Raw genomic sequence first — 288,358 nt, 5'->3', positions numbered from 1 at the left:
AGCGGAGGACAGGAAGGCCTGGTGTGCTATGGTCCATGGGGTCACGAAGAGTCGGACACAACTTAACGACTGAACAACAAGGGGCAGATTGCAATTACTCTAGAGAGAAACAACTAAATATTTAATAGTATTGACTTAACTTTAGGGTTTCAGTAAATAACAATATTAGTGAAAGAACAGAACTATAAAAGCAAATAGGAACAACTCTAATTTTAAACCATAGTTCACAATCACAGTTGCTTGTCCCAGAAGCTGTTGTTGGCAGCTTCTGCTGTGGAGGTTCACTCTTTCTCTCTGGCTGAGGGCTGCTATATCTGTCTCTTCCTCTTCTGCACCATGCTGCTCCCTTCCCTGAACTTCCTTCTCGGCTGCACTCCTTCACTCTGTTGTGGCCTCCTCTTCTCCAACTGTTTCTCCTCTCCCTTTTTCTTTCTTTCCCCAGCACCAATAGTCATTTCAAACTTTCATTCCACTCTCCTCTCTCCAACCTATGCCCTTCCCACTTTACACAGCTCACATCCCAAACCCTTAAGGCAGGGGTGGCCAACATATGGCCCCTGCTAACCCCTATTTGTGGCAGCAGCTAAATAAATAAATATATAAAAAGTTTACAAGCAAATTTGAACTAATTACTGCTCTGTAGTAGCTTGCTGCTGAATTTTGCCAACTCTTTTTGCTGCCCTCCACAGAGCGCAGGGGGGATTCTGTGGGGTGCTGGCAGAAGTGTGGCTTGGAGAGGGTCCGTGGGGATGAAAATGGCCCCCAGACCCCCCACAGTTGCCCATCCTTGCCTTAAGGGGCAGCTATTACACATGCATGGCCTCTTGATTCAGATGTCACAGAGCTGAGTGTCATCAGCATGCTGATGACAGCTCACCCCAAATCTCCTAATGATTGCTCCCAGTGGCTTCATATAGATGTTAAATAGCATTGGAGACAAGATGGTACCCTATGGCACCCCACAGCAAAACTGCCCGAGTGCTAAGGCAGTCACCCAATGCTACACTCTGGAACCATCCCCTCAAGTAGGTGTGGAACCACTGCAAAACAGTGCCCCCAACTCCCAGAGATGATCCAGAAGAATGCTACACTCAAGGGTATCAAATGCTGTTGAGAGATCAAGCAGGATCAACAGTGTTGCACTCTGTCTGTCACCTGCAGGAGGTCATCCATCAGGGTGATGGAAACAAATTCTGTCCCCAAACCAGGCTTCGTTGTAGAAAAGGATAATAAAATGAGCATCTGTAACCATGTTCTTGTCTGGCCAGCTGACCCTGATTAGATGTATTTTTTAAGTAAGGAAGAAAGGATGAACACATCAGCCGGGGGCGGGGGCAACATGCCCGTGCCTGTCCAGCTGCTGAGGCCAGGCCTTCTTGTCACTGCTGCCATCACCTGCTGTACTATGGGTGGTCATTTGGGGGGCCCTGGACTGTGGGACCCTTGACTTTAGCCTGAAGATCCAGCCCTGGCTGCACCTCTAGTTAGAAGAGTTTATTTTGCTGGGAGCACATGCATTAGGCAGTGGATATGTAGCTGGGGGGGAATTATAGCTCCAACCCAATGGTTTTTGGCTGGTTTGGTCTGACAATTTCACTATATTTTTGGTATTTCTGTCCAGTGTTAGTGTGCCCGAATGAATATGGTGATGTATATGATATTAGTATTACAATTAAATCTAAGATGGTATTTAAAGGCAACTAACCCTTAAATACACTGCAAAAAATGGAGCTGCAGCATATATTTTGACCTATGCATTTTGCAGTCAGGAGACCTACTTACTTGTGAGTAGACATGCAGAGGCTTGGTACTTTGGAGGCAATATAAATGCGCTGCTGAGTGATTCAGCCCTGCTTACTTGTGAGTAGACAAGCAGACGCCTTCTCCTGCTTGCTTCTGGGTAGGTTTAAAATGGCAATAATCATATTTGACCCTCCCCACAGATGGAATGTGGCCTCCAAAACCTTTCCCATTTTGCAGTTTGGCCCTTGGGTTGAAAAGAGTTCCCTGCTTTAGAAGAACTTCTGATCAAGTACTTGTATCTTTCCCCTTCCATATCCATACCATTTGAAGCTTTATTGTACATTTTGAAGCTTTATTGTACATTTTGAATTCCTCAATAGTACCTCAATAGTACCAGGGCTATGTGTAGTGCTCCAACCTGGCCTACCAGGACATGACTATCCAAGGCAGGGGTGGGCAAACTCCAGGAGTTGAGGGGGTGCATTGGCTACTTCAGAACCCTGAGAGGGCCACACTCCTCCTTTACTACTGGAAGTGGCCACCCCCAGATTGGCCACCTCCACTGAAATAGCAATGATTCTGCTGGGAAACAAGGCATACGCCTGACAGCCCAATTCTGCTAGGAAACAAGTTATGTGCTTCCCCTGTGCCATGTTTTCCAGCATAATTGCTGTGGTTTCAGCAACGACTGCAGTGGGACCTGGGGGCCCACACAAATGGCCATGGCAGGCTGCCTGCTGCCTGTGGGCAACGTGGCGTGGGTAACACACATCCCATGCAGCCCATGGCCTGCACGTTGCTCATGTTTAATAGAAGAATTTGCCTGGCGACAAGAGCAATAAACCCATCATGCAATCCTGTCCAGTCAGTCTATCAGCCTGATTCTTCAACTTTGCCCTGTGTGTATGTGGTTGATTGTGCATCCAGCAATCCACTGTCAGCTACAAGTCACAAGGAAAAGAATTGCCAGAGCAGGGGGTGAGACGTAGGGGCGGGGATTATCATGCCTTTTTGTGCAACTAACGGGGGAAGTGTGTGTAATGGGACCAGTACTGCTTTGTGATCTTTTTGTGCCAATGCTGCCCCTTGCCAAGGATCAGGGCATATTTCACAGCAAAAGGGAAAAGACCATTTTGCATCTGAAGAATTTCCAAAACACGATGAGCTGTGTCATCAGCTTTGTGGCTAACTAAAGACAGAAATATTACTGGCTTAGCTGGCCAGACCACTTGTTATTAAAAAGTCAAACCCTCATCTGGATCCTCACAAGCCTTGTGAACACACTGCATTTGTCAGGTGCTTACAACAACAAACCAGGGTGTAACTCCACTATAATCAGGGTGTCGACTCAGCTGCGTGTGGGTTTTTAATAATGTCTGGGTTAATTCGCTGCCCAAGAAAAAAACATTCCATTTAGAATGCATATGCTTACAGAATGTGGTGTACAATAGGTATTGCTATCTCAAGCAGTTATTGTATTGAAGGTAACATAACCTGTGTAGGAACAGAGCTTAACATTAGGAGATATTTCCTAAGAGCTGTACAGCAGTAGAACAGATTGTTTTGGGAGGTGGTGGGTTCTCCTTCACTGGAGGTATTTAAGCAGAGGCTGGATGGCCATCTTTTGGAGATGCTGTAGCTGCACCCTGCAGTGCAGAGACTGCATTAAGCTGGAGGTTGGACTAGATGATCTCCAAGGTCCCTCCATCTCTTATGTATTGGATTCCTGATTGGGAAGAACCCATCCTGTGGATGAAAATTCCCATCACTCCAATAGCCAAGTAGTGCTGATGGCTGTGCAGCCAAAATGGTGCCACTGAGAAACTAGAGGGAAGTATTGGCATACTGGAGGGAACCCTAGAGTTTGCAAAATAATACTTCTGTGTTTTTTTTAAACAGCAAACCTCCCAAGGTGAGGGAAGCCAAATAGTTTGCTCAGTAGCCACAGAATGTTCAGTGTCAGTTGTCAAAGAAAATGGAGAACTGGGAAGGTGGGCTGGAAAGTAATATCCCAGAGAAGGGCATAGTTGGTTGGCTGGCACCTGAACAGAAACACTTCTAGGAGGTGAGGGTACACTGCAACATCTTGTTGCAGATCCCACTTATCTGTTACAAATACTGTAATGTCAATGGGATAATGGTTACTTAAAATTATGCCCCTGTACTACAATAATCCCAGAACAACTCACTAATGATCATAAATGACCTGTTAGAAGCTGCATTAAACATCCCATCCTTCATAGGTGAATCCCCGTTATGATGCAGCAATATAATATCCTTTAGTGTATGTGTTTGTAAATTAAAGGATGAGCTGACAAAGGATGAGCAGCACCTCCTCCCAATTGTAATCTGAAGTTAATTTCAATTTATCTTGCCACCTTATTCATGTTTTTCATTGTGCTAGAGAAAATGGATTGCACTATTGTAGATACTAATTTTTTTTCCTAAAGAGGATTAATGGGAGTCAAGTGGGAATTTGTAGGAACATTCAATTTGCTTGACCTACATTTATTAACAGTGAAAGGAAATGTACTTTCTAAACAGTAAACCTTGAAATGGGGATTTTCAGGGATAGGTTCATCTATGAACTATCATGAAATAGATTCAAGTGCATTTGCTTTTATGTATTTATAAGCCATCTCTAGTGTAGGATGAGATGGGATATAAATATATAAATAAAAATGAACATCCACACTTCTCAGAGGCTGCATTGCATCAGAAAAATGCTGCATCACTTATATTGAGAGTTGCTGTCCACTCTGTGATTCTGCCTGCTGAATTGATTCCAGTGCTTAGTATACATCGTGGATTTTGGAAACACAGTTTTCATTTTTTAAAATACACATGCGGTACTTTGGAACCCGACTTCCAGAACAGGGTTTAGGCATGAAGTAAATTGCATGTATATCAAATCAACACGTTTGTTTGCACTGATATGTAGCCAATGGACTCGCTGATATGGAGCTGTGAGCAATCGTCTCATTCACTTCCTAGTCAACAAATAACAGTATTATATGCCCAAATAATGGGACGGTATCACTAAATTGTTATCTTTAGCATTTGTATAACACTTTTGTTCAAAGAACTCCACATACATTATCTTGTATAATCATAAGAATATGAGATGAACTAATTAGGGATGGACGAAAGTCACTTACCTGGTCCCGCAGCTTGCTTCGCGGTGGGGGGGAGGCGCTCTGTTCCTCCCCACAGAAATTCTGGCTGGGGGGGAGGCGCCCCGTCCCTCCGGCCGAAATTCTGGCCGGGGGGGAGGCGCCCCGTCCCTCCGGCCGCGAATCCTCCTGGCTGGCCGGGATGCAAATGGCGGCGGCCATAGCCGCCGCCGTTTGCGTCCCTGCAGTCAGCCGTGATAGGCTACGTAAATCCTTACGTAGCCTATCACGGCTGACTTTGGGGGGGGGGAAGCGCGTACTCAAATGGCGGCGCCCATGGGTGTTTTTTGAAAATCTATCACGGTGTTTTTTGAAAATCTAGCCGTGATAGGCTACGTAAATCTTTACATAGCCTATCACGTTTGCTTGTGTGTGTGTTTTTTTTACTTGGAAATGGCAGCGGCCGGTCAGAAGACCGGCCGCCGCCGAACTGCTGCTGGGAGCCGCCAGCGCCAGGGACATTTGGCAAAGGTAAGTCCCATCCGGGGGGCGGACCGTTTCTCCACCAATTTCAGGGGGCCGAATGCGTTGGCATTCAGCCTCCTGGAGATTCGTGAAGAAATTCTCCAACATCCCTATGAACTATGCTGAATCAGACCAAGGGTTCATCTTGTCCAGTGTTCTGTTCACAGTGACAACCCATATATCAGTGGAAAACCCACAAGTAGGACATGAGTGCAACAGCACCTTCCCAGCAACTGATATACATAGGCATGCTGCTTCTGATACTGGAGGTAGCATATAGCCATGAGTACTAGTAGCAATTGATAGCCTTATCCTCCATGAATCTGTCCAATCCCCTTTTAAAGCCATACAAAATGTGGCCATCACTACATCCTGAAGAAGTAAATTCCAAAGTTTACCAATGCACTGTGTAAAGAAGGACTTCCTTTTTTCTGTTCTGAATCTCCCACCATTCAACTTCATAGGGTGACCCTGGGTTCTAGTATTATGAAAACTTCTCCCTATCCATGTCATGCATAAGTTTGTACACCTCTATCATGTGTCCATGTACTCGCCTTTTCCCTAAGCCAAACATCCCAAATGTTGTATCCTTTCCTCATAGGGGAGTTGATCCAGCCCTTTGATCATTTTAGTTGCCCTTTTTTTCCATCTCTACGATATCCTTTTTTGGTGCAGTGACCAGAATCCTTACAATACCCCCTGCCAGATAGTTCTGTATTATCGCCATATTGCAGATGAGCAAGAGCGGGGAGAGAGAATGGCTCAGTTCTGTGACATTTTCCTTGATCCCAATAAAGTTATTACACTACTGTAGCTTTTGGATTTCCCCCTTGAATGGATCAACATGGTTCCTTACCATTTTTCTAGCAAGCTTGTAGCAGAGACAGGTTTTGAAAAGGGAATGTCTTGATTTAAAGACAGAGACTCTTAGCCATTATGCTAGATCAGCTGTCAAAATCTTTTGTTTTTCTGTCCTAACATCCTCAGAAGCTGCTTGCTTGTGAAGTACCCTGCTTACAAATTTGACTTAAACCTGCCACCTCCACTATCAGCTTCTTGCTACACCTATAAACCTTGTATCTCCCCATTGACTGCCTGACGGTCTCCAACACTTAATTCTTAAACATTGGCCACCTCCCCCGCCAGCCTCTTACTTCCGCATGTTGTTTCTCCCTCCCCCTGCCCCCCCCCCGCCTCCATGCCCTGCATGCGTGGATGGGATGCCTGCCGCTTCCTTTGGCTCTAACGTTGATCAGAAGCTTTTTTCATTCAGGCTGACAACTGCGCCTCAGCATTAGCCTTTCAGCAAACAGCAGGTGCAAGCAGAGAGATCCCAGCTCTGCTAACAGTAATCCCCGCTCCCCTTTCCACCATTACAATATTGTCTGCTTTGCTGAAGGATGTTTTTTGTTTTCTCTTCACAGTTGTTAATTCCTTTATACTGAATTGAAACCTTTTCCTAATCTTCCTGTGCAGCGATTCCTTGGAAAGGGCAGCCATTGTCATGAAGCCACAGGGCACTTTAGGCAGGCACACCACTGCACCCAAGAACACAAGTCTGCTCCTGCCCCAAGGAGGGGGAGGGAGAATTGCTACCTGCACAGCAGCTGCCTGACCAGTCCAAATGACCATCACCACTTGCTTTCACAAGTATAATGGAGGATAGGTCAACCCTTGGAAATGCTTAATGTAGTTTAGGAACAACAGTTTAGAAACAACTAAACTAGTTTAGAAACAACAGTATATACTTCAGAAAAGACCATTAGAAGCTCTGCGAGGCAGGAGGTTGGATTGTTTGGCATTCAGGACCATTCTCAACGTTATTTATTTATTTATGCCATAAATTTTAGGGTGTTTATCTGTCACCTATGATAAAAAATATATCACAGTAAAAACAAACAAACTTAATAAAGCTAAGGATCTCTAGATTTCTTTTTTTAAAAGGTTTCTTGCTTGTACAGTTGTAAATAAAATTAACTGTGTGGATATGTCAGGGCATAGGTTCAGCAATAACAATATGGAGCACCTCTCTCAGAGCTCCGTCTTCACCCAGAACTCCAGTTTTTATCTCGACAACTAGCCTACTTGCTGTCTTTTATACGTTTCTTTTCTAAATTTTAGACTACTTTGGTGAACAAAATTCTCAAGGAAATTTGAGCTAGAGCTTACATTCCTGCTTTGGATTTTAAATCACACATTTAATATTAATGTCTATAAAATTAACAAGAGAAAGCTTTTAAAAAGTTGTTTCTCAAAATAAAAAACCTGAAGGGTTTTGAAACTTAACAATTCCAAGCATTCAGTTCAAATTTGTTCAGTACCAGGTTTCATCTTATCTCTAGTTTACAATTAGTAAACTAGCCCTGTACGTTCAATCATAGTCTTCCAGCACAAGCAAGGAGCAAGGAACCAAAGGAAAACAAACAAACCACGTAAGAGTGCAGGGGGTAGAAGGGAGGCTCTCTTTCAGATTATACCACAATTGCTTCACATGACTTTTCCTACATAACAATTTTTGAATGGGAGAAGTGACACAAGTGATGTTGCCCTCTACAGAGCATGGTGACGCTGCTTAATGAGAAGGATAGAGAGTGTTTGAAGCAATGATGCCCAATACCTGGATAGTTCAAAACTCTAGACATATACCTAGTTTAATATGAACTCTCTAGTTCGTGAAATGAGCCTTGGGAATAAGGAGAGCCCAATAACATACCTTATCACAACATTTAGGAACAGCTTGAAGGGTTATCAGCTGGTGGGGCCCCAGCGATGTTTACAAAGAACAGGGATAAAAAATGCAATGTATGCTGGGTCATACCTGCCCCCTGCATTAGTTCAAGAGCCTGGTATGGCGGTTATTAGTACAGACTTCCCCAACCAGGCGTCCTCCAGATGCACTGAACTACAACTCCCATCCACATCCAGCAGGCCAATGGCTATGCTGGCTGGGAATGATGGGGGTTCTAGTCCATCAGGTTAGGACAAGCTAATCTAGTGCTAGATCACAAGCAAGAAACATATTCATGAGGGAGGCCTTTCAATTCCCTTTTTGCAGAGGGGAAATGTTGCCAGAGAACATTTCAAGTTGAACTATCAACTTACCCAACATCACCCTGTGCCAGGGCATGCATTTGAACCCAAGCCCAAGGATCTGCTGCAAAATCTTGCATCAAACCAGCTATAAATGTTAAAACATTCAATGAAATGGGCAATACTTTGCCTACTCCCTATGTCCCTATCCTCTTGAACACGGTAATTATGAAGGAGCATCATGTGAAACATAGTACACCAGGTTAACCACAGTATGTATTTCTAAGATTTATTGGTCACCCTACAGCTCTCAGGAAGACCATAAAAATACAAATAAAATCCAAAGTCTGTATAAATCAAATCACAAGCCGTATAAGAAACCAATCAGTTGAAAGTATGATTAGCAAAATGCCTGTTTATCCATGTAGAATAATGCAACAATAGAAATCGCAGGGCTGGGCAGAAGGTAGATCTCCAGATGTTCTAGACTTCAACTCCCATCATTCCTGAACATTGGTTATACTGGTAGGGGCTTCTGGGAGTCATAGTCCAAAACATCTGGAGATCTACGTTCTGTTCATCCCTGTACAGTGGCCTTATATAATTTCTGCTATCAGTTCTGATTCCCCAGTGATCAGAGGTTGCTATATCTGCCCTGTGTGCCACAAACTTTTAAGAAAGGAAGACAAGGCTGAAAGAAGGACTACTGTAGCTCAAAAAGCAACCGCCCCCCGCATGCCACCAGTTTCATCCACACTGGATGTGCTGGTTGTGAGGAGCCTGGCTCTTGGCTGTGGTGATGTAATGTTAAGATGCCTATGAAGTTTCTACCTGCCCCTTGCTGGGCAAAACCAGAGATGTTAACAGCTGGTACATAAGTAGAGAACCGCACAGAGAGCTTTGGCTATGGGGCGGTATGGAAATGTAATTATCTATATCTATATCTATCTATATCTGTCTGTCTGTCTGTCTGTCTATCTATATCAGTCAAGGTATCTTTATTTGTACTACCATCATTTTAATCAACATAAATATATGCACAAAACCACCAGCTGGCCAGCAACTTCCTCATGGCTTGCCATAGCAAAAGTCCCTTAAAAGACTGGAAAGAACCCTTTGAATATATTACTCAGTATATCACAGCAACTTATGGAAACATTAACCTCTTGAAAGAATTATAGATTCTTCCTCTTCCTCTATTTCTGTTAAGAAGAACAGCCAAAGGATCAGGTGGCAAGTTTTGAAGCCGGAGCATACTGGCTCTGCTTTGACTTGGATTATTAATAATCCCTTGGACAATCAGTTTTTACACTCATTTCACTGGAGCTCTGGACCAAGATGAATGATAAAGATCATTGACACCACATTTCATATTCTTTAAGGAAAACTGCTGAGGTTCATCCAGGTTTCTCAAACTCAACTAAATGGAAGAGATTAAATTTCACTGCATTTTAGAAACACCTTCCCATTTCTGCATCTCTGAGTAATGATTCTCCTACTACCTATTTTCCCCAAGGAGAGCTGCTCTTTAGCTGATACTTCATGAAAATAAGGCAGGAGCCTGCAGGCTCCTAAGTGATCTGGAGATGCCAAGGTGAATTTTCACAGGACATGTGTGCCCAGATGGTAAGGTCAGGATTGGGCAACTTGTTTGGTACAGAGTACCACAATGTCAACTTTGGCCATCACATCTTTCAAATAAAAGCCAGTGTTTTCAGAGACCCTGTGAACTAAATAGCTTCAAGGGACAAGCATACTATTGCTCCAAGACTTTTCTCAAATGCACATCCCCATTCTGGATCTTTGGGGAGATCCAATGGGCAGGGACAAATTTTCACATTCAGGGTGCTGGGGGTATAACTGAATCAACTACGACCTAGAAGGAGTTGGACCAGCACCACCAGTACCAGTTTCCTTTAAGTTTTGTTAGGAAGAAAGCTAGCTGTAGGTAGTAAAAGAATTTAAGGGAATCCTATGTTGCTGGTGGGGGTTCAAGATGGACCCTGGATCTGAAAAATGTGCAGAACATTGGTCTGATAACCAAATTAAGAATCAAAGATCCCCGCCCCCCGGGTTGGTCTGTCACTACTACTATGTAGTCTTTGCACAGCTTTTGGCCCACAGGCGCCTCTGGCATGGCATACAATGCTTGGTCCTGTTCTCTGCTTGTGACACACTAGGACCAGTGGAGGCTGGTGGCTCCGATGTCAGTGGGGTGGTGAATCCACTCTGGGTTTCAGGCAGAACTCTAAAGGAGCTGTCCAAGATGCTGTGAGAAAGACTAGGATATGGGAAGCTGTTAACAAAACTCCATGTCTTCTAACATCATCATCATCATCATCATAAAATGTGTGCATCACTTCCTACCACAAAAAGCAGTCTCGAAGCAACTTACACACACAAATACAGAAATCCATACTTAATATAACATACTGCTCCTCCTTTACATTCTGTTCTAGGCTAATCCCCTTTCGGGGTAATTAATAAATTGGCCTTGATCAATAAAGCCCCTGTGCTGCAAGTTGTTGGTTTCTAATCTATTGTCTCTCTTCCTGTCCTTTATATGGACAGTAGGGGGATCAACATAGATTTTCAAGTTAACTTCTGTGGATTTCTCTCTCTGGTACAAAACATTAAGCCACTGGCAACTGTTTTAAATCCTAGTAAACTTCCATTTTTGCCTGGGCTTTAGATCATTGGAAACTGTGACATGCTGTTTACCACACACAAACTGATATCTTCAATCTTCTGCTGTTAGATTTGTCACTCATCATCATCTGCTGCACTCTCTTTTCTGCTAGCCAGATACAGTAAAGTGTATATGCCACTACAGGCACTAAAGGGAAGCTTTACAAAAAGATCTAACATTCCCCCAGTCAAGTTGCCTCCTCCTCCCCTATTCGCTCTTTGCTGGCACAGTGCAGTATTTTGACATGTTAACTGCTTCTAGAATGATAGATGGTGACATCATTACATGAAGCAAGCACGAGGTGGCAGTCCATCAAATGAATGGAGGCGTCACGTGGTACTAATATACCTCAGTAAGCAGCAAGAGAGAATAGGAACACAAAAATACATGCCTCACATTTTAACCATGTTTGAGCAACAGCAGCTTTAATGTTGCTTGTGTAGCTAAGACCCCATGAGGTCCAATACCAAATAAAGATCCCTATAAAGTCAGTTAGTATTCTGGAAGAGTGATGCAACGAAACACCATGCTGCCAATTCCATCCACTAGCAGCAACACAGTAGGAAAAAAACATATACTTCAGTGATGCTCAGAACAGATAATCTTTTAAAGTGAATTTCTTTTATCTAAAATGAGACATGATGGCAGATATTCACAAATTCTACTTGAACTGCCTATTTCTGTTCCACAGTTACATGTTCTCAGACAAATCAAGAAGCATTTGCATTGAGAAAAGGTCATGAGTCAAATAGTGGTGGTCATCCTGGTTATCAAGTGCAGAAAAATACTTGTGTGCTTTACAGTCTCGGAAATTTACTTAAAGGCAGCGTTAAATGACCGCCCAATGATTATTCTCCGCACCTCACTGGTTCCTGCCCCGATTTCATACAGTTTGGCATCACGCAGAAAGCGACCCATGGGGTAGTCATTGATGTAGCCATTTCCACCTGCAAAGGAAGGAGAAGACTTGGAAGTCTAACAAGAGACTGAGATCCTGGATGTAGACTGATCATATGTGCATGCATGTGTGGAACCACAAATATTTAATTCCATTGGAATGAAGATCCCCGATAACTTACAAATCAGCAACTTCTCAGGATAAGAAGGAGATCGTATGCCATTATACAACTGTCTCTAAGTCAACTTGCTTCTCAGTGGGACAATCACCCACATCTATGATCTTACCCAGACACTGGATTCCATCCAAGGCAATCTGAGTAGCGCATTCTGCACAGTAGAGAATTACTCCTGCACAGTCCTGTTGGAGGAAATAAGATCATTTGCACTGAAGGAGAAGTTCAAATTAAGATGCACAGCTCCTCTAGCCTCAAAAATAACTGGGAGAATGGCCTATGTTTATCTCCTGTCGAGCTACACCAGATTTCAGATTCATATTATGGTCACTGATAGAGCAACACAACACTTTTCTTGTGAGACAAGGACACTATTATGCTTCTCTAAGCTCTGCAGTTCCCTCTCACCCACCTGCAGCAACAACAGAAACTACAACTTCTGTAGGTTCATACTATGTACAGGTTAGGTACATGGCATTTAAGAGAAGACAGTACTCTAACCAGTTGTCTTATTTGGTTGCCATCTTTAAAGTAGGTGTAGTTATGGTGTGTATATTACAAATGAGAATAACAACTATTTCTACATCTGTAAGTAAAAGCAAACCCATTGCTGTATGGGTGAAGAAGTATTCTCCCTAAGAGGTAGAATAGAATATTCAAAACATTAATCTTTTCTGCCCCAGACTTAAGTCTCCTACACTACTGATCCATCACCCCCTCCCACCTAAACAAAATACAGAAAGGGCACAAAGTACCAGCCAAGAGCTCACCTTTGCATTGAAGTGTCCTCGATCACAAGCTTTTGCCACATTGTACACATACTGACGACATGCCATCAGTCGTGTGTACATGTCAGCCATTTTACCTTGCATGAGCTAAATACAGCAGTATAAAGAGGGAGGAAAATGAAAGGTGTTTGAATGTATTCATTTTTAACATTTTATCATTTTATAGACATGTTCTATACACAAACTGAAAACAATAAACCAAAATCATTAAGCTGAAATTACGCTAATACAGCACAAAAACCAAAGATTACATTAAAATTCAGTCAGCAGCAATCAAGAATCCATTTTGAATAGATATACCTAAAATGCCTGCTGAAAAGGATAGGGTTTGGCTGCCTACTAAAAGCCGAAGAACAATGGGACCAGGTTTCCTTTGGCAGGCGGTTTCAGCATTTTTGTTTGTTTCAGCACCACAGAAAAGTCCCATCCCTTTTGCTCACTGACCTGGAGGAAGATCTCAAGGGACTGGCAGAGTCATATGGGTGAATGTGATTCTTAAGAAATCCTGGTCCCAGACCATTCAAAAAAAAGCACTTGAAACTGAGCCCAGCTACAGACTATTTACCAATGTGGCTGGCAGCCGTATTCTGGACCAACTGTGGTTTCCAAACCATCCTCAAAAGGCAGCCTCACATAAGAGTACATTACAGTAATCTAACCAGGAAATGACTAAGGCAAAAATGACCAAGGCAAATTCTGGTTTCTCGAGGAAAGAAAAAAAATAAACTAATACTTATCAGTGAATTAGGGGAAGAGGGCAGACAACACTAAAGACTACAAAAATGAGAAGTGGATTTTTTTGCAGCTGCTAGGCTTTTCATTTGATTTGGTGAAGACTAACAAAACGAGAGACAGATCCAGAAAGGAGGAGACAGATGCTCACGTTGCATATGTGAAAATTACACCTAAGTCTGATCCCGTCTGCCCGCCCCTGGTGTCTGTGGTGCCCCTCACCATGCACATCCAGAGGGTGTTATTTCTGGTACAGGGCTTTTAGGTGGTGGGGCATCAACCATTTTATGTGAAATGACCTCTGTATCTGCGTCTGTATGTGTGGCAGAGCATTATGTGCACATTGACTTCCGAAACATGCAGATCAGCCTTGAAGCTAAGTTAACTTCTGGGCCACCCATTTAGGGGTATCCACATTTGCCCTCCCCCCTTGAAAGTAGCTACATCCCTGGCTTATACCAGCAGTAAGGAAAGGAAGGGGGAAAAGATATCCTGGCTCCCATAATCTGCTTAAGGAAGACAAGAGTAATTTTCCTGCTGTCCACAAAGCCAAGGGAAATAGAACCAAGTGTAACTGGTGTTGGATGAGTCAATATTATCTAAATGTCATTGGAGAGCAGTTATTACCAGGGAAAAATGGACGCTACAGTGGTAGGAAAGATTCCAGCACCAGTTGTTCAGTAGTAAATCTGTGGTGCAAAAGCACTTTGTGATTCCAAACCCTACCTTTTCTCCAAATATGAGGCTTAGGCTAAAATAGTTATCTGATCTCTGGAATCATAATAAGCAAATCCAACCCTGGACTTCCCCCAGTACTAAATTCCTGAATGATGAGTATCTTGAGGTTCTAGTAATATGATACCTTTAATGTTCCTTTAAAATCAGCCAGCAATTAAGATAACTCAGGGGAAATAGCTTTAGGTTTGCAGTTTAGGAAACAAAGCAGCATCACAGCTTTGGTGGAAGCATTTATCCAGTGAAGACCGATTAATCCAACCCCCTTTTAACTAACATGAAACGTACAAAGGAAACAGGCACTAGCCAGCATATTAGAACACGTTCAGGACGTTCATTGGCAACCCTTTCATTGGTCTTACCTGGAAATGTCCAATTTTCTGCCCAAAAGCTTCTCTCACATGCAAATATGGTAAAGCATGGTCTAGGACAGCCTGCATGATCCTGTAAAGGAAAGGGACACACTGCTATTTATTTATTTTACTATTTATTTATCTGTATCCTACCTTTGAAAAGGAGGCTTTCAAAGATTCTACAAAAACAATTAAAAAAACCCATCCTTTAAAAAGCAATCAATAAACCAGAAAACTAAAAGAGCAGTAAAAACAATAAAAAGCACCCTGCAGATGGAGATGTTGTACGGTAGGTAAAAGCAGGACATTGACCACCTGCTAACTAAGAACTGCCAAGAGGCTGTAACACCTACCTTGCGGTATTTAAGTGGATAAATATAGTAACATCTCCTGGAATAGGGAAACTTTTACATTACAAAAGCTGGACATAGCTATGCTGATCCAGAAGTCATGGTAAGGTAGAAGCCACAGCTCAGTGGTAAAACTTTACAACAGTCGGTCCTAGGATCAATCCCTGGCATCTCTGGTAGCAGCTGATGGAAGAGACCTCTCTGTGCCAGAGCCACTGGAGAGCCACTGCCAGTCAGAGCAGACAATACAGGGCTGGATGGACAAGTAGTCTGTCCTGGTATAAAGCAGGTCCTGATGTTCCTAACTTTATTAGGACCAACTACAAAGTTACAAAGAAGTGAGCAAACTTTCAATTTCATCAAAACCCTTCATCAGGCTGGATATGAAGAACAAAAATTGGGGGCGGGGGGAGAATGTCAAAAGCCACGACAAAGCTCTACTAGTCTGCAATTGTATTAAAAAGGGTTCCACAGATATTGGCTGGCCTTGGTAGCCAGCCAAGGTCCCCCTGCTTTTGCAAGAGTCTTCAAAGTCAGTGCCATGCCAGGGAGAATCCCCAGGCATCTCTTAACTCAAGAGAAGGGCAGGGGACTCCCCCTGATGCTGCACTCGCACTAGAGCAAAATATGCCAATGTCAAGCTGGCATGTGTATTTGTGGACCATTACTGATATGTTAGGGTGCTTCCAGATGGAGAGCTCCTAGCGCAAGCAACCAGAACGCATTGTGTACCTGTTCTATCTTTCCTTAACGGATTTTCTGTATTAAGGAAAAAGATGGGAAGAAGCGGTGAGAAAACATGGGAGGAATTACGAGTAGAAGACAACATCAACTGGACCCCCCGTAAACGTGTGTGAATAAGGCAGAGTGATGGCATAATAAAAGCCTTATTTTTATTATCTGGAAGCACCCATAGAATGGGGGAAAGAGTTGTGCAGGCTAGGCTGTACTTGGTACAAAGTATCTCTGGTGACACCCAATGCTACATGGAGAAGCATGGTTGCTCTCCCTTTGAAAATATAAAAGCTATTCGTTATTGGTTCTGTCTCTAACAATAATCAGAACACATGGGTCCCCTGTGAATTATGTAATTAATCATCTAAATGGCATTAGCTGATAACCCTTCGCCTCCCTGAAAAAAATCCAAGATCACATGGTGTATACACAAGGTTCTGTATTTCAACTCCGTATTTCCTGACATGAAAATATGAAAAGTGTGACACGTACACCTAGAGTATTAGAATGTACAACTCTAGTGGTGTGCATGTGTGTAAATAAATAAAAAGAGATTCCTCTAATGGGAAGACTATATACACTTCCTTCATACAGCACATTTCCTTTAAGTATAGTAGGATAAAAAGACCCCTTTCTCCTCATTTGACTGGCTGATAGTAGGGGAGACAGTTATCTTAAGAGTGGATTCCCTTGGCATGTTTCTGGAGTGCTGTGAGAATGTGAAACTCTAGTTAGCAGTGGGGTGGGGGAGCTCCTTCTCATAGAAGACAACATACCACCTTTCTAGAGCACGTTATCTTCAAGTACCATAGGGCTGGTCAAAATAATTAGATTAGGGGTGTAGAACCTCAGACTCAGGCCAAATCTGGCCCTCCTTGGATCCTAACCTGATGGCCACATCCCCTTTCCCACAACTATTTGGTAGTTTCCCAGCTTTTGTGCAGTTTTTCCACAATGTAAAATGTTCAAATACCTCCCCCAAAGTTTAGTTACTGGCACTAAGCTTTAAGTTAAAATATGCAGGTATTTTGGAATTTTGGCCCTGTCTTTTGGCCCCACCCATCACTGAAATGCAGCCCCCAAGTGCTTCTCTGAAATGGAATTCAACCTTTGGACAAAAAGAGCTTCAACACCCCAGCATTAGATGGACTCCCCTGCTACCAACCAGTTACAGGGGATTCCCCCTGTCAGCCAAGAGGAAACAAGATTGCTGCCCAAGTTGGAGACACTAGTGTAGAAATGCAAATTCCTTGCCTAAAGTACTGCAAGTTGACAAGCGACCACTGATCTGAGGAGCAGGGAGGCTGGCTCCTAGTCAGCATGCAAGACAGAATGGCCTCTATGTGTTCTGCTGATGCTCTCTTCAAGTTAGAAAACTTCTAATAGTTACAATGAAATCCATTATCTCCTGTTCTACTATCCATTCCAAAGGAGAACAGTGTATTCCTATCTGCTTTAATGCAGCCTTTTAAAATATGCAAAAACTTTCTATGCTTAGGGTAAATATAGCCAATATATTATGTTTGTATGCTATGCTCTTCTTAAGAAGAAAAAGGAAAGTGACCAGAGCAGAGGACATTTAACCTGTGTTAAGCAGAATGGAGCCAATATGCCTGTTTCATGCACAGTATTTCTGAAAATGCATCTCCTAAATATATTTAACTTGTTGACATCATCATTACCTGTCCAGAATTGTTCAGAGTAATCTGTCAGATTTTTATCAGCAGCATCAATATTGTTAGATATTGAAAGATAGTATAAAACATCTCAAATAAGAATAAAAATAGAGCAAGAATGCATTTTTCATGTCCCCTGGGAAATCACCGTAAGGGCACATTTTACACATACAAGTATTATGAGAGTTTTATTTTTTATAACACAAGAATGATTTGGGCAAGTTAGAACTAAAACTAGAGGGAAAAGTGGTAGGAGAACAGGGGTCCTAATCAAGACTCCAGTTACTACACAAAATTGTCTATTAGGGGGCTTACCCCAGAGTAAGGCTTTATCCATCCTATGCAGTTCTGACCTAGAAGAACACTTCTATATTACAACTCCTTTATTAGATGCCAACCATTGTGCTAGATAGTGTATCACTTCTAGGTCCTGTCAAGTTCTCTGAAGACCTATATATGTCTACTCAAAAGCAAGTCCCACTGAGTTTAATGGGACTTACTCCTAGGTAAGTGGGCACAGGATTGCAGCCTACATTAGATTAGCCATATCTGCCATTTTATCCAAGGTTGGCCTGCAGTGCTTTACATTGCTAAGCATATGATCTCCCATTCAAGGCTCTTTGAATAGGATGCTGAAATACAGGGCTGGAGAAAGATTTCTATGCTATTTTGTACCAGGGTGCTGATGTTCTCTTGGTCCCACAGAATAAAGGTGGTATCTCTACTGGACCAGTTTTAGATATCACTTCTCCTTTACTCCATTATGTGGGCAGTAAAGGATCAGCCTAACTACTCAAAGTAATTCCCTTTGATTTCCATCACTGGGAACAAAGATCAAGGCCACTAGAGCATTAAGACAGCTGTTGAAAGGTATATACATATCTTTCTATAATTGCTTCAGCTACATTGTGCTGCAGTTTAGTGCTTTTTAGATTACAGTAACCACAAACTTCAAACAAGTATGGCATTAACCTAACGCTATTGTAGTTCCAATAAAATAGATTGTTAGGATGCAAAAATGAACCATGCTTTATCTTCATGGGAATGAGCCACAGTGAGCCTCGGGCTTGCACGCTACCCCCTCCCCTGACATAGACAGGAGGAGAAATTCGGACTTTTTTGCTTCTGTTTTTGACTAACTGCTGTTAAGCATTTTGTTCAAACCTGGACAAATTATGGTTAATCTTAACTTCAGTTAATTGGAACAAGTCAACTTCAGACAATAGTTTATGAAGCTGGCTTGTTCCAACTAACCAAAGTTAAGATTAACCACAGTTTAGGGCTTAGCTGCAATACTAAACTGTGGTTAGTCTAATGTGGAAGTGAAAGCTTCCAAACTTCTCCTCCCAGAAATGCCAGAGAGGAAGGCAAGGGAGTGCACAAGCTGAAGGCTCATGCATTGAACAATAAAACATTGTTTTATCATTATGTCCAAACCAAGCTATTGTCTACACTCATACACTCAACTGCCCCCATGTTATTGCCTTAATTGGCGTGGAGGAACCAAGAGACACAGGAACAGAGGCTCTATTTGCATGAATTGCTATGCCCGCATGGGGCGGTCCACACGGCTGCTAGGATGCTCACAACTTCTGTAGCCATTTTTCAACTGCCTTGATTGCACAGAGTTCAGAAAGCATGTAAAGTTACTGGTTCATACAATGGTGCACACTCCCCAGCCATAAAAACGGTGGCGACGGTAGTTCCAAGAGCTCCTGGAGATGATTACCTGGAGGCTGCTGGCTGTATGAGCAGGACCTTTTTCTCGCCCTCTTGAAAATCATTTTCAGTTTAAAGAAACTATGAAATGAGAATAAGGGAAGCGAAGAAGACCCACTGAAATGGTGAGCTAATTTCCAAGTCCAGTCAAAATAATTTCCCCTTGTGATGAACACAGGCGCATTGTAAAGAATTACCACCATAAACTGATGAAATAGAATGGATGAAACACAGCAAGGTATGTCACTAAAGTAATAAATAAATACAGATTTACCCCAGGGGCCCACCAGACAATATGAGTCTCTCCAGATCCAAGCCGCTCATCAACACATAGACGCCTTTACTCATTTGTCCTAAGATGTTCTCAGCTGTGACAAATAAATGAAAGTTGGTTACTAGCATACTCACACAATTGCCCTAGATGAGAGGTGCATCCCATGTATGTTGTCTACATGCATCCATGCACATGTGTCTATGGGTATATAGACACATACACACAATTATGCTTTGTCTCCCTTTATTTTCAAGCAACACAAAGGAGGAAACAGTAGTGTGATCCTAGTTGCTTACACACCTTGTTCCAAAAGGCAAACTGTATTTATGGCCCAAGTTTTGACATCACTACTATGTGGCAAAACCAAATTAGGAATCAATTACCTGCAATGGAAACTTGTTATAATATATTAGTGCTTAACAGCTGCCCAGTGTGGCAGGATTGCAGGTGTTTGATACTGGAAGGAGATCTGGAATTCTGGAATATGTGTATTGTACAAACATGGCCAATATATGTATTCATTCAACTGAATGAAATGTACAGAAATGTTTTGCCCCGTACAAAGTATGCACATTAGGGACATTGGATTATGCTTGCTTACTCTGCAAAAATTATCCTACTTCTGCTGATTGCAGGGAGGGGCTAACAGCTAAAAAGGGCACTGAAGCAGTTCCGCTTGACAACTGCAAATCCTTCTCAGCCGCAACTGTTGGCATCACATTTTCAAACCTATTTTTCGGCTAGAAGACTACTAGTAACTTTGCTTTAAAAACACACACACCACAGAAAGCACAGATAGTCAAGGAAGCATAGTTCTGTACCCAGCATCTATTCACACACTGCAACAGAGGTATCACAGAATACACAACAAGTTTGGACAAGGGGGTGTTATTCTGTGCTACACATTTGCTTAGTTTGTTGAATTTGGAACCATGTTCTCTCCCCCTGCCTCCCTTCCCAGGCACCGGAGAAGGAAATATGAATCTCACCCAAAAAATAGAAGCATACATAAAACTCAGTTGGCAAATAGTGCGGGTTATGCAGTTAAATGGAGAGACAGTGTGAAGCAATACCTTGTGAAATGCACAAAAAGAGCTATATCTGACTTCCCAGAGTGTACCTCAGAGAGCAACCTTGAACAATTACGCCTCAGGCAAAATACAAGATGAGCTTTTCGAATCCACTCCTGGCTGCTGGAACATGAATGTGACTCCATCGGTAGCATTTGCTATCAAAGGAACTTGTGCTGCACTCAGTGGAGCACAAGTGACTTGAAGCCACACGCTAATAAAGCTGACAGGGTTGTAACACCAAAGTGTACTTTGATCTAAGGGAAAGACTTCCGAAGGCGCAGAGAGCTACTGAAGCAGCTCAGTATTGAGCGACTACTAAAGGGGCCCTGGGAGATCAGGGGCAGCTCAAAAAGAACAAGGGTATTTGGTCCTGTTGCTGATGTGTTCTGTTGAGCTGAAGGCAGTGAATCTGTTCCCACTCTAGATAAAATGGGGCCCTGCCATCCATTTCACTGGCATTTCTGGTGAAACTGCCAATCTGCAAAATGAGCAGCTTTTGGGAAAGAGTGTGCAAATCATGAGTCCTGGAGCTCGTCACAAACAGCACTGCAACATCAACTAATGCAGTGAAACGTCAGCAAATGGGAAAAAGACTTTCCATTCCACAGAGAAAACCAAGTCACGTATCTCTTAATTTCCTTCCACAGAAATCAGGCACAGGGCATGAAAATCTGGTACCATGTCTTGGCTAGTGGCCAAAGCTTTCTCACAGGTGGCCTTAGAAGATCATCGCCAACCTCTGTGATGGCCCAGCCTTGCATCCAGCTTTCCAAAACCGTGCATGAGGTCCAGGAGCTTGCACCTTTAAAGCAGGCAGTCAAGACCTTTCTTTTCAGACAGGCATTTTATCACTAGCTCTGTGTCATTGTTTGATATTAGTGAGGAACTGCTCAAATCTGCTGTTGCTGTTATATTGAACTCTTTTAGAACAGATGTTTTTATGTTGGTTTTATAAATACAGAAACAGGAAGAGTTGCCATTTGTAGGATGAAGTAGCACGACATGAGCATCACTCACCAGGAATCTTGCAGTCCTCAAATATTAATTCACAGGTATTTGATCCTCTCATTCCAAGTTTATCAAGCTTTTGTGCAGTGCTGAAACCAGGCATACCCTGAAGGAAAGCACACACGAGAAAACCCCTTTTCCTCAGAAGCCAGAACGGACCACAATGCTTAAGGCCGCCACATTAGCAATTCTGACCTGAGAAGGGGTCATCAGCTATTCACATAGGAATGACTTGCGTGGGAGTGAACAGGTGTATTAACGGGTTGAATCCAATGGTGTCATTCCACTGAAGGAAGCAGCTCCATCAGTGGAACGATTTGTCCTCCCTCACACAGCTTCTTGCATGCCTTCAAAATCTAGTCCAGAGGGCTGGGAAACCCTCCTGAGCTAGTTTTCGGGCAGCACAGAGGGCTGCAGGGGGGAGCAGAGAGAGAAAGTCCCATCATGCAAGCGGACACCCACTGGCACAACACTAGGTTAAATCCAATGTGAGCAGCAGCGTGAAGGAAGCAAATGTGTGTAACAGGGAGAATGCAATCCACATTCTAACATGCAATATAATTTTGGCGAAAGGCACCACTTGTGCCATTATTTGGCAAGGAGTTAATCTTTCACATTTTCGGGTGTTATGGTAATTTGGGTGAAATCCTCTCCCCTGCAGCCCCATTACCCCCCACCAAACACCTTTGCAGAGGACTGGAAGGATCTACTGAACATTGTGGTCTGTCCAGTGACTGCAGTGGGAGGGAGGAATTGCCTGACATCAGGTGGAGGAGTCTTGCAATGCTTGAGCATGGTTCCCAGTTTTGGTCAATGCCCCCATCCCACTGCAGCCCCATAAAAGGTCTCTCCCTGATCTTCTGGAGGCAGGTTTGGTAGGGTAAAGGGGGCTGCAGGGGGCGGAGGGAAGAGGAAGAGAAAGATCCATTGTGCAAGCTTGCCCTCCGCTTGCACAACATTGAGTATTACCCAATGTTAAGAAGTGAGCAAAACAAAAGATACAACAACGATTTGTACCATGCCATTTAGCCATGTGAGGCTCTCAAGGTGACTTGCAACAATTAAAATCATATGTAAATACAGTCAAGTACTAAGATTCCAAAAACCTAACAAAACCTTTTAATAAAAGGAGAGCAATAGAGGCTTAGCAGGTGCAGTACAAAGGTACAATCATATGGATAAGTCATAGCTACAACGTAGGCTACAAATCTGGTCCCCACTTTTTTCTGGACTTTTTAAATAAATCCCACTTCTTGTATGTAAGCTGCTGCCCTTAAACCTCTCCCCCTTTTTTGCCACAGTCTTTCATAATAGATTTAACAAAATTAAGTTCAAACAGCGATGAGTACTGATTTTACTCTTTTTTCACTGGACATTAAACTGATAACAAAATAACTTACGCATGAAAATGAATGCTGACAATCATCATCTGACGATGGCGATAATTATGAGGATAACAAAGAAAATGGAAATTGGTTTTTTATGTTATTTTGGATTTTTATTCTTGTTAGGTGTCTAGAATCATCTTGAATAATAGCTGCATCAATCGCTGGGATAGGTAAATGGAGCCCCTAGTTCAGGAATGGGCAACTTGTGGCCCTCTAGATGTTTTGGCCTACAACTCCTGTTATCCCCACCACTGGCTATGCTGGCTAGGGCTGATGAGAGTTGTAGGCCAGAACATCTAGAAGGCCACAGGTTGCCTCCCTGCCCCTGCTCTAGGTACACAGGCAGCTGTGCTCTGAGTACCAGATGCAGGGGACAAACAGGGGATTGCCCTGGCTGGGGTGCTCAGAAGCATCTAGCTTGCCACTGTGGGAAACAGAATACTGGATCACATGGACCTGGCCTGATCTAGCAAGGTAGCTCTTAGCAAGAACATTACATGACAATTCAGAGGACGAGCAGGCAGAGGATGAAACAATTCATTTGAAATTAAAATACATAAAAGTGCCCGCAAACTGGTTCAACTGCATTTCCCTCACCATTCAGTAGACCAACTCCCCACATCTCTGAGATTCGGGGAAGGCCTTCGGGATCATCCTGAAGCTCTGTCGTTTCCAAACAGAGTTGAGCCACAGTGTCTTTTTGTCTAGAAATTAAGCACCTCTTTGCTGGTTTTGGGGTCCTGGCAAATGCCCAACCTTGCCATCTCTACAGCTGGCCCTGGAGAACCTCAGCAAGGTCTGACCCAAACCTGTCCTTATCAAAGGCAAAGCCCTTGCCCAGAGCTCTCAGGGAAAGCTAGCCGAGTCCCTGTCTCTCTTCAGCACCTGGCTCTTTTCAGGCACAGAACAGCACAGCAAGCCTCTGACATAACAAGCCTTATCCCCTGGGTCTAACCTTTATTTTGGCAACAATTCCAGCTTCACTAAGCTGTGCAGAAGCCTGAATTCATGCTTCAGGTACAAGCAAAGGGTAGGAATGAAAGCATGGCTTGTCTTTTCTCACAGGAACAAGCTCTCTCTCACACCCAAGTGACAAGATACCATCTGGAAAATATCCTTATCAAGCAGGGACAAAGACAGGGAGCATCACTGTCCTATAAACCTACCTTCTCCACAATGAATGCTGTTATACCCTGAGAAGCTGGAACAGCACTTGGATCTGTTTTGGCATAAACAATTAGAACGTCAGCATCTGGCCCGTTGGTAATCCAAAATTTGTTCCCAGTCAAAACAAAATAATCCCCTAGAAAGGAAGGATGGAACTGCTTAGTTCTCAGATAGAGAGAAACACACGGGAACAAAACCTCCATGGAAAATCTTATTAGTCTCCCTAACTCAATTGAAATTTCCACACATAATTCTTCTAAAATTCTGGATACTTGACTTCTTCTATTTCTATAATTAAAAATACAGACACTACACAGCCCAGCTCTGTAGCTGGTTCTTATTTCATGAGAGCCGGTCAGTTCTCATGAAACAAAGGGGTAGAATTGTCCCACACATGTTAACAAATGGCAGCAAAGCCCCACCACTGGAAGGAACCAAGGAGGCTCTGTGGGCCAGATGGGGAACCTCTGTGGGCCAGATTAGGCCCATATGCTGGAAGTTCCCCCCATCCCTGACATACAGATCGTTCTTAAAAGAATTCATGAAACGGGATGCCTAGCCCATAGGTCAGAGTTTCTCAAATAGTATGAAATTGTAGCACACTTCTAAAATTAGATTTTATTTTTTGGTCTCTCAATTTGGCTCCTACACACCATTTTTCCCTGCGGTAACTGACCCTAACACAGTCAGAAACTTCTGATTCCCACTCCTGCCTTTCAGCAATCCTGCAACCTATAGCTTGAGCCAAGAGGCCTATGAAGCAAGTGTGGGTTATCAAAAAGACATGGAAAACTGTTTACAACCCCCTCCCCCTGCCATACACATTGACCCAGTTTGCACAATCACTGCTGCCCACCGCTGCTTTTTTAACCCTAGAACAGGCCATGGGTTATGCATGGCTTGTTTAACCCTTCCAAAAACCTCTCTGCCTGAGTTTGGATGACACAACAAGCCATGGCTGCGGCTTGAATATTCAAAATGTCTGCCTTCACATACCAGCAAACATCGCAGCCCACTGTGACTTAAATAAGCCATGGTGGGCTGTTTGATTGTACAAACCGGCCCACCTAATCCAATATCCCCCAGCTGGAGATGAATTCTCACATAGTTTGACAAGTACTATCCTAGAGGACCACTTCAACTCTGATGGAGACGAGTGGAGACAAATGGAGGTGTGGGAATTCCAGCTGTATGGCCTTCCTATAGCACTGCAAGCCTGGCTGAAAACTCTGTGGGTTGGATCCAGAGAAGATCATGCTGAATTTTGCCCATGCAATGGGGCTTTCCTGTCTCCTGCCACTATAGCCCCCTACACACAAACACACACACAAGCTACTCCCGAGGGTCAACCAGTCCTCTGGAACAGCATGAGAGGGGGCATGGGACATAGGCCACAGCGGGACGGGAAAATTGGAGGAATTCAGTGGGGCTGCTTTGCGTAAGCAGAAGGGATTTCCTGCTTTGCGCAAGGCACTCTAGATCAGCTGTCCCCAATCTGGTGCCCCCAAGATGTGTTGGATTGGTTGAAGAAGGCTGATCTAGATGTAAACTTATAGCTTGACTGGCGTGAATACAGGAATGGGAAGCAAGGGGCCAGAACAAGATCCTGGTTGGATAGCAGTGGCGCAGAGAGCTGCAGAGTGTGATAGTGTGTTTCCATCTTCCCTGGAAACTGTCAGCCTCTTCTGCTGACATACACCTTGCACCTGGATTATCCTGTCAAGGTTTTGCTGTCCTGCTTAGGAGATGCACAGACATACTTCAGTACTTGTGTTGGTAATGCCTGGATGCATCCCAATGTATACAAAAACATAGCATTTTAAAAGGAAACCCCCAAAGGCTGCCGCGGGTCTTTATAAGCAGTTTCTCCATCTCACAAAGAACAGTGTGTACCTTTTCTGTCTGCCCTCAGCTTCATGGAGACAACATCCGAACCTGCATTGGCTTCACTCATTGCTAGTGCTCCAACATGCTCTCCGCTGATCAGCTGGGAGGATAAGAAGTGAGAGGAGAGATGCAAAAGAAAAACATATTGCTGCAATCATTCCCTCTCTTGCCTTAAAAAAAAATCACAATAAACCTGGAAGTCTTTCATGCTATGGAGGAGGTGCAAGTGCAGATGTTACTTTTGACAGAATTCTCTGAACTGATTTACTGGCACCACTATTTTTAAAAAATGCACAAAATCAAGTGATCGCATCTCTACAAGGAAGTGGGAAATGAGCAGTGCAGCTCATGCTTTGGCTGAATTTCTCAGTGAAGAGACAGTGCCCAAAGAACCAAGCTAGCAGCCATAGACATCCCTCTAACTCCCTGTGCTATCCTGCCCTTTGAAAACAGATGACCAGAAGGGGCAGACAGTTCAGGCACACTTGGGAAAAGGCCATCTCACTGGAAAAAGAAAAGAATCTACACCGCACAGAATGAATCAGGGGGTTGGAAAGAGATGCCAAAGTATTAGGCAATGAACTAAAGCTGCAATACCCCTCAACCTTTGTAATGGAACAGCAGATGGTCAACCTCCCTCTGTGCTCCCTTATGCCACTCTCTGGCAAAGCAGCATTTTTTTTCCCCCTCTGTCCATTTCCTCCTGTCCTTTTCTCTTTGTCTCTTCTCCTGTCCGCGTCCACCCCCAGCATCTAGGTTATTCTCTTTTCAAATCTGTTTGCTACTCACATGGAGGAGACAGACTTCATAAGCAATCACCTGCAAGATAATGGCCAACTGGGCAACCAGTCAACTAATTAAGATTGCCTTATGATTTCAAGTTAGACTGCTTATATAACAAGATGCTTTGTACACAGCTGCATATAGGTTTCTCAGGAAGACTATTTCAGGTAACTGAGATTCAAACCGTGAAAAGAAAGTCCGATGCTGTAACGAACAACATTGTTTAGGAACCTGGAATGTAAGGTCAATGAATCAAGGTAAGCTGGAGGTGGTCAAACATGAGATGGCAAGATTGAACATCGACATCTTGGGAATCAGCGAACTAAAATGGACAAGCATGGGCAAATTTAATTCAGGTGACCATTATATCTACTACTGTGGACAAGAATCCCTTAGAAGAAATGGAGTAGCACTCATAGTCAGCAAAAGGGTGGGAAAAGCAGTACTGGGGTACAATCTCAAAAATGATAGAATGATCTCAGTACGAATCCAAGGCAAACCATTCAACATCACAGTAATTCAAGTCTATGCCCCAACCACTGAGGTCGAAGAAGCTGAGGTTGATTGGTTCTATGAAGACCTACAACACCTTCTAGAACTAACACCAAAAAAAGATGTCCTCTTCATCATAGGGGATTGGAATGCTAAAGTGGGAAGTCAAGAAATCACCGGGATAACAGGCAAGCATGGCCTTGGTGTACAAAATGAAGCAGAACAAAGGCTAATAGAGTTTTGCCAAGAGAACACGCTGATCATAGCAAACACTCTTTTCCAACAGCATAAGAGGCGACTCTACACATGGACATCACCAGATGGTCAATATCAAAATCAGATTGATTATGTACTTTGTAGCCAAAGATGGAGAAGCTCTATACAGTCAGTAAAAGCAAGACCTGGAGCTGACTGTGGCTCAGATCATGAGCTTCTTACTGCAAAATTTTGGCTGAAATTGAAGAACATAGGGAAAACCACTAAACCATTCAAGTATGACCTAAATCATGTCCGTTATGAATATACAGTAGAGGTGAGGAACAGATTTAAGGGATTAGACCTGGTAGACAGAGTGCCTGAGGAACTATGGACGGAGTGTCCGTAACATTGTTCAGGAGGCAGCAACTCAATCCATCCCAAAGAAAAAGAAATGCAAGAAAGCAAAGTGGCTGTCTGAGGAGGCTTTACAAGTAGCTGAGGAAAGAAGGGAAGCGAAAAGCAAGGGAGAAAGGGGAAGATATACCCAACTGAATGCAGAGTTCCAGAGAATAGCAAGGAGAGACAAGAAGGCCTTCTTAAATGAACAATGCAAAGAAATCGAGGAAAACAATAGAATGGGAAAGACTAGAGATCTCTTCAAGAAAATTGGAGATATCAAGGGAACGTTTTGTGCAAAGATGGGCATGATAAAGGACAAAGAAGGCAGGGGCCTAACAGAAGCAGATGAGATTAAGAAGAGGTGGAAAGAGTACACAGAAGAACTATACAGGAAAGATCTGAATGTCCCTGATAGCCATGATAGTGCGGTCACTGAACTTGAGCCGGACATTCTCGAGAGTGAAGTCAAGTGGGCCTTAGGAAGCATTACTAACAACAAAGCTAGCGGAGATGACAGTATTCCAGCTGAGCTATTTAAGATCATAAAAGATGATGCTGTTAAAGTGCTGCACTCGATATGCCAACAAATTTGGAACACTCAACAGTGGCCACAAGACTGGAAAAGGTCAGTTGACATTCCAATTCCAAAGAAGGGCAATGCCAAAGAGTGTTCAAACTACCGCACAATTGCACTCATTTCACATGCCAGCAAGGTGATGCTCAAAATCCTACAAGCTAGGCTTCAGCAGTATGTGAACCAAGAACTACCGGAAGTAGAAGCTGGGTTTCGAAGAGGCAGAGGAACTAGAGATCAAATCTCCAACTTTCGCTGGATCATGGAGAAAGCAAGAGAATTCCAGAAAAATGTCTATTTCTGCTTCATTGACTACGCTCAAGCCTTTGATTGTGTGGATCACAACAAACTGTGGCAAATTCTGAAAGAGATGGGAGTACCAGACCACCTTACCTGTCTCCTGAGAAACCTGTGCGAGGGTCAAGAAGCAAGAGTAAGAACTGGACATGGAACAACCAATTGGTTCAAAATTGGGAAAGGAGTACGACAAGGCTGTATATCGTCGCCCTGCTTATTTGACTTACACGCAGAGTACATCATGAGAAACGCCGGGTTGGATGAATCACAGCTCAGAATTAAGATTGCTGGGAGAATTATCAACAACCTCAGATACGCAGACAATAGCACCCTAATGGCAGAAAGCAAAAAGGATCTCAAGAGCCTCTTGTTGAGGGTGAAAGAGGAGAGTGCAAAAGCTGGTTTGAAACTCAACATTAAAAAAACGAAGATCATGGCATCTGGCCCCATCACTTCCTGGCATAGAGAAGGGGAAGAAATGGAAGCAGTGACAGATTTTATTTTCTTGGGCTCCAAGATCACCGCAGATGGTGAATGCAGCCATGAAATTAAAAGACGCTTGCTCCTTGGGAGGAAAGCTATGGCAAACCTAGACAGTATAGTAAGAAGCAGAGACATCACCTTGCTGACAAAGGTTCGTATAATCAAAGCTATGGTTTTCCCAGTAGCAACGTATGGCTGTGAGAGCTGGACTATAAGGAAGGCTGAGCGCCGAAGAATTGATGCTTTCGAACTGTGGTGCTGGAGAAGACTCTTACGAGTCCCCTGGACTGCAAGGAGGTCCAATCAGTCCATCCTAAAGGAAATCAACCCTGACTGCTCATTGGAAGGACAGATACTGAAGCTGAAGCTCCAATATTTTGGCCACCTAATGCAAAGAGAAAACTCCCTGGAAAAGACCCTGATGCTGGGAAAGATTGAAGGCAAAAGGAGAAGGGGACGGCAGAGGATGAGATGGCTAGATAGCATCACTGATGCAACGAATATGAACTTGAGCACACTCCGGGAGAGAGCGGAGGACAGGAAGGCCTGGCATGCTATGGTCCATGGGATCACGAAGAGTCGGACACGACTTAACGACTGAACAACAACAAGATTCAAACCACACAAGATTCACCCAGATTTGTTCATGTTTTTCATCCAACTATCACCAAACCCATTACAGAAGACAACAAAAATAGCTAGAATCATCAACTGTGGCATGTTAGTAGTTAAAATACAAGGGTATGTTTTTTTTTAACGGACCTTTGAAAGTCCTCCCCACCTGGTGCATCCAGATGTGTTGGATGACAACTCCCATCATCCCCAGCTAGTAGCCATGCTGGCTGGGGATGATGGAGTTGTCATCCAACACACCTGGATGGCAGCAGCTTGGAGAAGGTGGATTTAAATTAAAAGGATAATTTTAGCCCACAGCAAACTAGGTGACCAAGTTAAAGGCACTGAATGGAAAGTGTAAGGAGGAAGATATTTCACTTTCCTTGGATAGTCACTGCAATCTTCTCACTGCAGTGTCAGTGACTCATAAGCACAGGAGACTAGGGTTCAGAGTCCTATTCTAGCAGGCTATGGAATTTGCAGTGGGGGTTGGCATAATCTCCAAAGCCTCTTCACATCAGGAGTATATTCCCTCTCACTCTCACTGTTAGAGAGGTGGAAGAAAGGTGTTCGATCCCCCCCCCCGCAACCTACCCCATCCGAGCTCTGCCACAGGCAACACACACAAGAGCTGTGATCAACCATTTCTGATGAGTTAGGAGAGCAACTTCTTCTATAGCACTATCCTCCCCTTCCCCCAATCCAGCATGGATGGCTTGATAGTTGTTACAACCTCCATGATCACCAGCCAGCCTGGTCAGTGGTCAGGCTGGCTGGGGTGATGGGAGTTGAAGTCCAGCACATCTGGAAGGCACCAAGTTGGGAAAGGCTGATCTAAGACTTGGGAAGTGGACAGTTTAAGATAATCATTCCTGCCCACTGCTTCGGTTGCCGCCACTGGCTGTGAAAAGCCAGAAGCTAGAGATTATCTCACTGCCCAAGAAGTGGTACCCCGCACACAAAGAGAAAAATACCTGGTGCTCCTTGGCCCTGGTAGTTAGGTGGCTCATTCTGGGAGGGGGGAACTGGGAAAGAGCAGCAGCCGGGGCAGCAATAGTAACATTTAGCACAGTGCTGGGAGCTGTAGTCCCACACCTCTGGAGGGCACCAGGTTGGGGAAGGCTGATCTAAGCCTGGGGAGTGCGTTACCACTACTACCAGGAAGAGGCAAGAGCCACAGACCATCCAGCTCTCCAAGCATAGTTGCTCCAGCCCCAGGGACAAAATTATATGTGGGTGGGGGGCTTATTTTCCCATGTGGTCACTGTGAAACCTTTAAAGAGCAACAGTTGGAGCACAGTGCCTTTGTCAGCCACCACTGCCTTTAAAAAAAATATCTTACGCTATTGTGTGTTAATTTTTTCTCTCATTGTAGGTCCACTTTGGGGGCCTGCTGCCAAGGAGAAAAGTGGAATACAGATATTTGAAATAAAATGTCATCCTAGTGGAAATGCATTATGGAAGAAGGGAGGGAGTGTTATCAAGTAACCAGATGTGTTTGACTACAACTCCCATAATCCCCAACCCTAGACCGTGCTGGCTGGGGTTGATGGGAGTTGTAATCCGACACATCTGGGGCCGCTGAGTTGGGGAAGGCTGCCATAACCAAACAAACAGCAAGGCATGCTGGCAAATATCCTTGTGTGGAGTGTACTTCAGAAAACGGTGGAGTGTTTAATTTGCAATAAAGCAAATTAGAATCCATTACAGGGGACTGAAGTGCCCTTGATACTTTATGACAGATATAATATCAGCTTCTGCCCCTGGTGAAACCTATAAAAGTCTCACACATGCATGTACACCACTTGATGACTCACTGGTGACTCCATCAAAAAGCACTATGTTTGAGGTGATGAGAGGCAGTATGAAATACCACTGGCATTTGCTCTGTGATGGGTCATGCATGTGCGAAGTGGGTATTGAATTTTAGCCTCAATGCTTAAAGTTCCAATCCTAAGCACATTTATAAAGGAGTAAGTCCCACTGAACTCAGTGGGACTTCTGAGAAGATATGTTTAGGATTGCACTGCATATGTGGATGTAGGACCAACTGTTATCTGCTCTCCAAAGGAGCTGTGTCTATTCTATTTGTACCAACAAATCAGAAAGGAATGTTTTAAAAGACCTTCAATTCAGAATTAAAAAAAAACACTACTGGATTTTTCATATGTACAAATAAAACAATCAATTTCTGAAAGTTTAAACAGAATGACTGAGGGAAAGTATCCAATTTTATTTTATTTTCACTGTCCTTAAAAGAAAGGTATACTTTTAATTAAAATTGTTACTCTTCATGCTTCTTGTTCCTTTGTTATCCATACTTCTACATACCTTGGGCAGATACTTCTCTTTCTGTGCTTCACTGCCATTCCTCACTAACTGATTAATACAAAGATTAGAGTGGGCACCATAGCTTAGTCCAACAGCTGCTGAAACCCGAGAAATTTCTTCCATCACCACTACGTGGTCCAGATATCCCATTGCAGATCCACCGTATTCAACTGGTAAGGGGGGGAAATTGTAAAATTTATAACTAAACTAGATTTAGACATTACTGAATTACAGTTACTATGCACCTAAGGTCACAACTTTTCTTATGTACACACATAAGGGCACACCACACAGAAACCCACTGCTGTGTGCTCCTGCTCTGCCATAGACACATATCTTAGTCTGTAACCTGTGTGACAAGAGTATGCACAATTTCCTATACAGAGGAAATATCCATGTAGACAATGGGCTGGATCCAAACACTGCCATACTTAAAGTAAACCCACTGATTTCACTGACCTGGTTCACACATAACAACCAAGAGTACTGGTTGAATATGGATTGTCGTTGAATCGTGGGTTGTTGTTATGTGCAAACCCTGCACTATGGTTTAACTACGGGCTGTTAACCACGAACAATCCAGAGTTCATAACCCAACAACAAACCATGGCTTCTCTTTGTGGATTGTTTGCGGTTAACAACCCATAGTTAACCCATAGCCCAGCCTTCACACATAACGGCAACCCATAGTTAAACCATAGTGTGTAGTTAAACCATAGGGAATTTCAACAGCCACACCTGTTGAAATTCCCTCTTCTGCGCAAGTATTAAAGGTGCACAAGCCCCATCCTCTTTTGCATCTGCCCACCCTATCACTCCCACCTGCTCAGGTCATAATATGGGGATTCAAGGTAGCAATGTCAAGGAGGAAGATGACCACTTGTGAACATGGTGAAATCTGTGAAGGGACAGTCAAGAAGTCTAAGAGGCCGCCTGTTCATATGTCATCCTAGCTCATGATGAATGATGAATGACTAGCCATGCAGTCAACTGGGAAACCTGCAGGTAAACAGGTGATTTTAATCCTTTTTCCCTCCACACCATGGGGTGGGAGAAAGAAGGGTTAAAATCTCCTACTTACCTGTGGGTTTCCCAATTGTGACACAGTGGGGGGGCCATTTAGGGGTTCCTTCCCATGCCCCCCACTCACCCCCAGCACCCCCTTCCCTGGCAGTCAAGCCATGAGGAAGATCTTTCCCTGGCCTGGGGACAAACTGTTGTTTTTTTTTAAATGGGAGGAGAGGGGTGGATGTGAGGCCAAGTGGGAGAACCCCTGAAGCAGCTCCCCCACAAAGGCACAAATGGGAAACATGCAGGTAAGTGGGTGTTTTTAACCCTTCTTTCTCCCACCCTGGAAAAAGGGTTAAAATCACCCACTTACCTGTGGGTTTCTAAGTCGTGCTTGGGTGGAGCGACACCCTATGGGGGCCCCCCACTTGGCCGCCTTCCCCATTAAAAAAACCCAGGTTTGTCTCTGTTTAACCCCAAAGATCTTTCTTGTGGCTTGGTTTTTGGTAGCCACGAAAAAGATATTTCCCCCAACCTGGGGAAAAACTTTTTTATGGGAAGGAGGATGGGGTGGGAATAGGGGGCCAAGTGGGGGCCCCCACTGGGCCCCCACCTTCCCATTAATTTTTTTAAAAAATTCATAGTGATCTTGTACAAGATTGCCATGAAGAATCTTTTTTTAAGGATTTAAAGGCGCCCCATGCCAAAATTCGGGGGTGGAGGGGTGAAATCCAAGCCCTGCCCAAGGACTGTTGGGACAACGCAGTCTGGGGGGGGGGGGCTTGGATTCTCCCCCGCCCCGATTTTTATTAAGGGGAAATTTTAGAATCCAATGCAAGCCTATGGGGAGATTGTTCTCCGTACGCTTGCATTGAATTTTAAAAGTGACCTATCCCCAAAAATCAGATGGGGGGGAATCCAAGGGCCCCCCATAGGTGCTTTTGCCACAAGGGCCCATGGTGGGGGAATGGATCCCCCCCATTCCGATTTTCAGGGATAGGGTGCTTTAAAAATTTTTTTGCAGTCCCTTTGTGCACAAAGGGGCCTGAGAAAATAAAAAAGGACTCCCACCGCAATTAAGTTCATAATCGGAGCTGGGAAGGGGTGATCAGCAGGGACAAAGGAGGTGCCTGTGACAGTACCATTTCAGCACCATTGGAGGGGCTGTCACAGGCAAGGGGAAGGGGCCCTGGCAGTGGCATGGTTGCAATAGTGACCAGTGATTGTGGCCCAGCTTGGCAAGAGCAGCAGGGGTTTCTGCCACTCTTACGAAGCGGCTTGCTGCCCGATGCCCTTTACCCACAATGGGTTGGCATGCCTGGATTTGCATGACACAGCAGCTCATCGTGGGTAAAACAACCTCTACTGCAGACTGTTGGTTCTCAGGGTGGGTTGTTTGGGAAAAGAACAATAAGAACAATCTGGTTTCGCACGATACACTAACCCATTGTGGGCAGTCACCCATGATGTGTTAGTGTGTCATGTGAACCCAGTCTAGGAGTAGAAAGCTGAATTAAAGGATAAATCCATGTCTGCAGATTTCAGCCAAGAATGTGACAAGACTGTGATGTACCTGGGAACAGAAAAAGATTTACAGGGCCTTAAACTGTGAGAGGAGAACAGCCTAATCAGGAGTGCCAAACCTCAGGCCCAGGATGCAGAAACTCAGGCCCTCCAGGGGGCCCCAGAAAGCCATGCCCCCTTTCTCCCAAACACAGATAGTTTGGTGGATTCCCAGTTTTTATGCAGTTTTTCCCCATTCTAAAAGTTTGAAGTGCCTCTCCTTGGGCTTAGCTTCTGGTTGTGCTTTAGGCTAAAATCACCAATGCAATGAATATGAACTTGAGCACACTCCAGGAGAGAGCGGATGACAAGAAGGCCTGGAGTGCTATGGTCCATGGGGTCACGAAGAGTCAGACACAACTTAATGACTAAACAACAACAAATGCTGCAATTCTGGTTTTTAGTTCCTCTAGCCTTTGCCCCCCCCCCGGAATGTGGTCCCCAAGAGCTTCTCCAAAATGGATTTTGGCCCTTGGGCTGAAAGACATCCTACACTCCTAGCCTAGACTAATTTACCACGAGTAACTACTGTATCACTGCTACAACTGTTCTGTTTTATTCTGGCTGTTTTTTTGCAGGCGCATATATGAGAGAACTCATAACAACTATGTCCACCTTACTAAAAGTACCAACTGGGCATGCTGTCAAGAGCTGAGAGATTATAATTTCTGGATAGGGTGGATACACACTTACCCGGAGCGGTTATTCCCAGAATGCCTAGCTCCCCCAGCTTCCTCCAGAACTCCTACAAAGAGCAGAGCAAAGCTATTAGCAAGGTCTTGGTATATGATGAGACCAGGCAAACAGTTTTTACCATTTCCCTGAGCATATCAGTTTAGTGTCACCATGGAAGTAAAGGGCCAGGCAAAATATCCATTGCCTTGGAATATACTGTGAACTAGGAAGCTACAGCCAGCTTCATATCCATTAATTTTTTGTTTCATTTTTAAAAAAGAATAACTTGTTTTATACTCCCCCCTCTACCCCTTGCTGCTACCCAGCTGGAGCCATCAAGCCTGTGCACAGTATAATCCGGATGAAACACATGAACAGCCTCACTTGCACTACAAGCCATGTTGCTCTTCTGTAGTCCCATCTGATAGAACTTCTGGTGCAAGTCTAAAACCAGCACTCTACAATTCTTCTGCAGGCAATCATTAGCTCACGAGATGTGGAGAGTGCTTGTACACCCACATTTTCCATGAGGTGATCCTCACTAGCCAAAATTTGAAATCTGCATCATATGCCCAGCTTACAGATGATGAGAGTCTGCATCGGAGGATTATTACACATGAAGCATCTACAAAATTACTCTCCAAGTCAATACTTCAGTCACAAATTGTTATGCTCCTGGTTAAGGTGTGGCAAGTAAGAATTACCACATGTAGTCAGGTGAGGAAGCTTTATAAAGTTGCTTCTTTTTTTCCCTTTTAGGCTGCAAATGGCTAATTTACAAGCAAGTGGATTACTAAAACTTTGGGTGGGCTAGTACTAACTATTGTGGACTCATTTTCCAAGGCTGATATACACTTCTAAAAGCTCTGTTTGCTAACATGCAGTCTGTTTCAGTCAGTCATCACTCACAAGTAGGTTTACACAGATCTTTTGCTTTGACTTTCTTAAAGAGACCACGTCTCTTGACAAGAGTTTAAGTTCAACATACATCCAGAATAAAGGATACCATCTCTTCCTACAAAGCTGTATTTTTTCCTGCCCATGGGCGTGGGAGGGGGGAGTTGTTTGATCCCCTTTTGTTGCTTGGGTTCAGCTAGGGCAACCATGGCTTACTACACATAGACACTGCTGCACAAAGGAGATACACTGGGCAGAAAGAATTTCTCTGGAAGTTTTGGACTTCCGCTTCCAGCATTCCTAACCACTGGCCATGCTGGCAGGGGTTTCTGGGAGGTGAAATCCAAAACATCTGGAAATCTACCTCTGGCCTACCTCTGATTTACACCAAAGCAGAGGAGCAATTTGCCATACCCTGCTTGCCTGGGGAATGAACCAACTGCTACTCTGTCAAGCGAATGAGTCTGAAATTGAGCCTTCTCCTCTTCACCAACTCAGCATTCTTTGCACAGCTAGAAAGAGTACTGTGGGCACTATCCCTATTGTTGCCCCTGCCTTCTGGAAGAAAGAGCACATGTTGTTTAGCTAACAGTACTGCGCTGCTCTTTGCCCTGGTTTGAATGGGGGCACTTCAGTCAGGTTGCTCCATCTTTAAAGGGAAATGGCAGGGAGCTGGGTAAACACTGCGAGGCAAAGCAGGCGGCATGAAGGAGTGGGGTAGTTGGTCCATACTTATTTGCAAGGTGGTAGCTCTCAAACTGTAGAATGAGCCCACCTGGAGGGGACACAAGATGCTGGGGAGAGGCACGTAGTTCCAAAGAGGGAGAGGAATTTGTAACAGAGACAGCCAGAGGCACTTTTTTCCAGCAGCAGACATTCAAATACTACAACCACCAGAGCTACTGTGTTAGCTATGGAAGATGCAGAGAGGGAGAAAACATACTTTTGTGCATATAGCTGCTTCCCTTCCTGCCTGGCTGCCAGTTTCATGGAAGCATCTGAGATTCTATTCTAGTCTTCTTTGAATGCCAGTTCTAGATCTATCCACACATCCTTTTTACATGGGCCTGAGCTTGGATAGAGAAGAAGGATCTAAAGTTGATACCCCCAAAGTCCAGTTCATTCAAGGAGCAGGCAGTCAGCAAAGTCGTCAGTCCAAGCACAGTTGCAAGACATTAGAAGCTGTCGTTCCAGCAGCTAGCAGGTCTCAATTGACAGCCTATATGCTGGAACTTCCAGAGCCCCACCAAGGACTCAGTGCATCACATCAGAGGCTTCTGTAAGACATCCTCTTCATGAGGAGGGCCCTATGCACAAAAAGTCCTTTGCTCATGAGGAGCCTCCCTTTGTAAATGGGCATCACAGGGGTTCCTCTGGCCTGCCTCTTAAGACACCTCTGCTCTCAGGGGCTAGGGGGTTGCTCATCCTTTGTCGGAGAGATGGAGTTCTCTGCCTCTTGCAGGGATGGTTCTGCAGCCATCTCCCCGAGGGCCCAGGTTCCTTCTCATCTTCTGGCATGGGCTGTCCTGTACAGTTCTTCATCCCTGGGAGCTCTTGCTCCCCCTCTGAGAAAGATTCCTCCAGCGGAGGCATGACATACAGAGGCAGTCTGCAGGCATGTGGCTGCAGGCATAAATTCTGTGCATTCACCTGCTGAAGAAATGTCTCCAGGGCGTTTGGGAGGTAGAGTAAGTTAACAAAGGGGCCAGAGAAATGTTTGAGAACCACTGTCTTGCCTTAAGCCAAGGGTGGCTTACACCTAGCCCACAGCCTGCATGCAATGCCCCCGCCTCGCCCTCCTGGCCTTTTTGTACGATTGTGGCAAAAAAAAAATGGTGATTTGCCAGTGAATACCATCAGCTGCACGGCTGAAAAGGACCAATTTAGCTTTTAAAGCTAAATTGGCCCTTCTTGGCCACTGCTGAAATTCGGTGGCAGACTGCTGGGTTTTTAGCTGACAGTGCAGTGGTGGTGGCAGGTCTGTGGCCCCCAGCGGGTTCCAAGGGTGGGGTACTGCCCCCGAAGTTGTCCTCCCATGCTTTAAGAATATCTTGCTCCAAGGTGTGACATGCCCAATGTCCAGTAAAGCGCCCTACAGAAAAGAAGCCCTTGCCACTTAGCGTAGAAAGGTCTCCCAGTCATCTCAGCAAATCATTGTTTAGCTCAACCTCTGCCTATGAGTCACCATCTTGACATGGGAAAAACAATTAAACAGCGGAGTTCCCTGCCTCCCAGAACTGACAGCTTGTCCACCAATATCCCATCTCCCTCTCAATGATGCTTTGTCTTCCTGAGACATTCCTGAAACACTGAAAAGAAAATGACAGATTTCCGCTTTCTAGCAAGATTCTTCTTACTGGCAGGGTGGCAACCCTAGTATGGTTAACCCCAACTGTTCCAAATTAGAAACTGGGCTCTTTTAATCAGAACATAAGATCAGAAATTGGGATACCTGACTTAAAAAAAAAAAGCTTCTGGTTTCTTAATCTTTGACACACCTCTGTCATACCAGCAAGGTATGTCAGCAAGGTTAATCTTTGACACCCCGCTGTCAGCAAGGTTATCTTCCTCCCACACATCTCACATTAATGTTTCCCTACTCCTGTCAAGCAGTAAATAATTGATACAACAAAATATAGGATGCTTGATCATCTGGAGATGTGCCCAATTGAATTTCATTGGAAAATGTGAAGCTGCCATTGGTCCATCCAGCCCAGAAATGTCTACTCAGGCAGTAGCTCTCCAAAGTCTCAGGCAAGGCTCTTACCAAGCCTGGCTACCTGGGACCCTGAAGCTGGATGCACCAGGGATTCAACCCCAGACCTTATGTAAGGAAAACATGGAAAACTGAACTCTTGCCCCTCTCCTGGGAAGGACCTGTTGGACAGATTTTGCCTGGGTCCAAATTAGGGGCAGGGGAGATTTGGCATCCCCCTGCAATATGTGGCTTGGCTCATTGCATTAGTCTCCTCAAACAGTTTCCGGGAAAAGTACCTTATTGCTGCTCTCTGCTTGCTGAACACTGTCAGCAAGCAGCAACTGTGTGTGTGTGTGTGTGTGTGCGCGCGCGCATGTGTGTGCATGCATGTGGTGAATGCGTGGGGGGGCCTGATCTTTGGGATGATGGGAGCTGTAGTCCAGCTACATCTGGAGGGCCACAGTTTCCCCAGCCCTGAAATATAGTAAGATTCTCAGGATTCAAGAACAACACAACCCGCATAGTGTAAGGTTTTGTCCACAGCTATTATTCTAAAGTGTTTTAGACCTTTAGGTCTGATTCTGTATAGAACTTTGCCAAATGCCTGTGCACATTCTCTATTACCGCAAGATACTGCTCATATGCGAAGTTTTAATCGAGTGTAAAAGAATGAATTATATTGTGCAGTAGCTTGAATTTATTATCACATCTTCAGCCTCCTGTGTTTTGAGAAGAAGATAATGCCTTTTGCCAAAGACGCACCTAGTAGCCGTGGATGATGATGAACTGCTTGCAAGCGAGTGCATGGAATTACATGCAGGCACTTGAGTCGGTTGGAAGAGGGACAGAGCACTTTGTCCCTCCTTTGCACCCAACATACAGATCAAGTGGGCTGCCAGAAGAGGGAAGCCCCCCAATTCCACACCCAGCATACATATGCAGCAGGCTGTTGGGTGAAGGGCAGAAATCTCTGCCCCTCTGCCAGCCCTCGAAAGGCTAGTAAAAAATGTGTAGGCTAGTAACTTTTGTGGGCTTATTTACAAGGCTGCCTCACTGATAAATTTATTGTGTGTGCTTCAGCTTCTGGCGATGCTGCAAATGCACCTCCATGAAATAAATACAATTATCTGTATTAGTTGTTGTTGTTGTTGTTCAGTCGTTCAGTCGTGTCCGACTCTTCGTGACCCCATGGACCATAGCACGCCAGGCCTTCCTGTCCTGCGCTCTCTCCCGGAGCGTGCTCAAGTTCATATTCATTGCATCCGTGATGCTATCTAGCCATCTCATCCTCTGCCGTCCCCTTCTCCTTTTGCCTTCAGTCTTTCCCAGCATCAGGGTCTTTTCCAGGGAGTTTTCTCTTCGCATTAGGTGGCCAAAATACTGGAGCTTCAGCTTCATTATCTGTCCTTCCAATGAGCACTCAGGGTTGATTTCCTTTAGGATGGACTGATTTGACCTCCTTGCAGTCCAGGGCACTCGTAAGAGTCTTCTCCAGCACCACAGTTCGAAAGCATCAATTCTTCGGCGCTCAGCCTTCCTTATAGTCCAGCTCTCACAGCCATACATTACTACTGAGAAAACCATAGCTTTGATTAGACGGACCTTTGTCAGCAAGGTGATGTCTCTGCTTCTTACTATGCTGTCTAGGTTTGCCATAGCTTTCCTCCCAAGGAGCAAGCGTCTTTTAATTTCATGGCTACAGTCACCGTCTGCGGTGATCTTGGAGCCCAAGAAAGTAAAATCTGTCACTGCTTCCATTTCTTCCCCTTCTATATGCCAGGAAGTGATAGGGCCAGATGCCATGATCTTAGTTTTTGTAATGTTGAGTTTCAAACCAGCTTTTGCACTCTCCTCTTTCACCCTCAACAAGAGGCTCTTGAGATCCTCTTCGCTTTCTGCCATTAGGGTGGTATCGTCCGCATATCGGAGGTTGTTGATAATTCTCCCGGCAATCTTAATTCCGACCTGTGATTCATCCAACCCGGCATTTCTCATGATGTACTCTGCATATAAGTTAAATAAGCAGGGTGACAATATGCAGCCTTGTCGTACTCCTTTCCCAATTTTGAACCAATCGATAATACGTTACAATTCCAAGCTTCCCTGATGAATAATAATGTATAATTCAATTGCACGCTCCTACAGTGCCCAATTTTATGAAATTGGTTTCATAAAAGGCCAAGGCAAACATTTTAAAGCAATTCTCTGTGAAATACAGTAAGTGCACAGGTTTCTGGTAGATATGATCTTTCCAAATACTGCAACGCTTATAAAAGGCAACACTGAAAAGCAGGATGTCCCATAAAAATACCTCTTGCTCATCAAATTTGCAGGCACCATTAGATAGAATCTACTGAATTCCACATTCTAGAAGCCCAACATCGTTAACAGCAAACTCTTAACAACCAGCAGAAGGTTCCAAGAAAACATCTATTAGCTAAAAAGAAGCCCCACATGTGACAGGCACAGAAATCTTTGAAATTTCTCAGTGAGATAGACATACCAAAGATTTATATTGTTGAGGTTCTGATTAGAAACATGTTCCTCGTGCATTTAGCTAGGTTTGTTCTTTCTAACAGATAGGCATTTTATAACTCTTTCAAATCCTCTATTGCATCTTTAAATTATGTCTATTCACCTCCTGAATCCATGGCATATAAGCAGACTATGGAAAAAATACTAGCTATGTAGCCAAGCCAAGATGCATGATATCAAAAGCACTTACCCTCATGCCTTTGAATTCATTCTGCTGATCAATTTCTTGGGCCTTTGGAGCCAAGTGCTCCTGACAGAATTTGACCATGGTTTGCCTAAGCTGTTAAGAAATACAATTAAAAAAAATACATATTATAAACCACAGTTGCTAATTTCCTCCCTTTGTACGCTATCAAAAAGCTTTCCTAGCAGATCTTTTCTTTGATGTCTAAAGCCCAGTAAAGCACTCACTTAAATACTTAATAATTGCCCACAGTCACTTAGTGCCAACTGTGATGACTACAGATACCTGTTAAGTTATTATCTTCTGTCCAGTTCAAAGTGTATATCTACTGATGTTTTCAAACAGGTTTAAACTGGCTTTTAACCATTTACATACCCTACATAGTAGCAGGAAATATTTTTATTATTAATATCTGTAGCTAAGAGTTTATTTTTGAAGCACTGCATCCTTATTTTATGCCAGAGTATTCAAAAAACTTAAAGGAAAACAGTTCACACAAACTCCCAGCCACTCCTGAGCCTACCAATGCAACGTGCCAATTGTGAACATGGTAAAGTGCAACAACGCAAGCAATCTGACTTTTTAAAGGAGGGATGGGCATCTTGTGGCCCTCCAAATGCACTGGCTTACAGCTCCCATGAGCCCTAGCCAGCACAGTCAATGGTGAGTAATGATGGGAGTTGTAGGCCAAAACATCCGGAGGGCCACAAATTGCCGACCCTTGTTTTAAAGGCTTGAAAAAAGACATTCCAAGCTAGCAAAAACATTCAGAGCCAATCCATGGAGAGTTGCACAGAACACACTGCCCAAAACACCTGATGGGGATGTACATTTGTTACGGATTTAGGGTTTTGCTGAGTGTTTTCAATCTGTAGTTCCAGTATTTAGGAAGCCTTTGGCTACCGGTTAACTATCTATAGCTGATTAATACACAAAGTGTACACCAACAATTGTTTTCAGTTGAGATTTTTGTTTTTGTGTTAAACGTCCTACAACTTCCAGCATTCCCCAGCTAGCATGGGGAATGCTAGCTTTTAGACTTAGACTTTTTTCTGTCTAAACATACATAGGATTGTGCCCTAACTATTCTTTGTTCTTAATACTTTAACAGGAAATAATATTTCCAAAACATGTTTTGTTATCAAAGACCTCAAGTCCTAATAGTTTAAAAAGTGAGCTTTCATCTAAGTACCAAGTTATTATTTATCACTGAGCATTTTCAGTTGCTTATCACTTGGCATTTCATATAAAGACATGAGGGAGACAGGTTAGCAATTTCTCAATAGCCTTCCCAACAATTCCAATAAAACTATTCTTTTAAAATCCTTGGGACATTCCTATCTGCATTTCAAATCACATCACGCTTTGGTGGAGGATTCACCTCTGGATGTGCCAGCAACAGGAAAACTACTTCTACTTGATTATTTTCACAGCCGGATTGAGACACATGTCATCTATATATTCCAGGGCGGGCAGGGGGGACGGGACTTGGTGCTCACAGACACCAATGCACCCTGGATACCTTTCTTGGTGCCCGCCAAGGTATTTTCCCCTCCCACTTTAAAAAAAATTAACGTATTTTCTTACTGCTCCAGCTTCTTATTTCCATAAGCTGCTGCCATCTTCATTTCCCATGAATACCTCTGGGTTACATGATGGGGCTAAGAGACATACTTAGGGCGCAATCCTAACTAGATAGGCAGCTGCCTCCAAACTCGGAGGCAACCGCCTATCCAAAGCAGGGCAGGAGAAGCAGGGAGGGGATAGCTCCCTCAGCGCTTCTCCTGCCCTACTTTTTTGGCTAGCCAGCCAATTGCGGCTGTCTAGCTGCGGGAGGAAGAAGCAGAGAAGGAGGCTGCTGTACGACACACTGGATGTGTCGTACTGCAGCTACGCTCTCCCCACCCTGGAACGCCCCCAGCCACACCCTTTTGCGAGTGCGGAGGACGGGGTTGTTCCCTGCTGCCTCGGAGGCAGCGCGGAAGTGGGGGGAGGTCGGTTCCCAGAAAACACCATATCCTATGGCCGTCTAGTCGCTGTCTAGCAGCCATAGGATTGCTCCCTCCGGAAATGAAGATGATGGGCAGCTGCAGACCAATGCTTTCTTCTGCAGCATGCCCAGCCACCAAGGAACAGGGTGGGGGGAAGAAAAAGGCACTGAAAACTGTGCGTTCAAATGAGTTGTTTGGTGTGTTGTGGCTCAGACCTCACCTTTGCCTTGTACAGAGTTGTTTAGGCAGCTTACCTGTTCTTTGAGACTAGCCTCCCGTGGCAGCCATTTTGTGGTTGTGCCCACAACAATTTCTCAAATTGCAAAATGTGCTTACAGGCTCAAAAAGGTTGTTCTAAATCAAGTTGTACCATTTTAACTATATGCCTTCGGAATCATATTGCTTGGAGATAAAACATATCCATGGTAGGGCATATTTTATCTATTGTCCAGTGTCTAGCTTGTTTTAAGCACATAATTGCTTAAGTGTGGGATGAGATGCTTTACTACTAGCACTTACAAGAACCTATAAATTGAGCATATCCAAGAGTCTTTGTTCCAAAAACCTCCCCTTATTCCCAGCATGTAGCTGGGAATGATGGGAGTCGCTGTCCAACACATCTAGATAGCACCAGGTTGAGGAAAGCTACTTTAGGCCCTAAAGTTTAAGGCTGAACTACATGATATGCCGAGTTATCTGTACTTTGTTCCCGAACGGTACTGTCCCCCAAAAGGCATTAAAACACAAAATGCAACCACTGAGGCTGCAATCTAAAGCACAAGACTGGAAGGGAGGGGGTTGTTAACCTTTCCCCATCTGGTGGGTTGGTTGTTGTTGTTAAAAGTTGCCCCTTTCCCAAGTTTATGTGAGAAAGAGAGACTTAACAGAGAGAAACAGAAACAACAGAAAGAACCCTGCCAGAGGTGAAAGAATTAATTGCGACCTGCATGGCTGCATTCCGTAAGAGGGGGAAAACCCAACTAGTGTCACCTTTGGTTTGGCAGTTATTGGTTACAAAGATGGGTAAAAGAATGAAATGTTATCACTCTTTCTGTACACTTATTGGTGAAATTCAGATATTCATCTGCATTAGTGATTGCACATAAAGAATAAAAAATGGCAGCTACTCTGAATTAACAGAATATAAGGGTGTAAATTTGTGCCTGCAGGAAAATTAAGTAAATAAAATACTGAAAAGATTGGTCTCTCTCATAGGCACCACCCTACTTGTTCTAAAATAAAAGTTATTCAGTCCGCTTTAAAGCTATGGAACTGCAAGGGGTACCCCTTTAAAATAGAAGGACAGCAGTAACTGCTGAACGTCTACGAAGAGTGTTGCATGTGTGTGTTTGCACACACGCAAGATGGTTTCAAGCCTACCTACAACTTACCCTCATAGATTCAGAAGCTTCTCCCTCCCCCATATCAGAAACATGGGAGTGGCTATGGTGATTCAACGGTAAAGAGAAGGGAAGGCATTCTGCAGCAGCTCAGAAATAGTCATAAGAACAGCCATGCAAGATCAGATCAAGGTCCTATCTAGTCCAATGCAGTAGCCAACCGGATGCCTATAGGCATCATAAGCAGGATACGAGCGCAACAGCAGCCTTTGGGCATTTCTACACCAGCTGAAAATCCTGCATTTAAAACGGGGCTTTCTGCTTCCGTTTTAAATGCAGGATCACAACTGGCTCCCTTTAAATGCACTTCCTTTCCCCCCTCCCCTTCCCCCCTTCTCCCCGTATCTGAGTCTTCCATTGTCTTTCATTGATCTTGATCTTCTTGCCACTTTTACTCTTTTCATGGTAGAAACTGAAGCAGAACACAACAGAGTAACTGATAGCTCATTATCTGCAATTTAAAAATGGAACACAGGGCATTTAGTGCAGGAGGGTCATGACGTTACATAACGAGCCCACAAACTTCCATAAAGGAGCCATCTCAACCGCAGGATAAAAGCTCCGTGTGAAGGAGCCCTCTCACTCACGTTCCCCAGCAACTGGTATTCACAAGCACATTGGCTGTGATTGTTGTTGTTCAGTCGTGTCCGACTCTTCGTGACCCCATGGACCATAGCACGCCAGGCCTTCCTGTCCTGCGCTCTCTCCCGGAGCGTGCCCAAGTTCATATTCATTGCATTGGTGATGCTATCTAGCCATCTCATCCTCTGCCGTCCCCTTCTCTTTTGCCCTCAGTCTTTCCCAGCATCAGGGTCTTTTCCAGAGAGTTTTCTCTTCGCATTAGGTGGCCAAAATATTGGAGCTTCAGCTTCAGTATCTGTCCTTCCAATGAGCAGTCAGGGTTGATTTCCTTTAGGATGGACTGATTTGACCTCCTTGCAGCCCAGGGCACTCGTAAGAGTCTTCTCCAGCACAACAGTTCGAAAGCATCAATTCTTCGGTGCTCAGCCTTCCTTATAGTCCAGCTCTCACAGCCATACATTACTACTGGGAAAACCATAGCTTTGATTAGACGGACCTTTGTCGGCAAGGTGATGTCTCTGCTTCTTACTATGCTGTCTAGGTTGGCCATAGCTTTCCTCACAAGGAGCAAGCATCTTTTAATTTCATGGCTACAGTCACCGTCTGCGGTGATCTTGGAGCCCAAGAAAGTAAAATCTGTCACTGCTTCCATTTCTTCCCCTTCTATATGCCAGGAAGTGATAGGGCCAGATGCCATGATCTTAGTTTTTTTAATGTTGAGTTTCAAACCAGCTTTTGCACTCTCCTCTTTCACCCTCAACAAGAGGGTCTTTAGATCCTCTTCGCTTTCTGCCATTAGGGTGGTATCGTCTGCATATCGGAGGTTGTTGATAATTCTCCCAGCAATCTTAATTTCGACCTCTGATTCATCCAACCCGGCATTTCTCATGATGTACTCTGCATATAAATTAAATAAGCAGGGTGACAATATGCAGCCTTGTCGTACTCCTTTCCCAATTTTGAACCACTCAGTTGTTCCATGTCTGGTTCTTACTGTTGCTTCTTGACCCTCGCACAGGTTTCTCAGGAGACAGGTAAGGTGGTCTGGTACTCCCATCTCTTTCAGAATTTGCCACAGTTTGTTGTGATCCACACAATCAAAGGCTTTAGCGTAGTCAATGAAGCAAAAATAGACGTTTTTCTGGAATTCTCTTGCTTTCTCCATGATGCAGCGAATGTTGGAGATTTGATCTCTAGTTCCTCTGCCTCTTCGAAACCCAGCTTGTACTTCCGGTAGTTCTCCGTTCGCATACTGCTGAAGCCTAGCTTGTAGGATTTTGAGCATCACCTTGCTGGCATGTGAAATGAGCGCAATTGTGTGGTAGTTTGAACACTCTTTGGAGTTGCCCTTCTTTGGAATTGGAATGTAAACTGACCTTTTCCAGTCCTGTGGCCACTGCTGAGTGTTCCAAATTTGTTGACATATTGAGTGCAGCACTTTAACAGCATCATCTTTTAGGATTTTAAATAGCTCAGCTAGAATACTGTCAACTCCGCTAGCTTTGTTGTTACTAATGCTTCCTAAGGCCCACTTGACTTCACTCTCGAGGATGTCCGGCTCAAGTTCAGTGACCACACTATCATGGCTATCAGGGACATTCAGATCTTTCCTGTATAGTTCTTCTGTGTATTCTTTCCACCTCTTCTTAATCTCATCTGCTTCTGTTAGGTCCCTGCCTTCTTTGTCCTTTATCATGCCCGTCTTTGCACAAAACGTTCCCTTGAGGTCTCCAATTTTCTTGAAGAGATCTCTAGTCTTTCCCATTCTGTTGTTTTCCTCGATTTCTTTGCATTGTTCATTTAAGAAGGCCTTCTTGTCTTTCCTTGCTATTCTCTGGAACTCTGCATTCAGTTGGATATATCTTCCCCTTTCTCCCTTGCTTTTGGCTTCCCTTCTTTCCTCAGCTACTTGTAAAGCCTCATCAGACAGCCACTCTGCTTTCTTGCATTTATTTTTCTTTGGGATGGATTTCGTTGCTGCCTCCTGAACAATGTTACGGACCTCCGTCCATAGTTCCTCAGGCACTCTGTCTATCAGGTCTAATCCCTGAAATCTATTCCTCACCTCCACTGTATATTCATAAGGGATATGACTTAGGTCATATCTGAATGGTTTAGTGGTTTTCCCTACGTTCTTCAATTTAAGCCGAAATTTTGCAAGAATCAGCTCATGGTCTGAGCCACAGTCAGCTCCAGGTCTTGTTTTTACTGACTGTACAGAGCTTCTCCATCTTCGGCTGCAAAGGACATAATCAATCTGATTTCGATATTGACCATCTGGTGATGTCCATGTGTAGAGTCACCTCTTGTGCTGTTGGAAAACAGTGTTTGCTATGACCAGCGTGTTCTCTTGGCAAAACTCTATTAGCTTTTGTCCTGCTTCATTGTGTACACCAAGGCCATGCCTGCCTGTTATCCCGGTGATTTCTTGACTTCCTACTTTAGCATTCCAATCCCCTATGATGAAGAGGACATCTTTTTTGGGTGTTAGTTCTAGAAGGTGTTGTAGGTCTTCATAGAACCAATCAACCTCAGCTTCTTCGGCATCAGTGGTTGGGGCATAGACTTGAATTACTGTGATGTTGAATGGTTTGTCTTGGATTCGTACTGAGATCATTCTATCATTTTTAAGATCGTACCCCAGTACTGCTTTTCCCACCCTTTTGTTGACGATGAGTGCTACTCCATTTCTTCTGAGGGATTCTTGCCCACAGTAGTAGATATGGTCACCTGAATTAAATTCGCCCATGCCTGTCCATTTTAGTTCGCTGATTCCCAAGATGTCGATGTTCAATCTTGCCATCTCATGTTTGACCACCTCCAGCTTACCTTGATTCATTGATCTGACATTCCAGGTTCCTAAACAATACTGTTCTTTACAACATCGGATTTTCTTTTCACCACCAGACACATCCACAGCTAAGTGTCCTTTCGGCTTTGGCCCAGCCGCTTTACTCTTTCTGGCGCTACTTGGAAATTCCCTCTGCTCTTCCCCAGTAGTATATTGGACACATTCTGACCTGAGGGGCTCATCTTCCGGCGTCATATCTTTTCCATGGGGTTTTCTTGGCAAGAATACTGGAGTGGGTTGCCATTTCCTTCTCCAGTGGACCACATTTTGTCAGAACTCTCTGCCATGACCTGTCCATCTTGGGTGGCCCTGCACGGCATAGCTTATGGCTTCACTGAGTTACGCAAGCCCCTTCGCCACAACAAGGCAGTGATCCATGAAGGGGATTGGCTGTGATACTGGAGGTAATATATAGCCATTATGACTAGTAGCCATTGATAGCCTTCCCCATCCTGGTGCTCTCCAGATGTTTTGGGCAGCAACTCCCAGCATTCCTAACCATTGCCCATGCTGGCTGGGGCTGATAGGAGTTGAAGTCCAAAACATCCGGAGGGCAGCAGGTTGGGGAAGGCTGCCTTAGACAAATTCATGGAAGATAAATTAATATGAACTTGTGCACACTCCGGGAGAGAGCGGAGGACAGGAAGACCTGGCGTGCTATGGTCCATGGGATCACGAAGAGTCGGACACGACTGAACGACTGAACACACACACAAAGCCATCCAAGTTCATGGCCCTCACTACATCTTATGGTAGCAAATTCTGCAGTGTGACGATGTGATGTATGAAGAAGTACATCCTTCTATCTGTCTTGAATCTCCCACCACTCAGCTTCATGGGATGATGGCTGCCGGTTCTAATAATCTAAGAAAAATTCCCTTCGCACCATGCATAGTTTTATACACTTCTCTTATGCCCCCCCTTTCCTAATATACAGAACCCCAAACGTTGTAACCTTTCCGCACAAGGGAGCTGCCCCAGCCCCTTGATCATTTTGGTTTCCCTTTCTGCACTCTTCCCAACTCTACGATATCCGTTTTGAGGTACACAGTATCTGTGTACACAGTATCCCAAGTGTGGTCGCACCATAGACCTGTACAAAGGCATTAGAGCATTTGCAGTTTTATTCTCGAGTCCTTTCCTAAGTACCCCCCCCCCACACACACACACACACACACGCGGAATGTGCCTTTCTCACAGCAGCCGCGCACACGGGACCGACGTTTCCGACCCCAAGATCCCTTGCTTTCCGCGCCTTTGTGATTACTGCTCCACATGCTCCAGAGCCGAGTCCCAGCACTCGGAACAGCTCCGGGGTCCCATTTCAGAAGAGGGTCCCTGGTACCTGAGCCCGGAGTGGGAGTGGGAGCCCGGAGGAACAGCACTTCGGGAACCTTCAGAAGCGGACGGCGGGCGCTGCACGAAGCGAGCCAAGGGCCTGGCCGGGCGACCTTCCTTTCAGTGCAACCAAGGGTCAGGCCGCCGTACCTGCTGCTGCTGCTCGTCCAGCCCATTCACCGTATCGTCCACTGGGAGTCCGGCGCTTCCTCGGCGCGGCTGCAACACTCGCCCCAAGAAGCGCCGTCGGGCCCAGGCGGACGCGCCGCTCCTCACCAGCGCAGCCGCCGCCATCCCGCTCTCTCTGCGGCGCGACTGCCGGTCTGGAGGAGACGCCGAAGTCGCGCGGCTGTCTCCGCCACCCCGCTAGGGGGTGGGTGGATGACCGACCAGTGGGAGCGTCGGGAATGGGGCGGAACAGCCAATCGCGGCAGACACGGCCTCCCCCCAGCGCCTTGCTTTCGGGCATACACCCCTCCCCCCGCCGCCTTAGAAGGAAAAGCTCCCAGCATCGACAGATAGGCGACACGGCACGCTGCAGTAGGGATTGGGAGCGGCCTGTGTGGTGACTGTTGCTCCTCTAATACTCTGCCATTCCGGTTGATCAAAGGTTATAGGAGAAGAGATGAGCCTGGGGAATCCAAGCCGATTTCCCACTATCACCGTTAAATTTAAAACATTTGCTGGGTGCCTGGGAGCACTGCCCGTGATGCCAGCTGAACCGTGGTAACAGTGCCAGTCCTATACATGTCAGCTCAGAATTAAGCCCCATTGAGTTCAATAGAGCCAACTCTCACGTAAGCACGCAGAGGACTGCAGCCCAAGAATACTTCGTTGATTCCTTGAAAGAGCTGCCTGCTGTCCTTCAAACAAAAGTGATATTGCATAACGAGAAGTTCAAGAAAACAATGGAGAGGTGGTTGAAGGTGGGTTGAATTATGTCTGAAACATTCAAGGTGCGTGGTCCAAAGGGTTAGGGCTGGACTCTTTATTCTCTATCTTTAAATCTGTGTAATACCAACACAAATCTTCCACTCCAGCTGGGGTAGCACTGCTGCGGTTCCTCCCAGGAGAAGACAAAGGTAAGCATGGGTGGAGAAAGTAAAATGGAAAAGCAAAGCCACATAAGACGCTCTCCTACTGAGACCCCAGAAAGGAACGGGTTGGGAGCTAGGGAATGGCACCAAACAGCAGGAGGCAGAAGAGTAGAGCAGCATTTGGGGGTTTACTTTTGGAGACATTGTCAAGACTTTAGTCATATTTTAGTAGGTCAGATATGGTCGATCTTTTCAGCAAGCTCCCCTCAAAGGCGAAGTACATATTGTAGGCCTCCATGCTCTGGAGCAGGTTTCCCTCCAGCTACTGAACAAAGAAAGGCGCACACATAGCATGGAAGTGGTGGGACTGCAACCATGACGCTGTTTCGTAACAAGGCTCATAGGGCCTCCCCCTCTTGTCCAGACGTGCCAAACTCTCCTGCTACCTCTACCATTGTCTACTGAACTCTTGTTTTCAGATAGAAACTAATCTAGGAAACTGCCTGTAGAATGAATTTAGCACAACTGGTTTCTGCCTCCTCAAATAATGCTTCAGTCAGGCAACTATATCACAAGGGAAACTATCTAGGATGGGGGGCAGGCCTCTAGAGGTATGCAGGAAGAGTCAACAATCCATTTAAGGATAGAAAGAATGGACGTTCACACTTTACAAAACTTGACAAAAAACAGTTATGCACAAGGAAGTGGGCCTAGGGGCAGGCCAGTGCTGTGGCTTGGTAACAGTGGGCCAAATGCAATCTAAATTCAGATGAGCCACAAGTAGAAAAAAAGGACAAAATGCATTCAAGTGGGTGGCTTTGTGACAAAACCATTGAGGCAAGCCACACAGCACAGCAATGCATACACAATATTACAGGCTGTATCAAACACTGGCTGTCTGCCACCAGAATGGAAGTCACTGGCAGAATAGATCCCCCCCCCCCCCAAAGTACCTCTCAATATGCTCCAGAGGGCTGGGACCTCCAGCACAGATTTGAAGGGCAGACAGGAGAGGCAGGGGGGAGAAAAGCAAGGGGGAAGTCCCATTACGTGAGTGGAAGTTGTTCATGCAACTTTAGAGTTGACCCTATCTTGTATTTATATAATGTAGAGATATTGGTGCCATTTTATGGCTGAGGACCACAATGGTACAATAAAGTGACTGCACCAAGCTCAGTCAATGCATCTGTGACACAGAATTCTTAATCAAACCAGTTAAACAGAGAGCATCTATGAGCATATGCAGAGTGCTTTCCCGTCACCACTGAGCAAGCTCAATGTTACTAAAAGACTACATTCCTAGAGGCACAGGTAGACATATGAAAAGGGTTGCCATGGGCTTTGGCCTGCGCAGTGTGGAACAGGGCTGTATTTGATCTCTCCCCGCTCTCCACCGTATGCTCTTCAATGTCTAGAAAAAGCCACCAGTAAGAGTTATCCAGAGATTTAGGCTTCACTATAACCATTATACAGGCATCATACACATCTACATCTCTTTTTCACCAATGAGTCCAAGGGATGGCATGGAACTCCCCTGAACAATTGTCTAGATGTGGTACAGGGATAGGCAAGGGAGAACAAGTTGAAACTTAACCCAGGAAAGTTAAGATACTCTAAGTTGCAAAGTCAGCAGATCTGGATAGTGATGTGAAGCTGATCCTTGATAGGGTTGTGCTTCCTTTAAAAGTCCAGGTAGACAATGTAGGGATGCTCCTGAGCTTACTGTTCTCTAGTGAGTTACAGAGAGCAGCTGTGGCTAGGAGTGCTTTTCACAAGATACACAGCAGCTACAACTGTCTGCACCAATTATCTCCAAACAGGACTACAGCAAAGCACTCTGAAAAATAGGTAGCCACAGCTAAAGATGGATGAAAGTCCCTTACCTGGTCCCGCAGCTGTTTTCGGTAGTGGGGGGGGAGGCGCTCTGTTTCTCCCCCTGAAATTCTTGGCGGGTGGGGAGGCACCCCGCCCCTCCCCGCCGAAATTCTGGCTGGGGGGGGAGGCGCCCCATCCCTCCCTGCTGAAATTCTGGCCGGGGGGGAGCGCCCCGTCTCCCCGGCCGCGAAAGAAAAATGTAAAGTGTAAAAAAAACAACAACAACGTGATAGGCTATGTAAAGATTTACGTAGCCTATCACAGCTAGATTTTCAAAGTCAGCCATGATAGGCTACGTAAATCTTTACGTAGCCTATCACGGCTGATTTGGGGGGGGGGGGGATGCGTATGCAAATGGCAGCGCCCATGGGCGCCGCCATTTGCGTTCCTTATTTGGGCACGGGTAATCTACGTAAAGATTTACGTAGACTACAGCGAAAATAAGGGCAACGCTGCGTTGCCCTTATTTTCGCCGTAGTCTATGTAAATCTTTATGTAGACTACCCGTGCCCAAATAAGGAATGCAAATGGCGGCGCCCATGGGCGCCGCCATTTGCGTATGCACTTTATATTTTTTCCCAAAGTCAGCCGTAATAGGCTACGTAAATCTTTACATAGCCTATCACGTTTTTGTTTTTTTACACTTTACTTGGAAATGGCGGCAGCGGCAGCTGGTTGGAAGACCGGCTGCCGCCGCCACCGGGACCTGCCGCCACGAGGGACACTCGCGCGAGGTAAGTCCCATCCCGGGCGGGGGGGTGTTGGAGAATTTCCCCACCAATTTTGGGGGGCCGAATGCGTTGGCATTCGGCGTCCCGGAGATTCATGGAGAAATTCTCCGACATCCCTAGCCACAGCTAGAACTAAGGCTACCTTAGAAACTAAGGAAGACCACTTTTAGGGTGCATTTAGAATGCCTCCCTACCCCAGATCTACAACAAAACCATGGAAGCTGTGCAGTCTAAACTGCAGTCGCATTATCTGATACTGTTTCAAGTGCTCTAGCTTTTATCATAGCTTAATCACAAGATAAGATTTACCCCAGTGTACTGCCCCTCTTCTGGCCATTATCCGTGCTTAAAAAAGTTATCTGACCAATGGTAAGCTTGCACTATGACACTCATTGACTATACACCTTGTTGATTAATTTTCTTTAGAAGCTAAACTTCATTACTTCACCAGCCTGACTAGAAAGTCACCCTCCCACACACATGCACCTCTTTGCATACTAAAAATTAAATTTCAGGATGTGTATGCACAGGTTATAATTGTATAAACATTCAGCTCTTATGGAAACAAAACCATCCAAGCCTGCAGTACCATAGGGATGAACGCTCTATGAACGTAAAACATTAGTATCAGGACAGTGAAGCCTAACAAAATGCAGAAAGAAGCATTCTAGACAGAACCTTTAAACAGTCCTGAAATTTAAGAGAAACAGATTCTTGAATCCACTCTTTGCTTGAAATCTATTTATCAGATGCAGAACAAGTCCTATTTTTAATTTGATTAAAAAAAGAAAAATAAGGGCATCTTGGAAGCAACATCCATACTGCATTTTATACTCCAGCCCAATAAAGAATCAAAGCAGCACAAGAGTTCCAGTCCTTTCTATGATAAGTTCAAGAGGTCATCTTCCTGATCCAATATCGCAAACAAATCTTCCATTTCTCTATGAAAAGTCTGCTGCTGCTCTAAGAAGTGGGCCCGCTCCTCCTCTACCTGCTTCCATTTAATTCGTGCATACTATCAGGAAAGAAAAGTTGTAGTTAGTACTTTACATTTATTAAAATAACCTGTGTTTTCAGTCAGGAGATGCAAGGCCACTTTCAGAAGTGGCTTGCTTGCACAGGGCCAAGTTGTTATTAGAATAAGCTAACCTTCCCTGACCTGGTACTCTCCAGATATTTTGGACTTCAACTCCCACCATCTCCATCCAGCATGGCCAATAGTCAGGAATGCTGGAAGATTTTGTCCAAAACATCTGGAGGGCACCAGGTTGTGGAAGGCTAGTAAAGGCCTTCCCCTCTTGCCAAATAAAGTCAGAGACTTGTGTATGGGAGTCGTTAGCTTTATGTCCAAGATACGTAGCAGCAAGTGACAGAAAACACACACACACACACACACACACACACACACACACCTACCTGTCAGAGAAGGGAAAGTATGTGGCGTTACTATGCAGATGTGAGATTGAAGATTTGGTGAAAGGTGTCAAACTTTTTAAAAATGCTGTTTCTTGACATAAATTAGGAGAAGGTAAACAGTTCTAGTTTTACCTGAAGGTTCTCTCTTTGCTCTTTAGCCATTTGGATGAACAGTTCAAGATCAGCATTAAGGTTCTCTGACAAGACCTGAAAGGAAAGACAGAGACAGCAGTTTTCTCAAGTTTTAGTTCACAGAGCACAAGCAAAGGGCTGGATGCACCTGATCTCGTCTGATCTCTGAAGTTAAGCAGGGTCAGTCCTGGTTAGTACTTGGATGGGAGACCGCCTGGGAATCAGGCTTCCTGCATTGAGCAGAGGGTTGGACTCGATGGTCTTGTAGGCCCCTTCCAACCCTATGATTCTATGAGATCTATGATTCTATGAGCTTGACCTATTCAAAATGTAGCACCTCAGTTATTAGATACCCATGACTAGTTTACAGAACAAGTTCAGCAAGAACAAACAGGTAGTTGGGGATGGCGAGTGAGTAGGATCAGGCAGGGATAGCCTTACATAGGCAGAGTAAGGCTGCCACCTCAGGCAGCAGATACTGAGGGGGGTGGGGGGAGCAGGGGATGATGGTGGATAGCTTGCCCTGCACCACCTAAGCCAGCTTGCTGCCCTCAAGAGCAGTGGAGGACACCCTTCAACTGCCAGTGTTGAAGTAAGCCTGAGCTACCAGTCCAGTTGGCTTCTGTACATGAAATGAGGGTCACCATCTTGTCCTTTGCTTCAGGCAGAAAAACGGCTTGGGCCAGCCCTGGGATCAGGTTACTAATTTCCTGGGGAAAAGCAGACCAATTTACTCTCACCGTTATCTCAGTCTGTTTCTTCTTCCTCTCATCTTCTTCTCCCCAAATATTTTCACCTGTAACTGATTTTCAATTGTTTCATTACATTTCAGAGCCAGATCCAAACATTTCCCCCTCAATTAAGTAGAAGCATAGCCTCCAGTGCCACACTTTTTAAAAAGCCAAGCAATTTTGGGGATTGCTGTGTCATCTGTCCTTGGTAAACCATCCTAAAGCATCAGTTTCAGACTAGCATCACACGATTCAGAGGGTGATCACATAGGGAGGCACCACAGCTCATTGGGAGAGCACATGCCTTACATGCATATGGTTCAACCCCCGACATCTCCAGTTAAAAGAGCAGCAAATGCTTTCCCCCTAGGCTTCAGAAAGTTGCTGCCTGTCAGTAGATAACCCTGGGCTAAATTAACCAATGGCTCAACTCAGGATTATGGTCCTTCTATATGTTCATTCTAGTTTTGAACCTCTACTGAAACCCAGCTCATATCACTTTTTGCACATTCCCCCGTGCATACACTAAGGTACATCGCAGTATGGGACCACCCCTTGTTCCCAGCTTCACCACACCCTATGGGCTGTGTCCCGAATAATCACCATTCAGTTGGGATACTTGAAAAGGAGCACCTGCAAGTGTACGCTTGCAGGTGTTCCATGCAATCAGGATCTCTGATCATGCAGGGCTCCCAACAGGCCCTCCATGCTACCTACTTCTGTCCACCTCAGTCCACGGGTTCAAGCATTGCTAAATGCGTACACTGAAAAAGCTCAAGTTATTGCAGAAACAATCATCTGAGGAGTTTCAGGTCCATTTAAAAGTCTACGGAAAGGTTTGCGGAGGAAAAAAATCATCAGTGGAAATAAGAGTATATAACAGGTATGTACACCAGAGAGCATGAGAATGGACTCTATTTAATATCTACCTGGGTCACAATTCCTGGCTTCCAAGATCAAAATGCAGCTTTCCTGAAATTTCTTCAGCTGCTGGTTTTCTTTTTCCAGACTATCACACTGCTCCTTCATATCCTTCATATCTTTCTGCACGTACAAACAGCAAGACACATTAAAGAGAGCACCTATTTCTATTTGACCTTTTGTAAGGAGTGCAAAGAAGCTCCCTTGCCTAGTGGGGAGGAATGCAGAACTGCACAATAGAGGGAAGCAAGTCCCATTTTGGGGTGGGGGGGACTTGGGATGACTTTTCTAGTGGACCTTTGATATGAGCAATCATTAACTGTATTTTTGCAAACTGATTTCTTTGATTGTCTTTTTGAAACCTATTAAAGCTGGTAACACATTTCGATAACCTCACGGCTTTGAGAAGTAGTTTGGGTACACACACTGTGGACCAATGCGTGCATACACATCATATAGCTGTGATCTTGCAGTATTGTGGGAGAGACTATTGTTTTATTTCTAAGGTTGTATTAGTCGCCTTATAGCTAATAGTGGTCAGGGTGATAGACAATAAAAACACAAATAAAATCCACATAGGTCATATTAAACAATTAAACATTAAAAACAATCAATTAGGACAGCAATTAAAAGCAGCAGAGACTAGAACAAGCACCACAAGAAAATCAACAACATAGCAGCAGAAACAGAGTATTACAAGGCCTGAGAATATTAAAAAGGTCTTTGCCTCACGTCGAAAAGATAACAAAGTAGGCACTAGGCAGACCTCTCTGGGGAGGATATGTTCTAACTGGGAGACTTTACTGAAGAGACCCATTCCCGAGTAGCCACCCACTGCATGCTAGGGCACTTGGAGCAGGGTCCCCAGGGATGATCTCAGGTAGGAATAGACAGGAAGGGGCACTCCTTCAGATACTATGGTCTCAAGCCATGAAAGACTTTATAGATTAACACCAACACTTTGAACTGGGCCCAGAAACAAACCACTGCAAAGCTGTACCATTCACAACCAACCCAGACAGTCTCTCCAGTAGGATACCATGGTTGATGGTGTCAAAAGCCACTGAGAGGTCCAGGAGAATCAACAGGGCTGCACTCCCCTAGCAAAGGTCATCCCATGGAGTGAGCAAGGCAGCTTCAGTTCCCAAACCCCGACTGAAATGGATCTCGAAAATCAGTTTCATCCAAAAGTGTCTGAATTTGATCTGCCACCAGTCACTTGAATACCTTGTCCCAAGGAACCTATGGTCTCTTCTCCACTGTCCCATTAAGCTAGCTGCCTGTAAACCTTCTCAGCGAAGACCATGTCACTTGTGTTCAGTACAGCACTTAGCACCCTGACAGAAGTAAACATTCCACAGTACTAGAATCAGCTGTTGCAGTGTTACAACATAGTCAAAAGACACCTACATACGTGGAAAATGTAACTGTGGTCTTGCTGAACTTATTTTAAAACAGGCTTGTGGTCAAATGACATATTGGGATGGCATATGATCCCCTTGAAAGCAGTTCCAGTTTGGCATTCTTGTACTAACAGCAATAACGCTGTATTTTGGTTACTCTGATTAACCGAAACAGCACATACAGAAGAAAGACTGGCTTGTACTTGCGACATATTCATCCAAGGGTGCTACCCAAGTTTTTATTGTGCAATCACACTTGTTCGTTCATGGAATGTTATGGGGGGTCCAGACATAGCAGTCTTCAATTTGTAGCCCTCCTGTGTTTTCCCAGTACTACCTCCATCTTTTTTTCTTACTAGAAAAAATCAATTATGGAAGACAGAAGAGCTGAAAAATGCCTTTTGATTGTTAGTGCTAGGAGGCCTCTGTCTGGAAGCAGACCCAGATGTGGGTCTGAAAAAGCTCAATATGCTGCATATGGTAGATCTTATGATAACCCAAACCAAGTTTTCTCCCTACCTGTATTCCTGCCAACTTTACACTCAGTTCGCATTTAACAGTCTCCAACAGCTTGTTCTTGTTCCTGAGCTCTGCCTCCCGTCTGTATCTGTTCATAGGGCTATAGGATCAAACATGTCAGCAATGCATCATGGATGGCAGGTGTGTTTGCATGTAACATTCAGACCAAGAACCCTTGCTATGGTATGAAGAGAAAGAGATGAATGTATAGAATTGTGGCTTCAGTTATTCCCCGCATAGGACTGTATCCAATGTTAGTCCTACTTAAAAGTAGACCGATTGAAATGAATGGGACTTAAGTTAGACTAAAATTGGATACAACCCACTGGATCCTAATCAAGAACCACACCTATCTGACCAACCTATGCCAACAGTGAACTGGTTTGCACATAATGCTAACCCATGGTTTGTTGCCCTACTCTAGATATGTCTGGCAGACAATAAACCAAACCATTGTTTCTCAGTCCCTGGGTTGTTTCTCAGTCCCTGGGTTGTTTCTCAGTCCCTGGGTTGTTTCTCAGTCCCTGGGTTGTTTCTCCTCTTCTTTGCCAGCTCCCTCCCTGTATCCCACATTTCTTTGCAGCACTGTACTTACTGGCAGGTAGAGCGGCTTGGGTTTTTTTTACCACTCTTGCCACCGCCTCTGTGGCCTGGTGAAACAACCCATGAACAACCCAAGCTTCTGAGTTCACACGTAACAACCACCCAAGGTTTAAACAACCCAGAGTTCATAACCCACAACAACCCATGGGTTCTCTTTCTGGGTTGTTAGTGGTTAACAAACTATAGTTTATTAGCATGGCTGAGTTTGCACATCAGGCAACCCAGTATTCAACAACTGATACCATGGATTAGCCTAATGTGTGAACCCAGCCAGTCTCTACTTGCTACTCTGGGAGTTGCTGTATACACCGACAGCAGGTATGCAGTCTAAATGACCTGGATGCTGCAGTACCAGTCTGAGAGATCCAGACTGTATGGCTGTATGGTGGCTTAATGTTTGTTCTACATTATGCAATTGTTTAAAATATATTTAATAATGTCTGTATAAGATTACTAGTTCCCCTCTACTCAGCACTGGTTAGGCCTCATCTGGAGTACTGTGTCCAGTTCTGGGCACCATATTTAAGAAGGATGCAGACAAACTGGAGAGGGTTCAGAGGAGGGCAACAAAGATGATCAGAGGACTGGAAACAAAGCCCTGTGAAGAGAGACTGAAAGAACTGGGCATGTTTAGGCTTGAGAAGAGAAGACTGAGGGGAGATATGACAGCGCTCTTCAAGTACTTGAAAGGTTGTCACAGAGAGGAAAGCCAGGATCTCTTCTCGATCATCCCAGAGTGCAGGACACGGAATAATGGGCTCAAGTTACAGGAAGCCAGATTCCGGCTGAACATCAGGAGAAACTTCCTGACTGTCAGAGCGATATGACAATGGAACCAATTCCCTGGGGAGGTGGTGGGCTCTCCCACACTGGAGGCATTCAAGATGAGGCTGGACAGCCATCTGTCAGGGATGCTCTGACTAGGATTCCTGCATTGAGCAGGGGGTTGGACTCGATGGCCTTGTAGGCCCCTTTGTTGTTACTGTCCAGTCGTTAAGTCGTGTCCGACTCTTCATGACCCCATGGACCACAGCACACCAGGCCCTCCTGTCCTCCGCTCTCTCCCGGATTGTGCTCAGGTTCATATTCATTGCATCGGTGTGTAGGCTCCTTACAACCCTACTATTCTATGATTGTAATTTAATAACTTGATTTTAACTAAATCAATTCATGTAAGAAATCTTGCTGTGAAAAGTGAGAAAAGGAATAAGCAGAAGCAGGTAGCAAGTTTTGTGTGCCAGCACTCACGTTCGTGCAGTTGCTGTCACTGCTTTCTTAGGTGGCGGAGGTGCTACTTTCTTAGCCGACTTCATGAGCCTTAATAAGAGTAGAATAAATAGATATAACTATTTTCAAAACCAAACCAAGTATCAGCATTTAAAACAATAGCTTGATTCTCAGAGCATTTTAATTTTTTAGAAGACCAGCTATTGCATACCACCTGGAATATTTCAACAGCTTAGAATATAGCAAGTTCACAGGTAAGAGTTAAATTTGTTGTTAAACATTGAGGACTATATATTCTGTTTGTTTATTAGAAATATTGTACCCTAGCTTTCCATGAAAAAAAATGCTCAAGGCAGCTTACAAATCTAACCATGTTAAAAACCAATAATAAGTTACAAAATAAACAATGAGAGAGCACCAACAGGAAAAAAAGAGTCAACAGGTAAAGCCCTTCTATTAACATGCCAGGAAGACTAAAACTAACAGCTAGCGAGGCCAGATATATTTGCACAGCAGTGGAAGGCCTCCATTAGTAGGGAGTCCTGAAGTCCAGGCAGGGCCATGAAGAAGACTCTCTCCCACATCCCAACCAAGCGCTCCCCAGATGTTGGTGGGACACTGAATAGAGCCTCCATAGAAGCTCTCAGTGGTAAAAATACATGTTACCTTTGATTTGTGTCTTTGAAGGGAACACATAAAAGAACATTTGCACCCAAAGTAAATTCTGGATCTTTTAGGGGCTCCAGGTCAATAATTTGCTTCAGACCTTGCTTTTTTGGATGAAGCTCTGTATCTGCAAACAAGGCACGTATTTAAAAACAAAGGCATATTTGATCATCAAAGCTGTTAACCACAACTCAGTTCTAAAGAGAGGGGTTGAAGATGAGAAGGCAACCTGAAGGAAGTGCATGTCAGTAACCGAAATGAGACAAAATAAGAGAGCAAGACAACATTTTAGTTTTAGCAAGGCAAAGAAGTGAATGAAGTTTAAAACAGTCAAATAAAAAGGCTAGGGTTTTGCAGTGCATAATCAAGGGAAGACAAAATAACTGAATAACTTTGAAATGGATCTGAAGAAAAGGGAAATTTAATGGAAAAGAAGGAACAGAAGAAGAATGAAGACAAACCGGAAGGTTGGGGGTTTAGGCCAGGGATTTGCAGAAGGTAGATCCACTGGTAGATTTCTGGGTAAATTGCAGTAGATAGCAAGGATTTCCAACTCCCCACTATTTAATAACAGCAGCACCGACAAAATGAAACCCCACTGCCCTAAATTATAGTGCTGAAATGAAGGTGACTTGGGGTAACCAGGAGTGGATGTGTGTGTGGAAGGTCTGCAAGCTCTACTCAGGTGTGCTACTCCACAAACGCCACACACACAAAAATTGGGCTCATAATTCTTTAATTCTAAGCATATGGCTATGCTGGCTAGGGCTGCTGAAAGTTGCAGTCCAACATCTGGAGGCCCACACATTCCCCATCCCTGTTTTAATTTTATATTAACTAAGTTATTATTTTAAATCTTTCTCCCAAGCTCCCTGCCTTTCTCGGTTTACCTGCGTGAAGGTTTGATTAAGAAAAAGCAGGAGAAATCCCCACTGTTTCTTCCCTTCTCCAAATCTCAACTGAGAAGTCTCTGCCTCTTCCGTAAGCCCACTGACAAGAGCAGGGGCCTCAGAAAAGGTATGGGGATTCCTCTCAGCTGCATGGAGATTTGGGTAAGAAACACAGGAGGAATCTCTCCCACTGCTTCCTGTCTTACCCAACCCTCCTTATAGGTGTAAGAAGCCTCCACACCACCACTCTTCCAAGTCTCCTGGGCTTGTCGAGTTCTATCACTTGGAGTGGTGCAGTTTGGTGAAAGAAAGGAAGAGCAGGAGAAACGTCTCTTTTTCATGTCTTCCCTATACCACAGAGCAAATGTGATAAATCTGTGCCTCTCCCTCTTGAAGTGGTCTATTCAAAGGTTCTATAACATAGGAAAAAATACATTATCCAGTACTGATATGGTAATTAGCTTAGGGTGCAATACTATGCATATTTAGACAGAAAAATGTCCCGCAACTCCCAGATTCCCCAGCCAGCCAAGCTTGCGGGGGTATGCTGGGAGTTGTGGGACTTTTTCTGTCTAAACATGCATAGGATTGCACCTTTAACAGGTTAACAGACCTTTGGGCATACTGATCACTTTGGGCTGTTGGAAATTGTAGACAGGGATCCTGGACTTCTCATTCTCCATGATATTTGAAGCCTAAAAAAGACAGGAAAGTACTGCAAGTAACCAACTGCTACAGCAGCACAGAATGCATACAGTCCAAAGGCTAGAAGGAGGTAATCCCAGGCACAATGAACAAACCAAGCCAGAGGAAAACACACAGCCCTATAACTTCTAGCAGGGGAAGTGAAACCAGAATCCTATCACGTTTTTGTTTTGTTTTTTAAAGGACAGCTTGAGTTATAGCTTGGATATCATAGCACAGATTATTCAAGAAGCGCTACAATACCCTTCACCCCTTTTTGGAAGCAAGCAGTGCATTCTGGTCCAGTTGAAGTTTTTAAATAATTTTCAACAACAGCCTCCCATAAAGCACTTTGCAGGGGCCTACTCTCAAGGTGATGAAGCGTAGATGAGAGTTATGAGGTTCCCATCTGACAGAAACGGGTGTGGAGAACTCAGATTATTACAGTTCGAATAATTAAGGGTCCCCGTATGAAAAACTTCTCGTACTGTGCTGATGCTTGAAAAGTTAGTGCTTTTTTCATGGTCTGGGGGGGGGGGGGAACCACTCTTCTTCCGCTCTGGCCCAGTTTGAGGAAATAAACGTGTGTTTTTCTTTTTAAATAAATCTTTACCACCACCCCACCCATTGCCCCCCGATATATTGGACTACAGCGCCTATCACCCCCTTGGCCATGCTGGCTGGGGATGATGAGATCTGTAGTCCAACACATCTGGAGAATAGCGGGTTGGGGAAGGCGCGTTAACCAAGAACTCAACTACCTCTGACTATATGCAGAGACCTCAAAGACTGCAACACACAACCGTCCCCGTCTACCTAAGTTCAGGAGCAATGACTTCTAACCACACTTGAGCCCCGGAACACCTGACTTGTGAAGCAAAGTGCTAAGAGCCCGCTCTCCTCACCTTTGCACCACCAACCAACTCGCCCACAAAGACGTCGTTCAACAGCTCAGTCCCGCCACCGTTTGAAATGGAAAAAAGGCGTCTCCGCCCACCGCGACGCAGGCCGAGAGCAGCCAGTCAAGGAAAGGATTCAACGCGCAGGCGCTAGAGAGCCGACGCCCACCCTCCCGCGCTTCAAACAACCTTCTTCCGCCAGGCGTAGTGGCGCGTGCGCAGAATTGAAAATGAAGCCCACGTCCATACCAAGGCGAGCGTTCCCCACGTCGTTCCGCAGGGAGCTGTTTAGACAGCGCTGAGGCTTCATTTAGACTAGAGCCAGAACGGGATATTTCAGCGGTCACGTCTTTGCTGCTGTTAGGAAGTGCTGTTCTGCGATTCAACAAGGTGTACTGAGGCTGTGTTTTATATGTATGTATGTATGCATGTGTTGTTGTTCAGTCGTTAAGTCATGTCCGACTCTTCGTGACCCCATGGACCATAGCACGCCAGGCCTTCCTGTCCTGCGCTCTCTCCCGGAGCGTGCTCAAGTTCATATTCATTGCATCCGTGATGCTATCTAGCCATCTCATCCTCTGCCGTCCCCTTCTCCTTTTGCCTTCAGTCTTTCCCAGCATCAGGGTCTTTTCCAGGGAGTTTTCTCTTCGCATTAGGTGGCCAAAATATTGGAGCTTCAGCTTCAGTATCTGTCCTTCCAATGAGCAGTCAGGGTTGATTTCCTTTAGGATGGACTGATTGGACCTCCTTGCAGTCCAGGGGACTCGTAAGAGTCTTCTCCAGCACCACAGTTCGAAAGCATCAATTCTTCGGCGCTCAGCCTTCCTTATAGTCCAGCTCTCACAGCCATACATTACTACTGGGAAAACCATAGCTTTGATTAGACGGACCTTTGTCGGCAAGGTGATGTCTCTGCTTCTTACTATGCTGTCTAGGTTGGCCATAGCTTTCCTCCCAAGGAGCAAGCGTCTTTTAATTTCATGGCTGCATTCACCATCTGCGGTGATCTTGGAGCCCAAGAAAATAAAATCTGTCACTGCTTCCATTTCTTCCCCTTCTATATGCCAGGAAGTGATGGGGCCAGGTGTGTGTGTGTGAATGAGAGAAGTAAGTCCTACAGGGTTTACTTCCAAGTAAGCCTGCATTGAATAGTAGTATACTGTGGAATCCTTGGTTAAGGCTGCCGTATTCCAACCTGAACCAACGTATGGGGTTTTGTTCCTTTTTAATCATGCAAGCTTTAATGGCTCTTAGGAAGGCAGACATTCCAGAGGTGTAGCTGCTTCCATCAAAGTGCTTTAGTAATGAAAGAAAGAACCTGTGCTGAAATCGGCCCTGCTATTTAAAGACACAGCGCCTGTGCCTCAGATGCAGGATAGCAAGTGGGTGTAACTAATGAAGCTTTAGTTCTGGCATTGGCACTCCCAGCCTGACATTTAGAATCGTAGAATAGTAGGGTTGGAAGGGGCCTACAAGGCCATCGAGTCCAACCCCCTGCTCAGTGCAGGAATCCTAGTCAGAGCATCCCTGACAGATAGCTGTCCAGCCTCGTCTTGAATGTCTCCAGTGTGGAAGAGCCCACCACCTCCCTAGGTCCTTGGTTCCATTGTTGTATTGCTCTAACAGTCCGGAAGGTTTTCCTGATGTTCAGCCGGAATCTGGCTTCCTGTAACTTGAGCCCATTATTCTGTGTGCTGCACTCTGGGATGATCAAGAAGAGATGCTGGCCTTCCTCTCTGTGACAGCCTTTCAAATACTTGAAGAGCGCTATCATATCTCCCCTCAGTCTTCTCTTCTCAAGGCTAAACATGCCCAGTTCTTTCAGTCTCTCCTCAGAGGGCTTTGTTTCCAGTCCCCTGATAATCTTTGTTGCCTTCCTCTGAACCCTCTCCAGTTTGTCTGCATCCTTTTTAAAATGTGGTGCCCAGAACTGGACATGGTACTCCAGATAAGGCCTAACCAATGCTGAGTAGAGGGGAACTAGTACTTCCCAGGTTTTGGAAGCTATGCTTCTATTAATGCAGCCCAAAAGAGCATTTGCCTTTTTTGCAGCCACATCACATTGTTGGCTCATATTCAGCTTGTGATCGACAACAATTCCAAGATCCTTCTTGCTTGTAGTGTTGTTGAGCCATATATCCCCTATCTTGTAACTGTGCATTTGGTTTCTTTTTCCTAGGTGCAGAGCTTGGCATTTGTCCCTGTTCAATTTCATTTTGTTTTCTGCCCAGAGCTCCAGTCTATCAAGATCACTTTGAATTTTGTTTCTGTCTTCCAAGGTATTAGCTATCCTGCCCAATTCTGTGTCATCTGCAATTTTTATCCGCATTCCCTGCACCACCTCCTCCAAGCCATTAATAAAAATGTTGAAGAGCACTGGGCCCACGACTGAGCCTGCTCGTTACCTCTCCCCAGTTTGAGAAGATCCCATTGATAAGCACTCTTTGAGTCCGATTCTGTAGCCAACTGTGGATCCACCGGATCGTTGTTTCATCTAGCCCACTTTGAGCTAGTTTGCTCATCAGGATATCATGGGGCACTTTGTTGAAAGCTTTGCTGAAGTCGAGGTATATTATGCCTACAGCATTCCCACAGTCCACAAGGGAGGTTACTTGATCAAAAAATGAGATCAGATTTGTCTGGCAGGATTTGTTCTTGACAAATCCATGTTGGCTTCGAGTAATCACTGCATTGTTTTCAAGGTGCTTACAGATGGATTGCTTTATAATCTGCTCCAGAATTTAGCAATACCAGCTATTCCCTCTCCCCAGTAGTTATGGGGGAGCATCACCTGTTGACTTTCAGTCTGTCACGCAACTGTTTAAGGAGCATAGGGTAGGTGGGGGATGTTGGGAACCTGACTATATACTGCTGTACGTTGATTTTTCACCTTCTTACTTTCCTGACATGACAGTCGTGTAAAGCTTGGTGCCTGCCAGAGACTCCCAAAACAAGCATTTAGGACACAGTCATGTATATGTAGGACATTTTCCTGTCTAAACAACTTCCTATGCTATGCTGGCTAGGGAATGCTGGGAGCTGTAGGACTTTTTTCTGTCTAAAAATTTAGGATTTAATTTAAATTTTAAATTTAAAAATTTAGGACCTAAAATTTAGATTTATGATTGCACACTTCAGCTTCCACTAGCAATAGTATTTGGCCCAGGGTATATGACATGAGTGGAGGCTGGTGGCTCCCATGTCAGTGGGGTGGTGAATCTGCCTCTGGGTTTCAATCAGGAAAGGGAGCTCTAAGGGAGCTTTCCAAGGCATCCTTTAGAGTTCTGTCTGAAACCCAGAGCGGATTCACTGCCCCACAGATATCGGAGCTACCAGCCCCCACTGTATGGCATATGAAGTTTTTATTTCTTCACAGACTCTAAAATTTAGAGGCAAAAAATTCTAGCAGGATTAGTTTGTTGCAATAAAAACATCAAATTGTTAGTGCAGAGGTTCTCAAACTCTTCTTTTTCATGAACTATTTAAAAATCCTGGGTTTCCTGGTGGGCCACTGAATAATTTTCTTAAAATAAAAAAAAAACAAGGCAGCCATGTTGACCGTAAAAATATTCCAAAATCCATGTTGCTACAATACCTTTACCAGGCCAACCAAAAGATAACCCTCCCAAATTGTGCAAGGTTTCGAGTTCTTGCTAGGTTGTCTCTTTGGCATAATTACATTAGCCTTTCTGGAGGGGCAGCTGTGTTAGTCTGTTGGAACAAAAGCAACAAAGAGTCTTGTGACACCTTAAAGACTAACACATTTATTGTGGCATCGGCTTTTGTGGATACTGGTCACTTTGTTAGATACATCAGTGTCCACGAAAGCTTCTGCCACGATAAATGTGTTAGTGCCACAAGACTCTTTGTTATAATTAGATTTTGATTCTGTTCTAACTTCTCAGCTTAGAGTAGGTTACAGCAATTCACACAGCTCAGTCCTCTGCATATTTCTTCTGAGGTGGTTCAGTGGACTTACTCCTGAGTAAGTTTGCCTCCAACTATATTATATTTTGATGTGAAGAATGGTAAGGCTATTCCCTCTCTAGTGACCTGCCATTTTGAAACTTTTTTTTTTTTACTATGTGGAGGATTTATATCCTTTCCTTCTTTTGTGCCTTATGATGTACCTCCAGCCAGTTTTTTAAGTGGCTAAAAAGAAACTCAGTTATTATTTCTCACCATCAAATCAAGGCAGTATTTCATACAGCAGTGTTATTTTTCCCTTCCAGGGTCTATTACATGCATAGGAAAGATGAAAAATTACCATTTGTTTTTCTCATTTTGCAGTGCAATCCTATACATGCCTACTCAGAAGGTGCTGTTGAGAGTGCTATTGTGCTCATGTCTTGCTTGTGGGTTTCCCAGTGGCTTCTGGTTGGCCACTGTGGGACCAGAATGCTGGACTAGATCGGGCTTTGGTCTGATCCAGCACAGCTGCTCTTATGTTCTTAGAAGTAAGCCCCATTCAGTTCAGTGGGACTTACTCCCCGCTAAGTGTGTATAGAACTGCAACCAATGGGGCTTATGTCTGAGTAGACATGTATAGGATTGCATTGCTAGTGATGTCATAGCACACCATAGTTCTTTAGTTTCTTCAGCAACTAGACAGCTAGAAATGTACTTTTAAAGTAGCTCAATCTCTTCTGGTTTTACTACTAATCCCACACCAAGCCAAATTATGTTGTCAGTACAGTATGTTGTACATCTGTAATCCAGTATAATGTTAAAGGTGACATTAAAGACAGAAGCTTAGTTTTTATGCTCCTGGAATGTAACCTTGGCCAATTCCAAGGATGAAGAACAGTATAAGCAGACAGATGAGTGCAAGAGTTGGGTTGATGTATTATTAATATGGTAAAGGAAATTCTCTGAAATGAAATACTGTAAAGGAAATCTTGCTTCCTGTCTCTTTTCTAATTTGTTTCAATAGGAAAAGATGTTAGGCAAGAAGTAAGATTTCCTTTATGGTATTTTATTTCAGAGAATTTCTATACTGCTTTTCATTAAAAAAATAATAATCCCAAAGTGGTTTACAAGATAAAATATAAGAAGTTTACAAGATAAAATCAGGATAAAATATAATAAAACCAATCATCAAAACAACGATAACAACCATAACATCTCGTTAAAATAACCAGGGGTAGCTGACAATGCTGGCTGTTGGGGAAATGCCTAAGCAAACCAGTGTGTCTTCAGTTGTTGGCGGAAGCACTCCACCCTAGGAGCCCACCTGATCTCAACGGGGGAGATCATTCCACATGGTGGGTGATACGATTCAGAAGGCCTCCTCTGCACCATGGCCAAATGACCCTCAGCATGGTAGGCTGCCGTCAGTACATTATCAATGTCAGTCCTCCTCCTGCACAGGTCTGCTTTGCACTATCAGACTGGCCCGCCTTACAAAGTTGTTGCAAGAGCTATTGAGAAAATGTATGTGAACACCCAGAAATATCACTCCCTGGATGCTTAATAGTACTTAAATAGTGACGGGGGTGGGGTGGTAAAAGCACTGAGAGAGCTCAGGATCAGTGTGTGTGTGGGGGCTCTTTATGTATGAAGAATGTAAATCACACTATTAATTCTGAAAGCTAAAAACACCCCAAACCTCAGTTTAAGAAACATCGTGTTTATTTGTTATGCCAGGATATCATTTAAACAGGCAGATGCAATAAATCTTTGAGGTGGTTGAAATGGGAGGGGTGTGACATGGCCAGTAGAGGAAAAAGGTTTCACAGTTCTATAGATATGCATTGCAAACCAAAAAATCTATGTACAGCTTTGAATGCCCAACATGAAAACTAGCAGCTAAGGTGAAACACAAATTACACATGTCAGAGAAAGAAAACGTTACAAGAAAAGGTATGTGATGAATTTTAAGCACACTGTTGTTGGGTGTGGGGAATCCACCTTCCAATTTAGAGACAAATTATACTGTATAAAAGAGAGGAGGGGAGAGTAACAGCGACATTTATTTTTAAAGAACCACTGTTCACTCCTCTCTAAAAATGAACAAGAGATTCCCCTGCCCCCGCCACCTGAATATAATTTCCTTAAGGAGATTTGCATGATTGATGGTAAAAAAAAGTTTCAACTAAAATACACTTTTTGTGTCAAGTCAACAATGTTCAGTCAGTCTGTTACAAGATCACAGTGACTCATCCCACCAAATACTTTTTAGTATAAGGTTTCCCTCTGCCTTTAAATATCTACTGAGTCATTTATTCCTCTAATTGTTGTGACTCTCCATTGATTCCAAAACAGAATGACAAGCAACTCTTGATAATCCTATCCTATCACATCATTGAGAATATGGCACTGACAACTGGGTAGGCAGTTGAACAGCTGACACTGCATTAACTTTGGCTTTCCTAATCCATATCAGATTTCCTGGCTTTGTAAAAATGTGTCTTTTCCACTTCTGTAACAATGCAGTTTGCTCTCATTTTGACAAAGGGACAGTTTCATTCTTGCATTTCAAAATGGATATTTATTTTCCCTCGCCCCTGAAGCAGCATTGGTTTCCTCTGAGATGTTCACTTCAGTATCCAGAGTTTTGCACACCAGACCGTTTGATCCAAACATCAGGCATATCTGGCTTGCTGTTTGGCAAAACGACTGGATCCTCACCCCCTAATCGAGTTCTCCTCAAACCGCTGTTTTGCTGTGATGCTGATGCAGATGGGTCAAAGACAGTCTCTCTCAGGTCCAGCCTTAAGGTGTCTCTCTTCCCATTCAGGAGACCTCTCTGAGTTGGACAGCAAGAATCCACCGCATCTAAATGACCCGGACAAGAACTGGCTGATTCCACAAGTTTTATGCTTGGTTCAAAGTCACTGAGAGAGGTCTCACTGGAGACATTCTGAACACTGAAAGAGCTGCCAGTGGAATAAAGGCATCTGTGGAGATCGTACAGTCCGGCTTCTGGTAGGTTACTGTTTTCTGAGGTATAATCTGACTTGTGTGGATCAGTGTTGCTTGAGCAGTGAGATTTATTGAGCAGTAGTCTGTCTTCTATTGTGCTGGCTGACTGAAGATGTTCCCAGGCCTTTGGACCATATTTTTGACACCTGCAGTCTCTGCAGAGCTTGTCTCCATGACTGCCTGCTTCTGTTCCTGAGTTACTTCCAGGTTTGTAAGGAGAAGATGTTTGCAAGGCTGGACACTGACAAAGAGCCACGTGGTGTCCCCGAGCCTGCTCTAGCTTCTGTCTGTCCCTTTCAAAGGAAGGGTGGATCTCCATTCGAGGGCACCTGCTGTCTTGGAGCTGAATGTCTTCAGATAAGACAGATGGACGATTGGACAACTTGCTTGTGGAGGTGCTGTTGTCAAAGCTGTCGCTAAGCTTCTGGGCCAAAGGCTGGAGCTCATACTGTTCATTTGCACCATTGGATTCCTGGCCTTTCTGTAATCTGTTCTGCTTCTCATTTCCCCCACAGGTAAACGTTCTGCTGGAGGAACCAGGGCCATCTGAATAGTCCTTCAGAGCATGAGCGCAAGGCCAAAGGATTTGTCCACAGTTCTTCTCTGGGCCAAAGAAGCAGCACAGAGACTGGAAGAAGAAGCTTGCAAAGCCACAGCTGATGCACTTGATCATCATAATAAAAATGCCCAGCTTCCTGTATGCCAGGACCGTGGCTGGCAACATGATGACACCTGCAGAAAACAAAGTGGAGGTCCCCATAACGGTGGCACAGCTCATCTGCTTCAGGGAGAAGGCCACACGGCTCAGGCGATCAGAATGTGGACACAAGTGGTAGGAGATACAGTAGTTCACTGTGAAGTCGACGGAGAGACCCACTGCTGCTGAAATAAAGAGGGACTCCACAGCATTGAGCTGCCATTCCAGAAGGACCAAAAGCCCTACCGTTACCAGAACGGTGCCCGAAATAGCGATAATGGAGAACAGACTAAGGAGAACATTCCAAGTTGTCAGCAACAGCACCACAAAGCAGATGGTGAGGGATAAGCCCAGCACTACCATACTCTCCGTGTCGACGCTGTGCTGGAGATTATAGAGCTCCAGCTTACTGATGAACCAGCCATTCTGGAGTCCCAGAGGGGCTGTCTTCATCTCCTCTCTTATCCAGAGGCCAATCTCATCGTAGAAATGTTTGGCCTTGCTATAGTTGAAGCTATAGTGGTAAACTGTTTGAAACTGTAGCACCAGCGCAACCAGGTTGCCCTTTTCATCGAATCTGAGTCCTAGGTCAGGAACTTCAGCCTCATCTCTGTTTTGTTCCATGACCATCATCTTGATGCAGTGAAGGAAGACTTCCCTACTATAGGGGAATGAGAAGTGATTACAGCAGAGGTTGAAACTATGATCTCGCTTAGAGCACTGGCGGCTGTCCATCCACCGTTGAAATTCCTCCATGAAACAAACTGTGGATTTTTGCTCCAGATCAGAGTAGTAAAAAGTCTGATTTTTCACTTTTTGGCAAAAGTCGAACAGCCACCTTTGCGCTTTGGGATTTTCGATGGTGAAGGCCGTATCCTTCACCAGGGTGCCGTTGCTCTTGGGATTAAAGTGATCCCCGTTGTCCACAGGCAGTATGCCCCATACAATAGTGACTGGCATGTGCAGGTCTTCTCCTTGTTCCAGTCTTTCAAACATGAACTCATTGCAGTATTCAGCATCGTATCTCTCAAAGGGGTGGCTTAACCGAAATACCTGTACAGATGACATCTCTAGGGTGGGGAGTTTCAGTCTGGGGTTGAGACAGGAAATGTAGGCCCCCCCTATAGCTAAGGCGGCAAACCAGCAGATCCAGATATAACGAAACTTGATGACCCCACAAGGAAGAACTTTCTCAAATAACAGCTTGGAGGTTTCACACCAGGTATTCTGGATACTCCTGAGGATGTAATGGAAGGAGAGAATAACACTCTTGTGCCCAGTGTTATTCCAATAATCTTCTGGTTTATAAATGCAGTTCCTTGCGATGTAACGTTCGTAAAGCACAACAGAGGAAGGAAGCCATGTCAACATGAATACCAAGTTCACCAAAACAGAAGTGCCCATGTAGATGGCAAAGCAGCGGGTGGCAGTTATGTAACTCATGTAGCTGGCGTAGAAAGCAGCACCAGTTGTCAGGCAAGATGCCAGCATGAGATAACCAAAATGATGCATGGTTAGTCGTACCCAATGCAGTAGCCCAGCAGATGGGTTCTGGCTCTTGCTCAGGTTCCAGAGGTCAAAAAAGACAAAGGTATGGTTGGCACAAATACTGCTGAGAATGACCACTGCTGTTAGGTTTACAAAAGGGAAGTAGGAGAATCGGAAGGCCACCTTGTACAAGAAATAGGAAATCATCAAGGTACCAAAGACAATCATTAAGATGATGAAAGTAATAAAGATCGAGCGTAAATAAAAAAATATGCTTAGAAATATGGCCAGTATTGCCATAACTGGATACATGGTATCTAGTAAAAGGTAGTGCTGGAATAACTTCTGCTTAAGGCCCAGATCCATCCCAGTGATGGATGTGTAATTATCAAACAAGTCCCATGTCTCAAGGTTGTTCAGGTAGATGCCCAACATGGACGTTCCCTTCAGGGTCGGCAAAAACAGCAGGCTGTATTTCAGGGTTGGCACTTGGTATCCCACGGTCTGTGGGCTGAGAAAATCTCTGTCTACTAGGAAGTGAAGGAGCTGGTAAACAGCACGGAACCGCGTGCATTTCTCCGGGACTTTGGAACACTGTGGGTGTTTGTCTCTTTCAGTCTTGGGACCGATGCAAGGAGGAACAAGGGCACCTTTGTGATAGTCGGGGGCACAAGAGCGAAGGAGGGCAAGGGTGTGGGAAACATCAGCTTGGGTAATCTCTAAACAAGAAGACCGGTTGTACAGGACAGCAATATAGTTCCCAAGCGACCAGCTCGGGCAGCATTCGTTGGCTTCGTTGCGCTGACAGAGATTCCCGAACTGCGGATGAGAACGGATCTGGAAAACAGCCAAGAGGAAAAGAATGAGTTCAGCCTGCTCAAGTCCTTGTGCCTTTTCTATTTTATCCTTTCCCTCTTTTGATAAAGGTCTTGTTCTTTGAGGGCTTCACCACACAAGGCTAAAAATCCTGCAATTTACTGGGGCTTCTGCTTCCGGATTCTTTGTGGGAACAGATCGGGTCGTTTCCATGTGGTTTTAAAAAACAACAATGGAGGAAGCAATCCTATGCCCACTAGTCAGCAGCTAGATTGCCATAGGTATCTGATTTTCCGGGAACCAACCCCCCCCCACACACTTCCACACTGCCTTGGAGGCAGCGCGGAACAGCCCCGTACTCCATGCTTGCAAGAAGAGTGCGGAGCGGCCGAAATGGGGCGTTCCTGGAGGGCATTCCGGGGCGGGGAGGGCAGAAATGCCTATACAACACATCCAATGTGTCGTACAGCAGCCTCCTCCCCGGCTCTGTTCTCCTGCGGCTAGACCGCCGCAATCGGCTGTCTAGCCGAAAATGCAAGGCAGGAGAAGCGTGGAGGGGACGATCCCCTCTGTGCTTCTCTTGCCCTGCAGTGGATAGGTGGTCGCCTCCGAATTCGGAGGCGGCTGCCTATCTGCATAGGATCGCACCCTAAACTTCTTAATGAGAGCTATGTGTTTCATTATAAAGCCACTAGGTGGCACAGTTATTTTATTTGTAATAAAAGCAACTTTAAACTGTACATCCTCATTTATATCCACTCCACGGCAGGAGAAGGGAAAATGCCAGACTTTCCTAGTCATGGAAAACAACGCAGTAGAGCTCACAAAGAATGGGAAGTCCCCTGGATGAGGGCTGTGTTGTGTACAGGACCCGCAAACTTCTGTGAGTAAGCAATCTCCATAGCAGGATAAAAGCCTGGTGTGAAGGAGCCCTCAGCGCCATCTTGTTGGCACCTCCCCCCTGCCGTTGCCACAAGAAATAGGGAAGGGTTAGGGCTCTGGAGAAGTATATTTTTGACAAAGTTGGTCCTTCCCCCCCGCATTGCACTTCAAAATTTCCACTGAAGGCAGGGACCTTCTCCAGCAAAGCCATGGATGCACTGCATAACCTTGGAAAAAATACTCTGCCTCCATCAAGGGCATCTCTACACCAGCCTAAAATCCTGCATTTAAAACGGGGCTTTCTGCTTCTGTTTTAAATGCAAGATCACTACTGATTCCCCTTCCCCCTCCTTCTCCCGGTCTTCCATTATCTTTCACTGATCTCACTCCTCTCCTTGCTGCTCTAACCCTTTTCACAGAGAAAACTGAAGTGGGACTCAACAGGGTAATTTGAAATCTCATCTGCAATCTATTTAAAAACGGAACAAAGGGCATTTAGTACAGGACGGTCACGGCAGGGTCACGGCGTCATGTAAAGAACCCGCAAACTTCCGTGAAGGACCAATCGCAGGATAAAAGCTCAGTGTGAAGGAGCCCTGAGCCTACATGGCTCTAGGATGCTCTCCTTCCCCTAACAGAGTGCAATAGAATAATCATGGGGTTGGCAACTGGCAGCCTGTGGACACAATCCAGCCTGCAGAAAGCTGCCAGCTGGCTCTCTAGTGATATTGAGGGTGGAGAAGCTGGGCATAATGCCCCGTTCATACACCTCTCATGTTGCTTTCAAATTAACAGGAAGCATTAGGAAATACTTGCATGGTTGCAAAGCAAACACACATGTTATTCCCCACCCCCATTTTCCCTGATTAAAAGTGTTGAGGCTGAGGAAAGCAGAGAGGATGGCCCGCATTAAACTGGCCACTAAAGCTGCTAACTACTGGCCAGTGTGGTATAGTCGTTAGAGTGCTGGACTGGGACTCAGGACACCCGGGTTCTAGTCCCCACTTGGTCATGAAGCTCACTGGGTGACTTTGGGCCACTCACTGGCTCTCAGCCTAACCTACCTCCCAGGGTTGTCCTGAGGATAACATGGAGAGGAGGAGGAATATAAATGTAATAAATAAATTGTTGTGAACTGCTCAGAGAGCTTCAGCTATGGAGCGATATAGAAATAAAATAAATAATCATAATCCAAACTGCAATGATGTACTCTTTTTATCTGGAAATATAACCTTTTTTCTTTTTGTACATCCAAATGTTGTAATGATGCCACAGAGATGATTTTGGATTGAGTATTTTAAAGATATGCAAGTTTTCAGGTTTCACCTCAGTTTTCATCAAGTAAAAGGTGACATGACCTCTGTCATCTCCTTTCTTCTGTTTTACTAAGTAAAACTCAGCATATATTGAAGCTTTCATCTACTTGAAGCTTTCCTATATGTTCAGTTTAGTAACCTGAGAAGTAGCCAAGAGAAATCTGATGATCAACGAAGTCAGGCTTTCACTTGCAGAAATCACCATGGATGAAACCTAAAAGGGTAAAAGCCTATGCCCTCTCCCACACTCTCTGACACCTTCCCTTTGCCCTGCCTTTTCTGTAGGTTCAAGATATCGTTTAATAGTATATTTTGAATATCAGGGCTGCAAGCTTTCCAGTGCAATCCTATACATGTTTACTCAGAAGTAAGTCCCATTGAGTTCAATGGAACTTACTGCCAGGTATATAGGATTGCACCCTTAGGCCTTACCTCAGAATAAGCTCCATTAAGCTCAGTGGGGCTTTCTTCTGGGTAGACATGTATGGGGTGCTGCCAGACAAGACTTGTATCATGCCATCACCCTGCTTCACTCACAGAATTTTACAAGGGTCCAAATGTCATCATCTTCCACTTGTAATCCTCCCATGTTTTCCCACCACTTCTTCCATCTTTTTTCTTTCCACAAACAATCCATTAAGGAAGATGGAATAGCTGCATAATGTCTTTTGACTGGAAGCGCACGGAGCCCTCCATCTGGAAGCACCCTAGGATTGCACTGTTTATCGGTTTCTTAGCAAATGAATCAAATAAATCAGTGTTGGCTAATTTTACTTGAGTTTTCCAGAACTCTCTGTCAGGCAAGATGGTAAACAAAGCAAAAGTGTGTGTGGGGGTGGGGGAGGTGGATCTTCCCAACAGTTCTTGGGAGGGTCCCAGGTACAACCTGAAACCTTCTCTGTACCTGTAAAGCCTAATTTGATTGTCTACAGCCTCCTCCCACTTTCCATCTTAAGACTGTAACCAAATGCAGACTCCATGGCTTGAACATCTGTCACTCCCCCCCCCCCCCCGCCTCATTTCTGCTTTGTTTTTTGCCTGGCGAAGACTTCTGGACAACTCAAAACCTTGCAGAGTAGTTTGTGACCTGTGAGTTAGCCTAATAAAGTTATTGTGGTGATATGGATTTTAGCAATTTTCTTTAATTTTTTTTTGGGGGGGGGGGCGACAACACGGCTGCCTTTGCATTTTGTAATTCCATAATGCAACTCTGAGATTTCTTGCCACTTCAGCGAGGTATAGCTATTCCCTTTTGGGGCCTAGGCACTCTTGGATGGTGGTGGGCTTTCCTTCACTGGCAGTATTTAAGCTGGGGACAGTCATCTACAAGGAGATGACATAGTTGTGAGATTCCTGTACTGGACAGGGGGTTGGACTGGATGACTTCTGAGACCCCTTCCAACTCTAAAATTCTATTGTGTGCTGTTTATTACACTCCCACTTTCAAGTTTCACCTCTTGTTTTTCAGAGACACATTTCTGCCAGCAGGTAAAATTACTTCTTTATTTCTGTCCTCTATAAATACAGTGTTCCCGGATGCAGTGTTCTAATGCCTTCATGTGGATGTGTCCCATTAATTTTAATGGGTCTCCTCTAAGAAGGACAGACATTGCATACAACCCTATATATGGAAGTAATTACCTCTCTCTTATTTAGAAGTGTTAACTTGAACTTAAGCAATCCAGGGAAATGAGTGTGTGCATATTCCCTGCAGAGCTACAAACCTTGTCTTGTTCCATTTGACACATGGACTGTATTGCTTGCAAGTTCCATAAGCTCCCAGCAGTCGTGGACATAAATACCAGCTGAGAATAATTCTCCCCTAAAGGCAAAACAAAGTCCAAGGAGTAAAAATGGAGATCTCTGACAAACTCTTTGGAATAATGACTGAATGTGAAGGAAAAATAGCAATCCTGTAGTCTACTTTTATTGTCCTTGTATAACTCCCATTTGTGAAGAGGTAACTGTAGAAACCTTGTCCTGTCTGCTAAGCTACCATTCACTTTTAATCACTTAATCTTGGGCTACATCCCAGTCATCTCGATATCTACCAAGAGGCAGGCAGAAAGGGTTGGCAGAGTAGCCTTGGTAGTGAAAAGAGTAGCCCGACGATGTTGAAAAGCCAAAACAAAACATACACGCACACACACACACTGCTCTCCAAACTGAAAAAATGGTTAGAAGAACAGCTGGACCTCACCAACAAAGATAATAGTTTTCAATGGAATCAACGCATCTAGAAAATGTAATGCACTATGCTTAATATGATATTCTTTCTTGGAGGCCTATGAGTCGTAGCTGCTGCATAGACTGGGCAGAGAACAGCACTCTTTCCATTATTAGGATGATCATGATTTTTATAACTGGTGTTCTTGACTGAGATTTAATCTTGCTCTAGCCACCAGGACACCTGGAAGGGTGAATATAATAGGCGTGGGAATATGGGGGAACACTTTGAATACAATTGTCCCGCTGGTGTGGTTGTGCAACATCGTTTCTCCAGGATGGCTTCTTTGGATTCATTTTTGTAACTTTTAAACATCAATAATTCTTTAAACATCTTCAGGGCACCAGGTTGGGGAAGGCTGTTATACTCACTGACCTGGAAGTAAGCCACATTGAATTTAGTGGGACTTATTTCTGAGTTGCCATACATAGGATTAAATGCACATGAATATAAAGAACAATCCTAAAAAAAGAAAAGAAAAAAAAGCACCTCTCTTGATACATTAAAATTGCTGAGAATCTGGGATGGACCATATATTTTAATTATTTAGTATTTATTTATTTAGTACATTTCTAATCTGCCCAGTAACTAACATTCTCTTAGCGGATTACAAACAGTTAAAAAAACTAAAATGCCATATAAAAGTTAAAAATATAAAATACAATACAAATATTTAAAATAATAAAATACAATATAATGCAGAACAATAAACAGCACAGGAATCAATAAAACAGCCATAATAACCTAGAACTAGGTCTCTAACATGCCTGGGAGAAAAAAAGCATTAAAAAGATAACGTAGGTGCCAGGCAAACCTCCATAAGTGGGTGCCACCACTGAGAAGGCCTTCTCTCTTGTAGCCATCCACCTACAAAGTTTGCCCCCTTAGGTACCTTCCCAGTTTGGGATTCTTCTGCAAACCTTGGGGTTCCAGCAAGCATGCAGGTACTTCTCTTTTGTTTCTCAGTAGCCCATTTTGGCAACATAGGCATCATAACTCAGCATCTGAGTTTGCTATTAGTATAGGTCAGAGGTGCAGACCGCAGGCCCGGGGGCCAAATCTTGGTTCCCCAGATGGCCACACCCACTTTTCCCCTGACCAACAATCATTTGGTGGTTTCCTGGATTCTGCACAGTTTTTTCCCCATTCTAAAAGTCTGAAATGCCTTTCCTAAGGTTTAGAGCTTTTCTGCATGAGGCTGCTAATCCACTATATCTACTTTCAGTTTCGGTGCAGAATAGAGATCCAAGCACTACACGAGGCGTATTTCCTGCTTTTCAGCTATATACCCTCTAGGTGGTATAGCAGAATAGCACAACTACAAAAGAAGAAATGGCACTTTCTTTTGCCTTCACAATTAAATGCCACATTTTCCCTGCTTTAAAAAAACTCGCCAAAAGCTCTGGTTAGACACAGAAGTAAAATTTGAGGGTCACAATGTTGTCTAAAGAACCCGGTAACAACCATTAGCAGGAAATGATGAGTGCACAATAAATGCCTCATGCGGAAAAGCCCTTAGTTACTAGCAGAAAGGTAAAGGTGTCCCCAGCCAGTCGTGCCTGACTCTAGGGGGTGGCGCTCACCTCCATTTCTAAGCCGAAGAGCCAGCGCTGTCCGAAGATGCTTCCATGATCATGTGGCCGGCATGACTGAACACCGAGGTGCACGGAAAGCTGTTACCTTTCCCGCTGAGGCGGTACCTATTTATCTACTTGCAATTTCTTGCTTTCGAACTGCTAGGTTGGCAGGAGCTGGGACTGAAGACGGGAGCTCACTCTATCACGCGGCATTCGAACTGCTGTCCTGCTGACCTTCCAGTCTGCAGTTCAGCGTCTTAACCACTAAGCCACCGCGGCCCCTACTGGCAGTAAGACCTTTAAGCTAAAAGATGCTGGTAGTTTGGACAACGCCATACTATAGAGGAGGAGGATGGTTGATTGCCATCACATAATTCTGCTGCTAAGTAGTTGGTTCATAGGGCTTCTTTCAAATCCAGGTGGTTGTTGTTTTAAAAATTAGTTTTAGTTTATCTGCTTTTAATTAGCACACTATGACTGGTCATGTGAGTCAGTCCAACATGCATCCTGCAAACCTTTAGTCTGTCACCAGATTGTACATTTTTGTACAACATGGTTGAAGTGTGATCCAGATTCTGGAGGCATGGCAAACCCATTAACACAACCTGTTCCTGTTCGCTAAGTCAAAAGAATCAGCCTAATGTGAAACAGGGTTGTGTAAGTTAATTTTAGGTTTTTGAGACCATGGAATAAGAAGCATCTCCACCCCCTGTAATGAATTCCTCCTACCCACAAACTCTCACTTTGCTTCCTTGTTTGAAAGAAAGAAAATGATGCACCTATCTATTTACAGAATAAAGTTGTTTTATGAAAATTGAAGGCTTTTGGATGAGCATATGGAATGACAGTGAGCACTTTTGCTGGGTTTTGAAGCCACTGTGTACTGAGAAAAAATTCTCCATTCTTTCCTCATTACATTCTGGGAGCACAATTGAAAACCATACTTACCTGGGGGACCACAAAAGAATCCCTCCTTTTCAAAGTCTGGCTCGACCATCCTCCTTGTTCTTGCTTCTCGATCTCCTTGTACAGACCTCTGCCCTCGGTTCATGCTCATGTCCCCATAGCTGACAAAAGAAATAATATCCTTTATGAAGCTCCTGAACTGAGCTTTTTCCTGCAGCTCAACGGGCTGGCATACTTGTATGATACTGATCTCTAAGAAGGGTCTCTTATTCCTATCCTTTCTTGCCCATCCCCTCTCTCTGGGGCTTGGATGTTTACTTTAATTACTGTCTGGGGGACGGCGATCCTTCCTGGGAATGTGATGCGTGGGGAGGGGAGGCTTATCTCTTCCCTCTCCAATGCAATTGGAGAGAAAATGGCATCCTGCATGCAGCCTTAGAACAAAAGTTCCTATTCATGCAGATGAGCATGAATAAGTCTTCTAGTGCTGGAGGGGGCTGGGGGGATTACATAAGTGGGGAGCTCCGTGCCTCTCAGCATAACGAAAAGGACCCAGCCATTCCTCCCAGCACCATCCAAGTTCTAGGGGAAAACAAGCAGCACATGCCAGGGAGCCAATCCGCACAGCCGATTTAATGTGGAGGGAGAGCACATCAGGGTCATTCGCGGCAGTTGCTGCTGCCGCCTAACTGCAACCACCCCGCAGCTTCCCTCTGGAAAAGGCGCATTTTCAGAAGGTCGTTTTAGCGTGTTGTTTTTCTTAAATGCGGCTCCGGAGCAGTTCTGCTGCAGTGTGCCCGTCCCACATGTTACATCCTGGGCGTGCCTGTTTCTGTGACCAGCCTATGAACTGGCAGTGACCTGGTCAAGGGGTGGGACCACCTCCTTCCCCGCCCCCCCTTCCCTCTTTTTGGATACAGGCCTTCTTCTCACTTAGCACTATTTCCTGTTCACAAGCATTTACCCACTGAGAATCTGTAACACCTTTTTCCCATTGAGAAAATTGGAGCCATGCTGTTTCAAGCCTTCACAGCAGCACACTAGCTATCTAGTCTCTATTTCCTATTCACAATAGGGCAGTTTCATTCACAGAGAGGAGGCAGAGGGGGCAGGCAGTAGCGGAAGCCTGCAGCAGCAGTACTTTACAGCATCGTTACTGCAATACACTGAAAACTCAAGAATACACAGAGGGGAAAGAGAAGGGGCAGGCAGTAGCGGGAGCACGGACAGTGTGGGGAATAAGCCTCTCTCCTTCGCTGAGCAGCATCTCTGTGGCTGATGACATTCACTTGAAATGGTGGGACTCCACCCAAAACCAAATTAAGGTGGTTTAAAGTGCTCTTATGTGACTTGTGAAAGTGAGTTTTCAGATGGCATATACTCCACTTTTCTTGCTTCGTGTGCTGCTGACGGACCAAAGCTGATTTCATGATAATCTGGATAAAAGCTAAGCACGCTTCTGCACGCATTTCCATGTAGATCTGGCTCAGCTGGCACTTGGAGGACCTATTCCTCCAGCCACCGGCTAAGTCCATTTGCATGCCGCTTCCTGCCCTGGATGGGGGCAGTGAGAGGCACGCAGGGAATCCCCACTCTCATCTCCAAGGCCAAGCCCCCCCCCATCCGGGAGGAATTCAGGGTGGCTCCACGAGCCAGAAAGGGAACCTCTGTGAGCCAGAGATTCCCCATCCCTGGGCTCTTCGAACCTGTGCAAAGTCAGGTCTGCTAGCTAGTAAATAAATAAATAAAATACTGAAAATAAGTGGGCTGTTAGCCTAGACCAGGAGTAAGCAAACATTTTGGGCCATGGATACATTTGGCAAATTGATCAACTGTCAAGGGTCCCACCACAAAATGGGTGCCATGGGAACCGTGGCAATGGACAAGTAACTTGCCCAAAAGACTGAATACAAGGCAGAGGTGGGGTCTGAGCCCCAGCACAGTAAATATCTCTTTTGAATGCACAGTTTTCAGCACCAAGAGAAACCTATTTCACAGAAATCCCAGACACAGGTCAGAAAATGTGTGTGTTTGTGGGAAGGCTAGGGCACCTTGGTGGGCACCTAGAAAGGTGATCAGGGGGTGCATCAGTGCCTCAAGGCACCACACTGCCTACTGGTGAGGAACCTGTGTTCCTCCAGTTGTTTCTGAACTCTGACTCCCATGAGCCCCAGCCAGGATGCCCAATAGTCAGAGATGATGGGAGTTGTAGTTCAACAACATCTGGAAGGCTACAGGTTGAAAAAACAACAAGGAGGACCAAAAAGGTTCCCCAACCCTGGTGTGGAGACCAGCGTTCCCAAACCTGGTACCCTCCATATGTTTTGGACTACAACCCCTGACCATGCAGTTGCTGGGGTTGCTGGGAGGTGAAGTCCAAAACATGTGTAGGGCCACAAGTTCTCCAACTGGTCTAGACCAATTATGTAGTTTGTTCCATTTTGGACAGCTGGGTATGGCTGCATCGCTACGCAATCATGCGATAGCATATATTAGGCTACCCTCTGACCTTTTTGGTATTTGATCATAAACAACACAGGGGCACAATACCTAGCTGACCACCTTCCCCTATATATACCAAATTGACCCCTGAGATCTTCTGAGGAGGCCTTATTGGTCGTATGACCAACAGTGTGTCATCAGGCAAGAGCACCTAAGCAGGCCTTCTCAGCAGGACCGCTGGTATGTATCCGGGGGGCGGGGGTGGTACTGTGGGTTAGTTATTATTTTGAACCTTGGAAGCTCCTGTAGAGTTGGGGGTAGCAGCAGTGTGTGGAGCTTCTGCTATATTCTGCAGTTCTGTGTACGATAAATAAAGGAGGGCTGTGTTTGAAGCCTGCTGAGTCTTACAGTCATTTCCTCTGCCTATACAACAGTCACCCACCCTCTGAAACACTCTCCCACAGGTGGCTCAAGAGGTGGAAACTGCGGCGAGTTTGAAACGCTTCTTGAAAACACGTTTGTTCACTCAGGCTTCCCTTGACTTGTAATCAGTCATGACACTGCTCTGTTTTACTGCTTTTGTTGTAATGTTCTTAAGGCATTTATTGTTTTACACTGTTTTTATATTGTATTATATGTGTTTTTATGTAAACTGCTTGCAAATCCTGGGATGTCAAGAGGCATAGAAACAGCTTAAATAAATAAATAAATAATTTTGCACTGAAACAATCCCGTTGTGGGAGTCTGAGATCTGTCAGCCATTCCCCCAACCCTGCAAAACCAAAACCATTTACCTGTTGTCAGTGTAGGGTGAAAGAGAAAGAGGCTTTTTGTAGCCTGTCTGGCTTTTCATATTCTTCCAGACTGTGAGCTTTCTGCCAATGTCAGTATCTCGTGGCTCAAATCCCTAAAAGGAAATGAAACGAAGTTTGGAGAAATTAAACCTGAGCATTTCAAAAGAAAAAAAAATCCACATCTCATCAGTTACAACAGTAATCTACATGTAAGTTCAAATGAGGCCTATCTTTTTGAAATATATACAACATGGGAGAGGAACCTTCTCATAGCTGCCTTGAGTGCCTTTTTTGGTAGAAAGGCCAGGTACAAATCAGATAAATAAACCTCTGGCCCACAGGTCTAATGCTGCCCACAGAGCCTTCCTGGGCTCCTCCAGGAAAACAGGCTTGGCCTCCAAGCCACTTCCCCTCGAGGGATCCCTATGCCGTTATTGTTTATTACAAATCAGAGATATCAGTAGGGGAGGCGCACAAGCGAAACATTGCCACCGCCTGGCTGAGCTGGTGGCTGAAACGCTCCTCCAGCTGCCAACCCATTGGGGCAGCTTTGCTGCCTGCTGGCCTCCCACAATGGGGAAACTCGGCATGCGGAAAAGCAAAGTCCTGGAGACACACCAGTCACATGGTGTGTTGGCCAGGAACCAAATGATGTCAGAATGTCGCCCCACCCCCTGATGTCCTTCGTTCCATGGGTGGGGGTCATCTCTCCCCCCCCGCTAATTTAGTTGCCCATCACTGATATACAAGTTCAAGATCCCAAGGTCGTGAAAATGAGATAACCAGAATTCATGCTGAGTAACCCCAAATAGCTCTGCTTCATTTTAATAAGGATTTTTAATGGGTCTTTAGAGGCTCCCATAAATATCAATGGGACAACCAATTCCAGTTCATTCCTTTCACTACAACTATTCTTGTGCAGGCTGTGCACCCATTCATTTCAATGGGTCTTATGCAGGAGAACTTCCAGAGCATTGCACCCGATATGTATAGTCTGGCTCTAGTCTCCCTATACTAGAAAGCCCCATAATTTACTTCAGGACTTTATTACACGGCTTGGGACCACGATACCTGACGGCACAGCTCTCCTGACATGAACCTACCCATAGTCTACACTCAGCATCTAAGGTCCTCCTCCGGTTGTCTCCTCTAAGGGAGGCTCGGAAGGTGACAACAAGAGAGAGGGCCTTCTCAGTGGAGGCCCCCCAACTGTGGAATGAGCTCCCTGATGAGGCGTGCCTGGCGCCAATATTGTTAACTTTTTGGTGCCACGTTAAGACCTATCTCTTTTCTCAGGCATTTGGCAGCGTATGATGAGTGTAGTCAGTCCTGGATTTGTTTTATGGTTGATCGCTTAACGTTGTTCTTAGAAAACATGTTATGTTTTCGTGTAAATGGATTTTTAAACTTTGTATACTGTATTTCTAATGGTTTTTAATCTTTGTAAACTGCCCAGAGAGCTCCAGCTATGGGGTGATATTGAAATGTTGTTGTTGTTAATTTAATATGGTGATATTATTTAATGAACTCTGAAAATCTCTAAGGGTAGATTTTCTGGTTCTGTTTTTTGTTAGTTTTGATATTCTCTTAATACTTTTTCAAGCCTGTTTTATTGGAAGTCTGCAGGAGAAGAAATCACACTAGGCATCTACAAGTATTTGCCAAAGTGAGGGTATGAGATTATTTATTTAGGGCACAATCCTATGCATTAGACAGGAAAAAGCCCTACAACTCCCAACATTCCCCAGCCAGCATGCGAAATGCTAGGAGTTATAGGACCTTTTTCTCCTGTCTAAACACGCATAGGATTCCGCCTACAGAGATTTGAAAAAGTGAAATGCAATAATAGAGTCGACTATTACCAGTCTGCAAAGACTTGCCCTGTCATGAGATACCTACCCGGCGGGAAAATAATAGAAACCCTTTACAATCAAGAAGGACATATGTCCGGATCCATCAGATCTGCAGGCACTTACCATCAAGGGTTCTGAAAAATCTGGCAAATTTCCCACTAACAGGCCCACCAATGTACAGACCAGCACTGTCAACGAACAGAGCACTAACACAGCAACCGGCCATTCTGCAATCACTTGGGACAAACTAGAAAGAAGCAAGAGAAATAACACGCCACTGCTATTCATTTCCTTTTCTTTATTTTTTAATTAATTCCTGGTTTTGTTATCAGACATGCTAGGCAAAATCAATACAAGGAATAGGGCTGCTTTCTTTTAATGCTGCTAGTTTAAAAACCCCTCTCCCCTTAAAGGGGGACTAATGCTGGATAGCCTTCCTGATTTGGTGCCTTCCAGATGTGTCAGACTACCACTCCCATCATCTCTGGCCAAGCTGGTGCCGCACTGACTGGGGGATGGTGGGAGTTGTAGTCCCAGCACATCTGGAAGACACCAGGTTGGAAAAGGCTGCACCAGACTATCCAAGAAAACACACCTAATGACAAGCCACTTCGGGACAAAACAGAAGTGCCCTGAGATCGGGATCTCTCACCTTCCAGGGGATGGCAGGATTTTGATGGAAGCAGTGGTGCTGCAGAAGGGATGGTTAAGCCTTTATATTGTTTTCCGGATTGAAATCTCTCCTCACCTCTTCCCATGGCTCCCCATGAAGCAGCTATTAGTTCTGCTGGCGGCAGACCTGGGCAGAATCTGATGGGGCCCATAAACCTCCGCCAATTCTCTTGCGCCCCACTGATTCTGTCGCGCAAGCAGTGGGTCCCGTGGTTCCATTGTGTGAGTAGGACCCACCACTTGCGCAACAGCAATTTAGAACTTCCCAGAGAAAGCCCACAAAGGACTGGAAATGCTCGTTTCTCAATTGGGGCAGGTCGGCGGAGCTCCCTTGGGTGTGCTCTGCTGACCTGCCCCATTCCAGAAATGAACACTTTTGCTCATTTCTGGTTGCCCCAGAAGTGCTAAATCTTCCTTCTGCGAGTGGTGGGTCCCACCTGCAGACAGGAACTGGCAGGGTGTAAGGGAACTGGTGGAGGTGGTAAGCACCCCGTTGGATTCCACCCCTTGTGCACACAGCGCAGCGTGGTGAGAAGAGCGAATTCATGCAAGATCGCCCTTTCCCTTCTGTGACCTGGAGAATTGGAATCTTTTTCACCAGCAGGGCTAGTAACAACTTTGGAGGTGATTTCCATGGGGAAAATGTCACAGGAGGACAAACCTAACCTCCCCTTTCCTAATTCCACTGCTCTGACCAAAATGGCGGCTCACCCACCCCACGCACACCATTCACCGGCTTAAAAAAGAAGTTGTGGGCTTTGATGACAGTTCTCCTGTGTCTTTTCTATTTTTGACCCTCAAACACACCACTCCTGGGATAAGCATGGGTTGTTGATATGGAACGGTGCAGCCGCCTGCATTCTTGGACTCTACTTGGGCGTGTGGCTATGGTGACTGTCATGATGAGCTCTTGCGCTTCACAGTTTGCCACTACACTGCATGCAGTCCTATCCCACAGTTGTGGCACGGTCTCAGGAAGGCCCTACTATATGCTTTTTGTGACGTACAGACCAGCAATTAGTGACCACTTCCACACATGTTAGTGTTTGATGAATGGGGAAGGGCTGTACCATATGGTATGTGTTTCCACCCTGAAGTGTAGATAGGTTCTTAGTGCAATCTCTTCACCTTTCACTGAATTGTCCCTTAACATGTTATTTATATTATTCTGCATCTGACAGACAAACAGCTTGGTAGCAGATCTCTTACTGAGGCAAATAAACATTGTCATCATTGGGCAGATGAAGAAGCTGAAGCCTGCAGAAGTCAAGACATGTGACCAGTACCCCAGAGTGAGTCAGGATGCTCAATCCAGCATGTCCCGCAGAATGGAATGCCATCTTTTCCTCTAAGACAGGTAATTATAACTTCTGGATCAGAATGTCTCTACTAGTGATAGCTTCAGGATGCTTCACACATTACAGCAGAGGTACACGTTAAAAGGTTTGGCATATACCAAGCCTAAATGTAACCAGAGGTACAAAAGCATTGTTAAAGGAAGTTATAGATTATCATTGGGCTTTAACAAAAAATAGTCAGATAACCAGGGCTAAAGCAAACAAAAATATCAAAGAAATATATGCATTCAACTATGACATGTTATATAAATACCATGGAACATTGATAGATCAATGCTCCAAACGGAGGAAAAATATTGACTAATTATCAGTTATACTGTGTTATGTATATTGCAGGTTTGTGTGATTTCTTATAGGCACTCTGTTCCTGCTTTTAATTTTTGCTGATTTTTGTAGTTTCCTTCTGTAGTTTTCTTTTAAATATTTTTTTAAAAGTTATGATACAGTTTCACATGGAAAGCAGCTACATGCTCCCTGTACCCTCCCTATGTACAGCATAGAAATAGTGTGATAAACTACAGCAGCTCCAAATCCCTGATGCATCTGAGTGTGGTACATGTGTGATGGGGGGAAAGAACCTGTAGTTAACTCACATTTTCTAGTGTAGATAAAGGTATATGCTAATTTTTTAACATGCAAAATAGTGCAACATGCTAACCAGGGAAGTCAGGCGAGGCGGAGATTCCATTCTGGGTTATAGTTATAACCAGCCGAAGTCTAAAGGAGCTATCCAAGGTGCTGGACCCATGTTGGGGATAGGGTTCAGCACCTTCGATAGCTCCTTTAGACTTTTGGCTGGTTGTAACTAAAACCCAAAATGGAAACTCCACCCCACCAAAAGTGGAGCCAGCCTCCCCTGATGCTAACCATGCAAAGTAATGCAGTGCATGTGCAAAACCATGCTGTATGCAAAACCAATACCCGGTTCTAGTGCAATATGTGAAACAGCTCTTAAGCGACAATCCTAAACACATTTACTTCCAAGTAAACATGCATAAGCTTGTTCTGTAAATACCATGGGGTAGTATCCAATGTGACTCCTATGCAGAGTAGGCCCATTGAAATGAATTCATTTGAAATTGCCATTCATTTGAATGTGCTTACTCTATGTAGGACTAATATTGGATACTATTCAAATCAAAAGGGCAGCAGCTGAACAACCCAAAACCACTGAGAAAATAGCTATCTGGAGGAGTAGCTATTCATGAATGCAGAGTACATCTTTTGCAAAGCAGGGCGGCGGGGAGGGGCGGGGGGAGTCCAAACAGATGGGAAGCTCTTAATGAGGAGCTGTGAACCTAGCAATGTAGCTGCAGCTCTTTGCCTGCCTGGGATGTCACCAAGAATAATACATTGTCTCATTCCTAATAGCAGGGTATGAGAAGAAGAAAAACGATAATAGGGTAGAAGGACAGGAAGTGATTGATCTTAACCTACCTCTTTGGCATCCTGAACACTTTGTCATGTCTGTAGGGAGAAAGATATTCATTGGCTTATTAATTTCATGCCAAGCTGAGTTCTCTGTTAATGAGAGTATTAACCCTTCCGGGCAGGCAAAGAACAAAATCAAAGTTCTGTGATGCAGCCCTACACAGCCTGGTGAGGTTGGCAGTCTGATGACTGTGGGTTTATTTACCCCTTTTGTTTACTAGGGTTCAGTGCTAACTAGGTTCATCTCACCAACAGCTAAATATCTAAAGCAGGGGTGGGCAGAGTTCAACCGTGGGGGATCTGTTTTGTTTTTTACTCGATCCCCAAGATCCACCAACAGAGGCTGGTGCAAGAAACAAAGACTTAGGGCCCCAATCCTATGCATGATTAAACAGAGAAAGGTCCTACAACTCCCAGCATTCCCCAGTCAGCATGGCTGGTGAAGGGATGCTGGGAGTTGTACGACATTTTTCGGCCTAAACATGCATAGGATTGAACCCTTAGGCTATAATCCTCTGTACACCCTTCCCTGGGAGCAAGTCCCATTGAACTCAGTGGGGCTTACTTCTGAGCAGTCATGCAGAAGATGGCACTATTAGAATGAATGAATGCTGAGACCAGGAATGTGTTTTGAGTACCAGAACTGAATGGCATTCCTCCAGCACAAAATCCATCCCTGGATACCTCAAGCTTTCTTCATTGCAGCAGAGGGTGCCCAGTACCACATTGTGAAAAAGGAGGACAAAAGAGGACACAGCGTTCCACAGAAATTGCATAGGCTAATTTATATGTATAGATGCAAATGTATAAATGATTCCTATAATTTAAATAGAACTACAATACATCTCCCCATCACGGGGATGACTGTGACCACATGGCCTGGGTGCCCAGTCTGCTGTTCAGGAGCTCACTATGGATGGGCAAGCCAAGGCCCCTGCCGCTCTCTCTTCTGATGGCTCTTTATCTTTAAACCTGACTGGGACCGGGCAGCCTTTCAAGCAGATTGCTGCCTCTGTGCACTAGGGCACCTAGCCACCCTATGCAATATAGTTTAGGGCCAGAGAAAAGCCATTTTGATGCTGCTATTGTTAAACAGCTGGGAGTCAGAAATCCTTGCTGATCCACTGCAAATCACTCAGAGATCTACCAGTAGATCCACATCTACCTTCTGCCCACCACTAATCTAAAGGGAAAATCTATTTCTCACTCTGTGTTCAATTTAATCCTCTCCTCGCCGCCCCACCACAAAATAAATGGGGGGAATTTATATCTGACCAATTATCTTGGTAATTGCTGTCAATAATAAGTGGGTTTTTAAAAGAGTTATTTTTAGATTTTCAGAATAATTCACCAAGACTTTATATGGAGATAAACAACCACAATTTCTATCCTTCGCTCCTCTGACCAGTATAGAAAGTTCTGTTTCCATGGGCTTGAATTTTATATTGCGTCAGAGCAGAAAGTAGTTCCCGGGGACCTTTCCTTGTGCTCTCCCACTCATAACATCTTACTTACTTTCTGTTGCATCCACAGATCTTATTTACATATAGTTCAGGTAAAGTATAAGGTTGTTGTACAAATGAATGAATTTGTGCTGCCAAGGAGACCTCTCACAGTAGTGAGAGACAAGCATGAACAGGAAGGTCAAGGAATCTGCAAGCCACAAAACTGCCATGAAAGATATAATATGACCTTTAAAGCTAGAGTGGGAATGAGGTTTGGCGCAGATTCAAAATCCAGCATTTCAAATGCAGAGTTTACTGAACGGATTTCAAATTATCAGATTTTGGTTTTGAAATTCAAATATGAGCATTTAAAAAAAACACCAAGCAAGTGCCCTCCAGATGTGCAGGATTATAATGCCCATCATCCATGCTGGCCAGGGATGATGGGAGTTGTATTCTAACACATCTGGAAGTTAAAGAGTAGAAGAAGAGTGGTGAAGGGCATAACCCAGTCCATGCCCTCCATTTGGCAATGCACTGCAGAGCCCTTACAGGAATATAGCTCTCCACATGGAAGAAGAAGGCTTAATGGGAGCAGGGATCAATGGAAGGAGAACAATGCATGCAGAGCAGAGCACACAGGAGGGAGAGCAAAGCATGTAGTGAGGGAACTGGATTGCCCTCTTAGATCTTAAATCTTGCTGTTGAATTTTAATTCAATAATGCCACGTATAATTGGCAAATAGAAATCTTTTAAAATAAATAAACATCAGCCTACCAGATTCAATACTCGTATACAGTTTAAAACATACACTCAGCAATACTCAAAACCAATAGTATCCAAAGTTATGAATGCCAAAGCCAAAATTCAAATTAAAGGAATAATGATAAGTATTATTGGTGACTTTGAAATATGTTGAAATAAATAAATCGCAACCTGCCAGATTCAATACTTGTACACATTTAAAATGCACACACAACACTCAAATCCAGTGGTATCCAAAACTGGGAATGCTGAAAACAAAGTTCAAATTAAGTAACTACCAATTAGAATTTTGGCAAGCAAATTTGAATTAAGGGAAATTACTTAAAAATCACCACACATGTGCGCACACACGCACATATCACCAAAATTACTTCCAATTCTGTCTAAAACAAAATCCTGTTGCTTGTACAACTGGAAAAAAGCTATCTTAGGCCCATATTTTGCACAACTTTGAAGGACCTACATCAATCTTTTGGAATTTGTTTCTGCCTCTAAAACTTTATGAAAACTTCATAGTTAAGCTAAAATATACAAGCATTTTTTGGAGGGAAAACATATGAAGAGCAAAACCACAAAAGCAGCTTTCAAGAGAGAGACGCATAGAGTCATAATACAGACATGACATTTTCATGGAGATTTAGAGGTAGGTTTAATTCCCAAGAGTGTATTAATGCTTTAGAGGTAATATAGCAAATATACTTTAGACTGGCCTGAAGCCAGAATGAGGTTCATTAAGTTTCAGTTAGTAAAGTAGTTTTAGGATCAGAATAAAGTAACTATTGTCCTTATGTATGTGCCTATAAGAAAGGAATGCAGGCTGAAAAGGGTTAACCTAAGTGAGACTGATGCAAGTCCATAAATCCACTTTCATCCCCTAAGTCATTTCATACCTTATGTCAGGGGTGTGGAACCTCAGGCTTGGAGTCCCAATCCACCCCCTTCTCCTGGCCCCACCCCCTTTCCCCAGTGACCTATGGTTTGGTGATTTCCCAGCTTTTGTAGAGTTTTTCCCTCATTCCAAAAGGTTGACATGTCTCTTCTAAAGCTTCATTACAGGCAGTAACAGCTTAAGCTAAAACATGCTGGTGTTTTGGCCCCTGCTCCTTTTGCTTCCGGCCTCGCCCACCACTGGAATGTGGCTCCCAAGAGCTTCTCCAAAATGGAATTTGGCTCTTGGGCTGAAAGAGGTTCAGCACCCTTCCCTTACATGGCTAAAAACTCAGAATTGCCACTGAATACACATCCGATAGGGAGCAATAACCAGTCTTGGTTTCCTATGGGACATGTTCATTGTATTCGTTCTTTTAGGTGCACATATACACTTAACATGTCTTAAGGGAAAGGAAGCTGCCTTATACCAGGTCAAATTGTCCATCTAGCCCAGAAATGGCTACTTGGACTGGTGGTAGAATCACCAGCTACGTTATCCAGTTACTTAGAAAAACTAACTGGAGATGCTGAGCAATTGAACCTGGGATGTTCTGAATGAAAGCAGGTGCTCCAACACTGAGCTCTGCCCTTCGGTATGCACCAAAAAACAGAACACATGAAGAGGCCTTCTGAGGCATGTAGAGCGGCCATTTAGGGATCACCATAGAAGAGGAAACGCATCACCAAAAAAAAGGACAAAAAGAGGACACGGATTCGTATAAAATTTCCATGTGCTAATTTATATATAGATATGCACATTTAGAAATAATTACTATAATGTAAATGGCGATACAGTACATGTCGCCACAGCAGGGAAGACTATGACCAGGTAACCTGTGTGAGTCTGCTGTCCAGGTGCTGGGCAAATTCAAGACCCCTGCCGCTTTCCCTTCATATGGTCCTTTATCTTTACGCCAGACATGGAGTAGATAGCCCTTCAAACAGGGTGATGCCTTCAAATAGTGGACAGTGCTTTGAAGACACAATCATTCCAGTCTGCATTTGGTGCTTAAAAATCATTAGCTGCTGTAACTGCTCTGTGTGGTTATATGTATATGTAGTTGTAAATTGTATGATCTTGTTTTAATAATATTACAAGCCACTTTTGAGGGCAGTGTACCCTGAAAGGTGGGTTAAAATCTTTTTTTAAAGTATATTTATTATTTTATTTATGACATTTTATTAAATAAATATTATTTATTAATAATAAATAAACTGCATTTATTTATTAATAAAATGTAACAAACAAATATTACATATTTATATATTACATTTTATAATTAATTAAAATAGAAGAGTGTCCTCTGTAAAGTAGGACACATGGTCACCATAGAGCAAGGGTGGGCAACACATGACCTGCCAGTTGCCTGTGGCCCCCTAGCCGATTCTGCCCCCCCCTGCCTCCGCTGCCAAATTTGCTGCTGTGATGGGTGTGGAGTGTGGTGCCTAGTGAGTTTGGAGGGGGGGTGCAATGCACCCCCCAACCACTGGAGGTTGTCCCCCCCTTTGCCATAAAGCCACAATCACTCCACAGAGCAGGTCAGAGAGGCCATCTCTCTGTCCTTTGCTGAAGGAGACACGATGGAACCTGCTGCAGATGTTTGCTCTTACCTGACTGTTACGATGTGATGTTGCACCGGCCGTAGCTGCTGCTGCTGGTGGTCATGTGGCCACTGTTTCCATCTACTTTCTGCAGTCTCATGGCAGGGCATTGATGATGAATCCCCGCTGGAGTGATGGGAACACAAAGTCCCCCTTTCCCCATGCCCCGGCAGAGGAGGCAAGGTGTAGCTGCTTCGGGTTTCTTGCTGGTTGCAGTGATAATAGAGGTGAGGCTGGAAGGAGTCTTGGGAGCTCGATGGCACCTGGCCATTGGATCGGGTAGAGATGGGCGCATGCCTGTGGCTGGATGAGGGCTGAGGGTGCCTCCCTGAGCTGGGAGAAGCCTCGATGGGGCAGTGGTGGACCGGGCATCTCTTTCCCCAGGAAACACCATTGGGGCTGGGCTCCGTCTTCCTGATCTCTGGCAAATTCACACAGGGCTGACAAATCTCTGAGTTCACCTTTTCCCTGTAAGCAGAAATATCTGTATTTTTACCCATTTTGTTTTGTTTCTGTCCTGCTGTTCTACATCTAATATACATAAAGAGGTATACATAATATAAACAATAATAAAAATAACAGAAAAAGAAAGATCATTCTAGAACAATACACAATAATACACTAAGGGTGCAATCCTATACATACATAACTGGAGTTAGTACCATTGAATTAAACAGCACCTACTTCTGAGTAGTAGACATGTACAGGATTGCACTGTAAGACTGGAGTGCTTTTCCTACTTACCTGGGAGGAAGTCCCATTAACTCAGTGGGGCTTACTTCTGAGACACATAGAGGATTGCATGGTAAAAACAGCAACGACCAGACAAAAATGCTATAAAAGCCTTTTAAAACAGTGGACAGATGGTCCCTCAAATGCCTGTCTGAACAGAAAAGTTTTTCCAGCCCATCTAAAGGTGGGGGAAGTGGGAGCCTGCTGAATTGCCCTGCAGAGGCTATTCCACAACTGTCACACCCGGTGGAGGCTGGTGGTTCTGATGTCATGGGGCAGTGAATCTGCTCTGGGCTTCAGTCAGAACTCTAAAGGGGCTATCCAAGGTGCAGGGTGGATTCACTGCCCCACGGATACTGGAGCCACCAGCCTCCACTGGTCACACAACCACTGAGAAGTGTTGCGCTGGCGCATCTGTCACACTGGTGGCATTTTGCTGGCTTAGCAAGGCTTCTGCCAAACCTCAGAGCCCCTCACCTGGCATAACTGAAGAATAGGGCTGTGCCCTTAACCACCCCATCTTTTAAACATCCTCTCTCAAAACTCTTGCATTCTTGCCAGGGCTGCTGGCCCAAGACATTTTACTGCCTGAGCTGAAGGCAAGTTGGTGACAGCCCAATCCACATGCAGACACCAGCCAGACTGAAAGCTGACTCTTACATTGCCAATGGGACAGCAGCCTCCACCATGCCTGAGGTAACAAGGCCATGTGGCACACACACATCACGCAACTTGCTGAGGTTCCTCATCCTGCCCCCACCTCCAGCACCTGCTGCCTGGGGCTACCCCCTCACCCTGCCTCATGGTCAGTTTCTTCATGGAAGGATCACAGTTCCCCTGTTCTTTATGCTACCCGTCACCACAGCATGACCTCTACCTTAATAGAAAACGCCACACAGCCAGGTACTTATGATTTCAAATCATCATGAGCCAAATTTCGTAGTCCATAAGCTTGCAAGGACCCAGGAAGCTAGATTTCTGAACCCAGATAAATAAAGGACCTGAAGTAGCTCAATACATTTATTTTTCACATAGCCAAGCAAACAAGCTAAATTATCTTTACACCTTCCTTTGGCTCATTACACCCAAGGAGGAGAGCACAGCAAGGCTAGTGGGATTTTTTTGCTTTCTGATGGAAGATTTACTATGTCAGCATCCTTATTCATATCATACATAAGTGCTGTGAGGCAGCAATGGGTAATTTATTTCTGCCAGTGTCTCATTTTTCATCTGTTGGTCAAACAACACATGACCTTTGAATGTATCTCATGCTGACCTTCAAATCCAGTGACAATTATACCGGATTTATGCATAATAATGTAACATATACCAGTGTTCTGATATATGGTCCCTGATTATTGTTCCAACCATCAGCCAATTGCAAACCTCCACTTTTTAGGGTAAGACGCTTGAGTGGGTGGTGGTAGCAGATCAGTCTTAGATGACAACAATTATCTAGTTCATTTCAATCTGGCTTCTCTCCCTGCTTTGGAACTGAAGCAGCTTTGGTCAGCCTGATGGATGATGGATGGCCTATGCTGGGAGAACGACAAAGACACTGTGACTCTGCTAATTCTCCTGGACCACTCTGCAGCTTTTGATACCATCAGCCACAGTATCCTTCTGGAAGGTCTGACGGAAATGGGGATGTAAGTGAAGGGAGAAAGAGGGGTGCCCAAACTCCCTGCAGTGTAGGCAGGAATACACGACTACTTCGGTAGATTCCCACCACCCACCACCCCTTTAGGTGCCCCTCAGCCCAAGCCAGGGGACTCACAGACCTTTCAGGATGCTCTTGGGGGCACAGAAATAAGGGATCAAGCCAATACCCTCTATTCCAAGCTCCCAAGCTTAACACACTACACGGTAGCAATTGCCATCACAGAAGGTGCTGAACTTAGTACTGAGGTTTACCTGGAAGGAAGCGCAAACAGCTCTTTTTTATTTTATTTTTTTAAGAAAAACAAAACACAACAACAACATAAACACACAATACACATACACTAAAATATCTCTTAAGATTGTAAGTTATCTACCTTTGGCTCCCCTTACACAACAAATGCTTATTATTATTCTCTAGTTCTTATCTTAGTTGTATATCATACATTGAGTTCACAGACATTATCTCCTTTCTCCTAATTTTAACAACAGAAAAAAGAGAATCAACCATCTCAAAGTTTAAAATCCACATACATAAGTATCATTTTCCTCTATTTCTTGTACAAATTCTATAAAAGGTTTCCAATCTAACATAAATTTAGTTGTTGACCCTTCTTTAATTATAATAGTAAGTTTTGCCATCTCTGCCAGTTCCATCGTTTTCATGATCCACTCGCTCACAGTTGGTATTGTTTCATTCTTCCACTTTTGTGCATACAATAACCTTGCAGCCATTGTCATGTAGAGAAAGAGGGTTCCCCCCTTCTCTTTTACATGTTTATCTGTTAGTCCCAATAAAAAAGTTTCTGGCTTTAGTTCTATAGTAGTCTTTAATATTCTTTGAGCTAAAGACTGTATTCGTTTCCAAAATGTTTTAGCTTTTTTACAAGTCCACCATAAATCATAGAATCATAGAATCATAGAATAGTAGGGTTGGAAGGGGCCTACAAGGCCATCGAGTCCAACCCCCTGCTCAATGCAGGAATCCAAGTCAGAGCATCCCTGACAAATGGCTGTCCAGCCTCGTCTTGAAGGCCTCCAGTGTGGGAGAGCCCACCACCTCCCCCGGTAATTGGTTCCATTGTCGTATTGCTCTTACAGTCAGGAAGTTTTTCCTGATGTTCAGCCGGAATCTGGCTTCCTGTAACTTGAGCCCATTATTCTGTGTCCTGCACTCTGGGATGATCAAGAAGAGATCCTGGCCTTCTTCTCTGTGACAACCTTTCAAGTACTTGAAGAGTGCTATCATATCTCCCCTCAGTCTTCTCTTCTCAAGGCTAAACATGCCCAGTTCTTTCAGTCTCTCTTCATAGGGCTTTGTTTCCAGTCCCCTGATCATCTTTGTTGCCCTCCTCTGAATCCTCTCCAGTTTGTTTGCATCCTTCTGAAAGTGTGGTGCCCAGAACTGGACACAGTACTCCAGATGAGGCCTAACCAGTGCTGAGTAGAGGGGAACTAGTACTTCCCGGGATTTGGAAGCGATGCTTCTATGAATGCAGCCCAAAATAGCATTTGCCTTTTTTGCAGCCACATCACATTGTTAGCTCATATTCAGCTTGCGATCGACAACAATTCCAAGATCCTTCTCGCTCGTAGTGTGGTTGAGCCACGTATCCCCCATCTTGTAACTGTGCATTTGGTTTCTTTTTCCTAGGTGCAGAACTTGGCATTTGTCCCTATTAAATGCCATTCTGTTGTTTTCTGCCCAGCGCTCCAGTCTATCCAGATCACTTTGAATTTTGTTTCTGTCTTCCAGAGTATTAGCTATCCCTCCCAATTTTGTGTCATCTGCAAATTTGATCAGCATTCCCTGCACCTCCTCCTCCAAGTCATTAATAAAAATGTTGAAGAGCACTGGGCCCAGGACTGAGCCCTGCGGTACCCCACTCGTTACCTCTCCCCAGCTTGAGAAGGTCCCATTGATAAGCACTCTTTGAGTCCGATTCTGTAGCCAACTGTGGATCCACCGGATCGTTGTTTCATCTAGCCCACTTTGAGCTAGTTTGCTCATCAGGATATCATGGGGCACTTTGTCGAAAGCTTTGCTGAAGTCGAGGTATATGATGTCTACAGCATTCCCACGGTCTACAAGGGAGGTGACTTGATCAAAAAATGAGATCAGATTTGTCTGGCAGGACTTGTTTTTGACAAATCCATGTTGGCTTCGAGTAATCACGGCATTGTTGTCAAGGTGCTTCCAGATGGATTGCTTTATGATCTGCTCCAGAATTTTCCCAGGGATTGATGTCAGACTGACTGGTCTGTAGTTCCCAGGTTCCTCCTTTTTACCCTTTTTGAAGATAGGGACAACGTTAGCCCTCCTCCAGTCATCTGGCACTTCCCCCGTCCTCCATGATTTCTCAAAGAGAATAGACAGCGGTTCTGAGAGTTCTTCTGCCAGTTCCTTTATGACTCTAGGATGCAGTTCATCTGGCCCTGGAGATTTGAACTCATTCAAAGTAATGAGGTGTTCCTTAACCATATGCCTGTCGATCTCAAGCTGCAATCCTGCCCCTTCAGCCTGTACTTCGCCTTTGCCAGGGGGATCATAGACCCTCTTTTGGGAGAAGACTGAGCCAAAGTAGGAATTGAGCACCTCTGCCTTTTCTTTGGCATCTGTTATCATTTTGCCATCCTTATTTAATAGCTGAACAACCATTTCTTTCCTCTGGCTTTTACTATGCACATAGCTGAAGAAAGCCTTTTTGTTGTTTTTAACATCCCTTGCTAACCTCAGCTCATTCTCAGCTTTAGCCTTCCTGACGCCATCCCTGCAATTCTGTGCTATCTTCCTGTACTCTTCCTTTGTTACTTGGCCTTCTTTCCACTTCCTATATGTGTCCTTTTTTGTTTTCAGGTCAGCCCTAAGCTTTTTGTGAAGCCACATTGGCTTCTTCTGTTGTCTTCCACTTTTTCTTCTTGTTGGAATTGTTTGTGATTGTGCCTTGAGAATTTCCTTTTTTAAAAGCTCCCACCCATCTTGGACTCCTTTTCTCGCTAGCATCGCTTGCCATGGGACCTTACTGATCATTGTTCTGAGTTTATGAAAATCAGTCTTCCTAAAATCCAGGGTACGCGCTTGACTACACTCGGCTTTTGCTTCCCTTAGAACCAAGAACTCAAGTACAACATGGTCGCTTTCCCCCAGAGTTCCTGTAACTGCTACTTTCTCCACTAAGTCATCTCTGTTGGTTAGGATCAAGTCAAGGATAGCCGATCCTCTAGTTCCTTCCTCTACTTTCTGTAGGAGGAAGTGATCCGCCACACAAGTCAGGAATTTCCTGGAGGGGCCATGTTTTGCAGAATTTGTCTCCCAACAAATATCGGGGCAATTGAAGTCCCCCATTACTACTACATCATGCTTCCTTAAAACATTGGCTATTTGCTTTTCAAACGTTTCATCCTTGTCTTCTCCTTGATTGGGTGGCCGGTAGTAGACTCCGACCACCAGGTTCCTTTTATTCTTTGCTCCATTTATTTCAACCCAGATGCTCTCGATGGGGCTACCAAGCTCCTCCTCCTGTATTTCTGTGCAAAGATATGTATTTTTCACATACAGTGCAACCCCACCTCCCTTTCTGTTCCTCCTGTGCTTTTTGAACAAGTTATATCCTTCAATTGCTGTATTCCAGTCATGAGAGTCATCCCACCAAGTCTCAGTTATACCTATCAGGTCATAATTTCCCTCTTGTATTAAGAGTTCAAGTTCGTTCTGTTTGTTTCCCATACTCTGGGCATTAGTATACAGACATCGAAGACCATGTGCTTCATAGTCTGGCTTTCTTCCTACATGTGTCTGAAGACTATTATTGGGCACTATCAGAGCTGTTCTCTCCATTGCAGTGCATGCGCCTACGTCCATTGTTACCCCCAACATTACATCTCCCTTCCCCGTAGGATTCAGTTTAAAGCCCTCCTGATGAAGTTCTTCATGCTGTGGCCAAACACATTCTTCCCAGCCTTTGTGAGGTGCAACCCATCCCTAGCCAACAGCCCATCTTCCAGGAAGTATAGCCCGTGGTCCCAGAATCCAAATCTCTCTCGTCGGCACCACCTTCGTAGCCAGTCATTCACCCGGAGTATTTTTCGTTCCCTTTCTATCCCTCTTCTAACTACTGGAAGGATGGATGAGAAAACTATCTGGGCCCCAAAGTTCTTGAATTTCCTTCCCAAAGCTTCAAAGTCTGACGTGATCTCTTCGTAGCTCCGCTTGGCGGTATCATTTGTTCCCACATGGATGAGAAGAAAGGGATACCTGTCAGTGGGCTTTATGAGTGCAGGCAACCTTTCAGTCACGTCTCTAATCTGTCCTCCTGGGAGACAACATACCTGGCGAGTCCATGGGTCTTCGCGACATACTTGGGTCTCGATCCCACGCAGCAAGGAGTCTCTCACTACTACCACTCTTCTCTTCTTCTTCTTGTAGGCCTGGGTTTCATCGCCTCTGTTTGACTGACCTTTAGCCTCTTGCTCACTCTCATGCAGGTTCCCCTGTGATTCTTCCTCTGCAGGCTGTCCTCCAGTCTCATCTGCAAGTACCTGGAATCGGTTCCACAGCTCCACTGCTTCCACTGGTGCAGAGTGGCGTCTAGTTCTTCTTCTCCTAACTGTCACCGTTTTCCAAGGAGTATCCTCTATTCCATTTTTCTTCACCTCAGCATTTCCCACTGCCTCATCTTGCTGTTGCTCTTCAAGCTTCTGGTCTGCCCTTTGCTGCTGTAGTTCCCCCATTCTGTCCTAGAACTCTTCGTGTTGTCTTATTCCCCGGAGGGTCGACAGTCGCCGCTCCAGTCCACTTACTTTTTCCTCCAGCAGCGTGATCAACTTGCACTTGTTGCAGGTGTAGGCCATGTTGTTCTCAGGCAAGAAAACAAACATTGCACATACCTTGCAGGTCACCACCACTGGAGAGTCTTGTCCTTCCATAGCCTCTTTTCCCTTTTTGTGTCTAGCTTTGTGATTGTTCTAGACTAGCCTGTGCCTGCTCCTCTACTCAGTAGAGGTTAAAAGCAGAGTCCCACTGGTGTGGAAGTGTGTGTTACAAGACAAATAAATGAAAAAAAGTTAGTAAAAAAATAAAAAAAAATGTTAGGGGCCTCCCCCTTGACCTCCCCTGCCGAACTCCCCTGGCCAACTCCTGTTTGCTCCCCCTGTTTGGTTGCTCTTGTCGCTCGCTCTCTGGGAGCTTGCCTGCTTCTGTAGTCCCTGGACCAGCTGGAGCAGCTTGCTCTGCTCTGCTCTGCTCAGCTGGGAGGCGGGAAACAGCCAAATGATAAAACGTTCCCTCTTGGTCTTGACATTTCCAACATTTTCCAGAAACACCTTTATACATTTTAGACAATTTAAACAGTGACATATACCATCTATACATCATCTTATAAAAATTCTCTTTAAGACTTGTACATAAAGTAAATTTTAAATCTTTTCCCCACATATTTTCCCACTCTTCCATTGATATATTATGACCAACATTTTGTGCCCATTTTATCATGCAATCTTTTACTTGTTCAGCCTCTGTCTCATAGCTTAACAGTAACTTAGACAGTTTAGCAATAACATGTTCATCATTTGTACACAATGCTGTTTCAAACTCAGATTGTTTGTTCAAATCCACCATTTTTCTCATCTATTTTAAACCTTTCTTTAAGTTGCAAATATGAAAATCTTCTTCCAATAAGCTTTCCCTTGATTTTAACTTACACTCAGGGCCAGAAATATTGGAGTAAGGATAAGCGTTTTGGCAGTTGGCCTCTGTACACCACCACATTGAAGTTGAAAGGAAACACACCCAGATGGGAGCGAAGTCAGGACTTTCAGCTGTGATTCAATGGGTTTGACAAAAGTGGGGCACTAACCATTCAGGAAGTACAGCCAGTGGCATATACACACATCCATCGTTGGTGGCTCATAAGTCATGGAACAAACCAACATCATTTCAAACTTAAGTATCACCTTTAATACCTGGATGAAAATCCTTTGCAGTCAATGACTGCCTGAAGTCTGGAACCCATGGACATGACCGAATGCTGAGTTTCCTCCCTTGAGATGCTTTGCCAGGCCTTTGCTGTAGCTGCCTTCAGCTGCTGCTTGTTTGTGGGTCTTTCTGCCTTCAGTCTTGTCTTCAGTAAGTGAAAAGCATGCTCTATTGGGTTGAGATCAGGTGACTGACTTGGCCATTGAAGAACATCCCACTTCTTTGCCTTGAGAAACTCTTGAGTAGCTTTTGCTGTATGTTTTGGGTCATTATCCATCTGCAACATGAAGCGGCGTCCTGTCAGTTTAGCAGCATTTGGCTGAATCTGAGCAGAAAGTATAGCCCTATACACTTCAGAATTCATCCTGCTGCTTTTATCAGCAGTCAGGTCATCAATAAACACCAGTGACCCGGTTCCATTGGCAGCCCTACATGCCCATGCCATAACACTGCCTCCACCATGTTTGACAGATGATGTGGTATGCTTTGGATCATGAGCTGTTCCTTTCCTTCTCCAAACTTTTCTCTTCCCATCATTCTGGTACAAGTTAATCATGGTTTCATCAGTCCAAAGAATCTTATTTCAGAACTGGGCAGGCTTTTTAAGGTGTTTGCTGGCAAAGGCTAATCTGACCTGTCTGTTCTTGAGCGTAACCAGTGGTTTGCACCTTGTTGTGAAGCCTCTGTATTTACATTCATGAAGCCGTCTCCTGACTGTAGATGCTGACAATGATATGCCTACCTCCTCAAGAGCATTCTTGACCTGGCTAGATGTTGTGAAAGGGTTCCTCTTCACCATGAGCAGAATTCTGCGGTCATCCAGTTTAGTTGTCTTCTGTGGTCTGCCAGGCCTTTTGCTGTTGCTGAGCTTGCCAGTTAATTCCTTCTGTTTCAGGATGTTCCAAACTGTTGTATTGGCCACTCCCACTGTTTTTATTATCTCTCTGATAGGTTTATTTTGTTTCCTCAGCCTAATGATGGCCTCCTTTACTCGCATGGACACCTCTTTGGACCTCATGTTGGGAGTTCCAGTGAACAGCTACCAAACGCAAATATAACACTCAGAACCACCTCCAGGCCTTTTCTCTGCTTGATTGGTCATGGGGTACCCAGGAAACAGGCCACACCTGGCCATGCAGCTGCTTGTCAGCCATTCGTTCCATTACTTATGGGCCACCAATGATGGGGGGGTGTATGCCACTGGCTGCACTTCCTGAATGGTTAGTGCCCCACTTTTGTCAAACCCCTTGAATCACAGCTGAAAGTCCTGACTTCGTTCCCATCTGGGTGAGTTTCCTAACTTTCCTTTCAACTTCAATGTGGTGGTGTACAGAGGCCAACTGCCAAAATACTTATCCTTGTTCCAATATTTCTGGCCCTGACTGTATTTCCCCTTGTGACAGTTCCAGTAAATCATTATATCTTATCCATTTATGTGTACTATCAAATTCTCTTCTATGCACTGCTTCTTGTGAAGATATCCATTGTGGTATTTTTTGATAGAACCTTAATTTATATTTATTCCAAATTCTTAACACAGCCCTTCTTATATAGTGTTTATTAAAATCTATATTCACTTTTGTTTTATCGTACCACAAATAACCATGCCACCCGTATCTCAATTCATGTCCTTCTAGTTCTAAAGGTATTCTGTTTTTCAACATCACCCATTCCTTCATCCACATCAAACAGCAGGCAGAAAAATAGGTTTTAACATCTGGTAATCCCAGGCCACTTCTTTCCTTTGCATCTTGTAAAATTTTTATTTTACCTCTTGGTTTGTTTGCTTGCCATATAAACTTCGTTATATCTCTCTGCCACTGCTTAAAAGGTAAATCCAATGTAATAATGGGTATCATTTGAAACAACAATAACATTCTAGGTAATACATTCATTTTGATGGTTGGAATTCTTCCCAAGTGATAGTTGTAATTTTTCCAATTTTAATAGGTCTTGTTTAATTTCATTCCACACTTTATCATAGTTATTTTGAAAAAGCATAGAATTCATATTTGCCAAAAGGACTCCCAAATATTTTACTTTCTTTTCAATTTGGAAGCCAGTCTTATCCATCAACTTTTTTTTTCTTGAACCTTCATATTCTTTGTTAAAAATTTTGTTTTCTGTTTATTAACTTTGAACCCTGCCACTACTCCAAATTCTTTTAATTTTTTCATTAAAATTTCAATTCCCTTTAAAGGTTCTTCCAAAAAAAAAACACCAAGTCATCTGCAAAAGCCCTCAACTTATATTTCTCCTTTTTAATCTTTATTCCTGTAATTCGATCACCTTGTCTTATATCTCTGTTCAATCATTCTAGAACCAATATAAATAGTGGTGACAATGGGCAACCTTGTCTTGTTCCTCTTTGTATCTCACAAGGTTTAGTCAGATCCCCATTTATAATTATTTGAGCCTTTTGATCAGTATATACTGATTTCACCAATTTTATAAAGTTTTCTCCAGAGTCCAGTTCTTCTAAAGTCTTAATTAAAAATTTCCAATTGAGATTATCAAATGCTTTCTCTGCATCTAAAAAGATAAGAGCTGCTTGTTTTTCTGGATGTTTTTCCAAATATTCCACCACATTCAAGACCGTTCTTACATTATCTCTCATCTGTCTCCTTGGTAAGAAACCACTTTGGTCCTCATATACAAACTCCTGCAATATTTTCTTGAGCCTTTCTGCCAAAATTGTTGCAAATATCGTATAATCATTGTTTAATAATGAGATTGGTCTGTAGTTTTTTGTCTAGGTTAAATCCTGTCCTTCTTTAGGTATTAATGTTATATATGCTTTTTTCGATGTTTCCGGTATCTCCCCCTTTTCTAAAATAGTGTTCATCATATTTTTCAACGGTTGTAAAATTTCTTCTTCACACTTCTTATAATATAATCCTAACATTCCATCTGGTCCCAGAGTTTTTCCCAATTTAATTTTTTTTATTGCTTCCACCATTTCATTTACTGTTATCGGGCCATTCATCATTTGTTTTTGTTCCTTAGTAATTTTTGGTAAATTTTGTTTATGAATATATTTATCCATTAATTCTGGGGAGATATCCTGTCCTTTATACAAATTTGAATAATATTGATAAAAGGCTTTCTGAATTGCCACATTATCAGTTAATTCTAATCCTCTTTCACTTATTTTCACAATTGTTTTCTTTTCTTTTTTCCTTTCTGAGTTTATAGGCCAACCATCTTCCTGGTTTATTAGCAAATTCAACATTTCTTTGTTTTACAAAGTTTTTTTTTTTTTTGCATATCCTGGACTGTTAACATCAACAATTGTTGTTGGAGTAATTTAATCTGTAGTAGGACACTTGCCTTTCCCAGTTTTTTCTTTAGGAATTCTTCTTTCTCCTTTATCTGTTTTAGAATATTTTGTACCTTCTCTTCTCTTTTCTTTTTCAGTTGTGTGTTTTGTTGTATAAAATAACCTCTCATATAGGCTTTACTTGCATCCCATACTGTTTGGATATTTGTTCCCTTGTCCAGATTCAATTCAAAAAATTCTCTCAATTTCTTTTTAGTGTCATCCACAATACTTTTATTTTGAAATATCATTTCATTCAATCTCCATCTAAAAGTAGTGCTTTTCACAAATGACATAGATAAAGGGTTATGGACCGAAAATGATCTTGGTAGGACTTGTATTTTGCCAGTCTTTGTAGCAAGCTCTTTAGATGTCAAAATCATATAAATCCTTGAAAAAGATTTATGTCTTTCTGAAAAATATGTATGTTCTTTTGAGTTTCCATTTTTATCTCTCCATACATCTACTAAAGCCAAATTGTCCATCAATTCAAAGAAACTTTTAGGTAATTTCCCTTGATTATGCTTTATTTTTTTCTCCGATACTCTATCCATTTGAGGTGCAATCACCCCATTCCAATCTCCCATTAAACACCAACTATCAAAAGTTAGATCCACGAGTTTGGATAAGAGATCCTCATAAATTTCTGCTTTGTGGTCATTAGGTGCTTAAACCCCTAAAATCAACATTGATACACCTTTCAGTGTAATTTTAACTCCCACAAAACGACCTTGTTCATCTGACAATACCAATTCCGGTCCCAAATGTGGCTTAATATATGAAACTACTCCATTTTTCTTTTTTTGGCTTGCAGTTATAAACTCTTCACCTAGTTTTTTATTAATTAAATTTTTGGTATCTTCTTTCTTAATATGGGTTTCTTGTAAGAATATTATATCTTGTTTCAATTTTTGTAAATAGTAAAATATTTTCTTTCTCTTTTGAGGAGCATTCGCCCCATTAATGTTCCAAGTTAAAAATCTATAATCCATTTTTTAGAAAATATAAGATTAAAGTACTTTCTTAATTTCCACCTATTGCACCCTGAGTGCTGTCCTCTTCTTGTACATCAGGTTGTAGGTCTGTCCAATCTTTTCCATAAGTTCAAAGGAACTCTCTTGCTTTTTGAGCTGAGTTCAACTTAAATCTCTGTTCCCTGTAAGAGAAGACCACACCTTCTGGGAATTCCCATCTAAACATGATCTTTTTCTGTTTCAGGATTGTTGTTAAAAATGTATAATTTCTCATTTTCTTCAGAAATCTTCCAGGAATTTCTTTCATGACGATAATCTCTTTGCCCACCATCTTCAATTTAGTTTTATAGTGTTTCTGGAGAATTGAATCCCTTGTAGTTTTCTTTACAAAATGGACAATAATATCTCTGGGTAGACCTTTTGTTTTTGCATATGTCGAATTCAGTCTGTAAGCTCGATCTATTTCCATTTCCATGGTTTTCTCTTCTTTACTCAAAAAGGCTGCTATAGTCTTTACCAATTCTGTTCTGAGGTCAGGTTCTGCATTGCCATAACCTTCCACAACTCCTCTAAAACGTAATGAGTGTTCCTTGTCTTTAAGCTCAAGCCAAGCTAAGGCATTCTGCTCACATTCTAACTCCATAGTTACAACGTCTGCATTATTTTCCAGTACTTCCACTCAATGTTGGGGGAGCTGGGGGTGGTGAGGGCTGATAGGAAGCTCTGGCATGGGCTGGTCCATGAAGTCATAAAGAGTTGGAAGCGACTGAGTGAATAAACAACAACTTCCACTCTATTTGTCATTATTTTAAATTTTTCTGTTCTTTGATTTAATGCATCATCTAGTTTCTTAAATTCTTGTCTCAATTCTTCTTTAATCTCCTCCTTTACTTCCAACACTTGCCTTTCCATCCATTTTTCTATACGTTGTTCAAAGGTGCCCATCCTTTGTTCTACGCGTAGTTCAAAAGCCTCTTTTTGCTTATAGCATCTATAATATTCAGTGTTTGTTCATCCAAGGCCATCTTTTGTATGCCTTGCTTCTGCTCAGGTACCTCTTCCTTGCTTCTAATTGTTGCTTTCATTGATAATTTTGTAGCTCCCATCGGAGTCTCTTTTAGAGAGCCTTTCCTGGCTTTCATATTTCTACTTGATTGTTCAGTAGGCATCTCCCAGGTATTTGCTCTACTACGCGTTATTCTGATATCCTTTGCTGGTTTATCCAAATTCATAACACTCATTCAATTAACTTCTTCATTATTTCCTTTATAAATTAGTCTGTCTGGATATCCAGTAAGTTGTTGATCCTCCAATGCCAAAAGAGATCTCTCTCAGTATCAAAAGGAGAAAAGGAGATAATTTAAAAAAAAACATGAAAAGAAGAAAGATTTTTCATAAGCTGCTGGTCTTTTAGCATCCAACAGGTGTCAGCAATACTCCTTCTTTATTCAGTTGTCATTGTTATTGTTCCAGCCTATTAGAGGCTTTCTGCCAAAGATTTATTTATTTTGGCTTTGTTTTCTCAAGGTCATGCAGAAGATAGAAGGAACTGGGCAAAAACATAGCTTTTAGCCATATAAATTCAAACATTAAAACCTTCAAACAATGATTTAAAGAAACAGAAAGGTAATTAGATTGTAATACTTATTCAAAATGCAAACAGTCTTAGTATTCTTTCTTTTTTCTTCTTTTGAAAGAACCTCTTGAGTTAAATTCACTTTGTAAAAGTCTGCAACTCCTTGCTTTTAATTCAGGCTAGATTTATACAATTGCCATACTTTCGCTTTTTGCTGTGCAAGTGGTGTTTGCTGGTAGTTTAAGTTTCCAAATACTATCTAAGATTGGAGCACACCCTCCTTATATTCATAGAATCATAGAATCATAGAATAGTGGGGTTGGAAGGGGCCTACAAGGCCATCGAGTCCAACCCCTTCGAGTCCAACCCCATTCTCTTAATTAATTAAGAGTTTCAAAACAGCATTTCAGTAGGTGTTTATCTCCGGCGACTGACCTTAGTTTTGAGCCCCTTTGCATCCTCCGCAAAGGTAGCTGTTCTTCTAAGATTTCATCCGGATGGTACTGCAGACTTCCCCTTTATTTTCCAGGGGGAAAAAAAGTTTCTCAACCTTTTCACAGCTGTTTGAAAGAAGTGACCTGCGGAGCCCCGCAAGTCACTGCCAGAACGACATTGCTCCTTACCAGAAGTCCAGAAGCGCAAACAGCTCTTGAGGTGGATATGAAGTTTATTCCGGTAGAGAAAGGGGGAAGAGATAAAAAGGTATTCAGAGATCAAGGAGAACTGTTGGAACAAGACTCCAGGCAAAATAACAAAGCAATACCTAAGCCTATCTTATACATTACAGGACAAGGCCCAATCCAGGATCCAAGAACTCACAAGCCGAGGGCAAGTTGACACAGGTAGGTGGAGATGAGTGGGCAGCTCCCAATCTCCCCTTTTTATCTTCAGACCCCTGACAACTTGGGGAAGACCTCCAGTACCAGGGGCGGCCTATCCGTATAGGCAAACTAGGCAGTTGCCTAGGGCGCCAAGTTAAGTGGGGCGCCAAATTCAAGGAAAAAAATACATGCATGTACAGAGGGAATATGACTATGGCTGTGGAAGTGAGAGAGGCAATGTGGGATATCCTCCTGCTCAGTGCTGCTCCCAGTTGGAGGCAGGGAGTAAGAGTCTCCCACGTGAGCAGCCGTTTCCTTTGCCCTCAGAGAGCTAAGCCTGTGGTGCCTTGTGGGCCTTGTCGCCCCAAGGATGCAACTGGGACCCTTCTTCCAGGGACCTCCCTTGGACATTGTGGATGGGACTTCTGTTCCTTCGCAGAGCAGATGGCTGTGCTCGTCTCCTCCGTTGTTTTTATCGGACCTTTTGTGCTGATGCAGTGGGCACATTTTATTATAAATGATAATACTTCTGCTTCCAAAGATGCGAGGTGTGTGTGTGTGTGTGTTGCCTCTTCATTAAACAGAAAATAGGGGCAAAATGTTTCCCAGGTTATCAGAAACCTTAGCCGAGAGCTACCCTTGGGGGTGGGGGTGCCAACTGCATGGTTCACCTAGGGTGCCAATTGCTGGCAGCTAGTCTAGGGCTTCTTCTGTCCGGCAGCCAACCACAGGCCACTCCGGCAGTGTATCCCAACTCCTAGAAGGGCGGGGGCACTTTCTCACAGGAACACAGCTGAGATCATTCTGCCTAGTTATCAAAGTCTTACTCTGGCCTTGAAGACTGGCCTTGCCCAGGCTATGTCGAGACAGCAGATTCACAGGTGGTTGCCTGCTGTTTCGGCTTGGTCAAAGGAAGAGAGCTCCCAGTCAGTACAGAAATAAAATGGAACTTTTGACATGGTTTCACAGTCAGGGTAGAAGAGAAGGATGGAGTTCTTGACACTTGTTTTGGTAGTTCCTTTCCTATATGTCAGATCATTTCTAGAAGAAAGTGCTGGGGGACTTTAGCTCTGTGCCATCGCATTTGTGCTAAGGCAGGGCTCTATTTTGTCTCCCATTATGTTTAAATATGAAACCAGTGGGGGAGGTAATTCAGGAATTTGGGGTAAGGTGTCATCAGTGTGCTTTATTTCCACCCAACTCTGTTTCTCCTTTTAATCTAATCTAGGGGTCTGTATCGGGACCAATGCCTTTCATAACTTATTCATAAATGATCTGGAATTAGAAGTGAGCAGTGAAGTGGCCAAGTTTGCTGATGACACCAAATTATTTAGCATGGTTAAAACAAAACTGGATTGCAAGGAGTTCCAAAAGGATCTCTCCAAATTGGGAGAATGAGCAGCAAAATGGCAAATGCGGTTCAGTGATGCGAAGGGATGCACAATGGGTCAAAAAAAAATCCCAACTTCAAGTATAAGCTGACTTAGCAGTGACTGACCAAGAAAGGGGTTGCGGTGAACAACTTGATGAAAATGTCAACCCAAAGTGGAGTGGCTGTGAAAGCTGCTTGGCAGGAGATTCAGCAGGACAGATAGTTAAACTATGGAATTCACTATCACAAGATCTAATGATGGCCACCAATTTGGATGGCTTTCAAAGGTGGTTGGACAAATTCATAGAAGGCTATCGATGGCTACTAGTCCTGATGGCTATATGCTTCCTCCAGTATCAGAGGCAGTATGCCTATGTACACCAGTTGCTGGGGAACAGTTCCTTGGTGGGAGGGTTCTGTTGCATTCATGTCCTGCTTGTGGGTTTCCCATGGGCAGCTGGCTGCCCACTGTGTGAACGGAATGCTGGACTAGATGGCCCCTTGGTCTGATCCAGTATGACTCTTCTTATGTTCTTAGGTGAGGTAGAGAAAGTTCAGAAAAGATGCCTTACATCAGTACTGGATGGATGAAGGCTAATCCAGATAAGATGGAAGTACTGTTGGTGAGTAATTTGTCCAACTGCGGGTAGTATTCAGCCTGTTGTTGACCCAGTTGCATTTCCATTTAAGGATCAGGTTCACAGCTTGGGGTTAAATTACATCCAGCCTAGGTGGCATTTGTGGTGTGACCAAATTTGCATGTAACGGCAGCAAATCATTGGTAATTAAGCCACAATTTGCCAGGTTGCATGCTACAGGCATGCTGCTGCTGCTTTGAATATGCAAGCTCCAATTGGCTCAATTGTAGGTTGCTTTGTGACATGCAACCCTGGACAATATGGGTTTGTTCGTGGGTTAAACAACCCAAAGTTAGCCTACAATTAGTTCTTAACCCACTGTTTGCCATCATTACATGCAAATGGGCCCTGTGTGTTAAGAAAATTAACTGGCTTTCTCTAGCTCATAAAACGTTTTTGCTATGACCAGTGCTTAATAGAGAGGTTAATGCTATTTGTTAGCAGCAATCTATGCATCCTCTCATTTGGGCAGCCTGCTAAGATGATTTTCTAAGGGATAGATCATATGCCAATGTCATTTAATCATGAGAAACTGTTATCTTCACTACACCAGGATACAGTCATATTTGTGTTCATCCATTAATTCACTGATGATGATCCAGTGAAAAAGAGCAACAAAACAAGAGATTTGGGTGGGCAGTGAGATTCCCAGTTATAGCATTGCAACAGCAATGTCGAGGCAACAATGTGAACACAAATGTTCTCCCATTCACAGAACAGGAACAGCTGCAGTTTCAAAGCTGTGGTCTGTCTGATGGCTCTTATGTAGCCCTGCTAGCTGCAACCAAGAAAGAAAGAAATGAAATAGAGACTCAGCTAAGCAGACAGCAAAGAGGAAACAGTGAGTGTCAACAGCTCTAAATTTGCATCACAGCAACTTTGTTGCCTCTCCTTATTTGTCTCCCTCCCCAATCACTTTCATAAGCCAATTCAGAGCAGAAGCCTGTTTTGACCAGAAACCAGGAATTCATAATCTGATCAACAGAAATGGGGAGGGAGGCTAAGAAAAAGGATATGTACAAACACGCAACTGGAGAAATGGGGCTACAGAGAAAGCTCTACTCCCCATTTTGATCTTCCCCCCAGGTCTGAGCTCAAGGTAAACCAAATGCCAACTGTGGAGAGCGCTGATTGGCTGGCACCAGTGACATCATGAACCCACCCCATTCTTCCAGTGTACAAAATATTAAAGTACCTGAAGGCATTACAAAATATGACAGCATGATGCTAACTGGTCAGACACCTCCGGCATAGGAATTTCATTTGGTGGGCACCTCTGCTTTCATCCTCCTCCTCATTTCCATCAATCCCCTAGGAGGTTGCAGAGGAGCCCACCATATCGAATTCCCATCTCCGAGCTGGCTGATATGTTAGCAGCATACAATCACTTATAAACCTGCCCTCATTGTTACAGGTAAAAACAACAACCTGGAATCACAACAGCCAAAGGAATATGAAGGAATCCTCTTGCTGTATTGCATCACAATATTAAAAAAAACGCAAAACCTTTCTGTCTTTTCCTCACCACCACCATCCCGCTCAAAACTGGCTGCTCTCTGCAGTGAGATTCTTCATCAAATACTGATGTTAGCAATTACTTCCTCATTTTTAAACAACAACAAAAACAAATCTCTGCTGATCTAAAGCTTTGCGTTGTTTGCCAAGTTTCTGTCTAGCTGTAATGAATTCCCCCCCCTGGGATTCATGGTAAAAGCTTTTTGAATAGGATTTTATAATGGAATTTAAATAAGGTCAAAATAAGTGACTTCTGGAATTGAGAGAGTACAATGCCTAAAAGAAGGGGTGAAACATGAGGCGAGAAGGGGTGGTTTCTTCCTAGTCAGACATGATATGGTGGCTACATTTTAGATGTGAAATTGAAGGCGGAAGTTCTACTGCAGGTGGAACAGATACCAGCAAGGTGACACTGCACCTTTAAACAGCATTTGTGGGGTCACTTGACCCCCAGCAATTGATAGGCATGGTCTTTCAGTTTTCTTTGTTATGCAAATGGGGCTAGAATTGACCTTCAAAGCTGTAAGAATATAGGGTGGAATCCAATTTTTCTGCTGATGGAAGTCCTTTTGTCAGCAGACCAGGGAGGGTTGGTTTGCCCTTCCTCTGGCAGCCCCCTACGCACCCTCAAAAGCTGTCCTGGAGGGCTGAGGGACCCTCTGAAGCAGATTTTGGGAGGGCACAGCAGGCTGAAGGGGGCATGAGATGAGGAGAAAGTCCTATCACAGACATCTGCTCACGTAACATTGCATTACACATCAATTTTTCACTATATCTAGAACAGGCAGAGACTGAAACTTCATGTAGCAGTTCAAATAGTTGAGGAATATCTGGAGCATGGAGTTGTAGAAATCTTACATAAAAGTTTTTATGAATTGTTTTCAGCACTGTTGGGGTACATTTCATCCCAGCTATTGATCAAATGCCTCCAAGACCCATGCTAAATTGCTTGCTCTCATCATTCATACACACACAGAACTCTTCCAATGTACAAGATACTGAAGCAGACATAGACCTGGTTCACACATAACACTAACACATGGGTTAAACAACCCAGAGTTCACAACCCGACAACAAACCATGGATTCTCCATGGATTTTCTTTCTGGGTTGTTCATGGTTAACAAACAATGGTTTGTTAGCACAGTTGAGTTCACACACATCACAACAACCCAGAATTCAACAACCCATGGGTTAAATAAACCACATTTATTTGCAATTATTTTTAGGTCACCTTTAAAAGCAATTACATATATTTCGGCCGCAATCCTATACACACGTACCTGAGAATAAGTCCCATTGAACTCAGTGGGACTTACTTCTGTTGCACAGGATGGCACTATTAATTGTAGATCCCTTGTTAAATCTATGATTGAGTTGATCCAAGTTTGCAGACTTTGTATTTAAGCTATGCACATTGATTGATACCTCCAGTATCAGAGGAAGTATTCCTACGTACACCATGTCCTGCTTCTGGGTTTCCTGTGGACAGCTGGTCAGCCACTGTTTGAACAGAACGCTAAACTAGATGGACCCTGGGTCTCATCCAGCATGACTCTTCTTATGTTCTTATTGTGAATGCATGTATCTCTATAGCCAACAGCCCATGAAGTTACCCCAGCAGGGCGCTGTCCTTAAACAACATTTCCTGAACCCACATCCTAACACCCAGTTGCTTTCTTGCCTAAGGACTATCATTAGGATGCCTTCCTCTGATAATGTCTGGGTTGGTTCCACTCCATTGCACCCTGCAGGAGAAAATCATCTCCTCAGGGCTGTAGTTATTCTGGATGGCTGCATTTACTGCTGGTTATATATCTGGCCCCTGCTGACTGGCGGGGTGAGACAGTGTTATACAGACACCGAAACAACCGGGATAAAATATAATATATAAATACAGCTGCCCTGCCCCGCCTCCTTGGTATTTTTCTGAGCGGGGGAATCTGGGTGCAATCGTGTTTGCCCAGTGGAGGCTAGTGCCTCCAATTTCGGTGGCGCTGCGAATCCATTCTGGGTTTCTGTCAGAACCAGCCAGAACTCTCAAGGGGCTATCCAAGGTGCTGGACCTATTTTGGGGATAGCCTTCAGCACCTTTATAGTTCTGGCTGGTTCTGGCTGAAACTCGGAATGGAGCCACAGCCCCACCGAAACCGGAGCCACCCGCCTCCCCGCTGTCTTGGCCTGCTGTCCCTTTTGTTCGTGGCGCCACGGCGAAGCCGGGTCCTCCCGGTTGGTTTGGTTGGCTTTTCTGGGCCGCGGGAGGGAATCGTCTGTGACCCGGCTCTCCTCGAGGATCCAAGGCAACGCACGTCACTTTAATCGAGGGGGCAAAAAGACAGATGCGCAGATGGGCTCGTCTGGTATCCGTAGCAGAACACCGGCCGCGCGCGCTCGCTGCCTGGGATCGCTTCCTGGAGCGACAGCGGGTGCAGCGCCAGGGCACCTCCCGTGCACAGCCCGCAGCATCCCGAGAAAGGAGCACGCGCGCGGGAGCGGGAGCGGCGTCGCCTGGATCCACTGGGCTGAACCTCGGGACCTTCCCGGCGAAGAGCGAGAGGCCGCTTCGGCCCCAGCCGGCGCACGAGGCGAAGCGTGATTCCCCCGCGGCCTCGCCCACCCCCGCGCCGCAGTGCCAACTTTCCCGGGAAGGGTGAGCCGCCGACGGCGGGGCCCCGCGGCAGGGACGCAGCCAAGGCGGCTGCGGGGCTGCGGGAAGCGGCGGCAGCAGCAGCAGCAGCAGGTCCCTCCCTCCGTCCCCCGCCTCCCCTCGCCCGGGGGAGAGCGCCTCCATTGTCTGGGAACGGCACGGCTCGCCTCGGGGATGCTGCCAGCTGGCGACGAGGCGGGCTGGGGTGGAGATGGAGATGGAGATGGAGCGCGCGGCGAGGAGGGGGAAGGCGCGGAGAAGGCCCCCAAGGGCGCGGGGACTGAGGGGCGGGGTGGCAGGCGGAGAGCCCGGCGCTGCTCCAGCCCCAGCCCGCGCCTGGCGCCCGAGACTCACCTGGGGGACCAGCAGCCTTTCTCCGGGCGCATCGCCTCCGCTCTCTCACCGGCAGCCGCCGCCGCCGCTTCGTCCAGCGCCTGGGAGCCCGCCGCGCCCGGCTCCATGGCCCACCTCGGCACCCTGTCCCGTTCGTTGGGGGCTGGGGGGGGGGGCGCTGTCCGCAACTCCGCGGAGCTGAAGGCTCGTTCCAGCGCCGCAGCGGCTGCTCGCCCCCCCGCTCTCTCTCGGCTGGCAACAGAGCGCGTGCGCTGATCCTGGGAGAACCGATTGGGGAGGGACCGGGCCGAGCCGGGCACGTGGTCCAATCGCAGCAAAGGGAAGGAAGGGAGACCGACTTGGGAGCGTCCGCGGCTGGGCTCGACCGTCTTCTGTACGGGTCTAGAGTCTCAAGGGCCCATCCTCTCCACCAGGGGCCCAGTCGTCCAAGCGGGGCGGGGCGGGGGCTCATGATTCTTGGGGCCTCCGAGGTACTGCTGGCGCTTCATCTTGCTGAGTTTTTCTCCAACGCCCCACGACCCCCCCCCTCGCCTCATTCTGGAGGTCCCTGTGCTCCAGATCCTTCAGGAAAAGCAAAACAACTGGCAATCGGATAAATTTAGTTTCTGAGCAAACCGTCTTGGCCCCTTGTTCCGGTAAAGAGAACTACCGGTACTTGCTGCCTGGCCTTGGGGTATTATTCACTTTTTAATTTCTGCTCAAAACGTTAATTCTTGGCAACGCACCCGTATTTGGCAAGGGGTTTAGAGTAAAAGGCAGCAGACAATTTCCTATGGCCTAAGACCAAGCCCGTTCAAGAAAAGGTACTGACTCCCATTTTTAACATTCCATTTCATATAACTTATGTGACAGGGAAAGTTTAAGGGGAAAAGGACATTTGTACTATTTTCAGTGTTGTGCATGATCCCTTTAAATGTTTTTATTTCATTCGGGGGGGGGGAATCATTTTGATGGATCTGTGTTCTGAATATTTTGGGCCACAAGCAAAAGCAGGGTATAAGAATGAACAGAACAAAACATAATACAGTCCACTCTGAAGTCGGGCCACGAAACAATGGTTACAGGAGGTTAGCTTTAGGTGAAACAATAAGGAAAAGCTTCCTCACAACACTTGGGCACAATGCACATGCTCTTGAGGACAATGGCAGAGCTCCCCTTGATTTTAGTGCCTTTGCACCTGGCCCCGTAATAGCAGCTGAACTGCTGAGCTTCACCGTGGCGATCGCGGTGGTGGGTCTTGTGGCCTTTGCCCTTCTCATCCTGAAAAACGGCCTCCTGTGAGTTTCCCAAGCTATGATAAACCAGAGCAGGGGGAAAGTATTATGAATGTTGGCATGGTGAAAACACAGTAATCCATTTGTGGTTTAGAATAAGCCCTTCTTCTCTTAATGCCACAGAAGTCTTAAGACAGCATAAAGAACATAAGCCCTTCTGCGATACCAGTTCGGAGACCCTCTCTTAGCATGGGATAATGAGCTTTCCAGAGCAATCCCTATTCCTGTCTCCTCAGAAGCAAGCTGCACTGAGCTCAATGGGACTTACTCCCAAGTAGGTGTTTAGAGGATTGCTGCCTTGGTAGCCCAGAGAAGGAATTCTAAGAACAGGATGAGCTCAACCAGCAATTTGGGAGATGCAAAGTGAGAAAGGAGTCTGTATTACTCAGTTTCAGACAGCAGAAGTCTTCTGATTCACCTCAAGAATAGCTTTCCTGATTCACATTACAGTGACGGCAATTGACAGATCCAAGATTGCTTGTAGCCCTCTTCGGGCATTCTGCGTACTGTGTTGAAAGAACATGTGAAGAGACACGTGTAGAGTGGCAGTCTGAAGAGGAGCGCCTCCTGAGTCTGCGGAGGCACTTCACGCACTTAGGAACCCTGGAAAATCCTCTTCAGACCATCACCCTACATGCATACAGGGCGACAGTTGTGATATTGGAGGGGGTAGGGCTAGGACATTTTCAACATGGTAAGCAGAACACCTTATTTGTTAGGAACCTAAGAACATAAGAAGCTGCCTTATACTGAGTCCGACCATTGGTCGATCTAGCCCAGTATTGCTGACACTGACTGGCAGCGGCTCTCCAGGGTTTCAGGCAGGATTTTCCTAACCCTACCTGACAATGCCGGGGATCGAACGCAACACCTTCTGCAGGCAAAGCAGATGCTCTGCCAGCTGAGCCACACCCCCTCCTCCAGGAGAAAACAACCATCTGCTTGACGAAAAGATAGCACATGGGTTAGTTGAAGCTTAAATGGCTCTGCTTACTGATTCCTTTTCTTTGCCAGCCTCATGATGCTTTAAAAAAAAGTTACAAAAAATTAAGAAAGCAACTGAAATGTATAGGCAGATTGACTTGACAAGCTTTTGTACACATGTTACTTACATTTTGCACTTAGCAGTTTTACGGAGGCTGCAATCTATCGTGATGGCTTTATTCCAAAGGATAGACTTGAGGAGTCGAAACTTGAAGGGCTTCATCGGTTCATCACCAGGAGCTTCATCGCTTCATCACCAGGAGCTTCTGAGAGCTCCAACTGAATTGGAGGGGTGTGGCCTGAGTACTCCCAGCAGCTGACTGGGCGGGAAGCTTCAGTCTGTTTCCCGCCTCCCAGCTGAGCAGAGCAGAGCAGAGCAAGCTGCTCCAGCTGGTCCAGGGACTACAGAAGCAAACAAGCTCCCAGAGAGCGAGCGAACAGAGCGAGCGAACGGGGGGAGCAAACAGGAGTTGGCCAGGGGAGTTCGGCAGGGGAGGTCAAGGGGGAGGCCCCTAACATTTTTTTTTTAACTAACTTTTTCCCATTTATTTGTCTTGTAACACACACTTCCACACCAGTGGGACTCTGCTTTTAACCTCTACTGAGTAGAGGAGCAGGCACAGGCTAGTCTAGAACAATCACAAAGCTAGACACAAAAAGGGAAACGGGGCTATGGAAGGACAAGACTCTCCAGTGGTGGTGACCTGCAAGGTGTGTGCCATGTTTGTTTTCTTGCCTGAGAACAACATGGCCTACACCTGCAACAAGTGCAAGTTGATCACGCTGCTGGAGGAAAAAGTAAGTGGACTGGAGCGGCGACTGTCAACCCTCCGGGGAATAAGAGAACACGAAGAGTTCTTGGACAGAATGGGGGAACTACAGCAGCAAAGGGCAGACCAGAAGCTTGAAGAGCAACAGCAAGATGAGGCAGAAGTGGGAAATGCTGAGGAGAAGAAAAATGGAGTAGAGGATACTCCTTGGAAAACGGTGACAGTTAGGAGAAGAAGAACTAGACGCCACTCTGCACCAGTGGAAGCGGTGGAGCTGTGGAACCGATTCCAGGTACTTGCAGATGAGACTGGAGGACAGCCTGCAGAGGAAGAATCACAGGGGAACCTGCATGAGAGTGAGCAAGAGGCTGAAGGTCAGTCAAACAGAGGCGATGAAACCCAGGCCTACAAGAAGAAGAAGAGAAGAGTGGTAGTAGTGGGAGACTCCTTGCTGCGTGGGATCGAGACCCAAGTATGTCGCGAAGACCCGTGGACTCGCCAGGTATGTTGTCTCCCGGGAGGACAGATTAGAGACGTGACTGAAAGGTTGCCTGCACTCATAAAGCCCACTGACAGGTATCCCTTTCTTCTCATCCATGTGGGAACAAATGATAGCGCCAAGCGGAGCTACGAAGAGATCACGTCAGACTTTGAAGCTTTGGGAAGGAAACTCAAGAACTTTGGGGCCCAGATAGTTTTCTCATCCATCCTTCCAGTAGTTAGAAGAGGGATAGAAAGGGAACGAAAAATACTCCGGGTGAATGACTGGCTACAAAGGTGGTGCCGACGAGAGAGATTTGGATTCTGGGACCACGGGCTATACTTCCTGGAAGATGGGCTGTTGGCTAGGGATGGGTTGCACCTCACAAAGGCTGGGAAGAATGTGTTTGGCCACAGCATGAAGAACTTCATCAGGAGGGCTTTAAACTGAATCCTACGGGGAAGGGAGATGTAATGTTGGGGGTAACAATGGACGTAGGCGCATGCACTGCAATGGAGAGAACAGCGCTGATAGCGCCCAATAATAGTCTTCAGACACATGTAGGAAGAAAGCCAGACTATGAAGCACATGGTCTTCGATGTCTATATACTAATGCCCAGAGTATGGGAAACAAACAGAACGAACTTGAACTCTTAATACAGGAGGGAAATTATGACTTGATAGGTATAACTGAGACTTGGTGGGATGACTCTCATGACTGGAATACAGCAGTTGAAGGATATAACTTGTTCAAAAAGAACAGGAGGAACAGAAAGGGAGGCGGGGTTGCACTGTATGTGAAAAATACATATCTCTGCACAGAAATACAGGAGGAGGAGCTTGGTAGCCCCATCGAGAGCATCTGGGTTGAAATAAATGGAGCAAAGAATAAAAGGAACCTGGTGGTCGGAGTCTACTACCGGCCACCCAATCAAGGAGAAGCCAAGGATGAAACTTTTGAAAAGCAAATAGCCAATGTTTTAAGGAAGCATGATGTAGTAGTAATGGGGGACTTCAATTTCCCCGATATTTGTTGGGAGACAAATTCTGCAAAACATGGCCCCTCCAGGAAATTCCTGACTTGTGTGGCGGATCACTTCCTCCTACAGAAAGTAGAGGAAGGAACTAGAGGATCGGCTATCCTTGACTTGATCCTAACCAACAGAGATGACTTAGTGGATAAAGTAGCAGTTACAGGAACTCTGGGGGAAAGCGACCATGTTGTACTTGAGTTCTTGGTTCTAAGGGAAGCAAAAGCCAAGTGTACTCAAACGCGTACCCTGGATTTTAGGAAAGCTGATTTTAATAAACTCAGAACAATGATCAGTAAGGTCCCATGGCAAACAATGCTAGCGAGAAAAGGAGTCCAAGATGGGTGGGAACTTTTAAAAAAGGAAATTCTCAAGGCACAATCACAAACAATTCCAACAAGAAGAAAAGGTGGAAGACAACAGAAGAAGCCAATGTGGCTTCACAAAAAGCTTAGGGATGACCTGAAAACAAAAAAGGACACATATAGGAAGTGGAAAGAAGGCCAAGTAACAAAGGAAGAGTACAGGCAGGTAGCACAGAATTGCAGGGATGGCGTCAGGAAGGCTAAAGCGGAGAACGAGGTGAGGTTAGCGAGGGATGCTAAAAACAACAAAAAGGCTTTCTTCAGCTACGTGCATAGTAAAAGGCAGAGGAAAGAAATGGTTGTTCAGCTATTAAATAAGGATGGCAAAATGATAACAGATGCCAAAGAAAAGGCAGAGGTGCTCAATTCCTACTTTGGCTCAGTCTTCTCCCAAAAGAGGGTCTATGACCCCCCTGGCAAAGGCAAAGTACAGGCTGAAGGGGCAGGATTGCAGCTTGAGATCGACAGGCATATGGTCAAGGAACACCTCATTACTTTGAATGAGTTCAAATCTCCAGGGCCAGATGAACTGCATCCTAGAGTCATAAAGGAACTGGCAGAAGAACTCTCAGAACCGCTGTCTATTCTCTTTGAGAAATCATGGAGGACGGGGGAAGTGCCAGATGACTGGAGGAGGGCTAACGTTGTCCCTATCTTCAAAAAGGGTAAAAAGGAGGAACCTGGGAACTACAGACCAGTCAGTCTGACATCAATCCCTGGGAAAATTCTGGAGCAGATCATAAAGCAATCCATCTGGAAGCACCTTGACATCAATGCCGTGATTACTCGAAGCCAACATGGATTTGTCAAAAACAAGTCCTGCCAGACAAATCTGATCTCATTTTTTGATCAAGTCACCTCCCTTGTAGACCGTGGGAATGCTGTAGACATCATATACCTCGACTTCAGCAAAGCTTTCGACAAAGTGCCCCATGATATCCTGATGAGCAAACTTGCTCGAAGTGGGCTAGATGAAACAACGATCATGTGGATCCACAGTTGGCTACAGAATCGGACTCAAAGAGTGCTTATCAATGGGACCTTCTCAAGCTGGGGAGAGGTAACGAGTGGGGTACCGCAGGGCTCAGTCCTGGGCCCAGTGCTCTTCAACATTTTTATTAATGACTTGGAGGAGGAGGTGCAGGGAATGCTGATCAAATTTGCAGATGACACAAAATTGGGAGGGATAGCTAATACTTTGGAAGACAGAAACAAAATTCAAAGTGATCTGGATAGACTGGAGTGCTGGGCAGAAAACAACAGAATGACATTTAATAGGGACAAATGCCAAGTTCTGCACCTAGGAAAAAGAAACCCAAATGCACAGTTACAAGATGGGGGATACGTGGCTCAACCACACTACGAGCGAGAAGGATCTTGGAATTGTCGTCGATCACAAGCTGAATATGAGCCAACAATGTGATGTGGCTGCAAAAAAGGCAAATGCTATTTTGGGCTGCATTAATAGAAGCATCGCTTCCAAATCCCGGGAAGTACTAGTTCCCCTCTACTCAGCACTGGTTCGGCCTCATCTGGAGTACTGTGTCCAGTTCTGGGCACCACACTTTAAGAAGGATGCAGACAAGCTGGAGAGGGTTCAAAGGAGGGCAACAAAGATGATCAGGGGACTGGAAACAAAGCCCTATGAAGAGAGACTGAAAGAACTGGGCATGTTTAGCCTTGAGAAGAGAAGACTGAGGGGAGATATGATAGCATTCTTCAAGTACTTGAAAGGTTGTCACAGAGAAGAAGGCCAGGATCTCTTCTTGATCATCCCAGAGTGCAGGACACGGAATAATGGGCTCAAGTTACAGGAAGCCAGATTCCGGCTGAACATCAGGAAAAACTTCCTGAGTGTCAGAGCAATACGGCAATGGAACCAATTACCTGGGGAGGTGGTGGGCTCTCCCACACTGGAGGCCTTTAAGACGAGGCTGGACAGCCATTTGTCAGGGATGCTCTGACTTGGATTCCTGCCTTGAGCAGGGGGTTGGACTCGATGGCCTTGTAGGCCCCTTCCAACCCTACTATTCTATGATTCTATGATTCTATGGTTCTTTATTATGAGTTCTTGATTGGTGCACTACAGCGCTCAACGGAGGCAAGGGGGAGTGTTGGACTAAAGCAATGGATGGGGGTCCTGGAGTTTCTCTCTTTGACACCTCCTGGGCCTTTGGTGATCATGGTGAAGGCTCACACTGAAGTAAGTCCCACTGAGTTTGATGGGGCTTTCTTCCAAGTACACATGGCTAGGGTTGCACTGGAAGTCCTGTTCACAAGAGAGGCTTTGGCACAGGCCCATCCTACGCATGTGTACTAGGCAGCAGGCTCCAATGTGTTCAGTGGGTGTACTTCTGAATAAAAAGGAAGGAGCCTGGGGAAGGAGGACCAGCCAGCAGCTGCACCGGGTGATCCTGAGCCTGAGCCTGAGCCTGCTTCTGCCCCCGCCCACAGGTACTTAAGGCGGGGCTGCCAGAGGCAGCACCTTGGCGCGTGTCTCGGCGTCGCGCCAAGTGCGACGCTAAGTGCGCACTTAGCGTCGCACTTGGAGTTGCGTAGGACCTGAAGATCTACCCACCTGCCTCTCCAGAGACACCAGCAGCCACAATGCCCGCAGCAAATAGCAACAGCAGCAGAGGGCAGCAGCTTTAAAGACCAGGGGAAGGGGCAAACGTGGACTATCTGCTCCTTCTTAGCTGCTGTTCTCTTTTATCTCTTTTATATTCTTTTAAACTGTTGTGTATTTTATATCTTAGAAAATATAAAGTTTTATATTTTATATCTTTTATATTTTATATCTTATAAAATATAAAGTTTTATATTTAAAATATAAACCACGGGTTGCCGTGGTCTATAGGAATTCAATCTCCCTCTCCAGGCTTCCTGCTCATTCGAGTGCAGATCTTGAGTGTTTGTACCTTGTGTTGGGTACCCGGGACAGATTAGGGATTCTGTTGGTGTACTGCCCACCCCGCTGCCCATCAGACTCCCTGCCTGAGCTGACAGAGGTGGTCTCGGACTTGGTGTTGAGGACCCCCAGGATGATGGTCCTGGGGGATCTCAACTTCCATGCCGAGGCCGCTGTATCCGGGGCGGCTCAGGACTTCATGGCCGCCATGACAACCATGGGGCTGTCCCAACATGTCATCAGCCCAACGCATATAAAAGGACACACGCTTGATCTGGTTTTCTCGACTGGGCAGGAGGATGGTGATCTGAAAGTAGAGGAATTAACATCTGTCCCTTTGTCATGGTCAGATCACTTCCTGCTGAGGTTTAGACTTCTGGCGGCCTTTTCCCCTCTGCAAGGGTGGGGGACCTATTAAAATGGTCCGCCCCCAGAGATTAATGGATTCCGATGGATTCCAGAGGGCTCTGGGGGATTTTCCTGCTGGTATGGCTGGTGCTCCTGTCGAAGCCCAGGTCGCTCTGTGGAATGCAGAGATGACTCGGGCGGTTGACGCGATCGCACCCAAGCGCCCTCTCCCTCTGAGCAGAGCCCAGCCAGCTCCTTGGTATACACCTGAGCTGAGGGCAATGAAGCAAGAGGGGAGACGGCTAGAACGCAGGTGGAGGAAAACTCGTGCTGAGTCTGACCGAACACAGGTAAGAGCCCACTATCGAGCCTACTCTGTGGCGGTGAGGGTGGCAAAGAGGCAGTTCTTTTCCACCAGCATTGCATCTTCTCAGTGTCATCCAGCGGAGCTTTTCCGAGTGGTTTGCGGCCTGTTACATTCTGGGTCAGGGAGAGAGACGGTGGAACCCTCGGTAGCACGCTGTGACAAGTTTGCGCGGCACTTTGAGGATAAAGTCGCTCAGATTCGTCATGAATTGGACACCACCATTAATGCAGTTCCATTGGTAGAGGCGTTCAGAGCACCGTCTGGTCCAGTTTTATTGGATGAGTTTCAGTTACTGAGGCCTGAGGATGCGGACAAGGTGCTTGGCCAAGTCCGATCGACCACTTGTGTGCTTGACCCTTGCCCTTCATGGCTTATTAAATCAAACAAGGAGGGGTTGTCCGGCTGGGTCCAGGAGGTTGTAAATTCCTCCTTGAGAGAGGGAGTGGTGCCTGCTGCTTTAAAAGAGGCAGTAATTAGACCACTCCTGAAAAAGCCTAACCTGGACCCAGAGGATGTTAACAATTATAGGCCAGTGGCCAACATCCCCTTCCTGGGCAAGGTGCTTGAGCGGGTGGTTGTAGGACAGTTCCAGGCACTCTTGAATGAAACGGATTATCTAGATCCATTTCAATCGGGCTTCAGGCCTGGTTTTGGAACGGAAACTGCCTTGGTCGCCCTGTGGGATGACCTCTGCCGGGAGAGGGACAGGGGGAGTGCGACCCTGTTGATTCTCCTGGACCTCTCAGCGGCTTTCGATACCATCGACCATGGTATCCTTCTGGATAGGTTGTCTGGGTTGGGAGTTGGAGGCACTGCACTACAGTGGTTCCGCTCCTACATGGATGGCCGATTCCAGAAGGTGGTGCTGGGGGAATACTGCTCTGTGCCATGGCAATTGTGCCATGGGGTTCCACAGGGCTCTATTTTATCCCCCATGCTGTTTAACATCTACATGAAACCGCTGGGGGAGGTTATCCGGAGGTGTGGGCTGAGGTGCCATCAATATGCGGATGACACCCAGCTCTACCTCTCTTTTTCATCAAAACCAGGTGAGGCAGTGGCTGTTCTGAACCAGTGCCTGGGCACGGTAATGGACTGGATGAGGGCTAATAAACTGAAACTCAATCCAGACAAGACGGAGGTACTGTTAGTGTGTGGTTCGTCTGCCCGGCTAGGTGATATTCAACCTGTTCTGGAGGGGGTTGCACTCCCCCTAAAGGATCAGGTTCGTAGTTTGGGGGCGCTCTTGGATCCAGAACTGTCACTTGAGGCACAGGTGAACTCAGTGGCACGGAGCACTTTTTATCAGCTTAGGCTGGTATACTAACTACACCCTTATCTGGACAGAGATAGCCTAGCTACAGTTATCCATGCTCTGATAACTTCTCGTCTGGATTACTGCAATGCGTTATACGTGGGGCTGCCTTTGAAAACGGTCCGGAAACTTCAGCTGGTCCAAAATAGGGCAGCAAGATTGTTAACAGGGACTGGCCTGCGAGCTGATATTACGCCAGTACTTTTCCAGCTGCACTGGCTGCCAGTCCATTTCCGGGCCCGATTCAAAGTGCTGGTGTTAACATTCAAAGCCCTTAACGGCTTGGGGCCAGGTTACCTGAAGGATCGCCTCCTCCCATATGTGCCTGCCCGGACCTTAAGGTCATCATCAGAGGCCCTTCTCCGTGAGCCCCTGCCAAAGGAAGTGAGGCGGGTGGCTACTAGGAGGAGGGCTTTTTCTGTTGTGGCACCCCGGCTCTGGAATGAGCTCCCTAGTGAGGTTCGCCTGGCGCCTACATTGTACTCCTTTCGGCGCCAGGTGAAGACCTTTTTATTTTCCCAGGCATTTTAGCTTTCTAAATTTTTATCTTTGCTGTTTTAAATCTGTATTTTAAACTCCTGTACTGCTGCTAGGTTTTATTGTGGTTGTATTGTTATATTGTGGTTTTAATGTTCTATATATTTTAAATTGTTTTATTGTGTGTTGTTTGGTTTTAGTTTTTGTGAACCGCCCAGAGAGCTTCGGCTATTGGGCGGTATAGAAATGAAATAAATAAATAAATAAATAAATAAATAAGATAGAAATTGCACTAGCGCTTGTGCAAGCACTAGTGGAACTACAAGCCCAACCAGCATAACTGTAATCTAGCACAATTAAGCATCTTGTCCCTGTGGTCTTACAGAACCCTCTGCATGCGACTTCCTTTTCTTTGTTGTAAACATGTGTAAGCATTCCTACTATTTCCCCATAAATATTTCAGTATATGTTTGGATTCATCAGAAATGTTGTATAGTACAGATCTGCAAGATGATAGCAAAGATCCCGCTGCAATTATTTAAATCAAAGCACTTCATCCCCCACCCCCGTCTCAGGTCCTGGAGGCCATGCTGCATTGCAGCAACTCAACTGTTAAGCTGAGAATCCTGCTTGCCCAGCTGTGAGACCTTAGTTGAAAGCCCCACACAACCTGGTCAGCTGGGGAAGCAAGGAGGAAAAACACCTATTGCGTTCATGGGTGGGGGAAGATTTGTTCCATTAAGCCTGCTATAGCCAATTAAAATAGATGAATCCTACACACAGGAGCTTGGTTAACTATTATACAGCAAGAATACCTGCAGGGTCTCTTCAATTCATTTTGCTGCAGCATCTCACACAAGCTAAAATTCATGCATGCAGCCTACTACATGTGGCACTCATGCTTTTTCAGCATCCTTCCAGAGTTCTATCCTACATCCATAACGTAGGGCATGGGCAATCTCCAGTGAACCACACTGAGATGGTGGTCATTCTCCTTTTCTTGTTGATGTTCCACTGCAACAGATAGACCCTTGTCTGCGGGCAACATTTCCTCTGGTGCCATCTCACGATCGCCCTGCTCTACTGGGTGACTGCAGGGGCCACCCTTCTCTGGGTGGCTCTCCTCTTCCTCATCTTACTGTTAGTATATTCATTCATTCATTTTATTACATTTCTATACTGCCCCATAGCTGAAGCTATCTGGGCGGTTCACAAAAATTGAAACCTCAAGGTACATCTTAAAACAATATAAAATATGAAAGCTTAAAACTACACTATAAAAGTAGAACCAAAATAAAACCTAGCAGCAATGCAGAGATTTAAAACAGATTTAAAACAGCAGAGCTAAAAGACTAGAATGCTAAAATGCTGGGAAAATAAAAAGGTCTTCACCTGGCGCTGAAAGGAGTACAACGTGAGCGCCAGGCAAACCTCTCTAGAGAGCTCATTCCACAGCTGGGGTGCTACAGCAGAAAAGGCCTTCTTCCTGGTAGTATATGCCTCAAGTTCAGCACGCCCTTCCATGGTACACATCGGCATCAAACATGAAAAGACAGGTATGTAACATTTTGCCAATACTCGTCATGAGAAGTGGGCAGGAGACAGTTTCCGCAGACCTGCAGAACTCCAATGTCTGTAATGACTGCAGGGCCCCATCTACATGGCACCGCTTTCACCCTTCACCCCACCGCAATTGTGCAGCATTTCAGTTTTGAATTAGCTTCTGCTGGGACACACTCGCGATTTACTGTGGGCTTCCCTAACAGACTCTGCTGTGCCCTTTTTTTGCCTTTATATTTCAATGCGCAGCTGTGCAGTGCGTGGGCGTGCGACACTTCAGTGGCTGTTTTGTACTTTAGGAGTTCTGTTGTGACGTTCTGCCCCTCATTAGGTAAAAAGTGGGTGTTCCATGCTCCTTCATTTCCATGCCATCTGTTTGTCAGTTCCCCAGCCTGAGACTGTCCTGATGGTTTGCATTCACAAGTGTGAGCGGTACGTGCGTACCCATCACTCCGAAATGGTGGCTGGAGTGAAGTTGGTCCTCCCACAAGACATCCCCCCCCCGGCCCTTGGGCACTGAGTCCAAAAGCAACCACTGTGAAGATATGAAGCTGCAAAAATGTGCGAAAGTGTGATTAAATAGATGAAAATGAATCCCTCTGCCTCTGTAACTGCGCAGCTGTGAAGGGGCGGGGGGAGTAAACGGGCATCACAGAGTGACGCAAGCACTACGCACACTTACAACATGCCCACTTCAAATTGCGAAGTCGGTTTGGGGAAGGGACAGATGGCTCGCAACTGCAAGGAAACCCGCAGCAAACAAAAAACATCACAGCAAAATGCCCCCTTGGAAATACGCATTTTCCGGGGAGAAACCACGGATGGCTGCGAAGTGGAGATTGCGAGGGACCTCAACTTGCAGCTGCCCCGTAGTAAAAGGCTTGTGTAGATGGGGCCCAGCTCTGGGCAACAAGGTGCCCCAGCGACTGTTGTTCAAGACATGCCCTCCCCGCATATATGCTCCCATGTGTCGGGACGGAATGCTTTCCATTCAGGAGCAGAGGTGCCAAGGCCAAAACAGATTCTAATGGCAGGAGAACAGGCAGCGGCATCCCAAGCGTGTTGCACATCCAAACACAAGATTAGGCTAGGGAGTTTCCGCATCCCAGCAGCCACAAACCCTGGGGTAGACCTTGGAACTTCTTTCCAGGTGTCTCTTTCCCACTGCTGTGCCACCGCAGCCTGCAATGAAAAAGTCGGCATTCAACCACTTCTACTGTGAGCGGAGCTGGGAAATACTGCAGGAATAGCTCTGTCCTTGGAACGCACCGTAGTCCCCCGCTACCCCCCACGTGAACCCCTGCTCTTTGGGAGCTGCTACTAACAAATAAGCCACTTCCCAAGCCAGAGTGTATTGCATGGGAGTGTATTGCCCACACTCCCGAGTCTGCCCGTTTGGAGCCAGCTTGGGAGTGGAGGTCAGAGGTCAGAAGCACCCTATATATGGCTGTGCATGGGAAGCACAAAGCCCCCTGTTAGACCGTTGCTGTAATCCTACCAGAAGCTGAACTAGGGAAATAAGCTCAGCTAGGGAAATGTTAGTCATGTGTAACTGTTTAACCTTTCTTAGCAAGGTCTGCCTTTTTCTGCACTAATATGGTAACTTAGACTTGCATTCAACTATAGTACACATGCATAGTCATACAGAAGCAGTGTAGTGGTGACTTTGGTTAGAGTGTTGGACTGGACTCGGGAGATCCAGGTTCTAAGACTCACTCAGCCATGAAGCTCACTGGGTGACTTTGGGCCAGTCACTGACTCTCAGCCTAACCCACCTCACAGGGTGGTTGTGAGGATAAAATGGAGAGGAGGAGGATCATGGAAGCTGCCTTGGCTTCCTTGGAGGAAACAAGATGGGATATAAATGTAATAATAAATATACAGTTATAACTGGAAAAAACCTACGCTAGTACTAGGAAAATAATACATTAGAGATGGACAGCGGAGTTGTGCCAGGTCCATGTGACATGCATGTGCCTTGTAGTCCCCCCCCCCCGACATGTTGCAGTGCTCAGTGCATTTTACATATTGTAAAATCTGGGGCAGAAAACAGATGGACAGAACAAATTGACAGGAGCCCACTGTACTTCCCCCCCCCCATTGTCAATGTCACCTCTGTGGGTGCCCATGCTGACCCCTTCCTCTCCCCTTGCCTTGTCCCTTTGCACCAAGCCTGTTCTGTGCTGCTCTCAGGGTTGATGTCAGAGGCCTGGGTTGACCCTGCCTCCACCAGCATCTACTTGGGATCTGCTTGAGGCTCTACCACCACCCTAAGGAAACTGTATCCTATGGAAATAGGTTCCATACAGCTATAGTTCCCATAAATCTATCATTTCCATAAATTATAGTTTCCATAAACCTATGGAAACTCTGAAACGATATCTCCACCAGCATCTACTTGGGAGCTGCTTGAGGCTCTACCATGACCCTATGGAAATGATCTTCATTGTCTAGGGGAGAATACTCGTCATGAATAACTAATATGAATACTAATAAACGGGAGGTAATGGAGGTGAAGCCCTGTCTGTCGCTGCCCTTGTTCTGTGTGAGGTTCTTCAACTATTGTTCTTTCAAGGGCTTGTAGCTGTTCCCATATTCTCGATGTGCCCTCACAGGCCTCCTCCTTGCCCCTCTGCACCGGTAGCTCTACTGTTGTATTGGCAAAAAGGAGGCATTCTAGGAGTGGATCGAGGGTGGCTTTGGATTGCTCGGTTAGCAGGAGGGGGCAGGTTCTTTTGAAGTGCTTGTGCAACAGTTTGGAACTTGGGCTATCACCAGCAGTTGTACAACACCTCTTGCAAGTGGAAAGTAAGCACTGGATTTTACTCTTGTGCAAGGTTAAAAAGTCAATGCTTCTTAAATGTGTTCTTAATGTGTTTTCAACATTCTTTTTGTTAGCTCCTCTGAAAATCATGTTGAAAGAGGGGACAGGCATTTAAAAAAATAAAATAAATATTCTAGAATGCTCTTGCCAGGGACACATGTCTGGCACCTACTGTTTTAACTTTCAGGTGCCAAGTAAAAATGTTATTACTTCCCCACATTTTAATTAAATTCTACTTTCTGCCATTGTGCCTGTATTTTATTGCAATTTTACTTTGATTTTACTGTTATGGCTTCTGCTTTTACTGTGCTTTTATTGCTGCTTCTGTTATTTTCTTGTCAGTTTGTTGCTGTTTCATTGTTTTTAACTGCTATTGTTAAAAAGGTAAAGGTGTCCCCAACCAGTCGTGTCCGACTCTAGGGTGTGGTGCTCATCCCCGTTTCTAAGCCGAAGAGCCAGCGCTGTCCGAAGATGCTTCCGTGGTCATGTGGCCGGCATGACTGAACACCAAGGTGCACAGAATGCTGTTACCTTTCCCGCCGAGGTGGTACCTATTTATCTACTTACAATTTCTTGCTTTCGAACTGCTAGGTTGGCAGGAGCTGGGACTGAAGACGGGAGCTCACTCGGTCACGCAGCACTCGGGTCTTGAACTGCTGTCCTGCCGACCTTCTGGTCTGCAGTTCAGCGTCTTAACCACTAAGCCACCGCGGCCCCTCTGCTATTGTTAGCCACCTTAAAAATGGAAAGGTGGGAAACATTTAAAAAAGTGCTGTGCAACATTGAACACATAACGTTGCATGACCTCACCTTTATGATGGAGCCTGACTGCTCATGAAGGTGTCTAGAGAAAGAAGTGTACCCCGAATTAGGGATGGACGAAAGTCCCTTACCTGGTCCCGCAGCTTTTTTCGGTGGGGAGGGAGGCGCTCCGTTTCTCCCCCTGAAATTCTTGGCGGGTGGGGAGGCGCCCCATCCCTCCCCAGCGAAATTCTGGCTGGGGGGGAGGCGCCCCATCCCTCCCCGCCAAAATTCTGGCCGGAGGGGAGCGCCCCGCCTCTCCGGCCGCAAAAGAAAAAAGTAAAATAATAATAAAAAAAAAGTGATAGGCTACGTAAAGATTTACGTAGCCTATCATGGCTAGATTTTCAAAGTCAGCCATGATAGGCTACGTAAATCTTTACGTAGCCTATCACGGCTGACTTTGGAAAAAAAAAAGCGTATGCAAATGGCGGTGCCCATGGGCACCTCCATTTGCGTTCCTTATTTGGGCACAGATAGTCTACATAAAGATTTACGTAGACTACAGCGAAAATAAGGGCAACGCAAATAGCGTTGCCCTTATTTTCGCCGTAGTCTACGTAAATCTTTACATAGGCTACCTGTGCCCAAATAAGGAACGCAAATGGTTTTTGCGTTCCTTATTTGCGTACGCGCTTTTTTTTTTTTTCCAAAGTCAGCCGTGATAGGCTACGTAAAGATTTACGTAGCCTATCACGGCTGACTATGAAAATCTAGCCGTGATAGGCTACGTAAATCTTTACGTAGCCTATCATGTTTTTGTTTTTTGTTTTACTTTGTAATGGCGGCGGCGGGACCCGCCGCCGCGAGGGACATTCGCACGAGGTAAGTCCCATCCCGGGGGGGGCGGGGGTGTCGGAGAATTTCCCCACCAATTTCGGGGGGCCGAATGTGTTGGCATTCGGCCTCCCGGAGATTCGTGGAGAAATTCTCCGACATCCCTACCGAGAATACAGAAGTTGCCATTCTGAAAGGATCTGTAGAAAACCTGGTGCCTTTAACAAAACAATCCCTCCTGCCTACCATAGCAACAGTGCAGAAAGGTATTAACATTCTGTTGAGATAAGCCTGAACCTACTTGTGTGCTTGCCTCTGTTTCTTTAAAGACCTTACAGTAGGGGTGTACGAACCCCACTTAACGTTCCGTTCCGGGGTCTGCTGGGGGGGAGGCGATCCGCGGCAAGCCCGCGGAGCTGCCGGCCAGGGCCTTCTGTCCGCTGCCAGGCTGCGACCACAAATGGCGTCCGGCATAGGGGACGCCATTTGCATCCCTGCCCTTGGCCGTGATTGGATACGTAAATATTTACGTAGCCTATCACGGCAAAGAGCAAGGACGCAAATGGCATAGCGGACGGACCCGGACTGGCTGGCGCCAGGTAGGGTCCGTCCCGACTGGGCTTCGCGGGGTGATGGGGGGGCAGCCCGTTCCGCCACGGACTCCGGGGGGCCAGATTCTAAGGAATCTGGCCTCCTTGGAGTCCGTGGCGGATTTCTCCGCCATCCCTACCTTACAGAGCCTAAGGTCATGGCAAAGTACTGAACAGTATATGACTTTGAATTATGTAAGTGAGTTGGAACTTTGCCAAGAAGCGTTGGCTGTGCTGCCATGCCCACTTAAAGTTATGAGTCTGCTTAGTTACTAACCTGAAGCCAATCACAAACTTGTAAACACTTTTAAGTTTGATACGCATGCGTAGGAGAAGCTTTGTATGCTGGTTTGTATAAATACCACAGAACAAAGACATTCCAGGCCGTTTGTCTGGTTTTGGAACGCTAGGCGCTTGCCTGCAGAGTAGCTGTCTACTCTTACCACAATTGGCAAGCCAGTCAGGAGGATCAGACTAGCTTGTTGACCCTCGCGCCCCTTCCTCGGGGGGAAATCGCCCAGCCGGCACTAGGTGAGTTACACCTTGGGGTGTTTTGTGCCAGGGGAAGGGACGGGCGGTCCTCAGTAAGGCTGGGTCCATAATATAAGTGTAAGCCAACTTTGGTAAGTGAATTCATGGGCATCCTCAATGCCCAGACTTGAGACAGTGAAAGGTATAAGTAAAAAGTCTGTGGTAAGGTTGGTGTAATGGGTGCGAGACAGAGCGTGCCTTCGGGTTCACCTCTGGATGTGATGTTAGTAGTAGACATACCGGTGGAAATGTCACCAGTAGACATACCGGTGAGAATGTCAAAGAAAAGGTTGAAAACTGTGTGCACAGAGCAGTGGCCAGTGATTTCTTACACCTGGCTGCCAATAGGATCCTTTAATGAAAACATCTTGAGAGATCTTAAGAATGTAGTAGAAGAGAGATTTCCTGGCCAGATGGATTATTGGTATTTATGGGCAAATGAAACCTGTTCCAGGACTCATCCCGGCTTTGTTCCAAAAGTAGCTACTGCCCCTCCCTCATATTGTGATGCAGAAAAAGTTGCTGGAGTTTTTCCATTGGTGATTAAAGAAATACTGTGGTAACTCAGCACAGGCAGCCTGGAGATCAGGCTCAAGGCATTCAACCGGTTAACCCTGTAACTGCTCACATTCCCCGTTATCAACATGTTCCATTTAAGCCAAAAGACCTGGGACTTTGGGGGCAAGCTACAACAAAGATAAAAGAGGATCCTGAAGGATTCCTCCAGCAGGTTGCATCTATATTAACAACTCATAGCCCTACTATTCCAGATTGTACACAACTTTTCCAGGTTCTTTTGACACCAGCTCAATTTGCCGAATTCAGAAGGAGACTGGGTGAGTCCCTTCGGTTAAATCTTCTGGGAGCAGCCCCTCAACTTGTGGTAAATGCTTTTCCTGATCTACCTCCGGATCTGAATTTTAATGATCCTGCTCATAGAACGGTACTTCATCAGTACCATACCCAAGTGAGAGAAGTGTTGCAACAGATGGGGCAAAGAACTGTCAACTGGGCAAAAGTGAAGGGGACTATGCAATTGGCAACTGAGTCTCCAGCTGGTTTTTTTTCCAGCTGTCCCAGGCTATCCAAATGTTTGGAGGAGGAATTAATGTTGATGATCAAGAGAATAGGGCATTGATTGTTGGATTGTTTGTAGATCAGTCCGCTCTAGATATTAAGGAATATTTTGTGATGCATTTGCCTGGCTGGCAAGAGAATACAGTTAAAGAAATTGGGTGTGGCAGCGCATGTGTTAAAATGGCAGAGAAGAGAAGGGGAAGAAAGAGAGGCGTAAGGAAGTGGAACATGATGCAAAGATGTTGGCAGCTGCATTGAATGGGTGTGATTTTCGTGGCTGTGGACGAGGCTGTGGCCGGAGAAGGGGTAGAGGTGGCCCATTTGGGTATTCGAGACAGGGAGATATGAGAAATGTGTGTCATTTTTGTAAGCAAGAAGGACATTGGAAGAATGAGTGCCCGATGAGAGGGCAAGACACTGGTAGAGGCAGAGGTCAGGCAGCCTATCAAAGGTTAAAAGCAGGTGAGAAACAGCAAGGTCAATGACCTGAAGACAAAGATCTTAGTGAAGTAGTTGAAAATTCTTCCCCCAACATTTGGAAACTAAAAATGAACAAAACCTTTTCTCACTTTGACCATTGACAGACAGCCGCTAGGGATGTACGAAAGTCACTTACCTTTTCGAAATTCTCCCCGGCTGGCTCCACACCGCGGCGACTCTGCAGAGCCGCCGGCTAGGGCTGCCCGCAGCTGGACATCCAGCTGCTGGGCAGCCTGCACAGGGATGCAAATGGTGGCTGCCATAGCCGCCACCATTTGCACCCCTATCTTTTGCCATAATAGGCTACGTAAATATTTACGTAGCCTATCATGGCAAAAAAAAAAGGGAACGCAAATGGCGGCCGCTGTAAGTGCCGCCATTTGTGTTCCCTTTTTTTTTTTTACGTGATAGGCTACGTAAATACATAGCCTATCATGGCCTCCACAGGGACGCAAATGGTGTCCCTGCGTTAGCCGTGATAGGCTACGTAAGTATTTACGTAGCCTATCACGGCTATAATGAAGAAGCGAATGGCGGCCGCAGATGCGGCCACCATTCGCAAAGCAGCACGAACGGCAGCAGGTAAGTGCTCCGTTTTGCACACCTTTTGCGGGGTGGGGGGGCGGGGGGCTTCGTTCTGCCACAGATTTCGGGGGGCCGAATGCACTGGCATTTGACCTCACTGAGATCTGTGGAAGAATTCTCTGACAATTCTAGACAGCCACAGCCCTATAACTGTTTTGTGGATACTGGCTCCATCTACAGTCTTTTAAATAAAAGTACTCCCTTTCTCTGGACGCAGACAACCAATAATGGGAATTGATGGGAAACCAAGGCCTCAGCCTGTCAGTGCACCAGTTGCTGTAAAAATTGGCCCATTACGAACCGAGCATTCTTTTATTTTGATGAAACATAGTCCAGTAAATTTATTAGGTCATGACCTTTTAGGAAAATTGAATGCTACTATTTTCTGTAGTATGGTTTGTATGTATCCATGCCTCCAAGCCTCCTTGCTTTCTTAGATCAAGGCCCTGATGTGGCTGATTGGCCACCAATATTAGACTCCGTGCCGAAGACTCGGGCCGAGTCATACTGGGCCGAAGACTCGGGGGAAGTAGGACTTTTGAAGTCTGCAGTGCCTGTCCAGAGTCAGTGTGCACAGATATGGTGCCCCCTAGAGTCAAACAATATCCAATGTCCAAGGAGGCGGAAGCTTGCATAGGAGAACTTATCAAAAAATTGATGCATCAAGGAATCATTGTGAAATGTCAATTATCTTGTAAACGAGTTCATGCAATTGTAAACATGAAAGCCCCATCAACTAAAAGCCAAATACAGGCTTTACTAGAGATGTTAGGTTACTGCAGAGCCTGGACTCCTAGTTTTTCAGAAATTGTAAAACCATGGTTAGAAAAGACAAAGGCCAGTTCCCCAGAAGAGATAGAATGGACAAAATTAGATGAAGCTCCCTGGAAGCAAGTAAAGACTCTCTTAGCCTCAGCGCCAGCACTAGGTCTCCCAGATTATACCAAGCCTTTCATGCTATTTGTGCATGAGAATAAAGGAACAGCTTCTGGCGTTTTGTGTCAGACTTTTGGATCACCGAGACGCCCTGTTGGATACTACTCTGACCAGCTTGATCCTGTAGCTCAAGGCTATGTGTCGTGTTTAAGATCTATAGCAGTCGCTGCCCTGCTTTTAGAGAAGATCCAAGACATTGTGTTAGGTCACCCTTGACAGCTGTGGGTACCTCACGGAGTGGTAGCACTGCTCACCCAGAAAGACACCCTATATTTTTCCCATGCCAGGTACACAAAGTATGAGTCAATACTTCTGCAAGCCCATGAAGTAACTATTTTGAGATGCAATGTGTTAAATCTGGCTACCTTGTTACCTGAGCCAGATCCTGATCCTCCGCATAATTGTGAAGATACAGTAAAGGAGGTGCAGCTTGCAAGAGATGACTTGATAAGACTCTCCACTAGAAAACACAGACAATGTGTAGTTTGTAGATGGGTCTTCCCGTATAATAAATGGAGAGTGAAAAACAAGATATGCTGTGGTTTCACTTTACCAAGTTATTGCTTTAGGTGCGCTTCCCAGCAATAACAGTGCCCAAGCAGCTGAGCTGACAGCTTTGGCGGAGGCTTGCCGCCTTTCAGCAGGCCAGACATTGACTGTATACACTGATTCAAAATATGCTTTCAGTGTTTGTCATGCTACAGGAGCCCTTTAGAAAGAACGAAGGTTCCTGACAGCAGCAGGCAAGAAAATTGCTAACAGTCTTGAGATTGCCACTTTGATGGAAGCCATCCATGCTCCTTCTTGGATAGTTGTTGTACATTGTAAAGCCCACAAGACTGGGACTGATGAAGTCACGCGCGGAAATAATTTTGCAGACGAAGTAGCGAAAGCTGCAGCCTGTCAATCCCCTCCTCCTGCAGTGTCTGAAATGCCAGTTCTACCGGCTGGCACCACTCCTCTCTCTGACTGGTGGGATGAGGCTACAGAAAAAGTAAGGGAAATATGGGAAAAGGCTGGAGCCTGTAAGGGAGATGGTGGGATATGGGTGGTGCTAGATGGGCAGATGGTGTTACCCAAGGCCGGTTTGCGGTTAGTAGCGCAAGATGTTCATGAGAAGGGTTGCATTGGGTCCATAGGAATTGCGAGAGCGATAGTGAGAGAGTGGTTTGCCCCAGGAATATACCAAGTAGCAAAGCGAGTAACCCAGAGTTGCAGCATATGTTCAAAAGAAAATACAAAAGCAGCTCCGCCAGAACCAAAGCCCTAGGTTACAGCACTTCTACTGGTTTTGTTTTTCTGTCCGAGTTACCCCAAGACAACTTTTGAGATTGTCTCCATATGAAATTTTATATGGAAGCCCCCCTCCCCCAGTCGCCCGAGACTACGGGAGGCCACATGTGTCATTGCTGGGTGGGGATGAAGATCTAATTTCTTATAAAACCCAGCTACAGGTCCAGTTCCAGAAGTTGAGAAGCCACACAGAAGCAGCTCAAAGTCTCCCGTTAGATGTTCCAGCACACCAGTTCCAGCCTGGTGATTTGCTGTATCTGAAGGCTTGGACTGCTGAAGGATTTCAAGAGAAATGGACCAGACCATACCTGGTACTTCTAACCACGAATACTGCACTGAAGGTCAGTGGAAAGGATTTCCTGGATTCATTACACGCACTGTGCCAGGGCTCCACCTGAAGAGGATTTCAGCGCCAGTCCCCCGTCAGACCCACAGGATGAAAAGGGAGCAGAAGTAGACGAACCTCCATATCCATTGCTGAGAGGCAAAGACCCTCCGAAAGGGTGTCCCATTAAGGAGGCCGTTGAAGACTGGGAAAGAACTCATGCTTCACCTCCTGATGGAGCTCTGAATATGCTCCCATTTCCATTCAATCAGCCAGAGAGGCAGCCTGAGTGGATCACAAAATTTTATGAAGATCAACCATTGAAGTTGTCCCTTATCAGGAGAAAATAATATAGTTCGGGTTACTCTGTTGTTTTAATATGTTGATTATATTCAGTTTAGTTGTGCTCACTTCTTTTTCCCAAGCTAAAGGAAATTGGTTTAAAAGACATGCTGAATCCATGTTTCAACAGTACGGAAAAGACTGTATCCTTTATTACGAACACCCATCAATTGTCAAAGACTTCACTTTGTTGCCCGCCTTGATTAGAGAACCCCAAGTAATAGTTGGAGCTCTACAGAAAGAGGGTACTCTTTTTTCGAAGTTTCCTGATGAATTGAACAAAACTGAGTTCCGAAGATTCCAATTCCAGACTTACTCCAAGGGAATGTGTTTCTGTTGCCAACATTCTGGTAGCTGGAATACAAAAGCCCTTAATTATAACAAGGCTAAATGTCTCTTAAATCAGTTGGGAAATTATTCTCAATGCACAAACTGATTTTAGCTTTGAGGAAGTTTTAATTCCTCTTACTCCCCTTCTATTAATCTTGGTGACACTGATTTTGGTAGTTTTTACCCTGAGTACCCTATGTTTTCCCCCAACTTTACCGGGACAGGTAGCATATGTTCAGGCTGGCAAATGAGAGATCCCAACCTGTGGTTCTTCTTTGATGGGTGGGCCACCAATTATCACCCTGGGAATTGCCAATGCATCGGGGTTGGGTATCTCACCATCCCAGTACAGGTGGTAGAATCTCAGCCTGAGAGAAGAAAAAGAGATATTGGAGAGATGGGACAACTTGCAGGATAGATGGGAAGAACTGTGATGATACTGTGATTATTGGAAAACAATTGTCAGATTCAGAACTGAACGGAGTGGGAAGAGGATTAGTTACAGGGGTGCTTACCTTGGGTTCATACCCAGGAGTCATCGCACAAGAGAATAGAAAAAGCATCCTAGGCCTCACTTGCTGCTTAGAGAAAACCATCAATGCTACAGCTATAATAGTAAGGGCCATGCAATCTGAAATTGAAGATCTCAACCAGCAAGTGGCCCAACATTGGTTTGTTTTACGTCAAGGTGGTTTCTGTACCCTAGTAAAACAAGAGAGTAAAGTTCCGTGTTTTAAATAAGACCATAGAAGACGAAATTGCAAAACTTCAATAGATGATTAGCCAGAATTATCCAGGAGTAAGTGACCCATGGTCATGGTTTACTTCCTGGTTACCAGATATGGCATGGTTAAAACAACTTGTTATTGCCATAGTTTTAATAGTTGTGTGCGTGTTATGCTTATGCACTTGCTTTTCTTGCTTATCTTCTATGAGACAAATATTACCTTCACCCACAGCACGAGCTCAAATGTATGAAGGACACCTAGCTCATGTTCATGAAACATCGCTCACTGCCGAATGACGACGCCAGTTACATGAACATTTTTAACAAACCATGACTAGATGTATCAGGATATTATCAATGCCCCACCAATGACACTGCTATTCTTCGAGAGAGGATAGCTTATGAAGGCAAGCCCATTGAGAAGGATGAAGTTCCTATGGGCTCGAAGGGGGAGTGTTGAGATAAGCACTTATGTGCTTGCCTCTGTTTCTTTAAAGACCTTACAGAGCCTAAGGTCATGGAAAAGCAATGAACAGTATATAATTTTGAATTATGTGAGCAAGTTGGAACTTTGCCAAGAAGCGTTGGCTGTGCTGCCATGTCTGTTTAAAGTTATGAGTCGGCTTAGTTACTAACCGGAAGCCAATCACAAACTTGTAAGCACTTTTAAGTTTGATACGCATGCGTAGGAGAAGCTTTGTATGCTGGCTTGTATAAATACCACAACAAAGACATTCCAGGCTGTTTGTCCAGTTTTGGAACAGATACAGCCTTTGTTGCAGCAAATAAAATCACGTTGGATCTTACCCGGTGTCTACGTTGTTGATTGGGACTCACGCTAGGCACTTGCCTACAGAGTAGCTTTCTACTCTTACCACAATTCAAAGCCCTAAATGGCTTGGGGCCAGATTATCTGAAGGATCCCCTCCTTCCATATGTACCTGTCTCTGAGCCTCTTCCTTTAAGCATGGATGGTGGTACTCGTGTTTGTGGTAACAACCTTTAGATATTAATCTGGACTTGAACACATTCCCTAAGACCCTAAGATCATCTTCAGCGGTCCTTCCTTGGGAACCCTGCCAAAGGAAGTGAGGCGGGTGGCTACCAAGAAGAGGGCCTTTTCTGCTGTGGCACCTCGGCTGTGGAATGAGCTTCCCAGAGAGGCTCGCCTGGCGCCTATCTGGTGTTCTTTCTGGTGCTGGGTGAAGACCTTTTTATTTTCCCAGGCATTTTAATCTTTTAGCTCTGTTGTTTTAAATCTGTTATTGTATTTTAAATCTCTGCACTGCTGCTAGGTTTTCTTTTGGTTTCAATCTTTGTACCGTAGTTTTAAATGTTTACATTTTATATTGCATTTTATGTTATATTTTGTGGTTTTAATTGTTTTGAACTGCCCAGAGAGCTTCTGCTGTTGCGCAGTATGGAAATGAAATGAAATGAAATGGAACGAACGAACGAATGAATGAATGGAGCGAGGAGACCTGCTCCTAGTAGATGACTAGAAATGAGCTGCCTCCAGTTTTGGACTCTCCTGGGAGGCACGGCTATGGGGACTGTGATGATGAGTGCTTGCACTTCAAAATTGGCCACTACCCCGCTGGAGATATGGGTTGTAGAGGTTTCTGTGGAGGCTGGGAGGGACCATCCAAGATCAGATCTCTCCCTCCGACAGCACACCTGTCTCCCTGCCCTTGGAGAGGGAGATCTGAACTATCCCATGGACCCTGGGATGGCTCTCAAGGACCATAGGATTGCAGCCTAAGCGTTGTATGGCAGAGGAAAGTTAGCATTTTACTGCAAAAGATCTCCCTAAGCTGCTAAATGTTCCCTATTCTGTACCTTTTAAACAGAGGTTGCCAATCTCTGCTGAAAAGGTGCGCAGTGGGGAACACTGAGTGGGCTAGGAACGTCTTTCACAGCAAGCTGCTAAACATTTCTTTGCCATGTGATGCTTAAAGGCAGAAGGGGCCTCTTTAAGTGAGGAGTTTTTCTATCAGAAATCCCTTGTTTCCTCCCTTCCCAACTTCAGGAAGATTTGCAAGAGGGAGAGAGCTAAGAATTTAAACCCATGAAAATAAAGGAAAGTATAAAAAAATAATAACAAAATAGAATAAAAGCAGCAAATACAGGTGGCCAGCCCAGTGCTCCTGGTAAAGCTGAGAGGCTGTGGAGTGAATTGGATTCCAGAGCTCGAAGGCTATGAGTAAGTCCCTACTATTCCCATTTAAACAATTATAGTTCTCTGACCTGTGGTTTTGTGACAGTTGAAAGAGAGAGTGGTGGAGAGAAATGAAATGTTTATCTTCACATTTGGAGGTGATTCAGTTGTATGCTTCAGGCATTGCTTAGGGTTGCCAACTTCTTCTTCGTTGCTGATTCCTACTCCTGTACAGTTAAGAGCAGCTTCACAGGCAGCAAATAGGAGGAGACAATCCTGTTTGTCCCGCTCCTCTGAGCATCCTTTCCTCATGCAAATATCACATCCATTTGCCATTGGCAGCGGTGTGGGCACAGCCCCAGAGTGCTTGTCAGCCACTTCTCTCAGGGAAATTCATTTAGCATATCGATGTGAATGTTGGGAATGTGTTCAAGTCCAGATTAATATCTAAAGGTTGTTACCACAAACACGAGTACCACCATCCATGCTTAAAGGAAGAGGCTCAGATAGTTCAACTGCCTCTTTTTCATAATGACTCATTTACAGAGATTATATTTTGGCAGGCCATCTCTCACTCAGCCTTGGAACCATCGCATGAGGTGGGCCTTTATTGGGCTCAGTCAGTTTTAATTGGAAACTGAGGACTGAGGAATGGACACAGGTCTGGAACGAGGTTCATTACTACAAGGGTGGGGGTGAGCAACCCACGGCCTGCTGGCCAGGTGGGCAACACATGACCCATGGGACGCATGAGCCCCCTATAGCCTTTTCTACAGCCACTGCTGTTCCCAAACCGCCACTGCTAAATAGCTGCTGAATTTCAGCAGCTCGGTGGCAGAAAAAAAACGGCATTTTCATACATGGGGAGTGCGTGCCTTGTTTTAATGCAATTTTGCTCTTCCCTGGGGCTTCTAGGAGTATGATTATGCATTAAAACAAGATGCGTGCACCCCACATGCCTTGTTCGAAAGTGAAAATGCAGCTTTTTTTGCCACTGAAATTCAGCAGTAATTTGGTGGCGGCAGTGATTTTGGTAGCGGAGTGTGTGTGTGGCCTGCAGTGGGTTCTGGGGGCAGCAAATTGGCCCTGGACCCTCAGAAGTTGCCCACCCCTATACAGGGGTGTCTCTGTATGAACCGAGAATGCTGCCCACAATCACATGGACTTCTGTATGTGCAATAAAAATGTAAGAAAAACCCTGCTGGGTCAGATGGTCTCTCTAGTCCATCTCTCTGCCCTACCCCTGATGTCATCCGGCCCTCTGGATTGGTCTGTGGAGGCAATTCAGTTCCCCACTCCTGGTCTACAATGACTAGCAGTGGATCTCCAAGGTTTCAGACAGGCGTCTTTCCCAGCCTAGCCTGGAGCTGCCAGGGATTGAACCTGGGACCTTTGCATGCAGAGTATGTTCTCTACCCACTGAGCGTAACAATTTTGGATTCAGTTTATGGTTTGGTTTTTATATAGCATTGTGTTCTGCTTTTTGTACACTGCTTTGAGCTTTTGGATTGGATGGCATTAAAAAAAGGGTTATATTCAGAACAGAACAGAACAGCGCACTTCAAAGCCTTCCAGCCTAATGTATTATCATGCAGTAATTCCCCACTTGTGACAGGCAAGTGGGATGAAATGCATGTGAAGCTTATAGTATCCATGGCTTTAGGGCATATGAAGATTTTGGTTTGCAGTTCATATGATCAAAAAGTTCCTCTTCCAGCAGGGACAGTTTTAGGAAGAATCTCAACTTTGAGGCCATTGTTAATACATGTCAATCCTGCAATTGGCCATAGTTGATGAATACCTGACCATAATGGATCCATCAGCCTAATTCCCATTTATAGCCTAGCAATATGGAGTCATGCACTGAATTTGTATTACAGGAGGACAGAGTTATAAACCACTTCTTTTCAACATTTAATCTCTCTCTCTCTCTCTCACACACACACACACACACACGCGCGCGCGCACCCCCCCCCCTTCTGAATGCATGAGAGTGCCTTTGGGCTGTGTGTTCCAGCATCAGAAGCGGGCAAGTTACATTTCCCATCAAACAATCTGAATGGCAAAGCCTTGTTTAAGGCCCATTTGTATTGATTAAATGGAAGTGCATAATTGCTTATCTACAAAGATTAACGCAGGAGCCAAGTGAGTCAAGATCTCAGCGACGCTCTCTGCCAGCCCCAGGGACAGAGTTCAGGCTTTGCAGTGTGTAACAGGCGATGTGTAATGAACCACTGCTTTAAATGCATTTATTTATTCATGACCATCAACATTCCATAGATCCTACAGCTCTGGCTCAGATCCTGCTAAGAACCCGGTTTTGAGACCCTTTCCCACATTTAGGATTGCCAGGTCACAACCTGGAAAACGAGCAGCTACCTCTCATGTTAATGCTGCAGCCATGAGATAGTGCGGCCGCTGGGCCTTCCCCCAATTCTCCTATTGCACACACGTTAGGTGCTATTGCACTCATGGCCTGCTTGTGGGCTTCCCGTAGGCATGTGGCTAGACCCTGTGGGAACAGAACAGAACGCTGGACTAGATAGGCCAGGGGTGCAAAATCTCTTTAAATCTGAGGGCTGAATTCCATTTGGGGGAAACCCTTGGGGGCCACATTCCAGGGGTGAGTGGGGCCGAAGGCAAACTGGGCAGAACCAGCCAACCCCCCCCCCCCACTAGCATGTTTTAGCTTCAAGCTCTTACTGCCAGTATCCAGGCCTTAAGAGAGGTATTTCAACATTTTAGAATGGGGGAAATTGCACAAAACCTAGGAAACTAGTAAGTGATTGGAGGCCTGGGGGAAGGGGCGGGGCCTGTCAGGAATGAATCTGAGTGTGTGGAGATGTCTGTTAGCTCAGATTCGGAATCAGAATGGGAACAGCAAGAACAGAGGGAGGCACCCTCCCTAGTGAGCCAAGATACAGTGAGACATTCTTCCCAAGACCTTGACACACAGATGTCCCAGGCTGAACACCCCATTCCTCCCCCATGAGAACACAAGTTTCAGAGGAGGAGGGCAAGGGGTGTGACTTGAGGGATGCTAGGGTCCGTTGCAGAGCGAAGCAGGAAAAGTTAGGGGCTGGGCTCAGACGCTCCGCCAGGTTGGCCACTCATGGGAGCCAATGTAGGAGGGAGCCACCCTATGGGAGGGGCATCCTGCGAAGCTAGTCTGGCCGTGAAGTTCATGCCCAAACTGCTGGCAACTTCTAACATACCCTTCATGTCCTCTATTGATATTCGTAGATGTGTGGATTAGCTGGTTCTATGCAGTCTGAGAGTTTCCTAGAATCTGTATTTGTAAAGAAGCTAGTCATTTACTAATAAAGTAGTGTTGGCCTGAAGCTTTGTTTCCTGGAGTGTGTTGATTGCAAAGGGAGAGGACAAAGGAATGTGACAGGGCCAGGGGAAGGGGAAGGGCCTTCTAGGGAACTCCAAAAGCCCAGATTGGGACAGCGGGAGGACCAGAGGTTCTGCACCCCTGAGATAGGCCTTGGGTTTACTCCAGCAACCTGCTGTGGAATAACCCTGAAGTTCCACTTGCCCAGCAGGTGTGTGGGGGACGTTGATTTGGAACACTGGAAAAGGAGTGGCTGCAAAAAGTGTTATCATCAAAGGAAAAGCCTCTCTAGATTGCGTACTGGCAACCCAATTTATATTCATAAGTACTATTATGATCACAAAGGGAAGGGAATGTGACTCCAATAGCCCCAGCTGTGACTCTATTAAATCTGGGCTGATGGGAAGCCTGTAACATGGTTGTGCTCTGATAAAGAATGAGACCAGCAGGGTGAAGGGCAATTGCCCCACAAACATCAAGGGGGCAGCACCAGGGATGGAAGAGTCTGTCCATTTCGGTTTTGCTCAGTTTCACATTTTTTCACTGTTAAGTCCATTCTGTCCCATTTCTACAACAGTCTCTGAATTTAAAAAAAAACTCTCCATGAAATACACATGCATTTCATGTGCATTTCTCCTAATATAGGCATTTTGGTATGCATTTTTGCCTAATACACACATTTTGCAAGCAATTTCCCCTACTATAATGCATGTTTACACCATTTTCACTATTAGACACATATTTATGTGCACTTTTCTTTAATAAACACATTTTTGTACACTTTTTTTGGTTTGGCAAACTGCTTTGCAAAATTTGGAGAAGGGCAAATATGGAAGGATACCTAGGGCCAATCTACATTGCGCCCAACATCTCAATGAAGTCGGTGCACTCTTGGGGTAAATGCACTCGCATTAAAACGTGATTATCCACACTCATCCTCTTTCCCCGTTCCAGTACCTCTTTGAATGCGCAAGCACAGTTCACACTCTGGGGCCATGCTGTTTTCCTGCTTTCAAGGAAGGCTGCTCTCATTGGAGGCCAGGGCGAGAGTCTGGGGGGTGTCTGCCGAGGCTCTTTTCCCCACGCCAGCCCTTGACAGCCGGCACAAGGAAGAGGGGCAGCTGCTACTGATAGGCTAGCATAGCTTCCTCAGCACTGGAAGTTTTATCACCAACCAGCAGAGGGCTGGTTGTGTGCGCGCTTGGCTGATCTCCGAAGCTCAGCAGGGTCAGCCCTGGTCAGTACTTGGATGGGGGACCACCTGGGAATCAGGCTTCCTGCACTGAGCAGGGGGTTGTTCTAACCCTTCAAATGATACTAAGTTTTACCTCCTTCTATCCCTTGCTTTGGCTTTTATTTTTTTTAATTAAGGCATTATCTTCAAATCTTCAAAGAAGCAAATCTTCAAAGAATCATAGCTTCTCCAGCCCGATTACTCTGCAACCTTGCCTGGGCAAGCCCAGCAAGCATAAATTTTTTCACACTCCCCTCCGTGCTCGCAGCACAGAAAGAAATACACACACATATCCAGGCAGACAGTCATCACTATTCACAGACTAACATCAATAAAAATATCCGCCACTCATGACATGACGTTAAAATTGCCCACGGACATTTTTATCAATGTTAGTCCGTGGACACTAAGGACCGTCTGCCTGGATATGTGTGTGTTTTTCTTTCCGTGCAGCGAGCATGCATGGGACTGTGAAAACATTTACGCTTTGCGGAGCAATCGGGCTGGAGAAGCTATGATTCTTCAAAGATTCACTTCTTTGAAGATTTGAAGATAATGCCTTAATTTAAAAAGAAGCCAAGGCAGGGAATAGAAGGAGGTAAAACTTAGTGTCATTTGAAGGGATAGAACAACCCCCTGCTCAGTGCAGGAAGCCTGATTCCCAGGCGGTCTCCCATCCAAGTACTGGCCAGGGTTGACCTTGCTGAGCTTCCAAGATCAGACAAGCGTGCACACATCCAGCCCTCTGCTGGTTGGTGATAAAACTTCCAATGCTGAGGAGGCTATGCTAGCCTATCAGTAGCCAGAAGACCGCATGGGGGCATTGAGAGCTATGATTCGACAGGAGGGAAATACAAACACCACCGTATATGGGCAGGCGTGGGAGGGGACTACGACCTTATATGGTGACGAACACAGAAGAGCAGAGTACATGAATGGGAAATACCGGAATATCAGGGTATTGAAAGCAGTAGCAGGGAAGCGGGAAATTGCAGTTCCAATACGAACCGGCGACGGCATAATGTGAAAGACAGGCAACGAAAGCTCATTGGAAGCATAAAAAAACCTAAGTAGATTGGTCCCTAGGCTTCCATTTGTGTATTAGTTCAGGAAGTGCCAATTGGGTAGTTTTGCAAAACATTAACTGAACAGATTTCTTTCCCATCCATTGCAAACACCTACACTTGCCTTCGAAGTTGCCCTATCTTTCTTGAGAGACACCTAGTTTTGCGCAGAGAGCCCCTGATGTTAGGCCAATATTTATTTGTTGACATGTGAAAAAACCCAAAGGTTTGCAAATGTAAAACTACAAGGAGCTGGGTGGATTATTTATTTCTAGTATGTTCATCAAAGCCATATTCCAGTTTAGCCATCATACATCATCAATCAATAACAGATCATTCTCAAGGACAGTTCTTGGGGCATTGCATTTTCAGTGACTCAGCCCACTGGGTCGCTCACAGAAAGCATGTTCCCCTGCTGACTTTTTAGACCAGCCTTCCCCCACCTGGCGCCCTCCAGATGTGCTGGACTACAATCCTCACCATGCTGTCTGTGGTGATAGAGTTGTAGTCCAACACATCTGGAGGGCACCAGGTTGGGAAAGGCTCTTTTGGACTAGGAGGGATTTTCTGTTGGGGTTTCAGGCTCTGTGGGGGATAAATAAATAAGGAAGAACTTTTATGTTGAGAAAATACTGGGAAGTTTGAAAGCCAGCGTATTGACAAGCCTCTCTTGCAACCATGGATTGGTTTTACGTTCTTTGCATTCTTCTAAAGTGTGTGTCCCCTTTTCCAGCCCGCATCTCTAGCAGTGACACAGGGAAATGAACACAGGGCCCAACAACGTGATTACTTACAACCTTCTCACAACTGGAAACACAGAATGCCTCCTTCCAGTGCCCACTCCTGCTGATTCTGCCCTGAGCCCCGATGACTCCAGGCTTGGAGTATCTTGCTGTATCACCATTGACAGTGGGGTGCCCTGCCTTCTGTAGGAGAAATGGAACAGCCAAACTGACTGCTTTGCATCCATCACTCTCAACATGCCTTACCTCAGCCTCCACTGCTCTAGGCAGCCATCCAAAAAACCAGTCACCAACGGTGCAAGGAAGGAACAGGCTGATGCAGATGAACAGCCCGCCCCCTCCGCCTTCTCAGCCCTTAGTTACGCCACTCTCCAGCTCTCTGACTTTGACGGATGCCAGGACTGTGCAATCTAATAAATGTCACTTTACTCACTCTCTCCTGGAAAGCTCTGCATCTATGGCCTGTTACTTATCCCTGCCCCATAATTCACCTGCCAAGGAGCTGGTGGCTGGCCATTTTCTGATTGTCTGTAGACAATAGACCATTGGTGACTCCCTCATTCTTTACCTGTAGCCATTTCTCAATTGCCCCTTTTGTCTCCCAGGAACCCTCGGGAACCCTGTGGCATCACTTCCTAGCAAGCAGAGATAAACTATACCAATCCCGATTTCTCCCCAAGGCAAAGTTACTGCTCAGCCCCTATCTGTGCTGGAATTTAATCAACATATGTAAAATGGCGATGTAGGCCTGATTATGTGATGCTGGGGAAGGGGCAAGGCTGTGAGAACAGTGTGGCATAATTCCAGGAAGCTGAAACATTTCACATGGGTTGTTGTTGTTTTTCATGGAAAAAATAACTGATTTTGCTGTCCAAAAACTACTGAATGGAGCCTGGATAGATAGGAATCATCCCACATGAAATTTTGTAACATCTTTCTATGGTTGAGTTCGGCTGGTAGAAATGGGTACCCTGGGTAGCGTCCTATTTCTCAAGGCTAAGGCTTGACTAGCAGACCAAAGTCAGTAATCAGGAGATCCTTGTGAGTTCCACAGAGATTAGCAAGCCCTGCTCAATGCAGAGTCCAAGTCAGAGCATCCCCGACAGATGGCTGTCCAGACTCATCTTGAATGCCTCCAGTGTGGGTGAGCCCACCACCTCCCTAGGTAATTGGTTCCATTGTTGTATTGCTCTAACAGCCAGGAAGTTTTTCCTGATGTTCAGCCGGAATCTGGCTTCCTGTCGCTTGAGCCCATTATTCCATGTCCTGCATTCTGGGATGATCGAGGAGAGATCCTAGCCTGCCACTTCAAGTCTGTGTCACTCCCACAGGTCTGGGAGTCTCTCCTCTTCTGCCTTCAAAGCAGTTCCCCCTCCTCCTTCAGGGCTAGGTCCTGGGTGGGCCCAGGCTCCTCCCGGCCTTCAGGCCTTGGAGGGTCCTGATCCTCAGCAGCTGCTGGAGGTTCTTGGTCTTCCTCTGAGGAGGACTCTATTGGAAGTGTAGATGCCACTCAGCTAGCTTCAAAGAGAAAAGAGAAAGGCAGATGTGTCTGCATGGAAAGAGAACAGATAGAGAGAGGACCTCCAAGCTTCCTAGACTGTCCTCTGATCTGTGCTGACCTTCCTTCCCATGGCAGACTGATACTCTTAGGGCTGCTGACCCTACTTCCTACTTCCTTCTTCTTGGTCTTGCCTCTATCTTGAGCTGGGGACCCTCCTATACAACATGTATTTCCTGCAATAAATGCAAGCTTTCCTATTCCTTTGACCCAGAGTCTCCAGTGTGATTTATTATCCATGGTAAAGTGTGCTTCTTCAGCTAGGATTTCACATGGTTCAACCTCGTCAGGTGTATCACTGTTCTGCCAAGAGACTCATCCAGTTGGAGCACGACAGATGGGGTTTGCTCAGGGTGTATTGAAAATGGGTTCTATTTTAACTCCATTAAGCTTGCACCATTGAGCTAGTGGTGGTAACCAGAAAGGACCAGAGTTAGAAAATAAAGATTAGGTTGCAATCTTGTGTCCCAGGGGCCAGAGGAGAGGTCATATCTCCCCCACTAAAGTTGGAGGCAGACCTCCAACCTCGGAGGAGGAGATCTTGTACTGGATGCCTTCTCACTGCTCCCACAGATCTTTCTACAGCCTTTCCCTCTCTAGCGTCTGAGCTCTGATGTTGCGGAGGCAGAATGGGCAGATTGGGAATGTGGCATGGGCAGAATGGGGGAGGCCCTGGATATGCAATCCAAAGTCTTCCCAGCACCACCACCCCTTGCCCCCTACATGGGGGATAATTTGGACTAGCCCAAGAACTGGTCTAACGTTGAGCAATTGGAGGAAATTGTTTTTTAAAAAATGGGACAAAGAGCAGAGAAAACCTCTCCTCCCTCTGTTCTGCCCTGCTGGTAGGATCCTGACTGGGCTCTGGAAATGTTGGAGTAATATGACCTTGAAGCGCTCTGAGATGAGGATAGGTTTGCCCTGCTCTTCAATGGCAAAGGATAAAAATATGTAGGATCAGCAGTTAGATAAGAGAGCAGTATATAAATGGAAAAGTAGGTACATGTCATGGTTGACTGGGAAAAAATGTAAAATAAACTACATACAGAAATAGTAGATGATTAACTGAAGGGGGGAAAAATAATACAATGAGGTTATAAAGATAGAAGCAATGTACACAAAAATAATTAACTAAAAACATCATCACTGTTATCAAACAGCTACCAATAAAACATGTGTATTACTATGTCCTCGATTAGATCTTCGTAAAACTTCCACTAGTCCAAGCTAGCTTAACTTTACTATGTTCCTAGCTATATTGCAGTTTAAACCTAAAGATTAAGGAAGGAACACTAATAGCTACCTATCCTATGCAGAGGAGATGGGCACATGTGGGCTCAGATGAAAGTGGAGGAAGATTGACCCAGATCTGGCATATAGGATCCAGGAAATTAGTTCAGATTAAACAAAATAGAAAAATAAGTTCGAAAGTAAAATGATAAATATTTATGTATTCATTCAATGCATTTTTCCCCTCACTCTTCAGCCAATAAAGGCTCCAAGAGCAGCTTACAAAGATGTAAGATGGTCCCTGGCCTCAGGCTTACAATCTTAAAGACATGACACATAGTTGGAATTCCCTACCACAGGATGTAGTGATGGCCACCGATTTGGATGGCTTTAAGAGGGGGTTGGACAAATTCCTGGAGGAAAAGGCTCTCAGTGGCTACTAGTCCTGATGGGTATGTGCTACCTCCAGTACCAGAGGCAGTGAGCCTATGTATACCAGTTGCTGGGGAACATGGGTGGGAGGGTGCTGTTGTGCTCATGCTTGTGGGTTCCTGGTTGACAGCTGGTTGGCCACTGTGTGAACAGAATGCTGAACTAGATGGACCCTTGGTCTGATCCAGCATGGCTTTTCTTATGACAGAAAAGGAAAATGGATTGGGAGGGAGGAGGAACAAAGCAAAACTCAGGCACTCATTCTTAGTTTCCGAGTTTTTATACTGTAAGTGTTGTTTCTGGCAGGAAAGGGTTGAGAAAAAGTAATCTATGCCACCTTGAGCTCCTTAAAGGATGGATAGACAATTCCCTGAAAAAAAATACATAAATGAAGAATTCATTGGCCTTGAGTCATCTATATCATTGTCTAACATCTCTCTCTTGCGTGCCATCTTAGGGTGATTCAAGTATGTATTTGTTCAGGACTCTAAATCTCAGGCTAGTCCATACTAATAGATTTCCTTGTATTGGGTTCACATCTGGTATACCCCTGAAATCTTCCTTGCAGATGTACCCTGAGGTTGTCAAAGCCCTAGAAGCAGAATTAAATGATGACCTTGGTAAGACATTTTGCATCCATGCTCAAAATCACACTCATTTATTTCAGTTAAAAACCTATATCATCTTTAAATGCCACAGAGCTATTTTAGTATCTGACGCCTTCACAGAAATTAAATACTGCTAATTCACCCTTTACTATGTCCTACAGTGCACAGCTGGTCTTGTACAATGTCTCCAAAGGTCTGGAAAAATGAACTAGAAACTATGAAAGGAAAGACCCAGAAGGCAGTGCAAGAGAAATTACTTACAGCTGTGCTAAGTCAGTGGTAAATGTAATTTAGGTTCCAAGAAAACCCTAATCGAGTACCAAAAATAGATAACCCAATGCAGCAATTTGTTCTGGACACAGAGGCTCCATGTCCACGCAGGCTAAGGATGTGTGAATCAGCAGTATTCGAGCTCATCGTGGTACTTCAAATTCCACCTTAAAGCATGCATCAATTGTGCACATTTTAAAAATGTACACATTTTTCTCCCATTGATTAAACCCTATCTGTGTGCATATTCAAAAATACATATTTTCCATGCACTTTTTTTCAAACCTATGCATTTTTTGAACATTAATTTTGTTCCACAAATCGCACCTCAGGCTCAGAGACTCCAACTGCAGATTGCATCTGGGTCCACATTCTGTTCTGGGAGGTGTTGAACTGGATACATTCTGGTCAAATACAAACAAATTTCTTATATGTCCCTAACAAAGGCACTGAATTCAGATTCTCTGATTGAGTCCTGGTTTCCTTAATGTGACTCACCACTCTGCTAACTCTTCTGGAGTGGTTTTTCTTATGCTGGAACATTTCCCATGTAACTGAAGTGCTCAAGGCCAAGCTGGTGATGACAGGTGGGTTTCATGGCTGCAAGAGGCCTTGTCAGTCTCACGCAGAGCAACTGAGAACCAAGCCATAGGCAGAAAGAGTTCCTGGAGGCCTTTGTGGATGTTATTGCTGTAGGAAGGCTGGCTGAGACAAAGGGGGCCTTCATGCCAAACAGGTGGGGAGTGTAAGGGCAGCTTGTGGTCTATGCTGGTTCTAAGAGGCAACACTGAGTGCTGGAAATGAGGCCGTTGTGGTGTCTGCCTCTCATGTCTATGGATCTTTGGTTGCGTCGTATTTAGCCAAAATGTTTTTTTCATGTCAATTGGACACTGCAACATCTCTTTAATAAGGGATTGTCTAAGGGCACAATCCAATGGGGATAGTTGGCCGCCTCCAAACTTGTAGGCAACTGACTATCCAATGCAGGGCAGGCAGAGCGCAGAGGGGATCTTCTCCTCTGTGCTCCAGCCGCCTGCATTTGCAGCTAGATGGCCGATTTCGGCTGTCTAGCCGGGGCGGCCAGATGGCACATAGGAAGCAGTGTACCAGTGCTTCTGCCGTCCCCTCTGCCCCCTGCCCCCAGGAATGCCCATTCCCCCCCCCCCCGCTCCACGCTGCTCTTACAGGTGTGGAGGCAGGGATGATCCGCACTGCCTACAAGCGGGCGGGCGAGGGGGCCGGGAAGCGGTTTTCTGGGAACCAACCGCAGAGCACTGTCTCTGAGTTTGGTTCCGAGAAAATGAAAAATCCTATGGCCGTCTAGCCACTGTCTAGTGGTCATAGGATTGCGCCCTAAGCCAGTTAATTGCTGGTGGTGCAATACAGCTATCGCTTCATATGTTTTGGCAATGTCTAGTAGTTACTTCTTTTGGGGAGGAGGCTATTATCCAGATACTTTTTTTTACTGAAACAGTCTTTCATATTCACAGATATACACACTCTTGAAATGATCTACCTGCTTCCTGGAAGTTATGGTCAGCAAGAATAGATTCGCTGCACCCTTCTGACAGCTAAAAGGCTGTTATTACAATATTGGAAGGATAAACACTCACCTCTTGTAATGCAATGGTTTGAGGACCTTATGATGCTTTCAATATTTGAATGGGAAGCATATAGACACTACCTTCAAATGGATACTTTTTTGGATAGCTGGTCCGCTTTTGTTGAAGCTTATGTATAATTGCTAGAAAGTTGTATTTAAACCTTTAAAAAATTATTACATTAGGGAAATGGCTTTCAAAAAATGTGTACCTGAGGTAAAATTGCACACAAAAATGCATGCATTGGGAGAAACGCACACAAAAATGCATACAAATTTTCATGGGAACATTAAAAAAAAAATTTATTACAGGATGAACTGAACTTTAGAATGGAAAAATGAGAAACTGAGAGAAACCAAAATTAAGAAATTCATCCATCCCAGACCTGGAGACTGCATGCACAGAGCTTTCTGAAAAATATATTTATTAGTTTGTTTGTTCATTACATTTCTATACCGCCCAATAGTCAAAGCTCACAACCATTAAAACCACAAAATACAACATGAAATACAACATAAAGTTTAAAAGTTTAAAGCTACAGTATAAAATAAAACCAACATAAAACCTAGCAGCAATGCAGAGATTTAAAATACAATAACAAATTTAAAACAGAACTAAACTATACAGTGTTTCATCACAGTGACTAAACTCTCTCTTTCTCCCTCCTTTCTCTCTTCTTCCCCCCACTACCCTAGTATGCAGGTGGGAACGATCTATACAAGGATCTACACAAATGTCACAGTGCCCAGACTGAAGATCATAGAGACAGATATGGAAGGTAATCTAATCTACTCCTTGGGCCAAAGGCACCGGTAGGGTTGCAACCTTTTTTGCCTTCCCCTTCCCCTCTGCCGTTACAGTCAGACCACACAGCACCAGCTGAGGGCCACTTCCAGTTTAGAAGCACAATCTTAAAGAGCATTAGAAACATTCACGTTCTGTGAAATCCATGCCTTTATGTAATAATTCAGACCCTAACAGCCTGGCCTTAACCTTGTTTACTCAGATCTCAGCCCTACTGATTCTACATAGGACTTACTTCAAAGCAATCCAACCTTATTAATGCTTACTTGGGAAGTTCATCCCACTGTGTTCAGCAGGGCTTAATCACAGGTACATGATTAGCGTAGGATGGCAGCTTGAATTCCACTCATTATGCTGTGATTTAATGCATGTACCTTCTATATATTGTGCCCTTTGTGGTTTCATCCTATGGCAAGTGGTGGCATGAACAGAATCCTATACTCTCGACAGACTTGTCACAACCCCTGTCCTGGGAGTTGCGCTAACCTGACTCTCACAACTTCTGTGCCCCCAGATGCTAGCAGCTTGTGCTTTGAGATCTGGATTTGTCATGATGATAACAATGCAATACATAGGTTCCCCCAAATGACTCCCATCTGTGAATATAGACAGCTGCTTGCTTGCTTGCTTGCTTGCTTGCTTGCTTGCTTATTTACTTACTTACTTACTTACTTACTTACTTACTTACTTACTTACAGTATTTATATACCACTCAACATCAAAGATCTCGGAGTGGTGAACAGCAAGATAAAATAATAAACCCCCATAATTAAAACAATAAAACATTTTAAAAGAACAGATTCTGAACATAACAAGCCATGGCTGGTCACTCACGGGAAGCCTCTCCAAATAATGTCTTCAGGAGGCGCTGAAAGCAACACAACGTTGGCCTGACCTCCAAAGGCAGGGAATACCACAGGAATGGATATGTACACCTATATCAGGTTAGGGATGTACAAATCCCTTACCTGGCTCCGTGCAAGGGCATCCGCAGTGGGGGGAAGGCGCTCCGTCCTTCCCCCCAGAATCCTCTCTGGCTGGCTTCGCTCTGCGGCGGCTCTGCGGAGCCACTGTCCGGGGCCGTCCACAGCCGGAGTTCCAGCCGCAGCCGGGCTGCTGCGGCTGCAAATGGCGGCCATCGTAGCAGCCGCCATTTGCGTCTTTGCAGCCGTGATAGGCTATGTAAGTATTTACGTAGCCTATCACGGCAAAGAGCAGGGACGCAAATGGTGGCCACTACGCCATTTGCGTGGCTGCCTTTACCGTGATAGGCTACGTAAATACTTACATAGCCTATCACGGCTGCAAGGACGCAAATGGTGGCCGCAGCAGCCTGGCTGCAGCCGGCCGGGAGACCAGCCCCCATGCCGGAGCCGCCGCCGGAGCTGCCACCGCTGCATCCGCCCCAGGTAAGTTCCGTTGCCGGGGGATTTCACCGGGGGGGCGGGGAGCGGGAGGCCGTTCCGCCACAGATTCCGGGGGCCTCACTGGAATCCGTGGCGGAATTCTCTGACATCCCTATATCAGGTCTATGGATCTGTCTAGCCCAGTGCTGCCTCTTCTGACTGAGAGTGGCTCTGCAGGGTCACAGGCAGAGGTCTGTCCCATCACCTTCAACCTGAGCCTTTTCCCTGGAGATGCTAGGAATCGAACCAGGGACCTTCTGCACGCAAAGCATGTGCTCTAGCAGTGTGCTAATTTTCTTATAAGCCTCTGACATTCTGCATCTTGTGGCATATGCCCTGGTTCAGAGATTCTGTCAAACTATATTGCCAGTACGTTGGCAACCACATACAGTCAGATTTCTCCTAAAACCAGATACCATCTTAGAGTAAGCGCAATACTTTACTCTTGATATGGGTGACACAGAATTTTATTTCTTAAGAAACACTCTCTCAGACAAGTTTTGTCTTTTTATTACAAAGTATTAGCATAACAGTACTAAATACAAGAGCGTATGCATGCGTAAATTCAAACACATGAAACATCTAACATCATTCTTAAACAAAGATTCTAAGCAGAGTCAAGTACATTTGCTAGTTCCCAAAGATAATCAATATCAAGCTTACCAGGTTGTTTCTACAGGCAACATGTTAAGGAAAGCTGATCCTAAAGGATAGCTTCCACTGTTGCATATTCCTTTATATAGTTTCCTTTATATATTTTTGGATGCTATAAAATATGTCCAAACTATTTTTACTACAATTTATATTTCTTATCCAAGGATTCCAAAGATAACCTTTCTACTTTAAATCTTCATATGTCTAAATAAAATTATTGAATGTTGACGCTTCTTACAGAGATTAATGCACATAACAGCATACTTATCCATTTTAGCATTCTTTGACATGGTATAGGTATGATTTTGACACAAACCTATTTCCTTGACATCATCCTATCTTGTGAGCTTGTTTTTCTTACATATTTATGGTCTGGAATGAGGCGTCTTGGTCACTTATCTGATGGCCCATCTAGCCTCATTTTTTATGGTACCCTGCTAAATGAAAGTCTAAATTTAACATTGATAGCGCCTTATCTGGATTCCTTTCTAATCAGTAAAAGGGTACTAATGACCTGTTCCTAATGGCCTGGTTCAATTGTCTCTCATCTGGCAAACCTCAGAGATGAGATATTTTTATTACTCCTGGGTCAGAAGGCTATACTGGGTGATATTAGGCATTGGAATCTCATTTTTAATTCTGAAATTCTCTTGGAGGCATTTGATTATACAATTTCCTAATTGATTTCCTAATCTGGGTCTCCTTACATCTAAGAATATGATGGCTCCCCCACCACCCATCATATGACAGCAGAGTCCTGATCATGTTCCTAACTGCAAGGACGTGCAAACTCCATCCATCACAAGAAATAGCACCTGTTGTGTGGCTTTCGATACAAGTATGATGTGAAGGATGAGCAACTACCTAGACCCCTAACTTCCCTGCCTGCACTATTCTAGTGCTGCTGGGGGAAAGCACAGCCCCAGATGAGTGTTTATCTTAGGACCTTACTGTCCCTTTAACCCACCCCTAGATGTCTCCAATATCTAACAGAAACCAAACATCGTGAAAACCATTGTGACTGTCAGGAGTGCCCTAGTGGCCTCTTTCAGTAGACTCCAGTAGCCAACTCAAGCCACAGACGAAAGGATCCTTTTCAAGGCTTTAATCCTTTTACAGCTTAATGACTTTCAGATGCTAATCACCAGCGACTAAGCAAGGAACAGCAGAGTGGCCTATGCGCTGAGTAGGCAGTTGATCCCCATTTGAAGGAGGGTCACTTGAAGACCCTGAACTTATGGGCTAGGGAGAGATCCTCCCTCTTTCCCTTGGGTCCACGGGAGGCGGCCGTTGCTTGCGTGCCAAACAGGCGCTATGCCTCCTTTCCACGCCCTCCATCGCTCATCGCTCCCTGCATCTGCATCGAGCATCTAGCAAGCCCCGTTGCTGCACTCTCTCGCTGCCAGGGTCACTATCTATCTCAGGAGTGCCGGCAGGAGGAATATCTGCCAGCTGCTGTGCCTGTGAGGGATGAGCTGGCTCCTCTCCCACGGATTGCTGATCCTCCTCAGAATCAGAACTGCTCTGGGGTTCTATCGGCTCAGTTTCCACCCTGACATCGACATACAATTAAATAAAGCTGGAAAGGACAGATTCTGCAGACACACCATCACTGAGATCTTACTTTGAGCATTCAGAGTTCAGATAATTTTACACTCGAATGCAGAATACAGGTGGCCATGAGTCCTGTTTTACAGAGGATGAGCCTGTGTTGCAAGGGCTGTTGGGGGGCAGTCTTCTATTTGAAGGCATCTTCTGTTGGAAGGGCTCTCCAGTCCAAGTCCAGCTTAAACATATGAAGGGAGAACAAAGGCCTTGAAGTTTTCTGTCAACAGTTGGCAGCTGGACAGCACACTGAGCAGGCACTCAGGTCACCTGGTCACAGTCTTCCTCACTATGGTGAGATGTATGTTTTTCCTATTTAATTTATAGTAATTATTTATAAATATGCATCTATACATATAAACTAGCACATGCAAATGTTATGCAAATTGGGACTCTATTTTGCCCTCTTTTTTGGTGATGCATTTCCTCTTTTGGGGAGCAACGTGTACGTGGCCACCGTAGCGCAGAATCTGATCTGCAGGTTCGTTTGTGGGAGGTAGTCCCAAATGCAATCTTTGATGATTCATTCAGTTTGCAATTTCCTACTCCTTCCGTGCCCTCTGGTGGCTGTAGTAAGTAATTTCATGGCACAGGAAAGTCGGTCAAGGCTGGGTCTGTCAAAATGTTGTGCATTTCCTGCATGGAAGGCAAGACCCAAGGTGCTGGGCAGGATGCGAGTTGCCCATGCTGCACAGCTCACCTTAACCATCATAGGCTGGTGGAGGACAACACAGGCGGAAGAACTCTGATATTGTGTATTGTGCAAGCCCCCTGTTTTTGGTACCCATGGCGGAGGGGTGCAGCTCATGGGGGGGGCAGGGTTTCCAGGAGGCAAAAATGTCCCGCAGACCTCCTGAAGTTGCCCACCTGTCTCCTAAATGGTCAGGTGGTGACAGGGGCCAAGGCTGCCTGCGCCCAGTTTTGGCTGGTGTACCAGCTGTGTCCTTTCCTGGGGAAGACTGGTCTGCCCACAGTAGTGCATGCCTTAATCACATTACATTTAGATTACGACAAAGCCTTTTATGTGGAGCTATCCTAGGAAAGTGCTTGGAAACTAGTCAGTGCAAAACACAGCGGCCAGACTTTTGTCTAGTGTACATTTTATAGGCCATAGAACAACAGTCTTGAAACAGAGAGCTGCGTAGGGTCCAGAGTTGCGTAGGGGACAGATTCATACTCAGCCTTCTGGCCTATAAAATCATACACAAGACGGAGGAGTAGAACCAGACAGGAATTCATTCCCTTTGTAGCAATTGCCAACTACATTTTTTGAGAATCATGATATGAATGCATAATAGTCTGCAAGCATTAGTTCCATCAGTAATGAACTTCTGTCCAAGCTGAAGTCATTGTCAGAAAGAAAGAAAATCATTATCTAGTATTTTAAACATGTGTTAATGGCTAGCTTGCAAGACATGTCTCTAATTTGGGCACATGTTGCTGAAATTGGTTACTAAATTCCAGTTCCTTATTTGTGCAAAAGTTTCAAACAGAGTTCACTCAGCAAACTTAATAACGAACCAGACTTTATATGCCACTGCACCCCAAAATAAGCTTTGGAGTCGTATTATGAAATTCACTGCTTAGAGGATGCTCTCCTGGAGTTGTGGGTGTATCCTTTGGGGGTGGGCCAAAGCCACAGTCCTTATTTGTAATTGTCATCTGGATTAATGATCGTTATGCAAAAGCGGAGAGAATTATTGTCTTCTTGAAGGGGAAAGTCCCTCATTCATGAAGACATATATCATGTGGCGCAGAGTGGTAGGCAGCAGTATTGCAACTGAAACTCTCCCCATGACCTCAGTTCGATCCCAGCAGAAGCTGGGTCCCAGGTAGCTGGCTCAGGTTGACTCAGCCTTCCATCCTTCTGAGGTCAGTAGAATGAGTACCCAGATTGCTGGGGGAAAGGTAGTCACAACTGGGGAAGGCAATGGCAAACCACCCTGCTATAGTCTGCCATGAAAACGCCAGCGTAAGCAGGCATCCCTCTAGGGGTCAGTAATGACCCGGTGCTTGCACAGGAGGAACTTTTCCTTTCCTTTCCTTTCCTTTCCTTTCCTTTCCTTTCCTTTCCTTTCCTTTCCTTGTTCAAAGCTTATTTTTGGGTAGAGGGGTATAGCACATTTAGGTTGCGGGGTTGCAAGAGAATTAGCATGGGCCTCTGATTTTGGAAGATCTTTCTCTTTTAAATTCCTAAGTAGAAATAGTGTCACTTTGTACCACCAAAGGTCACCCTGAATTTACCATTCAAATATTTCCATGGAACGTCCCTTTGGGTTTGGTCCCATAACCATTACAGCGAAAGGATCCTTTAGGATAAAATGGGTAGCAGAAGTATAGTGTGTGTGTGTGTGTGTGTGTGTGAGAGAGAGAGAGAGAGAGAGAGAGAGAGATTGAAAGGTATCATGATCTGGCCACTGCCCATCCAGCTGTTTTCATCCAGGTTACGCCGCATATATTTGGACTACATCCAACTCAGGCTTTCTCGTTTCCTTTGTCCATAGCAGAAAGTGGTGCAATCCTTTTCATTTTACCTCTGGTATCATCACTCAGACCACAATCCTACAGCATTCGCCAGTGCACATATAAGGATGCAGGTAGTCAGGTGCTGAAATGGTCCAGGCAACAGCAAAGGGGCAATTCAGAGATGAGTCAGACCATTACAGTCAAGGGAAACACTCTGGGCAATAGGTCTTTAGGCTGGTATTTCAATGGTTGTGGGCTGCCAGGGTGCAGTGTAGAAAGGTGAGGTATAACACACGAACAAGGGAGGTCATAGGCTCAGAGTACAGGTGGCACTGCCAAGATGATCTTTGATCGATCTCCTGATTTCTTTTTTAAAATAAAAAATAAATGCTGGGTAGGGGCGCCGAGAATGGGGCATTTAACCCTTTCTTTGCCACTCATTTTTTGCGGTCTTTGTGCTTTCACAGGAACATAGGAAGCTGCTTTATACCACTGGTGCATCTAGCCCAGTATTGTCAGCACTGACTGGCAGTGGCTCTCCTGGGTTTCCGGCAGGAATTTTTCCAGCTAAACCTGGAGCTTCCAGGGTTTGAACCTGGGACATTCCACATGCAAGGCATCTGCTCTACCACTGAGTCACGGACCCTTTCCTACAGGGACTTCTTTATTTTTTCCTCTGTGGATGAGAAAGCAGCTTGGGGGTGATTTTGATCACAAAACTGGCCCACAGGGGAAAGGGTTAATCACCTGATTAGCAGCCCCCTTCTCTCCCAGATCCAGCATTCTCTCTCTCTCTCTCTCTCACACACACACACACACACACGCACGCACGCACACATGCACAGAGAGATTGATCAGGGACCTCCTAGCTCTGGAGTCTGGTCTCTAAACAATTACAAATACTCCCAAACCGGTAGAAAATAAAATGGTATGAGTTGTGTGGTATTATATCACCTCCAGACAGCAAGTGAAATTCATTTCCAAGATGTCAGAGCGAGTCATGAGATGAGACTGAAGGAGGCGGCTGGGTAGCCAGTGGGGTTGCGCCGCTTTCACCAGAAGCCAAATCACAGCCTACCGATGATACTCATCATGGAAACATAAAATGTCTGCAAGGACTATGACTGTGTGATATGCATGCTGCATTTTCTCAGGTACGTGATTTTGCTCTCTGACTACTGAGAAACCGTGGAACTAAAGCTCAGCCCAGTCAAAATGCATTTGGACAAATATTAAACAGATGGGACAACCATCTTCAAACAGATGAGAAACCAGTGAAAAAGAGAGAAGAATAAAAAAGACAAGAAAGAATAAGCATTTGTCTCAAATGGGGCATTCAGGGACCAGAAGCTGAAGCAATATTTTGGATTTAAGCACAAAAGGGGAGGAGGCAGGTTCTTCCAAATGCCTGCCACAGACTGCCTGTAATATGAGCCTGACATCTAGCCCCTCGCTGGATTGGTGCAGTAACATGCTGAATCCACACACCTGCTTCTGCCAATATGCAAGACAAGCGAGGAAGTGGTGAGAATTTTCCACCATTATCACAATGCCTCTGACCCTGAACAGTGGGTTGCTCCTGCTCAGGATAATGCGCGCTGAACATCAAAATGCCTGTCCCCATTGTCACACTGTATGGATAATGGCTGTATGTGGTTTTCTGTTCACAGTAACGTTAAGGAAAGGGAAACCAATCTGGCTGTACCAAAGATCTTTTTAATGATCTGAATCCACCCCCAACCCCCCGGAAGAAACCAAAGTAAAGTAAGGGCAAGTCACTGGGCCAAACCAGACTCCTTTAACTGTCTCCCAGAGGTGTCTTTGTTATTTTTGTTTTAATCCAAAGTTGGTGCCAGACCTTGTGAGTTTGAATGGAGGAGTGGCAGAGGGAAAGAATGCTTCACCCTTTCCCTCTAGCCACTTTTCCCACTCAGAATCACCCCCTTCCCACAGGGGAAGGATCATTTCTACCCACAGGGGGAAAGTTATGGATGCTCACCTCTTTTCCCTTGTGGGTGGAAGTGCAGGTAGTGGGGCTGATGTGGAACAGCAAAATGGCCGAAGGGCAAAGGGTTAAGCACACCTTCCCCATACTGCTCCACCACTCAAGCTCACTGGAGCTCTGATACATGCATGTAGCATGTACCAGATAGTATGATCCTAGGCAGAAGTCTATTGGTGTAGAACAGGGGTGGGCAACTTGTGGCCCTCCAGATGTTCTGTCCTACAACTCCCATCTGTCCTAGCCAGCATAGCCAAAGGTGAGGGATGATGAGAGTTGTAGGCTAAAACATCTGGAAGGCCACAAGCTCCCCGCCCGGGAATAAAAAAATATGAAAGGAAAATAAAGCATAAAAAAAATTGCAACTCATTTGTAGCACAATCCTATGCATATTTACACAGAAAAAAGTCCTACAGCTCCCAGCATGCCCCAGCCAGCATAGCTGGCTGATGAATACTGAGAGTTGTAGGACTTTTTTTCTGCCTAAACAGAAAGGATTGCGCACTTGCTGAGAGACAGAACAAGAATAAGTTTGACAACGCTACCACAGTGCAGGGCGAGGTGGGGTTGAAGCAAATGATACATTGGGCCCACTACTCATGGAAGGGTACATAAAGAGCTTCTGAATTAATGCTCAAATTGCACATTTGTCCTCTATGGCCAAGATCCAGTGAATTGTGCACACACACAACCAGGGCTTCTCCGAAGCTGAATCTGCTTGCACTGCTGGGGAGGCGAGCCACTTTTCAGGGTAATTAAAAAACAAACTGAGAAACAGACCGCCTCTTCAGGACGTGGTAGAAAACAAACGCCTGTGCTTGTTCAGCATCCTCCTCTTTTATTTTCCTTATGGCCTCATCTGAACGTGTGCCAGGGACCAGCAGTGGTCCCTCGACCACAGAAGAACCACTGCTTTAAATGCAGGATATCCTACATTATTGGGGGTGGTGGCATTGATTTGCCCAATGGGAGTCTGTGATTTTAAAATGTGGGGAGAACGAAAAACAAGCATTCCCTGATGAAAAATGTTTTGGTCTCAACTTTGCAAAACTCTCTGGAGTTTTCATAGCAGAGAGTTGCAAAACTCTCTGCTATGAACATTCACCCGCCAGCCAAGCTGTTGTATATCTAGCACATGATACACACAACTCCCATGATACACACATGTGAAGTCCAGCTGCTGAGAGGCAAATGTGCCCTCCTCTGTCCCTCAGGGTTTCCTCATTCTGAGGTGCAGGTTATGGCACCAAGGAGTGATAAGATGTCACAGGAAGTAGCAAAGAGGTACATGATTCCCAGGGAAAGGCGGCTGAAGGGAGGAGGACGCATACTCGCGATGATTGCCTGCCTGCCTGCCTCTGCTTTCGTATATTAGGCAGCAGCCAGTGCTTTTGGCTGGAAGCCCAGGCAGGGCTTTTGTAATCAAAACATGATCTTGTATGCTGTGCAGCCAGTACTGAGAGAGGCCGACGGATGGCTCTCCTCTTTTAGCTCTGCTGTGGAATCCGCCTCGCCTCACCTCTGATGCCCAAAATGCACCGATCTGTGAGTGCCGCCTTTGTTGTAACCGGGAGGGATCTTGGGGAAGTCGTCCTTGCATTCAGAAAGCCAAGAAACGACCTCTCCTTTTCTTGTTTCATTTGCATTGTAGTTTTGGGGTATTTTGTTTTTGGCTAGCGGATATGTAGCTTGAAGATGTGGGAGGGCAAAAAGGTGGTCTTCATGCCACAGATTATTATGTGGTTCTCATGAAGGAGGGCAAGTGAGCTCCCACTAAGGAGGGGGAGGAGAAATTGTGTGTGTATGTGTGTGTGGGGAAAAAAACCCAGTTTGCTGGGTAATGATGGACATTTCCCACCTCAATACTGGGAGACTGGAGCTGATGCGTCTGTCAATGTGAAGACTGAGGATGTTTATTCGAGAGCTTGTGCATCAGCTGACACAGCAAAATCCTGAGCAGAGGCCCTGTCCTTTTCTTCCTTTCCCATCCCCCAGGTTTTCTTTCTCTCGTGAACCTTGCTTCTCTCTGAGTCTTTCATATCATAAATAGCTGACTTTGAAAGCATGTGGGGAAATCCTCTAGCCAGAGCCAGGATCTGTGAGAAAATCCCATCCTCCCAGCACTGGCAGTGGGTGTGTGTACTTGAATGGGGTGGATATACCATGCCAAAAAGAAATCTCTGTGAAGCTTTAATTAACTACCCTCTTGCTTTGCTCACCCCTCCCACTTTTGTTGCATATTAATAGAAAAAGATGTCTATGTGTGTCTGATTCTCCTTCCCTTCCTCCTCTCCCATTGGCCTGCCTCTCTGTTTTTTTCCAAGCAGCCAGGCATGCTTTCTGATTCACAGCCACTGCACGTTTGTTCAGCTAAGCCATTTATAACTCCTCTGCTCTAGCCACTGTGCCATACGGGTGCCTGACTCCCCGGAAGAGCTTTATGCCGGAGAGGGCGAAAGGAGTGTCACTTTCCATCCAAAGGGGCAGCAGAGCCGACGTTCTTTCCAGTAGCTTGGCAGCAGCAACGTTCTCTTGTCACAGCCAGGAAGAGAAACGCTGACCATGCTTCAGTGTGCTGGTCAGCATTCCCCAGTGAATTAGTGTCAGGCCGCAAAGTGCTGTTTTGCAGTTCTGGGATAATTCAGTTGGGTTCTTGCTGCTGTTGCAGCAGCAATGTGTGTGCATGTGTGGAAGGGAAGGGAATCTCCTGCAGTTTCATCTTTGGGCTCAAGTGTGGGAGCGATGTCAAATAACAAAAACAGGTGGAGTCTGCAACAAAATATTGCACTATATCCTCACCCAACAGGAATGCTCTTGTATAGGGTTCCAGCTAGCTAGCCACGCCTTCCTCCAGGATACTATAAGCTGTTAGGGGCTTGTGGGACAATTCACTCTTACCAGACCCCCTTCCCCAGCTTTCCAGTTGGATACCCAATATTCGGTGACTCCTGGAGGCTACTGCAGCATGCACAATCCTTACTGGGCTGTTTTGGGGTGTGTTGTTGTTGTTGTTTTAACTTTTGCATACCTCGGGATTCACCTGAGCATACCTATTCCTTCCTCTTGCTTCTCAGTTTTTTGGCTCCAATCCTGTTTGCGCAGGGTCACTGAATTGACAATTAGGAGGAGTATCACTGCCTTGTTGTGGCGAAGGGGCTTGCGTAACTCAGTGAAGCCATAAGCTATGCCGTGCAGGGCCACCCAAGACGGACAGGTCATGGCAGAGAGTTCTGACAAAATGTGGTCCACTGGAGAAGGAAATGGCAACCCACTCCAGTATTCTTGCCAAGAAAACCCCATGGAACGTATCACAAGGCTAAAAGAGATGACGCCGGAAGATGAGCCCCTCAGGTCGGAAGGTCTCCAATATGCTACTGGGGAAGAGCAGAGGGTATTTCCAAGTAGTGCCAGAAAGAGTGAAGCGGCTGGGCCAAACCCGAAAGGACATTCAGCTGTGGATGTGTCTGGTGGTGAAAAGAAAATCCGATGCTGTAAAGAACAATATTGTTTAGGAACCTGGAATGTCAGATCAATGAATCAAGGTAAGCTGGAGGTGGTCAAACAGGAGATGGCAAGATTGAACATCGACATCTTGGGAATCAGCGAACTAAAATGGACAGGCATGGGCGAATTTAATTCAGGTGACCATCATATCTACTATTGTGGGCAAGAATCCCTTAGAAGAAATGGAGTAGCACTCATAGTCAACAAAAGGGTGGGAAAAGCAGTACTGGGGTACAATCTTAAAAATGATAGAATGATCTCAGTACGAATCCAAGGGAAACCATTCAACATCACAGTAATTCAAGTCTATGCCCCAACCACTGAGGCCGAAGAAGCTGAGGTTGATCGGTTCTATGAAGACCTACAACACCTTCTAGAACTAACACCAAAAAAAGATGTCCTCTTCATCATAGGGGATTGGAATGCTAAAGTAGGAAGTCAAGAAATCACCGGGATAACAGGCAGGCATGGCCTTGGTGTACAAAATGAAGCAGGACAAAAGCTAATAGAGTTTTGCCAAGAGAACATGCTGATCATAGCAAACACTCTTTTCCAACAGCACAAGAGGCGACTCTACACATGGACATCACCAGATGGTCAATAAAATCAGATTGATTATGTCCTTTGCAGCCAAAGATGGAGAAGCTCTATACATTCTCTAAAAACAAGACCTGGAGTTGACTGTGGCTCAGATCATGAGCTTCTTGTTGCAAAATTTCAGCTTAAATTGAAGAACGTAGGGAAAACCACTAAACCATTCAGGTATAACCTAAATCATATCCCTTACGAATATACAGTGGAGGTGAAGAATAGATTTAAGGGATTAGACCTGATAGACAGAGTGCCTGAGGAACTATGGACGGAGGTCCATAACATTGTTCAGGAGGCAGCAACTCAATCCATCCCAAAGAAAAAGAAATGCAAGAAAGCCAAATGGCTGTCTGAGGAGGCTTTACAAGTAGCTGAGGAAAGAAGGGAAGCCAAAAGCAAGGGAGAAAGGGGAAGATATACCCAACTGAATGCAGAGTTCCAGAGAATAGCAAGGAGAGACAAGAAGGCCTTCTTAAATGAACAATGCAAAGAAATCGAGGAAAACAACAGAATGGGAAAGACTAGAGATCTCTTCAAGAAAATTGGAGATCTCAAGGGAACGTTTTGTGCAAAGACGGGCATGATAAAGGACAAAGAAGGCAGGGACCTCACAGAAGCAGATGAGATTAAGAAGAGGTGGCAAGAATACACAGAAGAACTATACAGGAAAGATCTGAATGTCCCTGATAGCCATGATAGTGCAGTCACTGAACTTGAGCCGGACATCCTAGAGAGTGAAGTCAAGTGGGCCTTAGGAAGCATTAGTAACAACAAAGCTAGCGGAGATGACAGTATTCCAGCCGAGCTATTTAAAATCCTAAAAGATGATGCTGTTAAAGTGCTGCATTCAATATGCCAACAAATCTGGAACACTCAACAGTGGCCACAAGACTGGAAAAGGTCAGTTTACATTCCAATTCCAAAGAAGGGCAACGCCAAAGAGTGTTCAAACTACCGCACAATTGCGCTCATTTCACATGCCAGCAAGGTGATGCTCAAAATCCTACAAGCTAGGCTTCAGCAGTATGCGAACCGAGAACTACCGGAAGTACAAGCTGGGTTTAGAAGAGGCAGAGGAACTAGAGATCAAATCGCCAACATTCGCTGCATCATGGAGAAAGCAAGAGAATTCCAGAAAAACGTCTATTTCTGCTTCATTGACTACGCTAAAGCCTTTGATTGTGTGGATCACAACAAACTGTGGCAAATTATTAAAGTGATGGGAGTACCAGACCACCTTACCTGTCTCCTGAGAAACCTGTACGAGGGTCAAGAAGCAACAGTCAGAACCAGACATGGAACAACCGATTGGTTCAAAATTGGGAAAGGAGTACGACAAGGCTGCATATTGTCACCCTGCTTATTTAACTTACATGCAGAGTACATCATGAGAAATGCCGGGTTGGATGAATCAGAGGTCGGAATTAAGATTGCTGGGAGAATTATCAACAACCTCCGATATGCAGACGATACCACCCTAATGGCAGAAAGCGAAGAGGATCTCAAGAGCCTCTTGTTGAGGGTGAAAGAGGAGAGTGCAAAAGCTGGTTTGAAACTCAACATTAAAAAAACTAAGATCATGGCATCTGGCCCCATCACTTCCTGGCATATAGAAGGGGAAGAAATGGAAGCAGTGACAGATTTTACTTTCTTGGGCTCCAAGATCACCGCAGACGGTGACTGTAGCCATGAAATTAAAAGACGCTTGCTCCTTGGGAGGAAAGCTATGGCCAACCTAGACAGCAGAGTAGGAAGCAGAGACATCACCTTGCCGACAAAGGTCCGTCTAATCAAAGCTATGGTTTTCCCAGTAGTAATGTATGGCTGTGAGAGCTGGACTATAAGGAAGGCTGAGCGCCGAAGAATTGATGCTTTCGAACTGTGGTGCTGGAGAAGACTCTTACGAGTGCCCTGGACTGCAAGGAGGTCAAATCAGTCCATCCTAAAGGAAATCAACCCTGAGTGCTCATTGGAAGGACAGATAATGAAGCTGAAGCTCCAATATTTTGGCCACCTAATGCGAAGAGAAAACTCCCTGGAAAAGACCCTGATGCTGGGAAAGACTGAAGGCAAAAGGAGAAGGGGACGGCAGAGGATGAGATGGCTAGATAGCATCACGGATGCAATGAATATGAACTTGAGCACGCTCCGGGAGAGAGCGCAGGACAGGAAGGCCTGGCGTGCTATGGTCCATGGGGTCACGAAGAGTCGGACACGACTGAACGACTGAACAACAACAACAATATCTGCTGAGATGGCTATTGCTATCGAAAACTTAGAACAGCTTTCCCCAATGTGGCCTTCTCCAGACACATTGGACCACAATTTCCATCATCCCCAGCCAACATGGCCAATGCTGGGAACTGTAGTCCAACATTTCTGGAAGGAAAGCTGGCTTAGAGGATACACCACTTACGAAACCAGATAAGAACATTATTATGTCTCTTAAACAAGAACACAACAGCAAGAGGAAATGCCTAACTCAACCCAGATATGACTAAGTACAGTGACATCTAGTGACTAAACTATGTAATGACACTATCCACACATCTCCTCCGCTTTTGTTTAAAGAAACAACAACGATGTAAATCAGTAGCGTTGAAATGTTTGGTAGTTCAAGTAGGGATGTCAGAGAATTTTGCCACGAATCTCGGGGAGGCCGAATGTCAGCGCATTTGGCCCCCCGAAATTGGTGGCAAAACGGTCTGTCCCCTCGCCCCCCCCCCCAGACGGGACTTACCTTGGGCGAATCCTCCTGGCGGCGGCGGTTCGGCGGCGGCTTGGCGGCAGCGGCTGCAGCGGCCAGTCTTCCAACCGGCTGCCACTGCCAATTCCAGTAAAAAACAACAACAACAACAAAACGTGATAGGCTACGTAAAGATTTACGTAGCCTATCATGGCTAGATTTTTAAAAAATACCATGATAGGCTACCTAAATGTTTACGTAGCCTATCACGGCTGAGTAAAAACAAAAAACCGCGCGTACACAAATGGCGGCGCCCATGGGCGCCGCCATTTGTGTTCCTTATTTTGGCACGTCTAATCTACGTAAACATTTACGTAGACTACAGTGAAAATAAGAGGAACGCAAATAGCATAGCGTCTACGCTATTTGTGTTCCCCTTGTTTTCGCCGTAGTCTACGTAAATGTTTACGTAGACTAGACGTGCCAAAATAAGGAACGCAAATGGCGGCGCCCATGGGCGCCGCCATTTGCATACACACAGTTGTTGTTTTTTTTACTCAGCCGTGATAGGCTATGTAAATATTTAGTCACTTACTAAATTTAGCCATTTGCGGCCCGGCCGGCCAGGATTCGGGGGTGGAGGGACGGAGCACCTCCCCCCCCAGCCAGAATTTCGGGGGGAGGGACGGAGCGCCTCCCCTCTACTGAGAATCACATTTTGTTCAAGGTAAGTGACTTTCGTACATTCCTAAGTTCAAGTAATCAGTCACTCATCTCTAAATGTCAAAGGTTTCCAAACAACTCAGCTGGTGTGTGTGACAATCTGAACAGTAGCATAGCTATCAGTCTTAACAAGATGGCTCAGGCCAATACTCAGAAGATGAACTTGAGCTTTCAGATACCACTTCTGCATTTGGTGATGCACCATCTCAGGAATAGGAAGAAGAGGCCAGAGTGTTGTGTTTTCCTTGTGCAGTAGCTGGATTCTGTCGTATCTTTTCTCCATCAAGACATGGCTCTAAATGTAGTAGTTCCTGTTCTGAATTGGGCTAATTTGAGATACACTCATAACTTCTTTTAGCTTGGTCATCTGAAGAGGCAACTTTGTACAGGATGGCATACTTTGGAATGAGATTCTTCTCTAGATCTGGTACCAGAATTCTGATTTGTCTCCCCATTAGTGATTCTGCTGGCCTTTCTCTAGTAGCTATCTGTGGCATTGACCTGTAGCTTAGAAGAAGAATATGCAGTTCATTCTGACTCAATATTTCTTTGCAATCTTTACTACTCTCTCTGCCTTGCTGTTGGCTTGAGGGTAGTGAGGACTACTGGTAATCTGGCAAACGAAAGATGTCCAAAATTCTGTGAATGTAAATTGTGTGGCATTATTTGTCACAAGTTTATCTAGGATGGCAAAGCGAATAAAGATATTCTTCAGTTGTACAACAACACTGTGGCAGGTAATGTCAGGCAAGGGAAGGGTCTCAATATACCTAGCATGGTAAGCCATGAAAACCAAATGGTGTCAATCTCCCAATTCACACAGGGCAGCTGCTCAGCTGCTAGCCTTTTATAAGTTATATCAGATAGGGGTGTAGTGATTAAAAGTTCCTTCCTTTGCTCCTTAATAAGTGTGACTCTATAGAGATGTCTTGTAAATATCAGCCTAGATAGTTTACCATTCCCTGAAAGCATCTCAGTTCTGTAATCTTAGTCAGTGCTTTCAGCTTCTGACTTTTACCTTTTCTGGGCATGGATTTGCCTCAGCATGTGTGGTTACTTGTTCCAAGGATTTTATTTTTCCTTCATGAAAAATATACATCTCCTAGTTTAGCTTCAGTTCAGATTCATGAATCCTATTCAAGACAATGGTCAGCACTGTGTCATGGTCTTCCATTGAAATGTCATGTATTAGGATGCTGTCTACGACTCCTTTTATGTTTCTAATGAGTTCTGTCATCTTCCTTTGAAAAATCTTGGGAATACCTGTGATTCCAAATGGCAAGCACTGAAAACAAAATATCCTAAAGGGTGTGATAAATGTAGTCAACTGGCATGAGTTCATAAAACAATATGCAGAGGATCACCTTTGTGTAGACTGTATCTCCAAACATTACCTCTATTTCTCCCAGTGTTTTTGGTAGAGACATTCTACTCCCATCATCTCCAGCCAGCATGGCCAACACATGGAGAGCACCAGGTTGGAAAAGGATGCTGTAGAGGGTACTGAACAAGACAGACAAAATGTCTGACTCAAAATAAGGCAGTTTCCTATGTTCCTAACAGGTCATGCTGTTATATGACATTATGTCATCTGCACAGGCTTGATATGAGGTTATGTAGTCTGGTTATGTAATCCACTCAGAGAAATTTTGTTATTGGGTGGATTAAAAATAAAAAATAAAAGAATACATTGACTTTAATGACTACTTCTGCACAAATTGTCTCTTACTCTTATGGAATGCGTCTTGGCCACTCCATATTTTTGTAATGTGTGGAATTAAGGGACTGTATTTTGGAACGCACATTGCTCTGCTTCCATTCTGCATATGAATGTTCCTCACTCCTAGCTAGGGATGTACGAAAGTGACTTACCTGTTCGCGGATTATGTTTATGGTGGGGGGGGAGGCGTTCCGTCCCTTCCCCCGGAATCCTCGATGGGGGGGGCGCTCCGTTCCTCCCCCCCGGAATCCCCGATGGCCGGCTGTGCTCCGCGGCGGCTCTGCAGAGCAGCCGGCCAGGCCCAGGCCAGAGCCGTCTACAGCCGGATTTCCGGCCACGGAGGGCTCTGGGTGAAAAACAACAACAACAACAAAACCGCGTATGCAAATGGCGGCGGCTACAGCCGCCATTTGTGTTCCTTATTTTTGGCCATCTTAGTCTACATAAATATTTACATACACTATGACGGCGAAAATAAAGGGGAACGCAAATAGCGTAGCGGGCGTTATTTGCATCCCTTTTTGATTCGCCGTTTTAGCCTACGTAAATATTTACGTAGGCTAAAACGGCGAATCAAAAAGGGATGCAAATAACGCCCGCTACGCTATTTGCGTTCCCCTTTATTTTCGCCGTCATAGTCTATGTAAATATTTACGTAGACTAAGACACCAAAAATAAGGAACGCAAATGGCGGCGGCCATAGCCGCCACCATTTGCTTACGCGGTTTGTTTGTTTTTTTACCGAGCCATGATAGGCTAGGCTACGTAAATGTTTACGTAGCCTATCACGTCTTGGAAAAAAGCAAACAAACCACAACTCTGCAAATGGTGGTGGCGGCAGCCGGTCGGAAGACCTGCTGCCGCCGCCGCCGCCGCCTGGAAGATCCGCCCCAGGTAAGTCTCGTCCCGGGGGGGATCCGCAGGGGGGCGGGGGGGGCAGGCCGTTCCGCCACAGATTTCGGGGGGCCAAATGCACTGGCATTCGGCCTCACCGAGATCCGTGGCGGAATTCTCTGCCATCCCTACTTCTAGCTTCCCTCCTAATTATGCATGGATGGAGCTCACCCATATAAAGAATACATACAAATCAGTAAGGGCTCTGAAAATTTTGGTCAGGTAGGACTGAAATCTAATTTAAACCAATGCTGCAAAACTGTCATGAAAATTGATCAACTTGCAAAAGTGCAACTCACTTGCGTTGCCGGGATGGTTGATTATAATAAAAGAACCCAATATTTCACTCTCATGCAGGAAAGATTATTCCTCATAACAAAAATGTACATATTAGGCTTAAACTGAGTCTGCATTTATTTATTCATCTCTCTCTCTCTCTCTCTCTCTCTCTTAGGAGCCAGGCCTGTAACTAAATAAGAGACCGGTATGTGACATTTGCAGGGTTGCTCCAGGGGAAGTAAGGCAGGGAGGCGAGGGAACTGGGGCAATTATTTGCTCCAGGTCCCTGCAAAGCAAGGGACCTGGAGGTCCCTATGCACACCAGTGCCCCCTGCCTGGCCTCTGCCACATTGCTTAGCCGAACACCCCACACGCATGGGCCTTTCTAGGGGGCAGTGGCACGTCTACCAACATCATATCTGACCTAGAGCCCTTAACCCCCCTGGAAACTTGGCCCTTACCTCAGTGTTATTTCACCCTAAAGAGTTGTTAGGGTTTCTGGACTCAGTGATTCAGGATGTAACTATGGGAAATGGTGGATCAAATGAACATCCCTTAAAGTTACAGGAGCACTCTCAGCATGTAGGCCTGGTAATCCTATCATACTTCCTCTCACAGGCCCACAAACTTCCTGTTTCCAAATCACCCTTGCCAGTCCAGTCCCTTCTTGCCAAGGGCTCGCCACCTCCCCTGCCCAAAGCCCCTGTGTTCAGGTTTTCCATAGACCCATTTTCTTCTTAGCTCCTTCTTTCTTCAACTAAGTCCACTACTTAGGCTGTCTTACACTTTTCACCTCTCTTGACAGCCTCCTTGCCTGCTCAGCACTCCTGTCTCCCCTTCCATCCTCCTTCCTGCCAAAATGTGTAGCTACACATTTAACCCCCAGTTATTGATCATCCCAAATTCACTGGCTTTGTGAACAGCCCGTGATGGCACAATTGATGCCAGAAGGTTCACCTCCGAGAACAAACACTTAGTGCATTAAATACTGATTGAATGTAAGTACCATTTTTTAATGGAGAGATCTCATGGCCAGGCAAGATGCAGACATTTGAGTGCCTCCTGAAATTATAGAATATTATAAGTACTAGCATCTGTTTATGCAAAATTCCAATTGCATAGGTGCAACACACCTTAATTGCTAGGGTACAGTTTCTAAAAAGGGAGCACGATGGTCCTTAAATTGTGGATACATTACACCCTAAATGCTTGAGGTGCAAATGAAGCATAATTTTTCTACTGAAAAGGGATGTAATGGGACCGAGCAGAAGAAATTTGCACTCCATTTTTCTGGCTCAGAATCTGCTCGGCCAGATTAGAAATCTTCATATTCACAGGAGAATACTTATATTGAATCAGATGTGTCTGTCAAACTGTGGACACAGATTTCAGACTCCACATTTAACAATAAACTGAGTATCTGGCTCAGGAAATTGTGACTTTGGGCAGTATCCAGTGGGGTGCTTACACCCCCACCGAATCCTTTCCACAAATGGCATTCACCACTTGTGGAATTGAGATTTAGTGCTTCCAGGGGCAACTGGAAACAAGCCAAAATGCTAGTTTCTGGAATGGGACAGGTCAGTGGAGCTCACATAAGGGAGCTCTGCCAACCTGTCCCATTCCAGAAATGAGCATTTCTGCTAGTTTCAGGACTTGCTCTAGGAAGCACCATTTTTTAACGGAGAGATCTCATGGCCAGGTAAGACGCTATCATTTGACAAATCTCTCTTGTGAAAGTGGTGGGTCCCACTTGTGCAATAGAATTGGCGGGGGGCAGAAGCACCCTGTTGGATGTTGCCTTGCATCCTGAAATGGTTATTTGGCAAGAAAATCCTGAGAAAGGAGGGCCTGTGTTTGACAAAATATAGACAAGCTCATGGATCCCAGATATGACTGGCCCACCACAACCAATTCTGCAATAACAAATACTGTTCTAAAACTTTTATTTGATACTTCAATTGTTCAGGTTCCTTTAAAAAAGGAAATGTTGCTTTCAATATCCAGTGTCAAAATGTGAAAAGTCAGATTTCAGTGACATACTTTTAGGTCTAGTATGGAACATCATCTTATACCTATTTTGTAGCTCATAGAATTATCAAGAGCAGCCCGAAAAGGTCTGGCTCCCCTCTCTCAAAAAAATGGATCATTTCATTGTTTTATTTTATTTACTGCATATATACAGGGCTAGCCTAAGACATTTTGCTGCCTGAGGTGAAGGACAAGATAGTGCCCCCCCCCCCTTGATGTACAAACACTAATTGGACTTGTAGCTGAATCTTATTTCAACACTGAGGATAAGACAGAATCCTCTACCACTCATCAGGGCAGTAGGCTAGCTGAAGGGGTGTAGGGCAAGCCGTGCGGCACAGCTCTGCCTTCAACAGAAGGGAACAGTCAGTTGGCTCAGGAGGAATGGCTAGTGGGGTGGTTGCTGCTGCTCCCCCCTCAGCATCCACCACCTGAGGTGGCCACCTCACTCTGCCTAATGGTAGGGCTGGCCCTGTGTTTCTTCACACAGTGCTTAGCCAAATGGTGGAACTCACCACCACAGGTTGTTCTCATATTCTTAATATTTTACATGAAATCTATGCTGTGGCTGACAGATCTTAGCAGTAGTAAACTATTGCTACTACTATTATATGAAATTCAGGTTACATCTTAAGCATGCCTGATTAAAAAGAAAAGAAAAAAGAAAAAGGTGCAGTTTTGTTACTATATATTTATTTTACTACTTTATTTGAAGATTACATTAACCAACGTTTCATTAGCCCCTCATTTCAAATATAATTTAAGATTTTCACTTACATATTCTTTTTTCAGAGTTACCAGACATCAAAATCATTGATGAAAATCCACCACACAATATAGTACAGATTTCTATCACATTCCCCAACATCTTTTAAACGTGGAGTATTTTTTTAAAAAAATATCAGTGTCAATATCACAATACAGGATTGAGTCTTGCTGGCTTTTTATACATATTTTTTAAAAATATACATATTTTTTTTTGCATACATTTATCAATGTGTATTTTTCACTTCCACTTTTAAATAAAATACTATTTTATTATGTCAGTTCAAAACTGGATGCTGGCAATGGATCTTCTCTGTCTTAAAAACAGAATACACAGTAATTCGTTATTAGCGTGGGTGGGATGGGGCCACTGACATTCCCGCTCCCTTTGCCCCTGTTAAAACAAAGAGGATAAATAGTTCTCTGTATTATTGGCCATGTGAAGATGAGACTAAAGATGTGAGACTAAAGCTCTTTCTTTTGTATTATTAGGATGCCGCTGTGGATGATGCTGTGCTACGGAAAAAAGAACAGAAAGATGTTGAATTGGATAAAAAAATCACAGCTTTGCGGAAAAAGAATGAAGCTCTTATGAGAAGATATCAAGTATGTTCTATTATAACTTCTTAGACATGGCGATACTCCTTAGCTCATTTTCAGACACTTCTTGGGGGGTGTTTCCACCAGCAATTTACTCCGAGCAGGCTTCATGTTGAGGTCGTTAGGGATACATGATGTGGCCATTCAGCAGCCACCCCAGAGCTTATCAGGGAAAACCCAGATTTCCTGAGACTGCTTAAAGTCCGATTCTTTTCCTTAAGTTGGGTTCTCCCCGGTATAGTTGCTGTGTGCCCCAACCCCCGCATTTAGCTTGGGTATGCTAGTCCTGCCCAGGGGTGTGCCTTTCACCATGACCCCGGTCAAGGGATGTTTCCTCCCTTTGTGCTGAATGCCCTCCGAATGGCCACAGAAATAACAGAGAAGCCCATCAATTGACATGGCACATTTTAAAGCCCAATTCCTTAAGTGAGATTAAGAGTAATCTCGAGGCTCCAATTCATTGCCTTAGGAAGTAAGTACTTCACAGCTTCCTTATAGAGATCCTGTGTGTTAAAATGGGGGCTGGTTTCTGTCTCAAACCCATTAGTGTCTCCTCAGAAGTAACTCCCATTGTGCTGAATGAGGCTTGCCTTTGAATGCCCACATCAGAACCTACAGAGATTCCCCCTCAATTGAAATGGCATATTCCAAAGCCCAATTCCGTAAGTGTGATCTCTTGAGGCTCCGATTCATTGCCTTAGGAAGTAAGTACTTCACAACTTCATTATTGATATCCAGTGGTTTTAATGGGGGCTGGTTTCTGTCTTTGTGTTTGCTGCTCTCTTTCCCACAACAAACCCATTACTGTCTCCTCAGAAGTAACTCCCATTGTGGTCAGTGAGGTCCTGTGGGTTAAAATGGGGGCTGGTTTCCATCTTTCTGTTCTCACCCCCCTCTTTCCAGCACAAGCATATGTGTGTCTACTCGGAAGTAACTCCCATTGTGCTCAATGAGGCTTGCTCCTCAAATGCAGGTGCATCTGGACTTTCGGAGAAAGGGGCGAGGGAGAGGGGGAAGCCTTTCTTATTGGTTGAGCAGCCCCTGCCAGTCAGATGATGTTCACTCCAACCCCCACCGCCACCAGGAATTATGTTCTGTGAAGCAATTTTTACTGCTGTGGAGAATCTGCTCGTGGAGCCCTGCTCACAACAAAGCTGATTCCATTTTTTAAAAAATCTGGTACTCCTCCGTTAGCTTCTCCTTCCGTTGTCATGGAAACACGGCCTTGGTTAAACTTTGAAGCTTGGGTGGGGTGGGGTGGACATGGCCAATTTGCTTATCATTTCTTAAGCTTCCCTTTATTGTGGACCTGCTTCAACGCCACATGTTTAATGAGCACCAGTAAATTGAAGCATGGTTTGTGACACTGTATTTACTACACAGGATAGGAATTTCAAATTAACATTCTTTTAATACTGCCCTATGTGAAAAAACAGAGAAACTATGGAAAATACGTAGGTGTCAGCACCACACTTCTTGGAACCAGACTCACGGGCTTTCTCCCCCTCCCTTTAACCCTGTTTGCATCAGTACTTAATTTGTATGATAATATCTTGAAGGAGAATTTTGGACCAGATTCTGGACCAGATCCAAGAGAGACACCACCGATATATACCACCAGCACAGTATATAAAGTGATAAAAACTGTCTTGTTGGTTCAGACAAAAAAAAAATGGTGCAATGCCTCTTCTTTCGATTTGCAGGTGGCTAAAATGTCATCACAGACGAGGTCTCACTGTGTTGTGTTCATTTTTGAACCATGCACAGCCAGGGCATCGTTCTAGAACACAGGGCCCAAGCATGGGTGGGGTGGGGGAGATGGGCATTTTATCCAGGCCTAGAGGTCCAGGGGCCCAGCTCATCACCATGTGGAAAGATGAGGCTAAAATAGTAAACTGTGCCGGGGGATGTTTATGTAAACCTATTTGAACCCTGAACCTGGGTGTTCAGGTTTTGGCGGTGATCATGCGTGCATTTGCACAGCTAAGCTAGTGCGCCAGCTGCGCCCATTCCTGGAGACATCAGATCTGGCCACGGTGATTCATGCCTTAGTTACATCCTGTTTGGACTAGAGTAGCACACTCTACTTGGTGCTGCCTTTGAAAAGTGTTTGGAAAGTTGAGCTTGGCCAGGATGCTGCAGCCAGACTGTCGACTGGGGCTGCTTACAGGGAGCACGTGACACCTATGTTACAACAGCTTCACTGGCTACCGTTTCTGGGAACAATTCAAGGTGTCCCATAAAGCCCTACACATCTTGGGACCAGGCTGTTTGAAAGACTGCATTCTCCCATATGAGCCTGACCAGTTTTTAAGATCCTTGGAAAAGGCCCTTTGCTCTGTCCCGTCACTATCAGAGGCACATTTGGCAGGGAACATGAAAGAGGGCCTTCTCAGTGGCTGCTCCCAGGCTCTGGAACTTCCTGCCAAGGGAAGCCAGGTGAGCTCCATCTCTGTTGCCTTTCTGCCAGTAGGCAAAGACATGTTTAATTAGACAGGTTTTGTTGTCTAACTAAGGCTTCCTTCTCAGGCAAGCACAATCCATAGGACTGCACTCCTATGCAGTGGAGTTATTGCTGCAATAGGTTTGAATCTGGTGGGTGTTGTTATTCCTTCTTCTTGATGTGTTTTTATTTGATGTGTGTTTATTTGAGTTTTGATGTTTTAATTATAACTTTGTTATTTTATCTGTATTTTATTGTTAGCTACCCTGAGCACTATTGTTAGTGGAAAGCTGGGATATAAATCTAATACATACATACATACATACATACATACTTATTTCCTTATGTCTATATAGGGTGTCCAGATCTTGTGAGATTTGATGAAGCCAATCAGAAGCAGTGTTAGATCAGAAGAGAGAGCATGTACAGAAAGCTCTAGGAGAGTGTTCCCCAGCCTGGTGTCCTCCAGATGTTTTGGACTACAACTCCCAGCATTTGTGAGCATTGGACTATGCTGGCTGTGGCTGATGAGAACTGAAGTCCAAAACATCTGGAGGGTACCAGTTTAGGGAAGGCTGCTCTAGGATTTGGAGTTTTAGTTACACCATTCCTGCAATTTGTAATTGTGTGAAAGCTTATTTTAAATAGAAGGAACCCGCCACCCCAATCCAGATCAGAACTACAGTGGGGCAAAGGGTTAAAGCCCCCATATCTGTCCTGTCGAGATTAGGAATGTTGGAGAAATCCACAACAGGATCAAATGAGTTCAGATTCCTATGAATCCAACCTGCAGATTCTGCAGAGGATAGGCTTTTCCCAAATGGCACAGATTCTGTGGACTTGCAGACCTTTTTTTTTTAACTTTCCGGAATTTTACGCAAATAGAAAAACACCAGCCGAAAATGCCCATTTTCCCCATAGGCTAAAGCATGAAAATTCACATTTTGGTGGGAATTTGTGCATTGGGGGGGGGTTGTAAATTTTTGCAAGTGTGGATTTGCGCGAATGTGAATTTGAGCAAATTCGGGTAATTGGAAAAAATCCAATTCCATCCATGAGCAGATAACAGAACGAAAGACACCTGATCATCCACAAAAGGCAGACAGAACAGATTTTACAAAATCCTTACATCCCTAGTCCTGATCTGGATTGGTCCCCCACATCTGCCATTTACTAAGAAGGAAATCATTGCTAATATGTGTGAATGGTGTCCTGTGCCATCTAGCTTGGACCTGGGAGATGGAGAGAAACTCTCACAAGAGCCAGAAATCCAAAGTTTCCTTAGTTTCTGTTCCCATTTCTTATGCAGGGACAGGAGGGGGCAACATGCTGTGGCAGCAATAGGACGGAACAAGCACCGTCCCAGCCAAGGACATGGAGGTGCAAGGCACAGTGGGAGCCAGTGCTGCTGACGGGGCAGGGCCAGCACCAGCATCCCTGGTTAGCCGCCAGGATCCCAGCATGGCCCCGTGTCTTGGGGCTGTGTTTGGGTGGATGTGATTGAATAGGCTGAAAATGAGGCAGACAATTGTTTTCAAGAGAGAGTAGAAAGTGGTTTTAAAAGAGGCATCACTTCCCATGGTGTTCACATCTTTCAAACAGGTTATGCATGTTCCTGAAACCATGTAAAAAAATGTAACGCTTGTTTATTAGAGGTGAAAATAGACAAAGGGATAAACTACATGCTGTGTTAAACATATAGTGTGTAACCAATCCTAGGGTTGTTGTTTTTTTAACCTTCAGTGTAAATGTGCAGAGCCCCAATCTGGATTGGAACCACAGTGTATAGGTAAGGTGGGTTAAACTTCCCCACTTCCCTCCTGAATTTGCCCCGAATTTGCGGGGGCTAAAGAACCAAAAAAAAGTCAATTGGCTTCGGGGGTGGGGTGTGTGTCATGCCCCAACTGGAGGAGCCCTCCTCAGAGGAGGAGCTAGAGGCCCCAGAAGCCCAGGGTACCCCAGACCAGGGACTGCCAACAGACCCACAGGAGCCCAAACCCTCAGGGAAATGGCTGCAGGGCCATCCTTGTCAGGAGCAAGGGACTCTGCCTCTGAGGCAGAGGCTGAGCCACCCCCTGATCCCTCAGAGCATCCTCGACTCAAGCAACAGGCTAGCAGGGCTCCTGTGCGAAGGAGTGCTCGCCTCCAGAAAAGGTCTTCTCAGGAGAAAGGAGCTCCTCAGGAGTAGGCTCTGGAACAGGAGCTCTGATTGCTGCAGCTGAGCCCTGGGTGGGGTCTGGCTGGCTTCGGGCTTAAAAGCCTTCACTGGAAACTCCGCTAGTGGTAGAACAAGTTGGTTCATCCAGCTGTTGCTGTATACCTTGCCCCCTGAATTGTGGCCTGTGACTGATGCTGTTTCCTGACCTTTTGGACTGCTCAACAACCCTGCTTCCGGACCGTGTACCTGACTGATTTACTGTGTTTGACTTCCTGTTTGTTATCTTGACTGCTGCTACCTGATCCTTGTTGCCTACCTGACTGCAGGTGTTCTGACCTCTGCCTGGATTTTGACCACTTCTGCCTTAGCTTAAACCTCCGGACTGAAACCTGTGTGCTTGACCATTTTCTTGCCAACTTGACTACTCTATTGCATTGCTCTCTGTACTTGCTTGTAAACAGCCAAGACTTAATCTAGAGCAGGACAGGGGGGAATTTAGGGTGGGAAAGGAGGAGCATGGGAAAGTTTTAACTCCATGCACAAATATGTGGTGGTCCCAATCCAGATTGGGGTTCTATGCACTTACACTAAAGTAGAAAAGGTAGGGTCAGCTCTGCACACTACACATTTAGCGTAGTTCAGCCTTGAGTGTCCACACTGCATGAAACAAAGCCTTTGTCAAACAGTCTTCAACTTCTTGAATAAAACCTGTCGCCTATCTTTGTAAAGCTTTGGTGTATATAAAAGTTGCTTGGATATTGCTATTATTGTGAGATTTAGTGATGGTGATGGACCTCTGCTTGTGAATGTACCATTTCTCAAAACTTCTCTATCTTTCTCCCTTTGTTTGAGACATGCGTCTCTAGTGTTCAGCTCTTTTCATTGTTGTAATGTGTAAGCTGATCTGATTTTGTAATGTGAACTGATCTGGATGTTGCTTTTTCAGGAAATAGAAGAAGACAAGAAGCGAGCGGAGCAGGAAGGAATGGCTGTCACCTCGAGGAGAGCTAGGCCAGAAGGCCTGACCATCACTATCACCAAAGCCCATAATGTAAGCCCACTCTCCCTTTTCTGCCGAGAAGGGTTTTTTTTGACTATGCTGTTCTTACAAGGCTGGAGAAGTCTACTGCAGTCCCTGGCCATTGGCCACATTGGCTGGTGCTGATTGGAGCATGGAGGGGAAGGCTGGATTACATGAACATATATTTAGAGCAGCACACTTCAGGTCTTATCAGCTCTCAGAATGATTTACAGATTTTTGAATGTACTTGTAATACATGCAAGCACCCCAAAGGTCTGCATATCTGCTCCAAAACATACAAGCACAAGGAAAGCCACAACATAAGAAAAAGTACATGGGCATGAATGCATCACACAGACATGAAATCGAACGTGGAAGGAAAGAGGTCTTGCAGCTAAATTGCAGAGTTTTCCAATAGGAACCCGAAAAGGAAGTTTAGGAGGCAAGGCACCTACTAAGCAAGAACACCTTAGATCCAGACAGGGTGTTTTTCTTATTTAGATCATGGTTGGTCTTCGCAATGAGACTTTCTATGTGAGGCATTTATTGTGGGCTCATGATTCCATCCTCACTCATGGTAGTTTTCGGGTGCTTTACACAACATCATTATCCTCCAGGGCATCTCCTATTGTTTGCAACCATTTAGCGTTTTTTTTCTTATGAGGAAAGTCTGTAAATGAAACCCTAGTCTATTTGTGCAATTCCTCTATACACAGCTCCAGCTAGTGGTTGTATAATGGAACATATAGAAAGGCAGAGAAAGAACCCCCCCCCCGGGGGGGGGAAGTGTAAAGGAGCCGCCCTTAATCCCACAAAGAATCCAGAAGCAGAAGCCTCTGTAAAGTGGTGGGTTAAAAGCCTCATGTAGAAAAGCCCAACAACTAGAGTCAGATGACATGCTGGAGCTTGTCGTGGGTTATTTAACCCACATCAAGCCGCGGTGTCCGTGGGCTCCAAGTTGCATATGCAGCCCCCACATAGGGGTTGCTGTGTCATGCAAACCTGGTGAGTGGGGGTTATGCAAGGGTTGCGAATGGTGTGTGAGAACAGTCTGGTCTTCTGTGAGACAGACACTGATCCAGCCTAGTACTTGCACAAATACTATGTCCGGTTGCTATCTTTCCATGGGAGAAAATCTCCCAGCATGGGCTTCCCTTGCCCAAGGAATGAGTGCCTAACAGCCATCCCTCCTCCTAAACTCACCATCAGGGGAAGGAGAGCCCTGCTCCTGGGAGATGCTCTGTCACGATGCTGATCCTCAGCTTCAGAATTTGATTGGGAGATGCTATCATCCCAGCATTGACCTTCCTTTGTGGAGGAAGGAAGGAGCATAAGAACACAAGGAGACCCATAGTGGGGCAGACCAAGGGTCCATCTAGTCTAGAGGTCTGTTCACACAGTGGTCAACCAGCTGCCCACAGGAAACCCACAAACAGGACATGAGTGCAACAGTGCCCTCTCACCCATGTCCCCCAGCAACTGGTGTACATAGGCATACCGGAGGTAGCATATAGCAGTCAGGGCTAGTAGCCATTGATAGATTCTCCATAAGCAGTGGGACTCAGTTCTAGCACGCACGCCCATCCCATAATAAATGGGGCAGACTGGTTTTACAGTACTGGTCCCTTACTGCAGGGTGAAAGGAGGAGAAGTACCGGGACCCAATTCAGCCACACAGTGCCCCCCCGCCCCCGCTTCATAACATTTCAGATAGCACTGCCGCAGTGTTGCAGTCAGACTGATGACACCTTTTTGCCCCTTAATAGATCATAAGGACATAAGATGAGCCCTGCTGGATCCGACCAGGGGTCCATCTAGTCTAGCTTCCTGTTTCTCACAGTGGCGAACTAGGTGCTTCTTGGAAGCCCTCAAGCAGGACGTGGAGGCAAGAGTGCTCTCCTTCCCTCTCCCGCTTTTGTTCCCAGCAGCTGGCATTTGGAGGCTACTGCCTCTGATCCTGGAGGTTCTATACAGTCTAACTCAAGGGTGCAGAACCTCAGGGCCAGGGGCCAAACCTGGCCCAGCCTAGGGTCTCAACCTGGCCCTATGGGGTTCTCTAGGTGCCCCCCCTTCTCCTGACCACCAATCGTTTGGTGGCTTCTGGCTTTTGGGCAGTTTTTCCCCATTCTAAAAGGTTGAAATGCCTGTTCTAAAACTTAGTTAATGGCGGTAAGAGCTTTAAGCTAAAATGTGCTCCTATTTTTGTCCTCACCGCTTGTGCCTCTGGCTCTGCCCACCACTGTTATGCAGCCCCCAAGAGCTTCTCTGGAGTGGAATGTGGCCCTCAGGCTGAGAGAGGTTCAACATGCCCAGTCTTGTGCATGGAGGATCAGCGCAACAGTTTTTTGTTGCTGCTGCTGCTGCTGTTATAGAGCTCATCTGTCAAAGCTATGTAGGGGAGAGCAGTTGGACCGAATGGGTTACTGTCATGTGATTTATCACCTTGGTTGGCAGCCAGAACAGGCAATGAAAAATGTGGGAGGCAGGTGAAGAACTGGTCAGGCTGCAACCAGAACCTAGTCATCACAAATGGTTGGTTTATGTAGGTCAACAGACCCCCTCATTAATAGATTCCATCCATCAGCGGCAAGTATGGAGCTGAGGCCATATATTGTGCCATCTGCTCTTTCCCAGTAACTTTTCAGACCTTAATAAATCCTCCACGAAGCTCTGTGCCAAATGTATATTCACTGATGGCATAGATGATGGTTTGATGTAGAGGTTAGAGGGCTGAACTAGGAGTGGGAAGACCTGGGTTCAAATCTTCACTCAGCCATGAAGGTTACTCAGGCTGAATCTACATATAGCATTTATACTGTTATCATAACTATTCGTGCCCATAGGTGTCATGTGTACTAATAGTTATAACGGTATGAGAACGGTATAACTGCTATGTGTAGAGTGACCTTGGGCCAGTCTCTCAGCCTGATCCACCTCACAGGGTTGTTTTGAGGATACAAGGGAAGGAAAGAACCTTGTATGCAACCCTGAGTTCCTTGGAGAAAGGGTGGAAAAGAAATTAAAATCTAGCCTACTAAGGTCTCTCAGTCTACATGCTGTCATCTCCTTTCTTCTCGGAGGGCTGGTCACTCTGAGTCAGACCACATGTAGGGCAGCCAGTTATACACTGCAAAAAAAGAGGACACAGGACTGCACAAAAATGGCATATGTGAATATATAAGTGCAAACTTAGAAGTAATTACCTTAAACAGAAATGCAATACAAATGCAATACATAGTGGGACAGACTGACCAGGTGATTTTTATTTATATATTTATTAAATGTATTAATCGCCCATCTGGCTGGTCACCCAGCTACTCTGGGCGATGTACAACAATAAAACAGTTAAAACAATAAAATTCTACGTTCGACTTGTGTGCCTGGTCAGTCTTTCCTGCTGCTCTCCCTCTTTGTGGTTCCTTATCTTTAAACTGGACAGCCCTTCAAATAGAGGATTTCCTCAAAACTGACTTTCACACAGAGGACTGTCCTTGTGAAGTAGGACAGCTGGCCATCCTAACATGACCCTATTTGAGTTGTAGTCATCACTACAAGATTACTTTCCCCACCATATTAATATAGCAGCCTTGCTTCTCTCCCCTCCCCTCAGCTGAAAAATGCTAGATGATTTTTAAAGGATGTGGTAACTTGTGATGAAATCATGTCAGGCATTTTTTCAAACACATGAATATTGAGAGGAAATGTTTAGCTTGTGGCAACACTTTCACTACAAAAGTTACTATGTGATGTGACCTCCATCTTCTCTCTGATCTCTCAGGAGTTGCTGTTGTTTCACTACAGACTTGAACAGCTACTTAGAGCCAAACTACCCACAACCTTAAATGAGTCTTTGCAGCTAATGTGCAGTATTTGTTTTTTGTTTTTGTTTTAAAGTGAATAACATCAGCTGAGGGAGGGTGTGATAATTAATGGGATGAAGAGGTGTTGACCCAGTTCATGCAATCAAAATAAACCAAGGTGGCTTGTTTTAATCCCCATCATGTCCCAGGTGCCATTTTGCTAATTACTGACCGAGGTGCAGCTTGTATCATCCAAACACGAATCATAGAATAGTAGGGTTGGAAGGGGCCTATAAGACCATTGAGTCCAACCCCCTGCTCAATGCAGGTGTCCAGGTCAGAGCATCCCTGACAGGTGGCTGTCCAGTGTCATCTTGAACGCCTCCAGTGTGGGAGAGCCCACCACCTCCCTAGGTCATTGGTTCCACTGTTGTATTGCCTGAACAGTCAGGAAGTTTTTCCTGACGTTCAGCCAGAATCTGGCTTCCTGCAACTTGAGCCTGTTATTCTGTGTCCTGCACTCTGGGATGATCGAGAAGAGATCCTGGCCTTCCCATCTGTGGGCATTTCTATACCAGCCTAAAATCCTGCATTTAAAACAGGGCTTTCTGCTTCCATTTTAAATGCAGGATCACAACGGACTCCCTTTACATGTGCTCTCCTCCCACCCCCCTGCCCCCAATATCAGAGTCTTCCATTATCTTTCATTGATCTCACTCCTCTTCTTCCCACTTTAACTCTTTTGATGGAGGAAACTGAAGAGGAACACAGTGGAGTAATTTCATAGCTCATTATCTGTGATCTATTTAAAAATGGAACAAAGGGCATTTAGTGCAGGAGGGTCATGGCAGAGTCTCTGCATCATGTGAAGAGCCTATAAACATCCGTGAAGGAGCAATCTCAATCGCAGGATAAAAACTATGTGTGAAGGAGTCCAGTGACAGGATAAATAACTCTACAACAGCACATGGGTTATTTGAGAGTTGTTTTCCCCTCAAACCAGTCATGGTGCTTGGTTTCAGATGACATGACAAGGTAATTGGGGAAATGGCACTTGGCTTCATTATTTAAGCCATAGTAGCTTGTTTGGTCATGTGAACTGGCCCAATCTAACCCTTTCTTCTCCTGCTGCTGTCCTGAGGAACAGCATGTCCCTGCCCCATAGATTTGGGGCAGGGACAGCTGGGGAGGAAATAATTAAATTCTCCTCCTGTGTTTGCTGCAGTCTCCATAATTATCAACCATCTCAGCTGATGCTCTTTGCATTTGTTTTTAAAAACCTGCACATTAGATGCACAGATGCATTTAAAGTCACATTGAATTTGGCCCTCAGACATTACTGCTACAGGAGACGGCTCTCAAGTTGCTTAGCTAATTTAAACACATCTATGAACCATGGGTGGTTGTTTTTTTGGAAAAAAGGAAAGATTAAACTGCAGAAGACTGAAGTCAACTCAGCGCACTCATGCTGTAACACTATTTCTGATTAGGAAAGCTCTACAGGATGGTGACTCCATCAGTGTCTTAAACCTTTGACATTTCCATCAAATGTCAGATTCATAAGTGTGCAATGTGCTTTTTTTCCAGATTTATGGGTTGCTTTGCAATTTGGACAAAAGGACCAGTTTGTTTCTTTGGAAAGAATTTCACAGTATTTGCATCACTGGCCAAAAAAAAAAAAAAGTGTGTTGGTGTAGATCCCTCCTTGACATTTTCATAGTTTCTTCTCTCCGGTTCTTAAGGCAAAAACAGGTTCATAATATGGAAGCCTGCCAACCATTTTTCCTAGCTAGGTGTGTCCCATTTTCAGGAGAAAAGAATCGTGAGTGAGAAATGGGGAGCTAGCTGCCCTCCTGCCTCCAGCTTTGGGACTGGCAGTGAAGAGGAGGAAGAGGAGGAGGAAGCTGACCATTTATTTACATTCAGGATGGGGAAGAGGGTTCAGCTGGCAGTTACCATGGACAATAAAGCCAAGGTGAGTTTTTATCAGAGAAAACGGTGGTGTGCCTCCAGAGAAAACGGTGGTGTGCCTCCAGAGATAGTATTGCAAAGAAAGGAGGCTGGGGAGATACCTTTGTTTTCCGCCTTGCAAGCAAGCACTATTGAAGCTTTCAGTTGTATTAGTAGAGGCTGGTGGCTCTGATGTCAGTGCAGTGGTGAATCTGCTCTGAGTTTCAGTCAGAACTCTCAAGGAGCGATCCAAGAACTCTAAAGGAACTTCGCACCATGGAATGCTTCTTTAGAGTTCTGGCTGGTTCTAACTGAAACCTGGAATAGATTCACCACCCTGCTGACATTGGAGCCTCCACTGGACTGTATTATTCTCCCCATTTTTCCAATGTTCTTGGATTCTGTATTAAGTTAAACAATTGATCTTATATGTATTAATCAAGATTTGCTATTGCAAATGCCTTCCCAAATCTGGGCACCACAAATTCATGAAGAATATTGACAAATTAGTTCAGCCTTCCACAACTTGATGTGTGGGAATTCAGCCACATCACGCCTAGCCGTTACTACTTGGGTTAGAGCAGGGGCTTCTTGGTGGTCAAATGCCCTGCCTTGGGAGATTGGTCAGGAGCGATCTGTGATTTCCTTTAGGTAGCAACCTGAAGGTAATGGTTCTCCTGCACCCACTGCTTTTTGTTTTTTTGCAAGCTTTTTCCGATCCTGGTTGCTGCTGTTCTGGTTTACTTATTTTTATTTAATGTTTTAACAATTATTATATTAGACTTTTTTATTTCTGTTAATATTCTTTATATTGCAAGTTCCTCTGAGTACAGCTTCCCTATAAAAAGGCAAGGATGATGATGATGATGATAAAGATATATTATTAATATTAATCACATGTCAAATTGCTTTATTCAGGCTAGTGAGGCTTAGTCTGAAATCTCTTGTACGCTTTCCTGTGAATATGTTCCATTGATCATAGAGGCACTTTCTTGTGAGCAAACATGCATAGGAATGTGTTTTGTGAGTTCTCTACCAAAATACACCCATTTCTTATGCAAGAAGGTCCTCAGTTTGGTTCTCCAGTGTCCCAACCCAGCACGATCCATAAGACCTCTCAAGGTGCTTCTTGTTTGGGCAGGTTTTGAACTTGGTTCACTAATGTCCCAACTCAGAACAAACTACAAGGCCACACAGTGAGTGTCATGTGCAATCAGGTTTATTTACAATTCACACACCACTGATTCAGGAGTAATTGACATTTTATTGCAGAGTAAAGTAGCGTTTAGAGGATAATGTCTGTGAGAATATTGTTCCTATATAATGGGGGCAGGCAGAAGGTAGATCAAGATTTACTGGTGGGTCTCTAGGCAAGGATCAGCCAGGCTTTCCAGATCCTAATGGCTTAACAATAGGGCAAATAGCCTTTCCCCCTCCTAAATTAGACTACTAAGAAAGTTTGGAGGAAAACAGGAGTAGATTTGCATGTGAAACAATTAGTGTGTGAGCTCCAGTTCTGGTACTGAGAGCAAATTCCTCATCTGAGCATGTGCTCAGAGGCATCTTGTTCCTAAACTCTATTCTTATACCATCTAGCCTGATGAAGAGTTCTGGAGAACTTGAAAGCTTGCACAATATTTTGTGGTGTTTTAATTGGTCCCAATAAAGGTATTGTCTAACTCTGGATTTTGGATTCGCCCCCGCCCCCCCGTTATGGATTTTTTACTCATGGAGTATTGAATACTGTGGCCATCTTTGGGCTTTATTTTGCATCTGATACTGGTTGGGGGACCTTAGGATTCTATTGAAAAAGTAGATCCCACAAGCCTAAAATCTGACCATGCTTGCTATACAACATGCAGGTTTTACTCAATAATAGATCATTGTCATGGATATTTATTTATTTAAAACATTTGTATCCTGCCCTATATCATTAAGATATTAAACTCCAGCAGTCACAAAAAAGTGGCTCACACTCAGACAGACGTGACCCTTCAGTCTTTTACTGCTAGATACTGCGAGATCAGATTGCAAATTCATCTGAACTACTTCAGAAAACTATCTAGACATCAGTGGAGACATCTGCTCTGTTCACAGTGGCAGTCAAAACAACCCACTGCATTAGGCTGTGTTGACATATGAGCAGATAATTATATTAACATTTGATTAATCTTAAAAGAAAGCAATGGCAGATCCATGACTTGAACAAGGTGTTTGGCTTCAACTATCTAATGTCAGAATCAACACATCAAAGGCAGGGAAGAGCTCACGAAGGATGACTGATGCTTAGAAGCCACAACAGTGAGAACAGCTGCAACCAAAAGCCTTTTTTATTCTAAGCATTAAAAAAGGAAATCTACCTACCTGTGCTAACACAGGTTCAAAATGTGAGCAGCGTTGGAGTTTTCATGTTTGATTATAAGATTTATTGCAATTGAACCAATCCAGGGTGAATCCCGTTATTCATCTTTTATATAATATATTTTTAGTAAGAAAATGCTTTCCAATCCCTTTTCTTGTTCATTTTCATGCGTGTCTGTGAGGTAGGTCATTATTATCAGAGTAACAATGAACGGGGCTTTTCACTGAGATCAGATGTGCCTGCTCATGTGAGGCTGGAATCCTGTGCACACTCATGTGGAAGTAAGCCCTATTGAACAAAGTGGAACATGCATTTGATTGGGCTGTACAGGTGCATTCAGACCTGCAGGCCTTTTTGCATGCAACCTGATGTTTATATAAGAAGGGGATGCAGTCTGCACCATATCCTGTGATGTATTTTATTTATTTTAAAATATGTATATTCCACCTGTCATGCACTTCATATTTCTTGTACGACAATAAAACCATAAGATAAATAAAACATACTAAAACACATCAATGGACATCAACTCAAATCAAAATGTCAGGCATCACAACTCATCAAATGCTGAAGTGACTAGAAAAGTCTTCAGCGTGTGCTAAACTGCACTAAGGCTGGCACATGTATTATTTCTGTGGGGAGGGTATTCCAGGAGAGTGGGTGCCACCATTTGGCAACAACCAGGAGATCTGCAGGATGTGACACAACCAGGAGAGCCTCTGATGAGGATCGCAGCAGCTGGGCAATTCTAAATAGGAGATGTTTTATCATATTTGCCCGACTTCCTGGTTTGCTAAGGAAAAATCTTTACCCTGTTAAAAGAGGTATAAGCTGGACTGGTGTCAGGGCAGATGTCTTGTACTGTCCCTCTTCCTTGCTGTTATTGCATGGAACCTTCATCTCCCTTTATGGTGAATTTGCACCATTGCATCCATTTCCCTAGGTCAGAACTAAGCATTACAAGATAGGTAGGGCTGCCACCTGAAATGGTTGCCTTATCCTAGCCTGTTTGGTAGGAGAGAGATTGCCCAGAATAAAACTTTCTTCCAAAATGTTCTTAACTTCTGAAGATATTGTGGACAAGGAATAGAGGAAGAGGAGACTGGCTGTAAAAGCTCTTCCTTCCTTCTCTATTCTATATGACATCGCAACTGCTAGGGCTGTACCACACTGCTCTTTGGTCGTGCTTGGAGAACCTCAGATGTGCAGCATGACTGTGAGGATGATTCCCACTCCAGGTTGCACTGTGCTTCTGAAGCACTTGGAGCAACTGTGAGGCACAGCACAACGGCAGGGATACTCCACCAGCCCCAGCTCCAAACTCAGGAAGAAGGCCGGAGTTAGTCGTGTTGCACTGCACTTTGATTGTGCTTCTGTGTCCAGAAGTAAAATGCGGTAGAAACAAGCTCAAGAGCTTGGAGGTGTGTGTGTGTGTGTGTGTGTGTGTGTGTGTTTTGTCCCTGACTTCATGCTGTGCTATTACAGAGAAAAACTTCACCCTTTCCCTGTTGGGGGATGGTTTGGATCCTGGCAAGCACAAATTTTGGCTGGCTGACAAGGCCAGCCCAAATTTGTGGGCTGCTGTACTTGCCCTAAGTTAAACCTCTGAAAGAAGTTTCAACTGTCATATTTAGTTGTGAAGAAGATCAAGCAAAAACTGTCTTGTTTTTTTGGTGTGCTTGCAGATTCAAGGAGTCCAATGTGATCTGTGTGCTGCCATCAGAATCTGGCAAGACTTTCAATTACATGAAATATAATCAATATCATTTCTGCTGTGTTTTGCTTAGTCATGTCTGCTGCATCGAGAAAAATAATTCCAGTGACGGGAATCTTGTTGGCTTGAAAGCAAAAGAAATTCATCAGCCCTGATGGGAATTAGCTGATCTTTATATCGCTCTAGTGGAGGCCTGGGACAAGGAAAATGACATGTCACATTTTTAAGAATAGTTTAGTACTGATTCGTTTAGTAAAGGGTGGGCAACTTGTGGCCATATGGCCTAACTTCAAAAGCCCTCTGTAAGTTATCAATTCAGACCTCTGGTAAGAGTGATCTGTATCTCCCCAGGCAGCTTGCCAGGCAGGGAGGGAGAGGGAGAGAAAGGGGTGGCAGAGAGAGAAAGAAGGGGGTGGCAAAAAGAGAGAGAAAAGGTTGGCCCCGCCTATTGCTAGCATGCAGTCCCAACAGATTATATCCAAGGGAATGCAGTACTACAAAATTATAGTGCCATAACAGAACAAAATATGTTATAGACATATGTTCAATATATTGAGTTCATCACTCAATAAATTAAATTGGTTGCAACTGGTAAGTTGGTAGCTATCAGTCAGAACCTCCCGAAATGGAATTTGTTATCTGTTGTTATTGTTTATTTAGCACCAAATACAATTTTTTGTCCTAACTATGTACATTTAAACATGGATTACACAGGACAGGAAACTGAGCACACCTTTGGGTTTTCTTAAGAATATGTAACACTCATTCTGCCCTTTCTAGGGAAAGCGGCTTGTCAGTGAAAAACGGGCATCAGAGTGTCTTGTGAGCCCTGGGGAGGCTCCAGACATCAGTGAAGAAGAGATTGCTTTCCGCAGGGGAAGAAGAATGCAGATTGCTATTACGATGGACAACAAAGGCAAGGTGAGTGTTTTCCAAAATACCTCCAGAGAGTTCCAGTTTTCTGCTTGGACTCCATTGTTAATACATGTTGGCAGTGCTGCCTGCTCCTGATACAGAGATGGTGGCTGTTGCCTTAACAGCATCTGGGACAAAACATTATTTGGAAAACTGTCCTTTGATGCAACCATCCATTAACCCGGCTGCCTTTCCCATGTATTGTAGAATGAAACTGAAGTCCTGCTTACTACAGCAGGAAGAGAAGGAAGATGAGTAAATGGACTGCTTTCAAGACATTTTGCCCATTACAGGCAGTGGTTCGTTTAATACAGGAATGGGGATGCTCCACCCCTTGGGCCAAATTCAGCCTACAAAGGGTGGCCTTGTGCCCTCTTTTACAGTCTTCTATTTGAAGGTCCATCCAGTCCAATTCTGGTTTAAAGATAACCATAAAACTGTTCCCAATCCTCAGGCAGCACCTGCACAGCAGACTGAACAGAAAGGCACACAGGTCACCTGGTCACAGTCTTACCTGCTATGATGTACAGTATTTCTATTTAAATTACAGTTATTTCTACATTTGCATCTAGTCATACATGCAGGGTTTTTTTTTCAAATTTGTGTTCTCCTTTGTCTTTTTTGGTGATGCATTTCCTTGGGGGTGGGGTGGGGTTTGGCAATTGATAAGTGCCTAGCTTATCTGAATGACATCGTTCAAGACAGGGGTTTCTGGCTCTGATGGAGTGGAATGCTTCTTTTCTGAGGAAGGCTGCTTCTTCTGGACTGTGTATTATTATTTTGTGCTTTCTGGGCCAAGATTTTCAAGAAGATTTTGGAGCTGAGCTTCAGCAGTCCCAAACTGACAGTGACCAAGTGACATTCTGCGAACGGAGAGGAGGATTAATGCGATAACGCCACAATCTGTGCTTCCTATTGAGTCAGTGGCAGGCTGTAACGCCGCTGCTTGGCCTACTCTCTCAGGCCCACTCTTAGGAGAGGAAAGAAAGCCTGCTGACATGGTGAGTGGGGGCAGGCGAGGGTTTTATGGTCCCAGATGGGCAAGCCTGTTTCTCAGGCAAGATGGATGATGGGCCTGCAGGGAACACATGGACACATTGAAAAAGAGAGTGTAAATCATGCTGGGAGAGGCAGCGAGCCCAAGGCTCTCGCTCATGGCCAGCATTTTCCCAATAACAGTGTGCCATTGTCCTCAAGTCCAGGGCCTGTAATGCCTCCCAGCATGAAGTACATGCACATTTGGGCCTGGAGTTTTAAAAGGGTTTCGACAGTACATTTGGCAGTAAATGCCTTTTTGTGTAAGGCTCTGTGAGAAACAGGGTGGCGCAGACTTTGGCATAAGGCTGATATATGTTAGAGAAACAAAGAGATGGTGAAGACTGAAGTGGGAAGGCAAGAAAGGGGCAGAGCCGGGACCAGGGGCTTTCCTGTTTAGATCCCAAATGGGCTCCTGCTAGGGTGGCCACTTTTACCTAAACAAAAAGGTGGAAATGCATCACACATGCCAAAAAGAAAAAGCAGAGGGGGGGGGAGGACAAAAGAGAACATTGATTTGCATAACCTTGTCATATACTAATTTATATGCATTTAGGTGCAAATGTAGAAATCATAATGTAAATAGAAATATGTCTCCCCCTAGTGGGGAAGACTGTGACCAGATGAACTCTGGGGCTGCCACTCAGTCTGCTGTCTGGGTGCTGAGTGTTGCTGGGCAGCTCCAAGGCCCCTGCTCTCTTCTTATCATGCTTTATCATTAAACCAGGCTTGGACAGGACAGGCCTTCCAATACAGGTTGCCTTCAAATAGAGGACTGTCCTCTGTAAAGTAGGACAACTGGCTATCCCAACTCCCACTGAAAGTCCTATAGGTGCCTTGGGTGCAATTCACATCCTGCAGTGCAATGATCTCACAGGCTGTACAGTTTTTATACTAATGATGCCACAAAATGACCTTTTATCTTTCCATCTATACTGCCCTGTATTTATGAGTTTCCACAAGCTCACAAACACCTCTGCACAGTAGAGGATCATTTCAGCAGTCTGCAGTATGGATCTGATACTGTCCACATTTGTCCACCAGGCTTATGGCAATTTGAACATGCATGACGTACCATGATCTTACTTTGATGTAAATTGCAGTTGGTGAAGTAGGGCTTATTTTTTCTTTTACTGAATATGAGTACTGCATTTTCCACTAAGTACTGGAATCATTTCCTTGTATCATTCATGTAGCAGGAAATGTATTTCCCATTACTTCTGTCCCAGGCCATAGTCTCAATATATAGGGTGACTCTGGAGAAAAGTCTATTTCCTCAGCAACGCAACATTGCCTGAATGCTGGTAAAATGTGATTCTCCACTAGGGATGTTGGAAAAATCCATTTTGGGGGTAGAGCTTGGCAAGTTTTCTCCAGCTTGGCTCCCCGGACTCAGGCTTTGGGGGCCCCCAAGCTGGCCTGACTCGTTGCACGATGAGTTGGGCAAGCTTGCATTTTCCCACTTTTAAAAACTTGAGCAAATCATGATTTGCACAAAATTACGGGGATAAATATTTGTGGAAACCATGATTTGTGCAAAATTGTGGCCATAAATAGTGCAATTTGTGCAAAATTGGAGATGCGAATAGCCATTGACACCTGCAATTTTGTGCAAATTGTGCTATTTACAGCCGTGATTTTGTGCAAATCATGATGTCAGTAAATATTTATACCCGCAATTTTGCGCAAACTGCAGCTCGATTAAAAAAAAAACTCTGCGAGCTCTTGCCGGGCCTCTGCAGGCCCCATGGCAGCTCACCTCATGTGCACAGCAGGGTTGCGCAGCCAGTGGGATTCAGTGGAGCAAAAAACAAACAGGACTTCCCAGCGACAGCAGTCGTATTCTCCACAGTAGAAGAACTAGCTTAAGGATGCCTGGATCCTCAGAACCAATGAATTCACACAGAGCAATTGTGTGAAAAAAATGATTGTCTGGAAGGGCCGCAAGAGTTCTAGGCGTATTGTTTTGCCATGACAGAGGGAGCAAAAGCAGCAGAGCTGAAAGCAGTATTTGCAAAGAAGACTATCTTTGTGGCCGCAGCCCAGGTTCCCCCACAAATGACCACCCAGAAGGCAGCAGGCGATGAGGGTGTCAGGGCAGTGGAAGTAAACTCCATTTTATTCCTGTAGTCATGATGGTGCTATGACTTAAGTTTGTTTAAAATGCAAAACTGCACATGCTCAGAGTATTTATTTTAACCAGGGTCTGCAAACAGTACTGTTGCTGCTGTTCTAAAATATAAGGAATGCAGAAGCAGTTGTAAAGCATGGAATGGCAGTTCGGGCAGGGAGAGAAATGTTTGTGTGTGCTTTGCAGCTGAAATAATACGCACAGCCATCTAAAATGGGCACGGGGGGGATAAGACTGTTGAGTCCAGGGTCTAAAATTACCCAGCTGCGCCACTACAGCACCATCAATGTATGTGGTGCTTAGGGGGTCTCCATCAATCTAAGTTTTGACAGTGGCGGGAGATGGCAAAGAGGCAGACCAGGGTAGCAGAGGATGAATGCAAGGACTGAGGCAGCCTTCCTCAACCTGGCGCCTTCCGGATGTTTTCACTACAACTCCCATCAGCCCCAGCTAGCATGGCCATTGGTCAGGGGTCAGGGGAGTTGTAGTCCAAAACATCTGGAGGGCCCCAGGTTGGGGAGGACCATACAAAGGGTTGGAGCGAAAAGCATAGGGAGGAGAGATGTGAAGGAAGACTGGGGAGTGGCACCGCACATTTTTTGTCTGAGGAGAGTTAGCCTAAATTATTTATTTACTCATGTTCTTCCAACATTTTAATCTCACCTTTCTATAAAAAATATTGAAGGTGGCAAACAAACATGCACAAATTAAAATAATATATCCAAAATGATTAAGCAAACTATTGTACTAAAGCAGCATAAAATCAACCGTGATTCAGATGCCAGCGATCTCAAGCCTAGTGAAGAAACAATGCCTGTTGAAAAAAGACAGGCCTTGGGTGCCCACAGCAAAGCAAGCAGAAGCGGGAGTGGGTACTTTTCCTTAGGCAGGGCCTAGAGATGGGTGAGAATTTTCATTTTGTTCCAGTTGGTTTTTTGATAAGGATTTACTAAAATCTGAAAACTTCTTCATATTCGGAACAGAAAGAACTTGAGATTTATGGAATGCGGGAGAAAGCAAAACGGTTAGATTCGCCCAACTAGGTCTAGGACTTTGAATGCTTAGCTCAGCCTTCCCCAGCTTGGTGCCCTCAGTCTTACCCAAACTAGCGCTGCCTGCGGGATGCTAGGAGTTGTAGTCCAATGACGTGGAGGCATCAGGTTGGCGATGGCTGGTCTAGGGGATGGACAGATTCATATGTATAGAGGCATCTTAGAGATCTCTAAAGCTGATGGGTCTTAATTTCCCATTCAAGACCAGGGCCAGATCTACACCCTGTGTCATATCAATACAATGCTATCGCGGTGACACTATATCCCTCTTGTGCATTTATACCTCGTAGCACACACAAGGACATCAGCTGTGCTATTTTGGATAATATGGAATAAAAAGAAGGAAATAACCATAGAAAAGCAGTATATGGGATGTGTAATGTGCCCCAACAGTTATCAGTGCACTTCAGTACCAATAAAAAATAATAATACTAGTGTAGATCTACCCCTGGTCACCCCAAAATACATTGCCTTACAAAAGGGAACCATATGTCCTTGCTAGGAAAATTCATTCCCATCCCACCCACCAGCTATTGTGAGAATTGCAGCTAATATCAGAGGGAACAGGGGATTCTGAGGTTGGGGTGGTGGTGGCAGATGATGGCCTCATCCCCACTAATTGAAAATGTTGGCACTGCATCTCTGCATGCCCTGGCTCCACTCCACCACTACCATCCAAGTCTAACTTTCTAGCCCTTTACTCCACCACACTGGCTCGCTGATCGCCCGATTGCCGCTGCTGTGCTTAGCACAACTTTGAAATATATTGCTTGCGGCTGCCAGGCTGATACATGTATCCTATGCAAACCAGGGAACCCCAGAAGTTTCCCACTATTTGCATTGGCCATACACTGACCCTCTCAGCTCTCCACTTTAGTGGAGACTGAACAGGATTGCTCTCTTATTTCCCTCTCCCATAGAAGGTGATCAAGCAAATCCCCATGGTCTAAGAAGCAGAAACATTATTATGATCATATCCTGTACTCCTTCCTGCCCAAGACGTTTCCCTGGCACCAATCTCCTCCTTGTCAGCGGAGAATTGAGTAATTCATCTCTTTCTGGGTCTTTTAGTATCATGTTTCCTGGGAGACCTCTCTGCACACTGGCGTGTTTTTTTTTTAATGGCTGCATTTAATAAGCCGCAGTTTTATGCATCAGTGCATTTGAGCTTCAAGTTTCAGTATTTGGTTCCAGTGAAGTATAATGGTTAATGAGTACATTGCAAATCATCTTTAAAATTGGACAATGTATATGGTTTGTGGGCTCCTTAAATGGCTTTTTTTAATTAATGATGTTTATAGAGACGATATATCATGAGTTAATGTTTTCTGTCTAAATAAATTGGTGCCATGTGACGTGAGGGTAAGGATGTGATGCAGCCTTCCCCAACCTGGTGCCCTCCAGATGTCTTAGATTGCAACTCCCATAATTCCCAGCCAGCATGCTGGCTCAGAATGGCCATGCAGGCTCGGAATTATGGGAGTTGTAGTCCAACACATCTGGAGGGCACCCGGTTGGGGAAGGCTGATGTAATCAAATTGGGATCTGAAAAAAAATGGAGCATACAGAGGCAGATCCTTCCAGGCACCCAGCTCAAAGGCTTTCACTTTTGAAAAGTTAAAAAAGAAAAAAAAGGGGGGTGCTTCTGGATGGAGAGTCCCTAGCACTGGCAGTCAGAAGGCATTGTGAGGCTATTCCATCTTTTTCCCCTTGATGGATTTTCTACACTGCAGAAAAAGACGGAAGCAGCTGTAGGAAAACATAGGAGGGCTATGAATAGAAGGTAACATTATCTGGACCCCCTATAAAATTCCACATGACTCAGAGCAGTTGCACAATAAAAGCTTGTCCAAAGGGCTGATGGGGAGAAGGGCAAATAAATAGTTAGATAAACTTTTCTCTCTTCTTTGAGCTGGCAGAAACTCTTGGCCTATGTAATGTTGCTATCTTTTTTTCTGGCACGGCTTTAATAGTGGTGTGACCATCAGAAGCCCAACATTTAAGACTTTCTCCATTACTGCCCCAGCATCTTCGATACTTGGGGGTGGGAAAACATTTGCCTGTTGAATTCTTGTCAGCCATTCAGTTACTTACTGGTAGGCACAGCAGGCCTACTGAAGAAAATGGTGACAACTCTTGAGACAGGAGTCCTATGCATGCTTACTTGGGATAAAGTCCCATTGAACACAGTGGGGCTTACTTCTGAGTAAGCATTGGTTCAGGCTGGACATCTGTTGAAGTTTCAGAAGAGAAAGAGCTTCTGGTGGTCCTCAACCCTTTGACACTGTTACTGTCTCTTTTCTCCTTGCCTCTGTTGCCCCTCTGTCCGTAATATCCATGCATGGTGCTTCTGTTTCCTTCTTTAAAAAAAATAAAGAAAAGGCTGAAGTGAGCTTTAGCCAGAACACCTTTCCCCAAAGATATGTTGGTTGACTGTGCCTCTGCAGGCTCTGCTCAAACAGCAGCTCCCCCTTCCCCATAGATGACACAATAAAGAACAGTGGGCTCTAGAAGAAGCATAGGAAGATACCTCATGGGAGGCAGGAGAGATAACAACTGTCACGTTTTATATTTTATTTTGACAGTCTTGGACTATGCCTTCTGTGTTGATTCTGCATGGTCAGCTCTTTTGGGCACAAATCCTTGTAGAAAAGTGGGATACTGATGATGATGATGACAAATTGGCTGGGTTTTGCGGGTTCCCCTGCAGGGTTTTTTCTAACGTTTTATATTGTACTTCTGTAGGGTTCCCCAAAGCTTGCTGAAAAGCCCTCTCTCCTGTGTGGATGCTGCCGCTTTGGCTACAGAAGGAGCAGCAGCACTCAGAGAACTGAGTTGTTGTTCTTGTTGTCATTGTCCTCATTGCCGTCATCATCGTCATCATCTCCGTTCTCTGAGTGCCGCTGCTCCTTTTGTAGCCAAAGCAGCAGCATCCACACAGAAGAGAGAGCTTTCAGCAGGCTTTGGGGAATCCCAGGCTTCACAGAAGTACAATATAAAACATTAGAAAAAACCCAACAGGGATCCCAAAGGACAGGCCAATGAAGACAAAGCATGCTCAGTGGTCATGGAATGCTGACAGATTGTTGGTAGGAATTAAACTCCCTAAAAACAGGGGTGGAGGTCGGTGGGAGGGGAATAGAATGGCTGGAACCTGGATTGGAAGCACATCTATGCTGCAACAACAGGTCGGCCCAAAATAAGACCTCCCTCATCCATGATTTGATTGTGGATGAGGGGGCTGACCTGGTATGTATTACTGAGACCTGGGTGGGGGAACTGGGAGGGGTCACTCTCTCCCAGCTGTGCCCTCCTGGGTACTCAGTGCAGCACCAACACCGACTTGAGGGTCAGGGAGGGGGGGTTGCCGTGGTCTATAGGAATTCAGTCTCCCTCTCCAGGCTTCCTGCTCATTCGAGTGCAGATCTTGAGTGTCTGTACCTTGTGTTGGGTACCCGGGACAGATTAGGGATTCTGTTGGTGTACCGCCCACCCCGCTGCCCATCGGACTCCCTGCCTGAGCTGACGGAGGTGGTCTCGGACTTGGTGTTGAGGACCCCCAGGATGATGGTCCTGGGGGATCTCAACTTCCATGCCGAGGCTGCTGTATCCGGGGCGGCTCAGGACTTCATGGCCGCCATGACAACCATGGGGCTGTCCCAACATGTCATCAGCCCAACGCATATAAAAGGACACACGCTTGATCTGGTTTTCTCGACTGGGCAGGAGGATGGTGATCTGAAAGTAGAGGAATTAACATCTGTCCCTTTGTCATGGTCAGATCACTTCCTGCTGAGGTTTAGACTTCTGGCGGCCTTTCCCCTCTGCAAGGGTGGGGGACCTATTAAAATGGTCCGCCCCCGGAGATTAATGGATTCCGATGGATTCCAGAGGGCTCTGGGGGATTTTCCTGCTGGTATGGCTGGTGCTCCTGTCGAAGCCCAGGTGGCTCTGTGGAATGCAGAGATGACTCGGGCGGTTGACACGATCGCACCCAAGCGCCCTCTCCCTCTGAGCAGAGCCCGGCCAGCTCCTTGGTATACACCTGAGCTGAGGGCAATGAAGCAAGAGGGGAGACGGCTAGAACGCAGGTGGAGGAAAACTTGTGCTGAGTCTGACCGAACACAGGTAAGAGCCCACTATCGAGCCTACTCTGTGGCGGTGAGGGTGGCAAAGAGGCAGTTCTTTTCCACCAGCATTGCATCTTCTCAGTGTCGTCCGGCGGAGCTTTTCTGAGTGGTTCGCGGCTTGTTACACTCTGGGCCAGGGAGAGAGACAGTGGAACCCTCGGTAGCACGCTGTGATGAGTTTGCGCGGCACTTTGAGGATAAAGTCGCTCAGATTCGTCATGAATTGGACACCACCATTAATGCAGTTCCATTGGTAGAGGCGTTCAGAGCACCGTCTGGTCCAGTTTTATTGGATGAGTTTCAGTTACTGAGGCCTGAGGATGCGGACAAGGTGCTTGGCCAAGTCCGATCGACCACTTGTGTGCTTGACCCTTGCCCTTCATGGCTTATTAAATCAAACAAGGAGGGGTTGTCCGGCTGGGTCCAGGAGGTTGTAAATTCGTCCTTGAGAGAGGGAGTGGTGCCTGCTGCTTTAAAAGAGGCAGTAATTAGACCACTCCTGAAAAAGCCTAGCCTGGACCCAGAGGATGTTAACAATTATAGGCCAGTGGCCAACATCCCCTTCCTGGGCAAGGTGCTTGAGCGGGTGGTTGAAGGACAGCTCCAGGCACTCTTGAATGAAACGGATTATCTAGATCCACTTCAATCGGGCTTCAGGCCTGGTTTTGGAACGGAAACTGCCTTGGTCGCCCTGTGGGATGACCTCTGCTGGGAGAGGGACAGGGGGAGTGCGACCCTGTTGATTCTCCTGGACCTCTCAGCGGCTTTCGATACCATCGACCATGGTATCCTTCTGGATAGGTTGTCTGGGTTGGGAGTTGGAGGCACTGCACTACAGTGGTTCCGCTCCTACTTGGATGGCCGATTCCAGAAGGTGGTGCTGGGGGATTATTGCTCTGTGCCATGGCAATTGTGCCATGGGGTTCCACAGGGCTCTTTTCTATCCCCCATGCTGTTTAACATCTACATGAAACCGCTGGGGGAGGTTATCCGGAGGTGTGGGCTGAGGTGCCATCAATATGCGGATGACACCCAGCTCTACCTCTCTTTCTCATCAAAACCAGGTGAGGCAGTGGCTGTTCTGAACCAGTGCCTGGGCACGGTAATGGACTGGATGAGGGCTAATAAACTGAAACTCAATCCAGACAAGACGGAGGTACTGTTAGTGGGTGGTTCGTCTGCCCGGCTAGGTGATATTCAACCTGTTCTGGAGGGGGTTGCACTCCCCTTAAAGGATCAGGTTCGTAGTTTGGGGGCGCTCTTGGATCCAGAACTGTCACTTGAGGCACAGGTGAACTCAGTGGCACCGAGCACTTTTTATCAGCTTAGGCTGGTATACCAACTACGCCCTTATCTGGACAGAGATAGCCTAGCTACAGTTATCCATGCTCTGATAACTTCTCGTCTGGATTACTGCAATGCGTTATACGTGGGGCTGCCTTTGAAAACGGCCCGGAAACTTCAGCTGGTCCAAAATAGGGCAGCAAGATTGTTAACAGGGACTGGCCTGCGAGCTGATATTACGCCAGTACTTTTCCAGCTGCACTGGCTGCCAGTCCATTTCCGGGCCCGATTCAAAGTGCTGGTGTTAACATTCAAAGCCCTTAACGGCTTGGGGCCAGGTTACCTGAAGGATCGCCTCCTCCCATATGTGCCTGCCCAGACCTTAAGATCATCATCAGCGGCCCTTCTCCGTGAGCCCCTGCCAAAGGAAGTGAGGCGGGTGGCTACTAGGAGGAGGGCTTTTTCTGTTGTGGCACCCCGGCCCTGGAATGAGCTCCCTAGTGAGGTTCGCCTGGCGCCTACATTGTACTCCTTTCGGCACCAGGTGAAGACCTTTTTATTTTCCCAGGCATTTTAGCTTTCTAAATTTTTATCTTTGCTGTTTTAAATCTGTATTTTAAACTCTTGCACTGTTGCTAGGTTTTATTGTGGTTGTATTGTTATATTGTGGTTTTAATGTTCTATATATTTTAAATTGTTTTATTGTGTGTTGTTTGGTTTTAGTTTTTGTGAACCGCCCAGAGAGCTTCGGCTATTGGGTGGTACAGAAATGAAATAAATAAATAAATAAATAAACAAACAAACAAACAAACATTTTGTTGCGGGTCCCAGTCTAGGGTTGCCAAGAGATTAGGAAAAAATGAACTTGCCTGCTTTTGTGCCTTTAGCAGAAGCTTGTGGAACTTTTCACAGCATGGAGATAGGAATTACCACTTGGTGGTTCCTGCACAGCAAACCAGTGCAGTAAAAGTTGGCAACCCTACTATCTCTTTCCACCCATCAACACAGGAACTGGCACAATACCCGAGGGACTCAAAAACCCTCTCTCTGGAAACACATGAATGAGGAGGAGGGAAAGGACTCTGCACATGCTCAAAGGTGCTCTGTTTCTAATTATTATGTCACATATTCTAGGGTCCTGCCAGGAGGTGGTCATCTTGTTCCTCTAACAGCTGCTTCATGTGTAGGAATTAGCAGTCTGGCAATACTTATTTCCTTGCAGTGAAAAGTTTCAGCTGCTGATTTCTACAGATCAAGGCCTTTTTCTGGTCAGTTGGCATATTTTCTGGTCAGAGGACCCTCCTTGGATCCTCAAGTTCTGAACGACTTTCGCCCAGTCTCAAATCTGCCATTTCTGGGCAAGGTGATTGAGCGGGTGGTGGCGATGCAGTTGAAGGCACACTTGGAAGAAACTGATTATCTAGACCCATTTCAGTCGGGCTTCAGGCTTGGGCATGGGACAGAAACGGCCTTGGTCGCCTTGGTGGATGATATGAGGAGGGCTCTGGATAGGGGTGAATGCTTCTTCCTTGTTCTCCTCGATCTCTCAGCGGCTTTTGATACCGTTGACCACGGTATCCTCCTGGACTGCCTGGAGGGGTTGGGCACTGGAGACACTGTATTGCGGTGGTTCCGGTCCTTCCTCTCCGGCAGGTACCAGAGGGTAGCACTGGGAGAGGAGGTTTCGGACCTGTGGCCACTCACTTGTGGGGTGCCGTAGGGTTCCACCCTCTCCCCGATGCTATTTAACATCTATGTGAAGCCGCTGGGGGCTATCATCAGGAGGTTTGGGGTGCGGTGTCATCAATATGCGGATGACACACAGCTCTACCTCTCATTCAAATCTTCACCAAGGTTGGCCGTAGAATCCCTGTCCAAATGTCTGGAGACGGTGAGTGGCTGGATGGGGAGGAATAAGCTGAAGCTGAACCCTGACAAGACCAAGGTACTTTTGGTGGGAGACAAGAGGAGGCTGGGGGATGTTGACCTGGTGTTGAATGGGGTACGGCTACCCTTGAAAGACCAGGTCCGCAGCCTGGGGGTCATTTTGGACTCCCAGCTGTCCATGGAGGCTCAGGTGTCAGCTGTGAGCCGGACAGCGCTGTAGCAACTCCATCTGATACGGCGGCTGCGCCCCTTCCTTCCTGACCATCTGCTTCCATCGGTAGTACATGCCCTGGTCTCCTCTCATTTAGACTACTGTAATGTGCTCTACGTGGGATTACCCTTGAAGACGGTACGGAAGCTGCAGCTGGTACAGAACGCGGTGGCTCGCCTGATTAAAGGCAGCCGCCGGCGAGATCACATCACTCCAGTGCTGAAGGAGTTGCACTGGTTACCAGTTGTTTTCTGGGCCAAATTCAAGGTGTTGGTTTTGACCTTTAAAACCCTATATGGTTCCAGCCCAGCCTATCTTAAGGAGCGCCTCCAGCAACACCAGACAGGCCGCTTAACAAGATCAGCCTCGGATGGCCTTCTCTCTGTCCCATCAGCCAGGACAGCTAGACTGGTGGGGACGAGGGAGAGGGCCTTTTCTGTGGTGGCCTCCACTCTGTGGAACTCCCTCCCTAGGGAACTCCGCCATGCCCCCTCTTTAATGAGCTTCCGTCGTGCATTAAAAACGTGGTTGTTCAGGCAGGCATTTGGGGTGGGTTAGGGTATTTTAGAAAATGTTTTTACTGTAGAATTTTATTGTTTTAAACTGTTTTATTGTATGCTGTACATTGCCCAGAGTGGTTGGGTGACCAGCCAGATGGGCGATTAATAAATTTAATAATAATAATAAATTAAAAAAAAAATTTCTCTAAACTCATGATACCCTGAGGGGCTCCTCCAAAGCATTAGAATCCCAAGACCCTACTAATCATAATTTGCCCCTGGATGGGTTGCTGACTGAACAAAATGAAGCCAGCCAGACCCCCCACCCCCGGCTTAACGGAAGCCAGACCTGTAGAAATCAGATGCTTTTCACAGCATGGAGCCCCTTTATTATGATCAGCTGCTCGTTACAAGCATAAACATTGGCACTCTTAGGTCCTGGAGTGATGAGGAACAATTTCCCCTCAAAATCAGAGCATTACATCACTCAAAGAACTTACATTTTTGTTTATTTTATATTGGAAATATATATTTGCCCCTTGAAGTTCAGGTAGGGTAGTCGTGTGTCCCACCTTGCTGCAGGCAGTTTCAAGGACTGTTCAGTCCAAGTCTGATTTAAAGATAAAGAACCATCAGAAGGGAGAACCTAGAGCCTTGATATTAGCACCAGTACAACAGATGGAGCAGGCACACAGGACACTGCCTTTCCCACTATGTGGTGAGAAGACCTTTACTTCTATTTAAACTATAGCATATATTTCTAAATGTGCATGAAGTAGCACATGCAGATGTTATGCAAATCAGCACCCCCCTTCTGTCCTCCTTTTTGGTGATGCGCATCCTCTTTTTTTGGATGGTGATGGTGACTACATGTCCACCCTAACTTCAGGGGTGTTTTATATGCCTTTTCTGTGAAAATAGACAAGTTCTGCAATAAACTAGACATAGTTGTTCAACCATCTTTGGTGAAATTTGCACTTTGGAGAGATAGGCAGAAAAAAGGAACATTAGATTTAACCCTTTACTGTGATGGTTCCACTAAAAAAAGGCAGTAAGCAATTAACAGGAATAAAGGTTGTTCATTCAAGCTGAGACTTGCCTTCTCAGCATCCTCGGTTTTTCTAAAGGCTCCAGGGAATTGGCTTCTTTGTATTTTAGCCTTCTCTTCATGTGTAAAGCTAGGGAGAGCTACTGACTTCATACCACATGGAGATTTCAGAAACTGCTGCTTTCTGTTGTAAAATTAGCAAAAGAATACTTTTCTTTAGATAGTGTTGAATCAGCCTAATATATTAATTCATGAAAGGCGCAATCCTATGCATGCATAGGATTGTGCCCTAAGTCTAGGGCAGGGAGGGTGGTGAATTTATTTCCTGCATGGCATGAGCATTAATGTTTATCCACTTAGCAGCCCAGCCATTCATCTGTTCAGTTAATATAGATCTGGAATGAAATAATCCCAGACAGCTCTGTGCTCTGTTTTGGAGAAAATTATACGATTCCAAGGTCTTTGCCAGCAGCCTATTATGCAGAAACTGAGGGAGGAGCTAGATGTGATTGCTTGCCTGGTGCATGACTCCAATCTTGCACTGGCTGCGATAACACGAATGTGGGTGTAGGCCCTTTCAGGGAAGATTGAACAGGTTGGATGCATCACTCCTCCTGCATCTGCCAGTTCTACCTGCCCTACTACTGGCAAAACCTCAATAGGATATTGAAAAAATAGAGGCATTGGGATATCCTGACAGACAGGAAGTAGGAACCAACCAAAACAAATAATCGTTGACAGGTTAAAAAAAAGGAGGGGATAGAATGACAAAATCTATGGCACAGCTGGGGAACCACCAGCCTGAGAGCTGAATGCGGCCCTTGGGGGTTCTCCATTTGAGCTGCAAGCTTCTTTTGCTGTTACCTCTGACCACTGATCAGAGATGTTAGGATATTTAAAGGCAATGAACCTTTGCATACCATGCAAATAATTGAACTGCTACAAACATTTTGATCTATGCATTTTGCAAGCAGGAGAGCTGTGGCATTGTTGCCACAATGTGTGTCTAATCCAGCTTCCAGGTGTTTTGGACTACAATTCCCAGCATTCCTGATAATTGGCTATGCTGGCTGGGGCTGATGGGAGTTGACATCTGAAACAGCTGGAGGGTACCAAGTTGGGGAAGGCTGGTCTAACCACAGCCAGCCTGAAGCAATTTTGTGATGTCAAGGCATGTACTAAAAGGAAGGTAGGATGGAGCTGGGGGTGGATGAAGATTTGGAGATCTCTTGAGGCTGCTTTTGTTTTTCTGTCTTTATTCTGTCATTCCTAATGGGGCTGCTTTCCACCCTGCATGGCCGTTAAATACTGGCTTCTTAACAAGGTCATACAGTTATTGCCACCACTGTCTTGTATGGTTTCAGAACTGAGACCAACGAGACTAATAAATAATGAGAGCTTTTTGGCAGCAAAAGTCCTAGAAGTTGATGGTATTGTGCATAAATCAGTACACAGCTGGATCGGCTAGATAGGGACCAAAACAGCCTTGTGTGCTGTATGCAGGGGCCTTGCTAGGCACTTACAAAATGCAGTGTCCAACCTTTCTATTTCCATTGGCACCAATTTAAAGTTTTTTTCTAAGTTTAATTGCCATGTGGAGGGCGGATTTGGGGGGTGGGCACAAAACCCTCCCCAGCTATGAACTCCCTAGAAACCCCTCACCCCCAGTTTGGCAGTGAAGCTTAGGAGAAAACCTCCCATTGACACCAGTGGGAAGTTTTTAAAAAGCTTAATGCCAACCAGAGGGATGCGGGGGGGGGGGGTGACCCTTCCCTCCCCAGCTGCAATCTGCCTTGAAAACTGCCCCCTTGCATGGCAATTAAAGGCAATCCTTTGCATGGTTAGACAGAAAAAAGTCCTACAACTCCCAGCATGTCTGGTTGGGGAATGCTGGCAGTTGTAGGACTTTTTTCTGTCTAAGTATGCATAGGTTTGCACCTTAAGCTGAGAAAAAGGCTTTCTTGGCACCAATGGACAGTTAGGGCTCTGGGGAATAGAGCTGGGCCCCTGGAAAAGAGATTCTGTGCCTAGTAATTCCTCTGGCTGTACGCGAAACATGCCTAGCTTCTTTTTAAGAAAAAAAAGAAAGGATAGTAGGATTCATGTTCATGCCAGTCTTTCACCCATTCTGTTCAGTGGAAATAAAGATAGCTGATTTTGCATTTAAACTGGATGTCCCAGACATCACATATTATTCATGGTTTTGATAACCTGCCCTTGGTTCCCTTAACTAGGGATGTACGAAAGTGACTTACCTTTCCGCGGATTATGTTGATGCTGGGGGGGAGGCGTTCCGTCCCTCCCCCCGGAATCCTGGCTGGGGGGGAGGCGCTCTGTTCCTCCCCCCCCCCCGGAATCCTGGCCGGCTGGCTCCGCTCCGCAGGGATTCTGCGGAGCCGCCGGCCGGCTCCGCCAGCAGCCGGACATCCGGCCGCTGGCTAGCAGGGACACAAATGGCGGCGGCCATAGCCACCGCTGTTTGCATCCCTGCAGTCAACCGTGATAGACTACATAAATGTTTACGTAGCCTATCATGGCTGATTTAAACAAAAAACGCGCGTATGCAAATGGCGGCAGCCATGGCCGCCGCCATTTGCGTTCCTTATTTTGGCAAAGTCTTAGTCTACGTAAACATTTACGCTATTTGCGTTCCCCTTATTTTCTACGCTATTTGCGTTCCCCTTATTTTCGCCGTCTTAGTCTACATAAATGTTTACGTAGACTAAGACGTGCCAAAATAAGGAACGCAAATGGCGGCAGCCGTGGCCGCCGCCATTTGCATACGCGCGTTTTTTTTGTTTTTTGTTTTAAGTCAGCCGTGATAGGCTACGTAAAGATTTATGTAGCCTATCACGGTGTTTTTTTAAAATCTAGCCGTGATAGGCTACATAAATCTTTACGTAGCCTATCACGTTTTTTGTTTTTTGTTTTGTTTTTAACTGGAAATGGTGGTGGTGGCAGCTGGTTGGAAGACCGGCCGCCGCCGCCGCTGCCGAACCGCCGCTGGAGCCACCGCTGGAGCTGCCGCTGCCAGGAAGATCCGCCCAGGGTAAGTCCCATCCCAGGGGGTGGCGGGGGGGTGGCGGGCTGTTCCGCCACCGATTTCGGGGGGCCGAATGCGCTGGCATTCGGCCTCCCCAAGATCCGTGGCGGAACTTTCGTACATCCCTACCCTTAACCCAATGCAGGTAACTGCTCTTGAACATGTTTAAGACATTATAAACACTGCAAATGTATAAACGTTCTGTAGCTGATCAAGCAGTCTGTTAGTGGGAGTTCATATGGGCATATTCACCATGATTCTTATGTAAAATATTAATTACCAATGCTGCAATTCTATGCATAGTTATGAGTAAACGCAACTGAACTCAGTAGGATATAATTCCAAGCATGTATATGATTGGGCCAGGACGGCACAACTGGGAAAGACTAACTCCTCCCAGTTTCCCCACCCAGATCTTTGTAGTACCCATCAGGTATTAACTCATGGATGAGGGAGATTTTATTTTGGACTGACCTGGCATTCAGCAACAGCACCACTAGACCCAAAGGCAAGCTGGTAAGGTAGCCATGAACCATCTGGCTGGAGGAAAAACTAGAAGAGGGAATAGGTTATGGTGTCTAGCCCCTCTTCTCCTCAACTGGCCCATTAATCCCCCAAAGGCATACCTCTCCCTCCCCATGACCACACTAATAGGGCACCCCCATTCCCAGCTTATCCAGTGACGTTCCCAAGCACATCTTAAAAACTCCAATATAAAATAGTGAGCCCCTAGTCTGGCAGATCTCCAAATTTGTGCAAATTATGGCTGACTACCTGTAATTTGTGCAAATTTGGTCATAATTTGCCCAAATCACTCAAATTACAGAAACCCCTGTGCAAAAATGCACAAAAAAGTTCCCAGAGTTCAGGGAACAGCCCACAGCTTGGCTCACAGATGCAAAGTGAGTCATACATGCCACAGAACTCAGTTGAGCCAAAAAAAGAACCAGATTTCCCAGCAATGGACATCCCTACTACTTAGGCAAGAGTTTCCACAACCTCTTGTCCAAGTGGAACAACATCTTTGGTTTTAGTTTCACTTTTCTTGTGCATTGCTCTAGCACAAAGCATCAAGCCCACAGCCCTTCTATGAGCGCACTGCAAAATGCCTTTTGTGTGAGAAAGAGTACCTTTGGAGCTAATCCATAATCAGTGTTATATTTTCCATCTATAAAGTGAGAATAATGACCTGCATCGCAGGTTCACAGTGAAAGCATGTTCCAGCTAAAGTTAAGCACTTTGCAGTCTCACTGATTTCAATGGGAGAGTGAAGAATGTGCTTAAATCGTTCCCACTGAAGACTATGCGGGTTCCAAGTGTGCAGAATTTGTAAAGCATCCTCTAGATCAAAAGTGCTATAAAAATTACAACCAGTAATAATATGTTCTAATTCTTTGCATAGGGTAGCATTGGCCATGTGTTATACTTTACACGGGACACTCTTCTATTTGTAGGTTGTAGGACAGCTCCAGGCACTGTTGAATGAAATGGATTATCTAGATCCATTTCAATCGGGCTTCAGGCCTGGTTTTGGAACGGAAACTGCCTTGGTCGCCCTGTGGAATGACCTCTGCTGGGAGAGGGACAGGGGGAGTGCGACCCTGTTGATTCTCCTGGACCTCTCAGCGGCTTTCGATACCATCGACCATGGTATCCTTCTGGATAGGTTGTCTGGGTTGGGAGTTGGAGGCACTGCACTACAGTGGTTCCGCTCCTACTTGGATGGCCGATTCCAGAAGGTGGTGCTGGGGGATTACTGCTCTGTGCCATGGCAATTGTGCCATGGGGTTCCACAGGGCTCTATTTTATCCCCCATGCTGTTTAACATCTACATGAAACTGCTGGGGGAGGTTATCCGGAGGTGTGGGCTGAGGTGCCATCAATATGCAGATGACACCCAGCTCTACCTCTCTTTTACACCAAAACCAGGTGAGGCAGTGACTGTTCTGAATCAGTGCCTGGGCACGGTAATGGACTGGATGAGGGCTAATAAACTGAAACTCAATCCAGACAAGATGGAGGTACTGTTAGTGGGTGGTTCGTCTGCCCGGCTAGGTGATATTCAACCTGTTCTGGAGGGGGTTGCACTCCCCCTAAAGGATCAGGTTCATAGTTTGGGGGTGCTCTTGGATCCAGAACTGTCACTTGAGGCACAGGTGAACTCAGTGGCACGGAGCACTTTTTATCAGCTTAGGCTGGTATACCAACTACGCCCTTATCTGGACAGAGATAGCCTTGCTACAGTTATCCATGCTCTGATAACTTCTCGTCTGGATTACTGCAATGCGTTATACGTGGGGCTGCCTTTGAAAACGGCCCGGAAACTTCAGCTGGTCCAAAATAGGGCAGCAAGATTGTTAACAGGGACTGGCCTGCGAGCTCATATTACGCCAGTACTTTTCCAGCTGCACTGGCTGCCAGTCCATTTCCGGGCCCGATTCAAAGTGCTGGTGTTAACATTTAAAGCCCTTAACGGCTTGGGGCCAGGTTACCTGAAGGATCACCTCCTCCCATATGTGCCTGCCCGGACCTTAATATCATCATCAGCGGCCCTTCTCCGTGAGCCCCTGCCAAAGGAAGTGAGGCGGGTGGCTACTAGGAGGAGGGCTTTTTCTGCTGTGGCACCCCGGCTCTGGAATGAGCTCCCTAGTGAGGTTCGCCTGGCTCCTACATTGTATTCCTTTCGGCGCCAGGTGAAGACCTTTTTATTTTCCCAGGCATTTTAGCATTTTAGCTTTCTAAATTTTTATCTTTGCCGTTTTAAATCTGTATTTTAAACTCTTGCACTGCTGCTAGGTTTTATTGTGGTTGTATTGTTATATTGTGGTTTTAATGTTCTATATATTTTAAATTGTTTTATTGTGTGCTGTTTGGATTTAATTTTTGTGAACCGCCCAGAAAGCTTCGGCTATTGGGCAGTATAGAAATAAATAAATAAATAAATATTTGGAAGGCTGTCAGCCTTCTATTTGAAGGCACTCTCAATTTGAAGGGCTGACCAGCCCATGTCCTGTTTAAAGTTAATGAACCATCAGAAGGGAGAGCAACAGGGCCCCTCAAATTGCCCATCCACAGTTAGCACCTGGACAACAGCAGACTGAACAAGCACGCACGTTGCCTGGTCACAGACTTCCCCACTATGATGAAATGTATTATTTAAGTTACAATAAATATTTCTAAATTTGCAGCTATATGTATAAATTAGCATATACAAATTGTATGCAAATTTGTGCTCTCTTTTGTCCCCATTTTGATGATATGTTTGCAGCCGCTCTAGCTGTGCAGTGGCTGTTTGTGTGTGCTGATTTTGGCTGAAAATGCTCATATTGATGGTAAAGGCTGAGCTTTTAACTACAGACCCTTTTTTCCCCTTTCTGGCAGCAGGGTGGAACAGAAGGGATTTGGTAAGAATTTTGCTCTTCTCCTTGCTTCCCAACACCTTCCTTTTCTCTGTCCTGTTGTGGTTACATTCATCTGACAAATGCCTTGGTCTTTTTGGTTCTGTCTATTCCTAAACAATGATCCTTGAGTTTCCCTGGTAGGGCCATCTGATCCTCTTAGTTTGTACTAAAGCCTTGTTGTTCCTAAATGAATCAATATCCCCTTCTGAGTCCTTGCAGGTGGATGAAAAGAGAACAGTGGAGAGGAGGTGGTCAGAGGGTGACAAGCACTCTGAGAGTGTGCTCGTCAGAAAGGTGAGAGCGGTTTTTAATGCCATGGTTTCAGCAAACTGGGGGGCAGAAGTGACTGTGTACTAGGAACTTAATTCACTAAATGCCAATAGCACCTTTGGAGGCTAACAATTTAGAAGGCAGTATATTATGCTGGGAGTGGATAATTTGTAAAGTCAGGTAGGCAACTTTGTTCTTTTTCTTTTTCACTTGGTAATCTATGAACTATTAGTTAGAGATGCAGCAGATTCTGCTCCTACGCGTACATCATAACATTATGCAGTGACATCATAATACACACGGAGGAGCTTTGTGGATCAGGAGAATTCCCCAGCTAAATGGTAATTGAGGATTTTACCAGGGTTCCTGCATCCACCACATAAATACTTTTGGTATCATGATGGACCCTAATGGCAGAGTCTGAAGACATTTCAAACAATATCTTTGGGCTAATCCATGGAGAGGAAAGAGGACACACCGGCCCTCTCCCCAAACCTTGCACACTATCCTTGGATCTGAAAAAACTTTCCTAGAGCATTGTCAGACTATTCTGCCGATCTCTGCAAGAAACTCATGCACTTTCATATTTCTGGATTGTGAATTAGATCTCTTACATTCAATGGTATCATATAATACTTTGATTTAATAGAAAGGAAAGGCTAGCAACAAGATCACTTTGACAGCTCTTCACTTGGGGCTGCTTTACCCCCCCCCCCCCGCCCCCAAGCTTTGTACTTAGGACTGCAATTGATATTTTCCCAGTGGATTTGTGGGTGGGGGCTCCGATTTCGGTGGGGTAGTGAATCCATTCCAGGTTTCAGTCAGAACCAGCCAGAACTCTAAAGGTGTTCTCCAGTGTGCTGAACCCCATCCCCAAAATAGGTCTAGCACCTTGGATAGCTCTTCTAGAGTTCAGGCTGGTTATGACTGGAACCTGGAATGGATTCACTGCCCCACCAAAATCAGCCACCAACCTCCATTGTATTTTCTTGTGTTGAAGTTCATGTCAAAAGTAGTGCTTTCAGGGGGAATTATTTCCCTAAAAAAAACCTGAATTGTGAGAATGTTCACTTGTTTCAGTCTTGGTCACAGCCATAATTTCCATTGCTGTTGCATCAGCACCAGTTCCCTTGTCCCTGCTCTTTGCTGTATCTTCTTCCTTGATCAGCTATAAGTGATCCTGGCCAGGAAGGGTTCAGGTAGTGGATAAGAAGACATCAGAAAGTTTGCTGAGTGGAAATGATGCCATTTCACAGGATCCCAGCCCACTGAGTATCACATACTGGATGGAATGACAATGCTACATAGCTAATCAGATCTGACTGATGTGACTAAGGGCAAACAAAGCCAATTCAGAGTGAAGGCAATGCTTCCTGAATAGGTGTGCCCTTCTGAAGCAATCACAAGAAAGGGGGCTTTTTTCAACATCGCTGAAAACATTTGTGAAAAGCATCTCTCTTTTGGTTCAATACAGGATGTGTGTGCGTATATATATGCTAATAGAGCCCACCCAATAAATGATGTATTCATTTTGGTTCATGTGCATAGACATCCCAACTAGGACAGACCTGGTTTGCAGTAGCTAGCAAAGCCTCAGCAACATATACACAGCTGGACTATCCTAAATGAGAGAGAGGGCCTTGTGCTCTGATTTGCTACAGAACACCCATTTGCGTGTGCATCGGTCCTAGTGTTACCAGTAGTACACAGTAAATGTCAGTAGGGAATGGATAGAAAGAGAGAGCTACATTAAGTCCAGCCTATTCCCCGTAGTAACCTATGGCTGCGAGAGCTGGACCATAAGGAAGGCTGAGCGAAGGAAGATAGATGCTTTTGAACTGTGGTGCTGGAGGAAAATTCTGAGAGTGCCTTGGACTGCAAGAAGATCAAACCAGTCCATACTCCAGGAAATAAAGCCAGACTGCTCACTTGAGGGAATATTAAAGGCAAAACTGAAGTACTTTGGCCACATCATGAGAAGACAGGATACCCTGGAGAAGATGCTGATGCTACGGAAAGTGGAAGGCAAAAGGAAGAGGGGCCGACCAAGGGCAAGATGGGCGGATGATATTCTGGAGGTGACGGACTCGAGCTTGGGGGAGCTGGGGGTGGCGACGGCCGACAGGAAGCTCTGGCGTGGGCTGGTCCATGAAGTCACGAAGAGTCAGAAGCGACTGACCGAATAAACAACAAAAAAGAAGCCTTCTCCAATAAGCAGATGCAGCAGTTTTGCTTGCTGCTATTCAACCCGCATTGAGGTGACTTGCAGGCATGGGTCACGTGATCTGCTCACTGCAAAGAGGGAGCTGTCAGAGGCTGAAGAGCAGGGGGCTGGGGGGGCAGCAGGAGCCTGATGGTCCACTGATGGCCGCGTCCAGCAAATCAGCCCTCTGTGGGTGCAAAGCTAACTAATCCGGTTTTAGTGGAAAGCTGTCACAGTGCTGTTCAGGGCACAGTCCACCAGAGGGTGCAATAAGTACAGCATGACCTTAGGCAAGGCATCTTTACCTGAACTTTACACAGCCAAAAAACAGGAGATGGAAGTTGCTTGCCAAGTCCAGTTGGTTGTCTTTAACTTAGCAGTGCTGCAGCCCAGATGGTGGCAGTGAGATCACTGATCACCCCTGAGTGACAGTAAAAATGCTTAGGCTGTGTGCAGCCTGTTGTGTGCAGGGTGTTTCCTGTGCCTTTGTTACTGCGCCGGAATCTAGGTTATTTTGCGTCCTCAAGCCACGTGACTAAGAGCTGTCACATGTGATTCATTCTCACAGCTGTAGTAAAACTCTTTGGGAAGTGGGGGGTGCCTGGGGAAGAGTGTTGATCCGGAGGCGGTTAAATGCCGACACACACAAAACACACCACACTCAGAATGCGCCCAGCAGGTGGCTTAGCTGTGGTTCTGGCCCATTCTCAGTCCCTCACAGGCCCAGGAAGAAAGCCCAGCTCCCTTGCACCAACTTGCGCTCTTAATTAACGAAGCCCAAATGAATAAACCTCCCTTTCCCGGTGATACGATTCATTAGGAGGACGCAGATGAGCGCCTGTGCCTCGGCCCCAGCTGCAGCCAAGGGAGCGCTGAGCAGCTCACTTGCTTCGCTCCCTCATGGCCCAGAAAGCACAGCTGTGGCCAAGCCAAACTGAGCCCCAAGTTGGAATGGTAAACAGCTTCCCGCCTGACGGTGACTATCTGCTGTTCACTTGCTTGACCCCAGAACATAGGCAGCCAGTGGGATGCTGGGATGCTTCTATCAGAGCTGGGATGCTTCAGAGCTGGGATGCTTCTATCTCGTACCGCCCAGCAGATCTCAGTGACTCATCAGGCTAGTAGTCCATAAGCACGAGATTCCTCCTGCATTCAAGCAACATTTTAAATTGAGCTTTTATATTTGGTTCTGTTCTACAAGCAGCTCATCATTCCACCCGACATCAGACATGTATTTATTTTCCCCTGTTGCCCTTTTAGACTGAGAAGGGCTCTCAGAAGCCATTTTCAGGGTGTGTCTATCTAGAGTCCTGCTTATTTCTCCAGGGAAAGAAGATGGTACGACTTTCCCTGGGAGAGTAACATGCTCACTGTGGGAAGTGACTAACATTGATCTCCCTGCCTGTACTGACTTCTATTGATCATGTGGTGTGTCCAGTTAGGGTGGCCGTATGTTCCGCTCTGCAGAAAACAGCCTTCTGTTTGAAGAACTGCCAAAGGGCAGCCCTCTGTTGGAGGGCATCTTCTGTTTGAAGGGCTGTCCAGTCCAACTCTGGTGTAAAGACAAAGAACCCTAAGAAGGGAGAGCAGCAGGGGCCCTGAAGTTGCCCAGCCACAGTTAGCACCTGGACAGGAGACTGAGGTGGCACACAGATCACCTGGTCACAGCCTTACCTGCCATGGTGTGATGTATTCCCCTCTATGATATGCTCTAGGGCAGGGAAAGGCATCCTGCTGCAATCTCCTCCAAATGTTTAGGACTACAAATCCCATAATTCCTGACCATTGGCCATGCTGGCAGGGGGCTGATGGAAGATATAGTACAAAACATCTGGGGGCACCAAGTTGCCTATGCTTGCTCTATGGTTTGAAAGTGTCCACCAATAATAAGCTTTCATCTCTGGCCCAAATCACAACTTGGTGCCATTACAGTTGCGTATTGGCCCTCCTAGCTTGCCATATCAGGAAGTGCCCAAGGCAGCTCTCAGGCACTGTGCACTCGGTTTCCTGTTCAGTTTTGCTTGCAGCAGTCTGCTGCATGGTCTGTTCTAAGCATTCATTATTCATCTTGCTGGTTTTGCATCTTCTTTGTGGCCTTCTCTCCCTGACCAACTTCAGTTACAGAGCAAAATGTACTGCTTCTGACTGATGTATTTGCACCTTTACCTCAAGTGTCAGCATTACCTCTGTTGTGAGAAGAAAGAAATAGGATAGCCCCCAGTATTTCATGGAGGGAGGGGGAGTCTACTGTGACTGTGAGTATACGCCCCCCTTTCTCCTTTGGGGTTGCAGTGGAACTCTGGAACTCTGTAGGTGCAGTCACAGCTTGTTCTGTTCCATGCATCTGGGCTGTTTTCCTGAAAGACAAAAGACCTTATGAGTACTGGCCCAGAAGTCGTAATGGTTGGAGTGGTGTGCTGGCCTTTCTCAACCTGCATGTGGGGTTGGGTGCTTCCATTGCTTGTGTGTGAGACACTGCTCCCTGGTGTTGCGGGAGTGGGGGTATCAGAACAATAGAGTTCAGGCAAGACACAGTATGTACACAGAGCAAGGGCCGGGGGGAGATATGAGAAACAGCGGCAGCCATTACACATTACAACATGCATTCCCCCTTCTCTTGCTGACCTGTGTGGGGTGCTCTGTCCTGGCACTCCCAGCTGTTGGAGTGGATTGGGGTTGGATGTTTGTGCCTCAAGTCCCAAGGTGTAGTACCTGTTAGGATTCTAGGCAAAGAAATGTTAGCAAGCGTGTTGAGGTTCCTTTGAGTGTTCTGGAGACTGTTTTGTGCAAAGTGCCCTTTCTCAATGCTTTCCTTCATCAGAGTTTCCCCTTCTGAGCATTAAGCATGGAGCACATGGGAGCAAAGAAAGATAGCCTCGTGCCTGCACCCTGTCATCGGAGCATGGAGTTTGTATACTGATGGTGATATTTTGTGATTGGGTGCTAAGTTACACTATACCTTATGCTCTGTTGTGGCAGTGTGGGTGGGGTGGTTATTGATGAGAGTGGTTATTTCCTCCCCACCTTCCCACTGAAGTCAACATTCTTTGTGCCAAGCCTGGAGCTGGTGTAACATTGCACTATTGAGGAAAGTGTGGCTGTGGACTGAAGGGGAATGGGATGTGGTGTAAATGGTCTCCCCCCCCCCGCCCCCCTGCCCCCCATGCCACATGACTGTGCTCTGTTTGGGCCATTCTTCCACTGTATCTTCACTGGTGGAGTGTTCCACCATTGTATCTGAGGTGTTCTACTGGTGTATCTGCCATGGCGGTGATGTATCTGGCATTCTGCTGGCATAGCAGAGCTCATGACAAATAATATAGCCCTTCAGCTGGCAGATCTTCAGAAAAGGATTGTGCCTTACAGCTATTATTTCTTTCCAAAAAGAAGAACTTTAGTTAAGTTCACCAAAGATAAAAATTAGAAACATAGTCCAGTTGAGATAATCTTTATCACCTTGTATTAAATACATCTATCTCCATTTATCTGATGTCTTCTGCTACCTATGCATCACAGTAAAAATTTAATTGTATTTATATTGTTTTAAATTTTTTGCCCTGAAGTAAGGGCTCTCAATTTATTAAATAAATAAAGTGATTTCCCCTTAAATTGGTTGATATAGAATATTTGATATCTTGTGTAAATACAGACTCCCATTCATCTTCCATAACATTACACTTTAAAACTTTTCCTAGGGCCAGACATGATGGTACACAAGGAATACATAACTGCCCAGAGAGTTTCAGCTATTGGGCGGCATAGAAAGAAATAATAAATAAATAAACAAACAAACAAACAAACATAAAATAAATACATGATCAGATCTTCTGACATTCCCTTTTTTCCCTTTTCATAGAGAGTAGCTGTGGTGGACTCCAATTTTGATTAGAGAATATTTACATGGGGATATTGTCTCAATTTAAGTCCCATTCCCCGAAAAGCTGCTATTTGTTCCACTGAGGAAAATGTACAGGATTTATTTATTTATTTAATAGCCTGACTTTCCACCCAAAAATGGCACTTGAGGCAGCTAACAATAAAATACATATTAAAAATTAAATCTTAATTAAAACATAACATAAAAACAAATACATTAAAAACACGAGAGCGGACATCACCAACCAATTAAAATCCCCTTTGGCAAAAGACCAACTTATATGCCAAAGGCTTGCCTGAATAAAAACATCTTTGCCTGCTGGCAGAACGACAAGAGAGAAGGAGCCAATTTAGCCCCCATTGCTGGGGAGTTCCAGAGCCCGGGAACCTGGGATTATAAAGCACTGATCCCTCCGAAAGCCCTGAGCCTACCCCAAAGCCACCCACCCTGGTGTCATCAGTTCCACAGCTCAGAGCAGCTCTTTCTGTAGTGCTGAGCCAGGAAGCTCCTCTGGGTTTACTGTAGCACAGTACTCAGGAGATAGGAGCCTTCCCCCAGCTCAGCACTACTGAAAGGGCTGCCCTGTCTGATCAGAGATCAAAGCTGGGATTCCCAAATCAGTGCTTTGGAAAGGCAGTCGTAAGATGGAGAAACTCTGGCAGGAGCATGGCTTTAGTGGGATGTGGTGGGGCCTGGGAGAAAAGGTGGCAGGCTGGATGGGGAACCCCTGAGGGCCAGATTCCCCATCCCTGCTTTAAGTTCACTTTTATTGCTTATAAAGAGTGACAGACTCCGAATGTGGACAACAATCCTATGTTAGCCAGTGGAGACTAGTGGCTCCGATATCAGTGGGGTGGTGAATCCACTCCGGGTTTCAGTTAGAACCCTAAAGGAGCTATCCAAGGTACAAAGCTGGTTCTGACTGAAACCTGGATTCACCACTCCACTGACATCGGAGCCACCAGCCTCCGCTTACGTTAGCTTTATTTAAATGGCTCTGGAACTCCATGCTGAAGGAGGCTAAATTGGCTCCCTCTCTGTTATCCTTCTGCCAGCAGGGGGTTCCCCATCCAGCCTGTCACCTTTTGTCCCAGGCCTTGCCACGTCCTCCTAAAGCCCTGCCCCTGCCAGGGTTTCTCCATCACACCACTGCCTTACTGAAGTGCTGATCTGGGAATCCCAGCTTTGATCTCTGATCAGACAGGGCAGCCCTTTCTGTAGTACTGAGCTGTGAAACTGATGACATCAGGGGGTGTTGTTTTGGGGAAGACGCAGAGCTTTGGGAGAGATGGGCCTGCCGTCTGACATCACCTGGCCCCTGGGGGTGTCCTGGGAGGCAAAACAGTTCCCCATCCCTGATTTAAAGGAATACCTTTTTATTCTGACCAAATCCAGAGTATCTTACTTGAGTTCATAAACTAATAAATAATGGGCACCAATTGGGCTGCTTTATGATCAATTCCTAAATTTGGAGTGTTCATTCCAACTCTTCTGTCATTAAGACTGTGGGCTCAGAGGCGCAGCATCACCCCATAGAGTACTCTGAACCTGAAGATGCACTAGTCACCCCACTCCAGGGAGAACCCCCAGCACCCCTTCATTCACCTTCCAGGCTCAAGGACTTGGCTGTCTCCACAACCTCAGCCTCCAAGGACGGCTCTCCTAAAGGATCTCATGACCCTCAATAGCATAGGAGTTTCAGGCTACAATAATGAGAATGGATCCTTTATGGTTTGCAGTCAGTACTGAGCAGGGGTGGAGCTTCTGAAGGACCTGAGCTGACCAGCCTACTTGAGTTGGTGAGAGTCCCTTGCTGGGATAACAGATTCCTTTATGACGAAAAACTCAGGCCAAGCAGCTCCTGCAGAATGCTGTCTGAGGTCCTGATAGTTTTCTGCCTTGCACACCAAACATGATTTTCCTTACCGGACTTGACCTCACTGTACCAAACATGACTTGGCCTACTGGGCATGACCTTCATGTTGCCAGATATGATTTCTTTATACCAGAGCCTCCGCGAGTGCCTGAGCGATTGTCCACTTCTCCTGGGTCCCAATCCAGCCAGGACAGCTGCAGAGTACTCTCCTAGATTTTCCCCCATGACATATAGATTTCATACATGTAGTATTCCAGTGCTCCGAAAGTTTCTCTGATATACTGTAAATACATCTCTTATTTCTCACACTACCTTCTTGAGCCCTGAACTCCCAAGTCCGGGTGGTGAGGTGTGTGTACGGTCACGGAAAGTAATTAGGAGGAGGGCAGAAACAACGTTGCTGAAAGGTGTCTTAGTACCAGCATGTCTTCGAGGTGTGAAGAAATGAGGCCTACGAAGCCCAGCAGGGCTTTTCCGGCTGCTCACAATAGAAGTCCTAACCTCTTGCTTTTATCGCCCACACATGGATGGGCCTGTCAGGCCCCTCAGCTCTGTTTGGTAGGGAAGCAAAGCGTTGTTGTTCCCTCCTTTGCCCACCCACACAGGTATGTCTCCTTGGCAACAGGTTTCTCAGTCTTTAATTTTCCTCCCGTCTATTTTGATCTGCAATGAAATGGCAAGGAGATTAATTCTTCTTTGGAGGAAGGGTGGGGGTGGCCGCCTTTGAAGGGAAAAAATATGGAATATTGAATTCCCCACAGACAATTAACGTCATTGGATATTCAGCTATCCACTGTGGGGCCAGATTTGATACCAGAAAGCTGCTGGGTGGCTCCCACCTCTAGTGGACTACCTAAACTCTTGCTGCATTGATGGCTTCTCTTTCAAATACATTCTCCTTTGTTCTGAGCAGCCTTTTTTTTTGTTAAGGTCTTAAACATTCAAACAAGACTAGCATTCAGCTGTTATGACACAAGATGGAACAATAAATCATGAGGCTGCAGGCAGCGCAAGCAAACAATTCCCTGCTCAAAGAACATTGTTCTGACTTGTATTCTTGACGCTCATTATGCAGGATGCTCTGAGCTCACTATACTTAAGGGACTAGCTACACAGGTACACACATTTATACGTCATGTAGCTCTGTAGTGTAGCACAGCACCTAAGTACCTGAGCTACGAAGAAGGAAAACCCGAGTTCAAGTCCCATCCTCAACTGAGATCTTGTGAGGTGGCCTTAGTCAAGCCACACATACAGCCTCAGTATCCCAACTGCACTATGGGTATAATTATGCTGGCCTGTGGCACCCAACACACAGATTCTTGTAAGGCAGCCTTCCGCAGCCTGGGTCCTACCAGATGTTTTGGCCTACAACTCCTATCAGCTCCAGCCAGCATGGCCAATGTCAGGGATGATAGGAGTTGTAGGCCAAAGCATGTGGACGGCACCAGGTTGGGGAAGGCCGTTGTAAGGGTTAAACAGGACCGGCCTTACCATTAGGCAGAGGGAGATGGTAGCTGATTTGGGTGTCATGAAAGGGCAGTGGACTGTTGATTATTTAATTTTATGATGATTGTATTTTCACTGCCAGGGCTTGTGGGATTTTCTGCCTCAGGGGCCAAAATAACTTGGCCGGCCTTGAGTGTTGTTGTTCAGTCGTTAAGTTGTGTCTGACTCTTCGTGACCCCATGGACCATAGCATGCCAGGCTTTCCTGTCCTGTGCTCTCTCCCGGAGTGTGCTCAAGTTCATATTCATTGCATCAGTGATGCTATCTAGCCATCTCATCCTCTGCCGTCCCCTTCTCCTTTTGCCTTCAGTCTTTCCCAGCATCAGGGTCTTTTCCAGGGAGTTTTCTCTTCGCATTAGGTGGCCAAAATATTTGAGCTTCAGCTTCAGTATCTGTCCTTCCAATGAGCACTCAGGGTTGATTTCCTTTAGGATGGACTGATTTGACCTCCTTGCAGTCCAGGGGACTTGTATGAGTCTTCTCCAGCACCACAGTTCGAAAGCATCAATTCTTCGGCGCTCGGCCTTCCTTATAGTCCAGCTCTCGCAGCCATATGTTACTACTGGGAAAACCATAGCTTTAGACGGACCTTTGTCGGCAAGGTGATGTCTCTGCTTCTTACTATGCTGTCTAGGTTTGCCATAGTTTTCCTCCCAAGGAGCAAACGTCTTTTAATTTAATGGCTCCAGTCAAAGTCTGTGGTGATCTTGGAGCCCAAGAAAATAAAATCTGTCACTGCTTCCATTTCTTCCCCTTCTATATGCCAGGAAGTGATAGGGCCAGATGCCATGATCTTAGTTTTTTTAATGTTGAGTTTCAAACCAGCTTTTGAACTCTCCACTTTCACCCTCAACAAGAGGCTCTTTAGATCCTCTTCGCTTACTGCCAGTACGGTGGTATCGTCTGCGTATCTGAGGTTGTTGATAATTCTCCCGGCAGTCTTAATTCCAACCTGTGATTCATCCAACCTGGCGTTTCTCATGATGTACTCTGCATATAAGTTAAATAAGCAGGGCGACAATATACAGCCTTGTCGTACTCCTTTCCCAATTTTGAACCAATCGGTTGTTCCCTGTCCGGTTCTTACTGTTGCTTCTTGACCCTCATACAGGTTTCTGAGGAGACAGGTAAGGTGGTCTGGTACTCCCATCTCTTTCAGAATTTGCCACAGTTTGTTGTGATCCACACAATCAAAGGCTTGAGCGTCGTCAATGAAGCAGAAATAGACGTTTTTCTGGAATAATCTTGCTTTCTCCATGATCCAGCGAATGTTGGTGATTTGATCTCCAGGTCCTCTGCCTCTTCGAAACTTGTACTTCCGGTAGTTCTCGGTTCACATACTACTGAAGCCTAGCTTGTAGGATTTTGAGCATCACCTTGCTGGCATGTGAAATGAGCGCAATTGTGCGGTAGTTTGAACACTCTTTGGCGTTGCCCTTCTTAGAATTGGAATGTAACCTGACCTTTTCCAGTCTTGTGGCCACTGTTGAGTGTTCCAGATTTGTTGGCATAGTGAGCGCAGCACTTTAACAGCATCATCTTTTAGGATCTTAAATAGCTCAGCTGGAATACTGTCATCTCCACCAGCTTTGTTGTTAGTAATGCTTCCTAAGGCCCACTTGACTTCACTCTCTAGGATGTCCGGCTCAAGTTCAGTGACCGCACTATCATGGCTATCAGGGACATTCAGATCTTTCCTGTATAGTTCTTCTGTGTATTCTTTCCACCTCTTCTTAATCTCATCTGCTTCTGTTAGGTCCCTCCCTTCTTTGTCCTTTATCATGCCCATCTTTGCACAAAACGTTCTCTTGAAATCTCCGATTTTCTTGAAGAGATCTCTAGTCTTTCCCATTCTATTGTTTTCCTCGATTTCTTTGCATTGTTCATTGAAGAAGGCCTTCTTGTCTCTCCTTGCTGTTCTCTGGAAATCTGCGTTCAGTTGGGTATATCTTCCCCTTTCTCCCTTGCTTTTTGCTTCCCTTCTTTCCTCAGCTACTTGTAAAGCTTCATCAGACAGCCACTTTGCTTTCTTGCATTTCTTTTTCTTTGAGATGGATTTAGTTGCTGCCTCCTGAACAGTGTTACGGACCTCCGTCCATAGTTCCTCAGGCACTCTGTCTATCAGGTTTAATCCCTTAAATCTATTCCTCACCTCCACTGTATATTCATAAGGGATATGATTTAGGTCATACCTGAATGGTTTTATTGGTTTTTCCTACATTCTTCAATTTAAGCTGAAATTTTGCAACAAGAAGCTCATGATCTGAGCCACAGTCAGCTCCAGGTCTTGTTTTTACTGACTGTATAGAGCTTCTCCATCTTTGGCTGCAAAGGACATAATCAATCTGATTTTATTGACCATCTGGTGATGTCCATGTGTAGAGTTGCCTCTTGTGCTGTTAGAAAAGCGTGTTTGCTATGATCAGCGTGTTCTCTTGGCAAAACTCTATTAGCCTTTGTCCTGCTTCATTTTGTACACCAAGGCCATGCTTGCCTGTTATCCCGGTGATTACTTGACTTCCTACTTTAGCATTCCAATCCCCTATGATGAAAAGGACATCTTTTTTTTGGTGTTAGTTCTAGAAAGTGTTGAAGGTCTTCATAGAACCGATCAACCTCAGCTTCTTCGACCTCAGTGGTTGGGGCATAGACTTGAATTACTGTGATGCTGAATGGTTTGCCTTGGATTCATACTGAGATCATTCTATCGTTTTTGAGATTGTACTCCAGTACTGCTTTTCTCACCCTTTTGTTGACTATGAGTGCTACTCTATTTCTTCTAAGGGATTCTTGCCCACAATAGTAGATATAATGGTCACCTGACTTAAATTTGCCCATGCTTGTCCATTTTAGTTCGCTGATTCCCAAGATGTCGATGTTCAATCTTACCATCTCAAGTTTGACCACCTCCAGCTTACCTTGATTCATTGATCTGACATTCCAGGTTCCTAAACAATATTGTTCTTTACAGCATCAGACTTTCTTTTCACCACCAGTCTCCAGTGGACCACATTTTGTCAGAACTCTCCGCCATGACCTGTCCGTCTTGGGTGGCCCTGCACGGCATAGCTTATGGCTTCACTGAGTTACGCAAGCCCCTTCACCACAACAAGGCAGTGATCCATGAAGGGGCGGCTTTGAGTACTATGCACCTTAACTTGTGGGGAGGGTGTCATTTGCTGCTGCTCTGCTTCAAGCATCAGAATGTCTTGGGCTGGCCCTGGTTACTGAGGTGCGCAAAACACTTTTAATCCTCTAAAATGCTATGGCAAGTCTCACAAATAATTACCTTTGCAAACTGATTAGAGATATCTTTTGATGTGGTAAGCAGTATATAAATTGATTAAATAAATGAATCATAAATAGAACCAGTGGAGGCTGGTGGCTTGGATTTTGGTGGGGCTATGTATCCATTCTGGGTTTCAGTCAGAACCAGCCAGAACTCTAAAGGAGCTATCCAAGGTGATGAACTCATTTTGGGGATAAGGTTCAGCACCCTTGATAGCTCCTTTAGAGTTCTGGCTGGTTGTGACTGAAACCCAGAATGGATTTACAGCCCCATCAAAATCAGAGCCACCAGCCTCCACTGAATAAAATCCACTAATGTAGCTGGGTAAGCCAAATGGACTATTAGTCATTTGTATTTCCAACTCAAGTATGGGCACATTTAACTGCTTATTACTTCAGCATTAAGTACCTATGCAGAATGACCAATTGTCAGGAGCTCCCTGGCGGCCTCTTACAGTAGACTCCAGTAGCCAACTCAAGACACAGACGAAAGGATTCTTTTCAAAACTTTAATCCTTTTACAGCTTAATTACTCTTTCAGATGCTAATCACCAGCGACTAAAGCAAGGAACAGCAGAGTGGCCTAAGCTTCGAATAGGCAGTTGATCCCCGTTTGAAAGAGAGACACTTGAAGACCCAGAACTTATGGGCTAGGGAGAGATCCTCCCTCTTTCCCTTGGGTCCATGGGAGGCGGCCGTTGCTTGTGCGCCAAATGGGCGCTACACCTCCTTTCCGTGCCCTCCATCGCTCGTCGCTCTCTGCGTCTGCGTCAAGCATCTAGCAAGCCTCGTTCCCGCACTTTCTCACTGCTAGGATCACTATATAACTCAGGAATGCCAGCAGGAGGAATCTCTGCCAGCTGCTGTGCCTGTGAAGGATGAGCTGGCTCCTCTCCCACGGACTGCTGTTCCTCCTCAGAATCAGAACTGCTCTGGGACTATATGGACTCAGTTTCCACCCTGACACCAGTTCTGACTAGGGATGTACAGATTTTGTTAAATCTGTTCTGGATTTATGATATGCAGGGCCTAGCAGGAATTGAATAGGGAACTGGATTGTCCCATTTGCCTAATGAATGGATTTTTTAGGGATATACAAGAATGTTGTTGCACTTCTGCAAGTGCACATTAGTGCAAGTGCGAATTTGTGCAAATCCCGCCCCCCAGTAAAAAACTGTTCTGCAAGTCCACAGAATCCGTACAACTTGGAAAAAGCTGGTCCTCTGCAGAATCCACAGGTCAGATTCATAGAAATCTGAACTCACTTGAATCTGTTGCAGATTTCTCCGACATCGCTAGTTCTGACATTGCATTTTGCAAGTAGGTTCTGAATCCCAGACTGATACCTATCAGAGAATTCACATTCTCACACACACACACACACACACACACACACACATATATGCTGTTTGATGTAGATAAATGTGCTTTTCTTTCAGCCTTCCCCAACCTGGTGCCCTCCAGATGTATTGGACCACCACTACCATCATCCCCAGACAACATGGGTGATGGCCAAGGATGATGGGAGTTGTTGTCCAAAACATGTGGAGGGCACCAGAATGGGGAAGGTTGCTATGATCTTGAATTCCGAAAATACTAGTACTGAGATGCCTCAACCCTATAGACTCCCTCTAGCTCAGGATTAGGTAACCTGGTGTTCTCCAGATGTTTTGGACAACTCCCATCCTCCCTGAACATTGGCCATGCTGGCTGGGGCTGATGGGAATTGTAGTATACAACATCTAGAGAGAAGCAGGTTCTAGCTCCTCTGACTAAGCCAGTCAAATCACTACTATAGCACAATTATACAATTAGGTAATGAAGAGCATTTCAGATGCCCAAGACCTTCTGTTTAGTCAAGCAGTGGATCTGTATTGTGGATAGGAATATATAAAGAGGATATAAGGTACAGATATTTTTATTTCAGTTGGCCTTTTATACTTTTATTTAATTATTTAGAGTATTTTTCTACTGCTCCTCAGCCAAAAAGTCTTCCAGAGTGGCTTACAAATAATCAGTAAAATAATAGCTTACAAACAATCAGTCTCTGCCCACAGGCTCACAATCTAAAAAGTCATGACACACAAGGAAAAAGAAATAGGGAGGGAAGAGGAAAAAATCAAGACTTTCACCAGGGATTTTTAGAATTGACTGCTGTATTCCTCACTTGATATTGTTTTGTTTTCCTCCCCTTTTCTTGGTTATTTTTTCTCTTATTGTATGATTTTATTGTTTTATTTATGGTTTGTAAACCAGTGTCAAATATCTGTGAATAGTGGTACATTAATATATTTTATATAAATAAAAACAAAATGAAATGAAAAGGTAAGCAGTAAATTAAAATGTTTGTTTTAACCATAAATATCCCACCTTTTGACTACATAGTCTTCAAAGTGGCTTGCAATATTAAAAACCAATAAACTCAAAATTACAATGACATCCAGTTAAAACAACATAAAACAGTGGGGGAGGTATAAGCAATATAACAAATCCGAAATTGTTGTTGATGTTGTTCAGTCGTTAAGTCATGTCTGTCTCTTCGTGACCCCATGGACCATAGCATGCCAGGCCTTCCTGTCCTGCGCTCTCTCCCGGAGTGTGCTCAAGTCCATATTCATTGCATTGGTGATGCTATCTAGCCATCTCCACTGTATATTCATAAGGGATGAATATAAGGTGTATATACACCTATATAAGGTATATACATTCAGATCTTTCCTGTATAGTTCTTCTGTGTATTCTTTCCGCTTCTTCTTAATCTCATCTGCTTCTGTTAGGTCCCTGCCTTCTTTGTCCTTTATCATGCCCGTCTTTGCACAAAACGTTCCCTTGAGATCTCTGATTTTCTTGAAGAGATCTCTAGTCTTTCCCATTCTATTGTTTTCTTCGATTTCTTTGCATTGTTCATTGAAGAAGGCCTTCTTGTCTCTCCTTGCTATTCTCTGGAACTCTGCATTCAGTTAGATATATTTTCCCCTTTCTCCTTTGTTTTCGCTTCCCTTCTTTCCTCAGCTACTTGTAAAGCCTCATTAGACAGCCACTTCGCTTTCTTGCATTTCTTTTTCTTTGGGATGGATTGTGTTGCTGCCTCCTGAACAATGTTACGGACTTCCGTCCATAGTTCCTCAGGCATTCTGTCTATCAGGTCTAATCCCTGAAATCTATTCCTCACCTCCACTGTATATTCATAAGGGATATGATTTAGGTCATACCTGAATGGTTTAGTGGTTTTCCCTACGTTCTTCAATTTAAGCTGAAATTTTGCAACAAGAAGCTCATGATCTGAGCCGCAGTCAGCTCCAGGTCTTGTTTTTACTGACTGTATAGAGCTTCTCCATCTTTGGCTAAAAAGGACATACTCAATCTGATTTCGATTTTGACCATTTGGTGATGTCCATGTGTACAGTCGCCTCTTGTGCTGTAGGAAAAGAGTGTTTGCTATGATCAGCGTGTTCTCTTGGCAAAACTCTATTAGCCTTTGTCCTGCTTCATTTTGTACACCAAGGCCATGCTTGCCTGTTATCCCAGTGATTTCTTGACTTCCTACTTTAGCATTCCAATCCCCTATGATGAAGTGGACATCTTTTTTTGGTATTAATTCTAGAAGATGTTGTAGGTCTTCATAGAACCGATTGACCTCAGCTTCTTCGGCCTCAGTGGTTGGGGTATAGACCTGAATTACTGTGATGTTGAATGGTTTGCCTTGGATTCATACTGAGATCATTCTATCATTTTTGAGATTGTACTCCAGTACTGCTTTTCCCACCCTTTTGTTGACTATGAGTGCTACTCTATTTCTTCTAAGGGATTCTTGCCCACAGTAGTAGATATAATGGTCACCTGACTTAAATTTGCCCATGCTTGTCCATTTTAGTTCGCTGATTCCCAAGATGTCGATGTTCAATCTTACCATCTCAAGTTTGACCACCTCCAGCTTACCTTGATTCATTGATCTGACATTCCAGGTTCCTAAACAATATTGTTCTTTACAGCATTGGATTTTCTTTTCACCACCAGACACATCCACAGCTGAGTGTCCTTTCGGCTTTGGCCCAGCGGCTTCACTCTTTCTGGCGCTACTTGGAAATTCCCTCTGCTCTTCCCCAGTAGTATATTGGACACCTTCCGACCTGAGGGGCTCATCTTCCGGCGTCATCTCTTTTAGCCTTGTGATACGTTCCATGGGGTTTTCTTGGCAAGAGTACTGGAGTGGGTTGCCATTTCCTTCTCCAGTGGACCACATTTTGTCAGAACTCTCCGCCATGACCTGTCCGTCTTGGGTGGCCCTGCACGGCATAGCTTATGGCTTCACTGAGTTACGCAAGCCCCTTCGCCACAACAAGGCAGTGATCCATGAAGGGGAAATCCAAAATAGCACCAGATAAAAATAGCATCCAAAATAGCAGCAAGGAATAGCAGCAGGAGAACAACAGCTTAGCCATGAAATCCCTGGGTGTAACAAAACTGCCCTTAAGTTGGTGTCTACAACCCAATAAAGTTGGCACCATACAAATATATCTGGGGAGGGTATTCTATCAATGGGGCACCATTACAGAGAAGGCCTTCTGCCCAGTCACCACCTACCTAATCTCTGAAGGTGATGGCACCTGGAGCAGGGCCTCCAAAGCAAATTGTAAAGGCCAGGCAGATATATATGGGAGAAGGCAATCCTTCATGTTTCACAATATTCCTTCCTATCCTTGTAAATCATGAAGAGCAGGGGTGCACAACCAATGGCCTATGTGCCCCAGCCTCCAGGTGGTCCCCCAAGCCCTGTTGCCCATCCCTCCAGCCACCACTACTAAAAAAAAAACGTGGCAGTGCTGCTGCCACTGAGACCACAGCTTTACTCCTGCTAATAGTGACAGTAAAGCAGTGGCTGAGGTAGCTCCCCAGCAACCCCAAGGTGCCTGAATTGTTGCTTTACCACTGCTAATGGCTGCGATAAAACAGCAATCGGGGTTGCTGGGCTGCCCCAGTGACCCAGAAGAAGCCAGCATTGCATCTTCTGTTCCACCAGTGGCGGCACAAAAGCAGGAATGCCGATAAGGTCACTAGTAGGGGAGCAACCCCAAAGCTGCCTCAATCACTAACTTTGCTGCTACTAATGGTGGTGGTAAAGCGGTGGTCAGGGTCTCTGGGGTGGAGAAGAAGTCCATCTCCTTGTGACCCAATGGGCACTGCTGCTTTAGCTCATTCCCTCCCTATTGGCATATGGGGGTTGCTTTAGTATTTGCATGCGTGTGCGCGCATGTGCAGCCCCCAAGGCTCCTGGCAACACTGGATGTGGCCCTCAGGGCCAAAACGTTGTGCACCCCTGATGAAAAGGAACTGGCAGTGTAGTTCATTACCCTGCCTACATCTATGCTTAGCAAAGGGAGATGGCAGTAGTACAGTGATGCCTTATCATAATATGGTTATTATTTATTTGCTAAGCTTTTAATAGTATGAATGCTAAGAGCTGTGCAATATTTTGCAACGGGGAGGCCCCTGCCAAAACTGAACAGTAGAAGACGTAGTAGGAATAGGGGAAAAGATGGATATGGAGATCTAACAAATTCTGAAGTTAGAATCCTTAAGACCAGAATAAAAATAATAAAGGAAAGTGCCAAAAGGCTTTTTCCAGAGCAATCAGATGCAGCAAACTAAAATTCAGCTCCTTTTGCACTTGTATACAGCTGTAACCTGTATCAGTCTCCCTGGGAAAGGGGAAGAGCTTTGCTTAGACCAGTCTTCCCCAACCTGGTGTCCTCTAGATGCTTTGGACTACAGCTCCCAGCATTCCTGATCATTGGCCATGGTGGTTGGGGATGATGGGAGATGACATCCAAAACATCTGGAAGGCATCAGGTTGGGGAAGGCTGGTTTAGGCAATGAGTAAATGTTGAGTTGCACAAGCCCATGGCCAGATCTACAAGGAAATGGAGTGAGAAACGCTTTTTATATCCGGGTTTTTATGAAGTCGCTTTGAAGCAAGAAAAATGGAGTAAACACTGCCTAGGAACCTGCTTTCATGGGTGTCACAGCACTTGAAACCCCCATACTTCAGGGTTGGATGGGCAGACTAGAACAACTGTGTTTATAACAGTAGACTAGAACTGAATGTCATCAACCCAGCAGGTGCTGCTCAGTGAACTGAGAGAGGCTTGTTCCCCACCCCTGTCCACACTCCCCTGCTTGGGGGAAGTTTACTGGAAGCACTGAGTTAAGCCCCTATAGTTTACCCCACACCTCTCCCCTCTCATGCACTGTTGTATTGTTGTACATCGCCCAGAGTGGCCGGGTGACTGGCCAGATGGGCGATTAAGAAATTCAATAAATAAAAATAAATAAACTGAATGATTGAAAAAGCTGTGAATGGGAAGAAGAGGCTATTCTGAATGACTGAAACTGCCAAGAGGTGTTATTGTCCTTCATAGCTTCGTAAGAGCAGAGCTTTGAAGCAACAGGCTTGCCCACCCCCACCCCCTTATGCTTTTGAGGATCTCTCAGCAATGAAAGGAGGAAGCCGCCAGGAGGCAGGGTGGCGAGAGGAGGGGGAAGGAGGAGTGTGTGTGGCATTTCCCCAACCCTCCGCCTAGTCGACTCCAGGGCATTGTTGCTCAGTCGTTCAGTCGTGTCCGACTCTTTGTGACCCCATGGACATTGGGGACAAGGGTGGGCAGGGGGGAGAAGACAAGTCTTCCAATCCCAACCCTCTGGTTGGTGGTCGAAATTGCTGGAAACAAAGGCAGGAGGTCTAAATGCTGCTAGGGGAGTTCCTGGCTGTGCTCCTCCAAAGCAGTCGCCGCTGCTGCCACCGCAGCAGAGAAATGGACAGCTGAAGAGAGCAGAGGCGGCGGAAGACTTCTGTGCACATTTGCTGATCTGAACATTTAAATTTTTCTGACTCCTTTCTGCTCCTGTACTCAGCAAACTGCAATTGAAGGCAATGAGTTACTTCAGAGTAGCAATAGCCTCGTGTCCACCCTTTCAACCTGTGTCCCAAAAGTGCTCTACTGCCAATGGTGGAGAATAAGGAAATGGGGAGGGGGGACAGCTCCACCCCTTGACCAAAGGTCATAGCCAGGCACAGACACACCCCTAGGCATGCCTAGCATGCAGGGTTTAATTCAGGTGAATGGGGCATACTGCAGCTGAAGCATGGAAGAGCTGCATTTAAGGAAAAACACGCACTAAAACAACTTTCAGAAAATGCATGTTTTTGAGGGGGAAGCTGCAGAGTGGTGACAACATCATCCATGAATGACCCTGAAGTGCTCTCCTTCCACACTAAATCGCACGCGTAGATGACCCCCCCCCCCAATCACTGATGCTTGTCAAGAACTTGATTTCTCAGAAGTTGTTGTAATGTTAGAAAATGATGAGGTGGCTGCAACATAAGAAGAACAGATGGTCGATCAAGGATAAGCAAATGAAAACAGTGATTAAGAGATTTATCAATCTCTTGATACTACAGAAATTAAGAATGGCTGCAGTAGTGCAATCTCCAACTTGAACTCTGTGCATCCTGGGGGTGCCACCATGTTAATTAGCTGTCCTTTTGTTTCAATTAGGAGACAGCGAAATCTCCCCAGAAGAGCCCAGGGGACAAGGGTTGCACCCTGACAGGGAGAGAGCGGTCAGAATACATGCGATGGAAGAAAGAACGGGATCAGATAGACCTTGAGCGTCTGGCACGCCACAAGAATGCAAGGGGAGAATGGCGACGGGCTTGGGACATAGAAAAATCAGAACGCATGTAGGTCATCTCCATGTCTGGCCCAACACACTTTGCATGCCATAGCCTGTGCAAAGAAGTCAATGGTAGAAATAATATCCTGGTGGGAGCTAGGAAGCGGATGGGAAGCAATATACCTAATTACATTCTTGAGGCTGTGTGTTATATGTGGCTTGTGATTGCTAGAGAAAGAGGATAGTATGTCACTGTCTCTACCTTAATAGATTGCTCAGATTCAATGACCCACAGTGGATCCATGAGAATGCCTGGTGTATACAAGTGATAGAGGAAGGAGGCATCTCAAGATATTTGGAAAAGAGTAGGGGTGAGCAAGCTTTGGATTCGGATTCCTGAAGCATGGCGGCCATTTTGCGACTATCCGCCATTTTGCGCAGCCTCTAACACCACAGCACCCTCTACTGGTCAGAGTTGATATCGCCGTTTGGTTTGCTTCTTCCTCAGTCCCCCAGATAAACTTAAAGTACCACTCCCCTAGACACATCCCACGTTATGTAAATAACCCCCAGGCTCATCTCCTTTTTTTGTGGTTAAGCCATTCAAAATGCAAAAAAGACACAGCTGACATGCTTGGCTTAGGCTTTGCTGTCATGACAGTGTCAATGTTGACAAAAGGCAACTCCTTCCCCCTCCCTTTCCCTCTCCCCCCCCTCAAGTGGGAGGAGGGGAGGGGTGGTCAGGGGAGAGTGAGTTGGGCTTCTGCCCGAACAGGCTTCTCCAGCTCTTCCCCACGAACATAGCCTAGAAATGAGCCCCTTAGAAAGGAAGACTCCATAGGTGCCGCTGTGCCTCCTTCAGTCCTTTGCACCAGCAGAACAGACTGCTAGAGCAACAGGAACAAGCAACTCCTGCAAGAACCCCAGAAATGAGCAGAAATGCTCCCTTCTGTGAGCTCTGCTGACCCGCCCCATTCCGGAAATGAGCATTTCTGCTTCTTTACTGGTTGTTTCAGGAACCGCTACCTCCTGTTGTGCTAGCAATAAATTCCGCTAGCATGGGGGCAGTGTAGAATATTGTCTGATGCCTGTATCAACTTATAATTCACTGTTCACAACTGCATGATGGTACAGTGGCCATTGCCATAGATGGCTTTTTAAAAAGCAGATTTATGGAGCATCAGTCTTTCAGTGGATTATAGCTGTCAATGATAGCCAAATGGAGCCTCTCTATTCAAAAGCAGTCTTCCTCTGAAAGGCAGGTGGTGGGAACACAGAATGGGGAGGCCTGTTGCAAGCATTCCTTGCTTGTAAGCTTTACAGAAGCATCTGATTGGCCGCTATTGGAAACAGAAGGTTGGACTAGAAGCAGTGGTTCCCAACTTTGGATCCTCAGATGTTGTTAGACTACAACTCCAGTTATTCCTGACCCTGAGCCATGCTGGCTGGGGATGATGGAAGCTGTAGTTCAACATATGGAGACCCAAGGTTGGGAACCCCTGGACTATACTGGGCATTGTCTGATCTGGCTTGGGTTTTCTTACATTCTTACAGCATGATTTCCTAGCAGCCTTTGCCCTGCGTTTAAACTATGTTGGGTAGAGACTTTTTGCAAGGAGGAAAACACTGAGGGTACAGGAGGGGGGACTTCGAAGCAGAGTTAATTGCTTACACTATACAAATGGGTTTAGTTTTTTCATAGATCAATCCATTACTTGTCATATAGAGAGCATGTCAGATTTACAGTCATTTTTTATGGGTTAAAGTCAACATGAGCAGACATCTCCGCAGATTTTTTTCAGTGGCTTCATACCTGAAATGGTCTTCTTTTCATTTGCAGGTTTGAGGATATTAAGGATGGGGAACCAGCCTTGGATTGTCCCCACAGTAAGAAAGGTCAGCAAAGGGACTGGATACTTTATCGACCCCAAATACATTTATGCCAGTTGTGAAAAATGCAACTTTTGGATATCTTCTTTACTTCTTTGGCTATCAGAACTTCAGGCCTCTGCCAATGTGGCTCTGAGTCTGAAGGATACTTCTCATGGTGTGTTTTGTTTTTAAAGTCACAGCTGTGTCTGAAGAGGCACGTGCCTTATAATTCCCATGCCACTTTTTCATGTCTTCGGATTGAGGCATGACTCATGAGAGTGTGTCTGTACCATTAAAATGTACCGTGGAAGACAACGATATAATTGGTGTGCATGCTTGAAAGAGTACTTGCTAAGCCCATTCTGCTTCTGCATGGCTCTACAGAAAAGATATATGTGTGGGACAAACTTTAATCTCACAATTAAGCAATGTGTCCAGTATTTGGGACAGAGGGGGGGGGGAATGCTGGGCAATACTCACTAGCTCTTGATTTGACTCTTTCATTGCATGTGAATTCTTTATTTCCATGTTGTTTTGGGATAAGGGACAGTTCTGAGCAGAGTTAAAGTACAAATAAAATAATCATTTGTGTTCTGCATCAGCAAAGAAAAGTTAACACATAACTAGTGTTTTATTATACGCTGTACATCGCCCAGAGTGGCTGGGTGACCAGCCAGATGGGCGATTAATAAATTTAATAATAAATAAATAATAAAATAAATAGTGTATTTGGCTCTCATTGCCCAGAACTCTGCCTCCAAACTTTGCAACCAAAACGGGCACTCCAATTTTATGTATTGGCAAGCACCAAACCAGCTGCCTTCATACCATATTCCAGGGGTGCAGAAACTCTTTCAGCCTAAGGGCCAAATTCAGTTCTGGAGAAGCTCTTGAGGGCTGCATTCCAGCGGTGGGTGGGGCTGAAGGCAAAAGGGGCCGGGCCAAAAATACAAAAATGCCTGTTTGCTGAAAACATTTATTGCCAGTCACTAAGTCTTTGGAGAGGCATTTCAACTTGTAGAATGGGGAAAAGAATGCACAAAAGTTGGGAAACCACCGAACAATCAGTGGTTGGGGGAAAGAGCGTGGGGCCAGAAAAAGGGGTGTGGCCTTCTGGGGATGACTCAGCCAGATTTTGACCCCGGGCCTGAGGTTCTGCACTGCTGCTATAGTCAGAATTTGGCTACTATCTAAATTGGAAAGTTTGATATTTAGAAAAGAGATTGCAAGCAATGCCCAAAATATGCATGATAGATAAATGTTTTTAAAAATCTGTATCCTAATTCTCATAAGATATTTTGAAGGCACTGTTTCAAGGAAAGCTCAAACCTTGAATACAGATACATCATATAAAAATGTTTTGCTCACTTTCTTTGCCTACTGCTGTTATACCAGACGCTTTCTCAGTTTGCTCTGTCCTACAGTACCCTTTTCATGTCAGATGATGGAACCAGCCAAGCCTTTCTTTCCTAGGTGTATCCTAGCCTTCTCCAACCTGATGCCCTCCAGATGTGTTAGAGTACAACCCCCATGGCTAGGGATGATGGGAGCTGTATTCCAACACATTTGGAGGGCACTGGTTTGGGGAAGGTGGACTTCTGTGCTGTCGAATCGTGTTGTATTTTGGGGTGTGGGGGAATGGAATTTGCTGGTTCACGATCCTGTTGTTTTCCATGACTTGTTCTTTCAAGGGGGAAGAAACGCCCGCAAATCCCAGCACCGATCATTACCTTCTGAAGGAAAATGTGAGTAGAACCTAGGAACAGGCTTGCATTCAGTTCAACTCTAATGCAGAAACTGACTTTCTTTTCACACCAACTAACCAGCAGAAGTCTCAGGGAAAGAAAACCCTATGGAGATAAGACGTTTGATCCTAAGACCATTTTTTCTTTGCCCGTTACTCCAGCCTCAGGGTAATTGTCACCTTGCCAGTTATTGAGTTGAAGAGATATATCATTCATAGTTTTCAGAAAGCAGTTTTAAACCTATTCCTGAAGAAGGCCCCTAAAAATATCAGGGCAGCAACACGTTGAGCTGTATTGAAAATAAAGTTCTATTTTCAGCATCTTGAGAGGTGTTCTCTATCTATAGAGCTGGGTTTCCTGCACCTTTCTGTGACATCACTTTTTGATGGGGATATTTGCAACAGTGACATAAAGAAGGACACCCCCACCCCCAGCAGGCTTTATCAGTCCTATACAGTCTTGACTCTTTCCCTGTGAGCCCATAGCTGGGCTAGCAACCACGGAGAAAGCTGATGAGCAGTACACCAAAAACCACGGGAGCTGGGAAGCATGCTGGAAACAGTACCGTAGGCGAGAGTGTGGGCACGTTGCAGGGATTATAGTTAGTTACCAGACAGATGTAGAAGAAAGCTGTGCAAGCAAGGAGTATGCTGGGAAAGGCTGAAGAAGACAACAGCATGAGAGGGGTACATAACCTTTGTAGCTGAAGAACATCTGGAGAGGTGGTGCAAGATGAGGTGGCAATAAGAATGGCATTTGGAAAGCCAAAGAAGGAACCTATTTGAAGCAGTAGAGAAAGGTCCACAAAAAGCACCCTCCCATCATTTGACTTCGGAGGTGTATTTATTATGACATTTATATCCAGCCTTTTTTCCATTGAACTGAACGTGGCAGTCATAGGCCATCCAGGCAATCTCCCAGACCAGTTTAGCTTCAGCAAGGTTGCTGTAGCGTGTGCTTTCAGGCCAAACCCCGGGACCCAATCAGGGGTAGTCCAAGACATTTTGCTGCCTGAGGTGAAGAACAAGATGGCGCCCCCTCCCGGTCCATATACAAAAGCTGACTCGACTGGTAGAAGAATCTGTATTCAACACTGATGATGGGACACCATCACCTGAAGGCACAGGCTAACATAGGGGATGCAGAGCAGGCACATGGCACACAGGTCTCTCCTCCAACACCTTGCTTACGCCTCCCAGCATCTGCTGCCTGAGGTGACTGCTTCACTTTGCTTAATTGTAGGGCAGCCCTGGACCTGATGAAAGCTGACTTTTTCCTCTTCCTCAACACAATTCCCTTGTCACCTGCTAACTGCAATTTCTTATGATTAAATGGATCTCCCAGTTCTAAGCCGTATTGTTACTGGGCCTTGCTTCAGTCATGGAGGCCAGGCTTATAAGGTAAAGCTCTTGTGCCATGGCCTGATGTCGGACTGCCTAGCCTCTTGCTCTGCGTATGGAATGTTTTTCAGGTGGAGGACAACAGAGAAGGAGCACCAGTGAGTCTGCCTCCAGGACATTGCCGGTTGTGAGCAGTAAAGCCAGAGGGAAGGATAGACTGACCGGCAGAGCCAGAAGGTAGGGCAGCAGCTATAAATAGGCTCACTTTATCAGATACATAAAATGTTACCCTCAATTTGTGGATATATGTATACTCATGAATAGCGAGAGCGAGAGAGAAATAAACTGGGGTCAAAAGCCATGAAATGCAATTTGTACTGTCTACAACATTTCTATGCAACACTCAAATATATACAAGATAAGCAAATTGGCAATTCACAACAGATTTACCAATAACTTCTGGTGATAATTATCACTATGCTTTATTTATTTGAGCTCGAATAGAGATATCCCAGTCTGAACCTTATATATTTTATTGCATTTGGCCTAGTGTATATATTTTTTTCTATAACCGTGTGTTGTGTGTGACTGTGACAATTCATACATTTGATGAAGCAGCCTCTAGACATTGAAAGCTTATGCCACAATATATCTGGTAGTCTTCACAGTGCCACAAGATTCTTCTTTGCTTGTAAAATAGTAAAATAATCAATAGTATACACGCTTACCTAATAATATGCAAAGATCCTTCATAAGTACACCTATGATATGAAATGAGACATGAACAGCTTAGTTTAATGTGTGCTTAGCAACAGCCTTTTCATTTCCTTGGTGTATTTGTTGGCCTGTGGTTGAACTCAAAGGGTGTTAGAAACAGGGATTGGGGGCCATATTGGAAAGGTAATTAGTGAGAGAATACCTGGAAATGTATGATATAGTCTGTGTGACTTTTCACTTCTTTCTTGTGTTATGATGAAATGTACTTGTGCAGCCTAAAGTTAATGAAGATCATTATGTTAGCCTGTAATTGGCTTTGCGATATCCCCAAAATTCAATCAGAAGGGTAGTTGGGTTCTGACTTGTCTCTTTCAAATCTGATCTGGAAGATTTTGTTTATACTACTTATGATGAATTAACGAAATGTGGCTTAAAATTTGATTATAACAGCCTATGTTCTAGCCCCAAACAATTAAATTAGTGTAGTCTGACTTAATAGCACTCATTCTTTCTTAGTTACATTAGTTTCTAATCTACTCCAGAACCAAAGGTTTCCAGTGGTGTGTGTGCGTGTGTGTGTGTGTGTGTGTGTGTGAGAGAGAGAGAGAGAGAGAGAGAGAGAATGGGAGAGAAAGGAATGTTTACAGCAGACTTTTAAAGCTGTTATTCGGTGAAAGAATCAGAAATGTTCTCCATACCTTCCATTGTGTTTCACACAGGCTACTCAGAAACCAGCTGAGACATCAGAACACAACAGGAGGGGGATGTATTTTTGCAAGTGGTCAAAAAACTAAACATTCAGGGTTCAAATACATGCTCACAAACATATAAAAAAAACTTATTTGCCAGGTGATTTAAATGTGATTCACTTTATGATGGTAAGAAGTGCAAAAGGGTACTCTTCACTTGAAAGGGGGACTACACTTAGATGAATACTACTCTCAATTCTCATACAAAGTAAAGGTCTAAAACACAGATGAAGAACCTCCACTCTGCATGCTGAATTTGGCTCAGCTAGCCTCCCATTTAGCCTTTGAAGGCCTCTAGAGAGTAGCCTGCCCCTCCCAAAGCCATGCCCCTCAGAGAAGGGAGAGGGGGCAGGAGAATAGCTCCCGACTGGGCTGCAGCCTCAAGGAGCACTCCTTGAGGCTGCAGCTCAGTTGGCTTCGCTCGCTCCCCGCCTTACCTTTCCCTGACTGGGGAAGGCAAAGTGTGGGCCAAGATGGCTCCACACTGAGCTGGTTTCTCAGGGAGCTGTATGTCTCTTTGAATGGGGTGTGAGTGGGAAGTGTATATGTGTGTATGAATGGGGTGCGTGAATTAATTGTGTGTGCGTGTGTGTGTGAATAGGGTCTAGCCAAGCATGTTGGGGCCACATGCCATCAGTGGGGTGGCCCTGCCCACTTTGGTCTGTGACCCCAGTTAATGCTGGCATGGGTATGCTGACATGCTTGTTTGGAGCCAAATGCAGCTCCCCACCCCTGCTCTAAAATATCCTTACAGTCTCAATCCTATACCTACTTATCTTGAGAGTAAATTTAATTTAATTTAACTCAATGGGCTTACTTGTGAGTAAACATGCATAGGCCTGTGCTGTACGTTTTACAGATTAAAAGTGCAATCCTATGCATGTTTAGACAGAAAAAAGCATGGCTGGCTGCGGAATGCTGGAAGTTGTAGGACTTTTTTCTGTCTAAACATGCATAGGATTGTGCCCTAATTGAAAGAAGGTACTTTTAAAACAGTGTCCCACTCGTGAAATTTTCTAGTTCTCCATAGAATACATACTACCTTTATATTCACTGCCACCACTTCCAGTACATTTGTTTCATGGTTTGCCGTTCTCAGAACTTTTGCAGTCCATTCACAAACGTACCTTACAGTGGGCAAGGAGCTACTTCTTTAAAAGTTACCAATTATAATCTCTATCTTTGGGAGGACGACAGGTAACTAATTGTTTCAAGAACAGATTGTATCACAGAGGGAAATGAACATGCATTCCCTAAGGCAATAGTTCTAGGAAGCTAAATGCAACTAACCAATTATCCAGACTATACAGTGATGCAGCTGGGGCTGGATTACAGGGCCAAAGTCCAAGGCTCTGGAGCTTGGGGGACTCAAATGACCACCCAGAGAATGGTGGTTGAAGCGGGCAGCAGAAGCAAACTCTATTTATTCTTTTTCTTTTTTACTTTGTTTTATGTAATTATTGTGCATAGTACAATGAGCTTATAGTCAACAAATACAATAAAAGTCAATTGTTCAAACAAAATATAAAAAAAACTGTGTTCCCATTCTTGTCTGAGTTACATTAACAGTAGAACGTTCTTAGAGCACCTCTCATTTAATTAGATCCCTCTAAAATGACATTTGGAGTATCGGAGGCTTATTGGCCACTGTCCCTTTGTTGAAAAACGCAATATAGGGAAACCAGATTTGACAGTCCTATGATTTAAATGAGTTTAAAAATGCAAAACTGCACAAGCTCAGTGTGTGTGTGCGTGTGTGTTTTAAACCAGGATTTGCAATCCGTTTTATTGTTATTGATCTAACATCAGGAATGTAGAAGCAGTTGTAAAGCATGGAATGATGGTTGAGGGGCGAATAGTTGTGTCCTTCACAACAAGAGAGGTAATATGCATAGCTCCCCTCATGAGATCATGAAGTCCAGGGTTTGAAATGACCTAGCTATACCACTGACTACACTGAGAATATGAGTTCAACCATATGAGCAATTTTCTATCCCAGTCTATCCCAGAGTTGTTAAGCGACAATCCTGAAAAGGAGGCTGGGTGGGGGGTGCTAAATTGATTGATTGATTCATTCATTCAATTTCTGTACTGCCCAATAGCCAAAGCTCTCTTCGGCTATTGATTCATATTTGCTGTAGTCAGATTTATACTGATGAATATAAACTGTGCATTTGTTTGTTTGTTTATAACATTTTAAAATGCTCAATAATCTCATCCACCTGTAAGTGTAGAATCTTATCCAAAGTGGCAACCAAATAACCAAAGTTCTCTGGACAATTTACAAATTAAAAACATCAAATGCATAGGTTGAGTTGTTCCATTTTGTACTATTTTAATGGAATGACATTAACAGTTAATTTTAAAAAAGAAAAGAAAAGAAAGAGCAGCTCGCCATTCTACTGGAAAAATCACAGCTTAGTGGTAGAACTGACATGTGGACAATAACACAACTGTAAAGCGGTACAGTATTACCATGGGTGCAGCAGCCACTAATATTATGACGAGCTGTTGTTATGCATGGGAAGTGGAACTTATTCCAGGAGAGAGATGTTGTTGTTGGATTTTTCTAGCCATTAAATGTAGTTTGGGTGTTATACAAGTATATGTGCATATAATAAATCACACCTTTTGTGTCATTCCCTTGTTTGTGAATTAGGGTTTTCAAATGAAATGATTATGTTTGGACTCATCTTTATAAACAAGCTTGTGCCTGAAACTTTGGGCTGGTTTGCATCACAAATTTAAACCATTTGCTTCTTCCAGTTACTATGATCATTTCTTCTAGTAATTAGGCCCTGTTATATCATTCTCATTTCACAGAGCATATAAGTGGTCTAGGAAAGCAGAGTAAAAATAGCTGGATCTGCATTTTAAGGCCCCGCTGTTTTTATGGTTTTTTACAATTTCCTCCACCCACTCATTTTTATAAAAGTAGGCAATGTTTCTGTTGTAAGCCATTGTGGTCCAGCAGACCATCCAATCATTCCATCTTACAGTGTTCTACCGGCAGCAGGTTTTGGCAAGAAGACCAGCTAACCACCACCACTGCTTCCCCCCACACCCATCTCGGCTTGCCTATTCCCTTGTCCCGCTACCACTTATCTGCTCCTCTGCCATCTACCTCTACTGTTGTTGCAACAGTGCTCTTCCCAATGTTGGAAATTAAGTTATATGGCAGCCTTCCCCAACTTGGCACTCTCCAGATGTGTGGGAATACAACTCCCATTATCCTCAAGCAGCATGCCCATTGGCCTTTGGCTGAGGGTGATGGGAGTTGTCATCCAAAAAAATTGGAAGAAGCCTAGGGAAGGCTACTGTACAGTTGTTTCTGACTCTTGTTAACCATGTCATGCTGGCAAAAGGCCACCAGCATAGCTGGCCCAGAGTGCTTTCTTCCTAGGAGGGACAGGGAGGGAATGCTTCTGTTTTTCCAGTGATGGCACTGGCAAAACTGCAATTATTTCAGAAGGGCAGTTTGCCATTCACTTCCTAGATTGTTATGAATAGCAATTGCTCTGGGGAGAGCAGACTCCTCCCCACTTCTTCCATCATCGACCACTACTCATAAGTAGGGAGGGCTGAGAACTTCATTTGAAGTTCTCACCCCTCAGAAACAGGACAAAAAGAACTTGAGATAGCCATCATGACTAGTAGCCTATGTGCTACCTCAAGTACCAGAGGCAGAAAGCTTATGTATACCAGTTGCTGGGGAACATGGGTGGGAGGGTGCTGTTGCGCTCCTATCCTGCTTGTGGGTTTCTGGTTGATGGCTGGCTGGCCACTGTGTGAACAGAATGCTGGACTAGATGGACCCTTGGCCTGATCCAGCAAGGCTCTTCTTATGTTCTTAAACAATTTGAATGTGGGAGGAGCTGTATAACAGGCAGATATTCATCTTGCAAACTTTTCTCTGTCACTCCATTTGCACACTGGGAAAACCTGAACCTGTTGAATTTCTGCTCATCTGGGTTTCTGCCTGTACATTGAAAAATATGAACCACCTATTTATAAACTTTATGCACTGATTTGTTAAATGTTGTGCTGTTTCAATATAAATAGAATAAACTGTTACTAGTTAACTGCTCTTAAGGCATAGAGCCTGTGTCAGGAAAAGGCATGGCAACTTGGCTTTCACTTATCTTTTTCCAAGTTGGTGCATGTGAAACAGAAAATACTCTGGAGTTTCTCTTCTTGGGGGATTAGTTCTCAAGCTGTGGCAGTCTGCTGCGCAGATCACATGTTATTAGTCAAATGACAAATGTCTGGGAATAGAAATTGATTTTTATGATTTTTATGACATTGTAGTCTTAATAACCTTCTTTTTAAAGATTAATGGACTCTGATGAGCCTCTGGAATTAAGATAAATATGCTCTGTAGATGCCGTGAGTGCAAAAGCTGTGATGAATCTGGTGAATTTAAGCATCTTTATAACAGCCATTGCTGTAGGAGCTAACATGACTTATGTCCAGGCTTCTCAAAAAGGGAGGCATGAGGGCATGAACAGCTGCAGGAGGCCTCCCTGGCTACGGCAACTTCACTTTTGAGCATCTCTTGAACAAACAGTAACAGGGAGTACCACTGAATACCCCCAACTGAGAACCTCTTTTCCCAGTATCATAGATAGTGGATGTTTGGTGGTCATATGCTTTAAGATGAAATCCTATGCTGTGTTGGCTGGGGAATGCTGGGAGTTGTAGGACTTTTTTCTTTCTAAACATGCATAGGAATGTGCCGTTACTCTTTCATCCCACTGATTGGTTATTACTGGTGTGATGAAGGAGCATCTTCGGCTTTTGATTAATTTCCCATCACTTGGCAACAATTCTTGCTATGGTTAATCTATGCAGTATAGGTTCTTGCTTATCAGCAGGAATGAGAAGCTTTACATAATTCAGCAAATGAAAGGTAGTCTAATTTTAAGAGATTTCTCGTTGATTTCCTGGCACAGTGATCCATAGTAAAAGTTTGCACTCCTAACAAACTCCTTGTTGTCCTTCTTGACAACTGTGGATTTAATGACTGTGAACAACTAAGTGTAACTAGCTGAATATGCCCCTCTTCTTGTAGATTTAAAAAGAGCCAGGTGCAAGGCCCTCTGTTCTGCCGGAATGAGCTTGCTCCAAACTAAAGAAAGAAAGTGGGGCTGCCACAGCACACTGAGGTTAGATAAAACAGCTATTCCCCTACAAGGGCCAGAAGCCCTTTTTATCATCAGAAGATTTGACAGGTCCCCTATGTGTTATTTGCTGTTTTACAGATGGGATGCCAAGGAAGGTGAAGAAATGCCCTTTGTAAAGGATGAACCTGATAATCAGGTCAGTTTGCTGAATAATTTGCTCAGGTACGTGTAGCAAGCAAAATCATACACCCAGTCTCACATCTCCCCTATAAACTGCATTAATTAATCCAGAACTACCAGCCCCTGGTTCTAAACTCATCAAAGTAGAGTAGAATCCTCAGTTATTCAGAGGCAGAATAGATGAGGCCCCTATTGATACATGACCATTTTCCTGATGGTTTGTGTTTTGTTTTGTTTTTTAAATTGAGATGCAGCTACAAGGACCTGTGAATCTGATTTGAGTAGCGGAGTGGGAGAAAGAAGATGCTTAACCTTTTCCCTTCAGGCTATTTTTCTGATCAACATCTACCCCACCCCCTCCACATGGAAAAGAAATTGAGGCTCTGTATCTTTACCCTTATGGGTGAGATTGCATATGCGCACCTTAATTTTCATCAGAAAAATGGCCTAAGGGGAAAGGGTTAAGCGTGTTTGTCTGCTGCCATGGCTGTGATCAGAATTGCAGCTCCCATAGCTGCATTGCAGTTTAAAAAGGAGGAGGAGGCAGCTTCAGGAAACTGGTCATACAGCTCCTGGCATCTCTTTCTACTTTGACCCGTATAAGCTTGCACTGAGATAGTGAGAAAAGCTAATCTTCTAACCCATCTGGTTGTGAGTATGAGGGCCAATTCCTGTATTACCAGAATGGTGCGGGTGCTGCTTCCTTGTGCTGTAGTCCCATGCTACCTTGGTGCTGTTTACAAACAGGAATTATGTAGGTCTGGCAAATGATGTGATTATTTCCTACATCAGTGGTTAGAGTGCTGGACTATGTCTCAACCTAACCTGCATCACAGGGTTGTTATGGAGATAAACTGGGTGGGTTTATCTAGCTTATTTACCTTGAGGCCCTTGGAGGAAGGGTATGATAAAATATGGGATGAATGAATGGATAAAAGTATAATCTAGGGAAAGTTAGTGCTGATGTGGGAAGAAACTATGTATTTCTCCAGCCTTGTGGTTCCTGGATACAGATATTATTTGAGATCCAGCCATTGGGAAAAGGAAATAATGTTGCTTTGGTAGAGTATGAATCAAGACTTCACCAGGTGGTTAAATGATGTACAGACATAATTAATCCATGTTAAGTGATCTTGAATATGTACCTTAAAACTGAAACCTTGTAGAGCAGGCTGGGGAACCTCTTTTGGCCTGAGGGCCAGATTCCACCCTGGAGAAACTCTCAGGGGCCTCATTCCAGGCAAAATTGAGCAGGGCTGAAACAATCACACACACACACACACATCCTAAATTCCACTGTTACCAATTTATAATAGGAAACATGTCCACTCAGAAGAGCAGCATGTCTACTCACAAGTAAGCAGGAAAGAATAATTCAGCAGCACTTTCAAACAGCATCCCAGACACCAAGCTACTGCATGTGTACTCAGAAGTAAGCACAAGTACCATGTCCACTCACAAGTAGGCAGGGGAAGGCTCTGTATGTCCACTCACAAGGGAGCAGGGCAGGTCTCAGAAGGAAGCAGGACTGAATCACTTGGCAACTTCATCTCCTCCCCCTCTGCCCAGCAGGGAAAAGCTTTTTATCTTCAGTCAGCAGCTGATCAGAGATAAGCGCTTTACCCTGCTAAACACTGAGTAAGGGAGCCTTTTTCAGTGCTAAACAAGGAAAATCACTTAGCCCTCCGTGGCAGGAGTGAGGCCAGGAGAAGCAGCTGCTGGGCTGGATGGGGAAACCCCATGGGCCTTATTAGGCTGTAGGCTGGAAGTTCCCCATTCCTGTTCTAGAGGGTGTGTGCATTGCATTATTTAGCAGATGGTATTGGAGAATAAGGAGATATTTGATATGATCCTAGTCATAACCTAGTCTTTGACATAGGGCTGATCTACATTGCGCCCGCCATCGCAATGAATTCAGTGTCCATCGGGTTAAACGCTCTCGCATTAAAACGTGATTATTCACACTCAACCATTTTCCCCGTTCCAGTGCTTCATCGAATGCACGAGCTCGGTTCACACTTGAGCGCTGTGCTGTTTTCCTGCCGTTTTCCTGCGCATGCTTGTCTGATCTCAGATGCTAAGCGGGGTCAGCCCCGGTCAGTAGTTGGATGGGCGACTGCCTGGGAATCAGGCTTCCTGCACTGAACAGGGGGTTGTTCTATCCCTTCAAATGAGACTAAGTTTTACCATCCCCCACTCCGGATGTTTTTTTAAAAAATTAAGGCGTTATCCTCACAGAATCGGGGCTTCTCCGCGATGTTTTTTTTTTCTAATCAAGGCTTCACAACTTCGAAGCTTCGAAGATCATGCCTCAATTAGAAAAAAAAAAACATTGCTGAGAAGCCCCGATTCTGCAAGGATAACGTCTTAATTTAAAAACAAACAAACATCCAGAGCGGGGGATAGGAGGGTGTAAAACTAATCTCATTTGAAGGGATAGAAGAACCCCCTGCTCAGTGCAGGAAGCCTGATTCCCAGGCGGTCTCCCATCCAAGCACTGACCGGGACCGACCCTGCTTAGCTTCCAAGATCAGACAAGTGCACACACATCCAGCCCTTTGCTTGTTGCTGAGGAAACTGGGGCTGCTGAGGAAGCTATGTGATCAGTAACCAGAAGAAGACATGGGGCTGTCAAGAGCTGTGATTGGGCAGGAGGGAAATACAAACACGTTGTATATGGACAGGTGGGAGAGCGGACTACGACCGGATATGGTAGCAAAGGCGAATCAGAGCACATTAAGAGGAAATACCGGGATATTAGGTATTGAAAGCGGGAGCATGGAAGTGGGAAATTCCGGTTCCAGTTCAAGGCAGGTACTGCGCAGTGTGAAAGGCGGGTGGTGAAACCTCATTGGAAGCGAAAAAAGGCGGTAAGTAAGTATGTAAGTAAGGCGGTAAGTATGGCTGGTAATGCAGCCATAGTGAAAGTCTGTTGCTATAGTTGAATTATCTCATCAATTAAAGGCATTTCTTGTAGATAACTACTGATATTTATAATATTCATGGGCTCCAACGCTTTCTCAGTTTCCTTAGAAGGAGGTCACTGGAGACTTATAGTGTTTCTCTAATATAAAGTTTATTTACACATATATACAGGCTGAGCATAAGAGGAGATTTCAGAGCATTAACACTCCAACAGTTTCCTGCTTCCCATCAGATGTCCAGGGTAACCCATAGTGCCATAGGATTTTCAGATCCAGTTCCATCGTGGACTGCCTGAAACCACAGACTTAGGTTGCTTCTGTTGTTCTCACAGAACTCTGACTTAGCACATTCCTTAGGGAACTGGGAGAGAAGGAACAAAACAGTCTACTTATGGCCATCTCTGAGGACAGACACCACTCAGCTAATTTCTGGGCTAAACTAGCCCAACTGACCCATTCTAACAGTCTGTTTTCATAACCACAGACTCACAAGGTTGGCGGGGGTGGGGGTGTCTTGAAAGGTAATTTAGACCAAGCCCAAACTCATAGCACTAGTTTTGGATGGGTAATCTGTCCTTTCTTTAAATGAATAGTGGAATAAGCACTAAACCTGTCATTCTAGAGATCCACCAACACTGAACAATTAAAGAATCAAGCTGTGGCCGGTGAAGAAGTCAAGGAGCATAACTGCCTAGCAGGGTTAGAAAAGAATGAAAAGCCACACTCCATGCCACAAGCCAAAATCGGTGGAATGAGTCCATCTGCAGGTGAAGACCAGGGCGCAAATGAAAAAGCCAGGATATGTCTTACCCAAGATATGTCTACAGTTGCCGTGGATGAGACTGAGGCAGTTCCCAAACTCAGTAAGACAATAATTGGAGTTGCTGTGTTCCCCAAGGGCAACTGTATAAAGAGCAGCTCTTGCCAGGAAGAGACCATGGCACAGGCTTCTGGAGGTGCCCTTAAGGAAATTAATTCCACTGTCTACGAAGTTGGCTTAGACAAAAATGCACATTCTGAAAGGAACCCTAGTGAGGACTGTGCAGAAAAACTTAGCGAGTTGCCAGTCAAGGCAGAAGTAGATGGTGGAAGCCAAGGACTGTCAACAGTAAGACAAGTGGGAGAGATCCAAATTGCTGCTGTCAAGACACAAATACTCCCTGTGAAAAAAAGTGATGCCTCTGCCTGCCTTGTACATAGGGAGGAGTCCAGGTCTCTAAGTAAAGAAATGCCAGACAGAATGAATGAATCTGCAAAAGGGAAAGAAATGAGGAATAAGAAACAAGACAAACCTCAGCCATGCAATAAAGAAGCACAGATTTAATATGAGGTAGAACACATTGGCTCCCAAGATGCTGAAGGTAAGTGAGTCCTAACCATTCTACATGGCATTTATTTATGTGGATTTTTAGCCTTTCTTATTCCAAGGGCTCAAGCCAGGTATGATTGAACCCTATGTCTTTTAGGTATAAGTGAGATCACTTACATCTAGGGATGTACAGATTTTGTAAAATCCATTCCCTCTGCATTTTATGGATTGTCAGGTGCCCTTCATTCCATCATCTGCTCATTGACGGAATTGGATTTTTCCAATTTCCCAAATTCACTCAAATTCGCATGTGAAAATGTGCAAATCCCCCCAAAATGTGCATTTTCATGCTTTAGCTGATGAGGGAAATGCACAGTTTTGGCCACTGCTTTTTATTTTACATCTTTTCTACAAAATTTGCATAAAGTTCCAGAAAGTGAAAAAACTGGTTTGCAAATCCATGGAATCCATGCGACTCAGGAAAAGCTGGTCCACTGCAGAATTCATGTGTCAGATTCATGGAAATCCAAAGTCCTTTGATTCCACTGTGGATTTCTCCAACATCCCTACTTACATCTAAAAGACATGGGGCACAATCATCCCTTGAATTTCTCCTACACTAGCCCTACTGAAAAGAACCCTAGCAGTGCCAGATCATGGTAATGCTGCTTCCATTAATTATACCAGAGTTTGAGTAGGACAACCTCCTGCTGGATTGTAATGATGGGTGAATCTATCCATTTCAGTTTCACTCAGTTTCTAATTTTTCCGACCGTAACTTCATTTTGGCCTGTTTCCACATCAGTATGCAAATTCAGTATTAAAAAGTCCAAGCTAAAATTCATATGCATTTTCATGCATATTTCCCCTAATATATGCATTTTTATACACACTTTTCCTAGCATGTGCATTTTTTGCAAGTGATTTTTCCCCCCTAATATAATGCATCTTTATGAGTTTCCCCTCATATATGTATCTTTGTTCTAATTTTTTGAATTGCAAACTGCACCTCAAAATTTTGAAAGTATGGATTTCACTGTGTTGCAGTTCATGAATAGGTTCAGGACGTGTGAACTGGGTAAATCCATATAAAAATTCAGATCAAACTAATTTCTCCTCATAGAATCATAGAACAGTAGGGTTGGAAGGGGCCTACAAGGCCATCGAGTCCAACCCCCTGTTCAGTGCAGGAATCCAAGTCAGAGCATCCCTGACAGATGGCTGTCCAGCCTCGTCTTGAATGCCTCCAGTGTGGGAGAGCCCACCACCTCCCTAGGTAATTGGTTCCGTTGTCGTATTGCTCTAACAGTCAGGAATTTTTTCCTGATGTTCAGCCGGAATCTGGCTTCCTGTCACTTGAGCCCATTATTCCGTGTCCTGCACTCTGGGATGATGGAGAAGAGATGCTGGCCTTCCTCTCTGTGACAACCTTTCAAGTACTTGAAGAGCACTATCATATCTCCCCTCAGTCTTCTCTTCTCCAGGCTAAACATGCCCAGTTCTTTCAGTCTCTCTTCATAGGGCTTTGTTTCCAGTCCCCTGATCATCTTTGTTGCCCTCCTCTGAATCCTCTCCAGTTTGTCTGCATCCTTCTTCAAGTGTGGTGCCCAGAACTGGACACAGTACTCCAGATGAGGCCTAACCAGTGCTGAGTAGAGGGGAACTAGAACTTCCCGGGATTTGGAAGCGATGCTTCTATGAATGCAGCCCAAAAGAGCATTTGCCTTTTTTGCAGCCACATCACATTGTTGGCTCATATTCAGCTTGTGATCGACAATAATTCCAAGATCCTTCTCACTTGTAGTGTTGTTGAGCCACGTATCCCCCATCTTGTAACTGTGCATTTGGTTTCTTTTTCCTAGGTGCAGAACGTGGCATTTGTCCGTATTAAATGTCATTCTGTTGTTTTCTGCCCAGTGCTCCAGTCTATCCAGATCACTTTGAATTTTGTTTCTGTCTTCCAAAGTATTAGCTATCCCTCCCAATTTTGTGTCATCTGCAAATTTGATCAGCATTCCCTGCACCTCCTCCTCCAAGTCATTAATAAAAATGTTGAAGAGCACTGGGCCCAGGACTGAGCCCTGCGGTACCCCACTCGTTGCCTCTCCCCAGCTTGAGAAGGTCCCATTGATAAGCACTCTTTGAGTCCGATTCTGTAGCCAACTGTGGAATCCTCCATCCTTAGTGTTTTAAATCCTCAATTACTTGTCCCTTAAGAGTCTTGCTTGCCATCTTAAGCATTCCCAATTTCAGAACAGGATGTTAATCAACCCAAATCCCTTCATGGCTGGTTATTGGTGCTCTTTTCAGGGTATACTTTAATTGTTGGTTACTGGTTATTCTTTTTGAAGATATTTTCAAAAGTCAACATGCTATATAGTTCTGCACACAGATCCAACAATTTCTTACATGTATCTCCAACACAGAAACAGAGCTTCCCTTGCCCCCAAGGACTGCCCCATTCCTTTTGATGGAGGCAACTGATTCTGGATATGCATTCTGTTTCTGCATGCATTTTTTGTACTCCTGCCCCTATTGGAATGGATGGGGACACATGTGCTAGAGCTCCATGCAGAGAACAACTCTATGAAGTTATACCCCCGTTAGAGGTGGGGACCTGAGGGATGAACACAGTAATATGCCCGAGGCTGACCCAGTGAGCCAATGGCCGACTTAGGATTTGAACATCCCTTTCAAAAATCATAGAATAGTAGGGTTGGAAGGGGCCTACAAGGCCATCGAGTCCAAAATAGATAACATTCTATCAATTGAATGAATGCCTTCCTTTTAAAGACAGTAAATTTTTATTTCTGATTTTTGCAACCACTACCAAGCTATCCAGTATGGAATTCAAAGTCGCTAACTTTGGCATGGATCATGTGGGATTTCAGAAGACCCTAAGGAGATAAGTAACCATGTTTCTCAAATGTTGAGGCAATGAGTGTGTTCAGACAATTATATCTTGGCTTAAACCAAGATAAGATCAAGCCTTTTGCCTGCACATGCCTCTTGCCTCCCTGTGAGCCAGCAAACAAACTAGGAAGTCTTCAATTAACTATTGTTTCCCATTTCATCCCAAGCCAGTAAACAATGGAACATGTCCAGAGGAGGGTGACAAAAGGGGTGAGGCACCTGGAGACAAAGGCCTATGAGGGAAGGTTAAAGGACTTGGTTACATTTCACCTGGAGAAGAGATTATTAAGAGGTGATATGACAGCTATTTTCAAATATTTGAAGGGCTGTCACATAGATGATGGACCACATTTCTTCTTTGTTGGTACAGAGAATAGAACCTGAGCCAGTGGGTTCAAATTACAAGAAACAGGAATTCAACTAAATTCAATTAAGAAGAACTACCTGATGGTACCAGCTGTTCAACAGTGAAGCAGATTGCCTTGAAAGGTGGTAGACATCCTACCTTCCTTAGGGAGCATTTATATGACCCCTAGACAGCACCTGGGGGGCCATAGGAAACTTTGGATTCCCAAATTTGAGGTCAGAGACTGTGCTCTGACCTCGGAGGAGGGAATCCATGCTCTGCCCCCTCCCCTTGCAGCTAGCTGCACCAAGTGCCTCTCCGTGGTCAGGAACCCGGCCTTGGAGAGGGGGTAAAGGGGGCATTCCAATGGGTGAGGAGGTGAATGGAGAGGGCAGGATATGAGCTATCCCAAGGCCTCTCCAGCCTCCTTCTCTCCCCCACCGAAGCGCCCCAGATAGATGGGCAAAAAAGCCTGTCTAGTGAAAACGCAGAGTGGGAGGACAGGGAGGTGATGATCACCTCAGCCGCTCCTCCCGCTCCACACTGGATGCTGGTAAGCCTTTGAGTTCAGAGGCTTCTTTGAGTTCAGAGGCTTATAAGCATCAAGGGCAGAAACAATAGGATTGCGCCCTTAGGGGTTATTAAGCAGAGTTTGGATGGCCAGCTATGAGGTATGCCTTAGTAGTGGATTTCCTGCATTGGTCAGAGGTTGGATTGATGACCTTTGTGGTTCTTCTAACTATATTATTATATACACAAACGAATAAACATTGATGCAGGTTGTTTAAAAAAATCAATAAGGCAGCTTCTTATGCAGCTTTGTACTAGCCCTGGTCTGTTGATCTGCAAATGCAAGTGATTGAGTGAAGAGAAACCGCCTGTGAGAAAGTATGGAAAAATCCTTTGCTCTTACATGCAATGCCTTTTTTAAATGTTACAATACTAATATTTGTTTTATCTGAAAATTGCCATAATTTAAGTGTTTTATGGCTTCATAGAATGGCTAAGTTCCTTCTGATTCCACACATTTCCGCATAAGTGGTATGGCCATATTTCTTGATACTAGCATCCGTTAGTGTGTCAGTGACAGATTTCACATGCCAGGCCACTAGCTGTGATCTATTTCTACAAGGAAACAGCTCAGAAACACTTGACGTTAACTCTTTGCTACCAGTGTCTAATCCATCAGTATGATTTCTGCAAAAGAATAATGAGATGTAGTGAGCTGCCTGTGGCCTAGCATGACATTGTGAAACTCTGTTCTTTGCTCAGATTAATCAGAATTGCTCCAGAGGTTCTCAAGCATTTTCCCCAGGCCTAAAGAACATTACCTCCTCCCCTTTCCCTTGACACACAATTGTGGATAGTAATATGTATAGATTAGTGGGGACCACTCCTAATTCATAGTAGATAGAGCAGACGAAGCAAATGAAAGGATTTATTTCTCTTCTTTTGCCCCATCTTCCACCCATCCATCCTGCACCTGCTTGCCAGAGGCTCTCTGGTAGTCACAGTTCTGTGGTAGAGCATACATGCTTTGCATGCAGAAGGTCCCAGGTTCGATCCCTGTCATCTCCAGGTTAAGAGGGATGGGGGAAACCCCTGTCTGAATCCCTGGAGAGCTGCTGCCAATCAGTATGGACAATACTGAACTAACGGACCAATAGTCTGATTCTGTATAGGGCTGCTTTCTATGTTCCAGCAGCCAAAAGACCTCTCAGACCATTGTGGTGCTATGGTCAGACCTCTGACAACATTTTTCCTTTCTTCTTCTTCTTCGAACTTCTTGCAGAGCAAGTGCATTGCAGAAGAGTAAAGTTCCATAGTTGTGCCCACCGTCTTTATTTCCCAGTGTGAGAATACCTCTGGTCCCCAGAGAAATGAAGATGGGAAATGAAGATAGCAGGCATGACTGCACAGCAGTGGACGCACCCTGCAAAAATGAAAGGGGGGGGATTACGGTAACTACTGCTGTAACTGCCATTTATAACCCAATAAACCAGGGGTGGGGTGGGATTGAGCAGGTCCCTCTTTCTTCCTTTTAAAATTCTTTGCCCAGGAAGGAAAACTGACCAATCCCCCCAACCCAGGTAGCGGGAAGTAATCAAACAGGGCCCCTCTTTCTTCCTTTTAAAACTCTTTACACAGATTGTTGGACTAGGGAAATCGGGATGCACTTCTCCATACAAATTGCTACAGCGTAGTGTAGATAATGCTTTTTTTAACCCATTGTGCTTCCCCCGCCCCCAATATTATTAGTTTAAAAAATGTCCTGTCCCGCTTTGTACCATGTATCTGCAAGAACTCTAAACTGTAGCTAAAACAACCAGAACAATAAAGGAGAGTGGAAAATGAACAGCCCAGTTCTACAGTGTAGAATTCCATAGAACTTAATATTTCTTCTTCAGCTTTGTACCCTTTCCTGAAGAACGGGAACTCTCCCCCACCCCATGTAAAATCAACATAATTCATTAAGGCGATTGCATTCTTGTGACTCAGGAATGGATGAACAGATGTTTACATTGAGTTTCCAGTGTCAATGCATAACCTTTTTGAAATGACCTGATCCACAGATTTATAGAGTTCCATTATTATAACTTTGCAAAGGAGAAATTAAATGTTCCCCCCACACTGTGGCACATTAATATAAGAATATAGAAATGGCTTTGCTGAATTAAATCAAAATCTGCCTACCTAGGGTCAGGGCCAGACTGCAGTGAGCCATCAGCATGGTGTTGCCGGTGAGTTTCTGCCTCTGCCACACACCCTGTCTGCCAAATCCACCCACCAGCCCACTCACTTGGTAGCCAAAGCCCCCTGCCTACCTGCCAGCTAAAGCTTCCCTGCACCCACCACCAGCCCTGAAACCTCCCTCCCATTTTTTCTCCACTTTCCGTAGCTGGCACCTCTGGTGAAGCGCTGCTGCACCCACTTGGCGGAGCCTGGCCCAAGCACGGTTTTTAAAGTTGCATGCCTGGGGTGTTTTTGCCTATGTTATAAGTAGCAGCAATCTGAACCAATTAGAAGCTTCCTTTGGGAGGACATGGCCAGTGAGGGCACAGGGCAGTCTTTAAGTTGTTCCTGTGCCCTCATTGGCTGAGTCTCCCCTAAGGGTAGAGTTTGATTAGTTCAGATTGCTGCTACTTAAAATGTAAGGTTAAAAAAACCTTTTAAAATGGGGATGCTGTGGGGAGTTGGATGGCGGTGGTGGCAGCAATGGCCCCGGCCCCCAGTCCTGTCCCTTCTGAGCTTCTTGGGCCTGTGGCAGTTGCCTGCCCATGCCGACTGCTGGCGCCAGGCCTGCATCTACCCCACCATTTCCAACAGTGTCTAGTTGGATGAGTCTTGACGCACAAGCAGTGTGTGAAGTACATGAAAAGCAAATAAATGGTACATTATAACAATGTATTTAATTTCGATGAGCTTGTAAGTATAATAAGTAAACGTTCTTATCCTTGGGAAGATATTAACCTGGGCTGTCTCTGCGTCCTCTGTGTGCCCTTCTTAAAAGCTTCCAGTATGATCTGCAGTTATGTTTTGCACTTGCGTCTGTTACCAAGAGAATTACAGGTGTTAGTGCTAGAGGATTTGGTCGTCAGTTCCATCTGATAATGCACTCGAGTGTTAGTGGCTTGAAGATTACGCTGAGGGAGAAGCAACACAGAAAAGGTGAAATCACATTGAAAGCTTGAATACAGAGGTAAAGAGTCTTTCAGTGACTGTAGGAAAAGAGAAGACACAAGGTTACAGAAAGAAATGAGGAGTATGGAGGTGCTTTGGCATAAAACCCTGTTCCTCAGTGAGAAGCCTGCAGACCACATCAGGCCACTGAGTGTCTCCAACCTGCCTTCTGAACGTCTGACTCTACTCTGCCTGATACGCCACTCTCCCTGCTCCTCAGAATGCTTGATGGCACCGGTGGTGCAGTGGTAAAATTTGAAGTGCAGGCAGGCACTCATCGTGACAGTCCCCATAGCCATGCCCCCAAGGAGAGTCCAAACATTCAGATAACTGTGTTGATCCAACAAACCAGTTCTGGTAGTTTTCATCTTCATCAGGAGCAGGTCTTTGGTAAAGCTAATGGGTCTTAATTGCCCTTTCAAGACAAGCCCCCCCCCCAATACTTTACATTGTTGTTGTTCAGTCGTGTCCGACTCTTCGTGACCCCATGGACCACAGCACGCCAGGCCTTCCTGTCCTGCGCTGTCTCCCGGAGCGTGCTCAAGTCCATATTCATTGCATCAGTGATGCTATCTAGCCATCTCATCCTCTGCCGTCCCCTTCTCCTTCTGCCTTGTAATAGGGAAGAATATATTGTTGCTGGGAAAAGTCAACCATTCCCCTCCCCAGCTAACATAAGGATTGCAGCTCAGCTCAGCGGGAACAGGGAATTCTGGGGGGTGGGGTGGCAGATGACATCAGCATCCCTGTTAATCAAAATGTGCCGGTTCGTTGTTCCTGTGAACCCTGGCTGTACTAAACCAGTGCATGGCATCCTCTCCTACCAAGACTCCTGGAGCCTTTTTTTTTGGTTGAAAGGAGCCATGTATTTTTTAATACATCTCTGTGGCTCATAGTAGTTTGGGTGGTGGGGTGAAGGTGAGAAATGTCAGGGGGAGAAGAGTTAACCATCACTCCCCTATGCTGCAAACCAAATCCCCCACCCCCACCCCCACCCGTGGCTCCTTTTAATGAAAGAGAAAGAAAGCAGAAGAGCCAGCCACAGATCTCCAATATCACATCTAGTTTAGTCCTAATTTAGTTTAGTTTAGTTCCTGACTGCAAACAGTAACTGCAGGAGAGTGATTCTCAGTAGTAAGGGAAGGGAGTTCTTTCTGTGAGAAGGCAGCAGTCCTTTCCTTTATAAAGCAGAATTTTGTGTGCATCTCCCTAGAAGGCCAACCCATCCTATGGTCCCCTTCAGCACAAATCTAAGGATGTAGTCCCATGCATGTTTGGACAGAAAAAAGTCTTGCAACTCCCAGAATTCCCCAGTCAGCCATACTTGTGGGAGAATTCTGGGAATTGTAGGACTTCTCTGTCTAAACATGCATAGGATTGCACCCTAAGTTGCACAATCTCTTCAGATATTATAGACCAATCTGCCCCAACCTGCTGCCATCCAGATGTTTTGGACTACAGCTCCCAGTGTTCCTAGCCACTGGCCATGCTGGCTGGGGCTGATGAGAGCTGAAGACTGATATATCTGGGAACAGCAGGTTGCGGAAGGCTATAGAATCTCAATTTCTATTCTTTCTTAGTAGGAGCTGCCAACTCTGTTTTACCTGGCATGTTCCAAAGGTGAAATGCTTTCATTTTCAAACAGAACTCCATACCAGAGCGAAAAGGGTGATACAGCACAGAGCAAATAAGAATGCTTTCATATTACCATAAGACTGAAAGAGCGAGGAGCTGGGGCTATAACTCGATGATATAAAGCAGGAGGCATTCCCAACAGATGATGTTAGGAATATTTTCCTAACTCCGCTTTCATGTGTGCAGTTCATCTCTATGGCTTCTTTAGTTGATCCTAATAAAAAGTTTTATCCTACTGCTGCTTTTGAAGTTCTCTTCTTCTCCTCCTTCTTCCTGTAAACAGCAAGAGTTTTCTCCTTCTTTTAGAAATGTTTAAGGGCAATTGTCATTCCCATTTTTGCCTTATTTTCTCTAAGTCAATAATTTTCAGACATTTTACCTTCAGGGAACCCTGTTCACACTGATGTGTCCATTGCGGAAACCTATGTGCCTACCATGGCACTCTGGGTAATGTTCATAGGTCCGTAGTCAGTTTGTGTGGAGCTTAGGCCAAGCTTATTTGGTCTCACCACTGCCCAGCATGGGCTGAGAGTGCAACCTAGAACAGGGGTGGGCAGACTTTAATTCGTTTGTTTGCAGTAGAATCCCAATATCCACCCAACAGAGCCAGGTTAGACATGCACTTAGAATTAAAGAAGAGATCTCAGGCATCATATCTGAACAGGGAACTGCAATGTAGGGGGAATGGGGGCATGCATGCTGGCCCCTCCTCCAACATTCCCACATGTGGCAGTCCATTGCCGCCCTTCCTGCATTGATGGAAAGATCTGAAGGGCTCTATATGCTTGGACAGGCATAGAAGCCTTTGCTCAATCAGGAACCCTGATAAAGCAGAATTCCCAATTGCAGGGAGGCTTCTAAGCGTCTAAGGGTGGAGTGGGTGGGAGCTGGGACATCAATGGTGGGACTGGTGTGCTTGGCCCCATGCTCCTATACATGCTGCAGTTCCCTGTTTAGGTATAATGCCCGAACAGGGCTGGTGCCTCTGACCATGTTCTGAGCCTAGGAATTTGTTTTCCATATCAGAACTGAACTGAGCTCACAGTCCTTTCACACTAAAGTTAACTGCTACTTATCCCAAGCTTTCTTCATTTCAGCAGCCTAATTTTAGGAGGAAAAATACATTTTATGGTGGCTACTATAAAACAATTGGAATCAGAAACCCTTCCCAATCTACTGCAAATCAACCAGAGATCTATCAGTAGATCCTGGTCTACCTTCAGCCCACCCCTGACCTAGAACACACCTCACACATACCTGTGGCTGGACATTGCAAAGGAAGATCAGTTGTTGTTCAGTCGTTAAGTCGTGTCTGACTCTTCGTGACACCATGGACCATAGCATGCCAGGCCTTCCTGTCCTCCACTCTCTCCTGGAGTGTGCTCAAGTTCATATTCATTGCATCGGTGATCCTATCTAGCCATCTCATCCTCTGCCATCCCCTTCTCCTTTTGCCTTCAATCTTTCCCAGCATCAGGGTCTTTTCCAGGGAGTTTTCTCTTCGCATTAGGTGGCCAAAATATTTGAGCTTCACCTTCAGTATCTGTCGTTCCAGTGAGCAGTCAGGGTTGATTTCCTTTAGGATGGACTGTTTTGACCTCTTTGCAGTCCAGGGGACTCGTAAGAGTCTTCTCCAGCACCAGTTCGAAAGCATCAATTCTTCGGCGCTCAGCCTTCCTTATAGTCCAGCTCTCACAGCCATACGTTACTACTGGGAAAACCATAGTTTTGATTATACGAACCTTTGTCGGCAAGGTGATGTCTCTGCTTCTTACTATGCTGTCTAGGTTGGCCATAGCTTTCCTCCCAAGGAGCAAATGTCTCTTAATTTCATGGCTGCAGTCACTGTCTGCGGTGATCTTGGAGCCCAAGAAAGTAAAATCTGTCACTGCTTCCATTTCTTCCCCTTCTATGTGCCAGGAAGTGATGGGGCCAGATGCCATGATCTTAGTTTTTTTAATGTTGAGTTTCAAACCAGCTTTTGCACTCTCCACTTTCACCCTCAACAAGAGGCTCTTTAGAACCTCTTCGCTTTCTGCCATTAGGGTGGTATCATCTGCGTATCTGAGGTTGTTGATAATTCTCCCGGCAATCTTAATTCCGACCTGTGATTCATCCAACCCCGTGTTTCTCATTATGTACTCTGCATATAAGTTAGCTGTAGTTTATGTTCTCATTGAGGAACCCTGATGAGAGTCCACGAAAGGCCAAGGCTCCCTGGAGCAGTTTGAAACTCTGTGGTTGAGGCTGGTGGAGACTGGTGGCTGCGATGTCAGAACCTGTCAGAACTCTAAGGGTGTTCTCCAAGGTGCAAAGCAAAGCCCCTTGTTTGACTGGTCCTTATTGAAACCTGGAGTGGATTCACCGCCCCACTGACATCAAGCCTCCACTGCTTGAGGCTAAACCATGGCCAGTACCTCCAGCTTTTCCTCATGTGATTTGTTTTCTAGAAACGTTATCATCCTTGTAGCTCTCATGCTCTGCTTCAAAGTGACAAGAAATAAATATTTACCCAAAACACAAGCCTAGAATCCCCTGCAGAATTTTTAGTGGCATGCCAGGGAAAGCAACAAAGGAAACAAACTACAGAGGCTTTTTCATTCAGTTCTCTCAAGACTATTAATTTCAAGATCTCCAGAGAAAATACAGCTGGGGTAAATTTCCAAAGCACAGTGGGGTGCTGACGTCAACATTCTCCCCTGACATAAATAGCAGCAGTTTGGCCAAAGCCGCCTATGCTGCACGTCTGAGAAGGACGTAGGAGGAGGTCAGTTTTTTACTGCAAGGCAGTGCTGAAGGATTTAGCGTGATTGAACAACACCAAATTCCTTTTCTCAATAAATGCATAGGAATTTAGGCAATGAAATGGGTGCTTTTCCCTCACTAGAAAACTAAGTTTGGGAGGATGTGGGTATAATATAGCTACAGTCAGAATTTATGGCAGGGGAGGGAGGAAGAGTGAGGCAAATATTTGAGGTGGAAGGTAGACCAAGTATTTGTGAAATTGACCCAGTAATTCAAAGAGAAACAGTTTCATGAAATGACCCCTTCCCTAATTTTGTTTCTCGTAATCCATTTTGCTGATTCTTCAGCAAGTTTACTTAGAAGTTTCACTGAACTCAGTGGGGCTTCTGATTAGACACGCGCATGATTACACCGTTAATCTCTGATTCCCTCCTCCTAATGGCATGGAATGACTTTTAAACCTTAGGGTCTGCTTTTGAATAACCTTTTGACATCTGGGGGTGGGGTGGGGTAGGTGGGTTCCAAGGCATTCTTATTAGAAAGAAAGAAATCCAAATGTAAAATATGTTTTCCCCAATAGTTTAAAATAGAATTGCATGGAATCGCACACTGTGATTCTGTATTTTTTTAAAACAAGACTGCTTTAGCCACTGCCCTTTCTTTGGGGGGTATTTATTAACATGGCATCTATTGAATAAAAGCTGCTCTAAGAATAATATCCCTGCCCCATAAAAGTCTTTGTTTACCTATTTTCAGTTTTCATGCTGTAGAAATAAGAAGGAAGCAGGGGTGAGAGGATATGAAGGTCTAGCTTTGTTTGCTCATGCCCCCTCATGCATACTAAAACAAGGGGACAGGTTTAGAATTGGGGCAAATTGAGCTTTTCTACATGTGGCCGTTAATTGCTGTATCTGCATATGGGTTTGTCGCATAATTGAGATCCAGGCTCTACACCAAGAGCTTTTCCTTTCCTGCTTTTCCTCTACATAACCTCTACGTGGAGCTTTGCTACAGTGGAATAGCGCAAATACACAAGTTGTTATTTCGCTTTCAGAAAGAATACCACATTTTTGTCAGGGGGCCCTAGCCGGCCTCTTTCAGCCTACTCCAGTAGCCAACTCCAGACACAGACAAAGGATTCTTTTCAAAGCTTTATTCCTCTTACAACTTAATAACTCTATCACCAGCGACTAAGCTATGAACAGCAGAGTAACCTATGCCCCGGGTTGGAAACAGTTGGTCACGGTTGAACGAGAATCACTTGCAGACCCTGAACTTATGAACACGGTTGAACAAGAATCACTTGCAGACCCTGAACTTATGAGAGTCCCTCCCCTTTTCCCTTGGGTCCTCTGGACGCGACTGTTGCTTGCGCGCCAAACGGGCGCTACGCCTCCTTTCCGCGGCTTCCATAGCTCATCGCTTTTTGCGTCTGCGTCGAGCATCCAGCCAGCCCTCCTCCCACGCTCTTTCACTCCCAGGACCGCTATCTACGTCTGGAATGCTGGCAGGAGGAATCTCTGCCAGCTGCAGGGCCTGGGAGGGACGAGCGCACTCCTCTCCCACGGACGGCTGTTCCTCCTCAGAATCAGAACTGCTCTGAGGTTCTATGGGCTCAGTGTCCACCCTGACAATTTTCCCTGTGATAGAAAAACCGGGAAAGGGCTCTTAAAAAACAGATGCAAAGCTGGAGGATCGCGATGTCATCTAAAGAGCCCGTGAGCAACTGTGAGTAAAGAATCACAAGCGCAAAATAAATGTCTCATGTAGAACAGGTCATTGTCGCTGCAATATGAAATCTTGCCTTGCAGAAGGGCCACTTCCAGCAAATAACCCTTTGGTAAAGTCCTAAAGTGCAGAAATAATACACAGGGGGACCATATATAAACTCACCCATACGCAGATAGAATACTTTGGTTACTGCAGTATAGACTTAAAAGCCAGGGTAATTTCAGTTATGCAGATGAATAAACAGCTGATTATTTTTTCTGTAATACTGTATGGCATCTACTAATAATCAATTCCTAAAAGCCAACTCTCCAAACAGAATATGAATTTAATTCTCTTTTTTCTCCTGAGCAAAATAGCTTCCCAACACTAGAATAATTTAAAAGAAAATGTGTCTTTACACACTGTATAAATACATTTCTCACCTTTAATGTTTCAGAGCTACATGTTTTCATCTGTTACGTCACCTAAATTCATCTTTGTTAAAGCAGATACAGTGGATTCTAGGTTTTCTCTCATCTCCAGTTAATAATGAATTGACTAATTCCAGTATTGGGACTAAGAGAAGACAGTTTAGTCTTTTGTAAAAGTGGCTGGTAAAGTGCACTCTAGGTCTGAAATGAAATAGCCAATCCAAGTTTGCGTGTATGTCCCATGACAGACAACCAGTTTGTTAGCATTCAGGACTTCAGCAGGTCCTTCAGAATCAGAATGAAATTCCTGTCCATTCCAGGGGTTTCTTAATGAGGTGGTACTCATTAAGTACTTCTGCCATTTCTGTGCTATTTCCTTCTGTCCTCGGATTAGCTTGCTTTTGCAGACATGCTTCAGCAACAAGGTAGCAAAGATATTAAAAAAAAATTCCTTCCCACGTGCTTTTATTTCATCTAGCATTTCTCCTCCAGGAGATGTAAAAGTAGGGATGTACGAAAGTGACTTACCTTTCCGCGGATTATGCTGATGCTGGGGGGGAGGCGTTCCGTCCCTCCCCCCGGAATCCTGGCCGGCCGGCTCCGCTCTGCAGGGATTCTGCGGAGCCGCCGGCCGGCTCCGCCAGCAGCCGGACATCCGGCTGCTGGCTAGTAGGGATGCAAATGGCGGCGGCCGTAGCCACCGCCGTTTGCATCCCTGCAGTCAGCCATGATAGGCTACGTAAATGTTTACGTAGCCTATCACGGCTGATTTTTAAAAAAACACGCGTATGCAAATGGTGGCAGCCATGGCCACCGCCATTTGCGTTCTTTATTTTGGCACGTCTCAGTCTACGTAAACATTTACGTAGACTAAGACGGAGAAAATAAGGGGAACGCAAATAGTGTAGCGTCTACGCTATTTGCGCTCCCCTTATTTTCACCGTCTTAGTCTACATAAATGTTTACGTAGACTAAGACGTGCCAAAATAAGGAACGCAAATGGCGGTGGCCATGGCCGCCGCCATTTGCGTACGCACTTTTGTTTTGTTTTTTTTAAGTCAGCCGTGATAGGCTACGTAAAGATTTACGTAGCCTATCACGGTGTTTTTTTAAAATCTAGCCGTGATAGGCTACGTAAATCTTTACATAGCCTATCACTTTTTTTGTTTTTGTTTTAACTGGAAATGGCGGCGGCGGCAGCCAGTCAGAAGACTGGCCGCCGCAGCTGCTGAACCGCCGCTGCAGCCGCCGCCAGGAAGATCCGCCCCAGGTAAGTCTTGTCCTGGGGTGGGGGTGGGGGGGCAGACCGTTCCGCCACCAATTTCGGGGGGCCGAATGCGCTGGCATTTGGCCTCCCTGAGATCCGTGGTGGAATTCTCTGACATCCCTATGTAAAAGAGGGACACTCTTCTGCCACAGTCTTGAGGTCACTTAGAGGCCTCCCTTCTGCCGCTCCATATTTCCATTCTCAAAATCTTGCATCATATTTTACAACAACATCTTTGCAGAACTGACTCTTTGTAAGGATTGGTCTTCTTTGCCTGAAACACTTTGCTCATGAAGACATGCATAAATCTTACATTGCTGAGATATATGTCATCAGCATTAGCTTGTCTGAAACCAGTCTCTGAAAGGGGCTCATCAACAACTTGTCCTTTACTTATCTTCTCTTGGTTGTATCTTGTTTCCCCATGCCAAACAATGGTTAAACCAAACACAACCACGGCTGACCTCACCTGCCTCACCCTAAAAATATAGCCGAAACAAAACATCTGATTTTGCAGTGGGTATAACAGCTGAGAAATGGTCCTTGTGAATTTGGAACAGCCCTATCAGAAATATGCTTTGTAAATATATCTCAAAAGATGAGACTCACAGAAAATACTGAATTCTGTGTCCAACGCTAAATTCCACATTTGCACAGGATGATCATGGAGTACAAATGGCAGACACTCTGCCAAGTTTGCCATATTGTATAGCAGCTTTCTTCAGCCCAGATGTTTTGGACTACACAAATGCCATAATCCTTGCCCATTGGGCATGCTGGCTGGGCCTGATGGGAGTTGTAGCACAAAACAGCTGGAGGTCACAATGTCATGGAAGGCTATGAGCCTATGTTAAGCTTTTCTCCTAGCTTAATCGTTATCTGTGATAGCAACGTTTTTTCTGTTAGCTATGGCATTTTTTGAAAAGATATGCATCATAGGCTCACAGGAAACACTGAAGAGAAACCTCATGATCAACACACACAAAATCAGGCAATGCCCAACTAAGCTTAATACTACATGCTAACTAGAGCTCGCTGTGGAGGAAGTCCATGGAGAACAGTCCCTGTGCTGTCATGACAGTCAGAAGAGAACTATGTGGGAAGATACTCATTCATTCTTTGGCATGAGCACCAGCTCTCTAGTGAAAGCTCTAAAATGTTCCCAGAGTCTGCTCTGCACAGGCACAAAGCCTGTAAGCGGAACTGCACAGGGACCACACAATGAAAAGAGTAACTTAATCAAGGTCTCTCACTGAGTGGAGAGAGACGCTCCCAGACCTGACGGCACCATTCTGTTCACTAAAACACTAGCTCCCAGAGGCACTCCATTGCTACGTTGATCACAGCAAGAATAAAATCCAGGTCCTTGATGAGTGAAATCTTTCTGTCAACATTTGTGAAGTAATTGACCAGGGGAATGGGTTTCAGCCTCTGTCTTCTGTTTGGGGACATTTACAACATGTTCATCACAAATCTGAACTTCTAGATGAGAAGCATCTGGGCTAAATGATGTTGGATGGAATCCTGGCTTGGCAAGGAACTCACAATTAGAACCCAGCTGCTGCTCTAATTTACTGCTCAGTAGTCCCTCATGGGATTATCATTTTGATGTTGGTTTTTGTTTGTTTTCCAGGACGTGTTAATAAAACAAGGCTGGGTACAAAAGATGATGAGCACAACCTCCCCCTCTGACACTATCCAGGACCTGGCCTTCACCCTCCAGCTCCCACTTAACACCAGCCAAGGCAGGAGACATTCACCTGTTTAGGAGCCAGCTGTGTCCTACTGAAATTGTCTATTCAGTTTTGGCATCACTCCCCAAGAGTACATCCCTGTGCCAAAGGACAGGAAAACCAACAGACAAGCAGCCCCCCAAGGGGAAAGGAAAATAAATTCTGATACATTAATTTGACACTTAACTTTGGTTCTCCCCCCCCCCCCATTGTTGGCATGTGACAAGCCATGAGTTATCTAATGTATGCACTTTATTTTATTTAATAACTAATTTTATTTAAAACATGGGTTTGCTTTGAAGGTATTTCCCCTTCTTTTTCATCTGTATAATGGTCAATTGATAGACTGTCACTTCCAAAATGAAAGGGCAAACCTTACAGAGCCTGTTTTGCGCTTGATTTTTATGGATTGTTGGCCTATTTGACTATTATGAAGAAGCAACTGTCTGCTCAGTAATAAAGATGGCTGAGGTTATAGTAAGTCTAGGAAGCAGGGAAGTTATATTGTGACTTTGTACAAGTGTGACAGAATGGTGAGAAGGGACCAGTTGCAGAGCCGGTTAAGAGCTACGATTCATTAAAATTTCTCTATAATATTTCTTCTCTCAACCTTCCTGGTTTTGAATTTGTGACTATAATTAAATTTCTGGTTTAATACATGAATGAAAGTACCTACCTCCCCAGGTATTTCATTAGAGCAAATTGATGTCCATGCGCATGTAAAGGGAACAGGCAAATTAGCATCGTTTGTGAGAGCAAAATATACAGGGTTTGGCCCTTAAGGTGTAGTCTTGCTCATATGAGAAAACATGGTGGATGGGGAAATCAGACATGAAAAAATGCCTCTTTGTAAATGGTTATGTCGTGGGTGACTGTGATGTTGGAGCAGAGACATGTGAAATCCAGAACTTGATTTTGGCATCTCCTGTGAAAGTACCCAAAGTGATTTTTTGGATTGCAAACAAATGAAACAGATGGGACATATAGGGTTTCATATAGCAACATGATGTGACAATGCAAGTCATGTATCATTCCAATTACTGGTGTGCAGTGTTCCCCTGTCTGTCACTTCCATAATGTAGAACAAAGTTTTGGCGAGCATTATCCTCTCGCTTCAAGGATATTGTAAAGATCACTAACAATTGAGCATGGGCAGGTAGTGTGAAACAGCCCAACTATATGTCAGAAATGGCCAACAGAAGTAACTCCCAAGTACCAGTGACAAATGTTCTGCATTGTGGATTAGCTCTCTAAAAATGCAATAGGCACAATCAAACCAAAGATAAGCATTGTTAAGGTTCACTGGTTTCAACATGAATGTTATGGATATGCTCAGGACCACTCTTCCTTTGAAAGCAGTGGAACCTGACCTAACTTGTGCATACTTGGCCAAGTTTGCAGATGACACTAAATTATTCAGGACAGTGAAAACCCAAATGAATTGCGAAGAACTCCAAAGGGATCCAAATGCAGTTCAATGTAAAGTGATGTGCACTGGGGCAAAAAAATCCTAACTTCACAAATACACTGATGGGGTCTGAGGTAGCGATGACTAACCTGGAAAGAGATCTAGGAGTTGTAGTCAGCACCTCAATAAAAATGTTGACCAAGTAGGCAGTAGCTGTGAAAAAGGTGGATTCTATGCTAAAGGTCATTTGGAAAGGGATGGAAAATAAAAGTGCCGGTATTGTAATGCCATTATACAGTTCTATGATGTGGCCATAGTTGGTACAGTGTATACAGTTCTGATTGCCACATCTCAGAAGAGATATTGTAGAGGTGAAAAAGTTGCCAAAAAGGGCGGCCAGAATTATCAGAGCAACTCCCCTATGAGGAAAGGCTACAACATTTGGGGCTTTTTAGTCTAGAAAAAGGTGAGTAAGGGAAACATGATAGAGACGTATAAAACTTTGCATGGTGTGGAGAAAGTGGATAGAGAGAAATGTTTCTCCTTCTCTCATAATACTAGAACCCAGGGTCATCCCATGAAACTGATGGGTGGGAGACTGAGTACAAATAAAAGTACGTCTTCGCACAGCACTTGGTTAAACTATGGAATTTGCTACCACAAGATGCAGTGATGACCACAAACTTAGATGACTTTAAAAGGGGATTAGACAAATTCTTGGAGGATAAGGCTATCAGTGGCTACAAGTTATGATGGCTATATGTTGCCTGCAGGTTCAAAGACTCAGATCAGCCAATAGCAGTCAGAGGTTTTACCAACAGAACACTTTCCCCCAGCACTTTACAACGTTGATGTTTATCTTACAAAAACCTAACAAGGGAAGAATGGTCTTGTAGTAAATGTAGCAGAAATCAGAAAGTAAAGCAAGAGTCAAGTCATATTACAGTTGTGGAATGCAAGAGAGCTATGGTAGCAAGCAGTCAATTAATATTCCCCACCAGAATTACATTTGTGACAATCTAATATTACAGAGATATAATTATTATCTGCTTAAAGTAAATTGATAGAGTAAATATTTTATAGAAGGCAGAAGTCTTATAGAAAAATGCTGGTTGCTTCTAATACATTCTGTAGAAAAAGCCACATTGTGGCCCAAGGAACTGCCTGGAACGTATTATATATGCACTGATATGAGAGAAAGTGTAATATTTAGTCTCTTTCTTCATACAGATTACTTACAAAGGGAATGTGCATGTGTGGAGAATTACACATAGACTTCCAGGTTGCTCATAGCTGAAATTCCAGCTTTCATCACAGGGCATATACATTATAAACACAATCTTTCCCTACCTTTTGCCAAGGATGGAGGTTTCACTGCTAGCATTCTGTCACATTAGAACTACTTTTCCTGGCATTAAGAAAAGACATACCTTTAATACAAGGGAGCTGGATGACCCTGATCTCCAGCTTAGCTATATTTGTTTATAATTACTGGGGGAGCAGTCCTATGGCCGCTAGACAGCAGCTAGACGGCCATAGGATATGTTCTTTTCCGGGAACTGACCTCCTCCCACTTGCGTGCTGCGTTGGAGGTAGCATGGAACAGCCCTGTCCTCCGCACTCGCAAGAGGAGTGCGGAGCGGCCAAAAAGGGGCGTGGCTGGGGGCGTTCTGGAGTGGGGAGGGCAGAAATGCCTGCATGACACATCCTATGTGTCATACAGCAGCCTCCTTCCCCGCTCCGTCCTCCCATAGCTAGACAGCCACAATCGGCTGTCTAGCCAAAAATGCAAGGCAGGAGAAGCGCGGAGGGAATGATCCCCTCCGTGTTTCTCCTGCCCTGCTTTGGATAGGCAGTCACCTCCGAGTTCGGAGGCGGACACCTATCTGGATAGGACTGCGCCCTTAGAGAAGTTAGTAGTTAGAGAAAGTGCACCCTTAGAGAGAGTGCAAAAGAAGCATTTTTAGGTGTCGGTTGTTGGTTTCTTTTTTAAAAAAAAAAACGTTTGGACTTCCATATCTAAGAACTTAGGAAGGACTGTGCTGGATGGGGCTAATGGCCTAACTGGTCCAGTGATCTATTACCACAGTGGCCATCCAGATGCCAATGGGAAACGCACAAGCAGGACATGTATACAATAATACCCCCCTTTTGCGTTCCGCAGCAACTGGCACTGAAAGGCATACTGCCACTGAGACTGGAGGTAATATAGGCATTATGACTTGTAGCCATGCTGCAACCTGAAGCATCTGATATTCTCTGCTGAAGCAAAGGAACACGTGTTGAGTATGCATGCAGTGAGGTCTACGTGGCTTCCTAGTACGTTATACTAGCCAAAATAGTAAATGTACTTTATTTTTGGCAAGAGTGAAACGAAACACCATATTTGGCTTTATTAAATTAGTAAATGCACAGAAATGTGTTTTGGTTTTGCCATTAGTTCAAATGCAAAGCACCCAGATGGCCTCCTTTCTGGACAATTCATTCTCCACTATATGTTCAGGAAGGGTTTGCTGCCCCCATAGAAGCATGTTACCATGAAAACAGACCCATGCAATTAGCATGTGCTTTACTGGAAATGATACTTTAAATTGGTGAGAGCCAGCATTAGCTTCCTTTGGAAATAAACAAACAGATTGAATGATTGTTGATCAGAGATGTCCAGATTTAGATATTCCTGACTTGAAAGCTCAGTTTCTATCTCACATAATATTCAGCTTAGATTGGTTAGTGAGTACATAAAACTAATTACTAGATTATGAATTTGTGATCTCGTGGTACAACTGAAAGAAAAACAAGCACAATCCACATTTACACCCCTTGCTTTTCAATGGGATGTAACACACTTAAATGCTTTGAGATTGTACCCATTGCTAGTATATTATTCCATGTTAGCTTAAACCTAGTGAAGGAAGAGGAAGTGTTATTCAATCTTTTGTCCCTGGATACCGAAATAACGTAGAATCTAAAAATAAGATCCTTGGGCAAGAGAGGATGGCGAAAGGCACATGAAGCACTGTAAGATGGTGTCTAGTAAACTAATGACCCTTGTATGGACTTCCTTCCTTTCTATCCCACAAAATTATATCAGTTTTACATCAGTTTAACTGCTATAGCTTTCCCCAAATGATCATGGGAATTGTAGTTTTGGTAAGGATGCCAAAATCCTTCTCTCTGCCTCCACTCCATCATGCATAAACTACAGTCCCCTGGGGAAAGGAAATGACTATTAAATGACTATTAAATTAGTTTAGGTCTGTTGGATCTGCAATCATTAACTTGGTTTGATGGCATCTTTGAGAAATCATGATAGTGGTTATTTCTTGCTTTCCACATTTTTTTTGAGATGGTTGAGAGGTGAGCGAGATGGCTGAGAAATATTGGGATTATTTTTATTAAATAAATGTTGTTTGAGGAACAGATAACATGTTGTGGCTTTTTAAAAAAAAAGAAAAAATGGGTGGGGAAAAGGTTTAACAGAAGATTGCCACATTGTTAGATTCAGATAAAAACACAGGTAAACAACAGTCTTCAGTAGCAAGATTAACTTCTTGACATTTACAGAGCTACATCCTTTGTATTCTCAGCATTACCAGAAACAGTTGTGGCTGCATAGAACATCATCCAGAATCTCTTCTGTTCAGTTCTTCAAAACAAAATGAGTGGCTCCCTCCTCAGGAGTCCCAGAGCCAATTCATGTTATCCTCGTGTCAGTGCTCCTCTTTTTACCTGGACCCCCTGAGCAACTCCTTAAAGATCTCTTGCCTCCTTAAGAGTCCCACCTTCCTTCTCTTACCTTCCCCTTTCCAATAACATTGGGTTTATGCTGTAGATGTGAGGTGATGGGCACTTTACACACTTGGTATTAACCACAACAGTTTACTGATAAATTAAAGCAAGGCAATCACAACTAAAGGTATTTACACAATAGAGCTGAGTGATACAAAAGGCATTAAGAAAAAATAAAAATTGCAAAATGCAAGTTCCTTTACCCAGCTGTACTTAGACTTCTCCAAGCTGCTTCTTCCTGCTCCCTCTTCAGGCTCTGGTCTCTCTGACTCTCCTCTTACTGCCTCTCTTGCTTTCTTTATATATCCTCCTCCTTCAGAATTGAAAGTACTGCTTCAAACCTGAAGAAATTAATCTTAACTGGGGAAATTAAATTGAAACTTGACCGGGGAAATGAAAGTACTCCTCTCAGGGATACCCCCTCCCAATAAAAAAAACCCAGGCCTCTAAGCCTGACCTTTTCCCCTTTGCTTATGTAGGCCTCAAACCTTCACATCTCATAATGAAGGAACACATATATTCAAACCACCCTCTGCAATTTGGCCTCAGACAGAAGAACAAAACATGTTCTTTCCCATCAGTAGCCAACATAGATTCTGCATCAGGAAAAGACTTCCAGCATTTCCTTACCATCTTTCCATAGTCCTGACCAAGAGCGACTGCCATCTACCTGGATTCCAATTAAGGTCCTTAGAGTGACTTATAACAGTAGACTGGTTCACTTTTCATACATATCTTTCAAATGCTCTGATACTATAATTATGCTATTGTGCAACAGCTCCCTGGCATGTGTCTGTGTGTACCCAACTGTTTGGAGATGTACATCTTGCCTTCATACTTTTCACTCTCTAGTGCTGCAAATACTGGTGTATACATGGCAACTGCACTTGATGCATAAAACAGTTCTGCCCTTCGTTACACAACTGGAGAAACTAGTCCAAGTTAGTGTAGTTCACTAGTACAAATTAGTGTAGAAAAAGGTATCCAAAGAAAAAACCTTGGGTGTATCCTGTCAGCTCTTGCCATGTAGTTTGTAAGGACCATACTTTTGAAAATACCTCTCAGTCCATAGGGTTACTGCTTGGCTAGTCCCTAAACTTCATGGAATGTTAAAATGGATTCATGGTGAGAGCTGCTGATTCAGGGCTGGAACTACCCTGAGAGACAGTGTGGCATACTGGCTAGAATGCTGGCCTAAGACCAGGGAGGGTCAGCTTTAAATCCTCACTCAGCCATGAAGTTTAATAGGTGACCTGTGGCCAGTCGCCAATGAAAGAGGGCACAAATTTGCATAATATTTGCATATGCTAAAGTATATGCCTATATGCAAATTTAGAAATAATTACTATCATTTAAATAGAAACACAGTACATCTCGCCATAGTGTGAAAAACGATGACTAGGACCCGTGTGCCTGGTCTGTCTGCTGTCCAGGTGCTGTGGATGGGCACTTTCAAGGCCCCTGCCACTCTCCCTTCTGATGGTTCTTTATCTTTAAGGTGGACTGGGACTGGACAGCCCTTCAAATGGAGGACATCTTCACAAACAGGGCCATCGCCTGAGAACTCTTCAAATGGAGAGGACTGTCCTCTGTAAAGTAGGACACGTAGCCACCCTACCAGTCATTCTTATTCAGCCTAACCTATCTCATAGTGCTGTATTGAGGATAAAATTGGGGGTGCATGCGAGGGGTTGGGAGAACCTTGCAAGCCACCTTGTGTTCCTTGGAGAAAGGCTGGAATAATGATGACGATAGACACATTACGAGCTTTTCTGCATTAGGCATTTATCCCGCCATTTTACTGAGGCTTCTGCTTCCAGATCCTTTGTGGGATTAAGTTTGGATCCTTTACACATTTTTTCCCCCTAGGGTTTTTCATTCTCTGCCTTTCTATATGTTCCATTACATAACTACTAGGGGGCACTGTGGTAAAGCAGAAATGTGCAACTACACTGGGGTTGCATTCTGCCCTGGGGGAAGAACAGGGGAGGCCCTGGGGGATGACGACATCATGTAAAGCACCCACAAACCACCGTGAGTGAAGAATCACAAGTGTACAATAAATGCCTCATGTAGAGAGGCTCTAACTGTAATATGCAGTTTCTGCCAAAGTCAGTGGTCATGTGTCTCATTTGCCCCCCTTTCCTCTGTGTTCAATACAATTTGCCTCATGTATTGATGTCAAAACATGTATTTCTATGTTACTGCTTCACATCATTGACTGCCACTGGTGGGGGACAGGCCTAGTGAAATACACATCATGCCATAATGTAAGTTGTACTACACCTTGCACAGTGTTAATCTGGGTTTGAAATACACCCAGGTGGGTAAAGCATAATCAGTCCAGTAACAAACGACACAGAGTCAAGCTCTTGGGTTTGCTGAATTCGGTGGTTGCTTGGGCCTAGCAGGGCCTCATTAACAGGCAGGAGAGAGGGGGAATGAGACATAGGACTGCCGTTTTCAGGAACAACCTTGAATTTCAGCTACTGTGTAGTTCCAGTCTTTGAGAGAGTTTCTCAGGGCAATCAGTGCTCACAAGTGCCAATATAAAAGCATTAAAAATAAAAATATTAAAGTTCCCAAAATCCAATAAAAAACCCCATTAGCCTGCACAATAGAAGTGGAACCAGAACCTGATGAGGCTATTATTATTATGAGGCTATTATTGTGAGACAGATAAGAGGCAATATCACTTCATTCCTCTGATGAGGCAGTAAGTGATGGCCCCAAAATATAATAACCACCCTCAGATCAGATGACATCAGTTAACACAGTGTGCTGGTGACCAGAATGGCAAAAACTATGGGGATAATATCTCTCAAGAACCAGGGGCAGATATTCACGACAACGGAATGAGAAGTGCATTGAAGTATTATCCGGATTTTCATGGAATCAGCTTTGGTCAGTCAGGGACACACGAAGCAAGAAAAGCTGAGTGTACCATACCTTTAAAATCCAAGTTTTCATGAGTCACATAGCGTTTGAAAGGACCACAGCAGCATTTGAAAGGCCAGGGTCGGGGGAGTTGAACTGAATGTCATCAACCAGGCAGGTGCTGCTCAACCAATGAGAGAGGTTTGTTTCCTGGACCATGTCCAGGCTCCACCCTGCTACTACATTATTATGGAGAGTAACCAATTCAGTTTCCTAGAAACCACTCAATTAGCCAGTACTGCATCTGAAGGCTCCCTATGAGAGCAGCCCACCACCCCATTTCGCTCCATTCCAGCAAACTGTTGTGGAGTTATTGCTCCCACTCCATTTTTCCCAATGTCCGCAGATTTCCCTGAAGAAGCCCAAATCCCCAATTCCCCAGTGCACCATGTGAAGGCTTCCCCTGAGAGCACCTCCCCCCCATTTTGCCCCATTCCAGCAAATTGTCACAGAGTTATAGCTTCCAACCCTCCCCTTTCTCCTTCTCTGGGCACTTTCTCCCTGCTTGCAATGACAGGCCTCCATCTTGAGACCTTGCCAGATCGCCACTCCGATAAAGCTCTTACGCATAAGAGAAGCAACTTTTCACAACATCAGGGAAGCAGTTTAACACAGCATCAGAGAAGCAAGGTAACACAAACATCAGAAAAGTGCATAGTCACGGAGGGTAATTACTCCCACTGGCAAAATGGGAGTGCCGGGCGATTCTGAAGGCTCAAAAGAGCACCTTTGATGTGCTGGAAAGGCAGGTGAGTTATGTTAGTTACCTAGGTTATGGAGGGCACAGCCAGGTGAAAGACAACCCCCTAGGAATGCCTTGATCATTCTGAATTTAGCGTGAAGTGATGGGCACATGGCAGCTGAACCACAGGGGAGCCGAATGAAAGAAAAACAACAGAGTAAAAGTACGCTGCAAAAATGCAGCTTCCCCACGGGTAAACTCCAGGGTGGCTGCAGAGTGGCCACAATGTCATGTGTCCCTAACAACTTTTAAGTCACAGCAGCATTGGAGAAAACCTCCCATGTAGATTGGCCCCAGGTGAAGAGACTGATCCTGCATGTGGAATTCTAAATCAAACTGACAACCCTTTTGTGGTAATGTCAAAGTATTTAAAAATTGGCAGTCTCCTCTCATCTCAGCAATAGAAGGAATTTAGGAGAGGGTTTTGTTTTTCTTGTTTGGTTGATCTTGTTGTATACCAGACCAGGATGGTAATGATAGCACAAACATGGCAATTGGACACAACAAAGAGCAGAAACCATCTGGTAAAACCTGATGTCACTAACAGCATGGTACTACTACTAGTTCCAGCGTCACTGAGGTGGCAGCGTTCCCTTACACAGATGGTGATGGTTGGCTTGGAATGGCAAGTCCAAAGGAGGAATTTTTGCAAAACAATACACACACTGCTTATGTATAAAGAAACGTTTCCAGTCAAATTCTATGCACGTTTACTCAGAACTGAGTAGACTTCTGTTTAAATGGGACTTGCTCCCAGATAAGAGTGCTCCATCTGCCTACAGCTGACTGCTAACAACCTCAGCTGTCCACCCGGATGAATGGGGTTGGCTGTTCAACTCAAGAGAGTCAGCTGGGAGTCACGGGGCTTCCGACTGCCATGCCATGGGTCCTGTGCATAGTTCAGGGGTGGGCTACATGTGGCCCTGCCCCTACAAGGGTGTCCTGCTATTCCAATGGCCCCTGCACGTGCTGCCACCCCACTGCACAGGGTGCTCAAGGAGGAGAGCCTTCCTGGCGTGCCCTGTGTGGCCACAAAATCAGGCTCCTGCCAAACAGTTGTTTGGCAGGCTGGCAAGAACCCAATTCTGCTGAGAAATGGACGCAGGGGGATGACTCTCCTCGTGTGCCTGTTTTCTAGCATAATCAAGGGCCCCCTGAACACCCAAAGCTGCCTACCCCTGACATAGTTTTTGCACTGACCTGGCCATGGAACAAGTTTCTCATGCCCATACACCCTGCAACGCACGTGCCTGGCCCTGAAAAAGAAGCCCTGCTTTAGGGCAAGATGTCCCCAACAGGAAACTAGCAGCTGCACATTTATTAAACTGATAATCCCACTCAGAAGGCTGCACATCTTCTGTGCAACAGCCCCTCATTTTTGGTTGGAGTTAATAGGAACACAAAGTGGAATAATGGAAATCGGCGCCCATGCAAAGTCATGCTCTTGGAGAGGTAGCTGCTTCCTCTCACAATATTGGCTGGCAGCCCACAGGTTCTTGCTCCTTGCTCCTTGAAGGTTCCTGCAAAGAGGGGAAAGCAGCAGGGACCGTGCTGGATGGAGAAACAACAGGCAGAGAACATGTTACTGGTTGGGGCTGTTCAGAGTTGGTGAGATTTATCATGAGCCCCCACAAAGAAACGGAGCAGGTTAATTCTGACCTTGTGGAAGAAAGAAATATTTTAGGCAGGGGAGCAACAAAGCCCTGTCCGTATAAGAATGGATTTTTAGGGAAACAATCTGGCAACAGTCAGGCAAGTAAAAGAAAAGAAAAAAGATATCCAACAAGGTGCTGAAAAGTTTTAAAGCACTCCACCGAGTTCAGACTGAAAGTGGGTGGATTTGCAAATTCCAGACAGGTAACAGTTCTGCCCACATTACTCAAGTAAAAACTGGGTGAGCTTGTATAAGTGGCAATTGATTAAAAGCATGGTTCAGTTCAGTGCTTTTCAGCCTAGGCTCTGCGGGATCCTGTGGTTCCTCAGAAGCTTGTCAGGAATTCCTCAGTGAGATCAGTAATGGCAGACAAGTTTCTTGAAGGACAGCTTGCCTTCTGTATTGATCTTGCCCTGCAGTACAGAATTGCAGGATATTATAACATGTGTACCACAACACGCACTCAGGGCCAAACTAGATGTTATTTGAACTGGATGGTTAAACATGTTCCTCTTCCCTTCCAATCCCTTTTTCCTTGTGTGCCATGTCCTTTTAGACTGTAAGCCTGCAGGCTGTCTTCTTTGCCGATTGATTGTAAGCTGCTCCGGAAGCCTTCTTTGGCTGAGGAGCAGGATAAAAATACTTCAAATAAACAATCAAACAAACAAACCATGAAAGGGGAGGGGAAAGCTATTTTCATTGGGCCCACAGCAGGCAGGGAGGGGAGCTTTTCTCCCAGCATGAATTGCCATGTGGCGGGGCATTTTTGCTGGGGAGAAAAGGTTAGACCTCTCCTCCCTGCACATGGGCAAATCAATGTGGAAAGTGTTCCCTGAAGGCAAACAATTCTGAAATCTTCCAATTTAGCTCAATTGGAGCTGGAAGGGAAGACAAGGCCACGTAGTACAAGTCAGGGGTCATCCACAGAGCAGCCTCCCACAGATAAGTCTACATAGGGATGTATGCATTTTGAAAATCTGTTCTGTCTGCTTTTATGGATTGTCAAGTGCCTTTCATTCCATTGTCTGCTCATTGATGGAATTGGATTTTTCCTGATTTCCTGAACTTGTGCAAATTCACACTTGCAAAAATGTGCAAATCCCCCCCAAATGTGTAAATCCCCCCCAAATTTGCATTTTCATGCTTTAGCCTATGGGGGAAATGCATATTTTCGGCCACTGTTTTTTAATTGTATGTATTTTTCTATGACTAAATTCTGAAAAGTAAAAACAAAACAAAACACAGTCTGCAAGTCCACAGAATTTGTGTGACTCGGGAAAAGATGGTCTGCTGAGGAATCTGCAAGCTGGATTCACAGAAATCCAAACATTTGATTCTGTTGCGGATTTCTCCAACATCACTACATCTGCATAATCCAGACCACAGTGTGCCATTACCAGAGAGCAGGTGTGCCACATAATGATGCCAAAAGAGCAGATGGGTGGATCATTAAGCAAGCCAAACGCACATTCTATAGTTGTGGCCACACACCTCTTCCTATCCCACTCCCACACCCTTACAACTGCTACCTTTTTCCCCTTGACAGACGCTCTACACATTCAACTGTGTGACAGGCAGGCATTCAGATGGTGTCAGCATAACATGCAATGATGGGAGCTCAAGGGGTTCAAAGTATGGGAATGAGAAAGCCATTGTTATCAATACTGCTAAAAATGCATTGGATTGGAGAATGTAATTTCAAAGTGTACCCCCACCCCCTGCTACAATTCAGAAAGTTGATCTTCAATTTAGAATTCTCCCCGCCCCCTGCCCTGCTACAAAAGGTATACTTTAGTTATCCAACCATATCTTTCCACAAAATGCCAAACATTCCAGAATTTCAAAATCCAGTGCACAAGAATAAAGTCCTGAGCTCAAGTTCTCCAGGAAGTCTTGTACCAGAGGAAGGACCGGCAGAAGATGATGTTGTTATATTGTTAAAGCTAAGCAGGTTTTGTCCTGGTCAGTGTCTCGATGGGTCCAAATAGATGCTCCAAGTAACCCTCTGTGAAATCCTTGAAGGAAGAGTGGGATGCAAGTGTAACAAAATAAATAGGCATCCTTATCAGAGAAACTCCAGTACTAGGTTGCATTTAATCTTTAACATGAGAAATTCAGTTTGGATTAGACTTGAGCTGAACTCAAAACCACATCCTCTGGTCGGCAAACCCTGCCCCTTAATCCACGATGCATCAGGATTGTTTATGGTAACCCCATGCTGAAAAATACTTTGTGCATCATCACAGCACTATGTCATTCCTTCATTTACTGAGTCCCAGCATTAACAAAGAATAATTACCAGGTAAGCCCTGGCTAAAATGAAGATCTGATATGGTATCTGGTATAAGTTCAGTACACATCAGCAACTGGTTCAAAGACAGATGTTTTATCAATGACACGAATACAGTTGGAGGGTATTAAAGAAGACTGCTTTTGATGGTCTTGGCTATTGGAAGGCCTAATATTCAGTTCATCTGCATATGAAGTGCTCCAGTAGAATTAGGTACTTTATTGCTTCAGTATAAAAGACAGCTCCTTACAATCTCTTATACCTTATGACTACTAAATACTGTTATATTTTAAAACTGGCATTTCTTTGCAAGTATTTCATTGCAACTGACATATTAAATTATTTTCCACACCAATTCGTCCCTGGACAAACTGACAGTAATTGGTTTGCAAGCCTGAAGGAAGCTATAAAGCCTTTTAATTAAAAGCACACTTCAGCATTTAAATGACATAATGTGAAGCTTAAATAAAACATGGAGAGAAGCTATTTAAAGCAAACTACCCAGCAAAAAGCTTGTGTAAGCCATCATTGTACCCTATTTGTCATGTAGCCCTCAAAAGTAGATACTTGCCAGCAATTCACATAGGCACCTACTCCATCCTAGTCTCAAAGGCACTCAGTATTCAAGGCTGATTCTCTCTTTACCTTCTGTACTTGGGTACACATAATTGAGCAGAAAAATGCCCAGTCAAATACGGTGTGTGTGTGTCAAATCAGGTACATGTCTAAAAAAGAAAATCAGAAGCAGCAAGCAGAAAAGGATCAAGCCACCACTTCTGTTACCCTTCACACAAATGGAGAACATATTTTCTGTTTGGGTACCTGAGTATAAAATGTGAGACCCACTAGTGCCTACCGCCATTCTTAAAGGAATGTTAGTACTGCCATTCTGTTACTCCATAATGTCAGGCACTCTGTCAGGGTCTGAACAGAAGTTATTTTTATAAAAATTAGGATTGAAAGTATCCCTAAATAGTTGCAGGGGAGGACACACTGAAATTAAAACACCTGCTGGAGCACGCCAAAGATTCCGCTAAGTATATGCAGCCAAATCTTTCCAGTAGCTTTGCCTAGAATATCTAAATTCAGCACTATGTTTACAACATTAGATGCTGCCTGACCATAGGCAATCCGAGTATGTTTTAAAACAAAAACCAAAAAAACAGTGAGGCCCCCAACCCTTCTTATCTTATGTGAAAGAGGATCAAGCAAAAATCAAGTCACCAGATATTAGTATCCTATATACTAATAAGGAAGGCCCCATCTACACGGAGTTGCTTTCTAATGCGGTTCCATTTGAAAGCGGATTTTCAAGAGATCGAATTAGCTCCTTCCGCAGCACACGGAGCCAGTAAAGTATTGTTGTTGTTGTTCAGTCGTTAAGTTGTGTCCGACTCTTTGTGACCCCATGGACCACAGCACGCCAGGCCTTCCTGTCCTCCGCTCTCTCCCGGAGCGTGCTCAACTCCATATTCATTGCATCGACAAAAAACAGCTTTCACTGGGCAAGCAGCACCTGAAACCACATTAGTTCGGGGTTGGGTGGGTGGAGTCCCGCGAACAGAACGAAACTTCATCAACGGCATGGGCGCAGTGAGGTGCAGCAAATGGGCAGAGGCTTCCTCCCAGCCCCTCTCTCTCCTCTGGTGCTCAGTGAAGTGCAACTGAAGGCAATGAGTTACTTTCGAGTAGCCATGTTTAGCTCACTTGTCTCCTGGTGTCCACCCTCTCTCGACAGGAGGACGTGTCACTTGGGGGCAATCACTTTTAAAACTCATTAAACTTCTGTGCACCTCTGGATGTGCAAAGATTTAAACCAACAGGCGAAGGAATTCTCCCGACCCCTCTCTCTGCTCTGTACTCAGTGAAGTGCAATTGAAGACAATGAGTTACTTCCGAGTAAACATGTTTAGCCAACTCCTCTCCTTGTGTCCACCCTTTCACGATGCAACTTTCCCTTCCGCCCATCAGCGCTGCTCTCCCCAGCCCACGCTGAAGCCAACTGAGGTCACACAGACCCCCAAACCACACCGAAGCTGCTGCAAGTGGAAAATCCAGCACAAAACATCTTTACAAAAAAGCGGCTTTTCAGGCAGAAAAGGCTGCAATTGATGCGGAGTCGGGGTAACGCCATCTGCCATGATCATCTGTGAGGTGCAGTAGAACGTAAATCCCCGTGTGTAGATGGGGGCGAAGTCATTCACAGTGGAGTGGAGGCTGGTGGCTCCGATGTCAGCGGGGTGGTGAATCCAGTCCAGGTTTCAGTCAGAACCAGTCAGAAGTGTAAAGGAGCAATCTCCTGAAACCTGGAGCGGATTTACCACCCCGCTGACATCAGAGCCACCAGCCTACACTGCATTCTCCAGGTATGGATCTTCCTGTAGGCAAAACAGCACCGTCCACACACAAGAGGAACGAATCAGGAGGCATGGGGGACCCCAAGGTTTGCAGAAGTACAGATAACAGTTTAGAAAAAAGAACTAAAGTGTCAGAGAATCCCCAGTGACAACTGAGCACAAGCAGAGGCCATGGTTGACTGTTGGGGAGGGGGTGGAATGGAAAACTGGGAAAGGGGAATGGAATCGGAGTATCCTGAAAAAGGGCACCACTGGCTGGAACCCTGAACAGGAGCACTTCATCTTGCACAATTACGCTTGGTGTGCCAGCTGCGACCCTTCCTGAACTGGTCTGACTTGGCAACAGTTATCCATGCCTTGGTTATATCACGTTTAGACTACTGCAATGTGCTCTACGTGGGGCTACTCCTGGAGAGTGTCTGGAAGCTTCAGTTGGTGCAAAATGCAGCAGCGAGGCTGCCAATGGCTGCACGGTATTGGGACCATATTACACCTGTCCAGAAAGCCCTGCACTGGTTGCTTTCTGGGCTCAATTCAAGGTATTGGTGTTAACCTTTAAAGCCCTAAATGGCTTGCAACCTGGCTATGTAAGAGACCACCTCTTTCACTATGAACCTGTCCAAGTATTAAGACCTGCAGGAGAGGCCATTTTGAGGGCACCATGACCACAGAGGCCTGTTTGTCTGCCATGCATTAAAGGGCCTTCTCCTGCATTACCCCCAAACTATGGAATGCACACCCTCCCTCAAGACCTAAGACTGGCCCCCACTCTCTTGGCCTTTAGAAAGGGTGTAAAGACACATCTTTGCAATTTAGCCTTCTAAAATGTGTAGTTTGTTAACGTTTTAAATGTTCTTGTTTTTATTGTTGCAAGTTTTATTGTTGAACCACCACCTTGATGGCTGTTTAGCAGATAAGGTGGTTATGTCAATGTTAAAAACAGCAGCAGCAGCAGCAGCTTTTTGCTGCAGGTAACAAAAAATTGAGTCAGCCCAAGATGTCTGCTTTAACTCTGCTCCTCTTCTTTATAACATGACTACTTCAGCTACTACAGCAGTGCAAGATAAAAGGTTTGGAAAAGGAGCACAGCTACCAACCCACTGCAATTCCTTATCTACTCCAGCGAGAAGGGATGTGGCACCACTATCATTGAAAAAGAGCTCACACAAGTATCGCACAGGGGCTAGCATGCGCTCGGATCATTGTGGCAAGGCCTACAAGGGATGAGTCACATGTGCCATCCATCCTCTGACCCCGACAAGACACACGTAGATTCAGGAGCTATTAAATCGTCCATGCAGCTGTTAAAGTTTATGCAGTCAGCTCATCTCCTATGCAGTTAGACAATCCTGGATGTGTCAAAGCAATTAATAAGCAGGCAAGCTATTTCAGTTATATTAATTGTTTTAACATGCCCCAGGCTAACTGAAACAGCTTGGTTCATAACAACAGTGAACACAAAGTTCTAAAAAAAAAGTATTAAAATCCTCATTTCTGCATGACTGCACTCTTTGAGGAGGGGCCACTGCACCCTAAGCACCAACTGATTATTTCAGGCAAGAAAAGACGGTCCAGACAGCAGATAGGAATGTTTACAAAGTGTCAACAAAGGCTTTAATCATCTGAAACAGCCATGAAATTCACAGCAAATAGCTTGGATATCTCCCACGACATATCTCAACCCCAACAGATGTTCTTTAGCTATATTACTTGTGGAAAAGCAGCCAAGCTCATGAACAGGAACGATCAAAGTGTCTTCATTAATAACAATCCTAAAAATCATACCCACATGGCGATAACGTTGTGGAGGGTATGATCCTTGCCCATTCAACCATCTCTGGAGGATTATCCTCCATCGGTGCCATGCTGATCCACAGGATTGCCACAAAAGCTGCGCACAACTGACTTCCTAGGATAAGCATAAACCAAAACGGTACCTGCCTCCCTGTCCCCCAGGATGCTTGCGATGCTCTTGGTTTTGAGAACAATATTCTGCCAGGTTGGTAAGCTGACCTGGGTTCCAATTGGGAATGGAGAACTGTCAATTTTGGTTTTTCTCATTTTTCCAGTGTTAAGTTTGGTTTGTCTCAAACTTTTGAGAATTTTTCAAGCGTTAAATTCAGTTCATTCTACTAGTTGCAATTTTGTTTTGGGGAAAAAAAAGTTTGCATGCAAATTAATAATCATTTTTGTGCATATGTCTCATAAAACATGGATTTTTGGACGCATTTTGCCTAACAGACACATTTTTACAACCAATTTTCCTAATGTAATGCACTTTAACATTATTTCCCCTAATGGACACATTTTTAATTGGAGAGCCCTATTACAAAATTCAGAGAAGTGCAAATTGTAAAAGAAAGCCGAGTTTCAGTGTACATAGTGGTTTGGAACTACAAAATCAGGTAAGTGAATTAATTTCTTCTTCATACCTAGTTACAACCAGATAATACAGACAAACCTGTAGAAGAGCTTCACAGAGATGGAACACAGACCACTTCACCTGCCAGCATCAGCAGCTCAGAAACAAAATGGAGGGGGGGGCAGGCACATGAGCCCAACGGGGTGTTGCCAGTATTTCCTGGATCCCAGTGAAATAAAGAACTCTGGGAAAAGAGATGGTGGTCACATTGATCTCCAGCTCCACTTGCATAATGATATAATGATGCACATCCACCTGAACTGTCTTATGAATAAATATATCAGCTTTACATCAGCCATAACTCCACCATCAAGCAGTGTGGAATGATGGGAACATAAGACATTTTCTACATGAAAGCAGGTCTGTCATGCGTGTGGAATGTATTGGTCTCTGGAATGTCAGAAATGGAAACTGTTTTCAGCTCCTGTTCAAATAGTGTAATTGCTGACCTGTTCATAATGGGTCAATAAGACTCTCAGGTTAAACTGTTCCTGTACAGCAGGCAGTTTCTGGGAAGTCCCTTAGTCAGAACATAAAAGGACAGCTCCAAATACAGGGATTCTAGGCTATCTCCTCCACAAAGTCATGATAAAAGAGTACTGATTTAATTCAATTCAAAGTCAGGATAAACCAAGTTGATTTAGTTCAATTTGCTTCTCTTCACCTTCCATCTGTTTTACCCAGTAGTCATTAGAAAGCCACTAGTTGTTTGTAAAAGGAAAACATACTAAATGCTCGTAAGCTCCTGCTCACCGCCCCCCGCCCCCCCACACACAGACATGCACTGCCAAACCCAGTGTAGCCTCAGCTTCAGCAGATTCCTCTCTAGACTTTTAAAATATATTTTAAGAGCACAAAACAAGTTGTAACTCAGTAGAATGGCTTCGCAAGTAACACAGGACCTTGGGAACTCAAACATCCCGTATGCCTAGCTTCCAACTGAACTGAACGGCCTGATGGCAGATGAGTCTGCTTCCTTTTTCTCCCACTCATTCCCCTTTGAGGGCAAGAGATCCCAGATCAACCCATTGTGCAGGCAGCATTTCCCAATAAATTTTTCTGCCAACTTCAGAGGACCAACCTATTCAAGAGCCTTGTGTCTGCAACACAAGCAATGGCCATAATAAGGACCGTTTCACACGTCACCTTCCGCATAGGAAATAACATGCAACATACATGAAAACAGTTGCGTGTGGTGATCACACGTTTCTTCCTCTGCACACATTGGGAAACAGCAATCTCCCATGACAGAAACAGGCATCGCTCTAAATCAGTGTTCCCCAACCTGCCGCCCTCCAAGTATTTTGGACTTCAAATCCCATCCACCCTAGCCAGCATGGCCCATGGCTAGGAATGCTGGGAGTTGTAGTCCAAAGCAACTGGCAGGCACCAGTTTGGGAAAGGCTGCACTAAAACTACAGGCAGAGTGCAAACTTTCCTGGAGGTAAGTGCCCTTCTGCATAGGAATTTTTATATAACACATGAAGCAGTTACATCTTCGGGATTCTCTCAAAATATGCCCTCAAAGTTCAAAGGCATGCAAAAAAACAAAAAGTGGAAAATGAGCACTAAACATTGTGGCTCCAATCCACAGAAGATCAGTCATGCTTTAGTCCCAGCTACCACTAATTTGACTCAGTTGGACTGAAGTATGAGTCCCTGGGACTGGAGCCCCTGAGCCCACACAACTCATGTTTTCTGCTCTTTGAACAAAGTGCTTCTACCCACAACCCCTTCCACATGCAGCCCTCTGAAGCAACAGAAATATTTGCCCTCATGTCTGGACTAATCTACAAAGCAAAGAACTGGTTCCAGGATCAAGAATCAAAAGAGTGAGCAGTTTGCTCACCACGGGTAAAGGTGACAAGCTGTTCCCATTTCCTGCCTCTGCAAATGGGCAAAGGTAACAGTCTTTGAATGAGATTTTAAAACAAAAACCAGTCTAGAGGCATATGAATTTTAGGCAGAAATTTCTCAATGTATTTTTTTCACCTTAAAAATATTTTTTTTAAAAAATATACAGAACTTCTGAATACAGACATAGCTTACATGGCTGAATTAGAGATAGACAACATTGGAGTAGGTTTACAACTTTAAATTTAAACCTATTCAAGTCTGACGTTCAGTGACAACCATACAGAGGGCTAGCGGCTTGACAGCCCAACATTAAAGCAATTTTGTCAACGTTTTATTTCATTCTTTCCAAGAGTTCGGCCATTCAGAATATCGCATATTTGTCTTTACATATTCAAAATGTCTGACCAGCCGTTTTAACTATACAGCATATCAAAAAATATACCAGAAATCCCTCTAAGGGCAAATATTTTGCTATTTACTTGAATTAATAAAACAGGGAGTGTATCTTGTATTCTCCCTTGAAGGTCTGAGGCCCTCCCACACAACGCACCCATCAGAGGTCACTATCATATCCTTCAGCTGCAAAACATCAGCATTTTTTTGAGTTTGCTACTTCAGCCGCTGGATACAGTTGAGCAGAAGGGAGCAGCTAGCAAGCTTGCTCAATTCAAAGCAGGGGAGGGGGGCAGTGAACTGACCACTGAGCCTCTATTAAACTATTTCAGTGGTTTTATGGGGCGGCATGCTGCCGTCAGTGCTCACAGCCATTAAGGCTGCAATCCTATACACACTTAACTGGAATCCGGTCCGCTGAAGTCAATGGCACTTGCTTCTGAGGAGACATGGATAGGGCTGCGCAGCATGTTTCTAAACGCTCATCTACTGCGGCTGCATAGTGGGCTTAGAGCTACTTTATAGGTTACAATTTCCTATGGAGAAATCAATCTCCTTTCTGCTGCAAGTTCACAAATCAAGTAGCTGAGGTACGAAGCAGCCACCCAACTCAGAGCACTCACAGCAGGCAAAGCACATGTGTGATACATGACAGTGTTCATGCTCCAAAGGGGCAGCCATATTAGTCGGTTCCAGCAAAACAACAAAGAGTCTTGTGGCACCGTAGAGACTAACAAATATATTGTGGCATAAACGGATGTATCCATTGCACCTGACGCATTAAGGTTTACGGTTCCACAAGTGTCTTTGTGTAGTGGATGCTTTTCCTGACACCAAGACTGCTTTGCCTGTTGAAACTTGCAGTGTGCAAAGCAACCTTTATAAGGGTCGATCACCTCACCATGATGAAAATGGTCATATTCCTCTTAAACTGATTTAGAGAACCACATCACCATGAGCCTCACAGGAAATATAAATAAGTCTTCAAATCAGCTATGCAGTGGGTTTCAGCCTTCTAAACCATGTTCTGCTCTCATTAGATTCTTCAGCACAATCATTAATGTTGACAGCCAGACACCAACATATTTTAAACTCCCACTTGGCAAGATAAAGGAATAGGCTTCTGACATAGGTTCAAGAGAAAAGGCTAGATTCAGGTGCTGAGGAAACTACAGCCACATATGCGCGGGTGTCTGCACTAGCTGCTTGACCACTGATCTAAGGCTGGAACTGCTGCTAGGGCTGCTCATACCACTGTTCCGTCTGCACCTGCAATAAGGAGAGTATGACATTAAGAATCCAATGCCTGTATTTCTGGAAGCTGCAGCAACAGTTCAAAGCATCCACAGAGAATGAAAGGGGCAGAGGGATGGGATTCCCAGACAAAAATATGACCAGAAGAAAGCTGCGTCCATACACTCTTTCTTATACACTGCTGGGAAGAAGGAGCTAACCATTTGCAGCTGGATGGGTGAAATCACTTCAAATTGGGAATGGCATTAGGGAGGCAACCCCTAAGTGCTGAGATCAACGTGCTTGACTCTTAAGATTTGGGGGGAAGGCTGAAAGAGCAGGAATGTGGTTGAATGAGACTCAAATCTGGTGTAGTTAGCAAAGGTCAGTGACTGATATTGCAAAGGTTAAATCTCCACTGAAGCATAGCCCTAAAGCTGGAGTGTACATGAGAACAGTAAAACCCCAGGAATAAATTCCTTTCTGACATGTTTACAGCAAAAGATGAAACGGTCTTCCTGCTTAAATATTTAACAAAATATGTGCTAAGGAAGCAATAGTAAAGTTCAGACAGTCAAACCAGCACCACTACCTGGGGCTTTCGGAAGTAGTCCCCGTTTTTCCTCAGGTTGGCTGTGACTGTCAAAGCAAGCTTTCCCCAATAGCCCTTTAAACATCATTCAGCATCTGCTGTGTGTGTGTGTGTGTTTGTGTACAGAATATAGATTATATAGCTCCTCTCTATGCGTTAACTAAGTGCATCTGTATACAAAGAATTTATACACAACGATACAAAGGAAATGCATCGGGGTACATTTCAGATGGGCTGACATACCTGAGCTCCATTCCACGTGGCTCCCCCCCACACACACTAGTTACCGATTAATAAAGCGCATCTGTAAAAACTAAAACCACGACGTTTTCCCTGCCCGAGTCCCAGAGTGGGGAAGCCGGGGGCAAGACGAGGAGAACAGCGTCTGTACTCCCCCTGCGAGTCAGAGTCCGTGGCCGCGGCGAGGGCCTCCGTCCGGGGCAAGGCGACGGCGAGAGAGCGGGCGAGGCCAAGGGCGTCCAGGGTCCTTGCTTGGCCCCAGGAGCAGCGGGTCTCTCGGTCGGGGCGGCCTCCCTTGTACTCCGCGATGGGTGGCTCCGACGCAGCCGGCGAAGCGCGGCGGGCCCGGCGTGCCTACGGCCTCCTGGGCCGAGTCGAGTCCCTACGGCGCCGAGGCAGCGGCGGGCATTTTCGGGGCGGTGGGGGCGGCTTCGCCTTCCAGCGTCGGCGTGGCTTCTCCGTGGCCCGGCGCGGGCGCGGTGGGGCCGGGGCCCGTGGCCGATCCGGGCGGCTGCGGCTGGGTGTGCGGCTGCACGCCGCCCCGCACCGGCTGCCAGATCAGGCTGTAGTAGACGGCCAGCACGATGGCGGCCAGCGAGACGGAGAGGACGTAGGCCAGCACGGTGGCCAGGCGCACCCACTTCTTGTTGGTCTTGGCCGCCATGCGCGCCTTCTTGTCCCCGGTGTAAGTGGCCGGCTTGCCCCGCTCCCCGGCCGCCCCCGCCTCCTTCTCCTTCATGGGGGCGCGGCCCTTGGCCCGCTGCTCCACCGCCCTCTCCGTCGTGCTGAGGCTCCCGCTGGGGATGGGCCCCCGAGGGACGCGCCGCCGATCACATCACGACATGCCCCAGGCGGCGGCGGCTGCAGAAGAGAAGGCGGCGGCGGAGCTGCTGCTGCCACGGGCGGGCCTCGCGGGAAGGAAGGCGGCGTGTGATCAAGCGACCCGGCGGCGGCAACCCTGCAGCAGCAGCCCGGCAGGCAGGGCTGAGAAGGCGCCCGGCGGCTCTGGCCTGGCAGGCAGCGTCGCTCGCTCGCTCGCTCCCGCCGCAGATGCCGCTCTCTGTGCGCGCCGCTCTCGCAGGGGCAGCAGAAGCGGCGTCTCCGTGGCGCTAAACGCGCGGCAGGGAGGAGGGGATGGGCCCCGGCGGGGCAGGCGGGCATTAAAGCGGCAACGCAGGGAGGTCTGATGGAGGAGGGGGATTGGGGGAGAGGAGAAGCCGCCGCCGCCGCCGCCGCCGCGTCTTAAAAAGGCGATGGAGAGCAGGACCACCGGCCCCTGCATTGGCAGCGTGCCAACCAGCACTCGCGCGGGGGGGGGGGGTCCAGGCACCATGCTCGCGCACGCCCACTTTGCCCCCTTGCTCTGCCCTCCAACTCCGGGCGCAGA

At 45.1% G+C, this 288,358-nt stretch overlaps 5 protein-coding genes and 1 pseudogene across 10 annotated transcripts; 1 reads left to right on the top strand and 5 right to left on the bottom strand.

Annotated features, from left to right (window-relative positions):
* Nucleotides 1–7,196: 7,196 nt before the first annotated feature.
* IVD (isovaleryl-CoA dehydrogenase) lies at nt 7,197–50,309 on the bottom strand. 4 transcript variants are annotated; one of them, XR_014789329.1, is made up of 13 exons: nt 50,103–50,309; nt 41,797–41,886; nt 35,495–35,546; nt 32,231–32,400; nt 26,065–26,158; nt 24,171–24,307; nt 21,626–21,722; nt 19,536–19,629; nt 14,791–14,872; nt 12,944–13,048; nt 12,286–12,358; nt 9,001–12,047; nt 7,197–8,894 (listed from the first exon to the last, which is right to left on the bottom strand). XR_014789329.1 is itself a non-coding variant. In XM_084845295.1 (12 exons), the coding sequence occupies exons 2-12, from the start codon at nt 41,872–41,874 to the stop codon at nt 11,914–11,916; spliced, it is 1,116 nt and encodes a 371-aa protein (XP_084701421.1). In that variant the 5' UTR covers nt 41,875–41,886; nt 49,960–50,309; the 3' UTR covers nt 8,683–11,913. The 4 variants fall into 4 exon arrangements, 3 of the variants coding, with proteins under 3 accessions (XP_084701421.1, XP_084701400.1, XP_084701413.1); XM_084845295.1 differs by having other exon boundaries at nt 8,683–12,047; nt 49,960–50,309; XM_084845274.1 differs by having other exon boundaries at nt 8,683–12,047.
* Nucleotides 50,310–54,101: 3,792 nt separating this feature from the next.
* KNSTRN (kinetochore localized astrin (SPAG5) binding protein) lies at nt 54,102–63,732 on the bottom strand. The gene is made up of 9 exons (XM_084845262.1): nt 63,693–63,732; nt 62,717–62,798; nt 61,214–61,340; nt 60,569–60,637; nt 58,718–58,817; nt 56,804–56,918; nt 55,884–55,945; nt 55,144–55,218; nt 54,102–54,610 (listed from the first exon to the last, which is right to left on the bottom strand). Exons 2-9 carry the CDS (start codon nt 62,784–62,786, stop codon nt 54,476–54,478), a joined length of 753 nt encoding a protein of 250 aa, XP_084701388.1. The 5' UTR covers nt 62,787–62,798; nt 63,693–63,732; the 3' UTR covers nt 54,102–54,475.
* Nucleotides 63,733–70,145: 6,413 nt separating this feature from the next.
* Nucleotides 70,146–115,625, bottom strand: DISP2 (dispatched RND transporter family member 2). Its single transcript, XM_084845250.1, has 8 exons — nt 115,393–115,625; nt 93,822–94,280; nt 89,076–89,105; nt 85,732–85,855; nt 83,756–83,868; nt 80,562–80,680; nt 77,534–77,631; nt 70,146–73,632 (listed from the first exon to the last, which is right to left on the bottom strand). The coding sequence occupies exons 1-8, from the start codon at nt 115,497–115,499 to the stop codon at nt 70,228–70,230; spliced, it is 4,455 nt and encodes a 1,484-aa protein (XP_084701376.1). The 5' UTR covers nt 115,500–115,625; the 3' UTR covers nt 70,146–70,227.
* Nucleotides 115,626–163,482: 47,857 nt separating this feature from the next.
* Nucleotides 163,483–265,664, top strand: CCDC9B (coiled-coil domain containing 9B). Of its 2 annotated transcripts, XM_084845234.1 has the most exons (13): nt 163,483–163,607; nt 175,748–175,861; nt 181,403–181,507; nt 187,088–187,252; nt 192,084–192,224; nt 212,160–212,234; nt 232,520–232,704; nt 234,478–234,533; nt 236,201–236,254; nt 237,726–237,831; nt 244,322–244,379; nt 247,910–248,648; nt 264,958–265,664. In XM_084845234.1, exons 1-12 carry the CDS (start codon nt 163,587–163,589, stop codon nt 248,609–248,611), a joined length of 1,782 nt encoding a protein of 593 aa, XP_084701360.1. In that variant the 5' UTR covers nt 163,483–163,586; the 3' UTR covers nt 248,612–248,648; nt 264,958–265,664. The 2 variants fall into 2 exon arrangements, with proteins under 2 accessions (XP_084701360.1, XP_084701366.1); XM_084845240.1 differs by lacking the exon at nt 212,160–212,234 and having other exon boundaries at nt 163,509–163,607.
* Nucleotides 262,108–286,985, bottom strand: LOC146357327 (fructose-2,6-bisphosphatase TIGAR-like; annotated as a pseudogene).
* On the bottom strand, nt 275,985–288,114 carry INAFM2 (InaF motif containing 2). Of its 2 annotated transcripts, none has more exons than XM_084845222.1 (2): nt 286,975–288,081; nt 275,985–276,000 (listed from the first exon to the last, which is right to left on the bottom strand). In XM_084845222.1, exon 1 carries the CDS (start codon nt 287,708–287,710, stop codon nt 287,354–287,356), a length of 357 nt encoding a protein of 118 aa, XP_084701348.1. In that variant the 5' UTR covers nt 287,711–288,081; the 3' UTR covers nt 275,985–276,000; nt 286,975–287,353. The 2 variants fall into 2 exon arrangements, with proteins under 2 accessions (XP_084701348.1, XP_084701341.1); XM_084845215.1 differs by lacking the exon at nt 275,985–276,000 and adding an exon at nt 281,549–286,175 and having other exon boundaries at nt 286,975–288,114.
* Between the last annotated feature and the right edge of the window lie 244 nt (nt 288,115–288,358).

This window comes from Heloderma suspectum, chromosome 1 (assembly GCF_057233095.1).
Source record: "Heloderma suspectum isolate Gila_16-S chromosome 1, 16-S_ref, whole genome shotgun sequence".
NCBI lineage: Eukaryota > Metazoa > Chordata > Lepidosauria > Squamata > Helodermatidae > Heloderma > Heloderma suspectum.
This window is presented reverse-complemented; position numbering and strand designations above follow the sequence as displayed.

Coding starts and splice junctions, on each gene's coding strand:
- IVD (XM_084845274.1), bottom strand. CDS start 50,246: ATGGCGGCGGCTGCGCTGGTGAGGAGCGGCGCGTCCGCCTGGGCCCGA. Junction 35,547..41,796: donor ATGAATTCAAAGGCATGAGG/GTAAGTGCTTTT, acceptor TGCTCTTTGTAG/GAGTTCTGGAGGAAGCTGGG. Junction 26,159..32,230: donor AAGAGAAGTATCTGCCCAAG/GTATGTAGAAGT, acceptor TTATCCTCCCAG/CTGATCAGCGGAGAGCATGT.
- KNSTRN (XM_084845262.1), bottom strand. CDS start 62,786: ATGGAGAATGAGAAGTCCAGGATCCCTGTCTACAATTTCCAACAGCCC. Junction 56,919..58,717: donor TAAAGTTGGCAGGAATACAG/GTAGGGAGAAAA, acceptor TTGTACGTGCAG/AAAGATATGAAGGATATGAA. Junction 55,219..55,883: donor AGAAACAGACTGAGATAACG/GTGAGAGTAAAT, acceptor CTTTCCTTTCAG/GTCTTGTCAGAGAACCTTAA.
- DISP2 (XM_084845250.1), bottom strand. CDS start 115,499: ATGGAGCCGGGCGCGGCGGGCTCCCAGGCGCTGGACGAAGCGGCGGCG. Junction 83,869..85,731: donor ATTTTTCAGAACCCTTGATG/GTAAGTGCCTGC, acceptor ATTTCCTTTTAG/GGATTTGAGCCACGAGATAC. Junction 77,632..80,561: donor ATTCTTTTGTGGTCCCCCAG/GTAAGTATGGTT, acceptor TTTTGCCTTTAG/GGGAGAATTATTCTCAGCTG.
- CCDC9B (XM_084845234.1), top strand. CDS start 163,587: ATGCCCAAAATGCACCGATCT. Junction 192,225..212,159: donor CGATGGACAACAAAGGCAAG/GTGAGTGTTTTC, acceptor GAGTCCTTGCAG/GTGGATGAAAAGAGAACAGT. Junction 236,255..237,725: donor ATTACCTTCTGAAGGAAAAT/GTGAGTAGAACC, acceptor AATGTTTTTCAG/GTGGAGGACAACAGAGAAGG.
- INAFM2 (XM_084845215.1), bottom strand. CDS start 287,710: ATGAAGGAGAAGGAGGCGGGGGCGGCCGGGGAGCGGGGCAAGCCGGCC.